General features: G+C 40.5%; 1 protein-coding gene across 1 annotated transcript; it reads right to left on the reverse strand.

Annotated features, from left to right (window-relative positions):
• Positions 1-605: 605 nt before the first annotated feature.
• Positions 606-158,406, reverse strand: LOC134528878 (solute carrier family 41 member 1-like). Its single transcript, XM_063362544.1, has 12 exons — positions 157,562-158,406; positions 155,712-155,737; positions 146,095-146,268; positions 124,384-124,595; positions 96,032-96,100; positions 93,956-94,135; positions 92,407-92,551; positions 50,305-50,451; positions 35,623-35,770; positions 34,199-34,404; positions 21,334-21,434; positions 606-2,641 (listed from the first exon to the last, which is right to left on the reverse strand). The coding sequence occupies exons 1-12, from the start codon at positions 158,404-158,406 to the stop codon at positions 2,468-2,470; spliced, it is 2,427 nt and encodes an 808-aa protein (XP_063218614.1). The 3' UTR covers positions 606-2,467.
• Between the last annotated feature and the right edge of the window lie 129,952 nt (positions 158,407-288,358).

A 288,358-nucleotide genomic window follows, 5' to 3' on the forward strand; every position in this document is an offset into this window, starting at 1 on the left:
GTATGACCTTTCTGTCGGTTGTGTGTACACAGCATTACATATCCATTGCATGTCCAGTGTGTACACTGTGTTTACGTTACATGTTCATTATGTGTTCGGTGTGTGCTTTGCATGTTCATTGCCTGTTATGTTTGGGCATTTCATGTTTTCTGTATGTCAATTGTTTGTATTGCATGTCCGTTGCGTGTAAAGTGTGTGTATTGCGTGTTCATTGAATGTTCATTGCGTGTTTTGTGTGTTTTTTTTAATGTGTGTCGATTCTTTTAATGTGTGTGGTCAAGACTGCAGTTAGGTCATGACTGGTCTGGTGGTTCGTAATATCTGGTTTAATTATGCCTTATATTGAACATGTTCTGTTGAAATTTTCGTGAATATCGTCGAAATATTCTCTTGTTCGGTAGACGCTCGAACTGTAGTAAGATTAGTTCTTATTATTCGTAGCGATTTCTTTTTTGTGGCATGTGGTCTTGGTTAGAATACTGTATATGTGCTACCAAATGTTTCGGTTCCCAAATGATTCATTGGTTGGCTAGTTTTATACTTTCGTTTGGTTTTTCGTACTTTCAGGCGATTCCATCATGTACTTTTCATGTACTGGGTTATGATTTCAAAGACGCGTATACTGTTAGCGGGAGTGCCAGGAAGCAGCCTCCTGCACGCCGCGTGTTGTGGCCAGGTGGTCGGTCACCTGACACGTCTAAAAGTTTACGAATGTCTCCCTGCACGCCCGCACGTCTCGGCCGGGCGGCCTCTGTCTTCAGTTCTGAGAATTTTTTTAACAAGTTTTGTGGTTACTATGCTTGAATTTTTGTACTTTGACTATTCGTACATGAATACTTTTAACTTCACATGTAATGTAAGTTATTTTCTACGCAAGGAAAAAATTAAGTACAAAGTTGGCGGGTGGGTATCTTTCAAATGGTCCTTACAACATGGGTGACTGGCACTTGGTGTGTGCCAATTCCTTTCTCCTCATTCCTGTTGTTTTATGTGATTTTGATGTACTTGATTTATTGTATCCCGGATCTAAGAGGTTTTAATATATGATTAATCAATTTAACTAATTTTGTAATGGCTGGTATCAAACCGCGGACAGTAATTGATCGAATCAGTATTTATTTTTATAAGCAATTTTTTGATGATTTTAAGAATTTTAAGCGATTTTCTCGTTAGTAAATACGAATATCCATAATGGTGGGCATGTTGGCTTACTGGAGGCTGGTAGATAAGGAACTTAAGATTTTTTTTTGTTTTTGAACATGATTTATTAAATAAGTGGTTTTTCTAGGATAAATAGACCGAAGCAAGCATTTTATGCTGACAAGTCAATCATTATTTTAACATGTAATTTATTTAATTTTTTTTAAATTTATTTTTTAATTTCTAGCGTAAAATTTACAGAAATGCAATTTGTATGGACAAATTTAATGAAGGTAGGCACCTTGGCAATAAATAATTACTTTACTCTAGTGGGGAAATGTTAACTAATATGTTTGGCGGCGTCATCTAGGAAACAAAATAAATATATATCGACAGCGACCTCCAGCAGACGTAAACCATATGACGGCCATGACGTCATACAGTATGACGTACCTAATATTTTGTTTTACATTAGTGGTCTGGGGTCAGTTGGCCGGTGGCTTTTGTGAAGGAAGGATCCGTCGCCGTTTTAAATCGAATGACCTCGCCGGGTTTGAACCGAGACACCATGACGTATTTGGTTATTTAAAAAAAATATTAGTTCAATAATTTTATAAATTTTAAATTTTTTTTCTCATTTTTTGACATAAAAATTAAAGATTTTTAAGTGGCAGCCGTAACAAAATTTCCAGCGTTTGAACCAAACATTGTTTTTTTTTTTTTAGGCAATTTTTCAGAAATTTGTTGGTCAAAAATTAAAGAATATTAAGTTTACTGTGAAGGTCAAGTTAGTGACCTGAGTGGCTTAGGGCGGCTAGACGACGGGTTATTTTAGCTGCTATGGTAAATTATGATATTTTCTGAGGCAATAGTCTTTTGAGGCATTCCGAATTTCGAGTTTTTGATTTTTTTCTTTTTTGAGAAAAGAAAATCGGGAAATTTTCCCTCAATACGGGATGTTTTCTATCAAAGCAGGGAAACAACGTTTAGAAATATTGAGGTAAATTAACACTAAGATGGCCGCCGTGACTTCAGAATCCAATATCGTGGACATCGGCACCAACACTTTAAACCGGAACCAGTTTCAGGACCACAATTTCTATACTACTATCGGACCCAAATGAACCCACTGATTCGAATATGCTCAGTTTGTTTCAATTACTTATGCAAGTAATAGTGTGGTTAATCACGGAAGTTTTTTACGAAAAATATTTCCATATGTTTGATGGTGTGACATGCAACACAGATCTATTGGAAATAAGGTTGACATTGAGTATAGATATATTTAACGTGTTACATTGTAACATTATGAATTTATTAATTGTCTTCAATCGGTGGACTCGCCCATTGCCCGCAGGAGAGCGAAAGTAATGCCAAGCAACACAATACCCAGCAGATCTCCAAGTGAGGTCAAGTATGGTATTGTAGAATTGTCAGGTTCTATTCCTCGCCTCCACAATAGGTATGTCAATACATATGCGATGTACAATAGAACTGCCACCTGAAACAAAGTAGATTAATTTTATAGCCGAAGTACTACTACATTTTTTAACAATGTTAAATTTAAATTTTATTCTTCATTGCGGTGTTTACTGAAAACGTGCATAAAATTCAACTATCACAGCCATCGCCTGTAGCATAAAAAAAATTAATTAACTCATAAGTTTATGCATATATTATCATGGTTCACCCCTTAACTAAATACATAAGTACTTCTAAGGTAATGTATTTTACATTATGTTTAGGCGCAATGTTACAAACTTTGAGAGATGATGGAGGTCAATAAAATCAGTTAGAGCTACGGAACCCCGGAACCGCTTCCATCAAAGTTACGAATAAAACAGTTGCCGTCACCACAGTTGCCTCTGCTGGAGCTGGTGAGAAGCTGTGTGGCCTGGGAGCGAACTAGACATTACAAGCGTGCGCTAGCGCACGAGAGGTCCCAACGTAGGCCCGTGACCGCATGGCCAGAGGCAGTGGGTTAATGGATAGACAGGGAATCCCCGAGATGTTGGCCCCTCAGAACGCCGTTAACTGATGCTTAAAACAATTTTGATGGTTCACTTATTTTAACCCAAAAACGCCCCTTTTCAAGGTGCAATCCCCTGGCGTAGCTCACCGCGTGCGAGAGCTGGAAGCTCGTCCTTACCCATTGCATGTCACCTGCTGGCGTGCACAGATGATTGAAAGCTAACATAACGGGATTCGTAAACGTAAGGACGGGATGGCTCGCTACGGCCCAATGATGACGATTCTATAAGCACAGAGTCTGAATTCCCGGTCTTCAGGCGACCATGAGCGTACGTGTCACGCCCGTGACAATGTTAGGCGCTATGTCGGCTAAGGCACACTCCTGTAGCCCGATACGTAACAAGGTTGGACACCAGTTCACTATTATTATACATACTGTTCGTTGGAAGTTCCATATAAATTACAGTGGCAGTTAATACAATCCTGACCTTAATCTCGGCCGGAGGGCCCTCGTAGCACACCGAGTCTGTAACGACGGTACATAAACCGTGAGACGACTTATTCGTCTGCATGCCCGTTACGCCCGAAGAAGACCCTGCACGGACGGAGCTGGGGCGCCATAAAGGCTGAGTTCAAAGTTGTTTTGAGGCCTAGCCCACGGAACAGATGGAAACGTACTCGGGATTCACAGACTATGGAGACATCCTTACCTCTCGCCCGGGTGATGATAATGATGCGTCCTGCCTCGACGTCGGTAGAGACCAACTACGAGCCCCTAGAGGCGTCGAGCCACTCGAGGTCGCCTTCGCGCGCAAATGTGCGTAAAGCGGGAGACGCGTTAAACTACGTCTGGGGACGTCAGCGCACAGTGAAAAGTGTTTAATAATTAAACAAAATTGACAATATTGATTACGTATGGTTTAACAATTATTTTCTTAACGCAATTAGTAATTAGCGGGAGTCTTTGCAGCTCCATGGTGGGCATGCCTGTTCTTACGCTAGGCGATAGCCGCACGAACGGTTATCGACTCATTGACGGTGCACCTGATTGGGTCGCTGCCCCACACGGCACTACACTTGTTCTTGTCGCGCACTTTCTCCAACGGCCCTGATGAGATGTCACTGGGACATAACGGCCTGTGCGAGTAGGGCGGGCACCAACGATTGTAGTCACAGTGTCATTAACCACTGGCGTCATTATAATTTTGCAGAGGCAACTATGATTCTTACAACGAGCTCTTCCTCCATCTCAACGAATGTTGCGTAGACAAAGCATCTGACGTGACATCCACAGAAAAATATCTAGAGTAGATTTCATCTTTCGGTGTGTGAAACTATTTCGATTTTCAGCTCGGGTAAGATATAATTCTTGGTTTAAAGGCTTCGAAGTAATTAGTATATAAATGACGGACCTGCGGTTGAATTCGGAGTGTGGTGTTGGTGTTGAGATCCACCATCTTAGATTGTGATGTCATGGCTGCCATCACAAATGACCTTGACCCTTGAACTTTACCATTGGTCTTGAACGGAGCCTCCATATTGAATTCCGGCATATTTGAATGTGACATCACAGTCATAATTTGGTTTTATAGAACTTTCCGCCATCTTATATTCTTGAACATACTACTTTCATCTTAAAAAACTGTACTTATCAACCAAAAAATCAGAAAAATTAAATAATCTTTAAAAAATGTAGTTATTAATATACTGACTGACTCGATCGATTATTATCTCCCGTTGTATATTTTATATATGCAAAAAAAAGATAATAACTTTAAATTATTTATTTAATTAAATATTATTTCAATTTAACATATTACCATAAAATAAAAGTACCAGATTCAAAAAATAAGACACCATATTTTTACAAACATTATTTAGTACATTATTTATTACTCTTCTACTAGTAAACACTAACACACTAGTTCAAACAATTAAAATGACATTTTGTATTATTTTTAATTACATAGGCTCAATATATACCTCTACATTTAATTATGTGCAGTTCAAGACACTATATACCTGTAAGACCCTGTTTCCAATGTTAATCAGCGAAATCATTAAAGCACATCTTGCACACATAAATTTTACTGTTTTGTTTTGTAACCCTTGGTCTCTCAAGTTGGGAATTTTTTTTAATGTAACAGTAGTATGCAGCATGGTTCAAAGATCCCGGAGGAGCAAGGGCCCCCTGCCCCTCTGCCACCCCCTGCCCCCACCCCGGGGAATTAAGAAGCCCCTCACTAAGGGGGCCAGCTTGCGGTTTCAAAATATTAACTATGAAACAGGGTTGATAAATCTTAACATTAAAACTATGTTTGATGGAAAACTCTCTGTATATATTAAAGTTTTCTGCTTATTGAATGCATTTAGGCCAAAACATGGACATTATATAACATACGTACAAGCACCCTATCCAGAGATGACTTGTGTTGGTTTAACCCCATTTGCAAAACTCTCGGGCCGCTCACCAACAACTGCGAATTTCCGCTGGCCGCCCTTGCAAATCCTACACATTTGCGTCCCTGAGGCGCAGCATTGATTTAATTTCTCAAAATGCAAGATCTAAATGGTATTTTCTTTCTTATTTTGTTTCACGAATTTAGCACACCTTATTATTCTCTTTTAGCGAATACACATTAAACGAAACTTCGGGATTTTTTCTCAAAAAGTTTTATCTTGTGTACTGGTGGCGGATAGTTCAGACCACTGAAGTCCTACTTATTCTTTCAAAGCATAATAACTCATATTGACACGGTGATGATCACTTTCCTCGACAAATTATACCCAAACAGTATTTAAAAACCAAACTTATCATTGAAGTTCTGGCAATTGACTACTGTTTTTTGGTGATGATCGACTACCTTAAAGAAATAACTGAGGATTGCTGCTGGTACTAATGCATGATAGCATTTCTCAGCTGTCTCAAGTCATAGAAATCGCCTAAGTAATTAATCTTTATTTTGTCTGATATCCACCTGATTAAAAATATTATAGTGCTGATTTGGTAACAGAAATTCACTAATTAAACGAAATTCCGAATAAAATTGCTTGTCTCAGTACAGAAAAAAATACATGGGGGATTTATTTCTCAGGAATAACCAAAATCACTCGGAAAATAGCAGCAGAAGTCTCGCCAGGAATAACCATGTATACACGGAAAAAACCAACAGAATATTGATATAAATAAACAGAAGCACTTGGAAAACAGCAACCAAATATTGACAAGAATAATCAGGAGCATTCGGAGAATAAAACACAGAAGTCTCGCCAAGAATGATCAGAAGCACACGGAGAACACCAATAAAATATTGAGAGGAATAATCAAAGGCACACAGAGAAACCCAACAGAAGTATCGCCAAGATTGAACAGAGGCACACGGAGAACACCAATAAAATATTGAGAGGAATAATCAAAGGCACACGGAGAAACCCAACAGAAGTCTCGCCAAGATTAAAAAGAGGCACTTGGAGAAAAACCACAAAATATTGACAAGAATAATCAGGAGTACACGAAGAAAACCAATGCACGTTTTGCTCGATAGAGATCATTGAATCACAAAAATTATATTAAAAATTAAAAAAAAAAAACCAAAAAACTCCTACTTGTGCTAGAACTCTTTCCGTGCTGAAAAAGAAGTTCACAAGTTTGTCACTGAATAGACGTGCCTGGCTGCTTACTGAGTGGACCTTGCCACCAACTTGATGTGTTTGCCTGACCAACCGACTGATGTGTCTGTCCAACATATCTGATGTTCCTGAAAAACCAAATGAATGTGGCTGGAAATAATAAGTGATTTTTATCATAAAATTCAATTTTTTGTATCAAGCAAGGATCGATCCAAGGACAAGAATCTATGGAATAAAATGGAGACTGGTAGATGAGAAATTGACATCTCTTTTAGGATTTATTCTCCATTTTTTATTAAATAAATATCTTTTTACATGAAGTTACAACTTTTGGATGGATCAAGGATCAAACCAAGCACACAAATCAATAGAATCAATTACTGTTTTAATAAGCTAATTTTTTTGACGAATTATAGAATTTTTCCCAAATTTCTAGCTAAAATTTTTTAAAATGGCAGATTCTAAGATGGCGGATGCGGCTTCATCCAAGATGGCCACCGAGGTCCTGATTATAAACCACGAACGACGAACACGCCCAAACGTGGCCGATTCTTGACCATTGGCAAGCCAACATACCATCAAACCATCAATCTGTAGTCCCATAAAAATAACAATATGCCAGCTTTCCCTATTTTACACTACTGTGACGATTTGATGGCTTTTCAGAGTTTCCTGAATGCATCTCTAACATACTTGGCAACGAACACAGATTTTGCTTGAGCCGGCGCCGGGGTCGCCAAGGAATGACTTCTACGGCGTGCCGAAAATGTTTCAGAGATCTGCCTCGACTGAGATGTTTCCCCTCCTTGTTTCCTTACCTCGTTTCCCCTCCTTGTTCCCCCTTCCCCTGGTGTAGTGTCTTCGTTGCGTGGCAACGTTTCCCCTCCGCGCCTGCGCTGTTAGTTCGCCGAGCTGTAAACGTGAAGCTTGAGAGGTATGGGGGTCTTCTTGAGCGAGCGGGGAACGGACCAACATGTGGAGGTAGCAGTAGGGGATCCCTTTTGGACGGTGAGCACGAGGACGGCGTGCCATGTATGTTGACTTAATTGCTTGCAGCCTTATTCCGAATTTTCGTTTGGCACCGTCCTTCTAAATTCCATTTCGAATTAATGTCTGTCTGGGCCATGTTTCTTCAGTCTTCGGTTAGTCATGCCAAAACCTCCACCTGCTGAGTTGTCCGGTGCCGGACAGGCTAGCTTTCATTTTGACTTAGTTGATGCGAGGTCGTAGAGGTCTGTCTCTTTAAATTGTTCAGTGGGACTCGACATGCGCTGTCTAAAGGGGACCTGTAAATTAACTGTGTGGGTCATTGAAGCAAGGCTCAAGCTTAGCATGAATCATTAATAAATATCTGCATTATTTTCATTCTATATTTATGATTTGTATTTCCTGTATTTAATGAGGCCTCATGGTTTAGTAATCATTACTGTAATTTCTAAAACTCTTAATTTTTGTTTATTAATCATTTGGGAGTGTAATGTCTGCAGCTATTAATATTGTTATTAGTCACGTTCGTAATATCCAGGGCTGAGATTTGAATTGTACGTACGGTTTGCTTTGTGTCTGCTGTGCAGATGTGTTCTATGTGCATGTGTTATGACCTGTTATTATAAAATATAAAGCTATTTGCATGGAACCCTCTTTGTTTCTTTACAAGCAACTATGAACTAGCTTGAGTCCTTTGAGGCTCATCACTATAATAGTATGTGAATCAGGAAGGGCGAAAGACCGTGTTTCGTTCTTGTTTTTTGCCAGTATTCCCCTCGCTGGTTCATGCTAACCACAGTGAAGAGTTTTCTGGGGACGATTAAGTGATATAAAAGGAAGTCTTGCTAACGGTTTTCATAATACAATGTTGGACTTGGCCAAAGACCTTCTTCGTGCTATATAATCTGTTCGTGAAAAATATATACTTGCTAGAAGATCCAGATTTGCACGTGAAATGGACAATGAAGAGGTATTTAAACGAAATACTAGTCGTCTCGACACACTTAAAAATAAGGAAGAACCATCAATAAATGTGAAAACAGAAGTTGATGACGAGATGCCTACTGGAAATGAAGAAGAAATATGAACCAGCCCTAGAAGAATGTGACTTAAAGATTACAGATGCTTTTCACAAGAAAAAAGGGAGTTGTCTGTAAAGTCGGTTTACGGACGATAATTTTACGTGATAAAGTCATAAGAAAACATTGATGAAAAATTGCATACATTTTAATCTTCAAATAATATTTACAGTTTTTGCAAATTTAATTTAAATAATTTGTTTAAATATAATCACGTACAATTAGTTAAAAAGCCCGTCTTAACCTGTTTGATATTATAGAAGATTTTCTCTCACGGTGGTTGGCCGGTTCTTGCACTCTCAGCTCAGCCGGCGTTCATCGATTTATAAGACGTTATCACGTCAAAAAGTTACGGAAAAGTGGACACCAAGTTAATGCAATTGTCAGATCTTTCTTGAGATCTTTCACGAGTCGGATTAATGACATGACCTATGGAGTGAATATAAAACATTATAGGTGGTTCCTCAGTGCTAAAGAAACATACTTATTATAAGGAAATATAATATGTGTAGAAGAGTGAAAAACACACAGGACTCCAGGTCTGTACGAATTGCTGTTTCTCAGGGGACCTAATGTCTAGTCTCACGAAGATTTGTAAGAGTTACTAAGTCATGCGCATCTTTGGAATAACGATCCAGAAAGTTGTATACATGAAGACGAAGACCATGAAAAAAAATTTCATTTTCACCAATCTCTTTAGTGAATTAGCTGTACATGGTGAAGGTTTAAAAAAGCTAGAAAGTGGTCAGACATTTGTCTATGTGTATTAGGACGACCAAAATGAACCGGTTGACAGGTTAAGACTGTTGTGTGCCTACGCTTAGTGCAGAAAACTATTCGTACATCAAAAAATAGTCTCCATACTCGAAGGACTGAGGGAAGCCGGCTACATAAAATGAGTCGAAGCGGAATCGCCGACGAACTTCACGTTCCTGCCAGACGAAAATACCTCCTGCGCAAAGTCGTAGTGCGTGGACTTGATGATTTATTCCAGGTGGACCTTGTTGAGATAATACCACATTCTCGAATGAATAAAATTTTAAAGTACATGTTAACGGTCATCGATGTGTATAGCAAGTTCACTTGGGCCAGACCATTGAAATCGAATAATGCAATCTACATAACCAGGGCCATGACAAACATTTCGCGTGATGGGCATGTACCATAGTACCTACTTAAAAACGGATCTTGGCAAAAAAATGCAAAAATGCGACCTTCCATGCCTTGATTAAGAAGATTGACATCAAACACTATTCTATATTTAGTAATGTCAAAACCTCCATTGTCGAAAGGTTTAACAGAACTTTGCGCACCACGTGATTCTACACATATTGCTAATTATATGTTAAAATTTAAAATAGATATTAATGATAAATGTTAAATAAAATTGGAGCTGGTAGTTATTGTCATTGCGTGTGTTGTTTGCATAATAGCGCAGTGTGTCTTGACGCCTCCACCCCCCCCCCCCCCCCCGGTTCTAACTTCCACAACCTCCCTTCCTGCCATGACTATTTTTTTCCAACCATTTCCCTCTTTGTTCTAAAAATAGACGCATGACATCGCTTATCAGTCCACCTGTAAACTCCGTATGACGTGGGTTGAATTTTATCATTTTTGTCTCCTGTTACTGAAAGTGATAACATTTGTGTGGTTAATGCTTCAGCTATCAGGCAAACAATCCAATGAAAATTAATTAACTCTATTTTCGTAGCCACATATTTTGTAGTGTGGGAGACCAGAAACTCTTCATTTTAAACCCATTTATATACAACATCCTTGTTTTTTATTTCCAAAGATTATTCAGTTTTTTGCACAATTTAAATCGCTTCTACGAAAAAATTAGTTGTGTTGTTAAATTATCATTATAAAGCTAACACTCCCGCCCGAGTTTTTATTTTTGCTAGTAGTTACGGACCCACCCCACAGATAGCGTCACATGTTACGCAAAACATGGTTTTAGTTTCAACTGTGAGAGTCGCACTTCTATATCTCCCTCCTTGTCCTATGGCGCCACCGTTCCCGCCATTCGCAGTATTGTTAAATGGTGGTATCAGGGGCGGATCCAGGGCCGGGCGACCCGGGCAATCGCCCAGGGCCCCGCGCCTAGTGGGGCCCCGCGTCTGCCCTCACCCTAGCACCTGTCATGTAATGTGTTCGAAATTAAGTTGTACACCCCTAATGTTTATTAGAACCTCTTTTATATGTATTACCCTCAACATGCAGGGGACGAGTGTCAGATAATCGGGTTGGCAATATGTGGATCACATTACCTGACACTTGCCAGCCGACGATGCTGATTAGTGTTTGCTTCAGGTTACAGTTATCACAGATACGGCGACAACAAGGCTTAGCTCTGGGTGTCGTTTTCCTCTGATATATCTCTGGGGAAGGGCGGTGAAAATTACATACAGTTGTGCTTTTTTGTTTTATGTTTATATAACTGCTGCCAGTTATAAAAATAAATTGAAAGTATAGATCGCTATGTATACACTAAACTTCCTCTCAACCTTCTCAATTTACGTGACTAGTCAGCGGCTGATAATTAGCCTTACCTTCCCATTTACGATATTCAAAAGTGGAGGGGGTGTGAACGTACGCGTTACAGACCGATGTTGTTACTGCAGTGTCGCCAGATAAGTGGAAATATTAAGTCATGTATCGTGCAGTGTACATTTTGAATCTCTATTCGTTCGTCCTGTTATTTTGTTGTAACTACTTTCAATGATATTTATTAATAGGGCTAGTTATTTTTAATTAGATAGTTTTATAATCAAGGCTGAAATTTTTATTTGTTAGTTTCAGTCAGATTAATTTAGAATGACCTCTCGTGATCGTGACTTTGGTAGGAAATATGATTCTGGCAGTTACAAACGGAAAAAAAAATTGAAAAACACAAAGAACTTGAAAAAAAAATTAAGTGGTTCTTTAACAAAATATTTAAAGACTGATAAAATTACTAAAGATAAGGAACAGTTGTGAGTTCAAGATTCAATACCATTAACAGAAGTTAAAGACATAAAAATACCCAGTAGTCAAAGTGGATCTGCCCTGAAAAACAATGAAGTGTTGTGTTCCGAGTGTATGTCTGCGTCATCTGAACATCTGTGCGTGCGAGATTAAACGATGGTTGAGGAAGAAGTTACTGTCGCTGAAGAGGTAGGACTCAGTGGCCACAGTGATACACCTTTCGGAAGCAACAAGGTGATGTATCCTGAGTCGACGTCATCATCATCTGCACATGTGCCATTAGAGGATAACGATGCAGACTTCGACATCCGTGAGGAAATCGATACCTTACCTACCAATGCAACTGTGAGTGACCCTTTTTTTAAGGCCTAAACAATTAAATGTCTTACAAATAACTAGTATAGTTCAAAACGGCCCCGTGATGGTATACAATAAATCTTACCCAAAAATGAAAGTGGTCGACATTTTACAGACAAACATGATATAAAAAGACTTATAAATGGCGAAGAGCAAGATAGGCGATGGTTAGTTTATTCCGAGTCAAAAGATGCTGTTTACTGTTTTGCATGTCGTTTATTCTCTCTAAGACCTAATCCCAAAAGTGTCCTTGGATCTAATGAAGGTATGAGTGACTGTAAGCATCTATCCGAGGTGCTCAAGTCTCACGAAAAGAGCAAGTGTCACCTCTCTCCATGCCCAAAACTGTACGATGGCTAATAGCCATCTTATGCATTCTTATGCATGGTAAATGGCTTAGTTTAAAAAACGGCCTTTCTTGTGAAAAAACTATTGATTAACAAACCCAGGCCCAGATTCGAGCTGAACAACAATGCTGGAGAGACATTTTAGAAAGGCTATTAGCCATCGTACAGTTTTGGGCTACTCATAACTTTTCTTTCGGAGGGCATGGAGAGAGGTTGTCCAATTCGAATAACAGTGGAAATTTTTTGGATTTCGTTAATTATATTGCACGATTTGACACAACATTGTTAGAGCACTTGCACCAAACTATTAACAAGACAGTTGCCAGAAACCACTACCTCAGTAAAACTATTCAGAATGAATTTATCGACATAATGGCCAATCATGTTAGAGCTAAAATAACAGATAAAGTATTAAAGAATAAGTATTTTGCAATCATTTTGGACTGCACTCGAGATATAGCTCGGATTGAACAATTGTCAATAATTCTAAGAATAACAAACCAAGACACTGTAGAAATTGAGGAAAATTTTGTAGCAATTTGTAGTTGTAGAAAAAACTACTGGTGAAAAGCTGGCCGATTACATAGTAATCAAATTGGAGGAGTTAGGTTTGTCCATTGTCAACTGTAGGTGTCAAGGCTATGAAAATGGTGCTAACATGTGTGGGGAAAAGAGCGGTGTACAAAGAAGGCTACTCAACATGAATCCTCTTGCATTCTTTGTACCGTGTGGAAGCCACAGCTGGAACTTAGTATTGGGAGATTCTGCTTCATCTTGTGCTCAAGCGCAGACATTTTTTGGTCTTTTGCAAAGACTGTACACAGTTTTCTCTTGCTCAAGTGAACGATGGGGTACTCTGAAGTCGCATGTCAACATTTCTCTCAATCCTCATTCCGAAACCAGATGGGAGTGCAGAATTGAATCTGTAAAAGCTGTGAGGTATCAGCTAAGCAATGTTTGTGATGCTTTGTCAAGTCTTCGTAAGAGTAACACAGACTCTGGTTTAATAAGTGAGTGTCAATAGTTAGAAATCGAAATTACTACATACGAGTTTGTTGCATCTCTTGTGGTGTAGTACGATATTCTTGTCAAAAAAACACCATCAATAAGGTATGGCAAAACGTAAATGTGCATTTAGGTGTGGCAGTTAAGCACTTAGAAACATTTGTCAAGTGGTTAGATGAATATCGTCTGAGTGGCTTCAATACGACATTGGTAACAGCAAGAGAAGTAGCAGAAGAAGTTGGCATCAATAGCGTGTTTAAGAACAGCAGAAGACGGCGTAAAAAGAAAATGTTCTTCTATGAAAGAGAATATGAAGCTCCCGAGCTTCCACATGAAGATAATTTCAAAATAAACTATTTTCTGGTGGTAGTAGATGCAATACGAATGAGCTGTCAGCCAAGATTTGCAGCTTTGAAGACCTATAAAAGCAAGTTTGGCTTTATGTATCAAATCAAGGGCCTACAGAACATGAGTGATGAAGATCTGATGTATAATTGTCAAGAGCTACAAATTTCATTGAGCGCCGGAGATAAAAGGGATATTGATGGTGTGGAACTCTATGAGGAATTAAAAATGTTGGCCCTTGTCTACGATGGAGAACAAGACGATGTATTTTCAGTTCTTAAGTACATTGTACAAAATAGCTTGATAGATGTATACCCAAACATTTTTGTAGCATTGAGAATAATAGGTACGGTACAATTGCTGTGACAGTAGCATCTGCAGAAAGGAGTTTCTCCACGTTAAAGCTTATGAATATTTATATAAGAAACTCCATGACACAAAATCGACTATCATCTTAAGCTCTCCTATCCAAAGAAAGAGAGTTGGTAAACAGTCTAGATTACACTGATCTCATAGAAGACTTCAGCCGGAAAAAATGTCGCAGCGTTACATTTTAATGAAGTGCAGTAAAAGCAAATAGTCACAAGAGCTTGTATTTTGAGATGAGTTGGTGTTGTAATATTTTGCTTTGAAATGTTGTAGTTGGGTTTTTTCCCCTAAAACAATTTATTTTCATAAGTGAGGGAAAAAAATTCACCCACGTGATTTTTGTACCAAATTAATTTTACGACTAATTTACATAATTATATAGCCAAAACAGCTATATAAATTAACCCTTATTTACATGTGGCATATATTTGAGTATTTGTACAAAAACAATTCAAATTTATGTTCGTATTTTTATTTTTCTTCTTTGTATAATTTTATTTTATGTGAAAAATTATCGTATGTAAATAAAAAAAAGGATATATTGTTTTTTTGTTTTTGCTTTTGATTTTTTATATTTTTTTATGATTTCACTTTTAAAAATATTCACAGCTTTTATAGACTTATAAAATGACCAGATTTCACCAGAATTAAATTGTATGCATTAATAAAACTAACCCAATTACAATTTACCACTAAAGAAAATTTCTTTACCATCGTCGAAATTTAGGTTCCATGTAGGCTCAAAAGTTAAATTTTCTAATTTTCCGGGAGTGTGGCCACAAATCCCCTTTCACCAGTGGTATTCCATACTCCAGTCTGATAAGACCCCCCCCCCCCCCCCCCCCCCCCCGTTTTTCAAAAAGAGTTACAAGGGCCCCGCTGAAATAAATTGTCCAGGGCCCCGCAGAGTCTAGGTCCGCCACTGGGTGGTATGTTGTGTTTCTTGCTATGTGTGTTTATTGATTAAATCTTATATTTTCATTTAGAAATACAACTGTTCAGGGTAATATTGTAAGTAGGTTTAATGGTCATTGCTCATCATTTCGCTAACGTTTTATCTATATAGTTTTATTTCATAAATATTTTTGTAGATTACCAGTCAGTGCGAACAAACCTTTCTAACCTCAATGTTCGTAAATACCCGGTCACACTGTCAAATTTTTGCTTCCCATACCTTCAAATATGTTGTGTAAAATAAAGTTGGAGGGTTATGATTTCTCCGAAAACGTCACTAGTGCAGCCATGTTTGTTTTACTATTTGGGTGACTTGAGTTTCCATCAAATATTTTTCATACAGAATAGGTTCTCAAATATGTTGGATGTTGGATGGGAACGGCCAATCTAAATCGTGCCTAGCGAAAACGGACTTTACGTCCGTTCCCGTCACAACGAATCTCTAAATTGACTAAGAACACGTGAGCAATTAATGGGCCCGCCTCGTCAGGGGTATACTGTGTTAGTGAGGCGGGATGATAAGCGCGACGCTCGCTGGTATTTCTAGCACGGTATCGCCTCTAAGCGCTAGGCTCTGAATTGGCGTGCAGTCTTCGCGTAGTCACAGGATAACTGTGAAATTTGAGCGGTGACCGTAACATTGTTTGGCGGAGAAATGAAGATAAAGGTGTAATGCAAGTCCCTCAAGTGCTTTCAAGAATATGTACTGGTTGTTTTACGCCTAAACATTACTCTGAAAACATGCATTTTAGTCATTTTAACTCTTCTAAAAATACAGTTTAAAAACTTAATCCGAAATCAAAAGTTTTTTTCGGCCGTCAGTGAACTCTTAAATGCTTTTCGTAAGCAGACCCCACTCGGATATCTTGAGTAGTTTTGAAATCACGTTGTTTTTCCTGAAGCTCTGCACACCGTATGTGTGCCCGTGTAGGCGGAGCCCTTAAAGATGTTATAAAAGTGAAATAGCTAAAATAATGTTGATTTGAATGTCGTATGCCAAATAATGTTATGTGTGAAAAAGAATTTATGTTTCTAGTACTTCAAAAACTACTGAATATTTATTATTATGTAACGAATTATATTGTGAGTTAAACTTATACATATAAAAAAATTTAAACATGCATAAATAACATAACTAGTTCAAAAATTTAATCCAGCACCGTAATGGATTATTTAATTTCAGAATGACATTAAAATTGAAAAGTATTAAATAGCTGAGACGAAAAAGGAACTTTAATAATTTAACATCATCCAAATATATTTGCAGTTAATTGTCCAAATTTATTTCATTGAGAAAATTGGAAGCCATTTTCCGTCCAATTTACCCATCCAACTCTATTGCCAAATGTAGATGGAGAAAAATATTTGACACTGTGAAAGGGCATTAAGCTGTGTTTTGCGCTAAGTTACATTGTGAAAATCAAAGATGAAATATATTTTAGCTGGAGTGTATAGTTTCAGATTGCATATGACAACGACAAGTTAAGATTTCAAGCTATAAACATAAATCTGGAGCTCTAAAAAGAAAGCTCCAAAATGACAAATTTGAAAAAGTAGCTAAGGATTGTCAAACAATTACAAAATTTTTAAAGATTCATGAAAAAGAAGAATTACAAGAAGTTCAGCCTCATGATTCGTCTGAATCTACAACAGCCCCGGATAGCCAACATTGTTGCTCTGTTGTTCAGTTGGTTTCAGACCAAAAAGTTGCAAAATAAATCAAACGAGATATTTTGGCTTCTGAACAACTAATTGAAGCAGACGAAACCAAAAAAACGACAAAGATTCTCTTACTGCATGTCAAGAAAGTAATGAAAAATGTGCTAATATATATCTTAGTATGAGTACTCATGACATTAACAGTTGTATTTTGGACGATCCTGGTGCTTGGACTCCAGTGATAAGTGATAAACTGCGGCAGTAAATAGAATCTTCTCACGCTGGTTTCTCAGCTTTTCAGACCAGATCAAAGTCTTTTCCAATAGACCTTTCAGGAAAACGTTTTCGTGAGACACTGATGTACATGAAAACAGCCAACAACAGAGCAAGTAAACAATTTCCACGTGAATGGTTAATGTGGAGCGAGTATAAAAACAGTATTCATTGTTTACCTTGCAGCATTTTAAAATCAAATCATAGTACACTTGCAAAAGAAGAGTTTTCTCTACAAAAATCTCCGTACAAAAGACTTTACAGGTTGTTACCGATGCATGAAAAAATCTCTGAGCATCGAAAACACTACTAAGAATGGAAGTGTCTTCAAACATCATTGAAAGGCCATGGTGTCGACAGTAACATTCAAAAGATGGAAAGCTATATTACAAAGAATTTTGGACACAACTTTATTCTTCAATAGTAGAGGTTTGGTTTCCCAAGGAAAAAAAATACTCATATTAGTAATGTTCTTAATGAAAATTTTTTGGGAATGTTGGAATTAATTGGAAAATATGACGAACTAACTCGCGAACATCTAGCCAAAGTAAATGAATGCCAACTGATGAACAAAAGTATGATAGGTTAAGCTCACTATCTATCATGATACTCGCAGAATGAGTTTATTTTTCTATGTGGTGAAAAACCTTTGAAAATGATTTTACATCAAAGAGAAGATTCTGTCTTCTATGGAATTATTGTTGATGACACTTGTGAAATTTCCCACCAGGAGCAGAATGTACTCATTTGCGCAACTTATCTATTTCAAAATATAGAAAAGAAGTCGTTCGAAGTTTGTGAAAGATTCATTGAATTTATGAATTTTAGCGGGAAAACAGGCGTCTTAACCATATAGCAAATTTAGCAATTGAGAATGAATTGGCCAAGAATCTTGATTTTTCCGATGTAATTGATGATTTTAGTCAGAAGAAAGCTCGAAAAACTGTTATTAAGTAAAGTAGTCTTATTTTGTAGGCAGTGTTTATGATTTACATAGATTCTAATATTCTGTTCTGTAACTATTTTTTATATCGGTGTGTAAAATAAATATACATACTCGCTGTGGTTATTTTAAAATAAAATAATTTTATAAATAAATCTTAGTTGGGACTTATAAATAAGTAACCATAAATACACCCTGTATTTTAAGATTAAATAACATTCTAAAAAGAGTGTCTGTAAGAAATAACCATGCAATTATAATGTAGCACATGACTGCAAAATAAAAAGGGCGGGGAGGCGTGTCTCCGATCCTGGGTCCAGGATCCATAATCGAATGTGGGGGCCAGGACCAACACCACATTCCGACTACAGATGCAGGTCGTCATTTGTATACTACTAAGGTAATAATTACTTTTCCTCATTATTACATTATCACATTATACTCACTAGGCATTGGTTTAACTTTCTATGGATGCGTTTCCGAGAAGGATTTACCTACATTAAATTGATGCTGATGACCTTCACCATAAACCCTTAAAATTTGTAACAACCAGCATATTATTTATTGTAATAATTTATATATGTTTGCCAAGATTGTTATCATGCCTGCCTGCCCGTTCAGGATACGCATGTGTCTACAAGTCAAGTTTAATGCAGTGTCTACCAAAATACAATTCTTTGTCTGTCCACCGCTAACATTTTGTCTTTCCACTTTAGCAAATGGCATGAAATATGTCTGCGAGGGAAAATGCAGTGTGTGCACGACACAGTTACTGCAGCGTCTGTCCACCATGATCAATGTCATGCCTACCCACCATAGTTAATACAACCACAACTTAGGCAATCATTCCTGTGCAACTGATTACAGGAGCTTTTAAAACTGATGGCCACCAAAGTCCACGCATCACCAAAGATGCCAGATGGTGGACTGTCATCATAAGTGTGTTTCGTACACTGTTGCAGACTGTTAAAGTTTATGACCAATTGTCAGTTAGCATTCTTCTGGTGTTTCTTAAACCCAATATTATTCTAAATATAATGTTATTAATTGTCCAGTAAGTATCCTTGTAAGATTTTAGGTTTCATTGGCTGCCTAATTCCCTCTCATTATGGACGGACATAATTAAACTCCACATGTATATTCAAGGGCAGGGTTTCCGTGTTTAAAATGTAGGAGTTGGTGGCCCTCCTGTTGTTCCAGCCAGCATCAAGAATGCGTGAGGTAGTATATGGTGGGATGAGGTAGATATGGATAAGCGACAGAATGTATTGATAGGGAGAACGGGAGATCCCAGAGAAAACCCACTAGCTCACAGCAACTCCCACTCGGTTATTCACCCGCGAAAACTCCGGGTATGACCCAGCCAGGAATCTAACCCGTGCCTTTGACCCACCAAAAGGTTCGACACCAGATTACTCCGTGCCATTTTAAAACTGTTCAAATTTTTCTGAGTGGTGTATGTTTACTAAAAAAGGGTTATTGTAAAGAATTCTGCATTTTTTCTGTATTTTTTGAACAAGTTTAAATGAAGATCCGAAAATAGCATTTTTAATTAATTTCCCTTCATGATATTTGATGTTTCAGTAGATTTGCATTAAGATATTTCAAGCAGTTTATCAGTAGTTTACCATTATATTAGAATTTTGGGTTAAGTTATGTAAGCTACAATATGTAATATAATATTAATGGTTGGTTAGTTTTGGTTAGCTGCATTTAAAATACTGTTAGATCTTATGAATGGCTGGTTTGATAAGGGAAAAATTATTTCAACTACTGTAAAATGGTGTGAAGGTTTGCTTATTTTAGGCTATCTGCATTAAAATGACAATAAATTGGTTGTAAATGGTTGGATAGGTTAGGTTAGCAACATTAAAAATATTAATCTACAATTTTCAAGCTACATAGTTGCAATTATAATTATTGTAATTTTAGCAGAGTACCTTTTCTAACAAATAACCATTATTTTAAGTAGGGATATTAGTCGCAGGTAGAGAAGTTTAAGGTGTGTTGGTTATTTCAGCGAAGCAGGGTGGCAGATTTGCAGTTAAAACTGTATGAAAATAAAATTTCAGAAGTTTTGAAAACTTTGAAATATTAAATATTAACATATTTGTGTAATGAGAGATAAACATGAAACATTTCTTATAATGATTTATATTGCAAGTATGACAGATTATTAATTTTCTAAACTACGTTTTTGAAAGAAGTGGCTTTTTCGGAAAATGGTAAACCAGCCAATGAAATGATATTATTTCAGCATTTAAAATTACCACTTAATTTTCCCGCGCAGTAGTTTCTTACCAAGACATTTTTTTTATTTATATAAATAATTTTATTGCGTATGTATTCATCGAAGATTGACACACGTCGTGGTCGTAGCAAACAATTAACGGGAGTCAATGCTACAAATGTATAGCTTTATTATATCCAAATTTGTGTTGTTTATGTATTTTACTAAAAAAAAAAATACTCTGAGCTATATTAAAAAATTGGGCAAACTTAAATGCTCTCGTCCGTTTGAAACCTAGGTCAAACGAAGAAAGAAAAAACCATCGATAAAAAACTTTATTTACATAGACATAAATGAGGCAATTAAACTAATTATAGGTATCAAATGTATCTTCTAATCTACTTTAATGGAAATAAACTGCCATTAATTTCAACATTAGTTGATAATCGCCATTTCAACAACATTTAAACACAGTTTAATGTACATTTCCCTATACCAACTTTATAAAGTATCTCCAGAGTGACGTCACAATTGGTTATGCATATACAGCAAAGATGCGCAAAAACACACCGTTACCTTGTTTAATGATGGTTGATTATATTAATTTTTTCATACTAGGCTTTCATTAATAAGATTACTATTTAGTCCCTTCATTCAAAAATATAAAAAAAAAGTACTTTTCAAAAATATTTGACGCTTTCATGTTCACAATTTATTAAAACGATAAATGGTTTGTTATGAATTATACATTAATGTAGTTTAAACACATTAGCTTACTGTGTCATTTGACTCTGTAAAATGGTTAAGAATTCATTTTATTATATATAGAAAAGTTGATTTAGCTAATCTAGTGTATCAAAAGTTAATAAATAGAAGAAATTTGTCAGCTCTCACGTAGTTTACTTTAAGTGAAATCACGCGAACTGGTATAGATGAAAATATACTAAAAAGTTTTTAATAGCAACACAATTTTTATAGGACAAAAAAGGGTTTAATAAAATTGCATATTCATCTATTTACAGTAAGGTACTTTTCTTATATTTCCCTTAACATAAACCATCGTTAAACGAAGCTTACCTGTACAAATGCTGCTATCAAATAGAAGCACATAAACACAGGTGTCAGCGAAACATCTCCTCTCTGAAAGTAGCTGATGGCGTAAGCAAACACAAGGTGACCTGGAATTACCATCGTCATCAAAACTCTTGCGGTCATGGCGTGTGGTTCTGCAAATAAAATACTTGATTTAAAATATAAATACACAATTCTTAATGATTCAGCTTATAATAATCGAAATCTAAAATTACTTGTAAAAAAAATAATTTATCTAAGTTATACTCTCGTTCTTAATTAGTTTCGTTTGGGGTAAATGATTTTCACAATTTTCCAGAGAAAAAATTTAAAAACCACGTCACTACTACGTTTGTGTATGAAAAAATGAATAAAAGTGGAAGTTTTTTATTTTTCAACACCATACCTAGTAATTGTGTTATCAATAGCGGAAATTACTGAAAATTCGTAAAGCTGCTCATCATTTAGAATAAGTTACAAATAAAATGTATTGTATCTAGATATATAATCTTTACAAAAATTAATGTTTATTCAATCATAGTAAATAAAACATTGTAATTGTTTGAGATATATCATCGTTTGTTTAAAAATATTGTCACTCATATCTTCTCGGGACAATTACGGTTTAAGTAACAATTCCCGATTATGTTACTTTAATAATTCCTTACATTATTTTTCTCTAGTCCTGGGAAATGCCTCCCCTAGCTACACAGGTATGGTATTCCTATAAATCTAAGCCTTTTTTCATACCTTGCTACGGGAAACAATTCCTTCTTTCCTATCACCCATGGAATATGTTCTTGTACAGAGAGTACTCTTGATATTTCTTATCATGACTTATACTGCAGGACAAACTTAATAATAACTGCCGCTTTAAAACTATCGCTAAGCAATGATGATGTCGCGTGGCTCAAAATTATCATTAATTTATTTAATTAGTTTATTTGTGGAAAATACAATTTTAAATTCTTTTCGATAATTCGGGACTTGGTTTCCCTCACGCTAAGATGGGGTAACACCTTTGTTTGATTTGGGTCTCCGCGGGGCTGGAAGAGTGCGAGTCTTGCACGTCTTTGTCTGGGAACGCAGGCGTGACCGCGTTTCAGCCAGGCCAGCTGACACGTTGTTTGCTGCAATTCCAGAGAAACGCGGCGCAACTTGTTTACCGTTTTTTTTTTTGAGGCCAGCTGGGAACGAGGTTGTGCGCACGCGCTTCGCGCAGGGCGAGTGTTGCAACCTGGTGGCCGGTTTTCTGACTACGTGGACAACCCGGCGCGGCCGACAGCGCGGCCGGCTTGTTGTAATAACTTTACGTGTTTGTAAAACACAGGAAAACTTCCCGTCAGGATGTTTTCCCCGTAGGGGTTTTGCAGCCAAGCAAATGGCTTAAAAGAGATGTAAAATGTTTTTCGCGGGGCTGTAATCCTGTGGAAGGCTGTTATGCTGCCCGGCCGCGCGGCGACTTGGTAATGGTTAGGTGAGTGCTATCGGAAATGGCGTCTGTGATGCCTAACTCTTAGTCTTCCACACCTTCATGTTTCTTCGTAGTTAACTTTAAATTTCTCGTCTGGTGTATTATTTGATCTTATAAATAATTTGTTTTTAGAAACTTAGTGTTTTAACGTGTAATGAGTTGAGCTCTACCGTTTCCTTTTTATTTTCAAGTATAACTCGGTAATTCGTTTGTATCCCGATCCTTCTCTTTTCATGTTTTTGATGACGTTATAGACTTAATCTAAATAATTTTTAAAATCAGTTTCGAGGTAGTAGATGTTCTTAATAAGTTTTAAAAATGAAGTTGTGGAAGAACTAATGAAGTTTGGTATCATTGGGTGGCCTGGAGGAAAGTATTAGGATAATGTTAATGTGTTAGTACTACTAAGAAAATCTTATAGGGTTTATTGTTTTTTTTTATGTCGGAATAGTTAAGGTTTATAGCGGACATGGAAGGTGCCACCTCATTTGTCAGTTCTATTTAATTGTTATAAATAAATGTGATTGTTCTATTGTTTTTAGGTTTCTCTTATTTTTTTTCTCAGTATCCTGATTTTCTATTCTTGTATAAGAATACACCTACAAAGATTCAATCCTCAGTGAGATGCTCTATGTCTAGTTACTGTTTTGAGTTTATAATTTATCTGAGCTACATTTTTGAAGAATTGAACCCCCCTCTGAAAGTGACACGTGACAGAAATGGTGGAGATCGCCGGTTAGTAGGTATAAAGAATTTTGGGATGCTGAAAAATAAAATAAGATAAAATAAGATAAGAGTGTTATGTGTGGTCTAACATATTGATTTATTTTAGTGAAGAAGAGCATGCAGTGCAGCTGGTGTATTAAGATAGATGTGTTTATAGGATTAATTGTTTAATGATAATAAAATTTATTTTAGGTTATTTCAGGAAACCAGTGGGAGACCAGGGATGGCTGTATTTGTCTAACAATAATTATTTTAAGGTGAAATGTGAAATGTATGCTTAAGTTAAGGACTAATGAAAATAATTTAAGGCGGAGTCTATTAGGAACATGAATTTTGTGTTAACAAGGGATGGCTAGTAAATACACAATTGAAATATTGGATGACAAAGTAAAAAACCCTGAGGACAGTGATAGTAGTTCATCTTCAGAGGATGAATCATTGAAAGCATTAAAAGATAAATTAAGCGACATAAAACCAGAATTAAAAGATCAGAATTTAAACATGGAGACAGGCAGATGTTTTGTGGACCCGGGATATTTTTTTGGAAAGAGATGTGAGGAGGTTGAGGAATTTTTAAAACAGTTTCGCAGAGCAGCCAAGGTAAATGGGTGGAATGAGCAAAAATGTTTGTCATACTTGCCTACATTTTTGAGAGGGCCTGCTTTAAAATGGTATGACAGCTGTGAGAGCACATTGGAGAATTTAACTACATTTGAGGAATTAGCAAACAAATTAAGGGATGCATTTGTGGGAAGTGGGTCACATAGAGGACTTAGAGTTAAGATTGCAGGCGCGAGTACAAGCAGTAGATGAACCTTTCGAGTCATTTGTGTACGACATATTGAATCTTTGTAACCGACTTGATGCTAAGATGAATGAAGCTAGTAAGGTTAGATATGTATTGCGTGGGTTAAGGCCAGACATTGTAGAGAAAGTTATGCTTTTCCCAAACAATACTGTGGAACAGTTACTAGGTAATTTGAGGAATATTGAGGCAGGTCTGTATTACGCTAAAAATCATGAGAGGACACAGTGGGTAAATTCGAAACAGGAACAAGTACCTATCAGAAATCTTAAAGAAAATCAAACACCAGAAAGAGAATTGTCATCTATCAACACGAAAATTGAGGACAGTTTGATAGAGTTTAATAAACAATTAAAGCAATTACGCGGGGAACTGGATACCATGAGATTACAGGCACAACCAAAGTCACAGTTTAGAACTCAAGGAGGAAATTACAAAAATAACAGTACACCAACACAATACCATCGAAATCAGAACAACAATTTTTTCAGGCAGACCCCAAGTAATTCATTTCCAAAAATAACTGACAGACCACAGTGGACCTCAGATGGTAGGCCGATTTGTTTAAAATGCAAACGACCAGGTCACTTAATACGAGATTGCAAAACATCACAACAGGGAAACTGAATAGGGCGAGAGTCGGTCGGGGTGACAACTCGTCCCTTGTTAACCAAATGTCTCTTTTACAAAGTGACGGTATTTTAAGTCAGAAGACAAAAATGTTCGGAAAAGAAATCCCCGTTTTTATCGATACAGGAGCTGCGGTATCACTAATTGAGGATAGATTAGTACCGAAAAGTTGTTGGAAACCCGCAGAACCAAGAGGTTTTACAGGAGTCTCAGGAAGAGTTCAGAAACTTACTAAGATGACCAAATTAAGATTTAAATTAGGACAGTATGTTTATTCATATGCGGTAGGTCTGGTGGAAGCCCCAATAAAAGGGATTATTTTAGGATGTGATTTCCTAACCAAATATGGAGCAGAAATTTCTTGTAAGGGAGGCCAGAAAATGTCATTGACCATAACGCGTCCTGATTGTTTCGTAAATACCACAAATACCGAAATAAGGGAGGTTAAAAGCAAAACCAAAGTAAAAAGAGACAAAATTCAAGTAGATCAAAACCAAAATCTGGTTAATCATAATGTAGGTCAGGATGGATCACAGGAGTTAAGCCAAATCGAGCCAGAAAATATTTTAAGGTTAGGTTGTGTGACAGTTCACAATCATGTTAGAGTCGAGCCAAGGATGCATCATCTTAGCGAAATTAATTTTGAAGGAAATAATTTACCTGATGAGGTGCTGATAGAGCCTAAGGAGGATATTTACAACAGATATTCTATACTTGTACCTAGGAGTATTGTAAACAGAAAACATCATACTCACATTTGGGTCACTAATACTACTAACCAGTCAGTTACTCTTCATAAGGGAATGAAATTAGGGTATTTAAATGAGTTTGAGGAAACACCCAGTATTGAGAACAAAGAAGTAACTAAGATATTACAAGCTAGAGATAAAAATCAGGTTGATTTTGATGTATCTAAATTAAACATTAATCCAGAGTTACCAGAGGAACAAAAAAAACAGACTAGTAGAGTTGTTGTATAAATATCAAAATGTTTTCAGTTGGGAGCCCAGCCAGATAGGGAGAACAAAAGAGGAAGTATTTTTTCTGGATACAGGGGACAGCACACCCATATCATCTGTACCTTATCGAGTTTCTCCTGGGGAACGGTAAATTATTCATAACATAGTACAAGAACACATTAAGAATGGGATTGTGAGACCCTGTGACACGAGTTGGTGTTCACCAGTTGTTCTTGTTAGAAAAAAAGACAACGATTATAGGATGTGTGTGTGGACTACCGTCGTTTTAACACTATTCTTAAGGATAATAAATACCCCCTTCCTCGAATAGATGATTTCTTAAGTCACTTGACTGGTGCTAAGTATTTTACTCACTTGGATATGAATTCAGGATACCACCAATTGAGAGTAGCTGAACAGTATCAGGAAAAAACTGCATTTGTTACCACCGATGGTACTTTTTGTTTTGAAACCCTTCCTTTTGGTTTGAAAACCGCTCCGTCAATTTTTCAGAGATACATGGATAAGACTTTGGCAGGGTTAAAGTGGGGTTCATGCTTAGTCTATTTGGATGACATTCTAGTAGTGGGCAGTACGTTTAATCAACATCTTGACCGATTAGAACAAGTTTTTAAAAGGATGCAAAATGCTAATTTAACCTTGAAACCGTCAAAATGTACCTTCGGTTATTTTGGAACCGATGTGTTGGGACATTTGGTTAACCATGAAGGGATTAGGCCCCACCCCGATAAAGTAGTAGCAGTGAAAAAATTTCCTACACCTAAGGACCAACGAGGGGTGAGAAGCTTTTTAGGCCTAGCTTCTTTCTATCGTAAGTTTATAGCAAATTTCTCTCAGATTGCGAAACCCTTGTCGACATTGCTAAAGAAAAATGAAAAGTTTATCTGGACAGACAAGCAAGAACAAGCATTTCAAATTTTGAAAGAAAAGTTGATTTCTTCCCCCGTGTTAGCTCACTTCCAGGAAAACCAGCCCATTGAAATACATACAGATGCTAGTACATTAGGGATAGGAGCCACATTGTTACAAAGAATTGATGGAAAATTACAACCTATTGCTTATGCCAGTCGAACTCTCACTTCAGCAGAGACTAGATATCCTATAACTCACCTTGAATGTTTAGCCTTGATTTATGCTTTAGACCAGTTTCGGCCTTACATTTACCTGAAGCCATTCAAAATTGTAACCGATCATCATAGCCTATGTTATTTGAATCGTTTGAAATTTAATGCTCATAGCGCAGGAAGGTTAACCAGGTGGGCATTGAAATTGATGGAGTATGAGTACACTGTATGTTATAGTAGTGGAAAAACTCATGTACATGTAGACAGTTTGAGTAGAAATGCTATCAACACAGGGACAGCCCTTGACGAAGAAAAATCTCTTGAGTTACCTGTTTTTGTGATGCATGATGTGGATTTAGCTAAGCTGCAATATTCTGATGTGAGTCTAAGACCTTTAATTTCTGAGTTGACTCAACCGTCAGGAATCGATAATAAGTTAAGCCGACAAGCGAAAAATTTTTCTTTGTTAAATGGTGTTTTGTACAAAAATAACTCTAACCCAAGTGGTAGAGACAAGCTATTAGTAGTCCCAGAAAGCTTAAAGGCTGAAATTTTGAGGGAAAGTCACGACAATCCCACTTTTGGCGGTCACTTAGGAGTAGTTCGCACCACAGACAAAATTATACGTCGTTATTATTGGACCAATATGCTAAAAGAGATTCAGGCCTATGTGAGGAGTTGTAGGGGATGTCAGGGGAAAAAGGGAGTTCCTCAAAAGAAAGCAGGGTTCTTAGAACCATTACCTATCTGTGAACCTTTCGAACGTATTGGTGTCGATATTTTAGGCCCCTTTCCAAAAACCATGTCAGGAAACAAATACATTCTTGTTGCTATTGATTACGGTACTCGATGGGCGGAGACTAAAGCCACCCCCACTAGTAACGCCAATGACGTAGCTAAGTTTTTACTAGAAAACATAATTTGTCGCCATTCTGTACCATGTTCCATATTGACAGATAGAGGAAAAGTTTTTACTTCCAAAGTCGTTAATGAATTACTTAGGTTAATGGATGTACAAAGTTTGAAAACCTCAGGATACAGGCCAAACACAAATGGATTATGTGAAAGATTAAATGGAACAATAGCAATGATGCTATCTCAGTATGTGGCATCCTCACAACGTAATTGGGATGAATATGTACCCTTGGTCACTTTGGCATACAACACGGTGAGGCAGGAAACATTAAAATTTAGCCCATTTGTGCTCATGTATGGTAGAGAACCTGTATTACCCTCAGATGTTCAATTAAGTCAGCCTGTAGAAGATGAGGACAGCCTTCGACTGCGTACTCGTTGGAAGGAGATCCTGCGACAGTCCAGAGAGAATTCAAAAAGACAACAGGGTATCGATAAAAAAAGGTATGACCGCAGACGACGAGCGGTGACCTATAAGATAGGACAGGAGGTTATGGTGTACACACCTGTTCGAAAAAAGGGTTTGTCAGAGAAACTATTGCATAAATGGTTCGGTCCTTATGTTGTGGTGGACAAATTGTCTAATAACCTGTACAGGTTAAAGAAGACGAGTCGAGGCAGAGATGTTTACGAAGTTACAAACGTAGAGAGAATGAAAAATTTTTACAGTGTATAAGTTATGATAAGTTATGTAATAGAGATTTTTTTGTGGTTGTGGATAACTAAATAAAACAAAGAGAGAGAGAAAAAAAATAATTCGAGAGTTTTGTAACACTTGAAAACAAAAATCGAGCCTGTCTAATATTTAGTTTGTATAGAATTTTTACAGAATCTTAAGGCGTGATCATCTTCCGTACTGACGATGAGGATGCTACACATCGTCCTGGTGCTCCTGCAGCTGGGAAGCAGCAGACAACATCGACCACTATCTGAAGGAGCAGTGGGAGTGGTTGCGGGAGCGCATTTCAAGCCGATACCTCAGGTAACATTGTACACTTCATCGGTACCAGTAAATTTTAAGGTTGCTTGGCCAATGCAATTAGATGACATTCAGGATAGTATCAAAGAAATCACTTCTTGTCCCTCTAATAGTTCAAGTGAATGGTGTGTTATTTTCAAAGAATTAAAACATAGCTTAATTTATACTGACATGCTGATTAATAAGGTAAATGAAGCAGCAGGGGATGACGTATTGGATTTTCAGTCTCAGGTTAGGGAAAGACGAGGATTAAATTTCATTGGAGAGTTTTTTCATTGGTGTTGTGACATTGCCGTCAATAGTCAATTGAATAATCTTTTTCTAAATGAACAACAAATGTCAGAACACATAAACAAGATGGAATCACAAATTTTAAACACTCACGAGGCACTGGCAAATATGAGCAACACTATTTTTGTTATAAACGAGGGAATGACCGGAATTCTAAAAAGAGTACAATCAAAATTCACAAATCTGTCTAATTACTTAAAAGACCTCCGAGAGACTATGATGACTAAGTTTTCAGGAATGGTTCAAGACATAGGACATTCATTCCAGTTTCAGGTACTGTTGGCCTCTCAATTAGCCAAACAAGCGCATACATTTACAAGATTAGAGATTCTGGACCAGTGCCGGTCAAATAAAATACCTGCCATTGTAGTTACACCAGCTCAATTGAAAGAGAAATTAAATATGTTAAATGAAATTCTTAATAGGGATGGTTATGCGTTGTCCATAAGTGTGTCAGAAGTTCAGAAATATTTTAATTTACCCATTTGTAAGTGTCAAGTTCACAAGGAAAATTTATACCTTCAAATTAAAGTACCAATTGTTAAACTAAATTCCAATTGGAGATTGTTTCAGTTCGTCGCAGTCCCATTTCAGTGGAAGAACTCAACTTGTCATTTGGATCATGCTCCAAATTTTCTGGCAGTGGATGGAGACCATCTAATCACTATTCAGGGTAGAAATTTATTAGATTGTAGACCATTTGAAGATAAATTGTGTTTTGTTCCCAGGTTCTCCGGAGACACCCTAGGTAGTGCTTTGTGTCCAAAGGCTCTTTTTCAGGGGATTACCGTTGAAAACCTTAGTACCACATGTGCGTTTCGATGCCATTCCGGAAACCAACTGATGATCACCCAGGCGGGACCAGAGCGGTACTTCCTAACAAACCCCTCAGGAAAATTAGACTTGCAATGCATGAAACATAACAATGAATCTTTATTTTTAGGAAGTGGAGACATCCTCGGAGCTTTAGATATAGAAGTACCATGTGATTGTCGTTTGTATTTAAACCAAGAACTTAAAATTAACGAGTTGTATCCATGTGATTCGTTAACGAAATCTAAATTTCAATTGGTACATGTAATACCAGCTGCTTGGACGAAGTTACGTAAATTGAAAATTTTCCCTCATCCTACGTCAACACATACAGTTTTTCCATCTTTAATGGATTGTTTAGATGAAAATTGGCCAACTCTAATACCACATTTAAATTTTTCTTTGTCAAAGTTTGAAACCCCTTTAGACCCGATTCATTTAAGAGAACCCGAAAACGTACCTAGATTTGTAATGAAAAACTTACAGAGTATTGCGCTTTCCATTGTAAGTAGTATATTATTATTAATTATTATTAAGAATCCATATCTAGTAGGTATTGGAACGCTACCAAGAGTATCCGCCTTGGACAATGTTACTACCCTTGGCATAGAAATAAGTGTAACTGTAATTACTATATTGGTAATAGTTGGAATGTTGTTATTTCTGTTACTAAAATATCTGAGAAATCGGAAACCCCTCAGTATGTCTGTAGAAATCTCGACTACAGTAGAAAATGCTGTTCCTTCTACCAGTGGAAAGGTAGAATTAAAAGACATACTAGCCAGAGATAATGGTTGTGTAGCTAAGTTATCCAGTGAAACTTGGGAGGAATTGAAAGTAACCATTTCCGTTTGTGATGATCAGTAGTGAATGAATTTTGTTCAATGTAAAGCTTTACCTACGATTAGAAAAATTAGAATTTGATTAATGTTTATGTGAAGGGGCATGCGCCCATAAATAATTTTTATAGAACCAAATAACGATGGAGGGAGAATACCAGGTTCAATAAGGGGAAATTATGACGTCAGGACTAATCATTGAGAATGTGGGTGGGATCCTTTCCGTATTCCCATTTTCCACCATAAATCCCCCCCCCCCCCTTGTGTTTATTATTCAAGAAGTGACATTGATAGTTATCGTCAATCGAAGAAAATGACTTTTGAGGCGGACTTGTTAAGTGCAATTTCAAAAGGGGTGCTGTGGTGCAGCTCCATCCAGAACACTTGTCCCTTCTCGAGTTGGGAGAAGGCGCGTCGTTAAGGGTCAGCCAGATACCACGTGGGCGAATTGGGAGAAGAGGACAGTCATCTACCCATTGCTGCGGGCTGGTGCCCATATCGTCGAATCGTGTGGTGATGCACGATTACCAGGAGTATAAGCGGTTTGGGAGTGGCCATGTCCAAGGACAGTGATTACGCATCGTGATAGGGTGTGGCCCCCCCTAACAACAAATTTATCTAGAAGACTAGAATTATCCGTCGTTTGAAACTACTGACCTGACGTTCAAAACAAAGTGTATAGCAAGACAAGGCCAGTGTAATTATAAACTTTCAACCTACATGTGGACACAGTCAAGTTTTTGTTGTAAATTTTCCTATTAGGTACCTTACCTTATCCTTCCTCTACGAAATGTGGGGGGGTAGGCTTTTCTTCAAGATGTTGAATAGTGCAGATGAGTTACGAGTTTAGTTTTTGAATAGTTACTTGTTTTAAGAATCTTTAAAAGTTATTTTTGTGTTGATACCTGGTATGACCCTCCTTGGTTAGTTGTGTTGATCTATGTTGATATCACGAATATTTCTTGATAAAACACATGAAAATACGTCATTAATTTAAATAAGATAATTTAATGGTTTGATTTGTTCACTATTAATTTGATAGTTGAGAGTTTTTTTTAGTTGTTTGTAATTGTATGACTCCTGATGCTGCTCATGTATTTTGTGTAGGAATGGTGTTGTGTACCGTGGATGACGAGCAGTTGGGACGAACGACATCGGGATGGACCGGCTGGGAGAGGCAGAAGTTGGAGTGGGGTGTGATTCTGCAGCTCACAGTTCCACTGGCTGTTCCTGTCTCTGCCCTGAGTTGGTTCATCTCTTCGCCGTATCCCTCCTGGCTGCTTGCTGTCCCAAGCAGTGCTAACATGTGAAATTTTGTAAAACACACTTGTCCTCCGAGAGGAAATTGTCAATAAGTGCTAGTAGAACTTAGAATTGGTATTTATACATAAACAACAACCATTGTAATCACTAATTTAAATTTGTAACTGGATCACATAGAAATGATAGGGACAATTGGTTTTTTTTTGAAGCAAACTTAAATATTCCCCAAGCATTGTTGTAAGCTTGTGGGGCACAAGCTCCTGCCGCCCGGGGTGATGTCGCGTGGCTCAAAATTATCATTAATTTATTTAATTAGTTTATTTGTGGAAAATACAATTTTAAATTCTTTTCGATAATTCGGGACTTGGTTTCCCTCACGCTAAGATGGGGTAACACCTTTGTTTGATTTGGGTCTCCGCGGGGCTGGAAGAGTGCGAGTCTTGCACGTCTTTGTCTGGGAACGCAGGCGTGACCGCGTTTCAGCCAGGCCAGCTGACACGTTGTTTGCTGCAATTCCAGAGAAACGCGGCGCAACTTGTTTACCGTTTTTTTTTTGAGGCCAGCTGGGAACGAGGTTGTGCGCACGCGCTTCGCGCAGGGCGAGTGTTGCAACCTGGTGGCCGGTTTTCTGACTACGTGGACAACCCGGCGCGGCCGACAGCGCGGCCGGCTTGTTGTAATAACTTTACGTGTTTGTAAAACACAGGAAAACTTCCCGTCAGGATGTTTTCCCCGTAGGGGTTTTGCAGCCAAGCAAATGGCTTAAAAGAGATGTAAAATGTTTTTCGCGGGGCTGTAATCCTGTGGAAGGCTGTTATGCTGCCCGGCCGCGCGGCGACTTGGTAATGGTTAGGTGAGTGCTATCGGAAATGGCGTCTGTGATGCCTAACTCTTATTCTTCCACACCTTCATGTTTCTTCGTAGTTAACTTTAAATTTCTCGTCTGGTGTATTATTTGATCTTATAAATAATTTGTTTTTAGAAACTTAGTGTTTTAACGTGTAATGAGTTGAGCTCTACCGTTTCCTTTTTATTTTCAAGTATAACTCGGTAATTCGTTTGTATCCCGATCCTTCTCTTTTCATGTTTTTGATGACGTTATAGACTTAATCTAAATAATTTTTAAAATCAGTTTCGAGGTAGTAGATGTTCTTAATAAGTTTTAAAAATGAATTTGTGGAAGAACTAATGAAGTTTGGTATCATTGGGTGGCCTGGAGGAAAGTATTAGGATAATGTTAATGTGTTAGTACTACTAAGAAAATCTTATAGGGTTTATTGTTTTTTTATGTCGGAATAGTTAAGGTTTATAGCGGACATGGAAGGTGCCACCTCATTTGTCAGTTCTATTTAATTGTTATAAATAAATGTGATTGTTCTATTGTTTTTAGGTTTCTCTTTTTTTTTTCTCAGTATCCTGATTTTCTATTCTTGTATAAGAATACACCTACAAAGATTCAATCCTCAGTGAGATGCTCTATGTCTAGTTACTGTTTTGAGTTTATAATTTATCTGAGCTACATTTTTGAAGAATTGAACCCCCCTCTGAAAGTGACACGTGACAATATAATGATATACTCGATAGATTCGTCTTACCTATTATTTATCCAAGAAAGTCTGCATGTCTGACAAGCCATAAACTAATAATAATACATATCACTTAGTGCAGTCTACATTCTGCCTGCTTGCACCGACACGTACTTGCCATTCAAACTATTGATCACCAGCGGTAATTCAGACGCAGCTGTGACGTTGATCATAGGGAAAGATGCATGGAGCACACTTACACCAGGGCCTTCAAAGGAGGGAGCGGCTAGGCAATGACACCAGAAGACAGTGCTGTTGCAGTGAAATCGTTAGTCTGTGGCATGAGTTTCATAAACCCACGCCACTGATTACCTGCATTAATACTGCTTCATGTTTGGAACATGGAGCACCTTGTGATCTAATAAGGAAAAGGGATATACAAGGCTGACAGAGAATTAAGAACTTGAGGCAGTGTCCTCGTACGACCGTGCTGGTGCAGTGCAGTCGACAGACTGCTGGCGTGCACCAACAGGAGGCTGCACATGGAGGATGAATTAGTCACTTACTGGAGGAGAAGAAGGCGTGGATTGGGCTGACGCAGACTTTGGTGTCGGGGGGCAGTGTCCCTAGAGGACCGTGCTGGTGCAGTGCAGTGGACAGCCTGCTGGCTTGCACAGACACGAGGTTCCCACCCACGCCGTTGATGACTGGCTGGAACGCTGCCACTCCCTTGTACTTGGACATCATTATGTCCAGGATGAACCCGCCGAAACTGTAAAAATTTTTTATGCTGTAATTCCTTTTTGCACAAAATAATACTTTTTTCTATAACACATGCTGATATTATTTTAACAGTTAATAAGAAACATTAAGGTTGCTTGCTAAATTAAGTTTTTCAAATATTTTTGCAAAAGGTTACAGAGGGATTGGTAAGAAATAATTTAGACTCCAGTGTGAGCTTGACAGGGCAAGGATTACTAAGAGACTGATCTTTTAATCTTCACTAGGTGAAGCTTTGCATTTTTGAATGGCGATCGCAGATATTTCTCTATAATATAATAACTCGTGAAATCTATTTGTAACAATGGAGTTTTGAGCGCAATTTTTCTTGACAGTAGAACACTGAAGGTCTATATCTTAGTTCTTCGTGGCCAGAGTAATTTACTAAGTTTGGCTTCTGGGTTGAGGCCTCGCTGCGAAAATGATTTTGTACCCGACGCCTTTTAATATGGCTGCAACAAGGCATGCCAAAACATAGAGCACATCAACATTTTATCAGACGTGGTCTCAGCCCAGAACTAAAAATTCAGTTAATACTACAGGAAAGTAATGTAGTTTGAGGTTTCACAATTATTTCTTACTTTTTTTCAGCAAGAAGCTTTTAAAAAGGTTAAAATCGTTAACTTAAACATGCACAAACTATAGGCCTGAAATAGTATTGAAAGTGTACGATTATTTTACATGATGACCAATAATACAAATCAAATTATAATTGGCAAGAGAAAAATGGGCAGTAAAACCTGTAAGAATGTAACGTGTTATAACAATAAAAACTAGAGGAAAATAATACAAATTTCATAAGAATAAATAAAACTATGTGAAATTTTAATGAATTTAAACAGGTTAAAATGTCAGGAGAATGAAAAAAAGTAATTAATTTTTGTAGGAATGAGAAGAATGTGATTTTTCTGTTATAAAACCTACATTTTCCTGCCAGCCACAAAAAATGTTTTATAAGAATTCGCTTTCTGTAGATAATTTCCTTTTTTTAAATTAAGATATTTGCTTCATAAAATACTTAAAAAGGGATTGATATTCTCACAGTGGTTTAATTTCAGTACCCGGTAAAACATTGAGTTGCAATACAAAAATAATTATTAAAAATTTATTAGGATTTCTTACATGTATTCATTTAAAAGGTACTAGATCTACTGCAAAGCAGAATTACAAAAATACACTAAATATTATTTTCAAAATATTTTCAACTTACGTGCTTATTAGCATAGCCATGATAACTGGCGTCCAGCCAGTGTAAAGAGCTGATTTCGTATACTTGTTTTTTCTGGCTACCCAAACCCAGAATGGTATCGCTAAAGTGTAGCACACGATAACCACTTTAGATATCCAAGAAGATTTTCCTGAAACACGAAATCCTTGAACTCATAATGACAAACAGCCAATGAAATATACAAAAGTAGTCATTAAGTACATGTTACGAAAAAGCATTTCAACGTAAGTTGCTTTGCGACAGCATTATCTATCTCGGGGTTTTGTTAACTTAAGGATAAACATATTTGACAAAAGAATTCATATTCATAGATCATAACAAGAAAATAGTTAATTTTAAATGCTTTCCAAAGATTGCTATTAAAATTTAAAATTTGTTGAGTGTAAAGTCACAAAAGCAAGTAATGACATTTACAGCCTTACCAAACTAATTGGCGGTTTTATTTAACAAGTTTGTTTTGGTCTGTTAGTAACTTTGTAATTTACGGGTTCACTAAAAACATGTCAATGGTTTTGTGGCCACACCAAGTCGATCATGTTCTCATTATTGTGATTGTTGGATTAAAAAGTAGCATGGCCATCTAGACCTTCAAAATTTCACGTTTTTGCCCTAAAATACTCTGAAGTTCTCAAAATGACACTAAATTTACTCGTTTCGAGGTAAAATTGCTATTTTAAATAGAAAACTTACCTTTTATGTTAAAAAATTTCTTTAACCCTTAAAAAAATCCAGAGGAGACTTTTTTCTAAGACATGCGAAATTTCCCTAAGAAAGGCGCCATTATTGAAAAACCGTACGTGAGTTTACAACCTTGACTCCAGCTGCAATATAGTATATATCTTACTGAATTTAAAATTTTGAAATGTAATAAAGCAATTAAAAACACAAATCATGGACTACGAAGTACGTACTTGGTTTGAACCGAAAGGCCGAACTATTAAAACAAAATTCCCTGACTTACTTTCTTCCACACAATATCCAACAGCAAACTGACCAGCCATCATTAATTTAAAGGTATATATTACCCAATACAATGTTATGCCACGGCAGCCATATTGATTACCATATTGGATTATATTTTTGTCTGCTAGTGTGTGCTAGTGTCAATAGTATTAAGTAAATGGCGGAGATAAGACAGGTTTCAGGCTGTGGAGCGTGGAGCCGAAAGACCTCTGTCATCACAGCGGCCACTTTGGGGGAAAATTTACTCAAAATTCCTCAAAAAGAATCAAAAATCCTCCAAATTCCTATTAACTTCCCTATTTCGAGGGGTAAAATCATGTTTTTAGGGAAATTTCCCATCCCCCCCCTCAAAAATTCCAGAAAGACCAAAGTCCTCAGACTGGGGCAATTTTCCTCAAAATGTGTCAGATTTCCTTAGAGTAGGGCAGTTTTCCTCAGAGGGGGGCAATTTTCCTCAAAATTCCCAGCAGATGCCGTGACCTCGAACTTGTCATTTAACTTTAAATTCTTTAATTTTTTACAAAAAAATTCCGAAAAATGTACAAAAAATTGTTTGTTTCAAATGTTTACTTACCTAAACCATTTCAGTCCTCTCTTCCATTTCCATCGAGAGTAAATATGTGATATTCTATAAAAAATTTAAAAATTCTTTATTACAATTGAAATAAAATTTTAACAAAACATATTTCTTACTTCACAACCACCATCTTTGATTCCAGAACATTCGGCAGTTTTGAATAGTTTTGTCATGTCCACCATCTTGAAAATCCGTTATTTTTATCCAATTTTAATGCGAAATATTTAAAAATTCATAATAATATTATGTAATAAAATTTTGATGAAAACACATCTCATGGAGTCCTTGGTTCAGACACGGTGAGGTCATTTGATTAAAAAAGCGACAAATTCTTCCTCCATGGAAACCACCGGCAGACTGACTTCCCACCACTTATGCCATGGCAGATATTACATCAGACATTATGTCATGGTGGTCATCTTGTGATCTTTTGCTGGAGACCGCCATATTGTATCCGACATATTGTTTTTGTCTGCTAGAGTGCGCCACCAGCATTTTAGTTAAATTTTTAACTGCTGGAGTGCAGTAATTACTTATTGCCAAGGCGCCCACTATATTGTTGGCCATCTTGGTCACCATATTGAAAATCTGTAATTATTAAGCTTGAAATTTGGGAAAAATTCAAAATTTATTATAAAAAATAGTTTATTTTTTTACCGATCGACTCGGTTAGATCCTTGATCATATAAATTAAAAATGAATTTACATCAATTTACTAAAAGAAAGTGACAGGAGACAGAAAAATAGAAAGACACAATTTTTAAAAATAAAATTAATTACATATATTCTATTCACCTGCAAGTACACAGATACAAGCAAATAATAAATGTTATTTTTTTAGTGAGCATAATCTGTTTGTCCTCAATTGAAATCGATCTACATGACTAAGTGTCCATCCACAATGTCCATCCGCTACAGCCATTCGCTACATTCTCCCTCGTATTCTATCTCTTCATGACATATTTTTTTCAATAGCATCATCTGCAGATCTTCTACGTCGTATGGTAGGTAAAGAGCAATATTCGTTGTCTTGGATGCTCTTTTGCAAGTTTCGTCAATCCAGCTACAAATTATACTTCACTGGCCGATTGTGTTCCAATACTTCTTCAAGTTGATTAACAACATCCTTCTTGGCATCAAAAACAACAGCAACAAAGATCATACTTGTAACCCTCTTAGCCATAATCCCTATTGGGGTTTGTTGTGTCCTTTTATTTTAAAATTTTGTTATATTGACTTTTACGTCAAATCCGTAGGTTTGCTTGTTAACCCAGGGCTTTCACCCCGGGGCCCCTATGGATTAAGGTACGGATCACGCCGTACACGCTATCGGGATTTGACTAACCAGACAGTTTACTGAGTTCCAAAGCCCTTGAACCCAGTACTACTGGCGCCTCATACCAACCTCCCAATTCATTCTGGGACCCTTAAATACTCCAGAATACCCTTGGTCCAGTCGAGGCCTATCCAACCTCTCCTAGCTATCCAGGCTAGTACCGGAGCCAATTTATCTTTCACTGCAGCTACGCTTCATGAGGCTACTTTTTGGCATCAGTTATAAAAGTACAAACGTCTCTTGGCACAAGGAAGCCTTTCAGGTAATCGAAGACTTTACACATTCTACAGAATGCTGAATTTACCAGGTATAATTATTTTCATTACATCTGAAAACATCGTGAACAGTCATAGGTTGTGTTGCATGTTGGGTGGATATCGAAGCTTCTTGCTGCGGATCGGTTTTACTGTTAGAGGTACTGCGTGTACGAGTCTCAACCTTGACTTGCGGAGCAGACTGCAAAACTAGCTGGTATGCAGTAGGTGAACGGACTTCACCTTAACAGTTTTTCGTGTGTCGTCTCAAACTGTCAATATGTGTGAACCAAATATGACAATAACACTGTGAAACGCCAACGTAATGGGTTCTTCGCACATCCACTTTCTTCCATGGCCTCGTACACCTTTAGAGAATGCAAATGTTTTTTCACAGATGTTACAGGGATACCAACTGTCTGTATTCCTTAATGTATACTTTCTCAGTAACGCACCATCATGGTTTTTTTTGTACTGACAGTCTCGGCCATTTAACGGGAGAATAACTTTGTTTGCAGCTTTTGATATGTCTTTTTAAATCATCGTTTCTTGCGAACTCATTGCGACGTTTCTCACAGCTAATTTGGTAAAACGCGGATTAATAGCAATCTTCACGTGTCGACGAGCTTAACAACCATTCGAGTAAATTTTTCACAGTAACGACTTCGACTCTTGATGGTTGTTGACGAATCATCATACGTGCTTCCGATTGTGCTCCCTTTTCGTTTATTGTGCTTCCTCTTATTGAATGTGCTTCAGATTGTGCTTCCTTTTTTTGTGCTTCGAAATGTGGTGCAAATTCGTTGGTGGTTCTTCATTTTTTATTGTGCTTCCAAATGTGCTTCCTTTAAGTTTATTGTGCTTCCAAATATGCTACCTTTCATATGATTGTGTTTCCGATGGTGCTTCCATTTGTGCTTTCTTTTTTTTTAATGTTCATACTTTTTGACCATTGTGAATCGACAAGTCTGTACTCAGGATATGATAAGTTTCGTGGTTCGGAGACGACCCGTCTATACACCTCACATTTAAATGACCTGTTTAAATTGTTGGTTGCGTATGGGCGAATAACACCTCTTGGTTTGGAGACGCTTGGCCATATGCCCAACATTGTATATGAACTGTTTAATATGCTCGCCGAGTATCGTCGAAAAATACCTCTTGGCTACTGCCTGGATGTTTCCGACCACCTATAGGCGCCTGGCTACCATCTGGATGTGGTTGGCCACCTACTGGACATGCGTTCCTGACCAATAAATAGACTTGCCTAGCCACCGACTGAGCGTAAATTTCAACCGACTTGAGGTGTTAGCCTCAGATGTGAGTGTCTTACTAACCTATCTGACGTTCCTAGACAACCATCTGGATGTGGCTGTCCACCTACTGGACATATGTTCCTGGTAACTGAGTAGACGTGTCTGGCCACCGACTTGGCATACCTTGTCATCAACTGGACTTGATAGCCTTTCCGATCTACTGGAATTTTCCGTAATTTTTTGTTGAAAATTAAAGATTTCATGTTTACAGTCAAGGTCAAGGTGATGGTCAAAGATACACATCAGATGCATATTGGAGACTTTCTCGTGGGGAATTTAATCCTCAATGGGGACTTTTGGTTCTTTCTATGGCAAAAGTCTATTGAGGTATTTCAAATTCTGAATTTTTCATAAAACGGTAAATTTTCCCTCAAACAGGAAAATTTTCTCCGAAATGGAGAATTTTTTTTTTCGTTTTTTGTTCAGTTTTTGGCAAAAAAATTTTTCCAAAAAATCTGGAAATTTTTTAACAAATTTTGTAAATTTGGAGTCATTTTTGGGAAATTTGGAAACATTTTAAATGTCAAGGTCAAAGGTATTAGGTCAAGGTCAAAGGTATTAGGTCAAGGTCATTTAAAATGGCCACCATGATATCACAATCAAATATGGCGGTCGTATCCTCTTATTCCTCTAGGGAAAGCCAGTCCCCAGACAAACCAAAACATACTACCTAAATTCTTTGCCGAAACGTCCGTTCACCAATATATATATAATTAAATACGCTTGAAAACTGAAAATAAGAAATTTCCGAGGCGTGTTTATGCGAGACACTTTACCTAGCAAGCCAAAGACTCATGAGAGTGCCATTAATTATTTAGACGTGTCTACATGTCATGTCACGCACAGGGTAGAGTACATAAAGTCTGAAAAAATGACCCAGTACTACGAAAATTTTGGAAATTTAAGACCTTCGCCAGAACTTACGGGTCACTACATGGTTCTACAATTCAGAAATCGTACAGTCGCCTAACCAAACAAACTGCGGTCACTTGTGCCTTCGCTTTTTAACTAAAAAAATTTGTAGCTATATTTTTTGAGCTTATAAAATAACTGTGCATATATGAAAACAAATCAGTCCATTTCCCGCCCTCGGAGATGGAAGTAGAATGGTGTATCTGACTCGTAAATTTTCAAACGTTTAATGCCATATCGAATATCGATAAAGAAAACGATAAGATCTGCTTCCTGAAAAGTAATGAGACCACTCATGAAATGTAGTTATATGTTGGCACTTCTTAAGTCAGTCTTCGATTATAACTTTGTGATTGGCTGTCTAGATCAGAGCATTTGCGGCAGCTGGGAACATGTGGTCGAACTGTCCACCTCCAGTGATCATGCGACGGTGGGTTAGCCGTCAGGAAAAAATCATCCTTAACGGCTGGACTGAGTGTCTACAAATATTCGTTGCTTGTTGCATAAGAGAGAGGGCGATGCCTGGGACCGCAGGAAAGGAGCCGACCATCACGCCGCGACATCGGCATGCCTAGGAGAGTCCAATAGGGAACCGAAGACAAGTGAAGTCATTGACTGCAGTACTGGCTGCAACGGAAACATCGTAACGGGCGCCCACAACACAAGGAGTCCAAGGTGGAAGCCACCCAGAAAACTAAACACAAACAGAAATAGACGATTCAGAGGCTAAATGCATTTTAAGTACAAATGTAAAGTCAAGTATTTGTAGTGGTAATGCATAACTATCTTGTTTGGTGGAAAAAGGCACAGAAATATATAAGTAGTATATAATAGCCGGTCCTGAAACAGGATGCAGGATGTGGTGCCGGTGCCTAGCCACATCTCTGATTCTGACGTCACAGCGGCCATCTTGGATTGTTACGTCACGGCGGCCATCTTGGATGAGCGTAACGGGACACAGCGTAACGGGACAAGTAGATCATGGCGGCCATCTTGGATCCGCCATCTTTAAATCGAGAGCCCCACTCATTATGATGTAATTTTCGTCTCTGTCGCCATAAATATTTTTTCTGTTCCGCTGGAGGTCACCATCTTGGATACCGTCGACTTTGTTTCTGTTGTTTGTTCCTAAATAGCGTCAGCGTCGCTCTTGATTTTTTTCTGTTCCACTGCAGGCCGCCATCTTGGATACCGTCGACTTTGTTTCTGTTGTTTGTTCCTAGATAGCGCCAGCGGCGCTCTTTATTTTTTTATGTTCCGCTGGAGGTCACCATCTTGGATACCGTCGACTTTGTTTCTGTTGTTTGTTCCTAAATAGCGCCAACGTCGCTCTCTCTTATCACATAAGGTCGATGTTCCATTACCTACCATAGCTATTATGATCCTTATAGACATATTAATTTTAATTTTTTATGCAAAATACATTGGAAGCGCTGTGATTCGAACCAGCGCAGCTCTGGTCTCTAGGTTGGAAAACATACGCCTTTAACCGCTCGGCCATCGAGACATTTACCAGACTGAGAATTAAATAAGATATATAAAAAAACTAGTGGACCCAACAGACGTTCTGTTCAAACGTTTTAAATTCGAAAATTTACAGGAAATTTCCCTTAATCTAATCGCAACACCATCTGCCGGGTCGAACTGAAATAAAAATAAAATATTTTTGAATATTCAATAACGTGATCACAGCGCTTCCTACCGGATCCAATGTAAAACATCCAAAGTTCAATAACAACATTACTTAAATAAATTAATTAAAAAATATTATTTATCGGATTGAATTGTGAATCTAAACCATTATTGAATTCACCTGAACACAAACTTTAAAGTGGACCCAACAGACGTCCTGTTGAAACGTTATAATTCCAAAAATTATTATTATTTTTTAAATAAACTATCAATTAAAAATATAAAATTTTAAATTTAAATATACTTTAAGTAATCTTTATTTAATAAATGTTATAATTTATTTTACAAACTTATATTTTTATTTTCAAAGAGGCGTTCAATGCGTCATTAGTTGCATAGAATCAAATGAGAACTAACAATTTAAAATTGTAAGTTAAGTTGATTGTTATTGAATGCACGTCTATACATAATTAAAAGTAATTAAAATGGTGTAAAATACTCACTTCAATACTGCACCTTACATATTTTGCACAATGTATATTTTTTATTACACCTTAAAACTTAGAGTAATAAGAGAACTGACAATTTAAATTTTCAGGTTAAGTTGATTGGTATTGAATGCACGTGTATCCATAATTAAAATCACGAAAAATAATGTAAAATACTCACTTCAATACTGAACCTCACAAATTTGCACAATGTATATTTTTAATTACCCATTAAAATGTTATTTCAATAAATAATAATATAATATTCTCAATAAACAATTCTATTTTAATTTTACTGTAATAACAACAACTCATAGAATCCATCCAAAGATTAACAACTACACATAAATAAATACACAACACACACATATACATACTGTCAACTTAAACTATCCAAAGATCCACAACAATTTATAAATAAAAAACTAATGAATTAAACATTTTCCAGTGGACTGAATTGTGAATCTAAACCATTCTCGAATCCACCTGAAGACACACAAAAAATTTCATTAAAATCGGTTCAGCCGTTTAGGAGGAGTTCAGTGACATACACACGCACAGAAGAATTATATATATATAAAGATAACATGCATATTCGGACTTGAATTTTTTTTTTAATTTTAAGTAATAATAGCACTACCTGTTCGAGACAGAACCGCCAAAAATAAAAATAAATTAATAAAAAATTTCAAATAAAATAAAAAAATTCATAAAATTCTGGCTTGTTCGAGAACTCTATCTTTGCTAAACAATGTTAAGTTTACAAGCTAGCAGAATCTGTTTATGTATTTATTTAATTTAATTTTAATTTTTTTATTAATTTATTTTTAATTAATTTTTTCCCTGTAATTTTATGATATCAAATAAAACGTGTGTCGTATTTCTCCGTGTGCTTCTGATTATTCTTGTCAATATTATGGTGGTTTTCTCCGTGTGCTCCTGATTATTCTTATCAATGTTTTGATGGTTCATCCGTGTGCTTGCGATCATTCCTGCGGTTTCGGTCAAAGGTCAAGGTCACACCGATCCAAGATGGCCGCCGTGACGTCGCAATCCAAGATGGCGGACCGTGAGAAATCTGAGAAGCACTAGCAGGAAGGACGAACTTCCTTCTCCTTGGAGACTATCGAAGCCATCCTTCTTTTGCGAACGATAGAGAGCATCCCGCATCCCGCAGAAAAGAAATAAATATTATTTACCTACAAGCAACACGTGGCATCATCTGATGTTGAAAAGTGGAACTACTTGCAGCAAGTACCTTTGCATGAGATAAATTAACTCTCACCACTGAATAGTGCTATTGTAGTCAGTTAGAGACATGAAAAGTTCGTAGCCACGCGGCCAATTAGTCATGCAGTCTCGTAACCATGCGTTCTGGAAGCTTCGTAGTCCTATAGCCTTGCGATCACGTAACCTTGAAGACTCGCAATCGCATAGATTCGTAACCTCATGGCTCGTAGTCTCGTTGTCATGATGCATTCGAGCCTCGTAGACTTGAAGCTACGTAAGCAAACAGCCTTGCAATCTTATAACATAATGCTGATGGAGCAATTGGAGCAAAAGAGAAAATTCCGACGAAGACAGATGCGGCAACTGGAGCCTTGTAGACGAGTAGCTTCGTAGTCAAGTTCTCATGCAGACTTGTAGACCTCTATCCTCGAAGTCACATAAACTCGTTTTCTAGAGGCTTCGTAGCTCTGTAGCCTCGCAGTCTCGTAAACTAGAAGATTCGTAGTCACGTAGTCTCGTAACCTCATGGCTCGTAGTCTCGTAGACATGATGTCTTGGGACCTCGTAGAATTTTAGCCTCGCAGTCTCGTAACCATGCGTTCTGGAAGATTCGTAGTCCTATAGCCTTGCGATCACGTAACCTTGAAGACTCGCAATCGCATAGATTCGTAAACTCATGGCTCGTAGTCTCGTAGTCATGATGCATTGGAGCCTCGTAGACTTAAAGCTACGTAAGCAAACAGCCTTGCAATCTTATAACATAATGCTGATGGAGCAGTTGGAGCAAAAGAGAAAATTCCGACGAAGACAGATAAGGCAACTGGAGCCTTGTAGACGAGTAGCTTCGTAGTCAAGTACTCATGCAGACTTGTAGTCCTGTATCCTCGCAGTCACGTAAACTTGTGTACTAGAAGCTTCGTAGCTCTGTAGCCTCGCAAGCCATGTATAACTCGTAACCAGCTAGATCATTTTGGACTCGTAGCCATGTAGACTCATAGTCTCTTAGACTCGAAGTATTCTAGCCAAATATATTTGGAGCCAAAAGACTTTTGGAACCAAAAGACTGTTGGAGCCAATGAAGATTGGAGCCAATGTATATTGGAGCCAATGAATATTGGAGTCAATGAATATTGGAGCCAATGAATATTGTAGCCAATGACTATTGGAGCAAATGACTATAGGAGCCAAAAGACTGTTGGAATCAAAAGACTGATGGAGCCTTTTGGAGTCTGTTGGAGCATTTGAAACAATTAGACAATTTATATTGGAGCCCATGAATATTGGAGCCAATGAATATTGGAGTCAATGAATATTGGAGGCAATGAATATTGGAGCCAATGAATATTGGAGCCAATGACTATTGGAGCCAATGACTATAGGAGCCAAAAGACTGTTGGAGCATTTGGAGCAATTGGAACCTATTGATATTGGAGCCCATGAATATTGGAGGCAATGAATATTGGAGCCAATGAATATTGCAGCCAATGAATATTGTAGCCAATGGCTATTGGAGCCAATGACTATAGGAGCCAAAAGGCTGTTGGAGCCAAAAGACTGATGGAGCCTTTTGGAGCCTGTGGAGAATTTGGAGCAATTGGAGCCAATTGATATTGGAGCCCATGAATATTGGAACCGATGAATAATGGAGCAAATGAATATTGGAGCCAATGAATATTGGAGCCAATGACAAATGTGCTGCCTTTTCGATGATGGTGCTGCCTATTCATTGTCGGTGCTTCCAAATGTGCAGCCTTTTCGATGGCGCTGCTTCCAAATGTGCTGCCTTTTCGTTGGCGGTGCTGCCTTTTCGTTGTCGGTGCTTCCAAATGTGCTGCCTTTTCGTTGGCGGTGCTGTATTTTAGTTGTCGATGCTTCCAAATGAGCTGCCTTTTCGTTGTCGGTGCTTCCAAATGTGCTGCCTTTTCGTTGGTGGTGCTGTCTTTTAGTTGTCGGTGCTTCCAAATGAGCTGCCTTTTCGTTGGCGGTGCTGCCGTTTCGTTGTCGGTGCTTCCAAATGTGCTGCCTTTTCGTTGGTGGTGCTGCCTTTTCGTTGTCGGTGCTTCCAAATGTGCCGCCTTTTCGTAGGCGGTGCTTCCAAATGTGCTGCCTTTTCGTTGGCGCTGCTGCCTTTTCGTTGTCGGTGCTTCCAAATGTGCTGCCTTTTCGTTGGCGGTGCTGCCTTTTCGTTGTCGGTGCTTCCAAGTGTGCTGCCTTTTCGTTGTCTGTGGTTCCTTTTTGTTGATTGCGCGTAGTACAAAATGTAGTGATTGAATATTTACTAGTTTAAAACTTCTTGGTGTTACTAAAATATTTTTCAAGGTCACTTGGTCCTTTAGTATGTATAAAAATGTCATAATGGATTAATTGAATATAATTAGCTAACGACGAAGGTCATGTGGTCCTGAAATGACTAGCCTATACATCTGATAATGACATGACTCGGTCTCATATACTGAAGACAATTGGCCTGTATGTGTGGCTTTGTACATGAACGGCTTATAGGTTATTCAGATTATTGAAAAATTAGACTTTCATAATAGGCTAATTGGCACTGTATTAATTCGTTGTCAGGTATATTGACATGAGTTGATTTTCGTAGAGTGATTGATTTATAAACTCCGCGAAAGGTAATGGAAAACAGAATCTAAAATTTATTTAATAATTAGTTACATTTGTCACTGGTCCAGAATCGAACCATGAACAGGAATCCATCGATTCAATTTGTATATTAATAATTGATTTTTTTTCGGAGACTTTTGGAATTTTTCCCGCATTTCTAGCTAAATAATTACATGATTTCAAGATGGCGGCCGAATTTCAAGATGGCAGGCACCTCAGTAATAATTAATGATTACTGCACTGTAGCAGGTTAGAATAAAACTAGCATGATGGTAAGACGAGTACACACAATATGGTGTCCTCCAGCAGACGAAAACATGATGGTGGCAATGACCACTAGCATGTGGTAGCTCCTGGTAGCATGTACTGAACATAAAATGACGGATCCATAATGGGCATCAAGGTCAAATTCAAAGATCAAGGTCAAGGTCAAATTTCAAGGTCAAGGTCAAATTTCAAGGTCAGGGTAAAAGTTCAAGGTCAAGGTCAAAGTTCAAGGTCAAAGGTCAAGGTCAAATTTCAAGGTCAATGACAAAGTTCAAGGTAATTGACAAAGTTCAATGCCAACAGTCGAGGTTAAAGGTATGGTGAACAGAAAATTATACTAACATGTCGCCTGCACACTCTAGCAGACGAAAACAAGATGGCGGTCTCCAGCGGACGAAGACAAGATGGCGGACATGACGTCATACCAGCTGACGATATATACCTTGTTATTGGTGGAGGTATGTCAGTCTGTAGGTGGCTTCTGTGGAGGAAGGATCTGATGTTTTTTTTATTATTTTTTGCCCTCACCGGTTTCTAACCAAGGACGGGAATCTATATAATCAATCAGAATTCTAATAAGTTAAAATTTGTTGAATTTTCAACTTTTTTCATTAAAATCGGATGATAAATAAAGATTTTCAAGATGGTGGCCGTAACGAAACATGCAACATTAATAGGATCCAATATGACGGTCGTAACATAAAGTGTAACGATGGCATCGTACTCAACCATGATGACGGGCATAACGAAACATGCATAATTTATATAATCCAAGATGGCGACCGTACCGATCAGTGCAATAGTGGTTTTTAAGATTTTTATTATTTAATTCGATTATTTAATTTCTTTAATGATTTTGAAAATTGTTCCCGATTTTCTAACACAAAAATTGCGAATTTTAAAGATTGCGGGCGTAACGGAAATTGCAACGGTGACGTCATAACCCATGATGGCGGTTCTGTCTCGAACAGGTAGTGCTATTATTACTTAAAATTAAAAAAAAATTCAAGACCGAATATGCATGTTATTTTTTTATATATTTTATTTAATTCTCAGTCTGGTAAATGTCTCGATGGCCGAGCGGTAAAGGCGTATGTTTTCCAACCTAGAGACCAGAGCTGCGCTGGTTCGAATCACAGCGCTTCCAATGTATTTTGCATAAAAAATTAAAATTAATATGTCTATAAGGATCATAATAGCTATGGTAGGTAATGGAACATCAACCTTAAGTGATGAGAGAGAGCGACGCTGGCGTTATCAATAAACAAACAACAGAAACAAAGTAGACGGTATCCAAGATGGCGGCCTCCAGTGGAACATTAAAAAATCAAGAGCGCTGCTGGCGCTATCTAGGAACAAACAACTGAAACATAGTCGACGGTATCCGTATGGCGGCCTGCAGTGGAACAGAAAAAAATCAAGAGCGACGCTGGCGCTATCTAGGAACAAACAAAAGAAACAAAGTCGACGGTATCCAAGATGGTGACCTCCAGCGGAACAGAAAAAATTAATACGGCGATAGAGACGAAAATTTCATGGCGGATCCAAGATGGCCGCCATGATCTACTTGTCCCGTTACACTGTGTCCCGTTACGCTCATCCAATATGGCCGCCGTGACGTCACAATCCAAGATGGCCGCCATGACGTCACAATCCAAGATGGCCGCCGTGACGTCAGAATCAGAGATGTGGCTCGGCACCGGCACCACATCCCGCATCCTGTTTCAGGACCGGCTATTATATACTACTTATATATTTGTCTTCTTTTTTGTCAAACACACTATTTTAAATCTGAAGGCTGAATAATTATTTTTCTTTTTTAGTCATCAAACCTATCAGCAAGAGTAATTATATTTTTTTAAGTGAACTTTATGTCTCGTCAACTTTGAGGGGATTCAATGATACAGGCCAGAGATATTGGGACATGAATCAGCTATGGCCTGTATAAGGAATCCATCCTACCATTTGATAGAGTGATTTCGGGAAGCAATGGAAAACCGGGATCAGGATTAACGGTTGGAGTCCGTTGGAACGCAAGTTCAGAGCCATACAATTTCATCATTGGCTCCGAGCCAAGCCAGCAACCGAAGAATATATCGAAGCCCATGTGACCTACCAAGTTAACATCCAATAAACATGCCATCAGGAAGTTGCTGAACCTGCAACATTTTCCAGTATCTACCAATAAATAGTTCTATCATTCGCTCATAAATACAAAGGACACTCCAAAATTACTGGTTCCAATGATCAAAGTAATTTGTTGGTTAGTATAAGTAATTATTCTGGGGAAATACGGAGTACCAACGCTCTTCACATAGAACTGCATGATGTGAGTGACGGCTATATCGTGTCTCCTTCTATTTTTGCAGTGCGTTTTAATGGGTATTTACCTTCTCTTCCCAATGAACGATTTTTGCCATTAGCTTTTTCCTTGTTTCGGTGTACTCTGTTGCCAGATATGCACCATAGAGCACAAAAATTTTAGACAAAACTTTGCAATGTAATGAAAATTTTTTAAATGTATCAGAAACAAGGAATTTTGTAGAGTAAAATTTTGAAATGAGAATTTTGGAAATACAATTTTCTGTTGTATTTCATCAATATTATCACCGAAAATATTTAATTTTTATTTCTAAGGAGATGTAATTGCAAGACACTATCTTGGTTTCAACTGTTTTGTCAACAATTATTAATGTCATTTAATATTAATCATTATCGCTATTTTGAGAATATCACACAATTTTATGAAATGCCTTGTTATTTATAGTGACCAACTGCTTAAATTAGTTTCTTCTGTGAAATATTCATTTGTGTTCAGTATTGAAATATTTTTTTGCCAGAATGACTACAGCTGAAATAACACTGTCAATTGACAATCATTTATGGTCTCATAAAACTAACAAATAGTTAAATTAAAAAAAATATATATTTAAACTTATTACAATTATAAAAGGTTTAAAAATAGTATTTTTAATGTTAACAAGACGGGCGGTATCAATCTGGCAACAATGGTCGCCATTCACTCTGTAATGCAGTCTAAGCGTGGGACAAACTATACGCGCACTCTTACCGGCGACTTCGTACAGCAAGGTGGCCACCCACGACAGCAGGGCGAGCGAGGTTATGTCTCCCAGGCTAGCAGCGATGGGCGTGGCCACATTGTCAGGATTCACGTGCAGCCAGTGAGAGAGCACGATGACAGCCGCTGTGATGAGACCTCCGACACACAACCAGAGAAACCACGCTTACTTGGTTGATAGGAAACATCATTCATTTCGAATTTCGGCAGCATAATATTAGCTTACAAGAAATACACATACGACTTTTTTCTAATATTATGAGTGAAGTTTCTAAGGACAACAAGTAAAGTTCTAGAAGTAACTAATAATATCTTATTATATATGGACACATATATATACATATATATATATATATATATATATATATATATATATGTTATGTGTATAGACGATACACGTTAGAGCCCCTCTGCTCACACAGGCCGTTATGGCCGGTTGTCGCCTCGCAGGGGCATGTGCGCGGTTATGCGTGTGTTGAACACGCTCAGTGCCGGGAGAGCGCAACGTGGTGTTGCGCGCCGAATGAACGCAGCCGCCGATATATCGATTACCGCCCGCGCGACATTCGTCGGGAGGTTTTTATGTCTACAGGGGCCTATTCCACGAAGGTACAAGTTACAAATTACAGGCAAAATTATATACAAGTTGTAGAAAAGTGGTAGGTATTGGGTTCCACAAAAGTACAAGTAAAGACTTGTAAATCCCAGTGAATTGTAACAAGTTACAGGTGTTTTTCTACAATTGTACAAGCTCTTCGCAAAGAAAAAGTACAAGGTTTAACTTAAACTTGTAGAATAGTTAATACAAGTCTACCTACCTCTTGAGGTAGGTTAAAGTGTGTTGTTATCAGAAACAAACATGTGGGATACTTCATCAGATGAAGAAAATGAGAATGTGCATCCACTTATTAGACGAAGGACATTCAGAATACACACGAATCACAGTTTTGAAAGCATGTTTGAATTTAATGAGAGATTTAGAATGAGTGCTGCCAAACTTCAATTATTACTTAATGATATAGGACATAGACTTCATCGCCGCACTAATAGGAGTAAATCATTACCAGCAAAATTGGAGTTATGTGTTGCTCTACACTGGTTGGGAACTGGTGGACAATATCATTCTGTTGCAGATATGCATGGCATAGGTAAGGCTAGTGTGTGTCGTTCTGTTCATAATGTGGTAACTGCTGTAAATGCAATAAAATTCCCCCAAGTGGTTGACTGGCCTGAAGATACGGTGCAAGTGTCTGCAGCATTTTATGCTATTGCTGGTATGCCTAATGTTGTTGGATGTGTTGATGGTACACTTATAAAAATAGAGTCACCTAAAGCTAATGAAGTGCAGTACGTGGACAGACATGGAAATCATTCTTTGAACTGCATGGTAGTTTGTGGTCCAGACTGCTCATTCTATTATGTAAGTGCTAGGTGGCCAGGAAGTGTACATGATGCCAGAGTGCTTAGAAACAGCACACTAAATCAGCGCATGGAAGAAGATTGGAGACCAGTACCTGGTGCCATAATTTTGGCAGACTCGGGTTATCCATTGAAAGAATGGTTGATTCCACCAGTCATGAATGCTCCTCAAGATCCTGCAGTGGTAAGATTTAACAGGGCACACAAATCCACACGTCAGTTAGTTGAAAACTCACTGGGAATTCTCAAAGAGAAATTTCCATGTCTGAAGCACTCACGCGTAAAGCCATTATTTGCAGCTCAAGTATTTAAGTGCTGCACTGCACTATGTAACATTGCTCGAAGTGAGGATGGTGTGCAGCCCTTGATAGAAGCAGATGAAGAGCAAGACGATGTCGACGTGGATCACAATGAAGTTAATATACACCCTGCAGCCCAACAACGGCTGGCACAGTTGATTCACAATTTTAGGTAGATACAAATTATTATGAAAGAATTGAAAAACTCTTATGTAGGACTATATTTTCAATTTCATTTATAGTTCTTTTTTTTTTTAATAGCATATGTTAATGGACTGCTGAGATTTCAATAACACTTTTACAAATATAGCTTCCATTCAAATGCATTGTTGAAATAAATTACTTCGAAAAAGTCATAAAATATAAATTATCTGAAAAACCATTCAAGAGTTGTGATCAGTGACTATTCATTGTTCTTGGATAGAACCATCTAATGTCACATAAATAGTGTCACCATCGATAGGCAAGTCCTTTGTGAAATTAGAACCAGGAATTCCCAGCTCTTTCTCGAGTTTTAAAATTTTTAGACTTTTCAAATAGCTTTCTTTTTCTAGTAGTTGAACCTGTAATTTCAATTTCTTAAGCCGTAAATTATTTTCTTCTCCCATATCATTTCCTCTTTTTGGTTTGGGCTGGTTAACTTGTTTGCAACTCGTAGAAGGCAGTGTTTTGCTATTGCTGAAATGTGTCATCAAAGTGTCTGCACTACTTGTAGGGTTTATACTTTCTAACACAGGTTCGTCCTGCCATGTTTCAGGGCATTCTAAACCAACAACTGATGGCGTTTCTCGGCCAATAATATCCAATACTGCATTGTCTACATCAGTTAATTTGCTTTCAACCCCACCTCCACTTCCTGTCTGATTTTTGTTGTCAATTTTCTTCTGCAACAGAAAAGCATATTATTAATTAGCCTCTATTAACATACTTAAGAATTGTTGAATTTGATATATAGGTGCCTTCAAAGATGTTTCAATTTCTTTTACAGTTGTACATGTGATTCGTAACCAATGCTGTTCCCTAAGTGAGGTTCGGTAGTTCATTTACAAATGTAGGCTACATATACCACAAAATATTGACAAGACTGTACCAAAATAAATTAAAAATTGTTATATAAATATACTTACTGTTGCGTTTTTTTTAAGTTCTGCCAAAATGTGTCTCTGGTGTAGGTGAAGTCCTTGCCTGCAGGGATCAGTCCCAACCCACAAGCCTTTCCATGAATTGCTAACCATGCCTTCATTTTTTCTTGTTTGGTGCATTTGTCAGAAAATGCAGAAAACAGTATGTCCTTTTCTTTAATCTCATTTAGAATACACAGTTTACTTAGAGTCTTTCCAGACATCACGTTTTAAACAATTTCCTTTTTTAAAACAAATACATACAAGTTTGGTTATGTCAACAACAACAGAGTAAATGCAGCCAACTTGTACACTTGTACTTTGTACTTGTACTTGTACTTTTTTTCCTACAATTGTAACAATTCTCTGTGGAACGCCTGTAACTTGTAACTTGTCTTAAGTAGGACTTGTACTTGTACAATTGTAGCTTGTACAATTGTACCTTCGTGGAATAGGCCCCAGATATGTCTCATTAAGTACGCACCAAATTAATAGACAATGTTTTCATTGACACTTGGGACATTATCTTTAATAATAATTGCTGACCTGATGTTAATCCGCTCAAAAGTCTTGGCCTCTTCCAGTCCGGAGTTGCGCGGGTCTTTTTCGCGGGAAGGGACCCCTAGTGGCCGCGGCCATTCGGGGTGAGCAGGCAGTTCGTCATCCCTTGTCGGTGGGACTAGACCCGTGTCGTACCGCAGAACCCGTCGTTCTTTGTGATCATCTGCCTTCTCTGTGATAGTAAGTTTTTCAACAGTTTGTTTCTTTCAGGCTTCGCGGTTAGTCCATTGGCTGGCGCGAATCAGCCAGCCGCTTAATAATAGTGTATTCGTGTCCCTAGTGAGAATTTTTCTGCATTCTTAATTAGCCCGCTCGGTCGCGTGTGGTCACCTTCCGCGGGCAACGGGCCACAATGCGTAACTTTTGTGCAAGGGAAGTTTTTCATGGCAATGTTTAACTCCATATTACATCAGCCCCAATCATAGTATCCTTAGCAACGAGCCTGCGCTCGAGGACCGGGACAGGCCACGACTTCGAGCAGCTGCAAATTAAGTGTACATTTCACCCGGAATTATCTTTCATTGTGTCTTCAGTAGCATAGCGTCCTGGGGGGCTTACACCCTGAGGTATTTTTGTCTGTGTCTTCGCTGCCGCCTTGCAGCCATGTGGCGACGTCACCCCTGAGAGCATAGTCTCCACACGAATTGCTAGCCAGTGCTAAACTTACAACCTCACACCATCTCGGCAAGGTTGTTTGTCTTCTATATATATATATAGATATTTATTATATGTATAAAAACTTGACGTCTGGGTCTGATGGCTTGCCATTCGTGAGGATTCGGCAATGTTCGAGCGTGACTGACAGTGGGAGCCTAACATATATTTTTTTTTGTTTGGGCTACTAGAAGCATAAAAAATCGATTTTGTTATGCCTTCTGAATGGTTCATTGATTTTTTTTAATAAGTTAAACATTTCTTGCACTTAGGTTGATTTACATGAACAAAATTAAATATTTATTTATCAGTTAATAAATATGTATTTAAACACTGTTTGATTCTTTCCGAATGTTCCTAGAAAAATTGATTTAATAGGGAAAACATATACTAAAAGAATAAAATTGTATTTTTTATAAGTGAAGTGTTACATTTTTTAACTTATTATAAAGGAAGGATTATATAAGTTGTACACAGACTGTGTTATCTAAACTTGTAAAAATTTTACGAGTCCCAAAAGAATATTACCGTTTTTATACGCATACAAGGAAACTCTATAGTAAGATTGACCTGATAGTCGTACGGTCAAAATGCTGTGCTGAAATGAGGTTTTTTGGGGCTTTAATCCACCTACCAGGCAGGATTTTTAAAGGTATAAAAAAATATTAAATAACACTTCAAAATGTGTAACATCGAGCCAACACTGGAAAATTACAAATTATTCCGCCGGCGAAGTTAAGTTTTCCTTGTATAAAACATCAGTGCACTCTAGTTCACAACCAGTTAAATACTAGGCAAGATTGTTCATGACTGGAGTAGAAACCGAAGATGATTAACGAAATACCAATTTTTTTTTATAACCTAACTTAAACTAAATGAGTAGTATATAATAGTTCCTTCCGAGACTAACGTCAGCCCGTGGAGTGATGAATGTCACCACCATCTTGGGTTGTGACGTCACGGTGGCCATATTGGATGACCGCGACCATTCACCTTTACCTTTCGCCTTGACCTTTGACCATGACTTCAGTGGCCATCTTGGATCCACCATTTTGTTTTCGAGAACTCTCCGCCATCTTGAAATCGAATGCCCCACTCCCTAATGTTGCAATTTTCGTTATGGCTGCCATCTTGAAAATCAATCATTTACATGTTGGAAAATCAAGAAAAATTTTAGAATTGATAAAAAATTTAATTAATCAAATTTTAGTAAAATATTATTTAAAATCACAGTTGCAATTTTCATTACGGCCGCCATCTTGAAAAGCCGTGATCATCAGAAAAATCCGAAAAAATATAAAATTAATAAAAGAATTATAAAAAATTATATAAAACACTCCGCACTCCGCCATATTGGATTATGACATCATGAACGCCAACTTTAAATTCCGTAATTATTATTAAACAAATTCGAAAAAAAAAAAAAATTTATAAAAAAATACATTCTTATATAATAACACCGTGCCATCTTGGATTATCACTTCACGTCCGCCACCTTGAAAATCTGTAATTTTTCAACAAGAAAATCATGAAATAATTTAAAATTTATAAAAAATGTAATTAACAAAAATTTTAATAAATCACAATTAAAAATACACTTACATCCTTGGTTATAATCTGGTGAGGGCAAAAATTAAATAATGGCGACAGATCCTTCCTCCACTGAAGCCGCCGACAGACTGACCTCTCACCACTAATGCCAGAGTACATATATCGTCAGCTATTGTCGTCATGTCCGCCATCTTGTTTCGTCTGCTGGAGACCCCTATCTTGTTTTCATCTACTAGAGTGCTCTACCACCATTTTAGTTTATTTTTTACCCACTAGAGTAGAGTAATCATTTATTATTACTGTGGCGCGCGCCATATTGATATTTGGATGCATTTTGGAAATCAGTAATTATTTAGCTATAAATTCTGAAAAAATCCAAAACTTCATTTAAAAAACCTGCAATTAATATACTTATTGATTCTATCAATCTACATCCTCGGTTTGATACTTTATCAATGCTAAAAAAATTAGTTTAGACAAAAAATATTTATTTCATAAATTATGTTAAAAATCTTAAAAGCAGCTTAAGTTCCTAATATATCAGCCACCTAAAAGCAAATATGACCGCCATCTTGGAAATTTGTATTTATTGACGTAGAAATTCGGAAAAATAATTCCACAATTCATCAAAAGAGTACACGTCACTGAGCCTAAAATTTTTCAGCCTAAAATTAGGCTGGATGTATTTTAGGCTGAGTGACTGTAGGCTGAGTGACTATAGGCTATGTTACTTTAGGCTGGATGTATTTTAGGCTGAATGACTTTAGGCTGTACGACTTTAGGCTGAGTGACTTTAGGCTGAACGATTTTAGGCTGTGTGACTGTAGGCTGAGTTATTTTAGGCTGAATGACTTTAGGCTGTACGACTTTAGGCTGAGTGACTTTAGGCTGAGCGACTTTATGCTGAATGACTTTAGGCAGAACGAAATTCTGATCTTGGCTGTTAATGTATGTGAGCGGTTGTATTTTTAGGCTGAACGATTTTAGGCTGAATAATTTTAGGCTGAGTGACGGTTCTGATACGCAATGGCATAAAAGTTTAAGTTTTGTGCGCTTCGCATCTCATGTAGTAACATATTTTATTCCTAGGTGGCAGCACTGATACGATATATCGTAGAGGACGGTAGTGTCAGTTTTCACCTGAAGATGGTGCCATGAGCACCACATTTTCGACCTTTTCATTCAGCGGCAATAACAGCTAAAGCCACAGAAATTAAACTTAAATGTATAATGAATTGGCAAGGCGAACACAACAAATATGTTGCAAATACTAAAAAGAATAATAGTACTTGACGCCGCCGTCAGTGCTCCCTCTGAGAGCACAGGCCGTTATGTGTCCTCAACACCTGATAAGTGCCGCGCCCCGAACGCGCCCGCGCGCGCAACGTAGTGCAGTGCCCCGAACGGCGTGACGTCAGTCACGGCCTCCTACGTGTGCAAAGCGCCCGGCCGGGTGTGGCACTGCGCAAGGGTATTGTTTCTCAAGCATTTCATAATATAAACAAAAACTAAGAAATCTAAACCATTCAATAATTAATGTTAATTAAATGATCATATGTTAAAAGGGTATAATTCACAAAACTGGCCGAAGTCACCTTCCCGCGCTCCGCAGTTTTCCCGCGGAATTTTCCCCCTCCCTGGCCCCGGCGGCCAGGGAGGTTAGTCAGTCGCCATCCAGCACTCGCCCGGGCCGGCAGCCCACGCACGGGGAGCCTTCAATTTTCGCGCCAACACCATATAACTGCAATAGGTAATTATAGTCCAAACGTTTTATATCAGCTCCCCGGTCGGCCCAAATCGGCCGTTAGCAACCACGCGCGGTCTTTTAATAATATGTGTATCCCATCAGGGATTTTTATATTTTACGTAAGCAATTAGGTGACCTGTCGTGGCACCTGCGCCTCACGCTTTAACGTCCCACCACGGGACATAGTTCTTTGCCCACGCAGGGCGGCACTGCGCCGAAAGCGACCAGAACTTTCGGACGAGTATTCACCTGGGGCGTGCCACGGCCACGTGTGTGATATCGCTCCCGATTCCACCGTGTCCGTGCCCAGCTTAACGTGGCCCAGCCACCCCGCGGACTATCCGCGCATGCATATTCTCCTGTGCGGGACTAATCGCAGTAATTCAGTGTAACGTGTTTTAATAAGTAAATCATTCTCCTGTGCGGGACTAATCGCAGTAATTCAGTGTAACGTATTGTAATAAGCAAATCATTCTCCTGTGCGGACTAACCACAGTAATCTAGTGTCATGTGTTTCCTTAATTAATTTGCGGGACCGATCGTCCACACGCGTCACGCCACGTCCGTGTACTCTCGCAGAGACCCTAGCAGGTTCAGGTGCGCGGAGCTTAGGTCGACGGTGAAGCGGCCAGTCACGTGAACGTGTGACCTGTAGAGTGTGCTACGTAATAAATCACCAAAAGAACTCGTGTGTTTCATTAATAAGGCGTCCTGGGAGGCCATAACAGCCCGGGGAGTCCTTTGTCGCCGCATCCCTGCCTACCGCCACGAGGCCAGGAACCCCCCCTTGAGATTCAAAATTAACCTACCAGCTTAAATTTACGTAAATTCAGTTTAGGCAACGGGGACGGCGTCATAGTAACACGTTGAGAATTGCCATAGCGTTATGAAAATGTAATAATAATATACAAAACATTTCACTTAATTGGTAGAGGTCGATTCTAAATGAATGTGTGCATTAATTACAAAAATAATCAATAACCTATTTTTAATAAATAAAAAAAAACATTTTGGCAGGTCAGTTATTTGTAGACTCAGTGCTATTTTGTGCCAAAAAATTAAAACCATACTGAACGGCTTGAAATTGTGTTAACAGACACATTTAGAATAAATTGTGGACGTTATATCCACCACGCTACCATTTGACACTGGCGTCCTTTCCTTTCTTAATATGTTTTGTATGTGTACCTATTATTCAAAGTTTTGTTCGTATTCTATGACATGTTTAACAACAATTTTTCTTGAAGAATTGCACTAATAAGTTTTAGGGTTCGCATTGGTATATTGTAGGAAGATGTAACTTTCTTGCGACGCGATATGTGTGTCATATTACAATAATATTAAATTCTTTTGAATAATTGTGAAGTGTGTGCATTTTGCATGGTTTTTTGCAGTTCAAGTTCAACAATGTCAGAAAATTTGTTATCTGTGAGATTTTTTGAGTACACGTCACTGAGCGCCAGCCTAAGAATACAACTTAAGACGGTACAATAATCACTGCAATACGAAATAATTAGCAACTAGACACATTTAATAATAAATGTAATAAGTCTTGTGGCAAGAAAATTCAATAACAATGTTCTTGTCACCATATCACATAATGTGAAAATAAAATAATGAAAGACTTTACGTCCAAGGAATGAACATTGGCTATCATAAACCACACATATAACAGACACAATTACCATTAAAATTGCATAGCTTTGTAGAGCTTTACAATAAATTCTTCACTAGGACTTTTACTTTTGTGAATAGTACTTGAATTATTCCCTGGGTAAATCAGTAAATAGATCAACTGAAATTCATTTCTCGGGACCTCTGGCTAGTACATTTTAAGATATATTCGATTATACGCCAAGCACGAGTTCAGGAATACCAGTAACGTTTGAGCGATGACGTGAATTAAACTCCCATATTTTAGTACAAAATACACTTCCGAAAAGTATAGGTTGACAATTTGATTAAACGAATTTTCCATGACACCCTCGTAGGCTTCTCTTGTGGTGACGCTTGACATCGTGCACTAAAGAAACTATTTAAAACTGAATTTTAAACCAATTAACACTGTATTTTTACCTCAAACTGTAGAAAACTTGTTTACTGCCAAAACTATGCTGATAATAGAAGATTCTAAAAGTTTATAAACTATATATTAGGATGAATTGAGACATGACTACGCCTCAGTCACGTCTTCATCGGACAAGGTTCGAATCAGCAGCACGCAACAAAGCCAAAATCTCATTTAAACTGTGCACCAAAGATATAAAAATATAGGTGACACTCAGTAAGGAAATATTTCACAAAGCAGTAATAATTCAACTGGCATAGTGATATGAGAATGTTCTAGCATAGAGAAAAACAAATAAAATATTAAATGAAATAAATAGCGTTATTTTAAAGAAATAAATCAATTAATAATTCTTAAAATAAACAAACAAAAATATGTTCATATTGGTCAGTGGGTAATTAGGCTATAAGTAAATAAACAAAATCTTAAACAGATAATTTTAACAAGACAAATATCAATATTACTAAACCGGATAAATAAACAACTTCTGTGAATTGATTCTTTCACAATAATTTAATTGAGTAGCATAAGTTTTAAAACTGACGTCGTCTGGCCGACGACCACCCCAGAGCCCGACCTGCACCCGCCAGTATACACTCCCGCTAACGGAACACACCCCTGGCCATGGCCCACCCGAGTCAGGCGACCCGAACAGCAATTAAAGACAAAGCCGCGGAAACCTGAGTAGACAAGAGAAGAACCGTACCCATTCCTCCTGAAACATTAAATGAGGATTTTAGCGACAATAAAATCTCTTCCAGAGACACCCGTTTGGAGTCTAGCGTAATGAGGTCACGCCTGGCGCGAGAGAGGCCGAGCCTCCCTCGGACGCCATGCCAGTTCGGCAGTTCAACGCAGCTCACGGGCCGGGGCGGACCTACGTCCCACGGAGAGGCAACATCCTTTGTCTACATTGAAAGTAACGTCCGGTAAATATAGTCACTAATTAACCAAACCCCTTTTATTACTTAACCTCTCCGTGAGTACCCGGTCCCTTTTTTCGGTCCCGGACCTAATCCGGCCGCATCAACTTAAGGAAACCCCGCACCACACTTGGTCAGCGGGGCTGCTCTTCAGCATACGGCACGGGCCGTCTCCCGCAACGTACAGAACTTTGTTTAAGGTCACGCGCACGGCGCTGACCACAAACCCGCAAGGGAACTTGGACAAACTTAATTGCGGTGCGTGTTTCACCACAGTGGGCACAACAACCGCGCCGAGACATTTGCATACGGGATTGGCCGTCTCCAATCGCCCGCCCCTTAATTCAGTGTATTTTTGTATCCCGTATTTTGTACTGCTAACTTACGTTACCCGAGTAACGAGTGCCACGTAACTTGTGCGCGCCCCCTTAATCCAGTGTATTTTTGTATCCCGTATTTTGTATTGCTAACTTACGTTACCCGAGTAACGAGTGCCACGTGACTTGTGCGCACCCCCTTAATTCAGTGTATTTTTGTATCCCGTATTTTGTATTGCTAACTTACGTTACCCGAGTAACGAGTGCCACGTAACTTGTGCGCACCCCCTTAATTCAGTGTATTTTGTGTCCCGCCTTTGTGTTACGAAATTACGTTACCTGCGTACCCAGTGAGACGTCTGAGACATAACAGCATCCGAGGCCACGTAACGCGGAACACAAACAATACGGCGCCACGGAATAACAAGTAAAACCCCCCGGGACCTCTGTAGAGTGTTGTATTGTGTACGACTCGCTCCTCTGAATAAAAGGTACGACACCGCCACCTCAACTCCACGTCTCTTATTTAAAATCATCTCACGCAACACCGCCGCCGGCCCTAGTGGGCCACGCAGGGGCACATACATCCACGACCCCAAATTCATGACTAGAAACGAGCTAGTCTGGCGCCCACCCGGACAACACAGATCAAGAACCGATTTTTCCCACTAGGAGCCACACCGGAACTCGAGCCCGAGACCCCGGACGACGGCATTTGGCGCCCGCTGCGTGGGGCAGAAAATAACGTGAAAAATTTTTTTTTCACTTCTGGACATTTTCGAAATAAATTCACCAACAGGCGACAGCGGAGACACGAAACGGCCATTTTGGACACAGGAAGGGTCGAAGGCCAGACAGACCGGCGCGACGAGGCGAGCGGACAAAGGACACTCCAACCACCCCCACCCCGCACGTCATCACGGCGAGGCGAGCAACGGAGCGACGTCACCACCCCCACTCCACACGGACCGTTTTCGCCTCCTCTTTGTGCGGCTGTCCGGGCACCTACCCCCACCTCGTCACCCCGCTTCACGCTCTCCGCTTCGGGCAACCATCCTGATACCCCCACTCCGCACGGACCGTTTTCGCCTCCTCTTTGTGCGGCTGTCCGGGCACCTGCCCGCCGCCGATCTCAAACCCGCGCGCTACAACACGCGCCCAGACTACAAACAGCTCGTCACAGACGGCGAACTTGAACGTACAACATACAACTCAACATGCAGGCGCTACCTACAGACCTCGTGTGCACGCGTTGCCTATTACCAAGGGAAATAGACCTATTGACGGGATCACTGCCATGGTACAGGACATGCCAATGCGCGAACACCCGGGACAACGTCACTAAGCAGACCTGGGGCAAGCCCTGGAGCGAGACGTTACTCGGCGAGCCGCACACCCAATTACCGTGGTCATGGGCACCGCTTAAGACGGAGGCACAAGCTAACGTCACACTGGGAGGCATACTACCGACTATGGGCCTCACGAGTGCGCGGACCAATCCGGCACCCAAATACATCCCACCACCAAGCGCAATCACCGGACCAAACACGGGGATGCATACACGCAACCCGTGCTACACAGGGAAGTTAGCACTACCCGAGTTCAGCGGAATAGGGCACGAAGTACCCAGAGACTTCCTAACACACTGCGAGGTCAGACTGGCACGGTCCGGAATACCGACCGATGAGTGGTCGGGGCGAGCGAGCGAACAGCTGAAGGGGACCGCCCGCCAATGGTGGAACACCTGGGGACGCTTCGGCATGCCCTGGGAGGAGTTTGCCATGTCGTTCAACCGCCGATTTGACACGGAACACGCACTGGTCCAATGCACGACACAGTTCTATGGCGAACGCCAACGCGACGGCGAACCCGTCGAGCAGTTTCTGGCCAAGAAAATGCAACTGTTCAATCGAGTAGCACCCGGCGCCGCGCCAGCCACCGCGCTCGCAACCATTACCACTCTCCTACACAATGAACTGCAACCGTTCATGCGGTGTTACCGCGCAGAGGAAGTTGAGGACTACGTCCGACAAGCCATAGACACGGAACGGAACATCCGGGGACTGCGATACTACGACCCCCCGAACACCGACCGGGACCTGGCCAGACGCCCAATGGGTCAGAGAATAGCCAGCGTCCAGAACCGGGAAGCAGGGGGCTACCCACCCGACCGCCCGCGACGAGCCATCGAGGACGCACCACCACCTGGTAGGCCCGATGGGTCATCGACACAGCAGGAACCCCCACTACCGCGATGCCAGTTGGGCTGCCCCGCAGGTACCCGCCACTGGCATGTCGACTGCCCACGCCGGCAAACACCACACGTCACCAACACGTCGGGAAACGCCCACCCGGGGGCACGGCGGTAAAACCCGCGCCTCCGAGCAAACCGAGCCAACCCACACCCGCCGCGGAAATAGCCACACCGCAACTAAACCAGCTAGTCCGTCCCCGCGACGGCCTACTCCGCATCCCCGTGGAAGTCAACGGACAACCCACGGCGGCCCTGGTAGACACGGGCGCGAGCCACGTGTTTGTGGCCCCCCACCTGGTACCCCCCGGCGCGCTGCAGCCCCACCAAGCCGAGTTACGGTTAGCAACCAGCATGCAACCGGGAAGGACAGTGGGGCAAGCCGAACTCGAGGTACGCATTCGGGACGACGTCACCACGGTAACCGCCCTAGTGGTAGAGGACTTACACGAAGGGATAGTACTAGGCCAACCATGGTTAGCGAGACAAGATGCGGTGATCGAAATGAAACCCAGACGAGTTTACATTGGCACCCGCGAGCGGCTCATGGTGTACGCCATAGGCACTACCCCCGAGAGTCAGGGGGAGAAAGTAACCTTAGACCAGTTCCGCCACAACGTCCCCCACGAGTACCGAGCAGCAGTGGAACGCGTGTTGGCAGAAAGGCAGGACGTCTTCGCGGTAGCCGACCCACTGAAGCGCACCACCATCACCGAACACCACATCCCGACCACCCACGACAACCCAGTACACGAGGCCCCGAGAGGCTACGGGTTCCGGGAGCAGAGGGCCATCCGGGAGCAAGTGGCGGACATGCTTCGCGACGGGGTAGTCGAACCGTCCAACAGTCATTACAATGCTTGCGTCGTATTAGCCCCAAAGAAAGACGGTTCGCTACGCTTCTGCGTCGACTTTCGGCCGCTAAACGCGATCACGATTAGCTCACCCCCACCTCAAATCAGCGTCGACGCCGCCGTAGCCGGACTCGGCCGCGCGAAAGTCTTCAGTACGCTCGACCTGAAGGCTGGGTATTGGCAAGTGCCCATACGGGCGGAAGACAGGGGGAAAACCGCGTTCACGATACCAGACGGGCGGAAGTTTCAATTTCGCGCCATGCCTTTTGGGCTAAAGTGCGCACCGGCCACGTTCCAGGGAATGATGACCCGAGTGTTGGAGGGGTACCTGGGCCGGTTTGCGATCGCGTACCTCGACGACGTGATCGTCTTCTCCGAGACGTGGGAGGACCACGCCAGACACCTGGTGCTGGTCCTAGAACGCTTAGCCACACACCATCTCACGGCCGCACACCACAAGTGTCATATAGGGACCCAGGAGGTCGAATTCCTGGGCCACCTAGTAAGCGCGGCTGGCAACCGACCCCAACCCGTTCACTTGCGCAAGATCGCTGAGGCGGCACCACCGCGGACGAGGAAGCAACTCCAACGGTTTATCGGCCTAGTGAACTGGCTCAGGGGGTACATTCCCGACTTCTCCCGTACCATCGCACCGCTGACCGACCTCCTGTCACCACGGGCACGGTACCATTGGGGCGAACCCGCGCAACGCGCCTTTGAAGAAATAAAAGCCGCCTTCACTCGCTGTCACACCCTCACACGAGTAGACCCCGGACGCCGCCTCTACCTCCAGACCGACGCCAGCGCACTCGGTGTGGGCGCGGTGCTCTTCCACACGGACCCGAACGGGGTCCGCGAGGTCATCGACTACGCTAGCGCAAAGCTCGGACCGGTCGAACGCCGGTACCACAGCAACGAGCAAGAGTGCCTAGCCGTAGTCTGGGCCATGAAGAAGTACCGGCCCCACCTGGAGGGGAAGTGCTTCACACTGAGGACGGACAACAGCTGCCTCACCTGGCTGCGTACGATGCAGGGGCGGAAAGGCAAACTCATACGATGGGCGCTATTCCTCCAGTCGTTCGACTTCGACGTCGAGCACGTTCCCGGCACGGAGAACCAGCTCCCCGACTTACTGTCGCGGGAACCCGACGACCGAACAGAGCTGACGGACGAGGACGACTGGGAGGAGATTCTACCCCCGGACACACCACACGGACACGCATCGCACGACTCGGCATGCGCGCGCATCACGGCCGACGCGGACGGGGACGAAGACCCACCCAACACCGTGGCCGACGTCCAAGACCGGGTACGTCGAGCACAGGAAACGTCAATAGACGCGGCAAGATGCCGCCAGCAAGCGACCGCCGGACATGAGGCGTGGCGCGTGCAAGACAGCCTGATTCAGACTCACACACCCGGACACCAGGAAGACTGGAGGACCTACGTCCCGACGGAAGCCCGAGAAGCGGTCCTTCGGTTCTTCCATGACCACAACCTCGCTGGACACCCGGGGACCGATCAGACACGACGAGAAGTCACCCGGCACTACCACTGGCCCCGCGTCACGTACGACGTACGTACGTACGTGCGCGAATGCGAGGTCTGTCAGGCGAGGAAAGCGAGGCGGCGTGACGGCGAGGAGCAACAACGACCCAGGGAACCCACCACCGCCTTCCAAACGATAGCCTTAGACGTAATGGGCCCCTACCCCCGCACGCCGCGCGGCAAACGCTTCCTCCTCGTCGTGACAGACCTCTTCACGCGGTGGACGGAGGCGTATCCATGCGGGAACGTGCGCACACCTACCATCATCAGCCTGCTGACCAGGGAATTCCTGTCACGTTGGGGATACCCCCAGTCGATGTTGACGGACAACGCCAGTCAGTTCCTGGGGCGACATTGGAAGGGCTGGTGCGACGAACACCAGATCGAGCACCACACGACGCCCGCCTACCACCCGAGAGCGAACCCGACAGAGCGCCGGAACCAGGAACTGAAGGCACAGCTCCGGATCCGGCTGGGGGCGGACCACACGCAGTGGGACCTGCACGTGGCTGACGCCCTCTTCTGTGTACGACGCCGCACCAACGCCGAAACCGGCCGCACACCAGCCGAAATGATACAGGGCCACAACCTGCCCTTACCGGGAGAATGGGCCACACACGGCACTCCACACCCCGACGAGACGACGGAGGAACGTGACCAACGACGGGTGACTCTGCACGACGAGGCAAGACGTAGGCAGGAGAGGTACGCCAACCGGATCACCCCAACCACAGATCATCCTCCACCTGCCGTGCAGGTCGGCGATCAGGTGTTCGCGCGACTACACCCACTTTCAGCCGCACCCCGCAACTATTGCGCGGGACTGGCCCCGCGCTGGGGCGGGCCATACACGGTACGGCGACGACTAGGCAGGACGACGTACTTAGTCCGCACGGAGGGACGGCGCCTGAAGAAGGTGCACAGGGACGACATCCGGCTCACCGCCCTACCTGGGGAGAGGAACCCAGACGGAGACGCAGGACCCCCCACTCCGGACGAAAACGGACGCCGTACGCCGGAGAGCGACGTAGTCCAGGAAGAGGACGACTCGCCAGAAGCGACCCCCGCTAGGAGCCGACCCGAACCGCGCCCATACTGCACCCTGGTGTTCACGAACACCACGTCCAACAGGCCCCGCGACGAATCCGCGGACACGCCCGTGACATCACCCGCAGAGGCCGCGTCAGACGACGAGGCGAGGCCACAACCACGGCGGTGGCGGCGCCCGCCCACGTACCTCGACGATTACGCACTTAGCACGGCCACGGGGGACACCGGAGGCGACCCCGCCCACGACGTGCCAGACGAGCCGGAAGAGGTCCACGAGGACGCACCGGAGACGGCAGTGGTACCTTGGGAGGGGAGCGTGGTGTACGAGAGCCCCCCACCGCAATACTACCCACGGGGCAAGGACGAAGAGGCCGTGGAGATCGCCTAGCTGTCGCACAGCATAGGTCAATCCGATGCATGTAACGACGACGGGCCAACGCCGATCGTCACGCAACCCGGAGAGACCGACTCGGAGATCGCCGCCTCAGCATCAGCCGCCATACCCGAACGGGAACGGACCCCGTACCAGTCCACGAACTGTCAACCGCCGCCGAAGGAGGACCTCCGCGGACCGGGACATCGACTGGGGACAAGCGAACCCGCCAGCAAGCCCGCGGAACGACCCCGACGGGCCCACAGACCTCCAATTCGCCTGGCCGACTACGACCTGGGAACAGGGCGCAGAGCCTGTCAGCCGCAAGGCCACCTCGACGAGTCGACCCCCGGATGTTCGGCGTGGGACGACCCGGGACAGGTGCTCGGGCCCTACCAACTGCGGCCACCGCGAGCACCACCCGGGTGGAGCTGTTGCCGGAGCTAGGAGGCGCCACGACGCCGCCCCCGGCACGCCTGCCACGACGGCAACCGGGGCAGCGCGCACGTTGGCCCAGTCGGCCACGATCACCAGGTCCAGTGCGCTGGCCCTACCAGCCGCTGACCACACACCGGCACCACGACGCCGCCCCCGGCACGCCTGCCACGACGGCAACCGGGGCGGCGCGCACGCTGGCCCTGTCGGCCACGATCACCAGGTCCAGTGCGCTGGCCCTACCAGCCGCTGACCACACACCGGCGCCACGACGCCGCCCCCGGCACGCCTGCCACGACGGCAACCGGGGCGGCGCGCACGCTGGCCCAGTCGGCCACGATCACCAGGTCCAGTGCGCTGACCCTATCAGCCGCTGACCCCACCCAGGCGCCACGACGCCGCCCCCGGCACGTCTACCACGACGGCAACCGGGGCGGCGCGCACGTTGGCCCAGTTGGCCACGAAAACCAGGTCCAGTGCGCTGACCCTATCAGCCGCTGAACCCGCCCAGGCGCCACGACGCCGCCCCCGGCACGCCTGCCACGACGGCAACCGGGGCGGCGCGCACGTTGGCCCAGTCGGCCACGATCACCAGGTCCAGTGCGCTGGCCCTACCAGCCGCTGACCACACACCGGCACCACGACGCCGCCCCCGGCACGCCTGCCACGACGGCAACCGGGGCGGCGCGCACGTTGGCCCAGTCGGCCACGATCACCAGGTCCAGTGCGCTGACCCTATCAGCCGCAGACCCCGCACAGGCGCTGCGACGCCGCCCCCGGCACGCCTGCCACGACTGCAACCGGGGCGGCGCGCACGTTGGCCCAGTTGGCCACGTCACCAGGTCTAGTGCGCTGACCCTATCAGCCGCTGACCCCGCACAGGCGCCACGACGCCGCCCCCGGCACGCCTGCCACGACGGCAACCGGGGCGGCGCGCGCGTTGGCCCAGTCGGCCTTGATCACCAGGTCCAGTACGCGGAGCCAACCAGCTGCTGAGCCGCGAACCACGCCGGGATGGAGCGGCCGGAGCTAGGGGTGGCCCCATGTTAGCGGGACCATAAGCGGCGCAAGGTCGGGCTTCACAGGGGGGGGGGCGTTTGACGTCGTCTGGCCGACGACCACCCCAGAGCCCGACCTGCACCCGCCAGTATACGCTCCCGCTAACGGAACACACCCCTGGCCATGGCCCACCCGAGTCAGGCGACCCGAACAGCAATTAAAGACAAAGCCGCGGAAACCTGAGTAGACAAGAGAAGAACCGTACCCATTCCTCCTGAAACATTAAATGAGGATTTTAGCGACAATAAAATCTCTTCCAGAGACACCCGTTTGAGTCTAGCGTAATGAGGTCACGCCTGGCGCGAGAGAGGCCGAGCCTCCCTCGGACGCCATGCCAGTTCGGCAGTTCAACGCAGCTCACGGGCCGGGGCGGACCTACGTCCCACGGAGAGGCAACATCCTTTGTCTACATTGAAAGTAACGTCCGGTAAATATAGTCACTAATTAACCAAACCCCTTTTATTACTTAACCTCTCCGTGAGTACCCGGTCCCTTTTTTCGGTCCCGGACCTAATCCGGCCGCATCAACTTAAGGACACCCCGCACCACACTTGGTCAGCGGGGCTGCTCTTCAGCATACGGCACGGGCCGTCTCCCGCAACGTACAGAACTTTGTTTAAGGTCACGCGCACGGCGCTGACCACAAACCCGCAAGGGAACTTGGACAAACTTAATTGCGGTGCGTGTTTCACCACAGTGGGCACAACACCCGCGCCGAGACATTTGCATACGGGATTGGCCGTCTCCAATCGCCCGCCCCTTAATTCAGTGTATTTTTGTATCCCGTATTTTGTACTGCTAACTTATGTTACCCGAGTAACGAGTGCCACGTAACTTGTGCGCGCCCCCTTAATCCAGTGTATTTTTGTATCCCGTATTTTGTATTGCTAACTTACGTTACCCGAGTAACGAGTGCCACGTGACTTGTGCGCACCCCCTTAATTCAGTGTATTTTTGTATCCCGTATTTTGTATTGCTAACTTACGTTACCCGAGTAACGAGTGCCACGTAACTTGTGCGCACCCCCTTAATTCAGTGTATTTTGTGTCCCGCCTTTGTGTTACGAAATTACGTTACCTGCGTACCCAGTGAGACGTCTGAGACATAACAGCATCCGAGGCCACGTAACGCGGAACACAAACAATACGGCGCCACGGAATAACAAGTAAAACCCCCCGGGGACCTCTGTAGAGTGTTGTATTGTGTACGACTCGCTCCTCTGAATAAAAGGTACGACACCGCCACCTCAACTCCACGTCTCTTATTTAAAATCATCTCACGCAACACCGCCGCCGGCCCTAGTGGGCCACGCAGGGGCACATACATCCACGACCCCAAATTCACGACTAGAAACGAGCTAGTCTGGCGCCCACCCGGACAACACAGATCAAGAACCGCCTTTTCCCACTAGGAGCCACACCGGGACTCGAGCCCGAGACCCCGGACGACGGCAAAACTACATATAGCACTTGAAGTGCATGATTATATGCCATTTGTGGTACATACAGAGATAGTCGAATAAGATTGTATCAAATCAAGATTTCCAAACTGACATGTTTTCCCCCGGAAAATTAACATATTATGGCAAAGATGATGAACATATAAATCTTTTTTAAGTGTTGGTTTATGAAACTATAGCGTTTGCACATTAAGTAGAGTACTAATCAGTTATGAAGAAGCTGTTCACGCAAAATTAAGAAATTCCATCTCCAAAGGTATGGGAGTTGGATGAAATATATTTTTAATAACTGGTTCACTATTTTTGACGCGTTATCGATACGTGATTTAAACTTAAATTGGTCACTCCAAATAATGGCATAAGATCAGTTAGTTTTATGAGTTTTTTTTTCGAAATTCAACGTATTAGGAAGTGAAACTACTAGTCATTTTAATCTACGGTCCGAAGTTCGCACCGATTAAACGTGGGGCATTTAAAATCAAATTTTAAGATATTATTCCAAGGCAAAACATTATTACAAATTGCTACGAATATTTAACGCCAGCAAAACCGTGGGTGGACGTGCACGCGCAGGTAGTATTCTAAAATAGGAACTGAGTTTATCTAAGTTCCCATGCAGCAAACTACAGTTGTCCGTTTGCACGTTTACTGCTGGCAATGCTGGGTAGCTTCTGGCTATGATAAATAATGGCTCTGCTAGCTTGTTAGCTATGGCCGACTTTCGAAAATACAACACTCGAAATTTCATTTATGACCCATTGGTAGAACTCAGATTGCTGTGGCTGTGAGCTGCTGCATCGGTGATGGCCCACAAGCTACGCATCATGTTATAAGTGGTCCAATTTTTTTTTGTGTGTACTCATGAATATATATTTACTTACCCTGCCTAATTTTTTAATTAGCTCTCCAATGTAGTAAAATCATTTTAACCGATTACACAGCTGCAGGCCTAAATCAGGTTCGTGTTGAACTTGAACTTGAGTTACGTGGCCAGCACACTCGTGTGAATATTGTTCATTGAACTTATTCAAGGTTGCTTTAATTTAAATTTAGTGTACGTGCATATTACAAAGTTCTATCATCTCACATGATACTACCAAACATGTATGAAATGGGGAGGGTACCCGAGGGCAGGTATTGTACACCGAATGCAGATTTCTGTCTGGGAGCCCGGACGCAACTACGTGCCTTGAAGGATGATATTAAATTAGGCCGTACAGCGGAGAGTTGACGGAAACAGAAGATTCCCTATAAAACTAGCCCGCCAACGGCAACGTCCACCACGGTTCCCACTTGCGAAAAATCGGGGGCTGACTCCACCGGAGATCGAACGTGAATCGCCTTTGTGGATGTCAAGTGGTCTGACCACACTGACACTACTATCACCACTCACAAAATACTATTACGATGCTATGTATGAATGCAAAGTAAGATTATATTTATTTTAACTACAAAGCTATGTACAAAATGGGAATGCCCACAACTACATCTATAAACTAATCGCAAACTTTTTTTAAAATTATTGTTCACTGTTAGCATGCCTGCATATTAATTTCAGGACCGGAGGTTCGAATATTGGCACTGCTTTGAAAGTTTGAAACAGAAACAAATGGTAAGCACAACAAATAGAAAAGTAATTCAAATAGAGGCAAATATGTTGCGGGCATAGTATAGCATTGTTAAAGTTACCAAGTTCGTTTGCAAACTTAACAGAATCAGATGGTAGGCACAACAAGTAGGAGAGTATTTTAAAATGAAGCAAACGTGTTGCGGGAATTATATAGTACTGTTAAGGTTACCCAGTTTGATTGTAAACTTTTAACAGAATCAGATGGTAGTCACAACAAGTAGGATAGTATTTTAAACCGAAGCAAGCTTGTTGCGGGTACGATATAGTACTGTTAAGGTTACCCAGCTAGTTTACAAACTTTTAACAAAATCAGATAGTTTCTAGAACCAAGTTATTGTAACTGTAACGGAAAGTGATTGGTGCTGCTTGCGAAACAGTTTGTTGGCTCAGCAGTAACATGTTTAGTAATTTTTACAATACTTCGAGACAGTATTTTTAATCATTTATACATTTGTAACAACAAAACTGTCTGTTCTGTCTACAGAGAATATAGTTCCTCCAACAGAAAACGCGTTACAAGATTTGGATTGTTCCTCAAACGATAGTTATTGTAATGAAGTAGGAAACAATCTGTTAATATTACTAAAGTCTTGTTGCAGGTACCATTTAAACGGATTACAGAACAGTTTTGTTGATATCTCAGTGACTATTTTTCTCAGTGGATATTTACAGACATTTTTACTGTGAGACAGTTTAGTGAAAAAAAACTTTCGGGTTCTATTTTATGTTTTTTCTCTCCTAACGGATTTTTAAATTATCTACGTCTCATTTGCACCATAATAGTAGACATTTGTTTCAAGTATGCAGTTTCAATTGTATAATAGATGGTCTAGCCATTTAGACAAAATAATATAAATGCATATGAAGGAGAGCAAGTGTATAATACAAAAGTGAGTTCAATTCGCAGCTTTCGCTTCCTATTTTCAGAGACTAGGGATCAGTGACATCGTCGTACAGGTAAAGCGAACCATACGCTACTGAAGTCGTCTGCACGAGGTATTCCAGTGCACAGCAATTTCGGAGCTAAACAACTCGTTCCTATGCAGTTGCTATGGTAAAATAGTACTGTGCTTCGTTGAAAGACGTTTTCGTAGACTTTTTTCATTTACCTTTATCGCAAAAAATTTTTTTGTTATATGATAACTTATTAGAAGAAGGCTATACGTAAAATTACTCAAAAATATCGTGGGTATTTGCTGTTTTGGGTAACGCATAAACATCTCCACTTTGCTTAAGGAAGATGGTTTTGTGAATATTATATTTTATATTTCTAAGATCGTAGTAGCATCTGTCTCTTACCTTCCCCCCGCAAATAAGGAAATAATTATAATCACGGAAAGGTAGGTTATGAGCCTCATTACTGCTGTCAATCAATGCATTTCGTACAACAGTGTGCACACAGCAGACGTGAATTATTAACAACTATAAAGTCAAAGTATTATAAATTACATTTTACAGCTACCTTTATTACTTCAATGGCTGTTATTGTTATAATGTTTGAAGTGCCGAACAGCATTAAAGTTTACAAGAAACGGTTTTATTACTAGAAAATTAATTTTAATTTATAAAGTTTGATTAGCTACGCAGATATGAACGCAACGAGAAAACTTACAATGTAATATCTAATTAGGCCTTATGACGATACATTTCGCGAAAAGTCGCATTGTCATATTCCATCCAGCATTTTCCCCCAGATTCGACTCGAAGGTTACATTTGTAGGGTCATCACATTCAGCTTGTAAAGTTTCATGAACAGTAAAGTTGTAAACGCAATTTTACCGAAACATTTATAACATAATGGCTATTGTAGACATGATTACAATATATTTCGTGAAGCCCCATATTAAAATGTAATCCACAATTTCCCTTAGATTGGCCCTTAAATATTCCTGGAAAATACCTTGCCCTTTACAAACATATAATTGGTTTCTATCGGCTCAAGAGACAAAAAAATTGTATTGTAATACTATATATTAGGATAGTCAATTGTGTGGTGATTACCTAGTATTTTCTTTGAGCTATTTTCTCAAAACGAGAGCTACGTATAAGAACACTGACATAATTGTTTGTTCAAAGTTTCTCTTCGGCAGTTACAAACAACAATTGTCTGTATGCAAGTTTGTTTTCCACGATAATAATAATAATTTGTTTTTAAGGGAGCCGCTTGGCATGAAGACAAATACTCATTGCAACGTAATTGAAAACACGTTTTGTTCGACAGAACTATTTCACGTGCCTACATTTTGTTTACCTACAAAAAAAACGCACTCAAGACGAGGGCAGAATGTAACTTTGAAGACGACACGCATGCTAGAAATATCATTTTGGAGCGCTGCAACATAGTCAAACAGGGCTTCTTCACACTGAAGTATATTTCATAAATACCAACCGGACACAAGCAAAACTTAGATTGAAGTATGCGTTAAATTTTGATACAAATTTTTCACCAATAACATTTTACGTTAACGACTGAACGTCCCATTACAAAATGTGTCGGTCATTCCGCATACACGCCAGTTGGGAGCATTGATAACACTCAAAAGTGCTAGTGCACTTGGTACTCATAGCCGGATCAACCTTATCGCCCCATCTATTCCGAGCATCGGAGCCCCAGCCAGGCGGCTGCCTTTAAAGTGAACAGTATATAGGTCTAGTGGACGTTTAGTAATTTTAAATTCATGTTGCCCTTGCTTTCAGTAGCCCTACTTTTTCCATCCATCTATAATAAAATATATAAATGAAAACGTGAAAAAAAAATCAAACACAATGTTTAATTGAGTAGGTTTAAGAAAACTGTATTTAACTCATATTTCCATATTGAGGTTCATTAGTCAGGTAGTTGATAGCTTACATTTTCTATAGTTGATAGACGAGATAGAAATAATAATATGCAATTTCGGTAGACATGAATGCACAATGTGCATCAATAACAACTTGTCATGCGATTGGTATGCAAAGCGAAACATTGTGCACGTTTCCCTAGGAATATTATGATTTCAGCGAAGCATTAAAAAGTAACTTAACCTTGTTTCTTCCAACTAAATATGGCGTACAAAAACAAAATGCAACAAATAACTGGTCCCATTACCATTAAGAAGGTTTTGTTTACATCCAGTACTGTGGATGCTAGGCCACTCAAACGGATATAACATCAGCTTCAGCATCGTTTTTCCTTTTCTGGTCTCTTCCTTCCCCACAGTTAATCATATTTAAGTTTCCCGCACCCATTCTCAAAACTAGTGGTACACGAGCTATTGCCTGTCTGTAGCATGAAACAGGCTGGGGAAATTCCAGTGTCACTAATGTGTTCCTAAATGCCTTATCCTTTCCGGTCCAAATCACCTGCTAATCCCCCCCCCCCCCCCCCACCGCAGAACTTATACTGTCGTCTTCCTACCTGAAATTTTCAGATGAGTGAGACAACACGGCACCACTAGAGTGGCGGGTTGCATTTGATATATTTGGAATTTCAGGGGATACATTACTTCCGTTGGAGCTTACGATTTTGATACAGTAAAAGTCACATATTTTATTTTAGATGAATGTATATTCAGATAGGTATTTCGTAATATTGTATTATTATATGTTTTATACAAATTTTTTTTGGTTCCAGAAAAAAGTGAAAATTTCTCATATTCTGGCTCAAGCACACGAATAACTTATTATTTTTAAAAATTTTAAAATATATCTCTCAATAGTATGCATAATGAACTTGTAAACTACCAAAAATGACTAAATTACATCGATCGGCTACTGAAATAATACCTACAAGAAATGTCATATATTTCAACTTTGAGTGCCTGTTATGAGAAAACTATAAGTTATAGTGAAAATCGGTTTTGCAGAGAAACGTGTACGTATGAGGCCAATATAAAGACAAAATAATATGATATAAATGAATATGGGCCTAACACCCTTAATAATCCTGACAACTAACCATTCGGAAAAGTATCCGCTGAGTCCGTGCAGTTGACTCATTTACTCGTCACTATATGGCAGATGTCAATCTTAGCTGTATGCGAGTAGATGCGGATGCAGATGACGTCCTCGCCAATACCATATTTCCCCCCTGACACGAACAAGCGCCACACATTACATATTTCTCAATCTCGCTGGTAAAAATGCTCCAATGTGAGTGTTGCTGGAGACGGCCAGTGATTGTATCATAATTAAAACACATCCGCATTGACTGGCTGCGACGCCTGACGTAATGGTTAGCAGTCGTAATCAGGTGAACTGTATTAAGGCGGGTGGCCTGTGCGTTGGCTGAAAGCGTGTCCCGGATATCCTGGTTACCGCGGTCAGCTATTTAAACTTGAGATATTCTCACTATATTTGCGAACACAGTGCGTAGCTCTGTACCTAGGAAGCCCGGATAATGTGATGGCTTGTCTGGTATCGTATGAAGTATGCAAAAAGTGCTCTTTTTTTTAAAATATGAAAGTAAACCAATAATAAATTATATCAAATAAAGTGTATGACCTATAGTAATTTGTTAATTTGTTTAGCTCGCCGAATATACTACTTCTTATACTCTAGAATATAGTTAAGGAAGGGATTTTGATCGTATTGAGCAGAACATACTTATAGTTTGTATTGCGATATATCTTGTATGAATTACTTACAAATTATTTCAACAAATAAAGAAAAACATACAAATAATTACATTTTCCGAATATTCTTGTCCGTTTGAGTGTATTTGTTTCTGTTTTAATACCTCAGCAGTATAGCAAATGCATAGTTCGATATATATAGACTATATATTTGTATATATATTTAATTAAAGGAAACAATAACCACAAATAAGATTGTCGAATGAATATTGATCTCAAGTGATTTCACATAACATATTGTTCGTCTGGATCTGAAAAGCAGCCCATTAATATTACCTTTCCAAGTGGTTGATATAATTAGATGAAATCGTAAATCAGCGTACACTAAAAATGCCAATAAATCTAGGCTTTTTTTTAGATGATTTCAACCAAATACTACTCGTATCACCAGAAATTCCCAAATGTTGTGTCACCATGGCTGTATCCGAATACATAGGGATGCGTCCTTAGCACACACATCCCTACATCCCTTAGCAAATGCAGCCACAATGTAGAGGACGCATTTCTAATGGATGGATAGTATCCGAATACTTTTACTACTAGCACCACCTGTTGACTGTCAGTCGTACTAATGTTCACGCAGCCATTTTGTGTAGGGATATCTACGAATATTCAGCAAAACGTAAATAATAAATACCTACCAATTAAAAAATAATGTAACGTGTATGTTATATATGTTAGCGATCCAAATAAAATACATTTGATAAATTGTAAACTTTAAAAATACTTATGAGTTTTGAATTATCCTTTAAGTTTAAATTCGTATTTTTATTATATTTATTAACGTCTTAATTTGTCTCTGTTTAAGTTATCACTTTCGCTTATAATGTTTTAAACAAATATTTTGCAGAAAATCTGAAGTAATATTATACACAAACAAAATAAAACCCAATTCCGAAGCTAATGGATGTAGGGACGCGTTAGTGGATGCGAGTGTCGCATCCCTAGAAATCTCGAATTAGTGGATGCGTGAAGGGATACATCGGCATCCCTTGTGAGAATTCGGATTCAACACAAAGATGGCCGCGTCCACTACGATGCACTTTTAGTGGATCCCTTAGCTAAGGGATCCATTAGGCCAGTATTCGGATACAGCCTATAGTTACTTATTGCTGTCATGTGATTATTTCATACATGGGCATAGTAAAAAAACAAACCCTTACTTTATTTAAATTACTTTAAACTTTCACTCGGCTGATGCCAAGTTATCATTACATACGCCGGTCAGATACACATTGAAACTATCATCATTTAAAACACACACCGTGTTTGAATTATTATTTTTGTAGACTAGTACATTCATATTTAGAAGCGTTCAATTGGGAAGTCACAGGCCTATATCGTCATTTGTTCAGCGATGGTTGCGATGTGGTCATTAACTTAATTCTGAAATACACAAAAAATCGTACAGCATTTTTGCCGTACACGCCACCGTTTTCGAAAAAATTAATGCATTTTGTTCGCGTCATGAATTGTCCATACTTTTGTAATTTAAATGATAGAAACAAGCTTTTTCGGTGTTTTAATATTCACATATTGTTTTAAAATATATTTTCATTTCAAATTAAAAATTTAACTATTATAAGTTTTTATTAATTTTTTAAAATATTTTTGTAGGTTTTGCGTGCTTTCCGGCATTCTGGAGCGTTCAATACTCCACAGCTTTGGTTCAAATAATGGAGATTTTGTGCTCCGCAAGTCGTTCAAAATCGTTGCACTTGCCAACATCCATCGCAAAGCAGACATGAAAAAGGTTATGTAGGGTGATGTTCTGATTACAAACTAGCTGCAAAGTTATCTTTTTAATTAAGTTTTCATGAACAAACTGTTCTAAAAATGTGAAATCTGAAATTTAAAAATGGGCTATGTCTATAGAAATAATAACTGAACAATTACAATCGGCTTATGCATTTAACAACATATGCATAATAAACAAACTTGACGAAGAACGGTTTATACAGTAAGTATTGCTTATTTGTTTATGAATACTTGAGAAATAAGTACTTATGTCTTATAGTGACTATGAAATCACAATAAGTTGTACTTCAACAAGTATTACTTCATGAAGTATTACTTTAAAGCATTCGAATAAGTAATACTTATTTATTGTACTGTGAAATGAAAACAACGCAGTTCACTATGCATTCCGCCCTAACTGTCCTTGGCGCGAATCCCGGTTATTGAAATGCGTTGCAATCGGACATTGCAGTTCTTTCTTGAATCAGGTAAACAAAATTGCTTCCTCCCGCCACCCTCTCGTTTCTCGGAAAATCCACAGCTATGGCAAGCGTTAACCTTTCTTCCCCTTCCTTTGTTAACATTCCTCAGAGAGCGAAGCCAAGATTACCCTGACTTCTTTCTATCCATCCCCTGGCATCATTTCGCATTATTTGATGGCAAGAGTGCTATTTCCTTAATTCGTGCTCTCGCATTCTGAATTGGGACAATGCGATATCTAAGCAATGTTAGTATGCATTTAAAACACATGATACGCGCAAAAAATGTATGCACAAATTAAAATAAATTACAGCTGCAATGCTTTGTTGCATTGAAATATTGTGATGTCTCAGCACCATTTTTAACATATCCACCGTTTGCAATAACCACGTTCTACAAATATAAACAATATAGCGGATGGCAGAGAGTACGAGAGAGTGCAGCAAGTATATAGCATCGCTATCTCTGGTACTCTCGCTCTTTCGCACTCTCTCAGCGCATTATCGAGACGGCCAGAGTGCTCTGTACGATGAATAAATGTCGTAGAAACCTGAGCACGACAGAGCACTCTAAACCAATTGAGACACGACCTGACACACGCCCTAATGTAAGCAATTTGCTTGCTCACTAAATAATTGACAAAATATCCGGTCATTATCAAGTTGTTATATAGTCATTAATATAATATTGTTTATCGTACTACCAAGCAATGTTATATATATGCACTTTTCATATCATCACATTTAGAAAATGCAGATTTTTTTTACATGTATAACCCCCAGTCTTTTCGTCCTTACAGCTGCAGCTTTTTGTGAAAAAAAAATTGTTAACATGTTTACCACGTGATTTCTCATACTATGCAGCCCTGCCATATTCAGTAATTTATTTGGTTTGTTGTAAGTTAACAAATTTCGGTTCAACGTAGCTGGAAGAATGTTAGCTCTACTATGTAAATAGCTAATACTGGCCGTGCATGCTACCCTTGATAGAAACCCAGAGGTATGCGAGTCAGATACCGGCCTAGCGTGGTAGATAACCTGCAGAAAACGAAGAAACGTAATACATCAACGTAACAATTTATTTACAGTAGCCTATGTGACGAGAGGCCGCGGTTGGATACAGGATACTGCGCTCACTTCTGGCACGTTTTGTTGTTGACTGCCTTACATTAACGTTTTCTATATATCAATGATCAACGAATACTACACTAAAATAGTCTTGATTTTGCTTTGCTTAGCTGTTATCACCATCAAACAACTGTACTCGATCCCATACTTTTACGTTTCCGAAATCTTGTAGAATTATATAGGCTGTAATATATATTAATCTTGTAGAAATTATATATATACATAAATAAAATTAATCCTTTACAGACAAATGCGTACTAAGATATGCTGTAAACGTAAAAAAATACTACACCCATTGTCAGTGGCCTGCGCGTAGACGTGCGAGGCACTCAGTACGGATGTATAGCGTTTGTGCGCCTGAAGGTCTCGAATATGCTAAATAATTCTAGCCGGTTGCTTTCAAAACAGTAAGAAAATACTTATGTTACTCCCCTACCACTTCGTTTTCTCCATAAATAATGTTTAGTAGTACATTCTTGACCTGTTAGTGAAACGGTTTTCGGTTTTATATTTGTGTGATTTTACCAACGTCTGTATCATTTCGACGGCGCGACTTTAACAACATCTTAAATTTTTATTATAATTTTTAAAATTTATGTTTCTTTTAATAAGCAATTATACATTAAATGTTGGCACATTGCATTTGCTTTCATATATCAATAACGGTATCTTCTATTTTTACATAAATACTGCCAACAGTATACACATGAAGCCACCACCTACCGTGCTTTTATGAACACGATGGCATGGCACTTGCCATCAGAATTATAAATAATCAGACAGTTTTGTAGGAGCAGAAAATTTATAGTGTGTTAACTTGGTTTGACAAGCAATAACTATGTCACAAATCTATGCTTGTACTGTACAAATGAAACGATATTCTATACTTCAAAAAGCTTAAAAAAATTGCCATAACTCTGACTTAATTTGCAGTTCAACACAATTCTGTCAAAAAATCGTTTTATATTCACTATGATAGTAATAATGGGAGCAGAGATAAACATAACAATTACAATAATATAATTGCACACAAACCATGTTCTAATGAAAAAAACAATATTTATTGATTTCGTTTAATATATTGATTTATTTTGCTGTTTGCTACAAAACACGTGGACAATAAGTTACATGAACGACAAAAGAGTTACCACGAATTCAATCGTATCCTGTATCTTAGCAACAATTACTCACTTTTTTAAATTGATACCTTCTGAATAACGATTTTTTTTCTCTCGTGATGTATTTCAAGGCCATCTTTTTATTTACTTCGTATTTATATGCAAAGTGATGTGGTAATTTATCCAGTTTCTAGACAGTATCATTATATATACACGCAGAATAAAAATTTAAATAGTCACATAATTTGCCTTGGGCTTGGATGCACAATTATAGTAGAATAACAGCTTTAAAAAAAACTAAAGGTTTACTAGGAATTCCCCCGGCCAAGCTGTTATGTAGAATTTCTGCTGTATTGACTAGCTGTCAAAGGGAGGAATGGCCGGGGACCCAGACGTTATTCCCGACTTTTACTAGCTTTAAGCATGGCAACATGGTAGGTCGCGAAATAAGTTGTAGATCTCATCGCACCCTTGACATTGCCAACACGCCCCAGCGGATTTTTCCGATGATGGCAGGTACCTAACGCCGTTAATGTTTCAAAAATGCCGAAAAACTAATAGCGTCACATACACATGCCATCACAAATAGGAAATAACAAGTATCCATCATACATTATTAATGGCAGGGATTCGGGAAGTTGCAAATCATTCGAAATACTAATCCCGGACTTCACAGCTCTATAACTGGCGTAATTGGTGCCATAACCAAATTTAAGTATGGTACACAAAGCATAGAGGTAATATACATGTGGATGATATCAAGACAACCTTTTATCAAAATGTTAACATAGTTGTATCGTAATAAAAAAATATTTAACATAAAAAAATTACGTAAATAGGATAATAATGAAAATCGAGAAATTTTAAAATTTTACATGTTGCATTACGTTCATAAAAATAAATATTTCAGAGCGTACGATCTCAGTCATTATTTCGTTTAAGTAATGCTATTAATATCGTAATAAAAAATATTTAACATAAAAAAATTACGTAAATAGGATAATAATGAAAATCGAGAAATTTTAAAATTTTACATGTTGCATTACGTTCATAAAAATAAATATTTCAGAGCGTACGATCTCAGTCATTGTTTCGTTTAAGTAATGCTATTAATATCGTAATAAAAAATATTTAACATAAAAAAATTACGTAAATAGGATAATAATGAAAATCGAGAAATTTTAAAATATTTCATGTTGCATTACGTTCATAAAAATAAATATTTCAGAGCGTACGATCTCAGTCATTGTTTCGTTTAAGTAATGCTATTAATAGCGATATAAATACAACATATTTTTACAATAAAAACCCCAATATAAAGTGTCAAAAAATTCGCAATTATACAAATGAAAACTACTCGAAAAACTGAGAAACAGATTTGTGATATGTAAGCGATTAATCAGTGCTTACAATAAGAAGTTTATATTAAATGCATTTTCAGGCAACACATTCTTTGTTCTACTGTTCATTTTTGATGTTCTTCATTAAGAGATTCTGTTAAGAGAAGAAAAACAAAGAAATTTCACTTCTATGCGGTCCATCGTTTGCCATATTAAAAAGGAACACAGTCTGTCGCCCAAGGTACTCACTTGCTATCATGTCGGAATTTTTATATGTAGGCTACGATAAGTATAATAGTAATGCCTAAAGATAACAGTACGACAAATAATATTGTTTTAAAAATTTAGTGTACAGTCGTACTAAAATATAACTATGGCCAATACCATAAAAACTCGTCCACGTACCAAAGTTTTCGTACAGTATATACGCTGTCATGCTCTTTACTTTGTTACCGAATTTGTGATAAACTTGAATATTTGTTAGTATGTTACGATTATGTTTATAATTCCTTGATAATAAAATTTAATATTTACACGTTCTTTTATTGAGTTACCCCTATATTATTATGTATGTGTAAAAACGTGGAAAAATTTCACAAATAAATTGTGCAAAGCTTGTGTTCACAGTTAGATATTGACTGCTTCCAACGTTATTATTTTAGGTTTAAGAAAATATAGCTGCTAAATACAAATTTTTAGTGATTTTTATATATGGTATATTATACTGAAGTGTCTCCTGTCATTATTTCTTCGGCTCGAATTTAATCCTATTTCATGCATGCAAACATATGAGCACATGCTGCTTATCATCATTATGTGGGTTCCCCAATCCCTTACCAGATGTCAGACATTTTGCTTTGCATCTCGAGAGTTAGGTTTCGAGAATAGTTCCAACACTGCTTCCTAGATGGCACTACAATCACTGAGCGTTTGTAATAAAAAATAACGGTTTTACAGCAGTCCGATACTTAAAACATAAGACTTAAACATTTTAGGCTGAACAACTTTAGGCTGAACGACGTTAGGCTGAGTGACTTTAGGCTGAGTGACTTTAGGCTGAACGACTTTAGGCTGAGTGACTTTAGGCTGAGCGACTTTATGCTGAATGATTTTAGGCTCTACGACTTTAGGCTGAATGATTTTAGGCTAAGTGACTTTAGGCTGAACGATTTTAGGCTGTGTGACTTTAGGCTGAATGACTTTAGGCTGAGTGACTTTAGGCTGAATGACTTTAGGCTGAATGACTTTAGGCTGAGTGATTTTAGGCTTAATGACTTTAGGCTGTGTGACTTTAGGCTGAATAGTGTTTCAGAGAGGGTTTTAGGCTGAACGATTTTAGGCTAAGTGGTGGCAGTCCCATCAAAAAATCACATATTAAAATAATTATTGACGCAATAGATTTGTCTTTGGATGGATTCTCGATCAGTGATAAGGATAACTGAAGATTAAAATAAATTATAAAATTATGTTTTCACATTACCTTTCGTGGAGTTTATAAATTATTAAATATACGAAAAAAACACTAGACAAGATACCTGTCCAACAAAATAAATATGTTGTTCCGCTGCCTAACATGTAAGTCTATTCTTTCAATGCATGAAATATATTCCAACCATTTCATTTACAGTGCTATACGTATAGGCCAAGCATATTCGGACCACGAGACCAGGTCATGTTCAATGTCAGACATATAGAGCAGATGTCTCCAAACCACAAAACCTTCTTGCCGGCGCCGAAATTGCAGCCCAATCAGTGGCGCGCCCAAGGAGCGGGGGGGGGGGGGGGGTTAGGGGTTTAAACCCCCTCCGAAAATGTGAAGAAAAAATCTAGAATGGAAAAAGTAAAAACATTCCCAATCCCAGCAAAATAGGTACGATGGTCTATGGGCAGCGCTCAATCTACTAAACTTTGTGAGATGTTTTCACGTCAGTGTATACATTATGGTATTATGGTGTTAGTATTACATTTGTAGTCTGCTACCTTGAATTACTTTAATTATTTTACAAATTAGTTTGTGTTATATAAAAACTAAGAATTGTTTGTGCGCTACGTTTATCTCAATTTTTGCATAATATTGGACTGCATTTCTGCAGTTTTAACTGGACATTATAGAGTGAACTTAATTTGTGTGTGTGAATGCAGTAAAAAGCAAACCATCATTGTCAGTGATTTAAGTTGCACAGAATGTGGACTTTAATGCATGCTATTATTCTCATGGTATTAAAATAATACTGATTTTGAGCGGACGAGACCCTGGGTTTGATAAAGGTATCTTTATTTGATTCTTGTCTAAAACAAAATTTATTACCGTACTAAAATTGTTCTTTTTTCTACCAGCAGTATATTCAATAGTTAGATACAAAAACTTCTTAAATAGCACCAATTTTCACCTATAAATCAAATTTTTTCCGGGAGAGGACCCTCGGACCCCCCTCTTTTTTTTTAAACCAGTGTTCCTTCATAAAAAACAAACTTCAACCCCCCCCCCTCCCGAAAAAAATTCTTGGGTGTGCCTCTGAGCCCAATGCTCTTCCTCGTCTTCGGTAACCGGAAACTACTGAGGCACCTCCTGGCAGCCCGGCTCCAGTAGAATGTATCACTCCCGACCAGAAAGTTCTAAAATTACGACTGCCAAATTCTCCCCGACTTCTACAGCGTGACAGTGCTACGCAATTTCTAAGTGCCAGCTATTTTTACTATATATGTGATAACTAAAGTGGGAAGTGCAGGACTTTAATTACACTACGTGCTAATAATTATCACTCTGGGATTGTTTATTTTTATTTTTAAGTATGGTGTAAGGCACCGCTTAATAATTTGGCATGGGCCGGCCCTATTATAAAATTTTAACTTATAAAGGTATTAAACTGTAATTATAAATTGTAACTTGTAATATATTAGTCCAATGATATATTTTAAGTAATTAACTCCATTTCCAAACCAACTTATCATTTATCAAGATGATGTTTTGTTTACATTTGTTCAATAAACTATGATAGAAAAATAAATAGAGGCACAGTTATAGACGAACCTGCATTTGTTGTTATTAATTATTTTGAAACTAAAGATCCACAGTCTCCCAAAATGTTTCCAAGAAAGACATTTACGTTACACCAATGTAGAGACAGAGAGAAACACTTTTTACCGAATATTTTCGAAAAAATGTGCGTCTTTTCGTTTAAAGTGCTTCCTTTTTGTCGAATTTTCGTAATAATGTGCGTCCTTTTCGTTAAATGTGTGTGTGGTGTGTGAACATTGTGTTTACTGTGTGTCCATTGCGTTTCCATTCCATGTCCAGTGTGTGTACTGTGCTTCCATTCCCTGCGTTGTATGTGTACTGTGTTTCCATTGCGTGAACTGTGTGTACTGTGTGTTAATTGTGTGTGTTGTGGGTCCAGTGTGTGTACTGTGTGTGTACTGTTTGTGTACTGTGTACTAAGAGTCCAGTATGTGTACTGTGTATTCAGTGTCTGTACTGTGTGTCCAGTGTGTGTACTGTGTGTTCAGTGTGTGTACCGTGTGTATTGATTGAAATGTGTGTCCAGTGTGTACTGAGTGTGTACTGTGTACCCTCAGTGGCGTAGCGTGCCATCTCAGCGCCTGGGGCGGGAGACCCATTTTGCCGCCCCCATTCTATAGGTGCTTAGTTAAAATTAAATTTCACATGCAATGAGGTACCTTTTATTGAAGTTAAAATAGGATGAGCGGTTTTATAAGCGGATTCTTCGGGCCTTATGAGCAGCGAAGTCAGAAATAACTTTGTCAAAATCAATATTAGCAGCCAATTCTTGTTCAATCGACAATATAGCCAAGTTTGATAGTCTAGCGGAGCTCATAGTAGATCTGAGGTAATTTTTTATTAGCTTCAACTTCGAAAAACTTCTCTCACAACTTGCAACACTAATCGCCAAAGTCAAATATACCTATACGAATCAAGATGACTATATTTGGAACCGAAATTCCGAGATTCAGTTTTTGAATGGACTGGAGGAGCTCCAGTGGTCCTTTACCACTTATATCTTCCTCTGATTCAGAACACGCAACAACAACAAACTGCTGAAGACGCTTCCGCTCCATCTGAAACTCGTCCTTGTCGATGTCTTCTAATACATGGGAAAGATCACACTCGAACTTGCTGTCCAAAAGTTTCGCTGGCATCAAAAATCCAAACTTGTCCGATATTTCTTGAATTTGCTGGAATCGAGTCGTCATTTATTGAATGATCTTGTCGAATGATGCGATAGTCTCTCGACGGATTTCCTGTTCGTGAGACAAAGCTGCATCTTCAGAAGATTCATCGCCATGCATGCGTTTTTTCCTACGAATTCTTCTCGTTTTGAGTTCGATTCCGAGTTTTTCGCAGAGAGTCTTAGCAAAGTCAATTGCTTCTTGCACGAAACGGTCTCTACTTTCCACTAAGAGGGTTTTCAAAGCGCAGAGTTTCTGAGCACACTTATCCACACTTAGTCCTCGTTGCTGCAGGTAAATCTGTGCGTCATCTACTTCAGGTAGCACTGCAGCCCAAAAGCCATGAAAAGTTAGGAAGTTAAATGACTGCATGGCTGTCAGGAGAAGACTGGCTCCCGATCTTGTTTCGGAAGTTTGAGATGAATCTGTTAATTGTTCCAGTACCTCAAGAACTACCTCAAACTTATTTTTAAGCATCTTGACAGCTACATGTCTAGCGCTCCAGCGCGTTTCAGTGACTCGTTTTACTGCTTGACCTGTGATGGCAACCAAAGCATTCCATCGAACAGTTGATGCGGAAAAGAAGGCAAACAGCTTCTCCAGAGTTCCAAAAAACGTCACGGAATCCACTGATTCAGAAGCAGCGTGTACCCCAGCCAAGTTTAGTGAGTGGTTTGTGCATGCAACGAATATAGCTTTCGGATTCAGTGCTTTAATCCGGGCTTGAACTCCATTGTGGATCCCTGACATTGTGGCAGCATTGTCATAAGCCTGTCCTCTCAGATTCTGTATGTCCAGTCCGTCTGATGTTATCTTCGCCATTATATCGTTGCTGAGATCTTCTGCATTTTTTCCTTTTGGTTCGAAGAAGTCAATGAAAGATTCTACCACGGCGACTTTTTCTCCTTCGATATGTACGTATCGCAGAACTTGGCTCATTTGGTCATTGTGGGAGATGTCTGGTGTACTTTCGAAGATTACGCAATAATATTTAGCTTCTTGAATACGACGGATGATGGTGGATCGAACTTGCTGTCCCAGTAAGTTTATAAATTTATTCTGGGTTTCTGGAGATAGATACGAAACTGAGACTCTTGCTCCCAGCTTTATCTTTGTCAGGTGTTCCATTAGAAGAGGGTCGTATTTAGCTAGGAGGTGCACTAACTCCAGAATGTTCCCGCGATTGCCACTATCATCTCCTCGAATGTCTTCTTGATGTCCTCTGAAGGCCAGATTCTGTTTGGCTAAGAACTGGATAATATTCAGCAACCTGTACAGTACATCCCTCCACTTCTTCTCCTCACTTTCGAAAACTTCTTGTTGTTTCTGATCGATGGTTGCTTTACAGTTCAGGCGAACTTCCAACTCCTTCCATTTCAAGAAGCTCTGTTCATGGCCCAGGCTATTTTCATAGTCTCCTATTCTTGGATTTAGATTCCACCATTTGTTGAATCCTTCTTCAGATGCGAAGTTAGAGCCGGAATTGCCAAACAGCTTGCAAGAAAAACAATACAAGGATTGCTTCAAAGGCGAGTACACCATCCATGTTCGGAGAACCTTTTCGCCGTTAGATAATGGTTTGTAGAACCGCTCTTTGGTTAGTTTTCGGGTACCGCCTTTCGTTGAAGTCCCTGAGCGAACAACATCGGCAAATTTGGAATCGATGTGCTGTACTGAGTCAGATCCGCGACATACTAGAAGCGTTCTTACTTCGTCGGTCATAGGAGAAGGCTAGCAACCTACATCGTCGAGATTCACATCTTTGATTTCGGCAGGAGCAGAAGGCACGATTTCAATTATGTCTTATTTAGCAACATTCACTTTTTCTGCAGGCTTATGACTAGATGCTTGAGGTCCTTTTGATGAGTCGACTTCGTCTTGACCCTGCTCTGTGGTGGGACCAGAACTACTTCCAACTGCGACGGCAGGTACGTCTTCTTCTTGTACCTGTAAAATAAGTTATGTATTCCCATGAATATTGGCCGGAGGACACGTTCGAATTTAAAATAAGTATTTTATCTATCACAAAACAAAAGTGGTTTTGGTGACGGCGCGGTTTGCCGGGCTTATAGGAAAATTTTCAAACAAAATTGATTTTGTATGGCAGCTACCTTTTTTAGAGTTTCCCGGTAAAAACTGACTGAGTAAGCCATGTTATAGATGTTATTAAAAGATAAAATTACGAGAAATTTGAGAAAAATCGTTGGCGCCATTTTTGAGCTAAATGAAAAATTATGTTTTCTTTGTATGACAGGTACCATAAATAATCAAGTTATCCAAAAACAAAAAAAAAAATATTCCTTGACTACTACTAGATTTACAAAACATCCCCTATTGAAGTTTTAAATTCAAGTAGCAGGACAAAATTCAGTCGTAAACTTAAAAAGATGTACCTTAACTCAATGTAATTTATGTTAATATACTCCATACATTTTAAACAATAATCAATGTTCAAACAGCTATTAAATAAATTTTAAGTGTATTATAAAATAAGATTTAATGAACGAGCGTGACTCCGTACTCGCAGACAAACCTAGGAGAATAGGGTTTGTGAGACTAATGTAAGAAATATTGTAACTTCTGTAAACAATAAATAAATAATAATAATAATAAATAACTGGAGTAATTCTAGGCCATGCATGATTCTAGATGGAGGAATCATATACCTACTTACACTGGAATCACTTCCGCTGCTGCAGGATGCCACCGAAGACGTTAACGTGGCTTTCGAACCAGAACTGGAACTAAAATATTTCAGTAATGCACCTTGAGACTTCTTCGCATCTGCTTCTTTCTTAGCCTTTTTTTTTTTTTTTTTTGCGGAATCCCACACCGCTTTCTTTGACTCTTTTCATTTTCAAAAACTAGTTCAAAGATTGGGTAAAGTTCTAAATGTTTAGTTTTAGAAGATTCAACAGTATTTAAAAGATCGAAACACAATCAAAATGACTTTCGTTCCCTATCCGAAACTCTCGCGAAACAAACATACGAGTAAAGCGTGATTGCGTAACGGTACTTCACGATGCACTAAAACAAACAAAGAACAGTACTGTAGCATGTGTGCTACAGCTGCTACCTTTGATAATGTTTATGTTGGCAGAAATGGTTAACGTATTTTATTAATCTTTCGGATGCCCTGGTAATACGAGTTATTTTAGATTTAAGTTGGTTATATGTTGTTTTAAAAAAGAAATTTGTAATTCTTATTTAGTCTAATTATTTTTAAGTTTAAGATTTTAAGTTATAAAATTGGTCTGGAAAGTTCGAGGACTCTATACCGAATATGTTGGTAATCGCTGCGCTGTGACGTCTGGTGAGACGGGCGAGCGGAGTCGCCTGGTAGGCCCAGGCGGGCGCGCACGTGAAGTAAAACGCGGGTTGGCCATGGTGATGGTTCCACATCGAAGTAACTGTATAAGAGTGTTCCTTTTTGAATATGAACGGGGTTCATTTATATAATTTAGAACGCTTTGGTACGATGAACGCGAGTGGTTGGTGAGGCGTGTGTGAATATCGCGAGGATTTTCCAAGGATGAATTATGTGCGCCGAAATAAACTCCAAGACGGTATGGCGAAGGATTCGTCATATCCGTACAATTACCTGCAGCTACGGTAACGTATAATGGCAAGGGTTTGCCATTAAAAACACTCGTGAGCAAACGAGTGTGTTTGGTGAGCGGACATCACGACGTCAAAAAGCAAGTAAGTGCCAGCCGTGCCACTGCCCCGTTGACCCCTTTGACCCCTGGGGCGAAACTATAATTTTTGGATTTTTGGGATTTAAATTAACGGACTAATAAAACTGAAACTGGGATTTTACGTTCAGCGTGTTTCACCCAATCCCTGCCAGACCTAGAAGAAAAAAGACGTCGACCGTTAGAAAATGACTTAACTGAGAAGGGCTTGTAAACCCATAATTTCTAATTTGCTAAATTTTTGGTATATTTATTTGCATGTTAAGGTGTGTCAATTTTTTGCTAGATTTCGCCTATGTTAATTGGTATTTACAGCGGTGATACGCCCGGTGCGTATCTATATTTGTATTTGTATTTGTATTAATATGTTCTTATATATTTTAAATGCCTTTTTGGTAATTATATTTAATTTTCGGAGCTCCGAAGTATATGATAAAATTATAATTTTTGGGGGAATTGTTAAAGTATTTTTTTAGTATTATTATATAGCTATTTTTATAAGTAGTAATAGGGTATGTATTTTATGATGGATGCGCCGATTTGTGATGAAACGATTTTATGATATATATATGTATATATATATATATATATATATATATATATATATATATATATATATAAAATGTTGTCATATAAATTTTGCGTCTTTTTAACTTGCTGCCTCCTCTCACTGTTCGCAACCTTATTTTTTTTTAAGCCTGCTATTAGTTTGGTTTTTAATATTTTTTTGGGTTTACCTGCGCTCGCGGTACGGGGCAATATAGGAGTTGTACTGTGTCCCGGTTTGCGGAAGTTGTTTGGTTTGCCCTGGGTTAAGGTCAAACTTTACAGTACAATGCGTAGTAATAAATTCAATGAGTGCGAAAGGGAGGCATCGACACGGGCCGACGCGTGAAACAAAAGATTTTGTATGAGTAATTAACATAATAAGGAGTGCCGCTCAACTCGGCTCGCGCGCGCCGGGCGGCGCGGCGTGATGCGATGTCGCCGTTCGTATGTAAACAAACAAACGTATAAAGAGCTCTGTCAGTGATTTCGCAGTTTTTCTTTTAAATAAATATTAAAAAATAGTTGGTGCGCAAAATTTTAGATAAAAATGGAACATTATAGTGTGTCTGACACATGTCATGAATGAATCATAGATCAGATCTCAACCCACTTCACTGGCGACCCGCCCCCGCGGGCTGCCGCCCGGGGCGGGCCGCCCCCTCCGCCCCACCCACGCTACGCCACCGTGTACCCTATGTCTTTAGTGCGTGTAGTGCGTGTACTGTGTGTACTGTGTGTCCAGTGTCTGTAATGTGTGTCCGTTGTGTGTCCAGTATGTGTATTGTGTGTATTGTGTGTTCAGTGTGTGTACTGTATGTCCAGTGTGTGTACTGTGAGTTTACTGTGTGTCCATTGTGTGTCCAGTGGGTGTACTGTGTCAATGTGAAAGGTCAAGGTCAAGGTCATTCAAGATGGCCTCCATGATTTCACAATCCAAGATGGCGCGACAATCATCAATCCACAACCAGATGCCAGTCCCAGGATGATCTATTATATACTACTTAAGTGTAGTTGTAGGAGGGGTCCGGATTAGGGAATGACCCAAGTGCGTCTCAGGCCGAAGCCTATACGCCTAGTCTTGCTGGGATTAACCATGCAGGGAAGGGTCGCAAGCATCGTTTGCTTTGATCCTGATCTTAAGAATCGAGGTCAGACACAACGAACATGGCCGAATCCTCACGAATAGCAAGCCAAGACCGATTCCTCAAGTTATATTATAGTCCCATAAGAATTACATTGTACCTTTATCGGTCATTATACACTACTTATAAAGTCTCTGCAATATGCCACTTATCATAATAAATAGGTGTATTTGAAAATTCTGTTGACAAATTATTTGTTAAATTTTATGATCTCAGATATTTAATTTGCGCGTGCGGGCAATTAAATTACCAGCTTATTGCCTGATTACGACATCGTTACGTGCTCGGGGTTCTTCCATCGTCCAACAGTCAACTGCGAAGGGGTGCAACTGCAACTGTTGTTCTGGTTTTAAGTTTTCTGACGTCTGTTCAGTCACGTTTCGTTCGTTGGCTCTTTAAAATTAAATGTTCAGGCTCACTGGCCACGTTGGATTTTATACAATTGTAACATATTAATCATTTTTAATCTATCTGCAAAGGCCAGTAATCCGCTAACAATTAGAATTGGATGTTATTTCAGATGCATAACGGTGAGATTTTCTGTTTCCACAGCTAGATAATGCATACATCCGATGGTATAGTCGCAGTTTTGTAACATCCCGGTACATATATTAGATATATATATTAAACTAGCTAAATAAACTAAAGTGCAACAGATAAGATTAATCCATACCAATCTTGGCATTCACGAAGTTCAAGTGGAGCATCGTAGATTCAATAACGACAGTTTAGAGTTTAAAACATTAATATCGGAACCAACATGTCCGAATGGCTTATATTCCTACCTAAAATCAAGCTTGCGATCGAGGAAGTGATAATGCTGCAGGAACATAGGAGCAATGTGTGGCTGAAGTCGAATTCTTGTCTGCTGATGGCAACCATAAGGACTGCAACCATGGCCGACATCATGCCCACCACTATCGCTTGACACTAGAAATAAAATGACACCACATTATCACAGAAAGTGTTGAAGGCCGGGTAAATTGTTTATATCAGTTAATGGGTTACAAAATATGATTTTTCCTCCCATTCATAGCAGCCAATATACTGTCCTGTAAAAAATAACGACTTCATCCTTGGTCTCAACTTAGAAGTAAAGATTAAGTTAGGGACTCTTGAGTACGAAAGTCTACAAACTTAGATTATATTCAAAAACACATTTAGCAAAACCAAAAATCAATTTCTTTGTCACTATAAAAACGAGAATTTTGCTGTCGTTAACGAGTCATACAATTGGGAATTTTTATCTTATAAAATATTTTAGACATACAATTGCAGTTTTCCACTGTTTATCAAGGAAAAATTCAAAAATGAATCAGTCTGTTTCTGCTTGATGACGGAAAAAAATGCCAGGTCCCGAAACGTCGCAGCTGTTTTATAATACGGAAACCTACTTCGTCGGTGGTGTCATCGTGCTGTCCATAATACCTGTTTATTTTCATCGTTGTGTTCGTATGTCTACTGCGTTGTCCAGGTTTCTTGTCCGTCTGCGTTTACTGTTCTTGTTCAAACAGTCTCGTCGTTGTTAGCCCACTGTGTTTGTCTGTGGTGCTGTTATTTTTCATGACTAAAACCCTTCCATGAAATGGTTTAGCTGAATGATATTTTAGTTTGAATGTGTTAGTCGGTTCTGTCATCGTTGTGTTGTCCATAATACGTGTTTAGGTTCATTGTTGGGTTAATCTTTTTGACATCTGCTTATTTAGGCTTTTTCTCTGGGGGGGTTTATGTTTTAATTTTTATTTCTTAGTTTCCATTCATGAATCCGTTCCGTGAGAAACAGTGCAAACCTGCAATGACGTATGTCCAAAAACATTGTATTACATCAAGCAATTTTACTGATTAAAAAATCCCCTTTTATGTCGTCAATATAATAGTAAACAATTTTAATCATTTTCGTCTTCAACCTTAAGATAAACTTGCATTTAGTCACAGCAGCACGCTTTCAATAATTTGGCAAATAAATACCATGAGTCTTTCGAAAAGGGTTTCGGCTTATGTTAAGCTTGCGGGGAGATTAAAATTAGGCTTGCTGATTGAGTTAGCCATGTCAACCTCTAGTCAAGCCTGATAATAATTCTGACGGACGTGGCACTGTTTCACATTCATCAAGCTTCACTAAACACCTATTTATGCATGCCAACTTGAAGTGATAATGCAAACAAACTTCATTATAGCTCACTAAATTGTCTCGACAAGCTTGATTGGAGAGTTTTCTATATTATGTTGTTCACTGGACGAAAAGACGTCTCTAGTGACACCGACGACGACGCATTAGTGCACTACTTGGAGAAGAGGTCGTGTTTGTCAGAGGGAGCAGAAATGCGGCAGTACCTGCACGAGCGTGAGGTTGCCCAGGATCATGCTCCACTGCTCCCGCGAGTCGTCCATGTGGCCCAGATTTGCCTCGGTGGAGAGCCTGGAGGCCAGCGTCATCTCCAGGTTGCCCTTGAGGCCGAGCAAGGCCGGCACCAAGATGATGATCTCGGGCACTTCTTCGAACACCTTCCAGTTCTGCTTCCAGGTAGGAAACAATCACCAGGCATTGGCGTGCGGAAGGAAAGACAAAGGATGGTTGCTTGTCAGAAAACTACCTACCACTTCATTTTGTCTTACAATCCTGTCACATTTAATTATTATATTTTTTTCATGTGGCAATGTTAAGGCAATGACCGCCTTGTCTTAAATTTACCACATATTAAGAAACATATTTTTTTACGAATAAAAACCAAATACATAATAGAAAAAATATAGTGGCCACTTTAACAAATTAACAAACTAATAAAATAGCTCACACTTGACCTAATAAACTTAAAAAGTAGGTATAGCTAATTTATAACCAAAATCAATTTTTCTATATAGGCTGCTCTAATGACTTACTAAAAAATCAACAAAATAAATATAATAAATAAATAAACAAAAATAAAAACTGTGATTTACAAAAAATTAATTAAAACCTATCTAAACGCATGTGTATTACTTTCGAAATTAAAAACTACACGAATTTTATAAACGAGTTTTAACAATGTCAAATCGTAAACACATTTCGGCAGATTGTTTGAAGACTCATTTAAGAATTACTTTAACTTCCCCCGTGGTTGCCAGTACAGTAAGATACGCACAGCAGACTAGGGCAAGGACTCAGATGGTTGAGTAGTCATCTCACTCATCTCCCACCCCGGCATGGTCACACTGGGAGTTCTCGCAAGTAAGAAACATGTCGCTCGTTGCCCTGTGTGGGTTTCTCAGGGTACGCATACCACAATTTTCCTCGCCCATTAATTCCATCATTGCAACATTATCATCTTATTACCTCTCATCGTCTCTTAGGATCCCAAATTCGACGAGACGTTAAGCTCTGATTCATTCATGTATTCAATCACTGCATGAGAGAGTGTGTGAGCTGACTGCAAAGAGAAAATTATATGGTTGTAGGAACCTAAATTCTTCACCCACAACACCATGATAATGAAAATATAGAGAAATATAAGCTGGGTTTGAGGTACTCTACTAAATAACCGTTTCTGCAACACGTGGAACTTTTAAAACGAAACAATTGTTTAGCATCTTCTGTAATTAGGTCACTGCTACCTTATGAAACCTTCCACAAAACTAGTTTGTTCTTAGACAAATGATGGATACAGTCCGGTTCTTGTCTCCTGCGCATGACTCCAACAGTATGTTACGCTTTGCCAACATAACTAGCAAAATTCATATGTTGTAAGAAATGGAACATGCTTTTTTTAACAAATTATAATTCAAACAGACACAAGTTTTTGTTAAGATTTTTAAATGCAAAGGAGCAATTTGACGCAAAAATAATAAAATGCATTAGTAATAAATTACAGGAAAGCTATAGCATTGAAACTCGGAGATGCAAAGTTTTATGAGAATTCATAATCTAAACAAAGCCTTAGCTGCGTCCGTTATCAAACACATTTGTAACATTTCTATACATAGAGTCATAGACTGACAGGAGATGTCATGATGTGACGTACTTTGTGACATTTTACCTCACCAACTCCATATTACAACATATAAAAGATTGCTGAACTTGTGTTTGACAAAGACTGATTGTTTATAAGTATGAATAAGAATTTCCACTGTTTAGACACAGTCACTTTCATAAAGTAATTGAAAAAATTTTCTTTAATACAAACACTACATTATACCAAATGTTTTGGGTGTATTGCAAACATGGCGCAGATTATCAACTAAAAAAAGGGTGCTTCACGCAGTATCTACGTAAGTAGCAATGCATGAATAGCACCCACTCCCCCCCCCCCCCCCCTCACGTTTTTTCCAGCTAAGAATTTCAGTTTTGGGGCCACAATTTTTCTACAGCGCAGCTTCAACGAGTGGTGCATATTCATAATTTTTATACGGTTCTTGTCCATTCTCTGCTCGTACCTGCACGTGTTCCAGAAAGATGCCAGCGCTGACCATCCCCATGCCAGCTATGAAGAACGGCGCAACCACCTGGCCATAAAAAAGAGGATACATATAGACCAGTAACTTCCATGGCCGCGTTCTCTTTTCTACTGACAGAGCCGAGGTTAGTGGCCGGTAGCAAGACATTTGGGAGTGATAATTCTCAGTAACATGGAGTTAGGAATTGGCAGGAGACGGCATCCCGTGACGTAGTTGAAGTCACTTTTTACATCCATATAGTATAACGCTCTAAATATTGCATAGATGATGATTGACCACGTCTAAAAATGGTTAGAAAGCGTGAATTAGAATCTCCGGCGTTAAAAGAGTCACTTCCATAAAATAGAGTAATTTAGAACTGTTTGCACACTGCAAACACAACACTTGTGCCAATGTTTTGGTCGTCTAACCAACATGGCGCAGACCATGAGCTGAACAAAAACAATCTCAGCTGGTTACTATGTAATCATGGAGACAGGGACACACCTAGCTTTGTAAAACTACTGGAACTCTTTCATCCCACCAGTATCTCCATGCCTAAAATCGCGTCGTCTGCTTCTGCAGAGTGCCCGACCCTTCTCACGCCCGTAACTTCAGCATAAAATATAGCCTCCAACTAAGATGTTAAAAGCATAATTCTTCAGCAGGCTCGGGACAAAAGGAAAAGCTCGTCAGTGGCCTCAGGTGCTGACAGTAGAAAAGAAAATGCGGTCAATGTTAACAACTTCCGCTGTGTTTATTGCTCCAAGTGGCAGCTGAAATCACTAAGGGCCACTTGTACAGTCAGGTAGGTAAATGTAAGCAAACATTTTTCAGGTTAATCAAATGTAGAAATACTGTACTATGGCTGAAGTCACGACTGTACAAGCTAGCCCAGTCATCTTACCTCAAAAATTGGCTGTTGAAAATAAAAATAATAAACAGTCAAAGGGAATGCCGACAGAAGTGGAAACTTAAAACTTTAAAATAACTGTCCAATTTTTGAATTTTTAAATTAATTTTAGTCAAATAATTATTTCACTGTTATTTACCCAAGATACTGACATAACATTAATGACAATGATGATATTAGTCTGACATCATTATGATCTTCCTTAAGTGGATTTTACATACCGATGACATAGTAATGATCCTCAATTTTATCTATTAAACCAAGCGTCGAATAATAATAATAATAATAAAAAATTCCAAGCGATTCAGGTTAGTAGTAAGTAAATGTATGTTCTGGCACAGGCTTCTGACTGAAGATATAGGAAGTTATCAATGACCGATTGCTATGACGTCACGGCAGCCATCTTAGAAAAAAATGACTTGTAATTCCTCACAAATGACTCAAAATGACTACAAATTCCTAAAAATTACTTGATTGTGAAGGAAAAACTCCCATTTCGAGGGAAAATTTCCCCTTTTTGGTCCTCAAAAATGCCAATGTCTTGAAAACTCTATAATGAGGCTTACGAGTCCATATTTACAGCATCCCTACGCATCCTAGGTCATGACCTTGAAAATTAGTATGCTATGGTCGCCATTTTGAATTAGAACATAACTGGTGAGATTATCGTTACGGCCGCCATCTTAAAAAAACCGCACGTTTTGTGCTATAAAGTCGGGAAAAACTTTGAAATATATAAAAAATAATTTTAATGTTTTAATAAAAAATTATTTGAAAAACACCATTGCAAATATCGTTATGCTCAACATCTTGGATTCTAGTAATATTGCAAATTTCGTTTTAACCGCCATCTTGGTCGTGTATGGCATAATCTTTGCGCGTTTCGTTACAGACACCCTCTTGAATTCTAGATCGTTGTACATTTTTGTTATTGTCGCCATCTTTGAAATCTATAATTATTATCAAAAAATTTGTAAAAAAATATATAAAACATTAATAAAAATTTGTATAAAAACATTCAACCATCTTGAATTATTACATCACGTCCGCCATCTTGAAAATTAGTAATTATCATTAGATTTTAATGAGAAAAAATTTAAAAAAAAATTATTTATCAAATTTTAATAAAATATAATTTAAACAGGCACTTACATCCTTTGAACCAGGCGAGGGCCAAAATAAATAAAAATTATGAAAGATACTTCCTCCACGGAAGCCGCCAGCAGACTGACCCCACCACCAATGCCATGGTATATAATCGCCAGCTAGTATCACGTATTGTCCGCCATCTTGTTTTCGTCTGCTGGAAGCCACTATTTTTTTCCGTCTGCTAGGGTGTGCTACCACCATGTTAGTTTATTTTTTGTTCACTAGACCTTTGACCTTGACCTTAACTGTTGGCATTGACCATTTATCTTGACCTTTAATATTGGCATTGACCATTGATCTTGAACTTTGACATTGACATTGCCATTGAACTTTGACCTTGACTTTTACCTTGACATTGAAATTTGACATTAACCTTTGACCTTGAACTTGAATCTTGACCATTGTGACCATCTTGGATACACCATATTCTGTTCAGTACTCACTGCCAGGAGCACTAGATAGCACACATCGCCTGCTAGAGGACATAACCGCTATCTTGTTTTCAGTAATCGATACAAGGAACACTAGTGTCATGTAGTACACATACAATCTGCTAGAGTGTGTTACCATCATGCTAGTTTAGTTCTTAGTCACTAGAGTGCAGTATTATTTATTTACAGACAGATATCTCTAATGGTATCCGCCATTTTTAAATCTGAACGACATCTTGGAAATTCGTAATTATTGACCTAGAAATTCGGGATAAATTCCCAAACTCATTGAAAAAAATCACTCATTAATTTTCTGATTTATCAGATAGATATCCTTCCTCGGTTTGACCCTCGGTCATTGGATAAAAGGTAATTTAAATAAATAACCACAAAAGTGACAATTCGAGAAATAAAACACCGCAAGTTCATTTAAAAACAAAAATTTTATTACATAAATTCTACACTAATACAAGAACAAAACAAACAAGTAAATTACTAGCGTTTCTCGATTTCTACAGTCTTCTTAGAAGGCGAAGCGAGCCCTTTGTATGTATTAACATGTTTTTTTAGGGCAGTTCCACATGACAGTTGATTGCCACATTTTCTACACAGAGAAGAATTTTTGATTTAATTGTAAGGACAGTAGTAGTGTGTAAATGGGGACCCGAGCCCTGGCTTCTGGCTGTGGATTAGGAATGTCGGGAGCCATCTTGGATTGTGATGTAACGGCAGCCATTTTTTAATCAAAAATTCCTCAAAATTCCTCAAAAATGGCTCAAAATGCTCAAAAATTCCCGATTTGAGGAAAAATTTCCCATTTTCGAGGGAAAAATTCCCGTTTTAGTCCATAAAAATACCAAAGGCTGAAAAATTCCATATAGAGGCTTAAGATTCCATGTCTTCAGCCTCCAATAAGCCTCTGACGTCATCACGGATTATGACGTCACCGCTGCAATTTCCATTACTGTAGCCATATTGAAAATCTTTATTTATTATTCAAATTTAATGAAAAAAATTAAAAATTTATAAAACAAATTCAATTAATAACAATTTAATAAAAATCTTTAAAACCACCGCTGCACGTTTCGTTACGGTCACCATCTGGATTATATAAATGATGCATGATTCGTTTCGTCCAGCCATCTTGGTTGAGTACGATGCCATCTTTACTCTTTTCGTTACGAACGCCACATTGGTTCCTAATGTTGCAATTATCTTAATGGTCGCCATCTTGAAATTTAGACACCATCTTGAAAATCCGTAATTTTTATGTTAGAAAATCAGGAAAAATTTAAAAAATCATTAAAAAAATATTTAATTGAATTGACTAATAAAAAATTAATAAAATATAACTTAAAAACCACTGTTGCACTTATCGTTACGGTCGCCATCTTGGATTACATAAATGTTGAATGTTTCGATATGTCCCACCATCTTGGATGAGTACGATACCATCCTAACACTTTATGTTACGACCGCCATATTGGATCCTTTAAATGTTGCAATTTCTGTTATGCCCAGCATATTTAACTTTTTTATTTATTATCCGATTTTAATGAAAAATAAATAAAATTCATCAAAAAATTTACTTATTAGAATAATGATTGATTAGATCGATTTACATCCTTGGTTCAAAACCGCTAAGAGCAAAAAAAAACATCAGATCCTTCCTCCACAGAAGCCTGACCTACCACCAATACCAAGGTATATATCGTCAGCTGGTATGAGGTCATGTCCGTCATCTTGTTTTCGTCTGCTAGATTGTGCTGGCGGCATGTTAGTATAATTTTCTGTTCATCATACCTTTAACCTCGTCTGTTGGCATTGAACTTTGTCATTGACCTTGAACTTTGACCTTGACCTTTAACTTTGTCCTTGACCTAGAAATTTGACCTTGACCTTGTAATTTGACCTTGATATTGAAATTTGACCTGACCTTGAACTTTAACCTTGAACTTGAACTTAGACCTTGACCTTGAAATTTGAGTTTGACATTGAAATTTGACCTTGAAGTTGAAATTTGACCTTGAACTTTAAATTTGACCTTGACCTTTAATTTGACCTTGACCTTGATATTTGACTTTGACCTTGACGTCCATCGTGGATCCGTCATTTTATGTTCAGTACATGCTACCAGGAGCTACTACCTGCTAGTTGTTATTGCCACCATCTTGTTTTCTTCTGCTGGAGGACACCATCTTGTGTGTACTCGTCTTACCATCATGCCAGTTTTATTCTAACCTGCTACAGTGCAGTTATCATTTATTATAACTGAGGTGCAAGCCATCTTGAAATTTGGGTGCCATCTTGAAATCATGTAATTATTTAGCTAGAATGCGGGAAAATTTCAAAAAGTCTCCAAAAAAATCAATTATTTATTTACAAATTGAATCGATGGATTCCTGTCGACGGTTCGATTCTTGACCAGTGACAGCTGTAACTAATTATAATTAAATACATTTTAGATTCTGTTTTCCATTACCTTTCGCGGAGTTTAATAATCATTCACTCTACGAAAAAAAACTCAAGACAATATACCTGACTAACGAATAAATACAGTGCCGATTAGCCTAACATGAAAGTGTAATTTTTCAATAATCTGAATAACCTAAAAGCCGTTCATGTACAAAGCCACACATACAGGCCAATTGTCTTCAGACCACAAGACCGGGTCATGTCAATATCAGACATATAGACCATGAACTCAGTACACACAGGAAAACGGAATGTACACACAGGAAAACGAAATGTACACGCAGGAAACCGAATGTACGCGCAGGAAAATGGAACGTACACACAGGAAAACGGAATTTGCACATAGGAAAACAGAATGTACAAGAAGGAAAACAGAATGTACACACAGGAAACGGAACGTACACACAGGAAACGGAACGTACACACAGGAAACGTAATGATCGCACATACAGTAGCGGAAACACATGCTTAGTTGGAAATCAGAATACAAGAAATAAAATGTACTTTTTAAAATATAAATAATTCATTTATTTTTCAATAGTACACACATGACAGTTAAACAAATTATTATTTTACGTAGCCAGCTTTCCACAGTTCTTTAAGTATGAACGATACTTCCTCGATATGCGAGTAGTTTCCTCTACGAACAGATGCCACCATCAGTCTTAGTTGGTCAACCAATATCATTTTTGGATCTTTCCAAGATGTGTAATCAATCTCTTCTGCTACCATCTTCCTTGCACCTTTATAATAAATATAATTATTATCTCCGGTGTCTTCCGTTTTATCGTCAACCACAAGGTCACTTTCGTCATCGAGCCAGTGATTATCACAAGCTTGATCAGGATAATTTATTTTATTATGTCGTTTCCATCGTTTTGGTCTCAGGCCACCATCACAGTCTTCGATCTTACCTGCTTTAGCTGCTTCAGCACAGTCTTCGATCACGCCACCAGCTTCAGAGTCACTGTAGAAATCACCGTAGAAGGCATCGTCTTCACCCAGATTACCTTAAGAATTCGTTTTCGTTGATGTCGAAGTGTCTTCATAGTCTTCATACTTCCTTTTTACAAAGTATGGTGGATCTACTGAATATCGGCTTGAATGTATTCTCACCTCTCACGGTGTTGTTACTTCCATTAGTTTCAGTCTTCTCGAAGCCATCAGCATCCTTCAATTTATGTTCTTCGTACGATCAGGTGAGCTAACACCATCACGATCAGGACAAGGAATATTATTGTCGTAATGCAGATCACTCTTCTATAGTCTAGTGGATCCATCGATGTCCTCTATGCCGTAAGTGGGCTTAGCTTTACATGTTCTACCATGTCTTTTTAAGCTGTCAATTCATGTTAACAACCTGATACACCGATTACAGCTTATCATTTTGCGTAGTGGTTTTTAACACAATCATTCTTCTCATACTGTTTAGCATTCTTTCACAAGGTAAACATCTTGCTACAGTATCTAAACTGATGTTGTTTTGATACAGCTTCAGACATCGAAGGCTCCAGAAGGCACCAATTTCTCCTACAGCATTTTGTTTCAACAGCATCAATGATATTTGGCTAGAATGCTACGAGGTCCCAAGACATCACGACTACGCGACTACGAGCCATGAGGTTACGAGACTACGTGACTACGAATCTTCAAATTTACGAAACTGCATGACTAAAATACCACGTGGCTACGAAACTACATGTCTATGTAGCTACAAGGATACAAGTCTCCTCGGCTCCAAATGACTGCAAGTCGACATGGCTACAAGACCACTTGGATACTAAGCTTCAATTCTACATGTCTACAAGTCTCCACCAACTACCTTCGAGTGTATAAAGCACCAACTACTCCAGGAGCATTGATTACATGACTACTTGTTTACGTAGTGAAGCAGTGCGGGCACTGCACAGCATTCCTTCCCCTCCTTTCCCCTCCCCCCGCTTCTTTTCCCCTTTTTCCCAACCTCCCCTTCCTACCCCCCTCTTCCTTCCTTCCCCACCGCGCCACCAGCATGCTCTGACGTGTGTTGTTCCCTGCCTATATAATCCCGGCACCCAGGCAGCAAGGTTAAAACCAGCCTACTGCTGTACAAAGCTCTAATTCGCCCAATAATCACATATGCAGCCCCTGTCTGGGCAACAGCTGCCCCTACACACCTACTAAAATTACAGCGAATTCAGAACAGGTGTATTCGAAACGCTACAGACGCCCCACGCTATTGCCCTGTAGAAGCCTTGCATCGTGAAACCGAGTCGGAAACTTTGCAAGACTTTTACACTCGTACAACACAAACTTTTTACGATAAATGCGTAAATAGTTTAAATCCGCATGTTTCCTCACTCGGGAATTATGATCCCGACGAAACACAAAAATACAAACGCCCAAAATCCATCCTGGCGCACCGACCACCGTAGTGGCCCTTGATTGGCTGAAAGCTCCGGCCAATCACAGCGCACCTGCGCTCAGCCGAGCCCGGACCCCAACTCTGTGGTTGCGGACTGGCGAGAAAATTCTGCCTAAGAATCGCGCAGCTCGACACTTGTATTTCTGGCAGTTCCAAAATTAGTAAAATAATAAATAAATAAAAAATAATATAGTTTTAGGCATTTAGCCTTGAGTACACAACATTTCGCGTTAAACATGCGAAATCAACACACCACAACACCACCAGCGATAAGTACTCTCAGCGCCAATTCAAAATAGTGCGAAGCACACAGGTGAATGGTCGACCCCCTGGGGTTCTCTACCTGTTGTGTTAGTGCTGACCCTCATGTCTGATGGCATAGCTCGCCTGGCAGGCCTCACCTCCAGTGCCGGCTGTGTTCTGAAAGGGATGAGATTTTGAATTGCAAGCTAAAAATTTAAATTAAATTAATTACTAAAATAGTTACGCATAAATAACACCACTATGCTAATTCAAAATAGTGCGAAGCACACAGGTGAATGGTCGACCCCCTGGGGTTCTCTACCTGTTGTGTTAGTGCTGACCCTCATGTCTGATGGCATCGCTCGCCTGGCAGGCCTCACCTCCAGTGCTGGCTGTGTTCTGAAAGGCATGAGATTTTAATTTACAGCTTAAATTAATTAATTAACTAAAAATTTTTCCTTATTCGTAATCTTAAGTGGGCTGGCTGGCAGCCTGGCGGGAAAAGACTAAAGTCGCCCCCGAAACAACCAGCGCCACCCAAAACAATGCGGACAACAATGTCCAAGCCCCCAACCCCCCCATCCCCCGCATGGTAGACTTTTTTCTACTCTGTTCAACTCTTCTTCCAGATCCATCCTTCTGTTTTCCCGTAAGCCTCCTGCTTGATATTAATGCATGAAATTTTGCATCCCGCATGTCACAGCCCAGGGTTTTCCCTGTGTCTATGCAGGTTTTACCTGGGCCCAACTTATCTAGTTTTAGTCTAGTATAGTCAGTGAGGGGAGTTAGTCATGGCACCAATCGCTGCCATGACTGGCCAATCCCCTCCTAGCACATGATGCATGCTACCCCTCCCGCATGGCTAATACCCTGCATGATTAGAGCGTATGGGCTTCGGCCTGAGACGCACTTAGTCTCCCTCCCTAACCCGGAACCCTCCCCAACACACTTAGATTTAATTTAGGTTAGGAAAAAAAAACATTCGTCGCAGTCTCTCGGTCGTCTGACTCGAAGGCTGTCTCTGTGGGCTGGCGTCGCGTTGTGGTATGTACTCGGCTGTGAAACTTAGCTTCTGTAATTAGTATGTTCTCTTATTCTTGCCGGCATATTGTGGCCGCGCTTTCACCTTTGCATTTTTGCCATGATTTGTAATGTTTGTAAGCCATCTTGGACCTTCAGGTCATTCCTTGATTTAGTTCTTTGCTTTAGTTTCTTTTGCTCACGCCGAGTAGTACCTGTAGCATGTGTAATATATTTCTGCAGTTGTATATGGGCACGCCACGATGGCTTGTACTAGAACTCTATCTTTGTTCAACAATGAGAAGTTCTTAAGCTAGTAGAATCTATTTATGTATTTTTTGTAATTTGTTTCATTATTAAATATTTTTTCCCCTGTAATTTTATGATATCAAAGAAAACGTGTGGTGGTTTTCTCCGAGTGCAAATGATTATCCTTGTCAATATTATGGTGGTTTTCACCGTGTGCTCTTGAATATTCTTGTTAATATTTTGATGGTTTTCTCCAAATGCTTCTGATTATTCCTGGCTAGACATTTTATGGTTTTCTCCGAGTGCTCCTGATTATTCTTGTCAATATTATGGTGGTATTCTCCGTGTGCTTCTGATTATCCCTGTGGTTTCTTCAAGTGCTTCTCTCTATTCTGAGAAACCGCTCTCTGCATGATGGATTTTTTTACCTAATGACTCATGTCATTTTATTCAGAGTTACATTTAATTAGTGAAATTCTGCTAATAAATTGACACTTACAATATTTTAACCAGGTGGAATTCAAAAAATAAACAACCATTACTCTGTCAAATAATATACTTTGAGACAAACTGCATTGAACTTGGTGGTTAAGACAGGTAATTTTATTCAGATACTCAGTCAAATAATATACCATGAGACATCTGTGAAGCACTAACATGCAAGACGAACTTCTTTCTCCTTGGTGACTAGCGAAGCCATCCTTCTATTGCGATCGTTAGTGAGCATCCCGCATCGTGCATAAAAGAAATAAATAATATTTACCTGTAAGCAACATGTGGTGTCAACTGTTGACAATAATCGACACTACTTTAAACAGGTTATTTTGGATGAGATAAATTAACTCTCACCACTGAATGGTGCTATTTAGTAAGTTAGAGTCATTTAGTTTCGTAGCCACGCGGTCTTTCAGCCATGCAGACTGGTAACCATGTGATCGGGAATCTTCGTAGTCCTAAAGCCTCGCGATCACGTAACCTTGAAGACTCGCAATCGCGTAGTCTCGCAACCTCATGGCTCGTAGTCTCGTAGTCATGAAGCATTGGAGCGTCGTAGACTTGTAGCTACGTAAACAAGTAGTCATGTAATCTTAAAACATAATGCTGCTGGAGTAGTTGGTGCTTTATACACTCGAAGGTAGTTGGTGGAGACTTGTAGACATGTAGAATTGAAGCTTTGTATCCAAGTGGTCTGTAGCCATGTCGAATAGCAGTAATTTGGAGCCGAGGAGACTTGTATCCTTGTAGCTTCATAGAAATGTAGTTTCGTAGCCACGTGGTCTTTTAGTCATGCAGTCTCGTAAACTTGAAGATTCGTAGTCACGTAGTCTCGTAACCTCATGGCTCGTAGTCACGTAGTCTCGTAACCTCATGGCTCGTAGTCGCGTAGTCGTGATGTCTTGGGACCTCGTAGCATTCTAGCCAAATATCATTGATGCTGTTGAAACAAAATGCTGTAGGAGAAATTGGTACCTTCTGGAGCCTTCGATGTCTGAAGCTGTATCAAAACAACATCAGTGTAGATACTGTAGCAAGGTGTTTACCTTGAGAAAGAATGCTAAACGGTATGAGAAGAATGATTGTGTTAAAAACCACTACGCAAAATGATAAGCTGTAATCGGTGTATCAGGTTGTTAACGTGAATTGACAGCTTAAAAAGACATGGTAGAACATGTAAAGCTAAGACCACTAACGGCATAGAGGACATCGATGGATCCACTAGACTAAAGAAGAGTGATCTGCATTACGACAATAATTTTCCTTGTCCTGAGAGTGATGGTATTAGCTCACCTGATCGTACGAAGAACATAAATTGAAGGATGCTGACGGCTTCGAGAAGACTGAAACTAATGTAAGTAACAACACCGTGAAAAGTGAGAATACATTCAAGCCGATATTCAGTAGATCCACCATACTTTGTAAAAAGGAAGTATGAAGACTATGAAGACACTTCGACATCAACGAAAACGAATTCTTAAGGTAATCTGGGTGAAGACGATGCCTTCTACGGTGATTGCTACAGTGACTTTGAAGCTGGTGGCGTAATCGAAGACTGTGCTGAAGCAGCTAAAGCAGGTAAGATGTGATGGTGGCCTGAGACCAAAACGATGGAAACGACATAATAAAATAAATTATCCTGATCAAATTGTGATAATCACTGGCTCGATGACGAAAGTGACCTTGTGGTTGACGATAAAACGGAAGACACCGGAGATAATAATTATATTTATTATAAACGTGCAAGGAAGATGGTAGCAGAAGAGATTGATTACACATCTTGGAAAGATCCAAAAATGATATTGGTTGACCAACTAAGACTGATGGTGGCATCTGTTCGTAGAGGAAACTACTCGCATATCGAGGAAGTATCGTTCATACTTAAAGAACTGTGGAAAGCTGGCTACGTACAATAATAATTTGTTTAACTGTCATGTGTGTACTATTGAAAAATAAATGAATAATTTATATTTTAAAAAGTACATTTTATTTTTTGTATTCAGATTTACAACTAAGCATGTGTTTCCGCTACTGTATGTGCGATCATTACCTTTCCTGTGTGTACGTTCCGTTTCCTGTGTGTACATTCCGTTTTCCTGCGTGTACATTCCGTTTTCCTATGTGCAAATTCCGTTTTCCTGTGTGTACGTTCCATTTTCCTGCGCGTACATTCGGTTTCCTGCGTGTACATTTCGTTTTCCTGTGTGTACATTCCGTTTTCCTGTGTGTACTGAGTTCATGGTCTATATGTCTGATATTGACATGACCCGGTCTTGTGGGTTGAAGACAATTGGCCTGTATGTGTGGCTTTGTACATGAACAGCTTTTATGTTATTCAGATTATTAAATAATTTGACTTTCATGTTAGGCTTATCGGCACTGTATTTATTCATTAGTCAGGTATATTGTCTTGAGTTGTTTTTCGTAGAGTGAATGATTAATAAACTCCGCGAAAGGTAATGGAAAACAGAATCTAAAATTTATTTAATAATTAGTTACAGTTGTCACTGGTCAAGAATCGAACCGTCGACAGGAATCCATCGATTCAATTTTTAATTAAATAATTGGTTTTTTTGGAGACTTTTGGAATTTTTCCCGTATTTATAGCTAAATAATTACATGATTTCAAGATGACGCCCAAATTTCAAGATGGCTGGCACCTCAGTAATAATAAATGATAACTGCACTGTAGCAGGTAAGAATAAAACTGGCATGATGGTAAGATGAGTACACACAAGATGGTGTCCTCCAGCAGACGAAAACAAGATGGTGGCAATAACAACTAGCAGATGGTAGCTCCTGGTAGCATGTACTGAACATAAAATGACGGATCCACGATGGACGTCAAGGTCAAAGTCTAATATTAAGGTCAAGGTCAAATTACAAAGTCAAGTTCAAATTTCAATGTCAAGGTTAAATTTCAATGTCAAAGCCAATGTTCAAGGTCAAGGTCAAATTTCTAGGTCAAAGTAAAATTCCAAGGTCAAAGTCAAATTTCAAGGTCACGGTCTAATTTCAAGGTCAAGGTCAAAGTTCAAGGTCAAGGACAAAGTTCAAGGTCAATGACAAAGTTCAATGCCAACAGACGAGATTAAAGGTATGATGAACATAAAGTTATACTAACATGCCGCCAGCACACTCTTGCAGACGAAAACAAGATTACGGTCTCCAGCGGACGAAGACAAGATGGCGGACATGACGTCATACTAGCTGACGATATATACCTCGGTATTGGTGGTAGGTCAGCCTGTAGGTGGCTTCTGTGGAGGAAGTATCTGATGTTTGTTTTTTTGCTCTTAGCGGTTTCGAACAAAAAATGGAAATCGATCTAATCAATCAGTATTCTAATATGTAAATTATTTGATGAATTTTATTTATTTTTCATTAAAATCGGATAATAAATATAAAAGGTTAAGGATGGTGTGCATAACGGAAATTGCAACACTAATAGGATCCAATATGGCGGTCGTAACTTTAAGTGTAAGGATGGCATCGCACAGTAGGAGAAAAGCCCAAAAACCTGGCCAAAACCTCAAATGACCTTTGACGGGAATGAAAATTGGCTTACAGGGGTTTTCAAGGTCGCTGATTACGAATCTGAAAGCCAAATTATCGTAAACAAAATGGCCGATCCAATATGGCTGACATGAATGTTAAAAAGTTGCCAGATGTCGACAAAAATTGGTATTTACGGATTTTCAAGGTCGCTGATTACGAATCCGCAAGCCAAATTATCGTAAAAAAAATGGCCGATCCAATATGGCCGACATGAACGTTAAAAAGTTACCAGATGTTGACAAAAATTGGTATATACGGGTTTTCAAGGTCGCTGATTACCAATCCGATATCTATTGTTTATAACTTGCAACAAAGAGCTTACAGCAAATTGTTATAAACAAAATGGCCGAGTATCCTGCTAAATAGATACATTAATATATTGAAAAAAATCATCATAATAAAATAAACGTGAACAGTGTATTCTACGCAATTATTATTTTTATTTCCAAAATACATACGGAACGTTTCAAAAATAGAATATTTTATTCTTAATCAAAATCGTAATCGGAGTCGGAGTCGGAGTCAGAATCATTATCCGAGTTTGTATCTATTACAACTCCCGGCACGGCTTCAATCTCTGCGCAAAATGCGTCTGCTGCAGCAGTCACTTTAGGAGCGATCAACATCGCTACAGCTTCCGGCGACAAACTCTTCAGCTTCTTCTGTGGTAGTCTTCTGACACTTGAAATGTACGGATCAGAAGTAACTAAGAGCCGATGAAAAACATCTTCCATAGTTTTAACCCTGGAACTTTTTCGCGCAAAATCTTCTCGATATCGTTTGATGTCTTTGTTTCGAGCTTCCTGAGCATCTTCGGATAATTGGCCGATTGGTAATAGAGCATGAGTTATTATCACTGGACCATGAATTAATAGTTTGTGCACCGAAGTAGGCATGGAGTACCAAGGGTATAATGCAACTGTCTTTCTTGCCGTTTCAATAGCATACTGTTCAAATCTTTCACAGTTTATCTCGTGGCCACAGGATATAACTTGTAGGATTACGTACAAGCGTTTAATAACTTCTTCGTTGACCCCCGTTATCGCAGCGGAAACCGTCGAATTTTCAAAGAATCGCCGAGCTGTGTTGCCATCATTGCTGCTGCCGTATCCAGGCTTTGGGCGATCGATATTTAGACCCAATTGCTTCTTGAATCCTTCTTGAATGGCCCTCTTGCGTTCCAGGGTAATTTTATTTTCTTCGGCACTTCGAGCTTGCCATTTTTTAATGCCGAGTTTGTAAGACACGTGTAAGCAATACTCGAAGCACCGTATCCACGCGTGCAGCGTCGACAATCCGAACTTCAAATTTGTTTCATTGATTTCCCTTTGCAATACAGTGTCGATGGCATTAAAATCTTTGCTGGTTGCTCCACACAAATAGCACCGTTGAGCAGATTTCGTCAATGATACAGCGTTGCAAACTTTACCATCTATCATGGTGAACAACAACTTGTACATTACGGAGATTTCTTTTCCATCTATTACACTTTCGAATGGACGAAGTGACTGTATTTGTTCTTCAACAATTTGGACTTCATTAAGTGTTGACTCTGTGTCTTCGCGTAGAAACAGTAGTCTAAGCGGTCTACAAAATCGTGGAGACGAGGGTCTGGGGTTCTTCCAAACAACTATTTCTTCCTTCGATTGTTGATCATAACACACGAGTTGTAATGGCACGACTGAAGTAAAGAATACATGCGCATCAGATTTGCTGTCATCACTGAACGTCTGCTTATATTCACTTTGCCCAGAACTTCCATCGCAACCCCACTTGCAAATCAAGTCCATTTTACGAACATTATCTGGAGTCAATCTTTGAATGAGTACATTTTGGACGAGTAAAATACGTTCAACTGTATGATCTAATAGTGCCTGTAGTTGGACTTCTGCACTACTCTCTGTAATCCTGATTGCATCACGTGGTGGATAACAACGCTTTTTTGCTTTCATCACTTTTTCGTAAGACGGATATAGCTTACAGTAATTTTCCTTCCCTAATCTTCTCATTCCCTGGTAAGTACTCTTGGAGAATTTATATTCAATCATAGCGGAAAGTGCAGCCTCTTCGGATAAAGTAATTTCATCCGTTGCTGAGTAAGCTTTACGATACTTGGAAGCTCTTAAAGGACTCGTCATTGTTACGTCCTTAATAACTTTTGCGGCGTCGGATTGTCCTGAAGAGCGAAGGCTCATCTGAGTAGCGTATGCTAACTCGACCGAGTTGAACGATGTACGAATATCTTGGGTCTTCCTTCGTTTAGATCTTTCACTGGACATTGTAAACTCAAGGGACGGGCGGCCGCCCGTATTACCCGGGCTTGTTACTACAGTGTCTGTAGGTGCGGCAAAACATACCTGCTTGCTAAGCCATTCACCGTTATTCTTGAAAAATACACAGGATTTTCTGTGAGCTTGTTGCCACCTCGTTCTCATTTGATTGAAGAGTATCGAAAAAGTCTGTTTCGAGTCCTCAGGCACTACAACTGTACGTCCGGTGTCCTTGGAAATTTTTTCTACCATAAATTCGATCAAGGAAGCGAATTTATCGGATAAATGCTCGCTGATTATCAGAAATACTTCTTTCCTTGTCAGCACCAATTCTTTGTAACCGGATCCTGTAATAAAGACATAAAATTGTAGAAAATTGGTGTTAAAGGAAAAGATAAAATTTTCAATTAATACAAAAACTTGAACAATGTACATTATTTTACCAAATAAATAACCGCAATAAATGAAATAATTTTAAAAAAATTAGACAGAAAATATTGACATGGATTTGGTTAAAAGAAAGCTTTGCTTACTATATAATATATGTATATTCAAATATTTTATTTGAATGTTATAACATTTCATTCATATTTAAGACATTTTTATGTGGTTGATTTTAATATGTATATATATATATGCATACGTATATATCACAATTAAATCACAGAAAATTTATATATATATATATATACACATACATATATATTAAAATAATTTATTTCAAGCGTATAACAGCCGTCTTGTCCGTTATGATGCTACTTCACCCATTCTCAGGTAGAGGCGCAGAGGCTGCTCAATAGTGCCGCGTGCACGCTCGGCTACCGCACGATGCGAAAAAAATCATAACGGACAAGACGCACGTTTTCCGCAGGTAACTCTTGTAAATTTCGAAAGCTTATACATTAAACTAAAGGCCGAGACTAGGAGCTTTGCAAAATGTGACAAAATATATAACTTTTCGGACCGTTGAAAATATAATTTTTCAAAATTATTCAATTTTATTTATGCCGAAGGCTATACTACATTTCAATCATTTATACATAAACTTTAGATTCAACCGATGTAAAAACATGTTCTACATACCTCCAGAAGTCATATCCATGTTGCAGAATTGAAATTAAACCCGTCACTTTAAAGTTATGGGTTTTTGAATTCAGCGTTATTTTCGTCTGTTCAGCGCGTGACACGTACACTCTTCACGAACACTAGCTGCCAACTGACGCTGCGGTGCAGGTATACACTTAAAGGGCTTCCCCTTCCACAATAGAATTCAGTTACTAGTCCTCTACCTGAATGACTACTCAACTGACCCTATTTCGAAAATTTATTTTTTGGGGTTTTGGCCAGGTTTTTGGGCTTTTCTCCTACTGTGCATCGTGCTCAACCAAGATGGCGGAACGTATCGAAACATGCAACATTTATGTAATCCATGATGGTGACCGTAACGTTAAGTGAAACAGTGGTTTTAATGTTATATTTTATTAATTTTTTATTTTTCAATTCGATTAAATATTATTTTAATGATTTTTTAAATTTTTCCTGATTTTCTAACATAAAAATTACGGATTTTCAGGATGGTGTCTAAATTTCAAGATGGCGACCATAACGATAATTGCAACATTTGGAACCAATGTGGCGGTCCTAACGAAAAGTGTAAGGATGGTGTCGTACTGACCAAGATGGCTGAACGAAACGAAACATGCAACATTTATATAATCCAAGATGGCGACCGTAACGAAAAGTGCAGCGGTGGTTTTAAAGATTTTTATTAAATTTTTATTAATTGAATTTTTTTTATAAATTTTAATTTTTTTCATTAAATTCGGATAATAAATAAAGATTTTCAATATGGCTGCCGTAACGGAAATTGCAGCGGTGACGACATAATCCATGATGATGGCAGAGGCTTATCCGAGGCTGAAGACATGGATTATTAAGCATCTATATGGACTTTTTCAGCCTCTGGTATTTTTATGGACTAAAACGGGAAGTTTTCCGCCGCAACAGGAATTTTTCCCTCGTAAATGGGAAATTTTTCTCAAAACGGGAATTTTTGAATAATTTTGAGCCATTTTTGAGGAATTTTGAGGAATTTTTAAGTCAAAAATGGCTGCCGTGACATCACAATCCAAGATGGCGCCCGACAATCCCAATCCATATCCAGAAGCCAGGGCTCGGGGCCCCATTTACACACTACTGACAGTGGTATATTTCAGGACGCCTTGTTTGTTTTATGCATACAAATGTCTTGCAGCAGTATATAAGGTTTGATCCTGATGAATGCGCAACCAGTCCATCACAATACCTGATGTGTCTTTTTAATCGTCCGTAGTGTATCAACTGGCTACAACACCTGTTGCACTGATATTTAATACATTCAGAGTTATTATTATAACAATTGTGTATTTCATAACCATGTAGTTTCAAATATTTTATGTTATAACAGTAAGCACAGTTGGGTGATGGAACACCGTCAGAAGCCGCTTCCTTTATCGATGTCACTGGCACTGTTGTCAACCATTGTAACGCCACTGAAATGTTAACTTTGGAAGTCTTCAATGTCTGCTCTGCAGAAGATATTGCACGCGTCTAAATTTCCTGCTGTGCTGGGAGAGTATATGTAACTGTTGACGGCATTGCCATCTGCACTGTTGATGATAGGCCTTCCATCAAGGCGACATTAATAGTGTTAATGATGAGAGCGAGTTCTCAAGAATAGTCAGATACTAGTCTTTTATGTTAGACAAGTGTAACTATCTGATCCTCACAGCACCGCAGCCAGAGGCAGACTGAAGTTCTCATCATATGGTTTTCACTTATATAATACCATTGGCTGGAACAATACATGGGTCAAAACAACAACCATTTTCAAAATGCTTGCCTTTAACTTTCCCTGAGCATTTTTCATAATGTCTATGTAAGCTATCGAGACGTGAATTAGTTTATTACACTTGATGCACTGAATCAGTATTCTTTGAGCATTATTTGGACACCCGATTCTTCCAGGTCTGCAGGCTCTTGAAGTGGTAGTAAATGATGCACCAAAATATTTGCACTGACGCGATGAAAGTCCACCATCCATTGAAGTCTGCAATGTTGCTGGCGAAACTTCAACCGATGGAACAGCACAAGTCAATTCTGGTGTCGTAGATTGCATTGTAATGTCTGTAGTTGGTGTTACCGATGTCGTTGGTATCTCCGCAGCTGCCAAAATCCAGCCATTGAGCTCTCCGTTGTCGTCATCGTCGCTGTAGTCATCGTCGCTGACATCAGGGTTCCCTTAGACGATGGTACAACTTCCATCGAGTTCAACATTAAAGATGGTAAAGATGCCATCAAGTTTACAAGAACAGGCAATTACGCGACATAGGCACCAGATTAGACAAACTAGGTGATCTTTACACTGCCGCAGCCAGTAACAAACTGAAAGCCCCGCATTCTGGGAAATCTTTTGTATACCTGCGGCCTACTTTTATAGAACACGATTCAAAACAACATTAAAAAATGTAGCAAATTAGGAAGAAAAACTCGACAAAATAAATGGACACGCAATACACGCGCTGGACACACAATAAACGCAATGGACACACAATATACGCAATGGACACGTGATGTACACGGAATGGACAGGCAATGTACACATAATGTACATGCAATACACTCAATGGACATGCAATGTGCACGGAATGGACACGCAATGTACATGCAATGATCATGCAGTGTACCCACCAAACACGTAATGAACACGCAATGTACACACTGAACATGTAATGCACACGCAATGTACACGCAATGTACACACAATGCACACAAAATAAACGCAATGGTCATGCAATGTACACGGAATGGTCATGCAATGTACACGCAATGTACACACAATGACCATGTAATGTACACACCGAACATGTAATTAATACGCAATGTATACACTGAACACGTAATGATCACGCAATGTACACACCGAAAACGTAATGTATAAGCAGGCCAAGCATTTAACGAAAAGAACGCACATTTGAACACAAATTCGCGTAAAAGTAAGCATATTTAACGAAAAGAAGATACATTTTATTGTGCATTCAACTCAGTAGGATACGATCGTCAATTTTACGATAGGATATTATGAATTAAACAGTCATTTGGCTCCAACAGTCTTCGGCTCCAACAGTCTTCGGCTCCAACAGTCTTCGGCTCCAACGGTCTATTGCTTCAACAGTCTTTTGGCTTCAACAGTCAATGGCGTCAAAAGTATTTGGCTCCAAATAGTCTTAGGCCTATCTGCTATTTGGCTAAAAGATTAGGGGGCTACGAAGCTACGAGACTACAGTACTTCAAGTCTACAAGGCTTCAACTAGCTACGATGCTACGAGATTATATAGCTACAAGTTTAAGAGGCTTCAAGTTTACGAGGCTACAAGTCCACGAGGCTACTTAGTCTATGAGGCTACATTACTCTTAACTGTCTTTGGCCCCATTCAGCGGCGAGAGTTAATTAATCTCGTGCAAAAGAACATGTTACAAGTGGTCTCGATTCTTGCCAACAGTTGTCGTCACATGTTGTGTTTTATTTCTTTTATGTGGGATGCAGGATGCTCACTAACGATCGCAAGAGAAGAAAGGCTTCGCTAGACACCAAGAAGAAGGAATTTCTTCCTTAATGATAGTGCTTCTGAGGTGTCTCAAAGCATATTATTAGACTGAGTAATGCATGTTTTTTGTTTGAATTCCACCTGAAAAAATATATTTTTAGTGATAATTTGATTGCAGAAATTCACAATTTAAATGTAAGTCAAAATAAAATTGTGTGTCTCGTTAAGAATAAAAATATTATGCAGAGATAAATTTTCAGAAATAACCAGAACCACTCGGAGAAAATCAGCAGAATTATCGACAGGAATAATGAGCACACTGAGAAATATCGGTTTTCCTTAATATCGGATAATCACAAAAATAATTAAAAAAATTAATGGAAAGTGTCAAACATTTGTGGCTTGTACTATAACTATATCCTTGCTCAACAAAGGAGAAGTTCACAAGCTGGCATTCTAATAAACATTTAGTTCTACATTTGCTTGAACTGACTAATTCTCACATCCAATCATTTTACTGAAGACATAGACCAGCCAGATCCTTTACTTTACTGACAAAATCATCCACTCCCGACAGAGTTTCTCGATACTATGTTTAACAGACTGCTTCGCATAGTCGGAATTGTAATTGGGAATATTCACTGTCTTAAATGCACACTTCTTCACATTGTCCTCAAACGGATATGGTTTGCCATATACACAGTCCAACCACAAGTTATATTTTAAAGGTCCGTATGTAACTACCTTGTCGAAAAAATGAGAAGTCCACAAGCACACCGACAATATACGAAGAGGCTTCAACAGTTGTGGTTCCACCAGAATAATATACTTTATCTCCTGCAGTGCTAGCTGCAGAGGAAACCTTGATGAATGACGTTTCGCCGTTGAAAGATACTTTAATGTCTGCATCACCACTAGAATCAATGATAATGTGAAAAGAGACTTGAAGGCACGCAAAGGCCCAGCTGTTAGCAGAATGTAAATGTTTAGCTGCGACAGTGATGTATCGTCAAGCTTAAGAATTCACCGGGAATTATTGCAGTTATATCAGCATTCAGTTGGAGTTTGAAATGTTCGTCTTCTTCGACTAGACAGCCTTTCAGCTACATGTCAGCTATATGTCGTTTGCATTTTCCAATGATGCACGAAGACATGAGATGAGTAAATGTATGAAGAATCCTTCTCTTATGATGTTTCGCTGTGATAAGTGTCCTGTTGGTTTTACGCGTATTAATAATTTGAGACAACACGCAAAAAAACTGTAAAGGTAAGTCCGAGTGCCTACTGTGGAACTACCTGCAGACATTTCGACTCCTCGGTTTAGGTTGGAGACTCGTATGTGTACAAGCACACAAGCATATGGGCAGTAACAGATTGCGATGATGCCTGGATATGAAACAAAATCAAAGACTGTTCATGGTGCATTACAGGTAAATGGAAATGGATTCCACTTGGCGAAATCAGCATTTCATAGAATATTTAAAGACTAATATTATCTATATTATTTAGTAAGTGTAAAGAAATTTGTACTTTTCTTGAAGATATCCAGCAGAACATTATCAATCAGCTTACTGATGAATTAGGGACGTACGGACCTTAAAAATATAACTTCGACTGGACTGGTTGTATGGTAAACCGTAACCGTTCGAGGACCAAGAGAAGTAGTGCGCTTTCAAGTCTATTAATATTACCAATTACAATTCCGACTATGCGAAGCAGTCTATTAAACATAGTATCAAGAAACTCTGTCGGGAAAGGAAGACTAATTCAGTAAAGGATCTGGCTGCTCTATGTCTTCAGTAAAATGATTTGATCCGAAAATTAGTCAGTTCAAGCAAATGTAGAACTAAATTATTATTATTATGCTAACTTTCGCAAGTTATCCTATAGTAAAAATTTTTATAATTTTAAAAATCTTGTGTTATTTCTCGAACAATTCACATTTTGGTAAATTTAATTGAATAATCTTTTTTCTATGCATTGACCAGGGATCGATCCAAGGACGAAAATCGACCGAGTCAATCATTATTTTAATGTCATTTCTTTATTTTTAGAATATTTTCCGAATTTATAGGTTATTTACGTATTTCCAAGATGGCGACAAAGACGACTGTCAAGATATCGTATGTCAATACAGTTGACTGTATGTTGATATTGCACTTAAGCGGTTAAAATTTAAACTAATGTGTAGGTAGGTAGCGCTCTCTAGCAGACGAAAACAAGAATGGCGGATCCAATACAACTGCCATTATGTCATACTAACTGAATGCAACATCTGTCATGGCATCAATTTTGGGAGGTCAGTCTCCCGGTGGCTTCCGTGGAGGAAAGATCCATGGCCATTTTAAAAACAATGACCTCAATGGGTTCAAACCAAAGACAAGTTTTTTATTAATTTTTATTAAAATTTTACTAAATGAATTTTTTACAAATTTAAAATAATCATCCCAATTTTTTGGGATGAACGTTACCGATTTTTAAGATGGCGGATGTGACGTCACTATTCAAAATGGTGGAAGGTTCTATAATACATGATGATTGGTATGATGTATTCAAAGTTTTTTTTATTAAAATTTTATTTTATTGTAATTAAGAATTTGATTTTCATTAATCAATTATATGTTTACTCTCGCCGGGAATCTAACCGAGTAACGAGATGGATTAAGTAACTAAAATTTTGAATAAATCATTTTTTTATATATTTTTGGGTATTTTTTGGAATTATTTGGGTCAAAAATTAAAGAATCATAAGATTACGGTCAAAGTCAAGGTCAAAGTTACTTTCCAGAGGCTTATTGGAGGCTTGTCGATTAGTAATTTAAGCCTCTATGGGGAATTTTGGTTCTTTTAAAGGCATTTAAAAAACCGAATTTTTTAATTTTTGAGGAATAAAACGGGAACTTTTCCCTCAAAACGGGAATTATTCCATCGATATGGGGAAATTTTTAGGAAATTTGAATAATTTTTTGGGAAATTTGAAATTTAACACCAAGATAGCCGCCGTGACGTCAGAGGCCGTTGTTACGTCGCACCTCACCCCTAATCCAGGGCTCGGACCGACATTCCTATACTACTTGATACAACACATAATACTGATTCATACCGAGTTGCATCACTTGTATGTTACATACTTCGAACATCTAAACCTCAATCACTTGCGCACTATTTGGCTGAAGTAACTAGTTATTCCTCTTCTCTCTTTTTCTTCTTCTTATTCTTCTCCGATGCGCGCGACAAGCTTCAAAATCAATTTCTGGCGCTCTTGCAACGATCTGATTTTCTGATTGTTTGAAGCTTGACACACCACGACGCTTCACGTCGCGTCACGCTTTTGTGAAACCTGCTATATGCTGCGCGCTCCCGCAGCGAGCGCTGTGAGCGGTAGTGACGTGTTTATTTAGTATTTTATTTATTATATATATTTAGGATTTGGTTTCTTTTTCTGTGTGCAAGTGAAGTCATGAATAATATGTTATACTTTCTACTTGTTACGGATTTTTGTAGTGAAAACTTCTTTAGCCACGTTGAGCGATTTTTGGTGGGGGCAAAACTTATGGGTTCGCGTCACCGACATGCTAGTGACGCGTTGCGCCAGACTGGCGACCCGCAGTGGCCTGTCTACATGTATACCCTACGCATATATACACTTATACATTGTCTATACTCGACTGTATCATGTGTGTGTTGGACTCTTTTTGGGTGGGTAAAATCTTGTCAGTTCGCGTCGCAGACATGCTGTAGTAGCAGTAAGTGAAGTTAAATTGACCACGTGAAAAGTTTAATTTGTGTATTTTGTGCATCGCCCAGTGAACACATGACCTAGGTCTGACATCACTGCTAAGTCATAACTAGGTAATGAACTTTTACTTAATTTTGACATACTATTGACATCTGTTGTGACTAAAAAATATTTTAAGGATAAATTATTTCATGCTGACATCATACTGATATTTATATAAATCGAGGTTAGAGAGCTGAGAAAATCGGTATGAAATCTTCTAAAGCCCTTACCCAATAAAATAGAAATCAAGAATTTCAATTTTCTTAGTTTAAAAGTAATTGTTTACAGTAATGTTCCAAAAAAGTAAAAGAAGAAAATAAAAAAAAGATATATTTTATAGCCAATAAGATAGAGTCAAACATTTGTATAGTTGCCAACTGCGTACATAATAATTTAACATGTGATTTTTCTTCCTTAAATATTCGACAGAATGCGTGGTTTACGACTACTTTATAAGGTACTTATGAACTTACTAAAATGCTTGGATGTAAATCCGTTGCGTAGCATTGCGAAAAGCACCTAAGACTGGCGAGTGTTAGGTACTACGTTCGGATCCCGAGTTTTGCTGTTTTTGTTTACTATTTTTTGTATTTGAAACAAATTGAATTATTTTATTATGTATTTATATTTTAATAATAATTATGATTTCATAAATAATCATTATAATAACAATACTAGTCTTTTTTTTTGTAATTGAGTCACATTAAAAAATTTTACTCTAAATTTATAAATAATAATTATGATTTCATAAATAATCATCATAATAACAATACTCAAGTACTTTTTAATAATTCATTATTATTTTATTAAATAAAGTATCCTAGTAATATTTGAACCTGAGTAATATGTAATTGTATGTTCTGGCACAGGCTTCCGACTGAGGATTGAGGATAGGGTCAATGTCCGATTGCTCTTACGTCATGGCAGCAATCTTGGACTCAAAAATGACTCTAAATTCCTCAAAAATGACTTCAAATACCTAAACATTTCCTGATTTCTATAGGGAAAATTTCCAGTTTTAGTCCTCAACAATGCCAACTGCTTGATAAGTACATAATGAGACTTAAGAATCCATATGTACAGCCTCCCTAAGCCTCCTACGTCATGACCTTGAAAATAAGGATACCATGGTATCCATTTCGAATTATGACAAACCAGTTGAAATTATCGTTACGGCCGCCATCTTGAATAACCGTAAGTTTTGTGCTAGAAACCCGGGAATTTTTTTTTAATTTTATAATATATAATTTTAATGTTTTAATAAAATATTATTTAAAAATCACCGTTGCAAATATCGTTACGCTCACCATGTTGGATTCTAGAAACGTTGCACATATTTTTACACCTGCCATCTTGGTCGTATATGGCATAATCGTTGCGCGTTTCGTTTCAGACAACATCTTGGATTCTAAATCGTTTCGAATTTTTGTTATGGTCACCATCATGACAATCCGAATTTATTATCAGAAAAAATTCGTAAAAAAAATTTAAAATTTATAAAACATTAAAAAAATTTATATAAAAACACTTAGCCATCTTGGATTATTACGTCATGTCCGCCATCTTGAAAATAAGTAATTATAATAATATTTTAATGAAAATAAATTTAATTTTTAAAACAATTTTATTTATTAAATTTAAAAAAAATATAATTTAAACACGCACTTACGTCCTTGGTTCGAACCCAGTGAGGACAAAAATAAAAAAAAATGACGACAGATCCTTTCTACACGGAAGCCGCCGGCACAGTGACCTCCCACCACCAATGCCATGATATATACATCGCCAGCTAGTATGACGTCATGTACGCCATCTTTTTTTGTCTGCTGGAGGCCACAATTTTATTTTCGTCTGCTGGAGTGTGCTACCAGCATGTTAGTTTAATTTTTGTTCACTAGATCTTTGACCTCGAACTTTACTATTGGAATTGACCTTTGAACTTGACCTTGACCTTTGACCTTGACCTTTAACCTTGACCATGGGGACCATCTTGGATCCACCATGTTTTATTCAGTACTGGCTGCCAGGAACACTAGTTAACACACATCGCCTGCTAGAGGACATCGTCGTTATCTTGTTTTCAGTAATCGATACAAGTAGCACTAGTGTCACATAGTACACATGCTATTTGCTAGAGTGCGTTACTGTCATGTTAGTTTCATTCTTAGCCACTAGAGTGCAAAATTATTTATTAACAGACAGTTATATCTCATTGTATCCGCCTGAGTATCGAGAAACCCCGTCGGGAAGAAAAAGAATACGTAGGGAAAGAATCTGGCTGGTCTCTGTCTTCAGTAAACCGTTTGGAGCTAAGAATTAGTCAGTTCAAGCCAATGTAGAGCTAATGGTTAGTAATATTGCTAACTTTAAAAGTGTTCCTGTAGTAGAATATAAATTATGTAATTAATGGTATTTTTTTTTCTAACCTGGCACTTTTATGTGAAGTTGGTGTGATTTTTAATTTTTATTTTTTTTTTTGCACTTTACCAAGGATGGATATCGATCGAATTAAAAAGTTAATTAATGATTGATTTTTATGATTTTATGAATTTTTCCAGAATATCTAGGTTAATTGTTATGAATTTTCAAGATGACGGTCAATAGGTCCTCATCTACTTACTACTGGCTGGTTGGCTAGGAAACTAAGCTACTTCTAGGACTTTCTACTATATTAAATTGAATAAGAGTGTTTTAAACCTAAAATTACCTATTTAAATCGATCAAGTATTGAACCAAAGTAAATGAACCGATCGAATCAATCATTAAATTAATTGTAGATTTTTGATGATTTTTGGAATTATTGCCGATTTTCTAGCTTAGTTAATACAGATTTCAAAAATGGCATCCAAATTTCAAGACAGCAGGTGCCACAAAATAATAAATATTTACTGCACTCTAGCGATGAAAATTAATTTAAAATGGTGGTAGTGCACTCTATCAAACGAAAAAATGATGTTGCCTCTAGCAGACGAAAAAAGATGGGGGACGTGACGTCATACCTGCAGGCGATATTTATACCTTAGCATTAGTGGTGGAAGGTCAGTCTGTCGGTGGCTTCCTTGGAGAAAGAATCTGTCATCATTTTTTTTGTTATCACCAGGTTTGAACCAAGGACTCCATATTGTGTGTGTTTTTTATTAAATTTTATTAAAATTTGATTAATTAATTTTTTATAAATTTAAATTTAATTTCCAAATTTTCAAGTTGAATAATTATGAATTTTTAAGATGGCGGTGTTGACGCCATAATCAATAATAGCGGAGTTTTTTATAGAAAATTTTTATTGATTAATATTTTATAAATTTTTAAATTTTCCTTAATTTTTAGCATAAATTTTATGGATTTCCAAGATGGCGGCTGTAACTATATGGGAAACGGAAATCTCTTAATTGAAGAAGGAAAAATGTTTTCTTATTTTTTTTTATTTTTTAAATTTTCTCCGATTTTCTAGCATAAAATTACGGATTTTATGCTGGTGGTCGTAACGATAATTGCACCAGTTATGACATTATTCAAAATGGAGTTCATGGCATCCTAATTAACAAGTTCTTGACCTTGGCTGCTAAGGGTGGCTTGTAGATATGGGTTCTTAAGCCACATTTTTGACTTTTCAAGCCGTTGGCATGGTTGAAAACTAAAACGGGAAATTTTCCCTCAAAACGGGAATTTTGTCATCAAAATAGAGAATTGTTTTTATTTTTATAATTTTTTGAGATTTTTAGCGGAATTGTTTTCCTAAAAACTGGAAAATTTGGCAGATTTGGGCAAATTTTGAAGGTCAATGTCATCCAAGATGGCCGTAGTGACGTCAAAATCCAAGTTGGCGGTCGGCAACACTGTCACCACAGCCGTAAGCCAGAAGCCAGGCATACACTACTATACATACATATGCATACACTATTATACTCTAAACTCACCCTAGAACCACCTTTTGCCTGGTTTATGGCCGAATGAACAAAGTTCGAGTGAGTGCACGAATGTGTCGCTCAATGCTAGGCATAAAAAATCCACCTCTCTGTTGTGAAATAACAGGAGAAATTCATCTGCAGCTGCCGACGTTAGGTGCGACGCGATGCATAGTACCCATAAGACCCTATCATACTGTCAGACTTCCGTTTCCAATCAACACCTTCCAATCAAGTTGTTAAAATAATAATGGAGTGTTTTAACACCGAAAACTTCACTACAAAAACCATGGTTATTTGACACGTTTTATGACTTGAGTTTCCATCAAACGTCTTCAAATACATGTTCTAAAACATGTTGAATAATACCCATGATCAGCCAATCATAATTGTGCCTAGCGAAAACGGAAATGGTGGATGTTTCCATTTCAACGAATCTTTAAAATGGCAAGGGATACATGAAAGATCAAAGAGGTAGTAAAAGTAAAATAATGGTATTATGAATGTCGTATGTTACATAATCCATCTATAAAAGTGAATTATGTGTTTATACATTTGAAGAATGAAGAACATTAATTTTTATCATGCAAACGTGTATTGTTGGAATTTAAATCTACAATGGTTTCAAAAGTTATGGAAAGTGCGTGAATAAACTAACAATATTTAATTGGTCGTCTATCTGTTTGATGAACTATTTTAATTATAAAAAAGGGTATTGTTGGGAAATTGTGGCAGGATTTAAAACATGTTTGAGGTTATGTGCCTAGTAGTATTGATGGAGGAAATCGAAATCCATTGTCATCACAGCGTGGTTGGAGACGGGAGTTTGGTAGGGCGAGAGGGTCTCGGGGAGTGTCGGAAGACACCCTGCACCTGGCAGCCGATGCTGCAGTGCGTCTCGACGGGCGTGGCCACGGGCGCGGCGGTCGGCGGCGTGCTGCGCGAGGACTCCTCCGGCGGCGACGGAGTACGGTCCAGCTTCAGCACCAGGTCCGGCAGGTTCGCGTCGTCGGCGGCCTCCTCCACGTCCGCCAGAGGGAAGGCGAGCTTGTTCTCGCAGCCGGGACCCATGTCGTCTCCTTCCTCTGCAACAAGGTCGAGTCCTCAACTGGTCAATGAAAAACTCTCCTGCACGCTGACTATCTCACAACTCACACTGCACAGTGTTTATTAATGCCCCTTGTGGGCCGGCATGTACACCCTAGGGAGAGTATGACCGTCTTTAGCGAGGCCCCATTTGGCGAGGAATCGCGGTTCAGAGGTCTTAGATGAAGAACTATGCCGAGAATCTGATGGAACCTATCCCAGCATCGACACCACCAGAAACTCCTTATCCCATTCAGCGACCAACAGAATCTCAATGAATAAGTCCCTTCAGCAAGCACTGAGGGTGCCTACCCGAACCTATCACATCTCTAGGACTCCTTAGAAAATCCAGATAGCCCGAGGTCCTATTCAGCCTCTATTAGCTATTAAGGCTAGTACCGGAGCAGTACGCAACTCATCCGTCCGTTTTGTCGAGTGGGGACTCCTGAGGGCTTGCTCTTAAGCATAGAGCGACCAACTACCAGTGAAAACCTATTTCCTGACGACCTGGGCTCCATGAGGAAACATCAGCGGGGACAATCCGAGCGTCAATTGGCCGTCCCGCACTACTTTCGAGAATCTTCATGGCACTAGGAGCTTCTCCGGTATGTTAACCCGTAAGCTAATGGTAACTGATCACCTCGGGGACTGGAGACCTGCAGGACAAACCCCTCAGATATCACACGGGCTCCGGCTCCTGGGAGCTTACAGCTTTTACAACCCGGTCGCAATCTTTTCCAGGTCAGTAGTCCCGCCCATTTCATAGCCTACATGTGGGCTCTGACAGACTGTACCTGGTGATTCCGAGGAACGCCGACCATGGGGTACCATCCAAAATATCCCTACAATTAATACCTACTTGCACCTGTAAAATAAAATATATAAATTTTTTATCAATTGTCAAAAAGAAATGTTAACATATTAGCAATAAATCGGCAAATAATGTTAATAATGACAAGGAACTTACATTTGTAAACAACTGACAGATTCAAAAATTATGGTGTCAATCTTTTCTGACATGATTTTATAGAACTAAGCCTCACATATTTCATTAACTAGCTGTTGCCCGCAACTTCGTTCATGTGGAAATTTTTATGTGTTTGTGTGAGAACTGATGGCCTGATCAAAATGTGATCAATGTGCGCGATGACTATAAAGGGCGTCCTTTTGAGCGCTGAAATTCTGGGCGGCAGAAGTCCGAAACAAAGTTAAACAGTGAGGCGACGATGGCTTAAAAACCGGAACGTTACGACACTATAAAACTTTTTTTATTCAAAGTGAGCGATCAAACGTCACCTTGTGGGCGCTGATTTCTGAACGGTAGATATTTTGACAATTCTGGGCTAGAAAGCACAGAATTAGGATGCAACTATAAACAACAGTCTCTTTCAAAGTAAGCGATAAATTAAACGGCGATGATGCGACTGCGGTTAAAAAAAACTTATCATAATGGTTCTGTGCGAAACAGAGTCTGATATGATATAATAAAGGAACTTCTAACTCACTGAAAGGTCTACGTGAAAATTTCAAAATTTTTCTCAATTCTGGGCAGGCAAACATAGCATTATAGTTGTAGGCTAAAGTATTCAACGTTATTTTTCAAAGTGAACGAATAACACCTTGTTTGACGTTATTTATTTATTTATTCCAATACTGTTCTGTATGCAACATTAATTGAATTATTATCTTACGTCAGCTCGTGCAAGTTTTGTGCAATTGAAACACGTGAAAACCAACATATAATTGACCGTGTTAGAATCATGGAGTGCCCAAATGAATGCCTGCCACTTGGGATTTGTTTATCGTCATTGTAAAAGCCAATTTTAAGGGAAATTGAAAAACCTCTTAAATTGAAATAGCAAGGTATTCGGAATAATGGGTATGCGGGGAATTAAAATGCTCTCTTCTTTGGCAGCTCCTGTTATAATGGTAGTTTTTATAATATTACCTACTGCCCAGCTCTGTGATACGAAGCCTAGCGCTGTTGCACAGTCTGGGTGCATCAAGGATTCGCATCAGCAGATTTGTAACACCAACTTTAAGCTCCAGCTTATGGGACGGCACGCCCGTTAACTCCATGGAGTTCAGAAATTCAACAGGGTAGGCAGTACAATCGTCATTAGCCATGTGTGTCTATGGATGTGTATACTTTTGAATCGCCGACGATCATGTCTAAATTATTTTGTTTATTTTATTGACACACTTATTCATTGGCGACAGCACTGCCCTCTCACACAACCCTTCTTCATTATTTATATTAACCTCCTAATTGGGAAAAATGTGCATGATAAATTCATCCTCTGCATCCACTGGATAGGACAATTCTTCGGGAAAAAAGAATTTTCCCATATGCTTCCGATTTCAGACGACCCTCTCCAATTTGCAGCAGCTTATTCACAAAGACACCTGATTCATGGTCGTTGTACATTTGGATGCGCATGTTGCATGTAAGATGGAGCTTTTTGATCCTGGACCACAGTGGCAACACCTTGAGACATGTGTTTATTTCATCCGCTGGGTGTGCCCCTCTCTATAACTGGCAGTGTCTGTCTAAAATCGCCTGCGAGGGAAACGACTACGCCACCCATCAGCGCCTGGTTGCCGCGGATGTCCTGCAGGATGCGGTTGAACGCCTATAATGCATGCTTGTGCATCATTGTGCATTCGTCTCATACTATCAGCTTACACTGCTGCAAGAGGACTCCCCGCCGCTGTTTTTGGTTATGTTGCATGTTGGGGTATCTTCGCTTGCAAGATTAAGCGACAATTTGAAAACGGAATGTGCAGTTCATCTACCATTACGCAAAGTTGCAGCAATACCCGAGGAAGCCACAGCCAGAGCTATATTGTGGTACTTGCGGAGTTGGGCCAGCAGATGATTCAGCACAAAAGTCTTATCCGTACCTCCTGGGGCATCAAGAAAGAATAATTCCTCCTCTCCACTATTTTCTTGGCATAGAATCGTTTCGTAGACTTAATGCTGCTCGGGAAACAATCGTGGTACCATTTCAGTTACCTGCGCTTCTAAAACCGCAGTATCGTATTTTATATCATTCACAACATCGCTTGACGATTACCCTCTTTGCTGAGATGTGGGTAGGCCGAAATCAGCGAGACATTTTCTAGATATGGAAATTATTTTATCCTCAATCATTACCAAAGATTCGTTAATGATTAGGTCATTGTGAGCGCCATCCAGCCTATGCGCGATATCTTCTGATAATATGTCCTAGTATTTATCCCAATGCTGGAGGGGGTTGTATAGTCCGCAAGTGTTCACTAAAATATCGAACAGGTCCCTAACTTTAACTGCTGAGCGACAAAGGGTGGCTTCCGCCATAGTTGCATCCCAGTGGTTGTCATTTTCTAATAGCCCATGGGCCTCACATGCTTCCCTTGATGTTACTCACTCTTGACCATCTACGGTTTTAAGCATCTGGAAACTTGTCGGGTCTCGCACCTCATTGAGCAACATTCGCAAGCAATAACATTCAAAGTTACTAACGTGCACAGTATATATCCGACCCAATGCGTCTCCTGCCTTCACACCTGGCCAGTTTTCAACCGGTGTTCCCTGTACACGACACTTCCATTCCTTCCTAGATCCATTCCATGTAAAGCACCATAGTACTTTAGAATAGAGCAGGGTTTTTGCAAAGTTTTCATTTTCGCACAGTTGGAAGAATGTAGTCAGTGTTGGTTTTGGAGGCGTCACCACACTGTCTCGGAAATTCTGCTCAGTGAGGTACGCTCGCTCGCCACTGAGAAAGAGGACTGCCAGGTGGGTGACAGTAGGGTTTCTCTCGTGCAGCGGTAAACCCATGATTCTCCATGATGCTTCGTTGCTGCTGACATATATACTTGCCATAAATGTTTGCACTTAATATCTGGCGTTAATACTGGCATTACCTTGTTGTACACTGAAAACCACTTGATCATTTGCATTGCAAATATATTTGCAAATGTATTCAATAGCTTTAACAAAACTGCAGAATTCAACATTCAAATATGGATTAAATATTTTAGACAATAGGGGCGAATAAGGCACAATTCAGCTGTTTTCCACCTTGCTCGGGGGCTCTCAGCCTGTATAGGATATATCCATTGTTATTTGTTTGTATATCCTTCAATAGTGCCCGGGGATACTTTTTCGTGCACTTTTGGTCCATTATGCAAGAAGACGATTGGTTTGATACACAGCAGGGTCCGTGAATCATGTTTTTCACAATTATTTCATGCAATTGTTGTCCATATTTGGGTCAGGGATCTCGGCATTTATAATGTCGTTAGTTTGCTTGAGAAGTATTTTTTTTTCTTTTAGCAACTGCAACATATGTTCGTGGAGCAATCCACGTTTCTGCCACTCAATCGTATGCAAAAAGCGAGCGACTAATTTTTGGACTTTTATTTTGAACACTCTAGTCAGGCGTGAGAGCTTCAGTTATTTATGTCCAGGCAGGGTTGCACGTGAACGTAATGAACAGGTCTGGTTGCCCGTAGTCGCAAATGCATCCTGTGTGTACTCGTGGAGGTACCTTGGGCTGTTTACAAATGATAAGGGAAGGATTACCATTTGCCCTTAATTGTTAGGGTCGATGTTACCATCGGTTCTTTTGGCATCCTGTAAATGTATGTAGCTCACAGCTCGCAGCCTGGTTTGATTAAGTGCTATGTATCTCAAGCGCTCACTTTCTATTTTGACATACATGTCCACCAGAAATTGAAGCAAAAGTTACCTACACCGCAGTAGTAAATTAAAATCATTTCGCCAGAACATCATGTGTAATGTGTAATGTGTAAAAGTCCATGCAGGATACCTTTTTGAATGGTATTGGACGGCTAGTAGCTGGTTTAATTAATTGAATGTCAAAGTGATACCCGTCCTGTCGTTTCCATAATATGAGCGGGTACTCTAGGTCTAGAGCATCGTAGAACCGGTGCGTATCTGCGATTCTGAAGAGTGTGCCATCGCGTGCTCGTAGAACAATGTCTCGAGCTGTGGTCTGCTCACTGCCTGCAATCACGACCGCTATTTCTTTGCTCGTTGGGGCGTTGTAGCATCGCTCGAGTTATCCGCGCGGCACACGGTCGGGGTGAACTACTACTTTACAGTTTTCATCGGGCATGTTCTCAAGTGCCTTTTGAATTCCCTGAATAAGGCGTTATTGTCGTGCAGTACTCGTATTTTACGGACCATCTCTCTGTCGACCCCTTGAATAAGCCGAGATCGTCGCTCAATTTTGGCTTCCCCGTCACCCATGAAATACACCTGTAAGTACTGTGGTTGCATGTTCGAGGTAGGAAGTAGAGACCCAATTCTATAATACACTTGACCTGAATGGTGAAAGTTGGTGAAAATCCTGGCATCGCAATCACTCTGTCAGCACTAAAAGATGTCATATGGAAACATGAATTATATTTTCTAATATTATTTTAAAAAACGCTGTGAAAGAAGAAGAAAATAACTTTTTTAAAGGCTCCACCGGCTCCTCTATTGAAGGAATAGAAACTTTTCCTCCAGAACCACACATTCCTACAGTTTCTTCATTCAATAAAATGCCCTGCATAATCTGCACTGTTTATTTATCCTATACATTTTTGTTGGCCTGTGACTGACGTAGTCAAGAGTTGAATCATACTCAAACCATGCTTTATCAAATATGGACCAAGTGTTTCTTGCAAACGTTTGCCGTCGCTGTGCCATATGCTCAGCAATGGCTCGTCGCCGATTTTCTGCCTATTCAAAGGATTCATTAGCACTTTGCGATGCCAAATATTGTGGTTGCTGTAGCCGCGTCAGTTGTGACTGCTCCGGAGTTTCAGCAGCACCTTGAGTTGCCAATTATTCGGCGTGCTGCATTCGCCTCATTTCTGACTGCTCCGGCGTTTCAGCTGATGTAGAAGCACCCTGTCGCTCCGCTTGCTCAATTCTTATAAGCTCCGCTTGAGGAGTCGTCTTTCGACTTATAGCTACTTTCATAGTCCCAGCTTTATTACTCCTCTGCGAAATATTAGATTTGCGATTTCCGGGTAATGTTCTTAAACCTATAAGCGCACAAAAATATAACTACCCTAAGTACAAGTTAATTACAAAAGCACACAATTAATATAAAAACAATAATTTATTTACAGTATTTAACTGAACTAAAACAAAACAGCAAACCAATAAATAAAAATCAAGCCCGTATTTATCGATCAAATTTGCGATTCTTAAAGACAAAGGAGCGAAGCGAAGGCTTACAAATGTGTCCAAAAATAAGATAAGATCATACAAAAATTACTTGGAAAGTCATTCTTTGTAATAAAATCTTAATAGCCATTTTAGAAAACTTAACCCATTAAAGCTCAGTGGCAACTTTATTTGCCATACCAATATCAGCTGTGTGCTTTGCTAACTATGGATTAGAATTTATTTCTCCTTGGCTTAGCTACGCATTGAAACTTCTGCCTGAAGAATATCTCTTTGGTGGAGCTCAGTTCTTCACAGTCTGTGGTGCAGTGAGGTTCTTGTGAGAGCCTGCGCATGCTTGGATATCATCATCATGGCATGGTCACCTTCAAAGTTTGTTTTTTATTTTGTTTATAATTTTACTTTACATATTACTCAAATAAACAGAAAAGTATAAATTTTTGTTAGGTGCGCTTAAACTGGCAGTTTTTATATATTCATTCACTGTTGCAGCTTCTCAAATATTTGTGGCAACTAAAGTTGCCACTGGGAAGTAAGAGGTTTATATTCATTTCAATGTTACAATATTAGTTATTCTGTAAGTTCAATGTTTATAAGGGTTTTTTTACTTCCAAATTGATTTTTATTATTTCAAGAACTCGTGCATAATTAGAAAATATGATATTATTTTTATCATCATTGATGTAATAAAAATTGTGTACGCATCAATGTTTGCAGGTTCGTCAGAGGAAGAGATGGTCAAGGACTGCTTCTTCATGAAATTTTGGCAGCTCTTGAGGAAGAAGATGATGGGGAAATGCCTGAGAGTGTAGCTGTTTCTCCACCTGACGAAGGACCTGGCGCTGACAGCGACGAAGATTCTGATAAATCCGATGGAGAAGCACAGGGTAATTTGGACAGATTACCGAGCCATGTCTTGAGAAGCCAGGTATTAGTAAGATACTCTAACACAGCAGACAAAAATGTTTTTGACTTTGGTGTTGATAATTGTTCACCAAGTACGTCAACAGAGAGGCGTACTGCAACAATGGGGGTTTCACCAGCAATGCCACCACCAAAGCGCAGATGTTTACCTGAAACAGTTCATTGGCTACCTCACGATAAGTTATTTTCTAGCGAAATTCCAGAGAGTGAAGTTGAATTTCTACCAAATGCTGAAGATTTTCTCCGCCAACAAATAAATTGCCCGCTTGATGCATTCACATCCTTTTTCAGTCACGAACTTGTATTTCTCATTGTAGAAGAAACAAATCGGTATGCAGGTCAGCATCTTGAACATAACCTAAATGTTTCCTTGAACGAAATACTTACAGTTTTAGGTATAATTCTGCTATCTGGTTACCATTCTCTACCTCATAAAATGATGTACTGGCAGACACAACCAGATGTTCATGTGTCTATTGTTGCAGAAGCTATGCGCCGTAATCGCTTCGATGAAATTTTGCGGTATTTTCACATTGCAGATAATTCAAAAATGGATGGTACAGACCGAATGTACAAGGTGCGTCCATTGTTTGATCATTTGAATTCTGTCTTCAAACAAATTTCTGTCGGTGATTCAGTTAGCATAGATGAGAGTATGATTCCATATTTTGGACGTCACAGTGCTAAACAATTTATTTGAGGAAAGCCTATTAGATTTGGTTTCAAGCTGTGGGTAGCTGCTGATCCCTCTGGCTATATTTTCCACGTTGAACCATACTGCGGTACATCTACTCGATTTCCGACCACAGGTTATGGGCAAGGTAACGATGTTGTCATGGGTCTTGTAGATCATTTGAAACTCAAAAAGGGAATCAGGCTGTACTTTGACAACTTTTTCACCTCTATTGCGCTTCTAAGAAAACTCAAATCTAATGGCATTGGGGCTACAGGGACACTGAGAGAGAATAGGTGCGCAGCTGTAATGAAGCTACCAGACAAGAAAGCATTCCGAAAAAACAAACGAGGACACATGGCAGTGTCATCATGTAATGACCTCCTTGCAGTAAGGTGGAATGACAATAATGCTGTAACTGTTCTTACAAACTGTGATGAAGTTGAGCCTAAGAAAAAGTCATCCCGCTATTCTCGCGCTGAAAAGAAAACTGTAATTGTTGAAGTTCCAGGACCAATTGCCAAATATAATGCCAACATGGGTGGTGTGGACCTTTGTGATCAATTTGTTTCTACATACCGATGTGGTATCAGATCAAAAAAGTGGTGGTGGCCATTCTTTGCATGGACTGTAGATGTATGTTGTGTTCAGGGCTGGTTGTTATACCGAAAACTAGGCTACGACTTGTCATTACTGGAATTTCGTCGTCAGTGTGCAACTAACCTCTTGAAAACACATGGCAAACCTGCAGCTTCTCCAGGAGTTCGTCCATCTTTGGCATTCTCATCAGTTCTTGAAGAAATCCGCACCGACCGTATTGATCACATTATCACAAAAGGTTGTTCGAAATACTTGCGCTGCAAGGTTTGCACTAACAGGACAAGCTATGTGTGCAAGAAATGTGATGCTCCACTTCACCCTAATAAGTGTTTCAAAGCATTCCATACAATGTAAATTTCAGAACAATCAAGCGGAAAAAACTTTGCACAAATTCTGTTCATTATATGAAAATGTTGTACATACATGTTTTGATAGTTCAAATAATTATTCATTATAATAATAATAATATATAAATAATAATTATTATAATATATAAACCAAAAAAATATTGTAAAAATATTTTATTTACTATTTTGGAATTTTAATATGTAGTAAAACATACATTTTATATTGTAATGATAAACTTTATCCATTTTCGACTATGTTACAGCCCAGTGGCAACTTAAGTTGCCATGTCAAAAAACAGGTAAAAAAAATAAATAATTGCAAACCAACTTTGTTTAAGTGTTCCTCGTAATTAGATATACATGTGTAAGGATTTTCATACAAAAAACATAATTTTATAATTGTGGGCTTTAATGCTCACCGTAAAGTGCCATATATATTGGCAGAGCATGATAAACCAAATTCTTACTGTTTAACCAGAAGGAATGACAAACGTTATCGGAATCATGTAAAAGGTGTCCACAGGGGATTTAAAAAAAATTATATTATCCTTTTTTCAATTGAAACGTCGTGGGTTTTTTCAAAGTTTTTAATTTTGTTTTTATTTTACAATTTTTAGAGAATTTTTTTCATTGCTTTATAAATTGGTCAAGCCTTCTTGAGGAAAATGCGCTAAACTCTATTTCACGAATTTAACGAAACTCCTTTTAAAAACACTGTTCCTGAAGGATACAATTGTTATGCTATCCCATAGGAACCGTGCATTTTTCCGGGATAAAAAGTAGCATATGTGCTAATCCAGACTATAACCTATCTCTGTGCCAAATTTCATCCAGATTCGTTCAGCCGTTATGGCGTGATTGAGTAACAAACATCCATCCAAACTTTCGCATATTAGTAAGATGAATTGACTACCATTGTCGACCACTTTGTTTTACAGATGTAGTATTTCTGGTACTCGAAAAATCATTCGCCGATCGGCTACTTACCTATAAGGGGTTTTTGATATTTAAAAAAAAAAGAAGGGTTCCTATCGAAAAAAAACTTTAGTCCTAATGGTTTCCAGCACAAAACCATATTTTTCGCAGTTTACTGTGGGAAACAGGGATGCATGGCAACTTGGTCGGTTAGGGTTATAGTAGTGCCTTAATCACAGATAATTTTTACATAATATGAATCCAATAGAAATAAATTTAAGTGAGTGGAAATTTTTTCTTGTTTTCTGAAAAATTAAGTATTGACAGAGTTGTTTGTGATATGATGCTTTCAAATTGTTTGAGAATTAGATTTTTATTGTTCTTTTTAAAACTTCAGTTATCACTTTGGGGAGAATGTAGTAAGTATGTTTATTGTCTTACTTTCATTTAACTTCCATTACTTTCTCGAAAGGAATAACCTACCGGGCATTGTCTGTGTTTTACGGAAACAATGAACTGGTGTCTTAAATATTTACCGGACTTTTAAAGATCCTGAAGAGGCCAATACATTTCAAATGTAGTTGTTTCATAATTAACTTTAGCCATGGGAGTAAATGGGTAATTGATAAAATGGTAACATTCTGTTATAAGGATTTTGAAATGTGATTATAAGTATAATATCGTGTATTTTAATTTATTAATAGAAATAAGTCTAAGTAAATATACTGGATTAAGGTTCATTGTTTCAGTGCAAACTCGGTTTTAATTATATTACTTTACTTTAACATTTAAATTCACCATTAAATTATCTTTTCTTTGTCATACACGTTATAATGCACTACTTTGAACGAGTAAATTTTATCCCTTCTTATCATTAAAATTTAATGATTTTTTTGCCTCTGTAAGTAATGTACAAAGGGGCGCTAAACCCTGGGTTCTAGCTGTGGTGCAGTGGTGCCAACCGCCATCTTAGATTGTGAAGTCATGGTGGCCATCTTGGATGACCTTGACCTTTGACCATGACCCCGGCGGCAATCTTGGATCTACAATCTTGTATCTGCTATTTTTTTTCCTCGAACTTTCTGCAATTTATAATTCGCCATTTTGTTTTCTCGAACTTTCCGCCATCTTGGAATCGAATTCCCCACTCCCTAATGTTGCAGTTTTCGTTACGGCCACTATCTTGAAAATCTGTAACTTTTATGCTAGAAAATCTAGAAAAATTTAAAATTCATAAAAAATTTATTTAATAAAATTATAATAAAAATTAAAAAAAACTTTGCACATATCGTTATGGTCGGCATATTGGATTCTATAAACATTGCTTATTTCGTTACGCCTACCATCTTGGATGTGTATGTCATCATCGATGCACTTTTCGTTATGCCCGCCATCTTGAATTTAGAATGTAGCAATTATCATTATGGTCGCCATCTTTAAAATCAGTAATTATTATCAGATTTTAATAGCAAAATATTTACATTAATAAAAATTTAATTGATAAAATTTTAATAAAATATTATTTTAAAAACGCACTTACATCATGGAGTCCTTGGTTGAAACTCAAGAGGCAAAAATAAAAAAAAAGTGACATATCCTTCCTCCACAGAAGCTGCAGGCAACTGACTTCCCACCACTAATGCCAAGGTATATATATAACCAGTTAGTATGACATCATGTCCGCCATCTTGTTTTCGTATGCTAGAGGTCACCATATTGTTTTCACGTGCTAGAGTGCACTGCCGACTTGTAGTTTAATTAAAACTCACTACAGTACAGTTATAATTTATTATTACTGTGGCACCCACCATCTTGACAAATGGGTACCATCTTGGAAATTCGTAATTATTTAGCTATAAATACAGGTAAAATTCCAAAATTCATTAAATAAATTTGCAATTAATATACTGATTTATTCGATTAGTTCCTGTCCTTGGTTCGATTCCTGAGCGATGCAAAAATTTAATTTTATGTAAAAAATAATAATTTCAATTAAATATGTCGCAAAGTCCTAAAATAAGCTTAGTTTATTTGATAACCAGCCTCCTATAAGCCGATATTTCCGCCATCTTGTAAATTCGTAATAATTAACCTATAAATTCGGAAAAAAAATTCAAATTTCAACAAAAAGATCACTCAATAATTTACTGATTTACTAGATGGATTCCTGTCCATCCTTCGATCCTTGACCGATGTAAATATTTTAATTCTATGTAAAAATACTTCTTTAATAAATAATGATCAAAATCCTATATTTTTGTGTACCAGCCTTCAGTTAGTCGCTATGTCCACCATCTTGGATTTATTGACCTAGAAAATCTGGAAAACTCCAAAATTCGTCAAAAAATTATCCTATTAAAATAATAATTCTCGCGTTAGATTTCCGTTCTTGGTTCGATTCTCAGCCAGATATAAGTATAACTAAAGCATAAAATAAATGTTATATGTATTGTGTTTCCCATTAGCTTTCGTGGAGTTTATTAATAATTCACTCTAATAAATCAACTCTAGACAAAAAAACCTGTCCAACGAATTAAATATATTGTCGCTATGCCTAACATGGAAGTATAATTTTTCGATACTTAGACCGGGTCATAAACAATGTCAGTCTTATAGACCAGACATTTTTGAACCTCATTCCCATCTTCGTCGATAGCTAATATAACATATTTCAACAAGTCAAGACAAAGTCATCGAACTGTCAGACCTAAAATATCGATAAAATCAATTAAAATAAGTTAGACCAACGTAACACGTTTCACGCTTACTACAGGACCTAGAATCTCTAAAAAATTGTTTTATCGAGAACAAGAGGTTTAAAAAGGTAAATATTTAGAGACACTACAGATTTTACTACTCATATTTAACAAAACGACACAAACCCACACACATTAAACAAAACAATTACACACAATTGACACACCTGACACACAATTGCCATACATTACACACAGGACACACATTGGATTCACAGTACACACAGTACACACACTAGACCCACAGTACACACAGTACACACACTAAAACCACAGTACACACACGCAAGGGACCCACAATACACACACAGGATACGCAATGAACAAACAGTACACACACGCAATGGACCCACGGTAGACACACTTAATACACAACGAACACACAGGAACACAAAATTAACGAAAAGGACCCGCATTTGGCGGCACAATCGGAAGCACAATCAACGAAAAGGAAGCACAATCGGAAAAACAAAGAAAAGGAAGCACATTTGGAAGCACAATCAACGAAAAGGAAGCACAATTGGAAGCACAATCAAAGAAAAGAATGCACAATCGTATACACAATCAACGAAAAGGAAGCACAATCGAACACACAATCAACTAAAAGGAAGGACAATCGGAATTATAATAAGCGAAAAGGATGCACAATCGGAAGCAGATTCATAGAAAAATAAGGACAATTGGAAGCACAATCAAGGAAAATATGCAAAATCGTAAGCATAATAAACGAAAAGGAAGCACAATCGGAAGCACAATCAGCGAAATAAAGCACAATCGGAAGCATAAACAAGGAAAAGGAAACACAATCCGAAGCACAATAAACGAAAATAAAGCACATTCGGAAGCACAATCAATGAAAAGGAAGCACATTTGGAAGCACAATCAACGAAAAGGAAGCACAATTAGAAGCACAATCAAAGAAAAGGAAGCACATATGGAAGCACAATGAAAAAAAAATAAAAATAAACCTCTATTACGAGAACTAAGAATTAGGTAGAAATCCGATTACAAGAAATAAAAGATTACATTTTTGAAATTTTAAGTATTTATTTTTTTCTCAATATTATACGCTTGCAAGTTAAACAAATAAAATTGTATGTAGCTAGCCTCCCTCAGTTCTTTAAGTATGGAGGCTACTTCGTTGATGTGCGAGGAATTTCCTCTACGAACCGATGCCACCAACATTCTCAGGCGACCAACCAATATGTTAGGATCTTCCCAACACATATTATCAATTTCTTCTGTTATCGATATCTTCCTGGAATGTATTTTATTAATATTTTTAAGATCACTATCATCCCAGTGTTCATCAAATGCTTAAAAGAATTAATTATTTAACATGCTGTGTCCATCGTTTCGGTTTCAGGGCTTCATCACAGCTTTCGATCTTGCCAACTATAAGTTCTTCATCACATTATTTGCGTATGACACCAGTCTCAGAGCCCCTGTCACTATCACCGTAGAAGTCATCTTCTACACCCTAATTACTGTAAGAATTCGAAATCGTTGATGTTGAAGCTTCTTCATCGTCTCCAAGTGCTCTTTTTAAGAGTCCATAAATTTGACGTGACAACGTCTAATAAATCGATGAACGCCGGCTGCACGCACGAAAAAGGTAAAAATGTCCCGTTACGCACATTTTCCCGTTATGCTGTGTCCCGTTAGGCGGTCCCGTTACTCTGTGTCCCGTTACGCTAATTGTACGCTTGCGCCGCATCTATCTCTCTTCCACTCGATTGGAACAACCATCAATTTGACTTTTTCGAGGCACATTAAACTGGAACCACTCCCATTCGTTTCCTACTTTTCCCATCATCGTCCTATCCTTAACAGAATAACACAGATTCGAAGAAGTTAAATAGCAAACATGTATAAAAGTTATAGTTAAAATAATCTCTTCGTTAAAGCAATAAACATATTTGAATTAATGAGTGCAAATAAAAGTAAATTTATCAATTAAATTGTAGATTTCATTTCACTCCTTCTTTGTATCCATACAAAATAGTGATAATTCAATAAAAATTATTTCAATTGTATTCATAAAAGTGTTCAATCATTTCATCAATGTTTTGTTATGACGTTGTCACGTTAAACTATCGTCCGTAAACCGACTTTACATACAACCAATTTTTTTTTTTACGAATAACGGAGGATCTACTTAATTCGGCTTCAATGTATTCTCACTTTTCATTTTAAGAATTCTTCCATTGTCTTCATTCTTCCATAAACATGCATTACGGCCCCATCGCAGGTCGTCCGCTGCCCTTGCTGCGCGATGGTAGAAGGGGACTTTTTATGCCAAGGTGGTGCGTGCCGATGATGTCATTCTCCCAGGGGATGGTGGTTGGGTCCTACCTTCTTCCTCTCCCAAACCATCCTCATCCCGCACATTGGGATTTGCCCGTACCGACCCAAGCGCATGCCAGTGGAGACTTGGTGGATTTCCAGACATTCGGATAAGGTAGCGAATAAGCATTGCCTAGTTGGGATACAACTGTAACATAACTCTCGGGCCGTATTTCAGAATGTGTCCAAAACGAATCCCAGTAAGGAAACAAATCGGCCAACTTTTTAATTGACGGTGTTCTGCGCGGGGCTAGAAACTGGTTTCAACACATTCTAGCGGACGTTTCACATTCATCGATACAATTGTTACTGCTAAAAATACTAGAGATAGCAGCACCATCGTACAAAAGTAAAGTCACCTTTCTAATTTTTTCAATTACTTTTTAAGTTGCGATTATTTCTTGTTATGACCGTTAAAGTGCAGAGAATGTATTTCAGGATAGTTTCGCTGCCATAAAGTTTAATTTGAAATTTATCTCATAAATACTTATGTGTTTGTGAGTTTCATTAAGTTACAGCCGAGCATGGCCAGCATCAAAATGTACTGCAATCTTAAAGGTTTCCAGAGACAAAACGGATATGTGCTCAAGAAGTTTGTCGTCACCTACGAAGACGACGGTAGGACTCGAACATGCTCTTTACAAAGATTTTTTATTTTATTTTAATGTTGATAGTTACAGATTTTCAATGTGGCAGCCAAGATGGCCGACAAGATGGTGGATGCTACGAAAATTTGGTGATTGACACCTCTGTCTTCTGACAAGTAAATATAAACCATTATAGTGGTAGCGAAATAAAGGAGACGAAAACAAGATAGCATATTCAAGATGGCCACCATGACATCATTATGGTTGTAATAAGTGGTGGGGGTCCGTTCAACCAGCAGCTACCATAGGGAAAGGAGTTGGTATTTTCCTCCTCACCAGATTTGTACCGAGCACTTCGTGGTCTATGATGTCTGTTTACTATTACAACTTTATTAAAATTGTAATTAATTAATTTTTAAAATTTTTCCGATTTTTGGATAATGAAACCCACAGATTTTCAATATGGCTTATGTAACATAATTAATAACGTCAGGAAGTTATCGAAAACCAATTGGCGGCTGTGATGTCATAATCCAAGATGGTAACATCAAACAGATGAAAAAGGATGACGACTTCCAAATAACAAAAACAATATGGTGGCCTCAAACAGATGAAACCAAGATGGCAGCTCTATGATGGCCGTAATGATGTCATACTGGTTTTAAATAATATATTCCTTCCATTAGTGGTGGGGGTCAGTCTGTCAGCAGTCGTCATGGGTGACGAATTATTTATTTTGGTCATCGTCGGTTTTGAATTGAGGACTCCAAAGTTCAGGTAATAAAATTGTATTTTTTATTTAATTTTTATTAAAAATATATCGAAATAATTTTATATTATTTTTTTATTTTTTCGATTTTTTGATAATTTCTGATATTCAAAGTAGCGGGCATAATGTCATATACCCAAATGGTCGGCAAGTCTAGAAAATTAAATAGCGGCTATGACATTATAATAGAAAATGGTCAATTCAAGCAGAAGGAATCAATATGTTGGACTTCAACAAGGCTCAGACACGTCATCCTTTTCCCGAAGGAGTTCAGTCAAATGTGCTGGCATCTCATTCTCATTCATAATCAATCGATGCAATTTTTTTTGTGCGTCTGAGTTTGTGCATTTACTTCTGTAGAAGGGTAGAACACATGAGACAAATGACCCAAGAGCCATAGGAAAATGGATACACAAGGTCATCGAGTATTGGAGGCGGTTAGGAAAAGACTATACAGAGAGGCCGGGGATATTCATCACGACTTCTACATCACCTAGTTAGTCTTCCTCCTTATACCCATTCAGTTAAGCATCAGTTGGGACAAGTGGATATCTCACACAAGCCACTGAGTGGTGCCTATACATCCTGGTACCCTTCTGTCACCCAAATAACCCATTATTCTATCCAACTATACTAGTCCTCCAAACCAGTACCGGAACTGTTGAACCGCTCACTGCTTGCAGTAATTACCACACACATCCTTTGCATCGTGCTTCATGCCACTTGCTGCACACGCATGCACTAACACATAGGTACCACCGACATCGCTGCGTCTGTATTCAGTTGCAGTTTCATACTGAAAATCTTTTTCCCTCGGTCGAGGAATGAGTTTTTTTTTTTGATAATTCCTGTGATATTTTTGCGCCATCGCTACTTTACAGTGGCATATGTCCAAAATTACTCTATCGGTATGAATATTGAAGTTTATTACTGGAACATGCAGCTTACATCCCCACCTATATTAATACACCACAAAAAGGTTGATCACGAATTTGAACATTTACAGGGGTGAATTGTGATAAGAAGATTACGGGGTAGTTCATTGCTTGTGCGCAGAGGCGACAGGTGTTTTCTGCCCAAGACAGCGTCAGCCTTAGCGCTACCACCCTCCTGAACCACGAACAGAATAAGATGCTCCTGCAATCTTTAATTACTCAAGACAAAGAGCCCTCCAAACTTAATTACTGGTGATACCGACCCAATTCTCAAAAAGTTGTCGATACTTAGTTTTTACATCTCAGTAGTTGTTGATGATAAATCTTTCAGTAAATTTAGTAAAAGAATTTCATAAAGTTAAAAATATTTTAAATATCACACTACGAACTTTTGCATAGCGGCTTTAAGGTAAAAGTAAAGTAAATTGTACCGTGTAAGCTTGCAACTTGCAATGCTAAGCGTGCATAACTTGGAACGACTAACTACAACAATTTCAAGAGTTGCGAGAAAAATACTATTTAAGTTACAAATAATATAATAATGTATTTTGTATGCAGTATATGATACTAGATTGTCTTTAGCTACAGCTTCACTACTTATTCTATAACTAAACGATTTAATATTAAGAGAACATTGATTTTCGCAGAGATTCTTAGGGAAGATATTGAATAACCCAGTACTGGGTTCTTAACCATTCTAGCACCTAGTCGGTGATCATAGTTGTAAGTCGTGCCACGGATTAATAGTCTCATATTTTGAAGGAGCCGGGCTTCAGTCCCAGCTTGTTTCAGTTTAACCTGGTTTCTTGTAATCAGTCCAAGCAAATGCCAAGACCGTTCCTTTGTATAGGTCATTGATGATTTATTTTTAACCTGTTAGCCCTGACATTGCTGTCGACGAGACTTTAAATTAAATTAAAAATTGTGACGCAATAAGAGCCAAAGTGAAGGCATAGGAAACTAAGGCTTCTTCCCCCTTCAGTAGAAATTACCATTACAGTAACACTAGCCAAAACCATTGAAAATTCTTTGCTACAATTCACATAGCAAAACCTCATGTTTAATTATCCTAAAGCAATAAAATTTCACTTCCTAACGGAAATGTTGTCCATACAAAGTCTTTAATTTCTATTCAAGTATTGTTTTGAATTTGTCAACTTTTAGTGTATCTATATCCTCAATTTTTTGAATTTCCTAGTGCACAAAAACTAGCACAATACAGATAGTATCCGTTTCTTCAACCAGAAGTGTACGATCTCGGAGTGGATGTCAAGTGAACAGTTTATATGTGGTTTCCACTAGTTGTGCTAAAAACGTGCACAAAAATGTTTAAATTCTTATCGCTTACATCACAATGCGTTGGCAGTTGTTATTGATATTGTTGTGCAAGCGCCACTGGTTGCACTAGTTTGTCACTAGTTTGTATTAATGTGAGTTTACGGTTAAAAATTAAGAAAAATTAATAGGTCGTTTGCTTAAGATTTGTTTAATATATACAAAGGTAGTGGTTTACGATTGTCGTGTAGGTTTCGTGACGGGTTATGTGCGAATCAGATTTTGACTGAAGAATTTACAGAAATGTTTGTTTTTAATATTTTTTTCCTTAAGAGTAATGGGAAGCACCAATCAGAAACCAGTATAATGTGTTGTTGGCACAAAATAATATTTCCTTCTAGAAATATGTAAGAGCTTAATGATAAGTAGTAGCAAATAAGGGAATTATTTACATCATGTCAAGAAACGATAATATACATAGGATAAAATTGCACGAAATTAAGTAAGCTCTATCTGAATCATTATGGTTTTTATGGTTCGGGAATTGATTAGTCCGATGTTTTTTCTAGTTATATTTTTGCTTTTAAACGAGTATATAACAACTTATGTACAGTAATTCATTAAAATGTACAGCCATTTCATATACAGAATTTATATTTAAAAGTTTAATATTCGTGATTCTGATTTGTGTATGAATTCTAGTTTACGAGCTAAAATGTTTTATTTTTTATGTTTTATCTTAACCATATGTCTGGTATTTCAAGAAGGCACATAACCAATGTCACATTGCCAATTATTGGCAACGATTCCTAATAAAAATTCACTTCAAAACGCTGAAAATACACTACGAATAAAAAAAATTTGCTCTAATATAAAACACGGCTTTATTCTCGCTCGTTTTCATTGGCTGGAATCAAAGACAACTAATTCAATCATAAACAAAAAATACATTGTACTACTTAACAGCGTAGGTTCGTAAACCCACCTTTAATCGGTATTGTTATTTAAATTGTTACACGGATCTTGTGCAAGCGTGGCACTGGAAAACCTCTTTAACTTACAAATCTCGCTTCGTCAGAAGGCAGCGCTCGCCGAGTCTCTACCCGGTTTTCGTATGAACTTAAATTGAATTTTGATATTACCAAACGTAAGTCAAAAAACAAAGTAAAAAACAATACAAACTGGGCAATCGAGAAGTAAGGAGGCTAGGAGGGGGGTTGTATAAGAGTGAAAAGGCAAGGGTGTTGGAATTAAGACCAAACGGCTACGGTCGTACACACAGAGACAATTGGGTAGTCGACGCGCATGATTATGTACCCTTACAGGAACTTTTACCCTGGGGTCTGAAATGTGACAAGAAGATTCACTTATCATGTATTACCCCAACAACAAGAAGATGGACGGAACTGTCGCGACGCGAGAAGAACCGCGGCCGCTGCTGTGACTCACCCCTTATCGGCACTATTATCATAAGCCCTTGTATGTGATAAGAATATCGACGTATAACCCCCACAAAACAAGGACGGAACCATCACGAAGAGGGGAAAACACTGGCCCTCTCTATGACTCCTTATCGGCACATCGAGCTGGCACTGTGAAAGCATCATGAAGCTCCTGCTATAAACCCAACAACAGAGAGCTGTATACAGCTGTCATGATGAGTGGAGAGGGGGGGGGGCGGAATTTGTGGCCGTCACTGCAACTCACCCCTTATGGGCACCTCTCTCTTGGGGCCTTGCGAAGCGACAAGAAGCTCCAGGTATAACTACATCAAGAAGAAGCACTATGTATAACCCCAACAACCAGAAGATGGTCAGAGCCATCGCGATGCGGGGGGAACACTGGCCGTTGCTGCAACTCATCCCTGGCCCTCGCTATGATACATTTATAATCGGCAAATCTTTTCTGGTATCTCAAAATCTACAATAAGCTCTAGTTATAACTCTAACAACAAGAAGCTTCTTTTATAACTCGTCAACATGGTTTATATATAACCTCAATAATTAGAAGCTTCAGGTATACCTCCAACAACAAGAAGCGCAAGGTATGCCCCCAATAACAAGAAGCTGGATGAAACCATCGCAATGCGGGAAGTATCTGGGCATGTGCCATTTTGCCTAAAGGCGTTTTGCCTAATTTTAGGCAAAACGCCGTTTAGGCAAATCGCCGTTTGCAAATCGCCGTTAGGCAAAATGCCGTTAGGCAAAATGCCGTTAGGCAAAACGCCGTTAGGCAAAATGCCGTTTGGCAAACCGCTGATAGGCAAAACGCCGTTAGGTTAGGTAAGGTTAGGTTAGCTTAGGTTAGCTTAGGTTAGGTTAGGCTAGGTTAGGTTAGGCAAAACGCTGTTAGGCAAATCGCCATTAGCAAAATGGTGTTAGGCAATTCGCCGTTAGGCGAAACGAAGTTTTGTCATCGTAGTAACATTTTAGGTAAAAAGCCGTTAGACAAATCGCCGTTAGGCAAAACGCCATTAGGCAAATCGGAGTTAGGCAAAACGCCGTTAGGCATAACGCTGTTAGGCAAATCGCCGTCAGGCAGAACTCCGTTACAGGGAAAACGCCATTAAGCAAATCGCCGTTAGGCAAAACGCCTTTAGGCGAAATGACTTTAGGCAAATCGCCGTAACGAATTCATGTTTAGGCAAACCGCTGTTTAGAAAATCGCCTGTTACTCAAGTATCTGGCCACCTCCACGACTTAACCCTTATCGGTACCTCACTCCTGGGGCCTCTAAAGTGACAAGAAGACCATATTTTACCCCAACTAAAAGAATGTTCTGTAAAACCTCAACAACAATAAGCTCCAGGTATAACCCCAACAACAAGATGCTGGACCGAGCCATTGCCACACTGTGATTTACCTCCTATCGGCAAATCCGTCCTGGTGCCTCTAAAGCTACAAGAAGCTCTAGGTACAACCTTAACAACAAAAAAGCTCCAGGTATAACCTCAACAAGAAGAATCTGGATGGAACCGTCGTGCCATGGGAGGAGGGGGAACCCTGTCCGGTGTTGCGAATCACCCTTTATCGTTAATTAACTCATGGGGTCTCAGAAGCGAAAAAAATACCGGGTTTTACCCCAGCAAAAAGAATATTCATTAATAACTAAACAACAATAAAATGCAGGTATAAGCCCAACAGCGAGGCGAGGTGGAACCCTGACCGCCACTGTGACTCACCCCTGGAGGATGGCCCCACGGCCAGCAGCCTCGTCTCCTCAGCGGCCAGGGCTGGGTCGGTGCGGCGAGTCGGTGTTCGAGTCGCTGCTCCAGTCGCCGGCGTCCATGCTCGCTCAGGGGCGACCACGCGGCGACTGTCCGCTGTCCTCGACGCGCGGCGCCGGCGGTCGATAGCTGCCGGCAAAACACCCCTTCCCGGCCACTGCCTAGTCTCATTGCGCGCGATCAATATCGTCGCAGGTTGGCCGTCTGCCTGGGGTGGTGGGGGGGGGGGGGGGCACGCCCCACTGACCTATCACACTGCGACAGTCAGCCCACCTTCGCGACGCGTCGTTTCCAATCAGACATTCCCCTCCGCCGAAAACATGTCCCAACATTCCCGCCGTCAACTTACTGTCAATAAGACGTTCAAATAGAAACAGTAGTAGTTGTAATCTGTTGTCAGTTGGAGTATGTGTGACACAGGCTGTGTTCGCGTTGTACAGTTGTCGAAATGAAGAGCAGTGTTAGAGTTATGAGTATTTTTCAATTCGTCACTTGAGAACATAACATCAACATTAAATTTACTATATGTTATTTGAATGGTTATAGCAATAATAATGATTGATTCAAACTGTTGTCCTGGACATACGCCATTGCTATTTACAATGTATGTCATAATAAACCTCAATAATAGACCAAAATATAAGATGAAAATTTAAAAAAAAGATGAACATACAAACACACAAAAACAGCTAAAATCATCTGACGTCACAAAATTAAAAAAATGCGCAGAACGAAAATTTTTTGAAAGGAATTAGTCAAAATATTTACAGCTTAGATGAACACAGTGGGCTTAACCGACGAGATAGTCAGTATCACTAAGTCAGTCTGTGCTGTAATATTTTTTTGACTAACTCCTTCCAAGAAATTTGCTGTGCCTCGAAGGACAGGAGTGAGGGTGTGGTGTCGGTGTTGGTGTCCGCCTACTTGGATTGAGTCTTCACGGCGGCTATCTTAAAAATGACCTTGACCTTAAAATTTTCCTTCAAAATTTGTCAAAAATTCGACAAAATATGAAAAAAAATCCATATTATAGGAAGACATTCTGCCAAAAGATGTCAAAAAATATGAAAAAATAAAATTTCCCTAATTTGAGGGAAAAATTCCCGTTTTGAGGGAAAATTTCTTGTTTTAGTCCTCAAAAATGCCAAAGGTTTCAAATATCCTCAAAGAGACTTAAATTCTTTACCTACAAGCTACCAATAAACCTCCGAGGACATTTTACCTAGACTAATAGGATGTAATGATGGCCATTTTGAATTCTAACGTCGTCTTTGTAATTACCATCATGGCTAACATCTAGAAAAAATCTGTAATTATTATCAGAAAATTTAAAAAAAAATTAAAATTTGAAATGTATACATGTTAAAGTTTTTAATAAAAACATTCGGCCATTTTGAAATTATGTGTCACATCCGACATCTTTAAATTTAATAACTATTATCCAAGAAATTATGAAATTTTGTATATAATAAAAAAATCTTTTTAATACAATTTTAATAAAATTTTAATTAATAAAGGAACTTACATCATGGAGTCTTCAGTTCAAACCCAGTTAGGACCAAACGGATCCTTCCTCCATGGAGGCCCCTTGCAGACTGACCTCCCACCACAAATTCCCAGGAATATATTGCGTCAGAGAGTATAAGATAATGCCCACCATCTTTATTTATTCTGCTGGAAACCGCCATCTTGAATCCGACGTATTGTTTTCGTCTTCTAGAGGGTGCTACCACGATGTTCGTTTAATTTTTACCTGCTAGAGTACAATAATTATTTACAGCTAGGGCGCCCGCCATCTCTTCGGCCATTTTGGCTGCCATCTAGGAAATCTGTATTTATTAAGCTATAAATTCGAGGAAAACTGAAAATTTAATCCAAAAATTACTTATTAAAAAAATGATAGATTTGTCCATATATTTCCTTTGGTACGATCCCTGGATGAAGCAAAAAAAGGTATTTAAAAAAATATTTCTTCAATAAAATATGACAAAAATCCTAAAAGGGGTTAGGTACCTAAACAGTAGGTGAATATAGTACGTCCTGGGACACCAGGTCCCGGGTCGGGATCCAGGTATCCATGGCGGCCATCTTGGATGATGACGCTTCCGGTGGCCATATTTGATAACCTTGACCCTGACCTTGGATTTACCTTGGATTCCGCCATTTTGTTTTTCAGAACATTCCGGCAGCTTGACATTGGGACACCATCTTGAAAATTCATAATAATTAACCTAGAAATTCGAAAAAAATACAATTTATAAAAAAGATTTTAGTAAAATTTTTAATTTAAAAAACGTGATGACTTCATCATCGAACGCCCCTCTCCTGAACGTTTCATTTTCGTTACTAAGACATCATCCTCGAATACCCCACTCCTGCATGTTGCACTTTTCTTTGTGATGACATCATTGAACAACCCATTCATATGTATTAAATTTTCGCTACATCCACCATCCAAAATTATATTTATTATCAAAATAAATAATAAAAATAAATAAGTTTTAATCAAATTATTACGGCATCATCTGCTGGAGGCAGCCATCTTGTTTAGTAGAGTCCACCATCTTAATTTCATCTGATGGGTTATCACCATTTAGTGTCGGTTCCTAAAGTATGTCAGTGTATGTAAGAATGTGTTTATATTTCCTAACAGTGTTTTTATGAACCTTATATATAAAAAAATCCACGAAATCCACATTCAATCCATAAAATCCACATTCGATTCACAAAAAATACACAAAACACACATTCATATTGTTTAAGAGCATCATTTTTTCTTAAAGACTAAGGCGGATTCCCTCCGCTTGAAACGCGTGCCAGCGGGGGGACGGCGCATGCGCGTGTCGCGAGAGGCTGTGGCCTTAAGGCTATGCGGGGTGCAACGAGAGTCGCCGGCGAGTAGGTCACTGGATCGGACGGTCCCCATGATATTGGAGGTGCCGGGCAGACATGGTCATGGGTCAACATGATTAGGATGGTCTAACTGGATAGCGGTAGACGAGGCTGGTGCTGGCCTAGCCTACACCGGTGTGTTACGGAATAACCCAGTTTCACCGCACAGCGGGACTCGATGACAAGAGGAACTGCATAAGGCTGGGGACACACTATCCATTTTCCCGGGACCCATTTTCCGGGTCCTTCTAAGCGGGAAGCTCATGTACTGTTGCTTTTAGTGGGGGAGGCCACACTGTCCTTGAAAACAGGTAGTACCGGGAAGCGCCGGGAACATGCTGTCGGTCGTCCCGTCGCCGGGATGAAGGGACGAGAGACAACACACGCATCCCAGTGGGTGAGGCTACACTGTCCAGTCGTGCGGGTCCCGTTTCGCTTGTAATCCGTAGCTCGAGGAGACCATTTTTGATACTGATCGTTTTATACGGCTAATAGAAGACCATACCGGTGTCTGGGATATGGCATCCAAAAATTATATGGACCGAAAAGATCGAGAAAAAAGTTGGGAAGAGATCGGAAAAGGAATGTGTGCAACGTGGGATGAATTGGGACCACAAGAAAAGCAACAACAAGGCACGTGCATATATTTTTTATTTGTTAATGAAATATTCGTTTGACAGAACGAGACGGCACAACTATAAAATTTTTCTTTGCATTATGGAGGTTGTTGGTTCGAATACCATTTTGTGAATTCTCATTTTCGTTTTCAATACTTTTTAGAGATCACGCCACATCATTTTGAGAAATATCTCGATGTATCGAGACGTGAAGCCCGCTAAATATGCTATAAGTTGTTTTTAGTTAATTATGTTTCCCGATTTAAGTTCAATTACTTAAATTAATAAATTGTAAAAGACGATGTTTCAGATAGGCCGAATATAAACAAATGTTTCACATCATACATTTATTCATTGAGCATTAGAATTTTTTAAAAGTGTAGATATGCATTTATTTCTTATTATAGATACTGCTTTTCACTAACACCGACTCTATTAGAACATTGTTCGAGCGATTAGTTAGATAAAATGGATCAAGTTAAGTCTCATTTGCATATTTATTTACAACTATATTCAGATCATTAACTTACATGTTGTGTTTCAATATTTCTAGTTTGTTTATTAAATGATGACAATACGCGGAAAAATTTATTCATGGTAAATTATAAACATACTTAATAAAACTGTGTTTATGTTGTTCTTACATGACAAAAGTAAATCATAACTATACAATCTGCTTGCAAATTCAGGTAAAAATACCAAACAAAATTATTAAATATTACATTAAGTGTGCTTTGAACCACAAATATTTCATAAGGTATATTTTTTACCAAACATGGTCAACATTTTCATGCATTATACTACAGTGATATTCCTGGAATTAAAACATACGTTCCATAGTTTTTATATAATTGCGCGTGGAAATACAGATACAGGTGCAACTTAATTAGGCAAACATTATGTTATTAGCTCAGTTTTATTTAAAACAAACCGTAACAAAGTTATCATTCAGTATCCTAGTACACTTTCAATCTTAACATCTTCATTTCTATAGTTTAACCCCTATATCGACCTACGAATATACGAAACCTATGGATTATAAACATTGCAACGAATGTAACATGTAAAGTTAAATAATTTTTGTTAAAATCTAAAAGAACGATTGTTTTTGTTGAGCACCTTTTAAGAGTGAGCGACAGGCCGGAGACGGAAGGAGGAAATGACAAAATCGTGGAGGAGCCACGGAGGTCACGGGGAAGCCTAGCAAACAGTTCTAGCATATCCTCAGAGAGGGCACTGTCGTAGCTGGGTAGCTGCTGTCAGTCAAGCAGGATTAGCTGCCGCCACTGTGTCTAGCTAGAGCGGTTGGGGTTGGCTTGGGCCCTTATGAAGAGCAAAACAGGAAGGGAGGAGGGGGTAGCGATCTCGTCCTGTGGCGTAGCTGGGATTTGTAAGGCGCAAGGAGTGTGTATGCGCGTCCACTATTTTTGATCGTCAGTTGTTAGCGCGTGCAGTACATGCTCACGCGCATCAAAAAATATGTCAAACTCAACTCGCCATAAATCAAAAACCATTTAGTCAAATGACGTCCAAATTTGTCAGTATAATTGTGAACTGTTTTGCCAACAATAAAATCAATTTATCTTCTTAATGTAAATAATTTTATTTAAATATATACAATAAATCTAGGAGGCCTTAAAAAAAACTAACCATGACTTGATGTATTTGATTTTTCATTGCGAAGTATTTTAAATAAAGAAAAGAGAATTTGTTCTGCATGCGTAGATAATATTGCTAAATTTATAGAAATAAAAATTGTATAAGTTTCAACATCTGTTCCAAAATGCTGCAATTTAAAACAAAAATATTGTTGAACACTTCTACAATGAGATACGGCAATTCTTCTTGTAAGGGTGCCAATACATGTTTTTTAACTCCATATTTCTTGCTGACTCCTGCAATATGTAATGTTGATGAATCAAGTAAACCAATCCCTGACAAAGAGAACTCTTCTTTTTCAGCTTCGTCTTCAGCAAATGGTGCGATATGGTAAACACTGCATCAAAACACAATCATAATAACACGAAATGTTTAATCGGGACATGACTAAGCTTCGAGGCGCGGCTAATAGTACAATATCGACCAACTTAGCAGCTTGGTACGCTGTTGATCATATGTAACATTGATAATATTTACTCAGTCACTGAACTGTTCATTAGTGCTACATTCGTTTAGTCACAAACTATTTATTGGTTGCCGCAAAAAAAAATCTGTTCCCACAAAATGTATTTTCCTCAATATAATAACTGTAATGCAAAGGGGCCGATTTATAATTATGCTGCTTTTCAAAAATATTCTGTGGTTATATCATTTCTTGAAAACTCATGCCAGTTTAGCGCATCTGGCGAGACAGCTACAGGAATACGGAATTGTATGATCGATGCTATAGGACTTATTATAACAAAGCGTGGGCGAACCGAGCATTCAGACTAAGATTTATAATGCTTTAAACAAATCGGTTGTTCCCGGGTGTAATTATGCCATCAAAAGCTGGCTTCATTTCGTGGAAGTAAAATCTACTTTACAAAAATTACGGACGCGAGCGTGATAGCAGCGTTTATTACACATCAGTACGATATTCACCCATATACACTGTCTAAAACTTGGTTCCGATTGGAACAATAACTTTCAGAGCGAAAATTTGTACGAACACAAGTCATAGCCTCGATTGTATACACATGGTTGTTATACGTTCTTTGAATGTTTAATGCAATGGGGAATTTTGATTTAGTGAAGTAATTTGTACATAAGTCATTGCAGTTTTGTACTGTTAGTCATGTAAAAAACTCCGAAAATAAAATAAATAAATAAAATATTAAAAACAGAAATATAATTTCCAAAGAACAAGACCGAGTCAGATGTATTCGAACACAGTCTGAACCAGCAAGGAAAATAAAAATAGATATGGACAATACAACGAAAACATCACAGACAATATATTTAAACTCAAAAAAACTAGACAGCACAAGAATTCCGTGAAAGGAACTTAATCAAGAAAAATAATGTATTGAACACAGACGAACACAGTGAACATACAGTGAGACAGATTGGATGCAGGCAGACAGAAAAACTGGAAAAAACAGCAAACACATAAACACAACGATGAAAAAAAAACTATGGACAACACAATGACGACAGCACTAACAAACACAGAAGTTTTTCAATGTCAGTAGTTGCGACGTTTCGGGAACTGACATCTGTTCCCGCCATCAGGCTCAAACAGACTGTTTGTGCCTGATGTCATTGAAAAACTTCTGTGTTCGTTAGTGCTGTCGTCATTGTGTTGTTCACAGTTTTTCTTTGGAAATTATTTTTTCGGTTTTAAATATTTTATTTATTTATTTGGTTTTCGGAGGTTTTTACATGACTAACAGTTCATAACATCAATGGCGTATGTCCAAAATAATTCACTAAATCATGGTTGTTATAGTAGATAGTATTACAACCAGGCACTATACGACACTCACATTCGCGCTTATTGTATATTGTAATTTTTATGCTATTGTAAAAAAAAATATTTTGTACATTTTATGCTAATTCTGTTAAATATTTTCGTTTTGGTGCTTACTTTTCATTTGTTCTGGGGTATGTTTAGTTAGCAGTGTATAGATTAATATAGAGAAAGTGTTTTGTGGTTCGAATCTTCATAGAGACGCGGTTTCTTTAAAGTTAAATAAGGTCAATTTTCTTTAAAATTCCATTAACGTATTTTCAGTAAATGACCAGATGTATAAATAAGTTTTAATTGTAATTTTTTTGTAATTTAAATTGATGTAGTGTTATTTGAAAGCAGTGTACTTCACCAGTGTCCAGGCCATATGCATTTATTTCAGATGAAAACCAAGATAATTTTTTTTTCCAAATAAATGACAAACTGTCTTTGAAATTAATAGTGTAGTTAGGATGATTATATAAAACAATAGAGACTTCATTAACACGTGCATTACAACTATGCCATAATAACAACTTCCGTGACATCACATGTGTGGTATTAATTTTACGAAAATACAGCAGTACACATTCAGAAATGTTAATAAATTTAACTAAAATACATGTTTTATACTAAAATAGTTGCAGCAAAGTAGCATCGTTAACGAAGTGCCTTTTTAGTTACGAGCCGTTTTCTGGGCACAGGAGTTGTACATTTAATTTTAAGTATGTACCTTAGTAGTAAGTACTTATTTATGAAACGGCTATGCAAGTAATGATTAGGCCCGTTTGACCATGACACACAAACGTATACGTATCACGAAAAGGGAAACGTAAAACACTCTAAGTTCGTTCTACATTCACACGTATGTGTACACATATTCGCATTCGCAAGCTTAAGAGAGATGGAGAAATGGGCAATGTCGAACTCTTGTGCATGCAGCTAATAACAATGCACTATTTTATCACTACGTATGCCATGTACATGTCCATTTTATTCTTTTTTTTTGAATAGTCATGTTAGGGTCCGCGGCGGTCTAGGGGTCAGACCCCTCGCCTCCCACCAAAGCGATCTGGGTTCGATCCCAGCGGTCCAGTAGCCCGGAATTTCGCATGTAGGAATCGTTCCGATTTCGTGGTTGGCGGGGTATCTCGGGTATCTCTCGTTTCCACCGCCCCGCTCACTCAAGCGCTTCGCCATTGCAGGGCTTCATTGCTTTCATCCCTTAGGGCATCCCAGGCGCCCAATAGCAAGTCTGCACTCGGAGTACGGTACCCTACCCTCAGGTACCTTCCCCATACGATATTTATGTATTTGCTAGTTCTTTCCGCTTTATTATTTAAGACGTCATTTCTTCTGTCTTGAATATCAAAAAAGTCTAGTTTTGTGTACACCTCTCTTTCGGGAATACCAGTTTTGAACGGCCAAAAAAGGCGGGGTAACGACGATGGCTCAAGTGAAAAAAAAAAAAGTCAATAAACAAACTGAAGTATATTTGCGGCACACTTTTAAAGAATGGAAATATTTAGTTTTAGATCTAGATTAAGCGCGAAATTCCAACAAGTAATGCCTTCGGCATGTCGGATAATCTACATACATCGTGACTTTAAAACCAGTGGATGTAGCAATGATTTTATGAAATGTAGGTTGTTTGCCTTGTTTGTTGTGTGCTAATTCACACAATTTTATGTTTTTATACAGTGGGATATATAAAACTTATTTCTTTAAAACCAAAAGTGACATTTCAGTACATTCAAGAATTTACCGTGAAACACAAGACAAGCTAATTGTTTTAGTTTTATCAAAACGAAGCCGAATGTGTTGTGTATAAATGCATTCCGAGATGTAAAAATTACAGTAAGTGATTAATCATAGATTAGCGTACGTGTGGTACGATATTTGACATATATTTTTTTAAGTGCCCAGACGCACCCAATCATTTACGTGAATATGAGATGCAGTGATATGCAATACAACCAGTCACGAAATCTATTCGCGAAATTCAGGCGTCTCTAATTATAAGCCGTTTGACTAGTTAAATGCATCAAACAGAAGTCATCATGCACAATTCAACGTAAACTAAACATAAAAACCGATGCATGTTTAAAATTTCACGTTTGAGCTTGTTTACAATGATGTTGTGTGATGTCAGTATTTTTTACGCTTATTGACGCAAGTTTTGTTATGTTTCCGTGAAATCCGTACACTGTAGAACGAGCTGACGGAGTACCGTAAATGGTCGTCTTGCGTTTACGAGATGCGTTTCCGTTTGATTACGTTTCCGTGTCATTACATAACGGGCTTTAATGATAACAAGGTTTACTGTCACTGGCCATGAAGGCGTACTGAGAGTAGGGAGGCAGATGTGTGATATAAACCAAATTGTAAGTGAACAGGGAAAAATACGGTAACGTTAATAAAAATTAATGTTAAATAATTCAATATGATTACTAATTATATCTTTGAACATAGAAGCTGTTGATGCAAGTTTCTTTCAGCTGGCACAAGGAACTTGAACGACCGCACTGATACACTCTGCACTTCCATGGTTCAGTGGTCAGAAAGAGGCAGGTAACAATACAGTGCCCCCTTTCCTGATCTTGAAGAGAGATAGCGGCTTACTGCGGTCTCGCCAGTCCCCACCACGAGCAGGTAGTACCTGGTTCAGGGAAGTTCCCGCTGCTCAATCCTTAGCAGCACTGTTCAGCGCTCTTCAGCGCGTATTATTTTTAAACGACTGCGTGTAAAATTCCAAAAACAACGCGAAATTGGACTTTCAACTAACCTTCGATTAGAGTTTCCAGGCAGTGCACAGACATATGTTAGGTATCAAACGATGCAGTATTCTTTCTACTGTATAATAGTTTAACTTCCATTTCGTTTCGTCGAATACGAACTTAGGTGGAAATTGTTTCACAGACGTCTGCACTCGCTACGTGTGAAAAATTGGTAATATTAGCTGATCATCGTTTGGCTTTCCCAGATATAGCTCTGACACATTTTAGCCTTAACAAATATCCATGGTGCTTTGTCTCTATAAGGGCTTCATCCCATCTCTCTACAATATGTTAGTAACTTGTAAGAGGCGATTTCATAAAAGACTGCACTTCTACAATATGCAGAGATTTATGATTTAATTATTTTATGATAGAATTATTGCACCTATTAAAACGAAATTTTATTTTAGTAAACAAGAAGGTTACATGCATATATAGTTAAAGCGTCAGACACGAGACTTTTTAAAATTCTGTATAAAATGGCTTTAAATTATTTAAACTTAAGGTTTAATATCTCAATTAAAATGTTATGAAAAATTTCGAAACTACGTACAGACAACAACAGTAGCTAACTTGATGTAAGTTTTTGGACATACGCCATTGCTAAGAACTTTTTCTGTTGAAGAGTATGAGTGGTGTGGAGTCTTCCCAGAGAATTTACAGGAATCTGATAAAATAAAAAGGAAAATCAAAGAATCAGCCTTCATTATTAGCAATAAAAATATATTTTCAGCCAGCAGAGCATTGAATTAAAAAATATGTGGATCCCTTTGATAAAGAGAGAAACATCCCTGCAGCACAAAACAATAGCCAATACTCAACCCACCATGGGGCTCAGTATATGTGCTTAATGAAGCACCCCCTCAGCAGACTCTCGTCTGACTGATAAAGGGATAGCATCATCGCCCTTGAGGGCCGCGGGGCCCGAATGCCGCAACTTGGCATCGAACTCCGCGACCCTTTAGGAGTACCAGGTGGCTTACTGCCGACCCATAACCTCCTGTTTTGCCTAATGTGTTTTCGGTTTTGGCTTTTCTGTGAATAACTTTTAAATAAGCTGCGAAGCTGTGTTTTGTTGCAAATGACCTGGTATAATCTACTTTAATTTCGTGTGGTGACTCTACTTTAAACTCGTGTGTTGTCCAGCCCTCCCTTTAAGTTTAAAATTTAAATTCAAAAGGGGGGGGGGAAGGGGGTGAATATTAATTTAAGCTGAGCAGTTGGCCTTAGCTGCTCAGTTTGTTTTGATTTTTATTTACTTGCTTGAAGAGCGTGTTGATTTATTTATTTGCGTGTGGGCAAAGGCTGGACTGATTTACTGTGTTAGCTAGTGTGTTGTGTGTGTGGCGAGGTTCCTAGACCGTGGGCTGCTGACCCCCTCCCTTTAACGGGAAGAGGGGCTAGGCCGGCGGAGGGGACAAGTCCCCTCTGCCCACGGCTGGCTCGGTGTGTACCTAGCGCGGCTCAGCACCGCAGTTAACATTTCTGCCAACTGCAGCACTGCGCCGCGCGGAGCAGACTGCAGCTCGGTGCGGCCCCAGGCCCTGGGGAGCTGCTGTCTGGTGTGGGCTGGTTCAGCTGCGCAGTGGGCGCCTCTGATGGTGAGGCCGGCCTCTAGCAGGCGAGTGGCCTCTTGAACTGTGGCGAAGGCCACTCTGTAGAGGCCAGTGAGGCGCCCTGTTGCCCTGCTGCAGACGCGCCAGCACCTGGTCGGCTTGTGGCCGGCCGAGCGCAAGGCTGCGTCGACTTCTTCGGCAGGTGCCCCAGCTCCTCTGCCGCCCCTGAGGACGACAAAGTGCCAGGGCGCGCGGTGATCTTGTGGGCGCTGACTGGGCTGCTCCTGTGCTGGCTGCCGCGCCGATTTCCCCGCAGCCGAGGCCGCCTTGGGGGCAGTCTGTGTAGCTGCAGAAGCTACCAGCGGCGGCAGCAGTGGAGAGTAATCTTGAGCCACGTGAAGAGCTGCAGAGGTGCTCTTCTGAGCTGTTACAACAGCTGCTTGGGTGCCAGTTTCCTGGCACTTGGCTGGGGCGGGCGTCTGGCACCACTGGTGCCGACTCCGCACAGCTGGGTCCGTCTGGCAGCTGCTGTGGCGCAGCTCTGGGGCAGGCTGCGGGGGCGCAGTCTGCGTCCAGACTTCAATCTTTGGTTTCGGTGTTACTACTAGGGGGCTGTACTCGCCGCGCGGCGCCGTGTCCAGCTCAACCGCCAGCATGCTCTGGTATGTGAGCCACGAGACATACTTGGTGGGACCTGAGCATATGCGCACCGCCTGCTCCTCGATGTCGATTTGCAGCGGAGGTTGCGAGTTCGTCACAAGAATCTGCAGTCTGTACATTTGGACTGAATTCCACATGTAGATTCTCGCCCTATTGCTGTCCTCCAGGTAGGGCGAGAAGTGGGCCTTGCACAGTGCTGAATCCTGCGAGAGCTTCGCGCCTAGGTCCGCCGGGAATCCAGATGGTGCGTGAAGTTCCGCGGCGAAAATCGGGCCCTTGAAGTCGGAGGAGATTCCGCTCTCGTAGCGATCTTGAAAACTAGTTTTCCGAGGCATGGTAGCTGAGGGACAGGTCCGCTCGCTCCGAATGCTAGGGCAGGAATGACTCAACCCGCCGCCGCCGATCCATCATATTGCCATCCGGGGCAGTTAGTGTGTGCGAGACCAGAAACCGAAGTTTCTATAACTCGCTTAGTGCATTGTAAATCAGGTGCACCCCACACTTTTGTAGAATCACTTGGATCAACGGGCGGGGCGCGTGTCTTGAGGGATAAGTTTGGCACACGGGCCTGTGTGTGCGCTGGTAGGTTGTGTAATGCTAGAAAAAATTACGTGTACCTAATTCGGCGGGGGAGAGAAGCTCCCCACCAGCTAGATCGGCTAACTGGCGTGATGTAGTGTCGTGTTGGTGTGCAATAGAGGCTTGTCGGTGTGCTGTAATTTCAAGTGACCTAGTTAAATTCGGGTGTGGCGTGTAGTGTAAAGCTGTGCAAGCCGCTCCTACGAACCCCTGGGAACACAGAAACATGCTAGGGTAGTTAGCCCATTATTGCATGTAACAAGGTAGTTCAGGCCGTCACTTCACACAGGCATATCATCGTGTGGTCGTGTTGGTGATACGGTAAAAGAAATTACATAGATTAGTAAACACCTGGCCGCCTTAAGGACCGAACTATTGCGTTCCAATATAGTTCGGTCAAAGTTAGGCTAAACCAGTATTGCTGTAGCTAGCCCCCTGGCTGTTGTCTTCTAAACCTGAAAAATAGAAAGTGAAATTAATAAATGAAGGTCGTCCTATTCTATTATTGTTCGAGCAGAGAGATGCCCTCGTCCAGTATTTTTATTTTTTTTTTATTTATTTAATTTTTTTTTTGTTTTTAATTTTTATATATATTTTTTATTTTATTTTATTATTTTATAATTTTTTTTTTATTTTTTTATTTTTTATTTTTAAATCTAGACTTAAAGCTACTGTACAAGCCCCCAGAGCCCTGCCCTGACAGGCATGCATGCCTCTCGGCCCAGATCCCCAGCGAGGGCTGGGGCAGCTCCCTCTGCCAGTTCGCCTGCATGATTCTGCCTTGACAAGGTGCTACGACATGTGTGTGGATTGTCGCGCGTGTTGTAGTGGTGTGGCTGTAAAATGTTACGTACCCCGGGGAAGGGAAAATTAATTAGGTGATGATGGATTTACGGAACTAGCTTTTTTAATTCAAAATCCCATGCCTTTCCGAAACGCGGCCGGCATTGGAGGTGAAACCTACCAGGCGGACCGCGCCCTTCAGACATAAGGAGTCAGCCCTAACATCACAGGCAGTGAACCCGAGGGGGCCGCACATACCTGCGTGCTTTGGACCATTTTGAATCGAAAGAAGTGGAGTTAATGATGCTGAAGTTATTTTGTAGCTTGTATTTATTTATTTTTATTGTTGTTATTATATATAGAAATTATAATTGTTTCACAATTCAAAATCCCATGCCTTTCCGAAACGCGGCCGGCACTGGAGGTGAAGCCTGCCAGGCGGGTCTCGCCCTTCAGGCATAGGGAGTCAGCCCTAACAACACAGGCAGTGAATCTCCCGGGAGCCAAAACCTACACCTGCGTGCTTCGGACCATTTTGAATTGTATAGGCCGTGTAAACTTTAAACTTTAAACTGTAGGCTCTGCGCGGTGTGAACACGCCCGGAGCTGGAATGCGACTGCCTTGGTGTCGGGAGAAAAAACAGTTTTGTTTGGGGGCCCCCAGCGCCCCGACCAATCAGAGAGCTTCTAGGCCTGTGATTGGCCGGGGCCCCGAAAGCCCCCGCACGAGGTGTTCGGAGAGCTATTTTATGTAATTTAAAATTTATTGAAGACTTTTTTTAAAAACTGAATCCATGTCGCTTTCGTTTTGTAATAATTATTGTTTTAATTTAATCGAGGTTTTTTATGTTTTCGTTGCTCGGACGGGTCGTAAATCGCTATTGAATTTATCAGTGCGTTTTCGTGCTGTGGTAAATTTAGGTACATTTTATTATTATTCTTTGATATTATTTCGCGGATGTACGGAATTTTAAGTGCGTTGTGAATAGTTTCGTTACTCGTAAATCTGTTACAGTCTAAAATGGCCCTTAGGAAATTATTCTGTTTAACTTGTAGCCGATTTATATGGTGATTTGCAGCATAGCCCCAGACCTCGCAACCATATAGCAACTGCGGGCGTACAATTTGAGTGTAAAGTTGGAGTTTTTTCCTGCGTGGTAAATTAGGTGCTTTTAACATTGGGTACAGGCTTCTTAAGGATCCTGTTGCAATGTTTGTTGCTCGAGTAATGTGTTTGCTCCATAGTAATGTCCTGTCTAGCGTGAGTCCTAGATATTTTGCCTGTGAAACATTAGGAATAGGTTGGTGAAAAATTTCTAGTTCCCTGTCTGGTCTGCCTCTACGTTTTGAAATTACAAGCGTGGTTGATTTAGCTGCATTAATTTTAATTCGCCACCGAGTGTAGTATTGCTCAAGTGCAGTTAGCTGCCTTTGGACGCATACCATGGCATATCTTAGGTTACCAGATTGTTTAATTATGGCTGTATCATCCGCATACATCTGTACGTAGGCGTTTGCATGCGGTATGTCGGCTGTGTAAATATTATAGAAGAAAGGAGAGAGTGGGGAGCCTTGTGGCACTCCAGCTGTAAGTTCGCGAGTAGTCGATTTAGCCCCGTCCAGAGCAACATAAAAGTTACGACGCCATAGATAGTGGGCCACCAGGTATATATATGTGTCTGGAAAATTGAAGTTTATTAATTTTTGAATAAGACCCGGAATCCAGACTTTGTCGAATGCTTTTTCTGCGTCGAGCATTGTCATTACTGTGTAGGCTTTAGATGGGTTATTAAATCCGTCGGTAGCATCTTCAACGATTTTAATTAAGGGGTGGATTGTTGAGTGACCTTTTCTGAAACCAAACTGAATGTCTGGAATCACGTCGTGTTCCTCTGCGTGTGTTTGAAGGCGCGAGAGTAAGGCTTTTTCAAAAATTTTACTCATACTGTTTAGAAGACTTATAGGTCGCCTGTTTTCTGGGATGGCTGGGTTTTTCCCTGGTTTAGGAATTGTGATTATTTTTGCAAGTTTCCAGGAATCGGGGTAAGTTTTGTGTGTTAGTATTGCGTTGAATATCGCCAGTAAATATTCGAGTGCCTCTAGAGGGAGTTTTTTAAGTGTTTCGTAATTTATTGCGTCCGTGCCGCCTGATTTGTTGTTCGGACTGGCTTTAATTAGCTTTAAAAGTTCCCTTAACGTTATGGGTTCAGGAACAGACTGCGTGCCTGTTTGTAAAAAGTTATTTACCGCCTGTGTTGTTGTTAAAGTGAAGTTTCTGTCATTTACGTCTGTGTTCGGGGAGAATTGTTTCTCCAGTAGGTCTGCGACTGCGTTGGCCTTGTCTTCTGCGATGTATTGAGCCCCGGTGGCTGTTATAATAGCTGGGGTTGAAATAAATTTTTTGTTGCCGCGGAGCCTGCGAGATAGTTTCCACATTTCCTGCGGTTTTGTGGCTACTTCGTTTATTAAGTTTCCGAATTGATTTATTTTTTCCTGTTTTAATTTGCGCTGTACGAGATTATTCAGTCTGTTGTATTCGTTTCTGGCTTCTGTTGTGCGGAGCCTTTGTGCTCTGTTTCTGGCTTGCCGCCTAAGAGAAATGTAATAATCCAGATCGGGGTAGTGTGTTCGAGTGAACTGCCTTTTTGTTTCAAAGCGAGAGTGTTTTTTAATGGCATTTTTTACTGTGTCCGTGAAAAGTTTTACGTGTGGATTTATTTCCTCGGGTGAATTTATTTCGGGGGGCTGATTTAGGGTGTCTATAAGTTCTATCTTAAACCCGTCCTAATCTGTAATCTTTAGTTTATTATTAAAGAGTTGTATGTTGGATGTTGGATGTAGCATTAAAAGTTATTTGTGTTAGCACCGGTAAATGATCGGAGTTTAGTTCATCTAAGGTTTCTGTATTTATCTGAGCGTTTGGAATGTTGGTTAGGGCTATGTCTAAAATTTCTGGGGTGCCACCATTTACTGGATAGCATGTCGGGGAGTCAGGCGCAATAATGATGTAGTTTCCTGCAACCGCGTGGCCGTGTAGAATGTTCCCGTTGGCGTTTGTTTGGGTGCAGCCCCAGTCAGTGTGTTTGCTGTTTAAGTCTCCTGCTATAAAAAATTGATCTTCGACTTCCATTAATTTATTGAGGTCCTGTGGTGTGAGTGGGTCTTGTGGCGTCTTGTATACCGCGGACATGCAAACATGCGAATTATTATTACGGACGTTTATGCTGGTGGCCTCAATGTGTTGTAGTCCATTTATTGTTATCGGGTGGTGGTGAATTCCGTGTTTTATTAGTATGGCTGTACCGCCGCCGTGGAGTGCGGGGCGGTCTGTTCTGTATATTGTGTAGCCGCATATGTACGCTCGCATGTGTGGTTTTAGAAAAGTTTCAGAGATGAAAGCGACATCGATTCCGTATACAAAAAGTAACTGTTCCAGTTCATATATTTTATTTTGGAGGCCGTGTGCATTGAAAATTAGGACCTGTAAAAGCTTCCCCGGGTTCTGTGCCATTTTAAGGTGTAGCGAGATTCAGGATTGCGGATAGTAAGATCATCTGTCGCTTCGATGCGTCTGTTTCAGCTCGGATGGCGGCGTAGTGTGGCGAGAGTGTAGCAATGAGCTGTGAGAAATTGCAGAGTTTCAGAATCTCTGCCAGCTCGAATAGATCACCGACGGTGTTACCTTCTACTCTGTTCTGCGCTGGAGTGTGTGTGGTGCGTGGTTCCTTCACGGCTTGCGAATATTTACGCTCCGATCGTGTCAGCTCGGTGGTTGTTGTTTGCGGCTGTGTCTGTGGCTTGTTGACCACCTGGGCGCGCGGCTGTGCGTGAGCGGGGCGGGTGGGGGGGAACTCCACCTGGCTGTGCGTGGCTGGCGGTTGTTGTTTTGTCTGCGCCTGTGTCTGCACGGATTGTCGCTGTGACCTACTCGTGACCATTTTCAAAAATACTGGACACTGCTTCCATGCTGCAGTGTGTCCCCGCACTTTACAGTTAAAGCAGAATTTATCTGCGTCGTCAGCTTTCGGGCAGTCCTTTCGGGTGTGATTTTCGCCACACCTGACGCATCGCGGTGGCTTACTGCAGCGAGTGTGGGTGTGATCAAATTCACCACAGCGCTTGCACTGGGCGATGTCTTGTGGGCGGGCCTGGTATTTTTGAATAGTCACTGTCGTATAGTGAAGTGTACGAACGGCGAGAATGTTGACGTCAGAGGCCGCGACTGTCGCGCAGAAAGTTCCCGACCTAAATCGTTGTTGCTGCCCTGTGGCGTCTGACCGGGTGACTTCGAAATTACGCACGTCATGAACTACGAATCCCTTCTCCGTCAGTTCCGCGGCAATGTCGGCCTCGACGACCTCCGGGTACAATCCCTTAATAACGACCTTTGTGTTGCGCTCGTCGGGATGCGCAAACGTGTGGTGGTAGATGTTGTGGCCTTTCAGGTATGAGAGAGCTTGAGAGTAGCCCTCTCTGTTCTCAAATGTCAGTCGCAGCTCTCTCCTGCGCGTGATCGTGTTCCTGAACGCGATTCTGTGTGTGTTCAGGAAAGTTGCGATCTCCTTGAGCTTCGCAACTTCCCTGACCATTATCGGTACACCCCTGTACCGTGTGCCGGCCGCGGTTGTGGTCTGTGGTTGTGCACTTGTCTGTGGTTGTGTGTCGGCAGGCAAATTTGCCAGCACGCCGTAGCTGTTCTGCAGCGGGATTGCGGATGTCGCTGCTGTGTGTTGTTGTGCGGAGCCGCGCCTCGAAATCCGCGCGTCCTCACTGTTCGCCAGTACCGTCTCCCGACGCCTACCGAGTGATGTGCTCCGGTTTCCCCTCAAGGCCTTTTTACCCGAGACCTGTTGGAAGTCGATCTCATCGTCAGCGCGTTCGCGTTTGGCGTTAGCCTGTTGGGTTTCCATGGCCTGTTCGTGTGTTGTTGTACTCGTACTCGCCATGATCCCTGTCCCTGTCGCGGTTCCGATTCGCGGGCTATCCGACCCGCCGGGTCGCCTAATACCTGAAGCAGTGGTGGCTGACAAACACTGATATGAACAGCGAAGCTAGGCCTTAGAGAGGCTGTCCTCTCTGCACCACTGCCTGGTGCGAAGTTGTGGAAGAAGGGGCTGGAAAATGAGGGTATTTATCAGAGAAAGGGCTACATCTTGCTCAGCCAATGACAGACGAGCTGTCTCCCCATTGGCTGTGCACCATGTAGTTAAAGCGGATTGGTTATGGTGGGTTGAGTATTGGCTATTGTATTGTGCTGCAGGGATGTTTCTCTCTTTATCAAAGGGATCCACATATTTTTTAATTCAATGCTCTGTTGGCTGAAAATATTTTTATTGCTAATAATGAAGGCTGATTCTTTGATTTTCCTTTTTATTTTATCGGATTCTTGTATGAGTGGTGTGGAGTCTTCCCAGAGAATTTTGTGGCTATTTTCCCATGTATGTTCAGCAAGTCTGGATTTTAGGGTTTCACCCTTCTTGCAGTTGTTTTTGTGTTCTTTGATTCGGGTGGATAGAGCTCTGCCAGTTTCACCTATGTACATGTGGCCACATTCACAGGGGATTTGATACACACAGTTGTGAGTTTGTAATTTTTCTGTGGCTGGTTTCACCTTGGTAACAATACTTTTAATAGTAGATTTAGAACGGAATGCTGTTTGAAGTCCATATTTATTTCCTAGGCGTCTTATTTTTTCTGAAAGCCCTTGAACATATGGAATAACTAGGGTTCCTGCAGGTTTCTCAGTTTCTGTGGATTTGAAAATAGAAAACAATGATACCCTGGTGAGATCATTCGGTAGCAAATAATTACGAAATTTTTGCTCCAGGCTCGCCAACTTGCTATCCAACGAATGGTGGCATGCCTGACATATTAGATATAGCTCTTACAAACATACCAGGTGCGCAGGTTATTTCAGAAAAATTAGATGAGCTTGACTCAGACCATTTTCCGGTACTTATTCAATTAACTTTTAATGCTCAATTTTGCGCAGCGATATTTAGCCGCACTTTTGGTATTCCCGACTGGGACAAATTTCGCGAAGACCTGGAATTAACTTTTACAGAAACTCCAGCGATAGACACAGCAGATGAGCTCGAAACTCACGTAAAACTTTTCACCGACACAATTACAGACGTGCGCAAAAAACACACGAAAATCGTGAATAAAAGAGAATTTACGCGAATAAATTACCCAGATGTAGACATGCTAATCGTTTTAAAACGTCAGGCGCGCAACACTTATCAACGAACGAGAACACCGCAAGCTAGGACTGAATACAATCGCCTTAAAGCTCAAGTCTCGCGAAAACTTAAAGATTTAAAAATAGAAAAATACGGAAACTTAATAACAGAGTGCGCAACTCAACCTCGGCAAATGTGGCGGCTCACACGCAATTTACGAGGGAAAAATAAATTTATCTCCACACCGGCCATTGTTACAAACGCGGGCATTAAATATGACGCGATAGATAAAGCAAATGCTATAGCAGACATTTTTGAAAAACAATTTTCACCAAACGAGGACATAAACGAGCCTCAGTTTACTAGGACCACGACAGTAGCTGTTAATAACTATTTACAAATCGTTCCACAAGCCGAGCCGGAACTCGTAACAATTAAAGAGCTCTTAGAAACTATTCACTCGCGACCAAAAAATAAAGCAGGCGGACCTGACGGAATAAATTTTGATACTTTAAAGAAATTATCATTTCAGGTTATACAATACTGTCTTAAAATAATAAATGCTATTTTTATTCTTAAATCCTACCCAGCGTCATGGAAACTAGCTAAAGTTATCACCATTCCGAAACCGGGAAAAAATGCGTCACACCACAAAACAGGCGACCTATTAGCCTCCTAAATAGCATGAGTAAAATTTTCGAAAAAGTTTTACTCAAACGACTTCAACACCATTCGGACGAACACGAAGTCATTCCAGATAACCAATTTGGTTTTAGAAGGGGCCACTCTACCTCTCACCCCCTAATTAAGCTCATTGAAGAGGCCACTGACGGTTTTAACTCACGAGCGAAATTTACTGTCGCAACGATGCTAGACGCGGAAAAAGCTTTCGACAAAGTTTGGATACCTGGCTTCATGGGCGCAAATCTGTAGGATTTCCAGGGGGGGCCCGTGAATTCTGTGGTTTAAGAATTTTGCGCTAGAGGTCAACCGAAACAAGTCTTCTCTGGATGATAAGCTCGTATGTTATACACTTTATTTTTACGTAAGTGATATTAACAATAAAGCAGAGCAACATATGTTTTAGTAATTATTAATTAATGACTATAAGAAATGATCTCTCAAACATGTTTGTATAATTTGCTAACCTAAATACATAAAATATCCATGAAAAAATCTATTAAAATAATATACGTGAATATAACGCTGTCCGTCCGTCTGTCTGTCCGTCTGCCACCAGGCTGTATCTCATGAACCGTGATAGTTAGACACAAATACTAAAAACACAGTAAAATAAATATTTAAGGAGGCTCCCATGCAACCAACGTGATTTTTTTGTTCGTTTTTGCTTGATATTGAAAACGGCAACAGGTAGACGCTTGAAATATTCACAGAATATTTAGTTATATATTCACTTTAAAATAAATGATTAAATTAAAATAAAACAAATTTTTAAGGGGGCTCCCATACAACAAACGTGAAAACAGAATAAAATTTCACAAATGATGTATTTCTGTTGCCGCTATAACAAGAAATTCTAAAACAGAATAAAATAAATATTTAAGAGGGGCTCCCAATCCCATACAACAGACATGATTTTTTTTTGCCGTTTTTATAGATAATGGTACGGAACCCTTCGTGCGCGAGTTCGACTCACACTTTGTCAGGTTTTTAATGCCACATCACATAATTACTGCGATTCAAATGCTGTTCGTGAAATTCTTTGTTCACAGTTTTTGATGCGCCGTAAAAACCCAAAGCTCCAAAGCTAATAAACGGATCAACATCAAATGAACGATCGAATCATATTAAAACCCTTAAAGACTCTTTTATTTAGTAAAGGCATCAACCAGGTAAAAAAAAAAAAAAAAAACTTAATGACACAAATGAAAAATCTCGTAGATAGAACTATGAAATTTATCCTACAGCTAATTGAACCACATACATTTCTCGGCTTATTTTTAGTATAATCAGTATTTTGGCAGTGAATATTATTTAGTTAAAATATACCGCTTGATTAGTTATTAAAGAGACGCGTTTGCTTCCTTATTAACTTAAATACGGATGTGTAACGTTTAAATACTTCTTTCTCAATCTTACTTTTGTTTACTCGTGCAGTGTTGCAGTTATCAAATAACAAATGTTATAAAGTGATTATCGGCCATGAATTGTGAAAATTATCGTTTGATAATAAAAGGGGAGTGATTTTAAATTCCATATTGACGAGGAAAAAAATTATTCCCTGTATATTCACATGTAACGTACAGAGCAGCTAGTCTTACAGAATGGAGATGAGCTAAAAAAAATTCCAGTAATGGTATATAAGTTTCAGTTCGTAAATAAACTAAATTCTGCTATAATTACTGTTAAAGTATTAAGTTGTTTATTTACTGGAAAAAATAACGTTACATAATCACTTAAATAAAATATATTACCTAAATAATAGTCACTACTTATAAAACAATGAAGCTTACCAGGTGAGAATCAGATTGTTTTCCGTTTCTTCCGCGTCACGAAATTATCCATGTTGATGTTTGCCAAGAAAGCAGAAGACTGGCGCACACGAGAGCAAAACCACTTTAAAAACAGACTACCTGAAACCTATAATACTGTCGTTTCAGAGGACAAGGTAGTGTGGGTATCAATGGGGAGGAAATGCTAACGGAACCCTACCCTAGCTTCGTCCTTTGGAATGAACGGTTTCTAGGAATTAAGGGTTTCAAAGTTCTCACTGGAAAACTCCATACCATGGCTTTCGCAGAAGGGGTAGGGGAAAATAACTACGGAACTCGAAGGTAGGAATATAAAGCATGTCAAAGTGTCTGTCGTCGTTGTAAATAATAATCTGATATATATGCTGTGTACACCATTAACTTTAAAATCACGAAGTGGGCCCCCCCAAGGAGGGGCCCATTAATTCCAGGGGGGGCCCGGGCCCCCCTGGCCCCCCCGGGATCTACGCCCATGCCTGGCTTAATTCAAAAATTAATTACATTTAACTTTCCAGACACGTATATTCATCTGGTGGCCCACTATTTATGGCGTCGAAAATTTTTTGTATCAATAGAGGGGGCGAAATCATCCACTCGGGAGCTGACAGCAGGTGTGCCGCAGGGGTCCCCACTCTCACCCTTTTTCTATAATGTTTACACAGCCGACATCCCGCGGGAACATGCCCACGTGCAATTATATGCAGACGACACTGCAATAATATATCAATCCCCGAATTTGAAGTTTGCTTTAACCAAAGTTCAGAGGCAGCTTACCTCACTCGAACAATGGTACACTCGCTGGCGCATTAAAATAAATGGAGCCAAGTCCACAACTTTAATTTTAACTAAAAAATACACCGCCCCCGACCGCGAATTAAAAATTTTTAATCAAGCCATACCATTTGTTAAATCGGCTAGATATTTAGGTTTAACTCTAGATACCAGGCTCACCTGGAAAGTTCACACCACTAAGGTGACACAGTTTGCGCGAGGCACTTTGCGCAGCCTATACTCAATGTTTAAGGCCCCCCAATTTCCTAGAAAGAAAAAATTACAGCTGTATTTACAAATAGTTCGCCCTCAATTATTATATGCTTGCGAAATCTGGGGCTATGCAGCAAAATGCCATATCGATAAAGTACAGGTCACTCAAAATAAATTTCTTAGAGCCATTGCAGATTGCGGCTGGTACACCAGCACACTAGAAGTACACCAGCTACTCAAAGTAGAATATGTAGAGGAATATATAAAACGGCAAAACAGGTCTTTTTATGGCCAGCTCCCTGAACATGCCAATACTTATATGAATTCACTTCCGGACTACGACCCAGCTGCACAGCGACAGTTTAAAAAACCGCGACTTGCCTAAGCCAGGTTATACTAGAATCCACACATCCCACGTACGCAGGGCAACTTAGCAAACATAGCAGACGTTTTTCTCTGGCCCCGATGTGCCTGTCTACGTCCTGCGGTGCAAATAATCAACATTGGACTAGCCAATGATTGACATGCCCAGGACTCGTAAATATTGCGTCAACACTACTTTTGGCCCAGCGGGGCTCTATTTTATTGCGTCAACACTACCTTTGACCCAGCGGGGCTCTAATTATAAACCAGCGACAACTCGACCGCAGGCCCAAATTCCTTTAATTACCAAATCTTTCCTTCCCCCACCTCCTCCACTAGTCCTTGCTAGTTGTTTTCCCCAGCCATTATTAATTAATTCATTAATGTAAATTTCATTTTCTTGCTAATTCGAAATGGTCCGAAGCATGCAGGTGTAGGTTTTGACCCATGCAGCGGTCCACTGCCTGTGTGTTAGGGCTGACTCCGTATGCCTGAAGGGCGAGACCCGCCTGGCAGGCTTCACCTCCAGTGCCGGCCGCGTTTCGGAAGGCATGGGTTTTTGAATTGCGACAAAAAAAAAAAAACTGGGCGAGGGCATCTCTCTGCTCGAACAATAATAGAATAGGATGACATTCATTTACTAATTTCACTCTCTATTTTTCAGGTTTAGACGACAACAGCCTGGGGGCTAACTACAGCAATACTGGTTTAGCCTAACTTTGACCGAACTATACTGGAACGCAATAGTTCGGTCCTTAAGGCGGCCAGGTGTTTACTAATCTATGTAATTTCTCCTACACATCGGTAAACTTACACGATGATATGCCTGCTTGGTCAGCCGGGTATGTGCGGCCTTGGAGCTATACACTACACTCACACAACGAAATTAATTAGGCCATTTTTGCGCACACTCCACACGCCTCTAAATACAGACATCACGACACTCTCATGCATCAGTTAGCCAACTAACTGAGGGGAAAGGGTGACCTCCCCCCGCCTGACACCTACACTATTAAAAATAGAGCCAAGCAACATGCGACAGCTATTTTACTTCTTCTGGACCGTGAGCCACCTTTAATCTTAAAATCACACACATCGCGCCCCGCCGACGTTTCCAATGATTCGATAAAAGTGACGGGGTTGCACTATTTATATTGGCGACCACATAGCGAGTTATGGGAACGTAATAGTTCCCGGTATCGCTGTCACACGCTCCCGGCCGAGCATATGAGGAAACGGCGGCATCCCCTTCTGTCGCACCTGTGTTTCCGTACCATGTGCGTCTCTGCCTGAGGACGGGAGCAGATAGCAGTTCCCGAAACGTCGCTTGTTTCTGTTTTGGTAAAACTATTGTATTTTTTTGTCTTTTCGTTTTGTCGTGTTTTTGTCTCGTTTCAACTGTTGTGCTGAATTATTTTGGTTTCAATATTTTTGTGTTGTCATCATTTGTGTGTTTTTTTTTTTTTTTTTGTTCACTTAGTACTTTTTTCTTTGTTTTTTCTTTGTTTGTTGACCATATTTCTGTTTCGGAATATTTTGTGGTGTTTATATTCTTGTTGACAACAACAATTGTTTGCTTAATTTTGTGTGTTTTTTGTCTTTCTTGTGTATTTTTATTTATTTTATTTATTAGTTTTTCTTCAACAGGAAAAGTTCTTAGCAATGGCGTATGTCCAAAAACTTACATCAAGTCATGCGCTCCCATTGCACAAATCTTTTAAAGATAACAACAGTAGCTAAATAAAACTTTTGACAAAACTTCATTCCAATCTGCAGCAAAAAAAAATTAAAAACGCTCACTCTTAAACAACTGCGAGCTTTGTAAACATGTTGAATGCACTGTTTGAATTCTGAGTTTCAACAGGTCCTGGCGAGCGGGAAAGTGTAGTCGGGCGCAGGTCATCCCGGCAAACGGGATGCGGACATGCGGGTCCTTCTAAGCGGGAAGCTCATGTACTGTTGCTTTTAATGGGGGAGGCCACACAGTCCTTGAAAACAGGTAGTACCGGGAAGCGCCGGGAACATACTGTCGGTCGTCCCGTCGCCGGGATGAAGGGACGAGAGACAACACACATGCATTCCAGTGGGTGAGGCTACACTGTCCAGTCGTGCGGGTCCCGTTTCGATTGTAGTCCGTAGCTCGAGGAGACCATGTTTGATACTGATCGTTTTATACCATACCGGTGTCTGGGACATGGCATCCAAAAATTATATGGACCGAAAAGAGCGAGAAAAAAGTTGGTAAGAGATCGGAAAAGGAATGTGTGTAACGTGGGATGAATTGTGACCACAAGAAAAGCAACAACAAGGTACGTGCATATATGTATTTATTATTTGTTAATGAAATATTCGTTTGACAGAACGAGATGGCACAACTGTAAAAAGTTTTCTTTGCATTATGGAGGATGCTGGTTCGAATCCCATTTTGTGAATTCTCATTTGCTTTTTCTATACTTTTTAGAGATCACGCCACATCATTTTGAGAATTACCTCGATGTATCGAGACGTGATGCCCGCTAAGTATGCTATAAATTGTCTTTCGTTAATTATGTTTCCCGATTTAAGTTTAATTACTTAACTTAATAAATTGTAAAATACGATGTTTCAGATAGGCCGAATATATACAAATGTTTCACATCATACATTTATTCATTGAGCATTAGAATTTTTTAAAAGTGTAGATATGCATAATTTCTTATTATAGATACTGCTTTTCACTAACACCGACATTATTAGAACATTTTTCTAGCGATTAGTTAAATAAAATGGATCAAGTTAAGTCTCATTTGCATATTTATTTACGACTATATTTACAGCATTAACTTACATGTTGTGTTTCAATATCTCTTGTTTGTTTATTAAATTATGACAATACACAGAAAAATTTATTCATGTTAAATTATAAACATACTTAATAAAACTGTGTTTATGTTGTTCTTACATGACAAAAGTAAATCATAACTATACAATCTGCTTGCAAATTCAGGTAAAAATACCAAACGAAATTATTAAATATTCCATTTAAGTGTGCTTTTAACCAAAAATATTTCATAATGTTATATTTTTTACCAAACATGGTCAACATGTTTGTGTATTAAACTGCAATGATATTCCTGGAATTAAAACATACGTTCCATAGTTTTTACATTATTGCGCGTCGAAATACAGATACAGGTGCAACTCAATTAGACAAACATTATGTTATTAGCTCAGTTTTATTTAAAACAAACCGTAACAAAGTTATCATTCAGTATCCTAGTACACTTTCAATCGTAACATCTTCATTTTTATAGTTTAACCCCTACATTAACCTACGAATATACGAAACCTATGGATTATAAAATAAAATTACTTGCGAACATTGCAATGAATGTAACATGTAAAGTTAAATAATTTTTATTAAAATGTAAAAGTACGATTGTTTTTGTTGAGCACCTTTTAAACTACTGCGAGCTTTGTAAACATGTCGAGTGCACTGTTTGAATTCTGAGTTTCAACCAGTTCTGGCGAGCGGGAAAGTGTAGTCAGGCGCAGGTCATCCCGGCAAACGGGATGCGGACATGCGGGTCCCGGGAAAACGGATAGTGTGTCCGCAGTCTAAGTGTTACAGGTCGTTTACGTCTTGTCTCTGGCTACACCCAGGGTGGCGCCGGGGTGCGAGCAATGCCCAGGACAGATGCCTCCGCCAGAGTGACGTCGTCAACACAGCCGCAACGGAAGCTAGTCACGGGAGCCCGGGATACTGCTAATACTGAGGTTGAATTGACGATTGATAGTCTAGCCCCGAGGTGGACACTTAGGAGAATAAGAACTATTGTAATATAAAAATAAAATTAAAAAGGCCCGAATTGTAATTTATAAATAATAAATAAAAATAGTACTATTTGTCATTCCGGTTCTGAACTTATGTGTCATTCTGAGGGTTCTTTAAGTTAACTCCTTTAAGCGGGCTAAAGACATAATCATTTATGATGTTTTAAACATAGCCTTAGATATGTGTTATCATACATCAAATTAATCCTTTCATCGTTGCGAATGCGATTGTTATAGTAATAATACCTAATAACATTTCTTCCCACAAATATTAATTTATTAACTCCATCATAATCGTTACAGGACTAGAAAATTTTCAGAGTCCACACTCACAAGTAAGTATCTCATCTAAGCATGATCATGTTTGCGTATTCATTTTTAAAAGTTGCATGGGAGCAGATATTTTAATGTTCGCATATATATATAGATTTATATTTCACACTTCTAAGCAGGGAAATGTCTGTATATTCGTGTTTAAAAAGCTGCATGGAAGCAGAAATTAAAAATATTTGTGTATATAACATTTTCTCTAAAATTTTTAATGAAAGGAATAACACATGCAGCCTGAATCGTGCAAGATAATATTATTCTACAAACAAATATGATGATTCACATTTGTACAGTATTAGATTATTCACGAGAGAGCCCATATCCAACACATAACATTTTACATTTCAACTTGATGTCTGATCGCTATAGTGTATTTGATGCAGTTACAACACTCGCCTCAGCCATTACCGCCTCTGCGAGATGCACTTCATATCACATGAAAAAAAGTTTTTTTTTTTTAAGTTGTTTAAGAATTCGTAGTAAATTAAATGTAACAAATATATATTTAAAACTATTTAATAAAAAAACACGCACACACCTTCACACCATCATCTCTCCTCTATAACATAATGCCATTAAGAGGGTGTTATTTATCCCCTTCAAAATAGCCCGCCACGCAGTACTTTCCATACTAGCCATCAAATACTCTGTCCTCACAACTATTCGCACACACATATCCAAAGTTGATAGTTCGGGATAAATGCCTAATACCCCACCCACCACAGCAGCAATATCCTCCTGTCAGAGTAGAGGTGTTCACAGGTATATCAGCAATGTCTTCCTTGGACTCTTCGTCTTCCTCCATCGCAAGAGCTTCTGCCTGGATGCTAGCCTGTCATCAGATCGCATACGACTCCTCCTCAACTATTTCCTCATACCTGTCACGACACATTATACTAGCACTGTTGATAACTACGAATAAGACATCCTAAGGGTGCAATGGTTCAACTGCTCCACCCGTCTACCCTTTCTATTCCAATCCTGTCCATGCGTGCCAAGCGCACGCACCACTGACGCACGACCTTTGACGATAGAAGACCTTCCCCCACTCCCTCACACTAACCCTTCTCAGCCCAAATAGCTGCGTCATTTAGACCTGTCGCCACACCCCCAGCCTCCTAATACAAATTTAAGCACCTTCGACAAGACACCCGGCAATGTGTAACTAGTGAAAAGTGTCAAACAGTAGGTACAGGAATAAAAAAATAATTTTATTTATTTAAGGCTTGCATTTATTAACATAAAAATTTACAACAATACAATAAATTATAATTTATAAAACATCAGTAGATATTATCCAACTGATTTTTATATTTAACGAATCCTATAGCCACTTCACAAACAAGTGATCATCATCCCTAGGTATCACTTTTTCTACTTAATAAAAGATTGGGTACTTGGTAGGCTGTATTTCTTCCCCATAGATTACCGGTACTACGCATACATATCATAATAAATCTTTCAAATAATACATCGGACGGTAATTACGTATTTTACTAACACAGAATATTTTTGTCGACCATTTAAAAATACGTACAAATTCTTCAATTTTATCTGAAAGCGTTCTTACGAATAGTTTATTTTAATTAAAATACAGTGTTCGTGAGTGAATTATCTTTTACATTAACAGGCATCATGCCAATTTTTCGGTGTTTTCTGTAACATATCAATTCACATGGCTTTCTTTAGAATACGATTAAATCCTTCAACCACCCATCATTTTATCTCTGTGAACATAGAATATTTATTAATTCATAACATAGCTACAAGGCTAAATGGCTACAAGGATACACCAAGTACATAGAAAAAAAAACTCTTTGTAGGCCTATAAAAATACCAACTCAACAAATTGAATGCTTACTGTAGAGCTTAAACATCACTGTAATATTTGTTTTATGCTAACTACAAGACCAAGGGGTTTTCAACCATTAAATATTTAGCCCTGGCTACAGACTTGACTACAATAATTTAATGCAACGGACACGCATTTGGATAAAACATTCAACATGGTAGAATATGATCACTATGATACATTCGTTAAAAAACTAATGAAAACGATAAGATCCAGCTCAACCTGGTTACAATGTCTTCATTTACATATGTCTCCAAATTATTTCAGTTAAAATGTTGCACGAAATCGTCACGATTGCTGGAAATACGTTATTATTACTCTCAATTTTGTAAGTTATTAATTACGATTTTTCCATTTTTAAGTTAGAAGTTGTACTACGAAAACCCAGTCTTAGCTAGAAATTAGATTACACTAAATAAAACAAACTTTTTTTAATACAAAATTGTCATCGCCCCACTTCACAAGCCTGAAAATAAAAATTTATTTTAATGAGTCGTTTCCATCAATTTGGTCTCAACACTTTATCTCAGTCTTCGATCATGTGACCTTCAAGTTCCTCAACTAGTCTTCGTTCTTGTCAGCTTCAGGTGCTTCATCGCAGTCTTAGACCTTTTCTGCTTCAGGCCGTTCTACAGTGTTCTCAATTTCATAGAAGCGACTAGAACTTGTTGTAAATATTTTTTTTAAATTTCACATGAAGATGCTACTTTCTTTGTTAGCTTTCAGTTCCAAATAATTAACAAGACTTAGTACTGTTAGAATCAACATCTTCACATTTCTCGTGATATCTATAGTCAACTAATATTTTGTTTTGCTATCAGTTCACTTCCTTTTTTTATAGACACACCCTTGTTATCTGTTATACTTTATTGTACATACTTTAGCACACGTTTTCACACTGTATATGAGACATCATGGCCATTCTCATTTTCTTGGTATATCCGCCTGGCTAGCCATGCAGGCAACCTGAACTAGCCAAATATACCACAGTCCTTCCCACCATATGGGAGATGTGAGTTTTCCACATCACTTAAGTTTACACAAAACATAAATCTACAATTAGGGAGTACACAATTCAATATAACATAATTTCAATAGTTTGCACAACATATGCTTGCTCTCAAGTCCAAAAATCCAAGAAGCAACCTAACCTCTAATGGCAAATACATTACAAATCAACCTTTCGTTTCTGAATTCTGTTCCTCATAGGGTATCGTCGTTCTTTCTCCCCACTGCTTGACGTGTTATTACACACTGGAAACCCTTTAAAATCACAGTCAGTACCACCGTCCACTTCTGGTTGAACACGTTCTTCAATGTTGACAACGCAATCATCATCTGCGTTGTCAGCACTGGCCACACTATGATCTTCACTGCTTCCTTCCATACCTTGTACATTACGTCCTTCGCACCTTCCATCTTCCCTTCCCCCCAGTCTGTCTCCCTGGCTTCCTTCCAGAAATCCATCCATAGTCATCGGACATGAGGGAACACTGCGCAATTGATCGATATGTCTACGAAAAACATTTCCACTTGCATCTTGAACCTTGTAAGAGAGTGGGCCCATTTTGTCAACTATGACTCCTCTGGCCCATTTCTTATGCACATCGGCATATGCACGGAAACCAACTGCACTCCCTATATCAAAATTTGTGGTGCGATGAGACTGATGTGTTGATGGCATTTGGCGTGCCACCACCTTCGAAGAAACTGATGGCAACAAGCAGGACAGTCTGTTACGAATCACTCGGCCAAACAGCAGAGAACTGGGAGACTCTCCAGTTGCACAATGTGGAGTGATACGATATGTGAGAAGAAATCGAGGTAATGCTTCTGCTAAGGGCACTTTGGAATGTACAAGAGCTTTGACTTTATTTTTGAAGGTCTTCACCATATTTTCGGCTAACCCATTAGTTGCCGGGTGATATGGTGGGGAGAAGGTATGTTTGATGGCGTTAGACTGACAAATTGGTCGATCTTGCTGACGAAAACTGCGTTCCATTGTCCGAAACAAGCTGCCTTGGAATTCCATAAGTAGCAAACCACCCACGAAGTTTTTTGATGACTTCACTTGAGCTTATGCCAGACAATTCGCAAACGTCTGGCCATTTAGAGTGACTGTCCACAATCACCAAGAAACTTCTTCCCATAAAAGGACCCGCTATGTCCACATGTACACGTTGCCAAGGCCTGTTAGGCCAACTCCATGACAAGAGGGTTGATTTCTCTGGCATTTCTTTTTTTTTTGGAGACATGCATCACAGTAAGAAACTACCCTTTCCAGATCTTGGTCCATTTTTGGCCACCACACGTAGGATCGTGCTAATGCCTTCATTTTACAAATGCCCAATTCTTGTAGGACTCTGTCCCGTAGTGCTTGTGGTATGATAACCCTGGGGCCCCAAAAAATACAGCCTTGCTCCAATGCCAGCTCATGTTTCCATTTGTAGAATGCCTCTAAGTGGGATTCCACGTCGCTCGGCCATCCATCCCTGACGTACCTTATTACTTTACTTAAAACAATGTCTCGTTCTGATGACAGCCTAATGGCCCTTGCAGTCACTGGCAGAAATTCGTTTACGCCCACATGCAGATATGAAAATTGTTCAGACATTTCCAGACTGTGAAGCGGCAGCCTGGAGAGCCCATCTGCATTCCCGTTGTGGTCTCCCTTGACATATTAAACATTATAATCAAAACCTTGTAATAACACAGCCCAACATTGTAATCTGTTTGCAGCTAGTTGAGGAATACCACAATGATCTCCAAGGATGTGAATCAACGGTTGATGGTCTGTTACCAAGAGAAACTCATATAAGTATTGGAAACATTTCTTAACACCGAACACAATTCCAAGAGCTTCTCTATCCAGCTGTGAATAATTTTTCTCTGTGGTTGACAATGTACGAGAGCCAAATGCAATGGGTTTCTCCGATCCATCAGGGAATACATGAGTAATGAAGTAATGACAGCGCCAACTCCGTATGGTGATGCATCACACGCTAACTTATACAGCTTTGTTTTATAAATAGATGTCTTTGCTTGACCTCTAGGGGGATGTTAATCATCTTACAAGTAAGTGTTTCTCAGCTGTACCTAACATAGATTCGAATGATTAAGGTAAATTTTTATTCACGTACCACTCGATTAAAATGTGGAAATTTCTTATTTGGTGTCAGGAATTCGCAATACAAATGGATATATCTCAATATATTCTAAGTTCAATATAAAAAAACACAATAAATAATATATAACTCAAGAAAAACTGAAAGCACATTACATTAAATTATTTTTTAAACTCAGAATCATACACCTATCCGAATATCGATGTTGAATTTACTAATGGTCACACCAAATCCATATATTTCAAACACAAATCAGTATATTTCAAACATTAATTCTCATATTTGAAACACTAATCCACAAAAACAGCATATTTCAAGACCAACAGCAGAAGTTTAAAGTGATGTTCTTTCCTCTTCTAGAGCGACTCGTGCTAGTAAAATCATCTGGTTCTCATCAATGCTGTAGATATTTATGTAGGCACCAGTATTATGTTTCTCGAACAATGGTTTTTGCTGTATGGGAGTAGGAAACTCGATGTTAGTGAAGTTAAACTTCCCCTCTAAATTATGGTAGTGTTGATTAACATACTGAAATACTCGCGCTCCACATACTTGGCAAATATAACAAACATAAATCGTATGTGCTCATCCAAATTTTTATAGATTTACCACCGCAAATATTTCTTTGATGCAGGTAGGTAGCTCGATATAGGAGCTAGATCGAAGTGGATAAAGATTATTTATTCTCAGTTGAAGTCGCTTAACAACAGACAAAGTCCATCCGGACCCCTTTCCCATGTAGTCTTCTTCCTCTTTACATATTTTATAAATAGATTCAGTAATGGCATCCTCCACCTCATGAACTGCGTGGAGAGGAACATTCGTTGTTTTAAAGGTCCTCTTGTCTTCACTTGTATCCACCGGCTTTTCATAGTCTCAGTCAAGCACGGTGTTGAACTTGAGCGCACCACCATTCTCCTCAATCTCCTCTACAAGTTAGCTTACTAATTTAGCCTTAACTGAGTCCAAGTACGTACATATGTCCTTGGCAGAACTGGGGTTATTTTCTGGCACATAAGTCTTCAAATTGCGACGGAACCCCGCTTCGGCAATGATGAAGCCGTGGAATTTGGTCACACCTACCCCGGCAACCAACTTTGTTAGGCTGGTTTCTGGCTTAGGTTTAGCTGCAGGCTTGAGCATCGGCAATCTCTGCTTCTTGAAAGGAGGTGGAGCAGGTCCCTTGCTCACTTTGGCGTGTGCTTTCAAATTGTCAACCCTGCCGAACTCTCTTCCCAAGTTTTCACAAGAGTGGACTTTGTGGTTAGGGTTGAGACCGCAAGTCATCTTCTCATGACGGCATCACTATCATAGGCAAATGTCTTGTAGCAGAAGAAACACAATGTGGGTGATGTCGTCGGGACAGCACCATTAAATGTTGCCAGATGCTGCTGCAAATTCTTGCCTCGAGTAACTATCCTGCCACTGCTGGAGGTCATGATTCAGGTTGTCGGCACACTGACGTTCATGATAGTAGCAGTTATTAGCTTCCATAAAAGTATCAGGCCAAACAATATTTCTGTATGGTTGATGCTATCACTGCAATCAGTAGTCTGGTCTCAGTGTACAGAAACACAATACAAGCTTGACATACAGAGAACTGTAACAAAATAAATCAGAAAACAATGTAACTAACTGTTACACGAAAATTTTGCATACATAACCTCAAACCTAAAAACTACAAAGCTATTAATCTAATCCATAAGTTAGCACTACCTTGCCCGAAACTAACCTAAAAAATCACTTAAAAGTTAAAGTACTGTAATAACAAGTTATTCAGAAGTAGTTAAAAAATATTCAAAGTCCTGGTAACTGGTAACTTACACAAATTTTTATGTACAGAGAAGCATTTAGCTGAAAAATATTTAAAGTCAACATGCTACATTTTCACACATAAGTTTAAGTACACAGAAGTAGCAAGAAGAAAAAAATGTTCAAATTTTCTGATAACTAACCAAAATTTTTAAAAGGCTATATAGATAGATTGACGCCGTCCCCATTACCTCCTATGATTTTTACGTGATTTTTGCTTGGGTCCGAGATCTCAGGGAGGGTTCGGCCTTGTGGCTAGAGGTAGAGGTTAACGCAGTAGGGCCCCCCGAGCTGTTATGGCCACTCGGGACGCCTGAAGAAGAACACAAAGTCTCTGGAGGATATTTGATGAATTCATTACGGCACAGCCCTATACATAGTGCTGCCCGTTCTGGCCGTAACGGTTTTCCCGATGCGACTAGTCACACGCGCAGCTCACATCCTCAGTGGCGGCTCACGATTTTAATGCGCGTGAGGGGCGGACTTGTACACGTGGTGCGGCGGTTACAAAAAACACTCTAACATGACGAATTAAGTCTTGACGAACAACACACTTCACTATTACCTAACACTTAAGAGCGCGTGGGAGATGATATTTTCTCGCACGCGGTCAGTTGAAGTAGTTCATTTTTTCCTCGTAGGATAGCGTTGCGTTCGGCCACGGGCGTATGGTGCGAACCCAAGTGGAGATACCACGAACTAGTAGGAAAACGGAATGTCACCGCGGGGAAGGAGGGGGGGGAAGTGAGACACAAAGAAGAATGAAGGACGGCTGATAGGGGTGGGATGAGTCAACTGTAGCAGCCAACGCAACGGCTTTGTGATGTGCTGAGAAGCACAAGACGACACTGGACTATAACGCCCGTTTCATACATAACCAGGCAGAGCGGATAGAACATTTTTTTTTTTCGTTTAAAGGAACGCCGTTTTTATGCTTAACTGTTTCGGCGTCCGTGGATGTTACTGTGTGATACAACATCACTTCGTTTAAATAAAAACCGTACAACAGTTCTGGTACATAAAATATTACAAAGTAAATTTATCACTCATGTTTATTTTACATTTTACTGCAAGCGAAACAAAAAAAAATAAAACTTTCGATACAAGGTTACACTACATACCTAATAGTTTAGTATTGTCATCTGTCTGACTTCAGAACGAAACTTCTTATCTATACCTTTTTTAATACACTTGAAGTTTCTGACTCGTGTTTTGTAACAAATGTACCGTTGATTTGTAGAGAATAAAACACAACATAATTTGTTAATAGTTTGAGAAGATAACAGCATATTAAACTCTGAAAAATCACCGATCTCGGCACTTTCCGCATTACAAAATATCGGCTTGACCTCAACTTTTTCTGCTCTTATCGCGCGAGGTTGCGTTAATACCAATGGCGCGTCCTGATAGGCTGGAACAGTTTTCCGCTCTGTCTGGTCAGCGTTGTCTGGATGACCCGAATTACTAGGCACTGGCTCAGGCAACTGAAGCTGAACTACTCCAGGAAATATTATTCTAATCAGTTTGCTAGTGTACTATTTTCTACATGAACATTTGCTAATTGTTTCTCCAAATTTCGTTTCGAAGTTTAAAAAAAACATGAAGTCCGGGTAGTCTACGTTTTTGATTGAAAAGTCAAACAAGAATTTGTTTTTTTTTTTTTCCCCCGCAATGGACCTAGATACTAGTTTCTATATTTTCTCTAAATCCAAATGTCCATACTTTAATTTTAACTTTAATTTAACTTTTATAAATGTATGTTGTGTATAATTAAGATTACCTTTTTTTATCGATCAACATAATATTTGCTCCGTAACCAATTAAGTGAACTTAAAAGTGAATGTTACTGGCATTACAGTATATTACACATAAATTATTATTATTGAAATCACAACTGGTAATCATAATTTAAACAGAACTACTATAATCTATTTCATTGTCCGAATTTTGACGTTTAGCTTGTGAGAAAGGTCTCTGTAAACAGGATTGCAAAGATCTTATTTTACCAGTAAACTATTGGACTGCCAGAAACTTTCTAAAAAGTGAACGTCAAAATTCGGACAACATGGACTTCATCTCAATGGAAGTTATATCTGTTTTTCGAAATTGAATGACAGTTCACTATATAATTATTGTGTTATGTTGAAATTCAGCCAACTTCTCGCTACAGAAAGAAAACTTATGTCTCTTCTCATATAACGTAGTAACGTAGAACTTGGTCATTGTAACTACCCACCTATGTATATACTACCTCTGAAGGTTCAATTACTGAACTCGCATTCGCGTTGGCCTTAGTTTAAATCATTTTCCAGCGAGTCTTGCTATATTTTAAGTAGTGTATCTATATTGCGGCAAATTTTAGACTAAATTATATGTGTCGTTAAGAGCGTCTATGGTGGAAGGCCGCGGCCTAAGGTGTGGGAGGGCTTGCTGCCTGTTGCTCAGTGGCTATTTTGTAATTGAAGCTACGGTATATCTAAATATGATACAGATACTATAACAGCTAATGAGCGACAGCCATTAACCCTAGCACACCGCGGCCTTCCAATAAAGATGCCCACGAAAGAGCCCATCGAAAATTAATATTGAAACATGTAATAAATTTGGGTGAAAAATTATGTATTACTTTAGAATTTTTTTTCGTTCATGTTACGTAGCGTTTTCTTTCAATTGGCTAGTCATAGGTTCAGAAACTTAACCAAAGTAAGTTTACTCTTGGTTATTGAGCACTATATATAGAATACATATAAAGTTGACATATATACACAACGACTATTTAAAACATACGTACAAACTTCGGCAGGCTGTTTCTGGAAAGAATACAAGACGAAAGCCTAATAACCACTTTACTCATTAATCGAGTTACGAACCTCCGAAAATGGAATTTTCCATATCTTGAAATTAACATCATCAGTAAGTAAACTGTGGCATATGATTTTTTTAGAAAGGAAACTTTACACCTTGCAAACGTGCTTTGTAATGCCTGCCCCGGTTTTTTTTATTTATTATTAGCTTTTCAGGTGGTAAAATGTGCTAAAACAGAAATGCAGTTATATTCATTGAAGGATGTTCATTACAACCTACGTATCTAGTGGTGAAAAATTTGCGTTCTACAAAATCATCAGACGCAGTGCAAGTTATTCAAGAATAAGAAAATTTGATTTTTGGGGGTTCAAAACTCCGAATCCATTGACGAGAAAAGTATGGTACACAGGTTTACGTCTTGTATTTTCGCCAGGAATATTATGCCAGAATTTGTCAGTATGTTTTAGATACACGTTGTATATAGAATACATTAGAAAGTTTACATATATATTTATATGGAATACAGTAGAAAGTTTACACATATAATATATATAATACATTAGTAACTTTAAAAATGTATATAGAATACTTTAGAAAGATGACATTCCGTGTTCGGCCCTTGCAAGAATCGAAGTTTTACAAATCGCATCCACAAAATAATAAGTAATGGGTGCAGAAAATATAAAAGATTATGGAGTACCTATATTTTAAGAAAATTATATGAAATGAATTTACAGTAGGATAGGTCCATGGGCGTAGGGGAGAGTTGGACAAAACCGGGTGGTCTGGTAAAACGGGGTACCACTGTTATTTCCACTATAACGTGCTGCCATCTATCTCTGCTCGTGTCAGTTAATTACTCGTACGATTACCGCTAGCCAGCAACAGATAGCGCGGCAGTCGGCAGCGTCAAGCGTTGTCTATTGAGAAAAGTGTGTTTTCTGACTGATGTGATGTAATTTTTGGCTTTTGTTTGTATGATAACTGCAGATGAATGAAACCGTCAAACTATACAGGTGAGTGGGCATAGAAATGAGTGTAGTATGCACTACAAATACGTGTGTGTACTAACTTGTACGTTTCTCATCTTTCCTTAGAAATAAATTTATTTTGTAGCAAGGCGTAGTCTGATAAAACAGGGTACTGCGTGGTCGGTTAAAACAGGGTAGTACCCTGTTTTATCCGACTATACCCTGTTTTATCAAACCATTTCTTAACTATAGCTTTAAGTACAATGATCATTTGATATTGTTACCCATAAGTTCCAAACCATTATTTATTTGATTTCGGGCACAAATTAATGTACAGTATTTTATTTAGACAGCGAATCATCATGCCTTATGTTCGCCAAACCAACAGACAGTCTTGGTCTCAAGATGCTATGTAAAATGCAGTTGCTGAGGTTTTGGCTGCCAGAATGGGATACCTTAAAGCTTTAAAATGTTTGGCGTCCCACAATCAACTCTCGAAGCGAGAGTGAAAAAAGCCAGAACTGGTTTATCGCTTGAGGATGCTACTATGAAAGGCTCTTGAAGTGGCTCAAACGATTCATAGAGTTTTCTAACCCTACCGAGGAAAAGCCTGTGTTACTTTTATTGGATGGGCATGCCACGCATACAAAAAATATTGAGGTGATCGATATGGCACGCAACAACCACATAATTTTTCTATGTTTCCCCCCACATTGCACGCATCGTATGCAACCTCTGGATGTGTCCTTCATGGCTCCACTTAGCAATTACTACTCCGAAGAGGCCAGGAAGTGGTTGCAGTCCCACCCGGGAAGACCAATAACAATCAATCAAGTTGGGAAACTTTTTGGTGCCGTTTCATGAAAGCGGCATCAATTGAGACAGCTGTGAATGCATTCAAGAAGACTGGGATATTTCCACTTGATCGTAATGTATTTCCTGACTGGATGTTCCAACCTGCTGAAACCACTGAAAGGCCTCTAGAAGAAATGTCTCGTCAGCAAAGTTTGGCCATTTCAAGCATCCACCAACCATTGGTACAACATACCATGGCTGAATCTGAACCTATGGCCAGCACACCTGAACCTGCATCTAGCCAACGTGAATCTCATGGGCCATTTTCGCAGTGTCTTTTGAATGGCGAAGCATCCACATCAACAGCCACATCGGCATTTGCTGTGTCACCGAAAGACATTAAACCAATACCTATAGCTGAGGAAGGTTGAAACCAAAAATAACAGGAGACGTGGCAAAACTGTGATCCTCACAAGCTCCCCTTATAAAAATGAACTAGGCCTAATTGCTGCACAAAGTAAGACATCTGCGCATAGTTCTACGGCTAATCCCAAAACAGTAAAAAGAAAACTGAATTCATCTAGAGACAGGTCACATGTTAATGAGTCTACAACTCGCAAAGACCACAGTAATAAAAAAATGCAGTAAAATATCCGTAATGACTCAGGAAAACTCTGAAACATCTGATGAAGAGGAAACAAATGCAGCATGTCTCTTCTGCTATGACTTGTATTCAAACTCCAAATCAGAAGAAGGGTGGATTAAGTGTGTTATGTGCGATGAATGGGCACACGAACAGTGTGCAGGTATGGACAGTGATGATGTTGTTCCTTACACTTGTGATTATTGCCAACGATAGAATATTGTTTTTGGTATAAATGTGTTGTATAACTTGCACTGATACTCAGAGAGTCTGTGATTTCAGGCATTTTGAAAAATGAGATCCTCAGAAAATGATAATGATGACATTTGACTTCCTTATTGTGCTATTTGTTAATGTATCATAGTAAACTGTAATATAAATGCAAGTCATAAATCATATGTTATAACGTTGACAACACTTTTTATTAAATATGTCTCATTTTGTATCTAAATACCTGCACTTATATGTTCGACATTGATGTACCCCGTTTTATCCGACCGGTATGATAAAACAGGGTACTTAGCAACATGAAAGAAAACTATTAATGTTTTATTTCACATTGCTTGGATCCGACTCTTCATATGCACAATATCAGTAGGGATATATATAGCGTTTCCTTGCAAATAATGGATACTCAGGTATGATTACCAGCCACTTAATGAGCATATAAACACTAAGTACCCCGTTTTAGCCAACTCTCCCCTATATAAAAAGGGGGGGGGGGGATTTTTGGCTCATTTTGGTATGTAGTAAAGTTCAAGGTCACATAGTCGTGTATGTATTAATAAAAAGTCACGAAAATGAAATATTGTCAGTAACATTAAATTTGGGGGAAATACAATATTTCAAAAATGTTACGTGTTATGGGGTCAAAGGGTCAGGGTCTCTTGGCGTAGTGCAGGATGTCTGTAATGGTGTAGGTGAAGCACCTTTATTGACTCAGTTTGCATGAGTCATTTTAGGCAGTCTCGGTTTTTCGCCAAAAGAGCCCAAAATCCTTCATGTTGGTTAGCTAAGTATTAGTAACGGTTCTTAAATTTCATTAAGATTTTCGGGGTATCAAATTGCTTCGAAGCTGTAGGTTCCAACAAGTCTTTGAGCGATAAAATACATAAACTTTCAAGTTATTTTCCACCAATAAGTTTTTTTTTAAATTTACTATATAAAGTACGTCAAAATTTATTTTGAAATAAAGCATAGTCTTATTAGAAAACCACATATGATACCACAAATTAACGATTAATTGTTAAAGATGGAATAGTACCTTAGTAGCCATTGCAATTTGTTTTCTATTCATCTGTTCATGCGTATTTATGAAATTTTTAGACACGTGAGATTTTTTACAATGTTCTCCAGTTTCAGTCGCGGTGAAAATTACGATTATTGTAATGTACTCGCACAAAACAGAACAAGGGTACAAAAAGGATTCACCGCCAAAAGTAGTACACATTAAATAATTGAAGCTATAGCATCTCGTAAGATTCGTTTACCGTGCCCAAAAGTTTGAAATACTCCTCACTTACAAATAAGTGTAACTATGTTACACCGCGTACTGATACAAACATTTCGGGACCAATAACATTTTACGATGTAATTATAATATTCTATTATACTGTACTCCTCCCCCGTGTATCCGGCATCCAGTTATCCGGAACTACAGTTGAGGAAAACATCTGCTGGCCCGTACAACCTCACAACACGATGCCCTCCTCCCTTTACTTTTCCCCCTCCGTCAAACCCACAACACCCATTCACTTGCCTTTTATGGTAGACGCGGTAGTTGCTTACAGCGTTACACCTTATCTTTCAGGTCGCACGTCGACCTCGGCCGGCCGCTAGTGCTAGATAGTGAATTGGCAATGCAGTTGTGCCGTATATATTTTGGACGTTTAGTATTTGTTTTTACTGTGTTATTTGATGTCAGCAACAATTAACATTAATGTGTGTCCAGATGTAGCAATAGAAAATATGTAATGACCAAAAAGAGTCCTGGATAGCCGTTTTTAAATCCTCTGAAATCATGTTTTTAATAGAAGCGATATATAATTGCTATGCTACGCTTATTTGATAAGTTTCCATTCACTTGTGACATTTCAAGAGTAGTACAGTTAGAGCACCCCTCAACAATAAGTCCCATAAGCGGAACTCCCGATATCCGGAACTAATTTTCCAAAAAAATTAAAACATTACAAAACACCTCCAAAACATTTCCGCACTGGAACGAGGCGTTTTTGCTTTTGCCTGACTGTATATGTAGGCGCGCGCGCGCACGTCTGTCAGAGAGCTAATTATAGCCTGTCTTTCCCGCGCATTACGTAAATACACCGCTGGTTTTCGCGTAGGACGTGAATTACTATAAAGATATTTATCCTATAAGTAGTTTCATTGATTCACTATGTCAAGTTAACGGAAAATTCCGGCCGGCCCGAGAGTATGTACACCGACTCCCACTATACACGCTGACACACGTGATAGCGAGTAACATATACTTCCAATGTGTGATGCTTTCAGTTTGTAGACAATAATTTAGTGTGCAAATATGTATTATGTAAATATTTATACTTTAATATATGGTTAAACAGTCTACTTTTATCTGTATTTTCTATCTATGTGTTTTTAAACAAACTACCTCACCCGAACTCTCTTCATCATCCTCTTCGCTCACGCACGCCCCCACCCACCCACAGAGATAAGAAACACCCGCTTGCCAGCTTGCTAGAATGAAGGTTATTTAACCAGCCCGGAGTTTTACGACCCGGTACGTTTTGAAAACAGTACTTGTAGATCTACATATTTTTTATTGTATGGTTTTATAACTGTGGAAAATATTTACAGTAGAAGTTTGGCTATACATATAAGTTAATATGTGCAGCATGTAAAGGCCTTTTTATTTGCCTCCCTACCGCAACTCCCCTTACCTGGAATTTTCCCATAACCGGAATAGACCTCCCCCCAATGATTCCGGTTGAGGAGTGCTCTACTGTATTGCATAAGGCTGTGCGAACGTTCGAAATTTCGAACTCGAACCGAACTTTGAAATAGTTCGGTTCAAGTTCGTGTCAATAAATTTGGGTTCGAGTTCGTTTTTTGTGACAACACTTGTTAGTTTCCACATTTAAATAATACTAGAACCACGATTTTACGTATGCTCACGGCAAGGGCGCCCATATGGCAGTTTGTAAGGGGGGGGGAAGACTATAAAATAGTTTGTAAGGGGAGGGGGCAGACCTTCAAAAATTGACAAAAAGTGTCAAAAATTACAATTTGCCAAAAATCCTCAAAAACCCATACATTTTTTCCTCTTCCTGAAAGCTGGGGGAGGGGGCCACGGCCCTACCCTGCCCATGGGTATGGGCGCCCTTGGCTCACGGTTCCAAGGATGACATTCGTAAAATCGCTGCCTTTGTAAAATCGGGGCTGGCCCATTTGCCCCCCCCCCCCCCCTTTTTCACCCCAATTTATTTCTTTAACTTTTCGAACTAAATACATTTGGTATTACTTGTGTGTATTTTGTCGTTATAAACAACATATCATTAAATATTAACGACTATTACCTACTGCAACGAGGGGGAAAAAAAACCTCCGGCCGCAGCACATAGAGTAAGTAAAGGGAGAGGCGCCACTCCCATAGTAATGATCGTTTGCTTAAATTTGTAAACAAAACCCTTGCGATCATACCATTTCTTTGCAACTTGACAACAAAAAAATTACAGCCAGATACAACCTGAGAAAGGTTTAGTGTGTGATAGTTGGCACCTTTGTAGTCGCCATATTTTATATTGTTTCGATAAAGGCTACTGATATTGTAAAATTACTTTATGTTAGTCCTTATAATGGGACGTTAAACTATTTCCGCAATAGAAAAAAAAAGATTAATAATGGATTCGAACCCTCAAACGTTAGTTTAAAGCTATGACGCCTTTACTTACATGACCACCAATTTATTTAGAGTAAAGTTCAACAAGTGTATTTACTTATAGAACATTTTTCTGCACTAGTAAATCCAAATTAATTATACAGCCAGATTGAAACTGATGATCGTTTAGTAATGAATTTTATTTCTGTTTATTATATTTATTTTCCATTCCATTATTAATTTTTTTTTAATTTTCAATTTCAAAAACTACAGTAGCAGCCCTAGCAGGTAATATGGAGAACGACAGGCCAACGTGCTCTAATTTTCGTTTTCAGCCAAATGCCACGCAGCATCTAGTTTTCAGTGGCCTTTTTAAATTATATACTTTTACTTTCAAATCCCATTATTACCACGAGACAATACAAAGATGGTCGTATGTAATTATAATAACTGGATATGTAATAAACTAAAGAGATCAAAACTTGTAATTTTTTTTTCCGATGTTGGTGAAACATGGTATGATCTCATTTTTAAGGATTCAGTTTGTCCTATCTACTGTCACCAGCGTGTGAACGTGGAATGCGCACTGGCTTCGCCAGCCCGGCGCCGCCCGCCCTTTCCCGCGCTATCTTCCCACGCTGCGGCCGGTCTCGGATGCTCCTCTGCGTACGGAGTGCCCGACATCTGTGTGTGGACGCGTGAACTACGATGTGTAAAATTCGTTCTTCGTATACCGATTACAAAGGTTACGGCGGAACAGATTTTTCAGCTGGTATTGCTTCTAAATGCATCCTGCTGTTTCTAACTCATGCACACATATGTGTTGTATATTATTATTTTTTTGTTTCCCATTTCCAATCAAATTATACTAGCATTCGTCTACTAAACTTCACCGTTTTTAGGAATAATTAGTTAATAAAATAAGACACATACCAAAATTTCGAGTAATAAGATTTTATGATCCATCCTTACTCTGTAAATACTATTTTACCAAAATCCAATTTATGTCATTGTATTTACAGAATCTGCTCCACCGCAAACGTCGATTTTGCTGCTCGGAACCACATGTATCGCGCACTCTTAATATACTGGGCTAGTGGCACGTAGGCCCGTGTCTCCGGCGACTCTACGTGATACCTAGATGTGTCCCAGGGACTGATTCGTTAGTACATTTGATGGCACGATACCATGCAGCGGTGATACCTAAACTCTAACATGACAAATTATACTTTAATGAGCAACCATTTCACTATTACATAACACTTATTATACTGGGCTAGTGGAACGTAGGCCCACGTCTCCGGCGACTCTACGTGATATCTAGATGTGTCCCAGGGACTGATTCGTTAGTACGTTCGGTGGCACGTGTCGCCTTCTGGCTGCCCCGTGCGGGCCAAAACTAAGTAGCCGGTAAGCTAAGTTGGGGCGTGAAGCGCCGACGTAAAGTCTCGTAGACTCCCCACAGTACTCACGTATTATTTAGAACACTCATCTTGGAGCACTGATTTAATTAAGTGAAATACCTCATGGTAGATTGAGACCGGCCGCAGAACTGTACATAAACGATTATGAAAATATTACACTATTGAAACCACATGTCGGTGAAAGCAAAGGTTGATGGTTCCGCGTTGCGCGCAGGCTGCCGGCCTGTCAGAGCTCCTGAAGGACACTGACGGTGTCACCGCGCGCGACCCCCCTCCACCGCCAGCCCTCCCGCGGAAACGTGTGAATTTCGCGGGAAACTGAACCAGCCAGGTTCGGGACAAAACGCACAGTGAAACATAATTTTGACAGGACTGAAATATTAATTGATGAAAAATAATGTTTAATAAAAACCTGTGGAAAAATATACATAAATTAATTTGTTGTAGTGCGGCGGAGGGATATGCCACACCCGGCCGGATCCTTCCGCCGGCGTAGCACTCGTTGCCTGGCATTCGCCTCGTCGCACGAACTACACTTTGCTGCGCGCACGAGCGCGTTCGGTGCACACGCCTTTGCGAGACGTTGATGAGGCATAGCGGTCTATGCGACATAGAGGAGCATTGGCAGTCGGCGTCAAGATATCTACAAAAGTAAAAATTAATACTTTACCCCAATTCTACTCATTTATAACGAAATATTTAAATTAAACCCACAAACTACAACTAATCATTCCACCCCTCAAGATAACATAAATTAGCCCTTGCTTGAAAACGACCTAACCTAAATATCGCCAAAATTTTAGCAAACAACATGGCTCGTGTGCCGGTGTTCAAAACAACTCGTGAGTTTTGGCAGATCTGTGATGTGTCAAGGTGTGAACGGTAAAAAAAAAATGGTAGCAACCTTGCAACAAGTATGATTAACCTCTATAGCAAGGACCAAGTACAACCACTATTGCCTATGGCAATTAAATATATGGTCGCGAGGTACTTCCGGAATCATGACTCATCGCTCAATAATGTCTGAGAGCCTGAGTTAGCCATAACAGATTCAACCAATTCACGGCATCGGGGACCCAAGAGTTACTCAGCACACTGTCATTATCTACTCACGCCGTTAAACTTCTGCATGACGATAGTTGACATGGTAAATATTATAGTTAAAAAATAAAATAGTTAGAAAATTTTAAATCATTAAATACTTATTTAGATTCAGAACATACACATGCATGTGTGAAACTGAGCGAAAAAATTAGTTGCTCATGAAATATTTTGAGTAAATAATTTTATACCTACAAACCCGCAATAAATCCATAAATCTTAGTGATAAATTATCAAACCAACAAACAACACCATCAAATTAACCTGTATAATAGCATATTACAGCCCTCTTTAGAATTCAATCTAACATAAATTCACACAGGTACGACCAATGTAAAAATACAATGAAAAAAATATGCATGAGTTCAAATATGGGCATTATCTTATACATATTAGTATAGGTTCCTACACAAAAAGAAACAATTAAATGTATCACCCTGGCCACAAAATCATTTAGACCATCCCAAGATAGGTACATATAATATATCTGATGATGTCATTATTGTGAAAATCACAATAATCTTTTGTTTTAACACCAGCCGCATAGCCATTATCCTCATCATCTTCTCAGCTATCATCAGCACAGCTATCATGATGATCAACATAAACATCCAGATTACTCTAATATTTCGTAATTTTGAAACTTGTAAATTTCTCCTTGCTAAAGCAAATGGTTAGAAATTATTGTTATTAATTTTTTTATTAAAATTAAAAAATATAAAAACTATATCATAAAATTCATAATTTGTGAACTCAACTTTATTGAACCAATAATAGAGTTCAAACACATACTAAAAAAAAAATTATAATTGTTTATTATAATTTTTAATTTAATTATTCTTTGTGTATTTGTATTTTATTTTTTCGTTATTAAAGCTTTAGAAAATAAATTAATTTCCTTTTCTGTCAATCTAGATTTGTTTTGGTTCATAGATTGGAGTCCCTACATAATATCCACTCTTAGATCTGGTGACTCTGTGACCTTATTTATTTAGAAAAAATAGTAGATTTTCAGATAGCATTTTTTAGTGAATTCTGAGGTAATAATCCATCATAGATTATTTCTGCATGTGATTGGTTATGTGCTTAGAATTTCGGTTGGTTTAAAAAAAATGATAATAAACAACCCATACAGCACACAATGTTTCAGTAACATGTTTGTGATATTGCAGTAACATTACTATGTTTCGAATAGATTACATTTCAACTGTCGTGTTTCTGGAATATTTCATAAACATTTCATTGAAAATATAGTACTCATGTCTATAAATGAAGTTTCAGTAATATTTCAGCAAGATTCGTTTGGCAACAGAGATTAGAGAAGTTACAGATGGAGCATAAGCTCTGAAAAGTGAGGCCAGTTTGTTCACGTAAGAAGATGGCGGCCATTTGTTTACATTCGCGAACAGCTGGTATGTGCGTAAGATGTCATAATAACTCTCATCTGACGGAAAGCAAAATAAATACAACGTCAAGACATCGTATGTATGTCAGCGTATTTTTCCGTGAGAAAATTTTAAATTATTGTATCTGGTAACCCCAAAATGCTATAATAAAGGAGAATGAACCCATATATTTATCAACCAGCTTAAAAGTTCATGTGACCTTGACTACAGTATAGAATAATCCTGACCGCAGCTACGTTTGACAAACATATAGCCATATATAGATTCGAAATGTAATGCCCTTCCCTTTTTTGTAACATAATTGGTCTTTCCGACAGAAATTGCACTGAGGTTAACTCATTTACCGACTTGCCGAACATATCATTAAGTGGATTTTCGCACTAAATTTGAATCGCAAATGATTGCCGTCACCACGTGTAGAGTCGAAATTGTTTTTCTCAGCTTTTTACTTTATCAAAGTGACCCCCGGTTTTTTATTCCATTGCACATGAGTGGTGATCCTTTGTAAAGGGTGCAGATTAGGCCTTGGCCTCACTTTCGCCCTTGAGTTTTGTTTACAATAATAATAACTATGGCTTGCAGTTGGGCTTTCGCCTGGTGGAGTTTTATACATCACTCCCTTTCCAGACCAGGGTGCCCTAAACAATCCAACACCCCCAACCTTCACCAGCTGCCCCCTCAGTACATTACACTCCCTCACCACCATCGACTGTCTACCCCTCTCCATCCTCCTCCAAACCCTTCGGATCTTCTCACTGTTGTTACCTCTCCCTCTGTAGTCACCTCTGACTAATTGGGAACCTAAACTTTTCCATCCTCCCTCCCCCTTCACCACCCTGAACAGCCACTCTACCCTTAGCCTGTCCTTCAATGAACTCCACCCCATTTCCTTCACCATCACTGATGGTCTGTAGTTACCTTCATTCTAATCCTCTCGCCCTCGCCTCTCACCCACCTAGCCACCCTCCTCTGAACCTTCTCTCCTTCATTGAAGGGATCCCATACTGCAGCTGCATACTCCAGCATCGGAAAAGTTTTGGGTTACCTACATTAAAACAAGAAATACAATGTAAGGCAAATGTTACGTTAGATTCCCTAAGACACTATTTTTTGGGAAGGGTAGGAAAGAGTGGAGAGTAGACTTTCACCATAATTGTATATTTGTGTAAGTTATTGTTTCTGCACTATAGAATATAACTTAGATTCAAATTTCTCAAAAAAAAAGTATTCCTCCTTTTCTGCCATTTATGAAAACCCTGCCTATGCTCCTATGCTCCTACAGTTGTTTGTTGAATTAGCTGAACCTGGTGCATAAACTGTACTGTAGTGCGGTAAGAGAAGTTTATTTCATGCATAGTTATTAAACATATTTCCAATGGTTTTATCTAAGGAAAGAAGACACACACAAACTACGTTGCTATCAATTATAAATGCTGTCCGCTTATTCAAAACATGATTACCAAGCTCCTCAGAAGTGGTGAAAATAGCTTTTTCACACTGTTGTTGCTGGGAAATTACCGGCAGTAATCGTAAAACAAAATGATAGAAACCTGGGTTGGAATTAACACACATTTTCCACAAATCAAATAATAGGGTGAATCTTTAAAAGTCCTATTGGAAAACACTTTCAGCGCAAACACAGCATGCTAGGTTACATGTCTGCGCAGAGGCAAAACTGTGTTTGGCATGCGTATTCAATACAGCTAATCGTCACTCCTGTTTTAAGGGGGGGGGGGGGGGGGGGGACACAGGCCCAAATAACTTTTAACAATCATTGCTCTTATTAGAAATAACAAAATAAAAATAACTACCACAATTTCATAAATGTTTTCATTATAAATTTATTCATTTAGAAAATTTGATACAAGCAGAAACAAAAAGCTATTCCTAGATTTTCACAGGAAAACAATGCACAATTACAATATCATTAAGTTAAAAATAAAACTAAAGAATTGAAATGAAACAAATACTTCTAAGTAATAATTCGGCTGATTAAATAACAATGTTTTGCAAAGGCAATTGTGTGACACATACATTAAAGCAGTGTACCACAAGCAATGTTCAGTACAAGTTCCTGAGAAAGTTGAGGATGCCTACTTGGATTGTATGCGTGAAACGACTGTATACAGTAGTTTCAAATTTCTGGGGCAAAGTTCCATTACAATTAATAGAAATTTAAAACTCTCAGTGGTAAGTCCTGAAATTACCCGGCATTAAAAAAGTGCCTAATATACTCAAGAAGAAAGTTAATGATAATCTGTACTTTGTACCTACTTGATGTACATAATGACAAGAAATATGTATCTTAATGCCAGTGAATCCTGCTGTAGTACAAAATTTGTATTGTAATAACATCTAGACTGATATACCGTGGCAACAAACATATATTACAAATGTGCATACAAGTTGTGTAAATTTATGAAGTTACACATTTACATAGAATTTCTCAAAATGAAAATAGATAAAACAGCTTCAGATTCAGTAAAAAATGCAGTACAAATTCTTCTACAAACCGTATTAAAATTACACAGAAATTTCTCTTTCTAAAATTGTCACATACAGCTCACACCATAAACCATATCTAACGACAGACAGTACATTGACAACTTTCCACATAAATTTAATTAATAATTTTTGAACGTCCAGACATATAAATCAGCTATGATATTATAGTACACAAATGTACACACAATTTTTTTCATTTTTTCCCCAGTAAATACAAGAACTCGTACAATTACAGATGTTAGAAAATTTACAATAAGTAGCACTCATATAATTACAAAAGTTACATAATCTACAATATTACTTGCAGTCATTGAACTGGAAGAAAAACATGTAGTAGGCCTAAGCCAACTTTTACTCACTACTATAACATAGAAAAAATATTAACATATACTCTAAAAATATAACATTATTTCTGAATTGTTAACTATACATGTTCTCTTAAAAGTAATTATTTGCATATACATATACTCATTTACTTATTAAAAATTTTCATGTTGCAAAGAAAATATTAAAGGAAATATCGTATACAACGTAAGCATAGAATAGAATAAAGTTATTTTGAGATTTTTAATAATATTATTTCAGAATGCGGGTTCTGCTTAACATTTACCCGATAAACTTTACTTGTAGTGTTTTCCAGATTGCACTTTATATTAATCTTGTGTTCGTAAGTGAACTAGAGTTTCTGTGACAAAGTAAATGCAATTAAATGACATCCACCTCACCTAACCTTGTAAGTAAAGAATACATAACACACTTTGGTAGTCCTCTATAATCACAATAAAAATTGTAATTTAGACATTAATATATTAGGATAAAATATTTATGCAAAAAAGATTTTCCAAATACAGTACACAATACATTAATTATTCTATTGTGTTAGGTACTTAGTATCAAACACCAAGTTCATGATTTCAGATGCAATATTTGCTAATTCCTGCAAAAATAATTGTAGAAGGTATTGCAATTATTTTTGTTCCAACTAATATACATTATTTGTTGATAATAGTATGTCTGTTCTTACTGAAGTTTTTGAAATTTGTTTCTATACCTAGGTATTTAATTTTTAAAGGTATGGAAGAGTACGGAGAGGGGTAAACAGTCTATGCTGGTAAAGACTGTGAGGGAATGGAACGTTCTGCCGGAGGATTTGGTGTCTGTGAGGTGGGTTGGGAAGTTTAGGACAGGATTGGAGGATTGGTACTGTGGGGATGGTGAAGAGTCCACTCGCCACCGGGCGGTAGCCTAATTGTGAGTGTTTAAACTATTATTATAAATAAATGCAAGAAGTATCTCTTAGGCTTTACCTCTTTTTAAATTTGCATTCTAAGTTTATATATTAACATGCAAAAAACTTTGATTTGGTATAATCTATGTACGTTTTTAATATTTACTTCATCATTACAACTGGTATAGTCACCAAAAATACATTTCCTTAAGTTAGTTACCTAAACCCCAAAACATCGAAACTGCTCATTAAATTATGATCCCATCATTACAATCAAAAAAATTTGTTGCATGAAATAATTTTTTGTATCAATTAGGGTCATACAAGAAAAATATTGATTTAAGTTGTCAGAACTGCTGAAGCAAAATTGTAAAAGAACCAATTTCAACAACACATAGGTACAGGAAAAGCAGTTGGTACAGATTCTTTTGCAAGTGAGGTGGAAAAGCAGGAAATATATTTGGAAGAGCATTCTTCCATAGTCTCACATAGCACAGAGATTTCCTGTCGAAACACTCGTCAGCAAAGTGAGAAGAGCTGACGGTTCCCAGTTTTCTCTTCGCACAGCTTTTATCCACTGCTGTTGCTTCTCCAAGTCTTTCGGAAACCTGAAATGATACCATTGCACTTGTTAGCATCAGTAAGTAAGGGCCACCAACCAGCTTTACACAAAGAATATAGAGATTTCAAGATAAAATATGCATTTAAAAATTAAAGGGAGAAAATTTGTTTTCTTGAAAGAAAAAAAAATGATAATGGTCATACTGGTAGTTTCAACTGTGTAATGCTAGCTTCCAAAACATGCTAGCAGACCTACCAAAGTTATCTATTTTCTATTTTCTCTAAAACTGTTGAAAACTATCATAGCCTATACAATTATTTTCAAACCAAAAATTATATCTTTGCTGAACGGTTTTGCCTTATAAAGGTTGTAAGTACAATTGGTGCACTGATTAAGAGTATGCTGGAAGACTATGAAAGCAATTATGTATAGATTGTATAGGAAATTTAGAAAAAAGTATGCAAAGTGGAAAAGTAGTGGTAGGACAACAGCCTGGGAATGTATGAAGCAGATGGGAAGGGAGCTAGAAAGTTAAATAAAGCAGGCAAAACATGATTATTTAGGGAACATAATGGAATGAGGATAAAGGGAGGCCTGGCAGTTACAGACCTGAGAGTCTCATATTATGTACGGGGAAGGTAACGGAGAGATTATTGGTGCAGTATGTGGTTAACATTATGAATGAGAGGAATTGGCTTCAGGACTACCAACATAGTTTCAGAAAGGGTTATTCAGGCGAGACTCCGTTGGCAGGTTTTTTTTAGAGGATATGGTGCAGGAAGTTGAATTGGGGAAGCAGGTACCGGTAGATGCGTGCTTCATAGACTTTGAAAAGGTGTTTGACAAGGTGTCTCATGCAATGATGATGAGGAAGGTATACGATCTGCTAGAGGACAAGTCGTTGGTGAGATGAATTGGGGACTTTCTCAGGGGACGAAGTCTCAGAGTGTGAGAGTGGGGAAAGCAATGTCAGAGAAGGAAGAGGTTACGTCAGGAGTACCGCAGGGTAGTGTGTTGGGACCTTTGTTAGTCACCATAATGATAAATGACATGGTATTCAATATAACATGCTTGTATATAATATGCTTGTGAGAACTGTAAGGGAGTGATATGTTCTGCGGGAGAAGCACTATCAATAATAAAAGGCCTGAGACAGAACATTTAATGTATGGTAAACTACAAGGATGTTTAGCACCCTTGCTGCTAAACAACACAATTAATTATCTTCAAAGGAATTTGATATCAAGTAATATTATTTATTCTATTACCAATCTTATAAATGTTCATACTTTTTCGATCTTGATAGGTTAAATGATATTGTTAAAACTTATTTGCATGAAGATCAAGAATAGTTTGTTCCAAATAGTTTTATGCTAGATATCAATAAAACCCAAACTGTAGCTTTTTATTTTTTTAACAAATGTTACAACTGAATACAGAATAAAAAAAAATTGCTGGTTAGGTTTGTAAAATATGTTAAATTAACTTGGTTGGCTCATATGAATGTAATAACAATAAGACTGTCATCTATAGTATAATTCTAATGAAACATCAACTAGGCTTACATACTTCTGTATCTCGTTTATTATCAAGATTGTGTTGCAAAACGACAAAAATAGAAATGCAAAACTACATGACCATGATTTTATAAGAAGGCCTACTTCTATTTTGCCAAAAATGTGTATGTATATATTCTGTATCCAGTATTAATATATATTTATACTAGGCCCAAACAAGAGGCATGTTTTAACCTAACCTGAACACTCGAGGACAATGATTAAACTTACTTGTGAAAAGTTATTTTCTTCTGTTTTTCTACTTTCAGCTGTTCAGCCCCCTTCATTGCACTCTTGTTTGTGCACCCATATGCTGAACAAGACGGCATTTCACGTAAATACCCACTCTAAGAGCTCGAATTCCGATCCAACACGATCCAACGTTAACACAGCTGTCCTAATTTCAGTAAAACACTTCCAATTTGGCGCTAAAAGTTTCCACTTAGTATATAGAAATGTAGTTTACTACATACTCTTGTACACAACCATTTTTCTCGAGTCAACAGTCTTTATTTGTTTAATATTCATGCACTTTTCCAACACCATACATACATCACTTATGAGAAAATGCGATTTTCTTCATGTCACAATATGGCGGCGACCTGCTTCCCCCTTACGTCCCCTGGCTTCAGCAGAGATACCAACAAACTGTGTTTATGCTCCATCTGTAACTTTCTCTAATCTCTGTTTGGCAATATTTTATTGTGGTTGATTCTGAAATTATATTGAAACTTCCCATCATGCTTGTTGTCACTGAAGTTTAGAAATCTTTGTCTTTGTGTATTATTTTTTGTTATGGCGCAGTATTTTGGTCTTGGATTTTTATATGTGGTGAATAAATTGTTAGTTTGAACATTATTTATTTAATGCTAGTTTACTATTTTTTGTTTTTACTTTCGCACTTAAGCAAGTATAAAAATAATCTTTTATGCGTCTTCGAAATGTGTAAAGCTGTAGGTTAAAAGATAAGAATATTGTGGAATGTATTTTTTTGTCTTGTGTAGGCTTATTATGCTCAAATATTCCCGTGCCATACTTATATATGCGCTGTTTTCAGTCTTATTTTTAATTTATGTGATGCATTAACAGGATATTCGCGATTTAATAAAATTACTAAAGCATCTAACAAGTTTTCTACTTACTGTAGCTATGCCGCTATATGGTCGTTGACTGTAGAACATGAATGCTAATGTATGGGTTAGTCCCTTTAATGTTATCTTTAGTTAAAAATCACACAAAAATCTAAATATTTTGGTTTTAATAGCATTTGCTTAAACCAATTTATTGTATTCAGTTATCACTTTCGGGCTTTTATAATACCTATATTCAGAGGTGCCCCCCCCCCCCTCAAACACTATGACTCACCCCCCCTAACCTAATATGCGCCCCCCCCCCCCCCCCAAAAAAATTTTTTTATGCCATTTTCCAATGATTTACTCAATTATTTTATAATATTATACTTTTTTAGTATTATATCTTATCACATTTTGCATTAATTAAAACTGATTTTCTAATAATAATTGTGGTAATATCAGGTAATATTTCCATCCTGAACCGACAGATGCCAAACTGCTTTTGTTGAGGAAAGTGCGGGGTTGCCAATTTGATTTACAAGATCCCTTTCAATTATCAAAGCACCAGAAAAGTATTTTTACATTAGAAGCTGTACTTATGTAAATAATATATACATTTTTCTCGTCTTTTAACCACCCCCCCCCCCAACCCCCTTAAATTTGAATGACGCAGTCTGCGTCGTTACCCCTCCTCGTGGGCACCCCTGCTATATTTAATTAAATATATTTCATAACCTATATGTAGTTAAGGGTAATTTATGTTTATTTACTGTGCACAACACATAAATTAATTATGTTGTATTTATTTTAATATAAATATTGAAGTATTTAATTTGAAATAATTTAAAATTTGGCTGGATAAGTAATTATTTTTATTATTTTCTCACTCTGTAGTACTTACATCGTATGTTATAGGCCTAAATACAACTATTAATGGAAATTTAATAAAGCCTCCTATTATCTGGCTTTTCATAAATGTAATTTATTGTAAGTGAATGCACTAGGCCTACACATATAATTAGACAGCATTGTTTCATTAATTGCCATTTCGTTTAGCAAAGTTATTTCTGCAATCTGGCCTTCATGTTATTGGTGGGCTGGGATTACAGCGCAAAATAATTGAAATAAATTTTATCCTTTCCCGCAGAGAAGGTACAAGTCTTCGAGTTGTGTTGTACTAAACATAAGCATCATTGGTATTTCTATTTAAATTAGTTTTTCTTATGCTAAATTATAGTAATAACAAATTATGTTTGATTTGGAGAGTTTGACAAAATCTAATTCCATCCATTATATGACAATATAGGAAACACATTTATTAGATTGCATGTGTATAGTTATATAGTGGTAGCAATTTAAATAATGAAAATAAATATAAAATGTGCACTACAAAGGATAATATTGAGAATCGGCCCAAAAAATTACTAGAAATTTTAGAGTATTCTTGCACAAAAACATGGGCTGAGTTGTAATGATGTAACATCACAAGCACTGTTGACACATACATTTATTAGGAAATCATTAGGATTTTAATGATAAATTTATGTTTTCTTTTAAAACTTTGCTTAAAATGTGTTATTATACAATGTCATGGGACTCTTTGCATTAACCAGACACCATTAAATTGATTATTAGGAATGTAAATAGCATGTTAAGAAATTCCCAGTGAAGAAGTATTCCTGCTTAATAAGTTTGAAAAATAATGCATAGGTTGAAATACCAATTTGTCCCTTTTGAGATGCTTTCAGTTTTGAAATTTATCATTGGCTTCAGAAACTTTTTAATTTTCTGTTTGCATGTTAATTTAAAAATAAATAATGTAACAACTCAGTGTCTACATGTTTAAAAATCTCACATACATGTCATAATTGACCTGAAACAAGTTAAAAATAATTGTTTTTTTTTCTTTTCTTTTTTTTTTTTTAGAAAAATCTCAAGAACACCTGCATAGAGAGTCAGTTAAAAATTTCATGTATTGTGTATTTATATAATAAATATATAGTTTTTTTTAATTAAAGTCTACTTCTCAGACTACGTTATTTGTTATTGAAAATGCCCCTTTGCATCATTGCCTCTATTGTTAAGTATTCAAATGGAAAGAACCTGGTTTGACCTGGCGTGGCTTTCTGATTTTGGTTATACATGGTTCTTAACTTACTTCAGGTGCATTCTTGGCTGGTTTCATAACATAGATCATAGAAGTTACAATCCAAAACCCTATTGTCTGTTTAAAATAAGTTTCTCTATATCTAATGACTTCATTGTTGACGAGTTAGGCCAAACTAGCTACCTTCTATTTTGTACAAAGTATAACTCGCCATGCATGTTATTTTTAATTTATGATACTCAAAAACAAACCTGAAGTGGCCCTAACACAATGGGTTGTGAAAATTATATTTTTAAATGCTCAGTAATCATGTATCCTATGCAAGTGGGGTTTGGTTGTTATGGATTAAGGCGCCCGCCTACCTGGGAGCACATCCCGAAATTTCACTCGCTAGCTGAGCGACCTTGCCGGGCGACAGCGGTCGGTACTGGAACTAGGCGGCTGCAGCAGTGTTCGCACAGTGGGAGTGCCATCCATTTCCCCCCTCCAAAGGAGAGTCACCACCGTAGTAGGGTGTTTCCAAACCATCAGTACTTCTGCTCTCACGGCGGAAAGAAAGACAGATGATACCGCGTGCATGCTCCTCTCTCCACCCTCTCCCCCTTCCAGCTCCCACGCCCCCGCTCCTTGGTTGCAGACGGAGCTCTTATTCCAAGGCTATCCATTTCATTTACGTCTCGCGAGGACCTTTCTGATTGTTGATTTATAATCGTATGAGCTACATGTAGTCAAGATGTTAGACTATGAAGCGTACGGATGTCACAGTTTCTCCAAACATAATTAATATTATTTAATAAAATATATATTTCTCCTTTCCAAAGAATAATGATATGTGTAGTAAATTCTGTGCCTAGCATAAGGAGATTACATCCAGATAGCTTGGGGAGCCTCAATTTAATTTATTCATTACAAGACGACATTGTCATTGTATTAATAATGGAACCTTTTTGCATTAGCTTGTCCCCTTTACCCATGTACTGATGTAGATGCATGCCTGCCTGCCACTATATCACATTCAAATTCCCCATTGAAATAAAATGCAATGGACAGGAACCATGGACACCAGTGCTGGGCTTCCTATGACATTCATGTAAGTTTAATTCACTTTGCAAGCATACTGAAGACTTATTTAAATTTTACTTTCGTGACCATAATTTGTTTTAGAATAATAAAATAGTTTGTAGCCTAAATTAGTGTTAGGCAAGTCTGGTACGCTGACCTGGGAAAACATCTGATGTCTAATTAGATTAATTATATTATTTCTTTAACTTGGTTCATATATTCATATATATAAATTTAGCTCAGTATGGTGAAGAATATTGGTTTCATTAATTTACATGGATTTTTGGATTTTGTCGGCAGGCCTTTTTAATCTTACATATGATAGAAATTATAAGCAAATTTTTAATTGGTTTTTCAGCAATTGTACAAGCCAAATTATTAAGTAATATAATCAATTATCATTACATTAAAAACGACAAAAATTTGCATTCTATGCCCTACCAGAGCACATCTTTAAAATAATCTCAAACAAAATAACATTACAATATCTATTTTTTTTATATAATCAAAAAATGACGCATTACTAAGCACAAGCAAAACTTGACGAAAATAAGAAGACATGAACAAGATCATATCAATCCACCGATTAACACTTTCTAAGGGAGTGGTCAAGGGGCATTATGCATAAAAAGTGATCAAGCGGAAGTGTACGAGGGCATGCTGTGATGAATTGGAACACAGTCACTGCACTTCACTGCGACTAGCTGACCAATGCAACTGTAACATTATGGTATCTATTAAAATGCAATACACTTTTAAATTATAAATATACCCTCAGTCATCCTAATTTCCAGAGGTATTTTAGGTCACATGATACATTTTATATTTCAGATGGAAATATTTCGGTTGAATGTTTCAGATATATTGATGGGACATTAGTGAAAACATTTCAGAAAGGTTACCATTTGATGTTGCAGGGAGGTTTCATTGAAATATTTCACAGGGTGGACATTTTGATGTTTCTGAAATATATCTGAGATGTGACGTCGTCCGGCCGAAGGCCACCCTAAAGCCCGACCTGCAACCGCCAGTATCCGACCCCGCTAACGGAACGCGCCCCTAGCCATGGCCCACCCGAGTCAGGCGAGCGCCGCGGTACTCAGGTATTTCAACGCCCTTCATTAATTGGCAAGACAAACCAAGCCATGTATACAGTAAATTCACCAAACTTTAACGAACCCGCCACATTGATATAGTAACACCATGCAACACAAGTGCGACGTAGGAGTGCCCGGGTCACTCACGTGTAGCTTTCTACTAAAACAGCTGTGAGTGCAACCCTTGCGGCCTTCAGCCTAAATTCAATAGTGAAATATGTGACGTAACTCAAACCGCCCCAAATTAGCATTATCATTCGCCACTGGAGTAGTTATCAAGAAACAATCTCCAGCTTGACTCTAACATTCAAACTTATTTTATACAAATTCATTAAATGTCATTTCTAAAACATATATAGATATTAAGTTAATCATTAAGTTTTATTCTATGAATTTAGAGCCACGTTTTTTATTATTAACGTAATTTTTTACGAATAACGGAACTTTAGAAACTGGCGCGACAGGGAGCTCACCCCTCCCCTCACACCAGGGCTAGACGCGAGTACAGCGCGACTCGCGGACCGGGACGGACGCACGTCCCACGGGGAGCCATCATCTCTTTGTATTCATCGAACTTCAATCTGGTAATTATAGTCACAACCGAAATCTTTTTTTAAATACTCCTCGTGTGCGCCCGGTCCTTTCCCGGTGTAGGGCCTAACCCAGCCGCGTCAATTTAACACGCCCCACACAATGTATTATGTGGGGCCGTGCAATATACGGCACGGGCCGACTCCCGCCACCACAGAACTTTACTTAATTACTTAGTGCACAGGCACTAACTACATCCAATCGTAGACGTGTTCTTAATTTAATAGCGAGCCGCGGTCCACACAGGTGGGCCCGCGCGTCGCAGTTTACCAATTACGGGATTAGCCAACTCTAATCGAACACTCTCCCTCAGCTGCAACTGGCGTGAGGGCATAACGTTAGTGACGGCGCGTCAGAGTGCATAGTGTGTAATGGACAATGTATTTAGTGTTAGGGAATTTGTGTGACTGGGGATTTCAGCCTCCAGGTTCCTGTGAAGCCACTCTTCTAGCCCAGCGGGTGCTGTAGTGGTGGAGGAGACATGTTTTCTGGATCTGGTAGCTTCAGAAGGCGGAGCTCTGGACTATACAGGTCTGCAAGCAGACTCCCAATCTACCCTTAAAGGGCGCACATTTGGGAGGGGCGGAAGGAGGGTGCGTTGGCCTTCGGGCCTCCAAAAACATGTAAGTGCTGTGTAGTTTGCCAACGTAATTAAAAACCACTCCGCACCCTCGGTGCGCGACGTGTGAACGACTGCAAAATCGTGTACATTATTTAAGCAACCTCACCCATCCAGCTAGGGATCAGCGTCCTATGCTGTGTAGGGCCAGTGGGGCAACAAGCATTAGGGATCCCTAGTATCATCACCATCGCCGCCGTTCCTATTGGGCCACGCAGGGGCTTCCGAACCTCACGACCCACCTCGTGGCTAACCCCCGCATTAGCCTGGCGCCCTCCCGGACACGTTTCCCCGCAACAGAACAGCCTTCCCGCTAGGAACACCACCGAGTCTCGAACACGAGAACCCGTGCGACGGAGATGTTTCAGTTAGGTTGCGAAATGTTTTAAAAATGTTACAATGTTTCAAAAGTTATATTTCTGAAACATATCTGTAACATTTTGTGCTGTATGGGAATGACACTTGATTAAAATCCATTATGTTGTTATATACAGGCTGTAAATAAAATGGCGGAAAATCGCGCGGATGCAGGTAGCCAGACCTACACCAAGATGAATGGGTAGAGGAACCACCCCTCTGTTGCCAATAGTATGGACGCAAAACCACTGTGAATGTAGTGTTGAGGAAACGGTAAAGCAATGATAAATCAACAACCATAACTAATGAAACGGTGACCTTTCGGATTCAATTAAGATGCATGACAACACTTATGCAGGGAATAAAAAGTGACCACAATTCCATCGCATACATAGGAAACATGGCATCGCCTCTGTTACTATGCACGTATTACTGTACCTGTACGCCTGTTCTAAGCTATCGTAGTAAATCAATAACAGGAATGACATAAGGAATATAAAAGGTCCTCGTACTTGAACACGCTCAGACAAACTGTTTCTGAGATACAGGCACTCAAAGTCGGAGCCTTATGACACTGCGGACAGGTAGGAAACACGCGCAGCCCGCACGTGGTGACATGCATGTGGGGAAAACTAGCGACGTACAACGAAGTATTACCGAGAGGTACACAACAACGTGACACCATGGAAGGAGGAGGGGCAGAGTGCAGGCGGGACGTAGTTAGTAGTACGTGCAATGCTGTAATTATTTATTGTATGGATTGTAATACCCCAAGTGTCTTAAAGAGTTATTAAATAAGTAGTTAAAAAGATTTGGAAACTCTGAATACTGGTGCCCACAGTTAATAGCTATCAAAAGTCAACATCAGAGGCGACACTCGGAGTAAACAAAGAAAATTTAGTGACTCCCTACGAACACTAGGGAGAAAAAGGATCGTTATTATAGATTAATTAAATAAAAACAACAGTTACATCTATAGACTTCCGTATTTTATTAATCATTGTTCTTTCTTTTTTTATAGATTAAATTTTCCTTTGTAACACTTGTTTTTCATTGATAAGTGATCTTACATAAATTCCTCACAATTACACTTATTATATTATATTCTTTAACTTTATTTACGAGAGGGCCGGCCCTAAATGTTTAAAAAAAATTACAATATTTAAAGAAATGAATGAAATTAACATCGCTAACTTTAAAGGTTGTACATATAGTCCTTGCAAAACATTATATGAATTTCCTCTCCTCGAACTGCTTTAACTGTCCGCTGTCTTAACTGGGTTACACTATTTTTGAGTTCGTAAAGAAAATAATGGAATGAAGCGGGTATCACCCGGGGCTGTAGGTAGACGGTTATCGAGGTAGCAGGCCTTAAGATGGTGGATTCTGCTCAGGATCCGACTCCAGAGGTTCTGCCAGAGGATTTTGGTTGCCCCAAACTTGGAACCCTGTCTGAAACAGGGTGTTGGTCCTGGCGCTCAGGAGAGGGCGTCTCGTCTCGGAAAACCCGAACCACGATTCGCGGTAGACACGGAAGTCTCCATGATTTAATAAAAATCACTATGATTCTCTACTTTTAACTAAACTACTGACTGGTTAATCTTAATTTTTAGATAGGGACATCATCCCTACAGTCTGAGAAGACTACATAATTCGAGATGCGATACCGATGATTCGCAGAAGATCGCAGTTACAGAAGGTACCAGTCAGTCAGGAGGCGCGCACCGAAGTCCCTTCAGAGCGGGATATCATCAGTATATAATAAGCGCGGGGTCTCTAGAGAATGTAAGGGGGGTTAGGCTCTGAGCCGAAAATTACCGAGCCCACCCGAAGGTGCCCGGCATAAAAAATATTAGATCTTACTGGAGTGACTGCGCGACTGAGGCGCTATCTTTTGGTGGCGAGAAGAAGTACTAATAAATCGACTTGTGGCCGACGAGTGTGTCAATGCTAGGAGTATATGGAGTAACCAGTGTTGCCACCTAGCATCCCGAGACATTAGGGGGAGAAAGGTTGTCGTTACCTCCCCGCGAAAGCGCTGGTGTCGGCGCTGCCTACCCCCACAAGTTGCATTAGTGACCACAGCCATCGCTAGATGTCGTTAAAGTCCAGAATCGTATCTGCGGCTATCAAGCCTGAGATGGCCTTGTATTCGGTTACCGTCCCCGTGAGTTCACAAGCGGTCATCGCTCCTGGCTTCACTTCTGAGAAGAAAGGGTTGGTGAGCAGGGGTGGGATGGCTTCAAAAAATGCATGGTCTGTGGGACACAAGGCCCACGGGATCCTCCTGTCGTGTCTTGCTGCTAGTGAACCTTATACCAATTCGTGACAGAGTTAGCAGGGCTCAGCACTGCTCCACAAGCTGCTGTAGGCAAAAGTAGTCATGCGGACAAATTAAGTTACCGGCCTCCGACTTGCCTCTAGGCGGGAGAAATATTAGCCAGAATGCTAAGCTAGCATTAGGCTGGGGAAAAAAATCAGCTCGCCTCAGAGAACAGAGGCTGAGGGCCTGGCCGTAAAGATGTAAGAGGAGTAAAAAAATATATATATTAATAATATCAAAATTTTAAATAAAACGTGCCTAAATCCCTAATACACGGCACAGGATTAAACTCGCAGGAAAGCACAGTAGCTCCAACGTGTCCGTGCCAGCACATTTTGCGACACAGTGATATCATAAGCATGTTTACATTCGACGCAACAATCTTTACTGTACAACTGGCATACGGTATTTCAAAGCAACATGTGTTCAAATTGTCCGCCATCCATCTCAATACAAGCACGCACCCGATGCACAACCGCTGCCTGCACCACGCGCATGTGATCGTTGGTTACTTGCACAACAGCAGCATGCAGTCTGGCAATGCACTCTTCCACACTTACTACAGGTTCATGGAACACTAGTTCCTTAAGGAATCTCCACATGAAGAAGTCGATGGGAATAAGATCCAGTGACCGTGGTGGCCAGGATACATGTCCACCCCTTCCTATCCAGTGCCCTGTGCAGATGCGACCCAATTCCTAGCGAGCCGCTGCACTGTAATGTGCTGTGTCCCATCATGTTGGTACCACATAACGTGTCGCAACGCAAGTGGAACATCCTCTAAGAGCTCCGACAGTACCTCACTGAGAAACACAGCATGCCCAACTCCAGTTAGTCTGTCTGGCAAGAGATACGGTCCTATCAACTGGCTTCCCAGGATACCGCACCATACGTTTATGTTCCATCGGGCCTGACGACCTCTGACACGAGTGACATGCGGATTGCCATGATGCCAATTGCGGATATTGTGCCTATTGAAGACACCTTCTTGGTTAAAATGAGCTTCGTCTGTCAACAGTATGTGACCCACGATGTTCGGGTCTTGTTGCATTGCTGTACGCATCCAGTGGCAATACTGTAGACGGCGTGGTCGATCGCCCTCCATCAAGTGCTGTACAGGACTGTAGTGATATGGATACAACCCGTCGTCACGCAAGATATAATGTACGGATGATTGACTCAGACCGATGTGCCGTCCAGCTGTGCGCGTCTTTAAGGTGGGATCATGTACAAACATCTGCAGAACCCTCTCTTCAACCCGCGCCATGTGTCGAACTCGTTGCCTTCCACGATTTTCTGTTCCCCACAGGTCGTATTTGTCCCGTTTCACGTAATCGTTGCTCCACCCTACGTATGACATTCCCTGTGGGGTGACGATGTCCGTGGTACCTCTCTCTGTACATACGCGCTGCTGCATGCGCATTACCACGACACTCGCCAAGTGTGCGTAACATGTCGCAGTATTCTTGTATGCTGTACTCCATGTGTTTGCTTGCAATTCAGCGCCAGTCGACTACTCATTAACGTAGGCACTGATCAACTGCATTCGCCAGCTCGCCTTGGCTTCCCCATTCCCTTCGCCAGCTCCCCTCCCCTCCCTGTTTTCCCTTCTTTCAACTATGTGCCATTGTGTGCAACAAGCCAAGTAGCATCTTGTCAGCATGTTTCCACGTGCGGGCTGCGCGTGTTGCCTACCTGTCCACATTGTCATAATGCTCCGACTTTGAGTGCCTGTATCTCAGAAACAGTTTGTCTGAGCGTGTTCAAGTACGAGGACCTTTAATGTTCCTTATGTCATTCCTGTTATTGATTCACTACGATAGCTTAGAACAGGCGTACAGGTACAGTAATACGTGCATAGTGACAGAGGCGATGCCATGTTTCCTATGTATGCGATTGAATTGTGGTCACTTTTTATTCCCTGCATACGTGTTGTCATGCATCTTAATTGAATCCGGAAGGTCACCGTTTCATTAGTTGTGGTTGTTGATTTATCTTCGCTGTACCTTTTTCCTCAACACTACATTCACAGTGGTTTTGCGCCCATACTATTGGCAACAGAGGGGTGGTTCCTATACCCATTCATCTTGGTGTAGGTCTGGTTACCTGCATCCGCGAGATTTTCCGCCATTTCATTTACAACCTGTATAAGAAATAGTAACATGTTACGAGAATACGCAAATTTGATTTTCTTTCCCTTGAGACCTATCGAATCCTTCCTTCTCTTGCGAACACAACTATGAATCCTGCATGCTACATAATAACAAATCTTTATAAACAGCATGTAAACAGCCAAAATACTCTGAAATGAAGTGAGATGAGTATCGTATATAGGGCTACATTTGTAGCCAGATAGAGAAAATTGGTAACATTTGTTGCTGAATTAACTACATTTGTAGCCATTTGAGGGATAACAATATGTACTTCAAATTAAATTAAATTCATTAGAAATTAATAATTAAATACTTTAAATCAGCATGTTCCAAAATCAGTTAGTGAGAAGGTGAACTACTTCACTGTGTACTATTTTTTAATTCGGAATTGACACTCGCTGATGGTTTATTTTTATTTTCTATTTAAGTTTAGTATTTCTATATAAACTATCAGGTTGCATCTAACATTTTTCGTAGAAACTAAATTGGATTCTAGATCGATGCTATTAATGTCTTAAAATTGTCACTGGTGTAGTTATTGTAGCAGGGTTTTACCTTGAGAAAAAATGATCATGTCAAAAGCCAACTGCATAAAATGTTAAGTTGTGATCGGTTGACATCTATCCCACTGCCTCGCGGATTGGTGTTGTATGTTTGAGGTTGTGCCCGGCGCCAATCGGAGAGTACATGCACTGATACACGAAACTATCTCAGGGGGTATATTGGCCACGTGGCCGGTGCCAGTGGTACGTTGGCAGAGTTGACTTCTTGTGCCCTTACTGACTGTATCAGTGCTACACACACAGAAAATAGTAATTACGGGAATACTCAGAGCGTAAGGCACTAAATTATGGAATACACTAGCAGGATTTATTCAACAAACCACCATCGTACACGGTGCTGCCCAAGTAGCTGTCCTGTCCTGTGTGTTAGAGAAGCTCATCTCGTGTGCTTTGATATCTGCAACACGTTCGAAAGTTTTAGCTTGAGGGAAGTTCGCAAGGGTTCGCGGAGTCTGGAAAACCCGGAAACATAATAAACACACACACTCAGCCACCTGTCACACAGGGCGATTAAGACAAGGAACAAATGCAATAAACCCTAGCAATAAACAAAAGAAACACGTAAAACACAAGACACCTTCGATGGAAGGGCCAGAGATTAGGCTAAGCGACTGACGGTGATTAGGTCGGTCAAAACTACTGGTGAGTGGATAGGAGACGATTTCGATGCTTAATGCTGGCGAAGGCTCCACAGGCCCTGAAGCGTGATCCCTCCTGGAGGGCTGGGTCCTACTGCCAAGACCACAGGCCATTCGCAGCCGCCCGGAGTGTTCCTGCGTGAATCCTATGCGCCAAAACCGAAAGACTGGACAGGTTAACTAGTTTTGCATAATTTCACAGTGAACAATGTTACCCGACAAATAAGCCTTCCAGTGTTTCAAAATGATTACCATAAGTTGTTAAAGAATTTATTCCCCCATAAAATTGGCGGAGCTTTCCCCCGTTCTGCATCGATAGCGCCCTTTTGTGTCTACTCATACATCGTTGTGGCGGGGGCCGTTTGGCGCACTACACTGCAAACGTCCGTCTTGCCCCTTAGGGGTCGACACCATGACAATGGGCAGTAATGGCCTAAGTGACCGGAGTGAACCCCAACAAGTGTCGTCAAATGCCCCCCCCCCCCCCCTTCCCGTGGTCATTCTGCACACTGACACCCTGGTCACATGCACTGTCTAAACACGAACTTTGCCACCTGGGTGGCCCTGGGGGGTTCAGACCTGTGCGAAACTCTGTGGGCACCTGTGGTCGGGTGAAATGTGGGAGTAGCAGTAGGACACTACAGAGGGGCTCATGTGCCTGAGCTGACTGGCCACCCGGAGTAGTGAAATGCCTGGCCCACTGATAGTACTTGAGCTCGTGTGCCTGTTCTCTCATCTCTCGATCCTTGGGGTGCTACCACGGGTGTGATGGTGGGCACTGAAGCCTGTGCTTCGTCGGAGAATGTCAGCTCTGGCTCGGTGTCTGAGAAGGATGTGGTTGGGTCGTTGGGCTACGTAGACTCTGTGATGATGGTTCTGTGGGGAGGACTAGTGACGTCCGAAACTTCTTGGATCTCGAGTCCCTTTTCCGGGTTCTCTGGTAGGCTCTTTCTGGGACACAGGCCGTTCACGAGATGGTCAATCTCACAAAAGCTGGTGCCGCACGAGCCCATTTCGGGCCATGCCCTAGTCATTACTTCTGCCGGTTTTGGCAGGAAGAAATCGGGAGTTGTTCCCGGTGGGTCGTGCAGCTCATTAGTCCCCTGTGGAGTGGGTTCACATCCTGCTGCTGGCCCTGGTTCGGGACCTGGTCGGTCCCTGTGGGCTTCATTAGCAGTGGGTTAGGTAGGGTCGGAGTAGATGAGGAAACCATTTCCTAACACTGTGCACATCATCATCCATGTGGACCTTGGTCACCTTGCTATTGGGCGACCTGACTAGTTAGGTGGGAGTTCCGAGTCATGCTATGACTACTCACAGGGCGGACCATTTCGGGGCCAAGCCTGCGCAGAAGTTTCGGCCACTGGCTGATTGGTGGTGACATCTGATGTTTACCAGCTGCCCAGGGGTCAATGGGGCTGGCAGGTTGGTGGACTGAGGGGTCTGTTCTTCCTGTCCTTCCTGCCCAGTTGCTGTCGAGATGTGCGAGGAGTAGGAAGTGCCTTGGTGTCTCTCCCGAAACCGCCTGGTTTTGGGGGGGAAGAAAGAAGACCAGCGAGGAGAGAATGGATACCTGAGCCTGGTGAGTGCCCACCGTCATCCCCAAGAAGAAAATTTTCGAAAATTTCAATTAGGCCCCAAGTTAGAACATTTTATTTTTCAAATTACAACTCCGTCATTTTTGGACCATCTTGGACTTTAAACATACAGAAAAATCAAGAAAAAAATCTAGTTTAATTTGATATCAATATCTTTTCTACACGACCAACGGCACTCTTTAATTTTTTTTTTTTTAATCATACAGTGTTAACATATGGACTCCAGCCAGCTCTGAGCCCCCTCCAGGCCCCATTGTTCTCGGCGGGCGCCTGTAAGGAGGTCAGAGAAGTATACAAACAAACACCCGCCCGCTTCAGTGTACACAGCGCCCGAGTGAAGTGCCGAACCCCAGTCAAGCAGTAGGGGCTTAACTAAACTTAATCGGATCTCAACGAAATTTTATACACGGACAAAACAATTTATTTCAAAACTAATTTACTCTTTGGACTTTTTACATAAAATAAAAACTTAAGAAGATATATCCACAGAACTACTAATTTCTAAAAGGGCGTAACTACATACTTCAAACCATCGTCAACAGTATCTGCAAGTAATAAAGTCAAGGTTTTAATAAGGGGAAAAAATTTAAGCATTTTTCGATAAAATCAATAGTTTTCAAGCTATCAACACATTTAGGCCCCGCAGAAATAAAACTTCAAAATTAATGAAAATTCAAAAGGAAAACATAAAAATTAACCAATATAAATTCACAACATAAAAATTACTACAGAAAAAACTAAATTACAAAAGGGCATAACTACAAAAACTCAAGATATCGCTTCAGAAAAAATTTCATAATATAAAGAACTCTAAATTAAACATTTTCGGTCGACATAAAACAAAAAATGACAAATTAATTCCTTTAGAAGAAACAACACTTAGAAACCAAAACTTATGAAGATGGGCACCCAACTAGGCAGAAGAGGAAGAATAAGGAACCCCCCCCCCCTCCCCGGCCAAGCGTTAGTAGGGAGCGAGCCTGCCGCACATTTTGACAGTTGTAGTAGTAGAGTAGTTGTAGTAGAGTTAGCGAAGTAGGAGTAGGAGTAGAGGAGGAGTAGATAATCTCAAAAAAATGTCGAAAACACCAGAGCCATCGCCATTTGCGAGAGGCTCCCGCATTTCCAGGACACCACCAAAAAATACAATGGGGAAGAGAGGAGGAGGAGGAGCAGAAGAAGAAGGAAGAGAGAAGAGAGGCGGAGAAGGAAAAGAGAAGGAGGAGAGAATGGAGACGCAGGAGGAACAGAAGAGGAAGAGGACCACAGAAGATACCGAAGAAGAGGAAGAAATAATAAGAGGCAAACGTTCGAAAATAACCGAATCAGAATTCGCGGAATCAGTTTCTAAAATTAATAAATTTCAAAAACAGATTGAGGCACTCAATAGGGACTCGAAACTTTCAGTCCTTACAAAATCTAAAATTTTCGAAGTCATAAACGGATTACAAGATATTGTATTAGAGCAGGAATTCGAAATAGTACAACTAAAAACACAATTAGACGAAAAACGTAAACAAAAAACTACACAACAACTTTCGTATGCGAAAGTTGTACTCCCTAAATTAAATCAAAAACAAGAACCGGTAAAACTAATAATTGAACCTAAAATTAAAGATAAAGACGGTAGCAGTAAAACGACCAAAAACCAACTAATCAAAAACATAAACCCCAGCCAAGAAAAAATTCAAATCAACAAAATAATTAAAACAAATTCACAGGCCATTATTCTAGAAGTACCAACACGGGCACAAGCTGAAAAGATAAGTCAAATAATCCAAACAAAAAATCAAAAAGCAAAAATATAATCAAAAAAAATCCTAAAATTATTGTATACGACATCCCAACCACAATCGGCAAAGATGAGTCACTAAATTTAATATACCAACAAAATTTTGAAGAACAATTTGACGAAACAGAATTTAAGAACAACTGCAAAATTTGCTTTGAGACGCGACCGAGAGGGGCGGGTAGACACGTGATTCTCGAAACATCCCCCAACATTTTCCACAAAATAATAAACAAAGATCGGCTATACATACACTATCAATCACACAAATTAAAAGAATTTATTTCGGTCATGCAGTGTCACAAATGCCTAAAGTTTGGACACACAGAAAAAAGATGTAGGGGCGACATCACATGCTGTTCCAAGTGCTCTGAAACAGGACACTTGGAACAACAATGTAAGGAAAAATTTCTAAAATGTGTAAATTGCACTAGAGCAAAAAAAAAAACCGATAAGGAATGCAAACATTCAGCGAAAGACATAAATTGCCCCCTTTTTGTTTCGGCCAAAACGAGAGTTAAAAACAATATAAATTATAATGAACAATAATACTTATAAATTTTTACAAGCAAACCTACAAAATTCCAGAGTAGTAACTTTAGATACAAACGCTAAAATTGTAAACATTGGCTATGATGTAGCATTTCTTCAAGAACCCTATTTATATCTAAACAAATACACAAATTTGAATAAAGATTGGCATGTAACATATAATCAAACTGAAAGTAAAACACTAACGGCCATAATAATACATAAAACAATAGAAATTTTAGAAATGAAACATATTAAAATTAGTGAAATAACAGTAATAATAGCAAAAATTAATAATATAGAAACAGTACTAATCTCAGTGTACCTGCCCCCATCTAAAGATATAGACTATATTTTGAATCTAATACAAAAAATTATAAAAGAAAATAAAAATAAACCACTTACTATAGCAGGAGACTTTAATGCTAAATCACACAATTGGCACTCTAAAAATAACGATGAAAGAGGCGAAATTATCACTCAATTTATAGAACATAATAACTTAAAAATTCTAAATTCAGTAGGTAACGATTACACATTCGATAATATACACGGACAGGAAAATATAGACATCACACTAATTTCAAAAGATTTCGAAAATTTAACAACAGACTGGACAGTAGAAAAAAGTTTAAGCGACCACAATATAATTACATGGAAAATTAACAATCACTCAACTCCAATTATAAACAGAGTAAAAAGATTACACAGATTAACTACAGATTGGGAGAAAGCTAGACAACACATTAAAAATAATCCAATAAATATTGAAAACCTAGAAATTAACGAACAGATCAACACACTACAACAACAAATCATAACAGCATGCACACAAAAAAATAATCACACAATCATTAAAGATAAAAATAAAACAAAAATTTGGTGGTGGAATAAACAATTAGAAAGAACAAGAAATTTAGTAAATAATAAAAATAGACAATACCGACGATGCTGTCCCTGTAGGGCTAAACAACAATATAAAGAAGAATTAAAAAATTTACGTAAAAAATATATAAACAATCAATAATTAAAAACACTAATGAAAATTGGGAAAAATTTGTAAAAGATGAAGTTAAAAAATCAGTTTGGAATGTCCCCGATAAAATTGTTAGAGGTAAAATCAGACGAACAGAACCCATTAATAGTATAAACATAAATAATGAATACACTAAATCAATTCAGGATACCTACACAAAACTCACAGACTATTTATTACCATTAGAAGAAGAAACAATAAATCAACATGTAGAAATAATAACTAATGAAGAAACATATAATGCAATTAAATCATTTCGAACTAATAAAGCACCAGGTAACGACACTATAACAATCGAAACAATCACACAAATTTGGCCAGAAATACAGAACAATTTAACAACAATATATAATAAATGCTTAAATACAGGAAACTTCCCTAAAATTTGGAAAATAGCAGAACTAATAATTCTTTATAAAGTTAATAATAAAAATAAAATCTAAACCAAATTCGTACAGACCAATATGCTTATTACCAGTTTTTGGAAAAATACTAGAAAAAAAATTCTTTAAAAGAATAACACCTACAATTAACCAAATTTTACATGAAAACCAATTCGGATTTAGGGAAAATAAATCTACAGAAAACGCAATAAATAAACTAATGAAAATAATATCACAAATTCAGGACAAACATGCAATAATAATTTTTCTTGATATCAGTAATGCTTTCTCAACTATAACATGGTACGATATAAAGACAGCAATAAATGAACTCCCCATAACAACAAATATTAAAAAAATCCTATATAATTATCTTCATAACAGAACAATTCAAGGAAATATTGGCACCACTAATATTACCCGAATAATGAATAGAGGGCCCACAAGGCTCAGTTTTAGGCCCCACCCTTTGGAATTTAGTCATAAACGATTTAATTAAACAACTAATTGATATAAATAAAATAGACACTATCGCTTTCGCCGATGACTTGACAATAATAATAACTGGTAATAATAGAGCTCAAATAGAAACTAAATCTAAAAATATTCTAATCTTAATTAAATCTTGGATGGATAACCATAAACTTAAAATTTCTATAGATAAAACAGTAGCTATGCAAGTTAAAGGAGACCTTTATAAACGCCCACCAACAATAAAATACGACAATAATACCATTAAATTTTTTAAACAATTTACATATCTAGGATTAATAATAGACCATAAACTAAATTTTCTCCCCCACATAAAATATATAACTGATAAAACTAAACTAATTTTCTCTCGCCTAAGACAATCTATCTGGAAAATAATAGAATATAATACCAAAAACCAAAAAATAATATATGAAGCCCTCTTTCTCAATATTACTCAATACTCTGCATCGATCTTTAACCACAGACTAAATCACACACATATAGTAAGAACACTAAGAGCAGCCCAAAGATATAACTTAATAAAATTAACAGGAGTCGCTAACACAATTTCATATATCTCAATACTCATTGTAAATAAACAAATACCAATCGATTACCAATTAAGAGACAGAAATATAATATACTATATAAAAAATAATAAACAAAACGTAACTGATAGAAATAATCAATACACAATAATTGAACAAGATAATAAAATTTGGATATCAATAAACGACGACGAAATTGTAGGTATAAAGCAACTTAAAATGTTTTTATTTAATTTAAGCCTTCAGGAATGGATTCACGAAATAAATCAAACAGATCAAAGCTACAATATAAAAAACTATATTAAAAATATCAACGATTGGTACGAAAATAAAACTTTTTTCAATAAACAAATAATTTCGCTATTATCAGGACATGGCCAATTAAAATCATATCTTAAAAATACACTACACAAAATTAATGACGACACATGCCAATGCGAACAAGGACCCCAAAACACTTATCACATAATGTTCGACTGCACACTATTCAATAAGGAAAGATTAACACTAATAAACAAACTTAAAACTAAAAATGAATCATGGCCCCTAAATCATTACAAAATATACGACACCGAAATATATGAATATACAAAAAATTTTATGGTGGAATGCTACAGCATAGTCAAAACCCTAAACGACGATTTAGAAAACTAGGAAAAATATATAAATAAATAAATAATTTCATAAATTTTTAGTTTCAACCCAAATATAAATTATAAATTATATACATAATTAAATAACTTTAAGGTAAAAAATTTTTATTTGTAAAACATAGATTTTCGGAAATTAAAAGACAGGACAGGACAGAGCCCGCGTGAGGCGGCTAGCGAAGCGCACGCCGGCGCCGGTAATCAGGTCAAGGAGGCCGAGGCCGGGGGGTCCCAAGGAATGCGCGCAATCAGCAACTCCGCGACAGCCGCACCGCCTCGCCGCCGAGCCGGGAGAGAACAATCGTAACACGAAAGACGAGCGCCGCAACAGACACAAATTAAGTAAATACATAAAAATCTTAAACAAACTTTTTAATAAAAACCTTGGATGTCTCGCTATAATTTCGTGTCATGCTTAAGTCATCTCTCGGGAACTCTCAAACTATATTTTTAGATTTCTAATTTTCGGGAAAAAAATTATCATTATTTTTTCTTATTTTTAATTTTTTTTCCTATTACTTACAATAATAACTTTTTTTTTAATATTATCAACTCATAAATCATAAAACACACACAAACATAAACACAAACACTAAGATTTTTTTTATTTTTTTCGGGAAAAATTTATACTAATTTTGGACTTTACAATACTTAATTAAAATTAATTTCTGGACTTCATAATACTTAATTAAATTAATCGAGAGTCCCTATTAATGCCTCAAATCTTTTATAACATATATATATTTAAAAAACTTTTTATGTACAATTTATATCATTTTCAATGTTTCAATTTTTACTTATATCATTTCAATGTTTCAATTTTCATAACTTTTTGTTTTAATAACTTTTTATATCCTTTTCAATGTATATCCTTTTCAATGTTTTAATACTAACAACTCTTTATGTCATATATACAATTTATATATCCTTTTCAATGTTTTAATAACTTTTTATGTCATATAATCTTTTCCAATATTTATTGTAATAACTTTTTATAATCTTTCAAAATATATTCACAAAAATTATAATCTTCCGCAAATGGCAGACTCATGGAAGACAAAAAATTTTTATAAAAATTAAAAAACTACAAAAAATATATAAAACTAAAAAACAAAAAAAAAGGAGGGGCTAGGGTCGCCGGGCAGCAACCTCCACGTGGTACCCTGCGGTAACCGGACACCAGTAGCAGTAGGTTTCTCTGTGGACGCCATGGGGAGAGGTGAAGGTGTTGCGTCGCGTCCCCACTGGTGGGGTTGGACCTGCGGGGTGCGAGAGGACAGTTGGGCAGTTTCTGCGGAGGCATGGAATTCCGGCCTACTGCATGAGCCCTTCAGTCTAATCAAGCCCTGTGGCACCGCCTTATCGGTCGGAGGAATTGCGGCTGCGCTCTGGATCACATTTCCATTGGCAGAAACAGAGAATACAAAATTACATCTTTTCTTTTCTTTAGTGCCTCTCTGGGCTCGCGGCTTTCGGGAGCGGGAGAGAAATTTCTTGTCTACTCGGGGGTCTCGAGTCTGAGAGAAGGCAAAATAACATAGTCAGTAGATCAGACATCTCCCACTCTCCTGAGTGGACAGATTGTTTTTTTTTAGGGTGTCCGGGCTAATAGCTGCCTTCCGATCGGGGAAAGGGGGACCCTTTAGGCACCTTTCCCCAATCGGACCTCCAGAGAGTTCCAATCCCGGCTCCAGGCAATAAATAAATCACAAATAATCCAAACTTTTTACCTTTAAAGTGGTTTTAAATATTCAAAAATTTAAAAATTAATTTTAAATATTCTTAATAAAAAGTCTTTAATTTTTCTCTTAAACTCAGTCAAATTTTATCATACAAGAGAAACATTAAAGTTAACAAATAATTCTGACACCCCGGAAGGCTAAAGCTACGAGGGGTTAAGATTTTCATTTCTTTCTTGTCCTTCCTGCCTGATGTCACCACGCCTCCTCCTGTTGCTCTTCGACTGGTACCAGGTCCGCCGCCTTAACAGCCCCAATCTCTCCAGATAATGCCAGATTGTGCCCATGCAGTAGCTCGGCCAGGGAGTGGCCAGTGACCCTATTGGTCCGCCGCTAGAGGCAGTACAACAGGGTGGGTATTTCGAGATTCCATTTGGTGTGGTCCTTGTCCAATTGGAGGCATTCTGTGTCTTTATGTCCTGATTATGGCGTACTGTATGATTCGTGCGGGGTTTGTAGGTGGGGGTGGTGTGGTTAACAACCCACCACTTCTGGTAGGACCGTCCGCCAAAAGTGGCCCACGAACAGGACGCCATTGTTGGTAATAAGTACCCTGCGGAAATCGTATAGCAGGAAAACCTCCCAGTACATTAGAGCAACCACGGTCCCCGCTTTGACATTTGCCACCACAAATGCCTCTGCCCACCTGGTGAAAACTTCAGTTACCAGTACCAGGAAATGCTTCCCCCCTGATGTGTGGGAGTAGGGGTCTATTATATCTATTGCCACTTTGTGGAAAGGTTGGGCAGGGTGCCTCGGCACCTGTTGTTTGACCTCATCGGGCCTGTGTGACTTGCACTGCTGATAGTGCTGGCACTGGTTAACATAGCTCCATAGCTCAGTGACTACCCCTGGCCAGTAGAATGTGCGGTGGGCCTCTCGAACTGTCTGATCGGCGCCAAGGTGGCCCGCGAGCTCGTGAGTGTGCAGGAATTGGAAAATGGCTAGACATGCAGCTGGAGGCACGTGAATCTAACACCGGTGCTCCCTGCTGGTGGCCTGTGTTTGAAATAGTCCTTCTTAGCTCCGTTGGTTTGGGACTATATGCCTCCCGCACTCAGCAAATTGGGCTTGGGTGTGCTTGTAGTGATGTTGGGCATCACACACATTTGCGACCAGCTCGGCCATGGTTGCGGGTGTGGGTGGTTGTGCCGGCATGTCCGGTCCATGCAGTGCATACACAGGGTGGCTGGCTGGCTGGCTGGCTCAGGTTTTGGCGAGGGGAGGGGGGTGATGGGGGTAATAAATTGTCCCATTCCTTGTTATCACTGACGATGTTCTGCATATTGAGCTGTCGAGAAAGTTCATCCGCCAGTTGGTTCTCTCAACCTGGGATGTGTTCTACTGTGAACGAGAAATTCTGGATCATGAAGGCCCATCAGGTAAAATTGGATTTCCTCCCCTGTGCAGACTTTTTCCAGTGGAGACGCTGGCGGTCAGTTCTGAGTGTGAAAGGATGTCCCTCGAGGTAAAATCGGTACCATTCGGGGCCCACACCACTGCCATACACTCCTGTTTGTTAGTGTGGTAACATCTCTAAGCAAGATCAAATTTGACATTCGCATACTCTATCACCTGCCTGTGGCCTTCCTCGCTCAGCTGATAGAAGAAAGGGTTTGTCAGGGGACATGCGTGACAAAGTGTGGCATTCCTTGAACCGCTGCTTGATGAGGAAGAGGACCTGGTCAGCAGCCTTTGACCCCCTGAATTTACTCTTGGACTAGAGAAGATTAGTCATGGGTATAGTGATGGTGGCAAAATGGGGCATGAAAGACCGCGACCAGTTCAGCAGCCCAATAAGCTTCTGCAGCTGCTTTTGTGTCCTGGGTGCCTGTTTGTCCTCAATCAGGGCTATCTGGTCGGGCAAGGGACAGTAGACCTCAGCATTGACAATGTGGTCTAAGAACATGATCTCTTCCACCCCAATGTGGCACTTCTGCGAGGCACATGTCAGGCTGTGTCGGGCGAGCCGTTCGAGGAACAGTGCGAGATGATGAACATGGTCCTCCCACGACTGTGACCAGATGATCATGTCGTCCAGGTAGGCTATGGCGAAATTGCCTATGTAGCCATCCAGGATGCAGACCATCCTGGTCTGGAAGGTCACCCGAACTCTATCGCATAGAACTCGAAGCATCTGCTGTCTGGGTGGTGAAAGCAGTTTTGGGATGGTCAGCCAGGTGTACTGACACCTGCCAGTACCCGGACTTGAGATCAAGTGACGTCAAAATCGTGGCCTCCTCTAGCCCAGCTATGGCCTCGGCGATGTTGAAGAGAGTGGGAGGGGCAGGATGGTGAGATTGTTAATTGGCTTAAAATTCATGCAGAATCTAATGTGCCTGTCTTTCTGACTGGCCAGGACAAAACAGCAGTTTTATCGTGAAGTACTGGGCTCGATCATTCTTCTCGCCAGCATATATCTAATCTAATCCTCGATTGCCACTTGTTCTTGGGGCCCAAAACCATTAATTTTTTTTCAAATGAGGGGTTGATGTGGTATCAGGGGAATGCAAGGCTAGGTGATTTTAGTCCTCTGGAGCCAGTTGGCAGCTGCAAAAACTTGGGGATGGTAGGTCCGCGTTTTATCAATTATGGGGACATACTCAATGGGGACATTGTGTTGGAGGGTGGCCAAGTGGGTGACATGGCAAGAGGACTGGAGCATTAGACAGGCAAATCCATAGACTGTCCAACGCCCTTGAGTACCCAGGTGCATCCACCCCGCACAGACCTCGATTGTGGCATCCACCTGTGCCAGCCAGGGAGCACCCAAGATGATCTCCTCCCGCAGGTTGTGCAAAACTAGTGCATTTGTTTGGCTTACCTGATCCCTTATGTTAATTTTTACCTTAATGTGCCTGATTGTGGGCATGGCTCTAAGTCTCGCCCATTCACCCAGATGGGGATCTGGAGAATCCCACATTCCTCTGGTCCCATCTGCCTGAGTCATGGTGACATGCCATCAGGTTTGGCAGCTGTTTCCATAGTCGCCGATGTTGTCACATACATGCAGATGCTCGCAAATTACATGGGGCACAGAGGCTCATTTTGATGCAGGCCAGACCCTCTGACATCAGGTGGGTGGAGTGGCCGGTCACTGGCACCCTCAGCTGCTGCCAGGAATACTGATGACATCAGGTGCGTGCCCTGGCATTGGCCAATTATATTGGGTGCAGCGGCTCGTGTTGATGCAGGCCAGACCTGCCAATGTCAGGTGGGCGAAGGGACAGGTCATGATGGGCACCCTCAGCTGTTGCCGAGGTCACCTATTATGTCAGGTGCATGCCGGCACTCGCCAATGACATGGGGTGCAGTGGCTCATGTTGACGTGGGCCAGCCCCATCGGCGTCAGGCAGGCGGGGTGGCTCCTTATGTGTTGATGCAGGGCTAGACTTCGGGGGTGGTGGCCAGCTGCATCTTGATGTCATACTCGGTGTTTCCAGCCCTCGTGGGTCCTCTCTCCGACGTCCCCCATAGTAGCTCAGGTGGAGCAGGTGACATGCTAATGGTACTCTACCGTTTGACAGTACTGAAAACTGGGCGGCATCTCATCCCATTTGTCCTGCCTTTCACCATGTCACTCCTCCCATCGTGGTTGCCTCCCGGACTGGTAAGGCATGTTCTGCTACACTGCATTTCATCCTATTGGCGTATTGGCCAAGGTCACAGGTTCTTGGAGTGGTGGCGGGTCCTCATAGGGCACCACTGCCATGGCATTCCCCGGTGGTACCGCCCCTGGCGGTGGTGCGACTCTTCGTGAACTGGTCTGTCAACATGCCAGTCATGCAGCCTGCAGGTCTTGTTTCAATTCATGTGTGGTGGACAGGAATTTGTCTACCCTTTACTGGGTGGTGTCACACAGAAATGGTCACCACTCGGGCTCTCAGTAACTCTATGATAATTGGTAGCACCGCTTCGCTTCTTCCTTCCACGGCTAGGCATCGGTACAGGCATAACTTGTCGTGAATAAAATGTTCTACCCCTTCGCCCACTACCAGAATGCGGCAGAACAGTGGTTACTGGCACCGCATATGTGCGCCTATCAAAACGCATTTCGAGTTGCTTCGCGAACTCCCCTCATATGCTCGAGTAGTCACCTGTATGCTCCCACCAAGTCTGGGCCTCGCCTTGGAGTCGTCTGCTGACATGCTCGACAAAATTGCTTACTGGTATTGAGTACTGGACCAGTTTGTCGTGGCAGAAATGCACAAATAATCGCGGGTTCTCAAGGGCTTGGACTGTGATCTCTAGCAGTGTGAGTCCCCCACCAGCAGCGCAGAGCACGACTGGGCTCTTGTCTGGCTCTACCCATGCAGTGCGATCCTCGCATGTTGTGTGCACAGAAAATGTCCATCGCAGAAATTTATTCATTCCCACGCTGTGATTCATGTGCGGTGTTTCATCATCTCGCACTGGTGGCAATGTGCCATCTTGACCGACACCAATTCGAAGCACACACTAAGAATGGCATATTGAGCCCCATAAGATGCTGTAAATTCTCAGTTTTGGTTTGCGGTTGCACCGTCTCCAGAGTGCACCCTCCTTCCATATTAACAGATACTTGATCGTCGCTTTGCATCTTGCGTTCGCGGCTTTCCAGTCTGATCAATAGGAAGTGGTGTCGGTGGCAAGTGCAGAGGGGTTGGTAGGCCAGCTACCCTCTCCCTCCCAGCGAAGAACCATGTATCTGCACAGTGCCTCGCGGATGCTTCCCCGATCACGCGGATCCTTGCCTGGGTTCATTTACAGACCGTGATGCTCGGTTCGGGTGACTTTTCATGTGCAGTTGGAGGTGCGGTGTCCTGAAACTCTTGCCTGTTCGCACACTTCTGGGAAAGTGGGTGGTGTGACCTGATTTCGCTTGCACATCCCATTACCCGCCGTCCACTTGTCTCTTGATGCGCGCCTGAAATCCTTTGTTCCTGCAACAGCGAGTTATGTCGTTTTCACCAGTGTTTTTCACCGGTTCCCATTGCACATCTCTATTAAGCTGGTTTTTTGCCGGATTTGACTGAAATTTGGAAGCCCCATGTTGAGCGCAATTTCAATGTCTACCCCACTGCCTCGCGGATTGGTGTTAAATGCTTGCAGTTGTCCCTGGCACCAATCAGTGAGTACATGCACTGATACACGAGACTATCTCAGTGGGGATATTGGCCACATGGCCGGAGGCAGTGTTATGTTGGCAGAGTTGACTTCTTGTGCACTTACTAACCATCTCAGATGCTACACACATAGTAATTAGTAACTAAGGGAATGCTCAAAGCATAAGGCACTAAACTATGGAATACACTAGCAGGATTTATTCGACAAAACACATGGTGCTGCCCAAGTAGCTGACTTGTCCTGTTCGTGAAAGAAGCTCGTCTGGCGAACTTTGATATCTGTAACATGCTCGGAATTTTTAGCTTGAGGAAAGTTAGCAAGGGTTCACAGAGTCTGGAAGACCCAGAAAAAGGATAAATGCACACAATCAGCCACATGTCACACAGAGCGATTAAGACAAGGAACAAATGCAATAAACCCTAGCAATAAACAATAGAAACACGTAAAACACAAGATGCCTTCGACAGAAGGGCCGGAGAATAGGCTAAGCGACTGGCGGTGATTAGGTCGGTCGAAACTACTGGTAAGTGGATGGGAGACGATTTCGATGCTTACTGCTGGCGAAGGCTCCACGGGTCCCGCAGCAAGCGTCCTTCCTGGAGAGATGGGTTCTACGGCCGAGGCCACAGGCCACTCGCAGCTGCCTGGACCATTCCTACGAGCCAAAACCGAAAAACCGGACAGGTCAACTAGTGTGGCATAATTGCACAGTGAACAATGTTACACGAAAAAACAAGCCTTCCAGTGATTGAAAATGGTTATCTTAAATTGTTTCAGAATTCATATCCATAACATTGGCGGAGCTTTCACCCGTCCTGCATCGATAGCACCCTCTCGCATCTATCGATACATTGTTGCAGCGCGGGCTGTTAGATGCACTGCACTGCACACATCCGCCTTACCTAGGGGTCGACACCACGACAATTGGCAGTAATGGCCTAAGTGACCGGAGGGAACCTCAACTGGTGTTTTCACCTTGTGATAGATATTTTGCTCTAAAAAGGCACTGGAAGACTTGTAATGCTATGCTCACTTGCAAGATAAATTTTAAATTTTGGAGCTTCAATACAAAAATAAGATTATGCTGACTGATGAATATTATTCCTTGCCATGAATGTTCATAGCTCTTCTGATCTCGACAAAGAACTTGAAATTAAGAACATTAAAGGTTTGAAGAAGACTGAAGAGGATGGAAGTATCATTAGTATGAAAAGTGAGAATATGTTTCAGCCATTTCTAGTAGAGCCTTCGAACTTTGAAAACTGACGGACACTTAGAAAGAATGCTTCAAGACAAAGAAAAAGCTTCGATGTCAAATATTACGAAATATTACAGTAATCTGGATGAGTATGTTGTTAATTATGATAGCTGTGCTGATAGCTGAGAAGACGATGAAGATAATGACAATGAGGCTGGTGTTAAACAAAAGATTATTGTGATTTTCCCAATAGTGGCAGCATAAGAAATATATGTATATTCAGATGGTCTAAATGCATTGGTGTTCAGGGTGATACAGTTATTTGTTTATTTTTGTGTAAGAAATTATACTAGTTTATACAAGATAACCTCCATACTTGAACTCATGCATATTTTTTGCCTTGTATTTTTACATTGGTGGTATTTGAGTGATTGTTATGTTAGATTGAATTCGAAAAATGGTCCAGGGCTGCCATATGGTAACATGCAGATTAATTTTATGGTGTTGTGGTTTGGTTTTATAATTTATCACTATAATTTATGGATTTATGTTGGTTTGTAGATATGAAGTTATTTACTCATATGTTGCTAAGCTACTAATGTTTTCGCTCAAGTCACATTCTCAGATTCATATATGCATGTGTATGTTCTGAATATAAATAAGTATTTAATGATTTCAAATTTTCTAACTATTTCATTTTTTAACTATAATATTTACCATGTCAACTATCGTCATGCAGAAGTTTAACGATGTGAGTAGATAATGACAGTGTGCTGAGTAACTCTTGGGTCCCCGATGCCGTGAATTGGTTGAATCTGTTATGGCTAACTCAGGCTCTCAGACATTATTGAGCTATGAGTCATGATTCTGGAAGTACCTCGCGACCATATCTTTAGTGCTGGGTTTACGATTGATTTCCTTAAGAATTATAACTTAACATCGAGCACACGATTAAGTCAAAACTACATTTTCCAGTTTATGATTGACATAGAAGTCGTTAATTCTAACCCATCACAGCACAAAACACATGGCCGGCCATTGTTCGAAATGGAGAAGCAGGTTTGAAATAGGTTATTGACAAATGGGATATATATTTTTCGAAATGGATGATGATTACAAATGACAAATATACGAATTCTAACCTAAAATACTGCCTCGCTCGGTCCAATATTAAGACATAAACTTCCGGTTGAAAGGTTCCGGTTTGTTGTGATTGGTCGCTTCCCTTAAGTGTTAACGAAAAATATAAAATATAACCATTTCTGTTCATTCCTGCCCTAGCACTTGGAGCGAGCGGACCTGTCCCTCTGTTACCATGCCTCGACGAACAAGTTTCCAGGATCGCTACGAGAGCGGAATCAGCACCGACTTCAAGGGCCCAGTTTTCGCCGCGGAATTGTACCCACCAAGCGGACTCCCGGTAGACCTAGGCACGCAGCTCGCGCAGCATTCACAACTGTGCAAGGCCCACTTCTCGCCCTACCTGGAGGACAGCAATAGGGCGAGAATCTACATGTGGTGCTCGAATCACATGTATTTGCTGCAGAGTTTTGTGCTGGAAGTGAACCCACCACTGCAAATCGAGGAGCAAGCTGTGCGCATTCGCTCAACACCCACTAAGTATGTCTCGTGGGACACCTACCAGGCGATGCTGGTGGTTGAGCTGGACACGGCACCACGCAACCAGTTCTCCCCCCTACGTATCATACCTCGAATGAAGAAGGACTGCGGGACGCAGTGCTCGCTAGCCCCGCCTGCTCCAGAACAGCGAAACATCAGCTGCCAGACGGACCCAGCTGCGCGGAGTCGGCACCAGTGGTGCCAGACGCCCGCCCCAGAAAAATGCCAGGAAACTGGCACTCAAGTAGCAGTTGCAACAGCTCAGAAGAGCACCACTGCAGCTCTTCACGTGGCACCAGAGTTCTCTCCGCTGCTGCCGCCGCCGGTAGCTTCTGCGGCTACACAGACCGCCCCCAAGTCGGCCTCAGCTGCGGGGAAATCGGCGTGGCAGCCTGCAAAGGAACAGCCCAGACAGCCGCCACAAGAACACCGCGCGCCCTGGCACTTTGTCGTCCTCAGGGGCGGCAGAGGGGCTGGGGTGCCTGCAGCAGAAATAGAAGCAGCCTTGCGCTCGGCCGACCACATACCGACCATGTGCTGGAGAATCTGCAGCAGAGCAACAGGGCGCCTCACCGGCCTCTACAGAGTGGCCTTCGCCACTGTTCAGGAGGCCACTCGCCTGCTAGAGGCCGGCCTCACCATCAGAGGCGCCCACTACGCAGCAGAGGCTGCACATACCAAGCCGCAGCTCCCCAGGGCCTGGGGCCAAGACGAGCTGCAACCAATCCCTCGCGGCGCAGTACTGCAGTTGGCAGAAATGCTAACTGCGGTGCTGAGCCGTCACAGGTACACCACGAGCCAGCCGTGGGCAGAGGGGACTCGTCCCCTCCGCCGGCCTAGCCCTTTCTCCCGTTAAAGGGAGGGGGTCAGCAGCCCACGGTCTAGGAATCTCGCCACACAGACAACACACTTAGCTAACACAGTAAATTAGTCCAGCCTTTGCCCACACGCAATAAATAATTCAACACGTTTTAAATAACAAAATAATAATCAAAACAAACTGAGCAGCCAAGGCCAACTGCTCAGCTTAAATTAATATTCACCCCCTTCCCCCCCTTTGAATTTAAATTTTTAAACTTAAAGGGAGGGCTGTACAACACACGAGTTTACAGTAGAGTCACCACACGAAATTAAAGTAGATTATAGCAGGCCATTTGCAACAAAACACAGTTTCGCAGCTTATTTAAAAAGTCATTTACAAAAAGTCAAAACTGAATTCACAGTAGTCAAAACAGGTGGTTAGGGGTGGCAGTAAGCGACCTGGTACTCCTAAAGGGTCGCGGGGTTCGATGCCAAGTTGCGGCATTCGGGCCCTGCGGCCCTCACTGGCAATGATGATATCCCCTTATCAGTCAGACGAGAGTCTGCTGGGGGGGTGCTTCATTAAGCACTGATTCTGATTCTGAACCATTTCTGTTAAGTCTTAAGTCATCATATGGTTCGCACACGACCCGTCAAAATTCACACACGACAACCATAAACCATTCCACTAGTTTACATAGAGTCATATGGTAAGTACACGACTAAGTCTTAAGTCTTAATTCTTAATTTTCAATCGTAAACCCACCTTAATTGCTATCGTCAATATTGGTTGTACTTGGTCATTGCTATAGAGGTTAATCATACTTGCTGCAAGGTTACTAACATTTTTCACCCCTCACACCTTGACACATCACAGAACTGCCAAAACTCACGTGTTGTTTTGAACACCGGCACACGAGCCATGTTGTTTGCTAAAATTTTGGCGATATTTAGGTTAGGTCGTTTTAAAGCAAGGGCTAATTTATGTTATCTTGAGGGGTAGTATGATTAGTTGCAGTTTGTGGGTTTTATTTAAATATTTCGTAATAAATGAGTAGAATTGGGGTAAAGTATTAATTTTTACTTTTGTAGATAGCTATATATATGATCCCTTTAAATAATTTTGTTAGTTATCAGAACTTTAAACAATTTTTTTGCTAGATACTTCTGTGTACTTAAACTTTTGTGTGAAAATGTAGCATATGGACTTTGAATATTTTTTAGCTTAATGTTTCTCTGTACCCTTAAACATTTGCATAATTTACCAGTTACTGGGAATTTTAATTTTTTTGACTTTTTCTGTGTAACTTGTCAGTAGAGTACTTTAACAATTAAGTGAATTTTAATTTAGTAGTATCTTAAGGATTAAATTAATAACTTCGTAGTTTTTAGGTTTTAAGGTTATGTATGCAAATATTTTCGTGCAACAGCTAGCTTCAGTTTTTACTTATTTATTTTGTAACAGTTTGACCCCAACCGCCGGTGCTCCCTCTGGATCGCACAGGCCGTTATGTCACAACAACACTTACTCTTAAGTGCACCGAACACGCCCGAGCGTGATGTCCGCCGGGTGAGTGAAAATGCACCGTGACGAACACCAAGGCGACGACAGTGCCCGGCCAGGTGTGGCAATGCGCTAAATTAAATCAGTAATTATTCTGTTGAGACAAAAACAACTCAATTAATAACAATTAAAAGATAATTAATTCAAGTAAAATTATGTACAATTGTTAAATGATCATGTATTGTCAAAGATGTCATTAAGTCCAAAACTGGTCGGAGCTGTTTTCCCGCGATTCACGTGTCTTGGCGCGAGGTCACGCGGCTCCCTGGCGCTCAGTTGCCGTCGGGAGCTCGCAGGGATCGGTCGCTCCGCGAACGCAGAGCCTACAGATTTCGCGCCACGTCCAAGTCATCGCAATAGTGTAAGTTTATTAAATCCTTTTTTCAGCTTTGCGCCCGACCCCACTCAGTCGTACGTCATTTCGTGCGACTCATAACTGAATGTTTTTATTCCCAACAGGGAGATTTCAATTTACTACGTAATTTTCATGTCCTGAGCATACGGACAGCGTAAATGAGTCTTACGCAGTTTTCAGGCTTCGAAGCCAATTAATCATTATTGTCATAGGCTCCTAGCCAGCCTCGTGTTTCGAGTCCTAACTCTTTGATGTACGTATTTACGATTTATCTTATTTAACTGTGTCACATCTATCTTGCAATCTAACCATGTAATAACTGTTTCAAGCTGTAATAAGTGACTGTGACTTATGTTCTCATCTAGCCGGGCCTACGTACATTTCGGGACATTAACATTTTGTAACAGGTTAGATTGCAAATATCTTTAGAACATTCAATTATATGTGCTGTTTTACATGTTAACGTCATTGACTGCATAAGCAGTTGCAGCATAGTAGCTCCGCGATTATTTTCCGCATCCTTCACGTCGATAACGGCCACAGTATAATGGCCTCAACCATACAGAAATGTTGTTTCTGCCCTGCTATCTTTATTGCATCTAATATCTGCTATCATCATTGACGCCAGTGTGATGACAACCTGTAGCATGACGTCCAGCAGTGGCAGGATGGTTAATCGCAGCAATAATATGCTGCAGCATCTAGCAACAGGTAATGATGCTGTCCACACGACATCAAGCACCCGGTGTTACGTCTCCTACAAGAATGTTTACCTATGCTAGTGATGCCAGACATCATGAGGAGATGACTTTTGGTCTCAATCCTAATCGCAAAGTGCATTCTTGTGAAAACTGTGGTAAAGCATTCGGCAGGGTTGACAATTTGAAAGCACACACAGCAGATAGTTACAAAGTCAAGGACCACGACCACTTCAGTGGGAAGTACCTTGGCACCACCTGAAACAGCTGCAACCTCGTTTGCAGGCGGCCCTAGAAAGTGGTGGTGTACTTCCACAACCTGGCCCATAATGAGAAATTCATTATTAAACAGCTGGGCTTTGACATGAAATAAATTTTCATCATCCCTCACATGCAAAAAAAGATTATCACATTTTCAATTAAGCTGGGTAACAAGTATTCAGTGCAATTTGCCGATAATTTTAGATTCATGACACATATTTTGGTGTCCCTTGCATCGTACCTTCCAGCCGAGAGGTTTATCAAAACAGAAAAGTATTTCACAGCGGAAGAACTGTCCCTAGTCCTGAGAAAAGGTGTTTTCCGCTACGATTATGTATCCAGCTGGGAGAAACTGGACGAGCCACAACTGCCGCCTAAAAAAGAATTTTTATATAAATTTAAAGATAGCAATATTATCAAAGATGATTAAGCACATGCACAGGTGGTATGGAACCAGTTCGGCTGCATGACCCCGGGCGACTATAGTGATGTGTACCTGAAGACAGACGTGCTGCTGCTCGCAGATGTTTTTGAGAGCGTTCGCCAGCTGTGTCTAACAACATATGGTCTTGAATGCAGCCACTTCGTCAGTGCGCTAGGGTCATGTTCTACACAATGTTGAAGAAGACGCTTGTTCGGCTGGAATTGATGACATTACGATATATATTTGTTAATCGAAGCTGGTGTCAGGGGCTCGGTCGCTCAAAGTGGTGAAGAGTCACAGTAAGGCTAACACCGCCTGTCTTCCCCGCACCTATGATCCCAGCCAGCCATCAAAAAATATCATGTATGTTGATGTCAACAATTTGTATTGATGGGCCATGTCATTGCCTCTACCGACCCACAGCTTCAAGTGAGTGGGCACTGACATTGATGTGATGTTGATTCCTAACGAGGGGCGGATGGGCTACATCCTAGAAGTTGATGTAGAATACCCATTCGCCCTCCACGAAGGACATAAAGACCTGCCCTTCCTGCCCATCAGCCAGTGCTCACATGGCTCACATCAGACAAAATTGATGATGATTCTCCATCAAAAGACTAACTATATAGTACAATACAAAAACTTGAAGCAAGCTCTCCAGCATGGTTTGAAAATTCAAAAAAAATAGAGTCCTAGAAATTGAGCAGTGTGCCTGGATGGAGCCATTTATTGTGAAAAATACATTGAAATGACAAGCAGCTACAAATGACTTTGAGAAAGAATTCTTAAAATTTGCCAGTAATGCTTCTTTCAGAAAACTTAGAGAAAATAAGTTCAAAAGGCAATGTATGGAACTCGTGTGCAGCGAGAAGAGACTCAGAAAAATGATTGCCAAACCCAGCATTCCAGGACCGAAACATCTTCAGCGATAATCTAACACTAGTAAAAATTCAACAAAAGAACATATTTCTTGATAGCCCTATGTATGCAGGCTTTTCGGTACTGGACTTATCGAAGACATAAATGTATAATTTCCACCTTGATATGATGAAGCCGAAATATTGTGGCGGAAGCCCTCGGACTCCGTCAAGATCTGCAAAATTTCACTCAAAATAAAATAATAAAATAACATCTTAAGATTTCAAAAAAACATTGGAGGGATGGGGGGGAGCAGTAGAGCTGGTACAGGGACATCTAACCTCCTTGGGACAGGGGGTGTAGGGTGTTGACTGAAAAAAAAAGTATTATTCATCCCACATCGTTTCAGGTTTATTTCCGATAAACTATGGCCAACACATAAATAAATAAAGTCAAACTACTCTTTTCACAATTAATAAATAAATACTCCTTGGAAATAAATAAACAATAATTTATCCTCTCCTTTGTATGAGAATTATCTTTTAGAATGAAATCATTAATTTTTACAAACACCTCGACCCATCCTCCAGCTAAATTAACGAAAGGAATTTAACATTTCTGGATATCAAACTGCTTGCCCTCTTGGAAAGAAACAAAAAGTTAAGCCATCCATTTATTAATTCTCACCCACATCGAGAAAGATCTACGTGGATGCGAAACGCGGTCAAACGACGTTCTCCCCTCTCCACCGCCCATGCCAGACTGGCATTCCTTCCGCCAGATTGCGACACAGACACCAGCGCGACAGGCAAGCGCGCCTGCGCAGGAACAGCAACACAGCGGAAACAAATCAGGCCGGCCAACACTCCCGAAAATTTCAGGCCACAATGTCGAAACAACTGCCCGTAGCCGTGCAGCAATCACGCGGGCATGTGTCGTTTTGCCTAAAGGCATTTTGCCTAATTTTAGGCAAAATGCAGTTTAGGCAAAACGCCATTAGGCTAAACGCTATTAGGAAAATCGCCGTTAGGCAAAACGCTGTTGGCCAAATAGGAGTTAGGCAAAACGCTGTTAGGCATATCGAGATTAGGCAAATCGCCATTAGGCAAAACGCCATTAGGAAAATCGCCGTTAGGCAAAACGCCGTTGGCCAAATAGGAGTTAGGCAAAATGCTGTTAGGCAAAACACCATTAGGCAAAACACCTTTTAGGCAAAACACTGTTAGGCAACATGCCGTTAGGTTAGGTTAGTTTAGGTAAGGTAAAATGCCATTAGGCAAATCGCCATTAGGCCATTAGGCAATTCGCCGTTAGGCAATTCGCCATTAGGCAAAACACCATTAGGCAAAATGCTATTAGGCAATACTAGGTTTTGTCATCATAGTAACATTTTAGGCAAAATGCCAATAGGCAAATCGCCGTTAGGCTAAATGCCATTTGGCAAATCGGAGTTAGGCAAAATGCCGTTATGCAAATCGCCATCAGACATAACTCCGTTAGGGAAAACGCCATTAGGCAAATAGCCTTTAGGCAAAACACCTTTAGACAAATAGCCGTTAGGCAATTCGACATTAGGCAAAACGCCTTTGGGCGAAATGACTTTAGGAAAATAGCCGTAACGAATTCATGTTTAGGCAAACCGCCTTTAGGCAAACTGCCTGTTACTCCAATCACGCCACCGCCCCATAAAATCCGAGAATGTTCGTAAACTACCGCGCTGCGAAGATAAAGCACGACACCCGATTGTCGCAAGCAAGTATCAGGCACTTAAGCGGACTCACAAAGCACCACTGCACAAAAAGAAATTTAATAGCCTTCTTTTTCACATAAAATTTTACATCGTGACATCACTCTGGACGATGAGGGCTTGTGCCCCACAAGCCAAGAACAATTTCAAATTTACTTACAATGGATTCAAAGAAAATTTTACAATGTTACTAGTTAACAATTTAGATTACAAAAGAAGCCTGAGAGGCACGAACCGATTCGAAAAGTCATAGCAAGACCGGGGAGAGGAGAATCGATGTCATATCAAATGGAACAAAGTTTAAAGATGGGATAGAGGTACTCAAATCTAACCTATAGGTTAGAACATAAAATAACAATTGTTGTATCTCCATTTATGGTTATAAAACACAAGAAAACACCAACTTACACAGGGAACAAAAAAATTGTAAAACATAACCTTTCATTAATGTCATTTAACAGTGTCTAACATAGGCCAATCTCTAACAATGTATTTATGTTAAACCAAAAAGCCTAACCATTGATGAAACTAGGTGCCTATTTACCACCCAGATTCAATAATTATGATACAAAATTCATAACCTACAAATAAAGGGTAACCCAAGCAAAACAAGTAATTAACAACATATATCCTTTCCTTTTTAAGAGGATCGAGGACAAAAGAGGATATGCCCCTAGGTAGGAACGAGGAGGTAAATCAAAGGTGTCAAAGGTTAGTGGAAATCCAAAATCTTCACAATGTCATAATGGCAGGAACCAGCTGCAGGATAGAAAGTTGACCAAAATCACTATTTCAGAGATACAGCACTGAATTCTCAATGTACCAATGCAATGATGACGGCAAACCTCACGGCGACCAAACAGCCTCTTCTCTTCTAGAAACTAAGAGTCCACACATACATGTCGCAATCAACTGGGGTCGTCCGACGAATTCACTCCCACAGGAGTCATGAACAGCTTACAACAATTCCTGGAAGGAAAACAGTTGCTTTTCCACACCACCAGGTACAAGCTGTACAGTCTCAGGTCCTCGTTAATTCGGATGAACGCGAGGAATGATGCTATAACACCTCACACCGAGTTTGAAGATAGTTCTGGCTCTCCGAGTCCATGGGAATCTGGCTCTGATGCACAGTACAAGACACTGGGAGGAGTAGTGAAGGAAGGTAAAGGAGATAAGAAACTCTCTCTTAGCCTAACCTCCAACACAACAAAACCTATCAAAATAACAGACACCTAGGGTCATCCCTGGTTAACAAGTAAAATCTAGATCTTTATAAACAATACACCATTGTGCCCAAGTAGTTTGTCGTTATTTACTTTGTATTAAAATCATAGCTAATTCTTCATTAAACAACAAATACTATTTTTAAATAATTACAAACCGCGATAACAATAATTGAACAGAAAGAATGCATCAATTGAAGAAAAATTACATCATGGTTCGATAAGCGTGATGTTAACAAGTAATTCATCACCACTGTTACTGGACAATTTGGATTTTATTACATTTTCATTAAGTGATCTTTCTCGTAAGTCCATAGTCTCTCCACTCTATATTAAACACGAATAACTTAAGTCCTCTTTTATTCCATTACTAAACAGCATCCCGATTGGCTTATAGTTTGGCCCGGACGGGGGGGCGGGGGGGGGGGGGGACTTGCTCATCCTCATCCGCTGTCTCTGGTCATGTGTTAAGGAACTCTACCCTGAGAACTCTAGCACATTATAATTCTCTAGTTGACGCTCTGGGCACAGTGCATAAAAAGCACATCAGCAGAGACAGGTATGATGATGTCAATGCAAAGAAAGTTAAATGTTAAAGAAGTTATTTTATGTTATTCTGTTGGGAGATAAAGTTTATGACACATTTTTTTGTTGTAGCCTTAATAATAAATTCACAAATCAAACCAACAGCTGGCTATCAGATTAACAGAGAGAGGAGATTTCTTGCAAACAATTATAACCATAATTCCAGTATGTTTTATTAACAACATATCCAATATTAAACCACATGCTTTGTCAGGTTTCAGTTAGCCTGTAACCCCTCCCCTTACCAAAGATGACAGGATTGACGCACAAGAGGGTAAAAACTGGCAGAGAATGCATACAAAGTGTTTAGAAGTAACAAAAACATGTTTATTTATGAATATCACACCTCTTATAAACAGACGATATTTAGATATCTATGGAATACGAATGATATGCCATGTTATGAAAGTCTTCACACATCTCAACTTCACACAGCATAATTCTGCGGACAAACAATTCAACAGTCATTAGAGAGCCTTCATACATGTGTGCACATTAGCCTTAAAGAAGCAATTGTGTGACACAATACAAAATGTGCCTTTATTGCATGCAATTGCACAAGGCATTGTCGTGAACCACATAACCTTCTACACTCTCCAAATTACTGAACATTGTTAATCTCTTACTTCGATTACTCGTTAGGAATCGTGTAACATTTTATATAGCTTGCCAAAATCAATAAATAAAAAACTATGCATGACCAAGAGACTATATAGGTAGGCCATCTATTTACATTCAGAATATTATTTGGGGCTAATAAATATAATATAGTCTTTAATAAAAACACACCAAAACATCTGTTAGTCCCAAATTCCTAATCAACAATATTTATACAACAGCTATTACAACAGACAGATGCTTAGATAATACTAGTTATTAAAATTAGTAAAAGTAACTGGTCTCCAAATAAATTGACAATTATTTTATATTATAGTTTATTATAAACTATAACCGCGGTATTGTCCTACAACAGAAGCCATGTATATGGTAGCGTACATGACTATTCAGTGTGTCTTAATACAGAATGATGATATTAACCACTGTGGCAATGTAGTTATGATCTGGACGCAACTAACCTTAATCTTTTATGGGTGAACCTCTTGTGGATTATGTTGTGATGTCCCCGAGTGGTCGGGGTGAGGAAGATAGCTCCGCTCAGCGAAAGAAGTCACGAACCGACTTATGTTCCATAAGATTCTCGGCTCTTGGATTCTCCGACTTGACTGCTCATTGCAACTCAGGGATGCAGATGGCAACGATCCAAATTGCTGATTCCCTAGGACAACTACAGTCTTGTCCTAGTCTTAAAAAAGGCAACTAGGACTGATGTGCCCCCACTTGTTCTCCGGTGATGGTTAGAGATGCGGGTTCGAGTCCCATGCGCAGAATGACGAATTCGTTGATCTCAGGGGGTAGGTATGGACTACATGGCTCAGAACAGGCCCCCGAGCAGTAGGCCACTCGGGATGCTGTAATAAATGACTTTAGACTAACTAGGCTGGTATGATGTTTGTTTTAATACAAAAACTACACTTTACAGGGTGGTGTCCATGGAACAAGCCCTTCACATACGAGTGCCGAAGCACATTCCAAAACATTAAATATCGCCAACTAGCGATGATCCGACCAGCCCCGGATCTCGCCCTTATGGTGGTGTACACAAGAATGGCTGAATGTGGTTTGAATGCTCGTACCACACAATGATATGAAGACAGTACAAGACACTTAATTCTGAATCATATGCGGTGTTACCTGGAACAAGCTGTGGTACGAGAGACGAGAACAGTACATATTCACTACTGAACACGGAAGTCCGCAAGGTAGCCTGCGATATCGCAAGTCTGTGTGTTTTGCGAAATTAGTAATCCTAAACAGTTACATAAATTGACACAAACTCAGTTTGCACACAAGGCGATTAATATACCACAAACAAAGAAAGTAACAATGATATAATATGCTTAAGCAGAGGGAATCTGTAGGTATGCATCTTGCTTGTTCACTACATGACCCATTTCAAAGTCCCAAGTTGTATTATTTGTTGAGCAGTTGGCACGTTTAGCCTGTAGGTAGCTCAGTATGGGAAAAGTTCAAAGTTCCGCTTTTAATCCATGGTGATCGAGGAGGAATCCATGTAGTGTTGCCCTTCGACTACAAGGCTAAGATGTCCAGATCGCGAAAGCATCAATAGACTTAGATGAATTAAGTTACATGACTGATGCTTTAACTCAATCCGAATGGAGGCCGGCCGTGGAGCACAAAAAAAAAAGATTGGTGGAAACTTACACTATTGTAGTTATTGTCGGTGATGGACAGGTAATGAATGCTTCGCGGTGCGCGAGCGCGTCAGGCCTCTGTGCCAGGTGAACGACGACTGAGCTGGCCCCTTGCGACAGCATGCCGCGCAGGGTCGCTGTTCGTGCGTGAAGTGTGCAGAAATAATAAGAACGTTAAGGCTGTTTTCGTCGTCTGAATTAAGCACACTGTGAACAAAAGTGATTTAATTAATAACACAACATGGCGATATAAACATGTCTTAAAATACATTTGTTTCTTAATTACATTTACATGTGGCGGAATGATACACTAAACCCTGGCAGAGAAACACAGTGATATCAACCGATAGCTGCGCAAGCAGCTATCAAGATATTGGCAACAGGGCAGTTCTACTCGCTGTACTTTACTTGTTTCTTACACTTGAACTGCAAACGAGATGAGGGGGAGGACCACAGCCCTTGAGGAACAGCAATAGGACATAATGGCCTATGCAAGCCTGGTGAGCACCGATGGTTGTTGTCAGGACATTACCAATTTATAACCATGGACTCAAACTACAGTACTCGTCGGCCACACTTGTGGTCTGGGCAACTTGTTACTTGCTCCTAAGTTTACTGTGCGATGTTGTGTCCCTTGACAAGGTAACAACTTTTAAATTGTTATATGGCAGTTAGGTCTTAAATAAGGTTCACTATTCACATGCCCAATCGCCTGCTCCAAACCACACTGTCACCACATGCCAACCTTCATCATACTGATACTTGTTATGCCAAAATATTTTTAAGTCCAAACGAGTATTGTTTATCACTAGCCTCGTTGAATCACAAATTCTTCCAAGTCCATGTAGTAATGTACAGGACAAGTCCAATACTTTATGATGAGTTTGAATTCAGAAAGTGCTTACCAATTTTCAATTTCTAGAGATGGTGGCGAAGGTGACGATAGCGTGAGAGCTTCTTTGGCGGTGTACATGGGCAGCAAAGGTTTCTCGGCATCGTCTACCAGCAGGCTTCTCCCTCCTTCGCCTCTCGAACCTTCCTTCCTGCGATCGCCACCGGAGGAGTTCAGGCACTTACGGGCCTTAATTGGCTGTAAATCTTCCAGACCGATGTACGGCAGGTCGGTGGGTAGTCCGAGGAGACGAGGGCATCCAGTGGAGTAACTCTGAAGAGTGGCAGTCGGTTAGCTGCTGGCAAATGGTCTGCCGAATCGACGCCAAGTTGGTAGCAGTATGGGAAGAATCCATGAAAGATTGAATGGTGTCCCACTGAGGTTTCCTCCAAGGCCCTGGATTCTGATTGGGTAGGACTTGAACTTGGTAGTTGTGCTCCGATCGCTTGGGGCAGGCTCCAAGGGTTCCCTAGCCTGATGCGAAGTCGACATGGTGAGCGATGACACAGCTCCGGTACTAGCCTGGATAACTTACAGAGGTTGGATAGGCCTCCACCGGACCACAGGTTCACTGGGTGTTTTGAGGGGTCCCAGCATGATGTGGGAGATCGGGGAAGGCGCCAGCAGTGCTTTTAAAGTCTTAGGGCTCAGGACACAGCCAACTGTCTGGTTAGCTGTGTGCGGTAAAGGGGCTGAGGCGGCGACTATGCTGGGTTGGTGGCCCTAGCCGCTGGTCGGCTCCGAAGCTCTTATACCCTCCCGATCAACAACAGGGAGTGATCCCTCACAGTTCTGGTTTCTTAAAAGCTCTGGAATGTTTAATCAAAGCGAACTGGAATGTTACTCCCACCCTACTCTATTAGAGCGCATATGTGAGAGGGGAACGCGTGAACTCCAACCATAAGGTCGGAATAATCTGTAAAATGGTCTATCGAGGAGGTGTTAGAAATACATAAACTGTTCCATTGGGAAGTAACTCTGGGCACAGTTGCTTATCCAGAGTACACCATTCCGAAAACAGCTGGATAAAAACGAGCAGCTCCGATGCTAGCTCACGAGCCAAAACCACTGCACATGGCCAGCCGAGCGGGTGGGGTCGTCTGGTTGCTAGGTGCACACTCATAGACAGTATCTTCATGTATGTTAACACTGTTAACATAACAAGCTAACCATCGGCTAAATATACGTTTTAATAAACTACTGATTATTTAACTAGAAGGTAGCTTAATGGAAGATTTGCTACCCTTCAGATTTAATGGAAGGCCCTTGAAGTTAGTGGCAACAAACATTGTAACCACCGCCCCCCATGTAAACCAACAAAGAAACTTAGAAATCTCTCACCACCTGAAGCACTCAAGGACAGCAGAAGCTGGTGTGGTCATGCTAACCAACGTGCTTAAGGCTGCTGTCTGCTATTAAAGGGTTCATGTAGTTAGGTGTGCTCCCCAGCGAGTGAGCCAACACCACTGTGTAGCATCGTGATGTCGCTCACTGCGAAAGTGGAACGATGGCGACTCAACCTCGCCCACTCTTACACTGTAGGCACCACGATTCTACTGCCACACTTAGCCCAACTGCCACTGCTTTCGCCAGGGCTGTGCGCCCTTCCATGTGCTATAATGTCGTCTCTTGGTGTGTCTTATTCTGCAATTGGCCTGGTGGCACACACTCGCACCACTATAGGTTCCACGACGACAACACTCCCTCTCGGCCCAACTGTAATTGCTGCTGCAGAGGCGATGTATGCTCGCCCCACTGCAGGCATCATGATGCCAAACTTTGGTCCAGCTGCAGACACAGTTTCCGAGGCAGTGCACACTCCCACCACAGGAAGCATCCAGGGGGGCCTGTCCGACGATGGCATTGAAACACCCCTCGTGCCCAATTTTTATATTATTTTAAATTAATCAAAAAGTCCTTGGAAACTGCTGGGCAAAATATTAAGAAAATTTAAAGTTAATTACCAGAGGGGGCACGAGATGGTGAACAAGACAAAATTTACACTTCCTGCACACTAGTAACTTGGGAGTTCGTGGATCGTTACAATGAAGAAGGTATTTGATAAATAAATACACAACATCGGTAGCTTGGTCTATAGGTTTTCCTAGTTTATTATTAAGGAATTTTGTGTTCGCATTATTTAAACCTGACAATAAAAATCTTAGTAATTAACAAAGTTAAAGGGGGCGCCTGGCATTATTTAAAACAATCATTATTACACCTTCACAAACAAATGATTACATTAACAAAATTTCAAATATAGCTCCCAACAATTACATATATATATATATGAGTTTTCTCGATTTTACAGATTCTTGAGGATGACGTCCTTAAAGCACTGCTCGCTGGTATCTTTGTTTTATGAATTTAGTTCCTTCTATGCAAGTGAACAAAATATATATCTCATATCACCCAGGTCTTTCCAGGATGACATCGGACTGCGAGGAAAACTCTTCTAAAAGTGGGGATCAGCTGGAGGTCCCGAAGATCATGCGGGGAGCAATTTCTCTCCTCCGTAACTTCGACCCTGTCAAACAGGGTGTGGAAACAGGGCTCGCGAGGTGTCTCGCGCCGACATCAGGATGACGCGCACCGAGAATTCGCGGAAGCGCGAAGGAAACCAGAATTTTTAGAATTAAATATAAATAAAAAAATTTAACTACGCACAACTTTTCAAAAAACTACCTCTGCCTGGCTACTGTACAAATGGGATCACATCCCTTAAGCAACTGACTACATCTTTTGTGCAACCGAAAATCGCCGTTCCCGCGAAAAGCCTCTTAGCGCAGAAAACAACGAGATCACGTGGTCAGCAGCCGAGCTCAGAGAACTAAGTGCCACGATGGCGGACAAGGCATCTAATTAAAACAGGCGCTAAAGCCCTAGGAAGGAGGGGGGAAGGTTCGGTTCTAAGCCGAAAATTTCCGAAGGGGTCCGAGGCGGGCGTGACAAGAACACGACATGCGCGCTCTCTACCGGACAGAAACGAAGGCAACGAACAATCGACTTCTACAGGCCACGAGAAGAAAGCATAGTGCCTTATGGCACCGCGATGCTGCTTTCTAGGGGCGTAAGGGGGAACTACTTGAGGCGGTGAGCTGACTTGCCACCAGGTGTCATGAGGGTGAGCTCTGCACACTGGCGACTAGGCCCGCGGTTACTTTTTCCTCCGCTAGATGTCGGGGATGTGTCTGTCGGACCAGGGAGAAGGTTTTTGAATTAGGTCATCGTCCCATCCGGTCACTGCTCCTAGCTTGATTTCTCAGAACTAAAGTGATGTGGAGAGAGAGAAGGGGGGGGTACAGAAAATGCCACTCCGCTGGGAACACAGCTCCACTGGATCCCCATTCGTGACGAGACATGCTATTCCCAGCAGGTCTCTACAAGGTAGCAGCTTGCAGCCCAGGAGCTGCTCTTTGCAGTTTTGGTCATGCAGGGAATTAAACTTACAAATTCGGGACGTGACTGCAGGCGAGAGAAATTTCAACCGGGCTGACCATGTCCACATTAGACAGCAAAATATCAGATTGGCCCCCTGGGAAGGGGCGTCGGTCCACTGGCACAAAGTTTAAATCCGTGGCGTACACCGGCCTAACAAAAAGTAAATCACCCTTATTAACAACCAGATAAATTAAAAAATAAGAAACCCCAAAAAATTTTAAAATTATAGAAAAATTTAAAAAAGGTGACGAAATGCCTAATTTCCGGCACATACTCCCCCGCTTGAATGCGGAGCATATAGGGAAAATAAAAAAATCAACACTTACACTGCTCAGTAAAACTAGTACCAGGTTCGCCTGTATCCTACTACTTATATTTGAACACCTTTGAGACGCGTCCGCCTCTCAGGCACAACATATCGATAACCCTTAAACAAACTTATTAACTAAGAGCTTATTAACTAAGTGGCCACTTAAAACTAATACAACGTAAAGCTAGCATTCTTATTTCTAGTACCATGGATTTTTAAGACCTCGAGGATTTCTGGCATGCCTAATATTAGAGAGTCCCCTATGTTAAGGGAAAGATATTAAACACATCTACTTTATGTCAGCCAGTGTTTTCTTTAGATGGGAGATGTGCGCTCTGGTCACAAATTCTCCTGAACTGGGGTCAGCTAGGCTAACTGTAACTGGCGTTAAAAATCGCTGTATTTGAAAGGGACCTCACCAGCGGTACGCCAGCTTGGCGGAAAACTTATCCACTGCCTTGCTGAGTGGGTGTGCCTTACAAAGCACAAAATCGCCTACCCTGTAAGGGTTAGGAGATCGGTTTTCGTTGTATTTCTTTTTTCTGCTCTCATGAGCCAGATTGAGATTTTACGAGCTCTTCTCCAAATCTCCCTGATGTCTCTCGGATCATCGGGCAATAGGTCATTCAAAGACCAAAGATTTGAAAGAGGGGTATTAGGTCGGTAAGTGAACATGAGTTCGAAAGGAGTACTTTTGTGTACTACATGATGTGCATAATTAAAGGCCATTTGCAGCCACACCAAATTCGAATCCCATTTATCCTGCTCCTGCGCGAGGTAAGCTATTAGAGCAGACCGGAGATTGCGGTTGAATCTATCAGGATGCGAGGGCTGTGCATAATAAGGCGAGGTTGTGACGTGCAGAATGCCATGTGAGAAACACATGTTCTTAAAAATCCTAGCTGTGAACTGGGTTGCATTGTCTGAAACTACTATAGACGGGACTCCCGACGTCTTGAAGATCTGATTACGTAGCGCAGATACAGTGTTTTCTGCGGTGGCTTTTCGCATGGGGATGAGCCAGACAAATTTTGTGAAGGCTTCGAAACACACCAGCAGCATAGTGTTTCCTGTCTTTGAGCGCGGGAAAGGCCCGACAAAGTCAATAAACATCTTTTGCATGGGGCGCTCGGCCACATCTGAAGTTAAATAACCGAAACGAGTGTTCTGCGCTGGCTTACTCAGCGCACAGATTTTGCATAGTTTCACCTGCTCGGTGATGTCCTTGTGCATGCCGTCCCACACGAAATGACGTCGGATAGCCTGAATGGTCTTATATATACCGAGGTGTGCGCCCACCGGCGAGGTGTGATAATAATGGAAAATCATATTAAACAGATTTTGTTGGAGCACAATTTTGTATGTTTTTGATTGTGGGGTGCGTTTTTGTAACATCCCCTTAGACATCCTAAAGTATTTTTGCGCAGTTCCTGAACTAAAAAGGTTAATAATACTGGAAATGTGGGGATCAGCTTCCTGCTGGCTCTGTAAATCCTGAAATGCCAACGGAAACTCTGTCAATAGGGCTTGCCATAAGAGTAGTGTTCCTTCGGGCAGAGTCTGAGTTGGGTTTTCGAACATGCGATACAGTGTGTCCGCTACTATATTCTGTGTGCCACGAATGTGTTGGATTTTGAACTTCAAAGAGGAAATTTTTGCAATCCATCGCCCGAGTTTCCTTAATTGTTTCGGGTGTGCCAAAAGCCAGGCTAATGCCTGATTATCTGTCTCTAACAGGAATTCCCTGTGTTCTATAAATTGGCGGAATTTGTCAATGCCAAATACCACCGCGAGGCATTCTAATTCGTAGATCGAGGAGGCTTTCCTCTCGGCGTGGGTAAGTGTCCGCGATGCAAACGCAATAGGCTGTCTGCAGCCTTCGACTTCCTGTGACAGTACTGCGCCAATAGCCACACTGGACGCATCAGTCTGTAAAATGAAAGGTTTGATGAAGTCTGCCATGCGGAGTACAGGCGGGGAAGAAATCGCCTGTTTCAGGAAATTAAAAGCTTTTTCTTGTTCCGGACCCCATGTGAAAGGTGTGTTTTTCTTGCGCAAAGTATTTAGTGGTGCTGCGTGCTCAGAGAAATTGGGAATATATTTTGAGTAAAAATTTTCCATACCAATAAAACGTGAAATACCCTTAAGGTTTGTAGGAGGCGGAAAATCACGAATAGCTTGTGTACGTGAAGGATCAATGGTGATTCCCTTGCTAGATAACCAGGTGTCCTAGAAAAGACAGTTCTTGGACTGCAAACTTAACATTTTTTGTGTTGACAGTTAACCCCGCTTTACGAAATCTACTTAGGACTTCCTCTAAATGTTTGATGTGTTCTTCAAATGTTTCTGAATATACGACGACATCGTCTAGATAGTTGTACACTGTTTTGAATTTTAGATCTCCTAGTATCTGATTCAGGAGTCGAGTTAGTACTTGGGCTCCCGTGGCAAGTCCGAAAGGTACTACTGTGTATTGGTACAAGTTCCAAGGGACACAGAAGGCTGTGATGGGTTTTGAATCCGCAGTAAGGGGAATTTGGTGGTAAGCAGAATTTAGATCAAACACACTAAAATATTTGGCCTTACTGAACCAATGAAAAGCAGTGTTTAGGTCTGGCAAAGGTATGTTTTGTATGACTATTTTCTCATTAACTTTTCTGTAATCAATTACACATCGTTGTTGATCCTTGCCTTAGGCACCAGAAATGCTGGGGAACTGTAGGCGGAGGTCGAGGGTTCGATTACCCCTTTTTCCAAAAGCTCCTGAACATGATTGCGCATTGTCTGCATCTTAAAGCCTAAAAATTTATAAGGGTGAGATCTCTCTGGTATTTTATCCGCAAACTCAATTTGGTACTCGACTAAATTTGTGCGACCTAGTTTACTAGTCAAGACATCTGGTAAACTACTGCATAATTTATCAATGGCGGCCCGCTGCTGTGTATTAAGGTGCTCGTGTGAAGTGGTGTTACCCTGATCCAAGATGGCTGCCGTTGGCTCGGCCGGAACTGAAACTATTTGTTCAGGGGTCCCACAAGGAATAGGATTACCCATGTTGAATTTGAAAACCAAATTCTTCGCCCGAAGATTAATGATTAGACCTGTCTTGGCAATGAAATCAGACCCGTAGATTAGGTCTGTTGCAAATTTATCAGACACCAAAAATGGGAAATTCCATGAATATAAATCAATCTTCACCATGATCACAACTGCTAACGTAATATTTAATGGCTGCTCTGAAGCTGTGAAACATTGTAACTTAGTGGTCTCAGTCCTTAGAATTAATTTGCTCTATTTTAACTTGTCAAACAACTGCCCAGAAATTAGGCTGCGCGCTGATCCCGTATCAATTAGTCCCGGTACAGTGTGTTCGCCAATCGTTGTTACTGCATACGGAATTACTGTAGGAATATTGCCAAAAATTTGGTGGCACTTTCTCTTGCCCTTATTTGTAGGATCAACACACGTTTCACATGAGTACGTGTGCGTTGAATTACCATTTCCCTTATTTTTGTTATTTCTCCTGCTATTGTGCTTTCTTTGTTTATGTTTGTGACCTCGCTTGTTACTTTTATTCCTGGACTCCTTGTTGTTAGGATTATTGTTTTTGTGTAATGGTGTTTCTTGTGTACTGCCATTACTTGGCGCAAGTTGAACTTCCCAATTATAAAAAAAAATTTAACACTAGAATTTTTTGGTGACCCTAAATCAGGTTGTTCGGGCCACCGCGTTATGCGTTTTTTGGAGTGTCGCCATTTTGTTTGTTGTTTTTGTGGTAACACTGGGACAGGGAATGTCCGTCTCTTTTACAGAAATTACAATGTGCATTTTGTTGATATCTCCCTTGTGGCCTTGAAGAGAAAAATGTATTGCCCTGATGTTTCTGTGCTGCATTCTTATGTTGCGAATTACTGCGCTCCGTTCCCGCGCTGCTACCTTGTTGACTAGCGAATGTGGCTTGTTAATTTCGCTGAAAATCAGCTTATTCTATGTTTGTGGCGTGTACGCAAAGTTTATCTAGCTCAGCATAATATTGGGGGCGTGCCTGGAACACTGAGCGCGAGCGCTCCGCTGGGTTCAAACCGTCTAGGATCGTACTCACGACCTCTCTCTCTGAAACCTTTAGCCTGAGTACCTGGTTGGCTTCCCGTATGTCAGCAACGTAATTCGGCAAGGCTTCATTATGCTGCTGCAAGCGGTTAAACCACTCCAACCGGATGTTTGTGAGTAGCCTACTAGGTATACAAAAATTTAACACGTCTTCATGAAACACGTCGAAAGTGAGGTCATTCTGAATGGCTGCCATGATCCACTCACTTAAGGGAGCTTGGGTGTATGGGTAAACAATTTCAAAAATTTGTTTTTCGGGAATCCCTCCCTTTTGCCGTAGCTTTAACAAGACTCGAAGGAAATCAATAAGTTTGTGTGCGTCCAGACCCGACGCCTCTGGCAAATCCTTGAGTAGCCTTTCTACAGGATGGGTGATTTTTCCGTAGAAACTGTAGCCAGTTTCTGGGGCTGTCGTGCTCCTCAATGCTGAGTCGTGGGGCTGAGCCGCGGCTCCTGCCGGCTGAGGTGAAGGCTGGTGTGACACCGGGTGCGACTGAGTCTGTTCCCGAGTCGCACCCGAGGGGCTGATTTGTGGTGGAGTGAGCTGGGGCGTTGTGAGTGGCGGCTGCAGAATACCAGCACTCGGAAGTGGGGTGGTTTGCCATGAAGGAAATTGTGGCTGAAATTGAGCATAAGGGTTAAAATATCCTTGAGCGGTCGGATACGGGAAAAACATGTTTGGTGGGTATGGTTGCATCATGTGGTGTGCCAAGGTTGGTAATCCCTGTGAAAATGTCACGCTAGTGACGGGGTAGGTTGTCATGTGACCCGTTGTAATGTTTGTCGCAGCTGTCGTCAACTGCACAAGCGGCTCAGAATGAGTGGTTGATACTGGTATCGGTGGTTTGGAAGCGACGTTAGTGGCTGTGAGTCAGGGGCTGCATCTGGCGATCGGCTTGTTTCCCACTCCTGTCTGTTTACCGTCGCCTGTACTCCTGATGGTCGCGTGTCGGGTTGCTCTACCCCCAGGGACAAGTTAGTAGAGTCCCCTTCCGGGAAGGCGGGACAATCGATGTCTAAAGCCTGTGCCTCAGACACATAATGCTAACTGCATCGTGTGTCTTCCAAAAAGACTGCTCTCGCCGCCAATTTTATGTGGAAACCTGCCGTCTGTTGCAAACATCGTTCCATCTCTTTTATATAAATTCCATGGAGAAGGTCTGCCGAAAGCTGTTTCAGGTTTTGCAAACGTCGGGTAACATGTTTTAGCCTGACTATATGTCGCTCGACATTGGGTAAATTTTCCTCCACATCTAGATAGCTGACGAAAGCCGATATATCATAAAACTTGGCGCAAGCAAGGTTGAATTCTTCAGTTACATCTAAATCCAAATTCGATACACTAGTGGGCACGCCATCATGAAGGGCGGCCCTGAGCCTCTTCCTGAGGACTTGGACATTGCCACTGGAGGGCAAATTGCGTAGCTGTAACTCATAGGTCAGCTCATCTGACAGCAATAACTCCGGCTTAAACATACTGCTCGGACGTAAATTACTGCTAATTAAAACAAAATTTTAACACACATGTACGATTCAAACGTACACCATAAATACTCCTCCTGTAACAACTATCTTAATTTTAAATACCTCATAAGGCTTCCTATATTAATATAAAATACCAACTAGCCCCAATGCGCGGGGAGTAAGTCACACTTTCATGGTGGGGGAGGGGGGTTATGTGCCCAAACTTATTTGCGTATAAAGTTGCCATACTACTCAGACAACTGCGCGAACTTCCCCTGTCAGTTTGACTTTCCAACCTGTATACGTCAACAGGGCTCGCAAGGTCGTCTGCCACGACGGACAAGGTAGAGGGGTGTGCGGGATGAACAGGGCCGTGTCGTCGCCCTCAGATTACGGACGTGTCGCTGGCTTGAGCGGGGGGCTGGGGGGGAACGCCAGCTGAGGCGAGAGATAAGACACATCTCGCTGCCGGCCCGCTAGCGGACCGGACGCCGCGACTTCTTGCGCCGTGCGCAGACTAAGTCCGCACAGGACTTTAAAACTCAATCATAACTTTAAAATAGAAAAGCAAAATAACTACTGGGTATACCAGCGATCAGTTTACAATGTTAAAAAATACAAAATTGGTTTCACAATAAATAAATTAATTTTTTTTAATTAATTTTTTTTATATTTTATTTTAGGTATGCCTAAAGACCAAACCACGCTCTGCTACCAATTGAAACACCCCTCGTGCCCAATTTTTATATTATTTTAAATTAATCAAAAAGTCCTTGGAAATTGCTGGGCAAAATATTAAGAAAATTTAAAGTTAATTACCAGAGGGGGCACGAAATGGTGAACAAGACAAAATTTACACTTCCTTCACACTAGTAACTTGAAGGTTCGTGGATCGTTACACTGAAGAAGGTATTTGATAAATAAATACACAACATCGGTAGCTTGGTCTATAGGTTTTCCTAGTTTATTGTTAAGGAATTTTGTGTTCGCATTATTTAAACCTGACAATAAAAATCTTAGTAATTAACAAAGTTAAAGAGGGTGCCCCTGCATTATTTAAAACAATACTTATTACACCTTAACAAACAAATGATTACATTAACAAAATTTCAAATATAGCTCCCAACGATTACATATATCTATGAGTTTCCTCGATTTTACAGATTCTTGAGGATGACGTCCTTAAAGCACTGCTCACTGGTATCTTTGTTTTATGAATTTAGTTCCTTCTATGCAAGTGAAAAAAATATAAATCTCATATCACCCGGGTCTTTCCAGGATGACATCGGACTGCGAGGAAAACTCTTCTAAAAGTGGGGATCAGCTGGAGGTCCCGAAGATCATGCGGGGAGCAATTTCTCTCCTCCGTAACTTCGACCCTGTCAAACAGGGTGTGGAAACAGGGCTCGCGTGGTGTCTCGCACCGACATCAGGATGACGCGCACCGAGAATTCGCGGAAGCGAGAAGGAAACCAAAATATTTAGAATTAAATATAAATAAAAAAATTTAACTACGCATGACTTTTCAAAAAACTACCTCTGCCTGGCTACTGTACAAATGGGATCACATCCCTTAAGCAACTGACACATCTTTTGTGCAACCGAAAATCACCGTTCCCGCGAAAAGCCTCTTAGCGCAGAGGACGCCGAGAACACGTGGTCAGCAGCCGAGCTCAGAGAACTAAGTGCCACGATGGCGGACAAGGCATCTAATTAAAACAGGCGCTAAAGCCCTAGAAAGGAGGGGGGAAGGTTCGGTTCTTAGCCGAAAATTTCCGAAGGAGTGCGAGGCGGGCGTGACAAGAACACGACATGCGCGCTCTCTACCGGACAGAAACGAAGGCAACGAACAATCGACTTCTACAGGTCGCGAGAAGAAAGCATAGTGCCTTATGGCACCGCGACGCTGCTTTCTAGGGGCGTAAGGGGGAACTACTTGAGGCGGTGAGCTGACTTGTCACCAGGTGTCATGAGGGTGAGCTCTGCACGCTGGCGACCAGGCCCGCGGTTACTTTTTCCTCCGCTAGATGTCGGGGATGTGTCTGTCGGACCAGGGAGAAGGTATTTGAATTAGGCCATCGTCCCGTCCGGTCACTGCTCCTAGCTTGATTTCTCAGAACTAAAGTGATGTGGAGAGAGAGAAGGGGGGGTACATAAAACGCCACTCCGCTGGGAACACAGCTCCACTGGATCCCCATTCGTGACGAGAAATGCTATTCTCAGCAGGTCTCTACAAGGTAGCAGCTTACAGCCCAGGAGCTGCTCTATGGAGTTTTGGTCATGCAGGGAATTAAAATTACAAACTCGGGATGTGACTGCTGGCGAGAGAAATTTCAACCGGGCTGACCCAGTGGCGTAGCGTGCCATCTCGGCGCCTGGGGCGGGAGACCCATTTTGCCGCCCCCATTCTATAGGTGCTTAGTTAAAATTAAATTTCACATGCAATGAGGTACCTTTTATTGAAGTTAAAATAGGATGAGCGGTTTTATAAGCGGATTCTTCGGGCCTTATGAGCAGCGAAGTCAGAAATAACTTTGTCAAAATCAATATTAGCAGCCAATTCTTGTTCAATCGACAATATAGCCAAGTTTGATAGTCTAGCGGAGCTCATAGTAGATCTGAGGTAATTTTTTATTAGCTGCAACTTCGAAAAACTTCTCTCACAACTTGCAACACTAATCGCCAAAGTCAAATATACCTATACGAATCAAGATGACTATATTTGGAACCGAAATTCCGAGATTCAGTTTTTGAATAACCTGGAGGAGCTCCAGTGGTCCTTTACCACTTATATCTTCCTCTGATTCAGAACAGGCAACAACAACAAACTGCTGAAGATGCTTCCGCTCCATCTGAAACTCGTCCTTGTCGATGTCTTCTAATACATGGGAAAGATCACACTCGAACTTGCTGTCCAAAAGTTTCGCTGGCATCAAAAATCCAAACTTGTCCGATATTTCTTGAATTTGCTGGAATCGAGTCGTCATTTATTGAATGATCTTGTCGAATGATGCGATAGTCTCTCGACGGATTTCCTGTTCGTGAGACAAAGCTGCATCTTCAGAAGATTCATCGCCATGCATGCGTTTTTTCCTACGAATTCTTCTCGTTTTGAGTTCGATTCCGAGTTTTTCGCAGAGAGTCTTAGCAAAGTCAATTGCTTCTTGCACGAAACGGTCTCTACTTTCCACTAAGAGGGTTTTCAAAGCGCAGAGTTTCTGAGCACACTTATCCACACTTAGTCCTCGTTGCTGCAGGTAAATCTGTGCGTCATCTACTTCAGGTAGCACTGCAGCCCAAAAGCCATGAAAAGTTAGGAAGTTAAATGACTGCATGGCTGTCAGGAGAAGACTGGCTCCCGATCTTGTTTCGGAAGTTTGAGATGAATCTGTTAATTGTTCCAGTACCTCAAGAACTACCTCAAACTTATTTTTAAGCATCTTGACAGCTACATGTCTAGCGCTCCAGCGCGTTTCAGTGACTCGTTTTACTGCTTGACCTGTGATGGCAACCAAAGCGTTCCATCGAACAGTTGATGCGGAAAAGAAGGCAAACAGCTTCTTCAGAGTTCCAAAAAACGTCACGGAATCCACTGATTCAGAAGCAGCGTGTACCCCAGCCAAGTTTAGTGAGTGGTTTGTGTATGCAACGAATATATCTTTCGGATTCAGTGCTTTAATCCGGGCTTGAACTCCATTGTGGATCCCTGACATTGTGGCAGCATTGTCATAAGCCTGTCCTCTCAGATTCTGTATGTCCAGTCCGTCTGATGTTATCTTCGCGATTATATCGTTGCTGAGATCTTCTGCATTTTTTCCTTTTGGTTCGAAGAAGTCAATGAAAGATTCTACCACGGCGACTTTTTCTCCTTCGATATGTACGTATCGCAGAACTTGGCTCATTTGGTCATTGTGGGAGATGTCTGGTGTACTTTCGAAGATTACGCAATAATATTTAGCTTCTTGAATACGACGGATGACGGTGGATCGAACTTGCTGTCCCAGTAAGTTTATAAATTTATTCTGGGTTTCTGGAGATAGATACGAAACTGAGACTCTTGCTCCCAGCTTTATCTTTGTCAGGTGTTCCATTAGAAGAGGGTCGTATTTAGCTAGGAGGTGCACTAACTCCAGAATGTTCCCGCGATTGCCACTATCATCTCCTCGAATGTCTTCTCGATGTCCTCTGAAGGCCAGATTCTGTTTGGCTAAGAGTAGGAGTGACGAAGGGGTACTGGACCAATGTAAACATAGAAATGTAAACACAGCGCCAGTACCCCCATGGGTGCCGCCATCTTGTCACGTGGGGGCCGCCATTGTTGTTGACATTGGCTACCAGGTCGCGCCACCATCGCCGCCACTGGGCGCCGCCATTGTTGCTGACATTAGTTACCAGGGCGCACCGGTAGGCCGCCATCTTAGTTCAGCCTTTAGTTACCGGAGCGCGCCACCGTCGCTCCGAAGGCGGGAATTGTATACAAAATGGGCGCTGGGTTGATTCGATCCCGGGGACGCACCAACATCGTGGTCAGGAGGCAGGCGCCTTGACCACTAGACCACGGGACCAGATGAAGTATTGGGAATTAAATAACGAACATATGCTTTAAAGAAGCTATGTATTTAAAATTTCGAAAAGCAATACTAGCTATGTCTAAATTTCGAAAAGCACCCACCATGTCTTTAAAATTCAAAAAAGCAATACTAGCTATGCCTATAGACTCCACCACTCCACAACCGCCGCCATGTTGTATGCCTAAAACAATTGACGCCAAGCAATTAATATTATGCTTAACCGCCATGTCTCTAACTTTAAAAAAAACATATGTCTATAAACCCCTCCCCCCACACCCGCCATTACGCTTAACCAACATGTCTTTAAATTTCGAAAAAAATGCAACCATACTAGCTATGTCTAAACCGCTAGCAAATACCGCAACCCCACCCCCCAGCATATGCTTAAAACAAACACTACCATACTAGCTATGACTAAATACCTGAGAGAAACATAACCTCAAAAAAGCGCCATAATAGCTATGTCTACCCCACCCCAACCACCAGTATGCTTAAAACAAACACCGCCATATTAGCTATGACTAAATACTTGGGAGAAACATAACCCCAAAAAGGCACCATACTAGCTATGTCTACCACACCCCCACCACCAGTATGCCTAAAAAAAACAAACACCGCCATACTAGCAATGACTAAAGAAACATAACCTCAAAATCCCGCGCAGAGAGAGCGAGATGTTGTCCGCAGGAGCGTCACTCGTAAACTGCGCCATTATAATCCCCACATCATATTATAAACATAATAATGTCTTTAAAAACAACACTGTGTGTGTGCAACACGCCAAGTAATAAGCATAGTTAAAAACAATGTGTTAAGCATTACTTTACATCGAGTAAAATAAATATTATAAATATAGAAAATAAGCATAGTTAGGACCCCTACAGTTAACACATAGCATAGAGTAATAAAAAAAATAAATTTTAGGTGCCGCACGAACCCCAGAAATAAACCAAATAGCGCTCAGCGACATGCACCAATAAGCATACATAAAAAACCACCGGAACGCATCCCGCCAACCCCGGCGATATGTAACAAATAAATTTAAATAAATGTAGTACAAACATCCGTGAAGGAAACATCGCTCGTGCGCCGTAGCGTTAAGTAATTAAAAATAAAATGTAGATGCCGCACGATCGACATAAGGTACCGAGGTGATAAAAAAAATATAAATAAGCATATATAAAATAAAAACTCACCGGAACGCATCCCGCCCACCCCGGCGATATGTAACAAATAAAAACGCAGACGAAAAGATATACCAAAAAATAAAATAAATATTATACAAACAATGTGTAGTAATCGGCTCTCGGCCAATGTGATAAGCATTACTTTACGTCGAGTTACAAACGCCGTGCTGGAAGCCCCGCTCGTGCTGAGAGCGTGCGCCGGCGACCAGGAATGTGTTTACCTGCTGGGTGACAGTGAAAGTGTTTTCCACAGAGGAGCAAGGTCAGGCCATCGCTGCGTACAGGAAAGGAGCAAGCACAAGGAATATACAGAGGTGGAAATATAATCCCCACGTCATATTATAAGCATAATAAAGGCGCCATGTTGTATGCTTAAAACCCCCGCCATACTAGCTATACCTATGCCGCCATGATGTAAGCTTAAAACACACACACACCCAAGTATGCCTAAAAGAAACCCCCGCCATAATAGCTATGCCTAAACCGCCAAAATTAAATTTACAACAGCCATATTTAAAGTTGGAAAATTACCCGCCATGTTTAAATATCGAAAAGCAAATACCGCAACCCCACCACCCAGCGTATGTTTAAAACAAACACCACCATACTAGCTATGACTAAATACCTGGGAGCAACATAACCTCAAAAAAGGCACCATAACAGCTATGTCTACCACACCCCCACCACCAGTATGCTTAAAACAAACACCACCATACTAGCTACGACTAAATAAACATAACCTCAAAAATCCCGCGCAGAGAGAGCGAGATGTTGCCCGCTGGAGCGTCACTCGTAAACTGCGCAATTATAATCCCCACATCATATTATAAGCATAATAATGTCTTTAAAAAAAATGCTTTAAGTAATAAGCATAGTTAAAACAAATGTGTTAAGCATTACTTTACAGCGAGTAAAATAAATATAATAAAAATAAAGAAAATAAGCATAGTTAAAAGTGTTAAAAATATTAAGCATATTTACAAACACTTTGTAGTAATTGGCTCTCGGCCAACGTGTTAAGCATTACTTTACGTCGAGTTACAAACGCCGTGCTGGAAGCCCCGCTCGTGCGACCAGGAATGTATTAAGGGACCCCTGCAGTTAACACGAAGAGTTCAGTAATTAAAAAAATAAAATGTAGCTGCAGCAATATCGTCAGAAACAAATTACGTATGTTACCGAGGTAATAAAAAAAATAAACTATAGGTGCCACCCCCACTCCTAGTATGCTTAAAACACCCACCCCCAAGTATGCCTAGAAACCCCAACCATACTAGCTATGCCTAAATGGAGTGCCACATATACACACCGCCATCTTTAAAGTCACAGAGGAGAGCGAGAAACGTAACGTAAAATATGCTTGAAGTAATAAGCATAGTTAAAATTTATAATATCGTAAAGACAAAATTAAGCATAGTTTAAAAACGTAGATCACCATTTAATAATACTGTACCAGATAACATATGCCATAGCGATAGCATGAATAAGCATAGTTAGGACCCCTACAGTTAACACGTAGCGTTAAGTAATTAAAAATAAAATGTAGCTGCGGCACGATCGACATATGTTACCGAGGTAATAAAAAAAATATCAAATAAGCATACATAAAAAAACTCACCGGAACGCATCCCGCCCACCCCGGCGACTTGTAACAAATAAATATAAATAAACGTTGTACAAACGACCGTGTAGGGGAGCTGTAAGCCTGTTCACGCACCGCAAATAAGCATACATTAAGGAAAAACTCACCGGAATGCACCCACTCCACCCCGGCGACGTGTAATTAAAAATAAAAACGCAGACGAAAAGATATATTAAAAATAGGAACACCTATATACACCGTGTGGAGAGCAACCCGCACAACCGACAGCGAATAACGATAAGTAAATTTATAAAATATATTACAAAGCGGGAGCGCACGTCTGTACTCCGTAGACGCACTCGGAAAACTGTTGACGAATTCCTTTTGCGACGAAAGCCAGCGAGAAAAGAAAGTTTTGTTTGTCGACCCTGGCCCGCCGCGTAATATAGGAGCTTGCAGCAGATTTCACGGAACACGCCTAAGCGTGGAACACAATTAAAAAAACGTACAGCCTAGTGATACCGCCGAATGCACGTGACAAAAAAATTACCATAAATAACAAAAAAACAAAACAAAAAAAATCAAAATGCACTCACAAACGCAATACAGCGCAATGCAGTGAATACTCCTATGAAATAATAAAATCGCTTATTGAGACAGCATGATGCAAAGAGTAAAAAGACATCCCTATACGTAAAATAAAACAATCGCGAAAATAAAGATATGACCTAATAAAATAAACAATCGACAGCAAAAGCAAGAAAGGTTATAAAAATACTAATTCAGTTACACATTGAGGAAATAAATAAGGACGGACCCCCAAATACCACTAGGCTAAACACAACCCATAAGTAAATCACAATAAACCAAAACCAGAATTTAAAAAATCTATCTACGAGAACAATATTATAAAAATACCACACTCTCCAACACACCAAATGACATGGCCCGATAAATGACAACACAAATAAATATCAATAACCATAAATACCTACATAATCAAAATATGTTACTAAGCAACCGAAACATACACCACAACCCACATAAGACCTCGCGAACGAACGACACAACACCAGAGACAAAACATGCTATTCCCATTTATTAAAAAGACGCACATACGAGTCTTTAGTGCTAGCCCAGCTAGTATACATTCATTAATAAATAAAATCGGTTATAGTATTTGTGTAGGCAATAAATAGGAAGTACAAAGCGATATAGCCACAAGACGAAATTAAATAAAGTAATAAAGTGTATGTATAGCTATTAAATAATAATATATGTAAGTAAAACGTGTTATACCCTAAACTAATTATGTTAACGTTTAAACTCTTATAGTCAAACTTTGTAGGAATATAAACATAAGTCGTTTTAACGGTCTGTGTAATACAAATGCTTATCATCAGCTCTGAGTAATTTGTCCTTCATATAAGTAAACATAGCATGTTATTCTAATAAACTATGTATCATTATAAAATAGTTATACCATCGTTACTAAATAATCATACAAACAATTATTAACAGCTATCCATCATTCCCTTTCGCTCATGACATAGTGTGTGGTGTTCTAAATAAGGAGTGAAAGAATATTATATGAGTCATGTTGTAAATGCTTATAAGATTATTGTTAACTTTCCATCAAGGCTAGATAAAACACAATCTCTATATAGTAGTAGATGAATAATCAGAGACCAACTATAGACTTCATACTAGTAAATAATAATAATTAAGGATATATCGGGGTACATATAAGAACCTATATAACCACATCCCAATAAGCATAGGAAGCTCTAGCATTAATAACAAGACGTAAAATAAAAGGTCACTGGTTCAGTTAAGAATCTATATTCTACTACTATGCATTCCATTAAGCATAGGAAGCACTATAATCCCATTCCGACGAAACCTGAATAGAACACACCAGTAATGTTTGTGAAAGAACACACGAGGATATTCATATTAATAACCACTTAGCCAAAATTCGTTTACAGACATAGCAAACACCGCTTCGAAGATGGTCAGTCGCCTCGGCGGACCACTAGTAACTTTCACTTGCCTGGAGGGCAGACGGAAATAAGTATTGTTTAGTACAAACCCGCAGCGCCCTCCAAACAAAAGTCTCCAGCAGGATAAAATAATATATTAAAATATGTAAAACAACAAGGACGCCTTGCAAACGAGTAATTACGCCACCCATGCCTTTAAAACATATATCGTGAACGACGAAGCCCGACAACGACTTTATAGTGACAAGGAGTAAAGAAGGAAATAATATATACATGAAAGCAAACATGTGGTGCACGAACACTCATTTGCCCACCAACTATGTACTACCTACTAGTGCTAATCCATTTATTGCCAGACATAAAATAACCATTTTTTTTATATATATAAAATAACATTACATTAAATAAAATATATAGTGTCAGGATAATACTAAGAATAAGTATTGAAGTAACTGAAGCGTTTTCTGCATATTTCTCATCATAAACATTCCTTGAATTTGTACCCCCACATAGACATGTGCTTATATTCCTTAACCAAACAACGGATACACCCAAGACGCAAACCCAGACACTTCATAAACCCACAGAGATGGTCAGGAGAAATTACATTCCATATACAACAGACGCTGTACTAAAAAGACACATGTATACAAATGAGAACAGGTGTAACCGCCATAACTGAAAGTAATATATAAAAGAAACAATAAATTAATACCACAGCCTCAAAAAAAACACAAGACAGGAGAATGAACCAAAAGAGCAATTTCAAAAGTCTAAACTGAACAGAAAATTAGCTAAATATTGACGTATACACATGAGAGTACAATTAAGTAGAAATATATTTAAAAAAGTACACTACCTAGCGTAAGAAAAAAACGCATTCAGAAAGACCAGACATCGCTTCCCCAACACAAAATGTTCGATGGTAATAGTCACAATCACTTATAACATACATGTGAAATAGAAAGAGTTAAAGACACGGACTTTAAATAGACAACCACTCGTTAAAGACGTGTAAAAGTTAAAGGACTAAGCTAAATGAATATAATGAAGCGTGCGACGAAACACGTTTCCTATACTAAATGTCACATCCCAAATAAATTAAATTCATCATCTAAAAGAAAAAGGTTTTTGTCCACCTAAAGGAAACCTAAGTTCAAAAAACACATATGGGAGAGAGATACCGCATTATAATTAAGTATATTGAATGGAATCGCGAACTCTTGTTCGCACAAATCATTTTAATTATGTATGTTCGCACACAAGTCAAGAAAAAGTGGATTAGTGTAAGAAACGATAAATACGTAATTATGTATATTTAGATACCAATCATACAATTATAACAATTTAAATACGAAACATAAAAAAAAAAAATTCCTCGGGTATGTCGTATATCTAGAACCATACTGTCACCACTAGTTGTCTGTACACATAATGAAGTAATAATAAAACATCCAGTGGTTACAAACAGAAATATTACATAAATATGCACTTAACAATGACTTAGGTTATCTAGAAGCATATAGATATAAATATACAATTAAAAAGCAAACCAAATTACCAATAATATGGAATCACTTCAAAAAAGTAAACAAAGTTCAGACATTACAAACACAGAAAGATGAAAAAAAAAAACGCAAATAGATCAGTAAGATGAAGCTTCAAAGACCAATTCCCTCGCGGATAAAGGATGATAATCATTGCAGTAGCACACATTGTCCCACATATAATCGAAACACAAGGTGAGATCGTAACACACACACACACACACACACACGACTTCCAGGATGTTTCCACCATCATGTTTGTAACCTTAATACTTATTTTAAATCTAAATTTACATTGATTAACAACGAGAACTGTAATATATAAACAACAGCACCGATAGTAGCTAAACACAAACACACTTAATAGAATATTCTCCATCACTTTCACAAACCCATCCGTGAAATAAAAATGAAGCAGCCAAGAAAAAAAGTATCGATATAAAGACCTTAAACTCTGCCAACCATCGCAGCCCAGCACATGTTGCCAGACGTGTCCTTCACAGACAGAAGGGGTTGCCAGTGCGCAACCAATATGTAATTATTGTAAAAGACGCATCTAAAAAAAAATCAAACATGTACGTTAAACCAGGCTAGCAGTCTCATAGTTTAAGTGAAAACAGGCCGGAACACAACATGGTAACATAATATTAGCTGTTCCTAAACCTTAAATTCATACAATGTAAGAAATCGCACTAGCCAACTTAACACTCATATTCCACAAAACATAAGTTCACCGAGATACAATAACACACGAATATATGCATGAATGATAGATAAATACTATACAAGACACAAACATTCAAAACATATTTATCAAAGTACCCTTTCAATACTAACCCCAATGAAGCAGAAAAATCTATTACACCCCAAGCATTGTATATGAAAGTAAGCACATATCACAATTGAACTAGAAAAAAAATAAATATAAAAAAAGCTAGCGAACACAGACAAATATTCATCATAGCAGCATTAGGTGGAAAGAAGATAGTACCATCGATTTCATCTCTACAGCCACATGCATTAAGAAATATATATATATATAATTATACTTTTATTAACCACACAGGAATCTTTTAGTGTATAATCGTTGTGTAGCAAAATTAGGAGGATAAAATTACAATGTATTTAAAATAAAAGAAATCTAATTACAACTATTAAAAAGTATGTGCGCTAACTCACAAGTGTAAAACCATTAATGAAAACATACAAAACCTCTCTCTTCATATCTCTCTTTGTCTCTCTTATTCGCTCTATATGCTGGTTGCGAAATTCCACGATTGATACAATTAAATTAGAGATAACCCCCACACCGATGCATTGTAACGTCAACTACATTCCGCTTTTGAGAGGGAAACGAGAGCAACTCGAGAACACTCGCAGGCTCACAGCAACGTCCGCCACATTTACACACAGAACTAACCACTCGTACCCACCAGATGGGATACGAACCCCGAGCAAAAGGCAAATACCTCCGCTTAAACACAATAACAAGTGATCTAAATATAGAACGATAGTGCTAACGCGAGCAAACACATTGGTTAAAAACTTTTTAGAGTAATGGAAGCAAAACGCTCTTCAATTCTGTGTGTCAACTCTGGAAAATCATTACGTAGCTGCGGCAATTTTTACATCTTTTATAAAGAACCCTAAAGAAAAAAAAAATCTCAAAGTAAATGAAAACAAAACAAAAAAAACGTAGTATTTGTCGGTCGATGGTAGTGAAATAATGTGAGATAAAACATTAAAATAATGTTAAATAAATATATTAATTTTTTTACTATAAAATGAATCCACGTATAACCATAAGTTTTTGATAATAAATCAACAAATTAACATTGATTTAAATAAATTAAAAAGTTGTAATAATAAATTCTTAAAATAAATTTATTTCCTTTAACAAATTAACATATAGGTTTCAATTAATTAAAAAAAATAGTTTAATTATACATTTTAAAATCTATTCATTTTTTTATTATAAAAGGACTCATCTTTTAACCATTTGTTTTAGATAATTTTCAACAAATAAACATAAATTTACAAATAAACATAAATTTAATTATTAAAAATAATTAATTCATAACAATATTCTTAAAAAAAATTTTGCGGCCGCGGCTGGTTGCGAAATTCCACGATTGATACAATTAAATTAGAGATAAATCAACAAATTAACATTGATTTAAATAAATTAAAAAGTTGTAATAATAAATAATAATAAATTCTTAAAATAAATTTATTTCCTTTGCGGCCGCAAAATTTTTTTTAAGAATATTGTTATGAATTAATTATTTTTAATAATTAAATTTATGTTTATTTGTAAATTTATGTTTATTTGTTGAAAATTATCTAAAACAAATGGTTAAAAGATGAGTCCTTTTATAATAAAAAAATGAATAGATTTTAAAATGTATAATTAAACTATTTTTTTTTAATTAATTGAAACCTATATGTTAATTTGTTAAAGGAAATAAATTTATTTTAAGAATTTATTATTACAACTTTTTAATTTATTTAAATCTATGTTAATTTGTTGATTTATTATCAAAAACTTATGGTTATACGTGGATTCATTTTATAGTAAAAAAATTAATATATTTATTTAACATTATTTTAATGTTTTATCTCACATTATTTCACTACCATCGACCGACAAATACTACGTTTTTTTTTGTTTTGTTTTCATTTACTTTGAGATTTTTTTTTCTTTAGGGTTCTTTATAAAAGATGTAAAAATTGCCGCAGCTACGTAATGATTTTCCAGAGTTGACACACAGAATTGAAGAGCGTTTTGCTTCCATTACTCTAAAAAGTTTTTAACCAATGTGTTTGCTCGCGTTAGCACTATCGTTCTATATTTAGATCACTTTGACGCCGTCCCCGCTACCTCTGAGTATTTAGACGTGATTTTGTTCAGTTCGTGATCTCAGGGAAGGTTCGGCCTTGTGGCTAGAGGTAGGGGTCAACGCAGTAGGGCCCCCCGAGCTGTTGAGGCCACTCGGGACGCCTGAATAATAACACAAAACCTCTTCAGATAGTTGGTGAATTTAATACAGCACAGCCCAATACATGGTGCTGCCCGTTCTGGCCGTAACGGTTTGCCCGACGCGACTAGTCACACGCGCAGCTCACTTCCTCAGTGGCGGCTCACGATTCTTATGCGCGTGAGGGGCAGACTCGTATACGTGACGCGAAAGTTACAAAAGACACTCTGACATGGCACACGATATTTTGAAGCACAATACACTACACTAATACCTAGCTCTGGATAAACTGGGCTAGCAACACGTAGGCCCGTGTCTCCGGCGACTCTACGTGGTGACTAGGTGTGTCCCAGGGACTGAATCGTTATTAAGTTTGGTGGCGCACTGCAGTACGACGGTGATACATAAGCCCTGACATGACGAATTACACTTAGGCGAACAACTATTCCGCTAACACATTACACTTGATAAACTGGGCTAGCAACACGTAGGCCCGTGTCTCCGGCGACTCTACGTGGTGTCTAGGTGTGTCCCAGGGACTGAATCGTTATTAAGTTGGATGGCACGTGTCGCCTGCTGGCTGCCCCGTGCGGGCCAAAACTAAGTAGCCTGTAGGCTAGGTTGGGCGTGAAGCGCCGACGTAAAAACACATACTCTCCCCACAGTACTTACGTATGACGTAAACACTCATCTCGGAGCACTGATTTAATTAAGTGAAATACCTCATGGTAGATTGAGACCGGCCGCAGAACTGTACATAAACGATTATGAAAATATTACACTATTGAAACCACATGTCGGTGAAAGCAAAGGTTGATGGTTCCGCGTTGCGCGCAGGCTGCCGGCCTGGTTGAGCTCTCGAAGGACACTAGCGGTGTCGCCGCGCGCGACCCCCCTCCCCCGCCAGCCCTCCCGCGGAAACGTGTGAATTTCGCGGGAAACTGAACCGGCCAGGTTCGGGACAAATCGCACATTGAAACATGATTTTGCAAAGACTTAATTATTAATTAATAAAAAATAATGTTTAATAAAATCCTGTGGAAAAACATAATTATAACAATTTGTTGTAGTGCGGCGGAAGGATATGCCACACCCGGCCGGATCCTTGCGCCGGTGTAGCACTCGTTGTATGGCGTTCGCCTCGTCGCACGAACTGCACTTTGCTGCGCGCACGGGCGCGTTCGGTGCACACGCTTTTGCGAGACGTTGATGAGGCATAGCGGTCTATGCGACAGAGGAGCATTGGCGGTCGGCGTCAAATGCCCCCCCTTCTCTGAGACCGCTATGTGCATCAACGCCTCGCTTCACACGCTGAGCACTTCACTGACGTTCGCCGCACTGTGAGCCCTACACTACGCGGCGGAGTGGTGGTGTGTTGTGATGTAAACATTCTGCCCTGAATACCTCTCCCACTCAATGAATGATAAGGGGTTACGCCCTGACCCGTGTACTTTCCCCCCCTGGGACTGGGCAGCGACGTGCGCCTCTTCTAGCTCAATATGGTGACAAGTGGGTGGGGGGGTCAGTGTGGTCGGGGTGTGGCAGGGTGGTGGAATGGATGACGTGGGCGGGGGGAATGATAGGGGTCCGGCCACGAGTGTTGGCACACCTGGATCGCCCCTTACGGGCCGCGCCCGGGTGGAGTAGCTCGACGGGGACCTGGACCACTCGTAATCCGCCAGGTAGGCCGGGGGTCGGCGGGCCCTCTGTGGTCGTGTGGTGGGGACTGTGCTGGTAGGGGTCTCCACTGTGCAGAGTGTGGTAGGTCCCCTCGTGTCTGGTTGGGTGGTCGGGCAGCTCGCCTCCACGGCGGGGACAGGAGCGAACTCTACCGGCTCGCTGTCGTCCGCGCAGTACGTCCTGACCGGGGCCCGACGTCTGCGGGTGGGGCGCCTATCCCTACTGTCCGGCTCCTCCTCCCCCTCCTCGGGCTCGTCCACGGATACCCGGAACGTGGCGTCCGCCAGGCTGAGGTCCAGCGGCCACAGTGGCTCGACGTCCTCCTCCTCACAGACCTCCTCCCCCTCCTCGTCAGGAAACCAGACCAACGGATTCCCCACCTCCTCGGGGACGTGCGGAACTGTGGCCAGCGGCACCGGGGACCTGCTCGGGGTGTCCCGGAGGTCGGGTTGGTTGCACTCATGTGCCTGATCAGGGCTACCCACGTCTGTGTCGCCCGTGTGCATGTCCCCCCGGGTGGTGGGTTCAGGTGCTGCTCCTTCCCGCGGCGTATCTGTGGCTTCCTGGAGTGTGGGGGATGGTGAAGAGGGGGTCGTTGGGCCAACTCTGACCCCGTGCGCGACTACGCGCAGGTCGTCCCGGTGCACTTTAGCGGGCCGTCCCCTTGGCGTCCGGACCGCATAGGATGAGGGGCCCGTCCTCCACAGGACCTCCCGCGGCTCCGACCATCGAGGCGCCAACCCCGCACAAAAGTTACGCGCCCCGGACGACAAGTGGTGCTGCCTGACATATACCAGCTGACCTGGCTGGATGGGGGGTGGGGGGTGACTAGTCATGGGCGTGTGGGCCGCCAGGAATTGGGCCTGCCGTTGTCTGGCGTGCTCCCTCCCCTCCTCATGATTGGGGCGCGCCACCGTGCCCATGGCAACATCGGCCACCCTGCTTTCCCCGGGCAAAGCCAAGTTCTTCCCGTACAGAAGCTCGGCAGGGGAATGACCGGTGACAGCGTTGGTGCGGCGCCGGAGGCAATACAACAGCTTCGGCAGGTGGACGTCCCATTTGGAGTGGTCGTCCCCCAACCTCAGCCGCAGCTGCGCCTTGACCTCCTGGTTCCGCCTCTCAGTGGGGTTGGCCTGGGGATGGTAAATGGGGGTGGTGTGGTGGTCGAGACCCCAACGGCGACAGTCAGCTCTCCAGCGCCTCCCGCTGAACTGACAGCCGTTGTCCGTCAACAGCACGCGCGCGAAACCATACCGCGGGAATATCTCGTGGTCCAGCAGGGCGGCTATGGTTCCGGCGCGCACGTTGGACACCGGGAAGGCCTCGACCCACCGGGTGAAAATGTCTGTGATGACGACCAAGAACCTCCTTCCCCGGGTGGTCCGCGGGTAGGGCCCCATTATGTCCAGGGCCAGGGTGTGAAACGGGTCGCGGGGCCGTCGGGGGCGCTGCTGCTCCACCCCGTCAGACCGCCTCGTCTTCCTCTGCTGGCACTGCTGGCAGCGCCGCACCAGGTCCCGTACGTCCCGCGTCACCCCCGGCCAATGGAAGGTCTTACGGATGTCTAACTGGGTTTGGTGCGCACCTGGGTGTCCCGCCAGCTCGTGCGTGTGGTGGAAGCCCATGACCTGCTCGCGGGCACCGAGCGGCACATGAAGGCGCCAGGCGTCCATGTCCCCTGGTACCCGGGTCTCCAACACCCCGTCCACGCACCTGTGGTAGGGGTGAACCTGCTCCCCACATGACCGCACCTCGGCCTGTGTGGGGTCGTCTGTCCGCTGGGCCTGTTTCACGAATTCCACTAATCCGCTCAGGGTCTCCACAGGCAAGACGGCGGGATAATCGGGGGCCCTTGGGATGTGGAATAAAGTTGCGGGCGCCTCCCCTGGAGTGACCGGCGGCGCGACTCCCCCTGGCGGCAACAGCCCCTCCCAGTCCTGGTCATCCTGAAACGTGTTGTGTGGGTCGGGATGGCGCGACAACTCGTCGGCGAACTGGTTGTCCCGTCCAGGGACGTGCTCGACCGCGAAGTCGAAGTTCTGGAGCATCAACGCCCACCTCGTGAACTTCGACTTGCGGCCCTGGGCGGAGTCCAGCCAGCGGAGACACTGGCTGTCCGTCCGCAGCGTGAACCGGCGGCCCTCCAGGTGGTGGCGGGTAGCGGCGCATAGCCCAAACGACGGCCATGCACTCCTGCTCGTTCACATGGTACCGCCGTTCGGGCTGGCCGAACTTGGCGCTGGCGTACTCCACCACCCGGCGCACGCCTTTGTCCCCCACCTGGTATAGGACGGCCCCCATCCCCTCCTGACTGGCGTCTGTCTGAAGGAACAGGGGAAGGTCAGGCTGCAGACGGGCGAGCTGGTGGCACTCGCGGAACTGCCGTTTCACCGCATCCAGGGCGGCGTCCGCTTCACTGGTCCACTGAAACCGGAGTTTGGGTGACAGCAAGTCCGTCATCGGGGCGGTGACGCTGGCAAAATGCGGAATGAACGAGCGCAGCCAGTTGAGAAGGCCCATCAACTTCTGCAGCTGCTTGCGGGTTCGAGGGGCGGGTTTGGACTCAATAAGGTTCAGGTGCTTTGGCAGAGGGCGGCAACCCTCCGCGTCCACCATGTGCCCTAGGTACTCCAGTTCAGCCGCGCCCACGTGGCATTTCTGGGGGGCACACGTGAGGCCGTGTCTGGCCAGCCGCTCAAGGACCAGGCCGAGGTGCCGGGCGTGGTCCTCCCACGACCGTGACCAGATGATGACGTCATCCAGGTACGCGGCGGCGAACTCGCCCGCGTACCCATCTAACACACGCACCATCATGGCCTGGAAGGTCGCGGGGGCGTCCATCAGCCCGAACGGCATGGCACAGAACTGGAAACGCCGGCCGTCAGGGGCAGTGAACGCGGTCTTCGGGCGGTCCTCTGGACGTACCGGCACCTGCCAGTACCCGGACTTGAGGTCCAGGGACGTGAAGATGCGGGCGTCGCCCAGCCCCGCCAAAGCGTCTGTTATGTTGATGAGCGGTGGTGGGGCGGGTATGGTTACTGAATTGACTGGTTTGAAATTCACACAAAAACGCATGGAGCCATCTTTCTTGTTCGCCATGACAATCTGGCAGTTGTATGGCGACTCACTGGGTTCGATGACTCCATCGCGTAACATTTCCGTGATCTGGGTCTGGATGACGTGCCTTTCAGTGGGTCCGAACCCGTATGGTTTTACGAACTGGGGTTGGTGAGGTCGGGTGGGGATGGTGTGTTCCGTGGTTGTGGTACGGCGGAGCATATCTGTGGCCGCAAACACCTGTGGCTGTTGAGACAAGACATTGTTTATGAGCTCTACATGGGCAGCGGGCACACCGTTCCTCAAGTCCGCGAGCGTGATGGGTGTCCCCTGCTCGGCGGGTGGCCGATAGCCCAGGCTGTAAACTGTGCGCCGCTCGTGGTGGCCAACGTGCAACCTCCCCTCCCTGACTTCCACAGTGGCGTCCTCCTGCGCCAGCCAAGGCAGACCTAGGATCAGCATCTCCCGTAGTCCCTCTACTACTAGTGCTGTTGTGTGACTAACATGGTCCCTGATGGAGAGGGTGATGTTCGAGCGGCCAACAATACGCGCTGTCGCCCCCTGCGTCGCTAACTGTACCTCCTCCACATCTGAGACAATGTCCCGTACGCTCGAGCATTGAGCCGACACATACGTGTGGCTGGCGGCCGTGTCGACAAGAGCATGCACCGGCTGTCCATCCATCCTGACGGGAATCCGGAGTAAATGCCCCGCCCCAGGTCCCAACTGCCCTAATTGGAACGACTCACCACACTGCTCCCGGGGCGCTGCCGCTGCCGTCAGGCGGTCCGCAGGTGCTGCCGGTGTCGCCGGGGTCACCTGGTGTCCGGTACTGCTCGCCGACGACCCGGTGCAGGCCGCTGACGAGTCGGGTGCGCCGCGCCCGTCCGTCCTGACGGGGCGTGCCGGTGTATCAGCGGACACCGCAGGTGCTGCCGGTGTCGCCGGGGCCACCTGGTGTCCGGTGCGGCTCGCCGACGACCCGGTGCAGGCCGCTGACGAGTCGGGTGCGCCGCGCCCGTCCGTCCTGACGGGGCGTGCCGGTGTGTCAGCGGACACCGCAGGTGCTGCCGGTGTCGCCGGGGCCACCTGGTGTCCGGTGCGGCTCGCCGACGACCCGGTGCAGGCCGCTGACGAGTCGGGTGCGCCGCGCCCGTCCGTCCTGACGGGGCGTGCCGGTGTGTCAGCGGACACCGCAGGTGCTGCCGGTGTCGCCGGGGCCACCTGGTGTCCGGTGCGGCTCGCCGACGACCCGGTGCAGGCCGCTGACGAGTCGGGTGCGCCGCGCCCGTCCGTCCTGACGGGGCGTGCCGGTGTGTCAGCGGACACCGCAGGTGCTGCCGGTGTCGCCGGGGCCACCTGGTGTCCGGTGCGGCTCGCCGACGACCCGGTGCAGGCCGCTGACGAGTCGGGTGCGCCGCGCCCGTCCGTCCTGACGGGGCGTGCCGGTGTGTCAGCGGACACCGCAGGTGCTGCCGGTGTCGCCGGGGCCACCTGGTGTCCGGTGCGGCTCGCCGACGACCCGGTGCAGGCCGCTGACGAGTCGGGTGCGCCGCGCCCGTCCGTCCTGACGGGGCGTGCCGGTGTGTCAGCGGACACCGCAGGTGCTGCCGGTGTCGCCGGGGCCACCTGGTGTCCGGTGCGGCTCGCCGACGACCCGGTGCAGGCCGCTGACGAGTCGGGTGCGCCGCGCCCGTCCGTCCTGACGGGGCGTGCCGGTGTGTCAGCGGACACCGCAGGTGCTGCCGGTGTCGCCGGGGCCACCTGGTGTCCGGTGCGGCTCGCCGACGACCTGGTGCAGGCCGCTGACGAGTCGGGTGCGCCGCGCCCGTCCGTCCTGACGGGGCGTGCCGGTGTGTCAGCGGACACCGCAGGTGCTGCCGGTGTCGCCGGGGCCACCTGGTGTCCGGTGCGGCTCGCCGACGACCCGGTGCAGGCCGCTGACGAGTCGGGTGCACCGCGCCCGTCCGTCCTGACGGGGCGTGCCGGTGTGTCAGCGGACACCGCAGGTGCTGCCGGTGTCGCCGGGGCCACCTGGTGTCCGGTGCGGCTCGCCGACGACCCGGTGCAGGCCGCTGACGAGTCGGGTGCGCCGCGCCCGTCCGTCCTGACGGGGCGTGCCGGTGTGTCCGCGGACACCGCAGGTGCTGCCGGTGTCGCCGGGGCCACCTGGTGTCCGGTGCGGCTCGCCGACGACCCGGTGCAGGCCGCTGACGAGTCGGGTGCGCCGCGCCCGTCCGTCCTGACGGGGCGTGCCGGTGTGTCAGCGGACACCGCAGGTGCTGCCGGTGTCGCCGGGGCCACCTGGTGTCCGGTGCGGCTCGCCGACGACCCGGTGCAGGCCGCTGACGAGTCGGGTGCGCCGCGCCCGTCCGTCCTGACGGGGCGTGCCGGTGTGTCAGCGGACACCGCAGGTGCGGCCGGTGTCGCCGGGGCCACCTGGTGTCCGGTGCGGCTCGCCGACGACCTGGTGCAGGCCGCTGACGAGTCGGGTGCGCCGCGCCCGTCCGTCCTGACGGGGCGTGCCGGTGTGTCAGCGGACACCGCAGGTGCTGCCGGTGTCGCCGGGGCCACCTGGTGTCCGGTGCGGCTCGCCGACGACCCGGTGCAGGCCGCTGACGAGTCGGGTTCACCGCGCCCGTCCGTCCTGACGGGGCGTGCCGGTGTGTCAGCGGACACCGCAGGTGCTGCCGGTGTCGCCGGGGCCACCTGGTGTCCGGTGCGGCTCGCCGACGACCCGGTGCAGGCCGCTGACGAGTCGGGTGCGCCGCGCCCGTCCGTCCTGACGGGGCGTGCCGGTGTGTCCGCGGACACCGCAGGTGCTGCCGGTGTCGCCGGGGCCACCTGGTGTCCGGTGCGGCTCGCCGACGACCCGGTGCAGGCCGCTGACGAGTCGAGTGCGCCGCGCCCGTCCGTCCTGACGGGGCGCGCCGGGGTGACAGTGGAGGCCGGGCTAGGGTTCCAGGGACAGTGGCCAGCCATGGCACTACCCCCTAGCGGGCGTTTCCCGACGTAAGGCCGCCCGCCCCACGGGCTTGCCAGACAGCTGCCCGCGTGGGACAGACGTCGTGCCAGTGGTACCGCTCCTCACGGCAGTACTTGCAGCGCGGAGCCCCCTGGTTTGGTGCCCTGGTGTTCTCCCTGGGTGCGGTACGTCGGGACGGCTGCTCCCCCTGTTGCCTCGGCACTGGCTCCACGTACGGTACCAGAGCCCTGGAGACCTCGGGGGCCGCCAACATCGGTGGCGACGCACCTGGCCGTCGGGTGGGTGGCTCGCGGCTGCGACGGACAGCTTGCACGTCGCGCTCCACCTCGTTCGCCAACCGCACGAACGTCTCCAGTCCCTTGTCGGTGGCGGCCCTAAGGAATGGCCGCAGTTCGGGCAGCATCAGCTGGACGACTACCCCTAGCCTGCTGCTGTCGTCCTCCCCTTCCGCCAGCCGTCGGTGGAGCCGCGCCTTAGACCTGATGAAGGCCTCCGCGCTCTCCCCCGCCTCCTGAGGCCGGCAGAACAGTGACTGTTGACACCGGGCCCGGGCACGGGCGTCGTTGAAACGCTCCTCCAGTCCGTTGGCGAAGTCACCCCACTCCATGCCGTATTCTCCGGCTGTGGTCCACCAGTCAAGGGCACACCCCCTCAGCTGATCGCACGCCTTCTCCGTCCACTCATCTGTAGGCACCGCGTATCGTGCCAGCCTGTCTCGGCATGTCCGCAGGAACTTTGCGGGGTCCTCGTGCTCCTGCCCTCCGAACTCCGGCAGCTTGAGGGTGCCGCCGGGGCGCGGTGCGACAGGGGCCGCCGGCGTCGCTGACGGTCTGTCCAGCGCGAGCTCGCACGCGCGGCACATGAATAGCCCATTCCGGAAGTTAAGGAACTCCCGGGCCTCGGTGCACGAGCGGTGCCTCACGGTGCCGCACTGGTGGCAGAACGCCACCTCATCGGGCCGCCGATGACATCCCCTCGCGCCGCACTGAATTGTAGACGTCGGCCCTGATTTTCTGTCGTCAAAGTCTGTTTTGTGCTTCCTATCTGTGTCGCAGGTACAGGTGGCGAAAACCCCTGCCGCGGCATGATTTATTGGCAACCCTGGCAGAAGGCATGCGTGGCATACCCCTTCCATGTCTATCTTTACCGCTCCGTCACGGCTCATGTTCGTGCTCCTGTTCGGCGCGTAGCAGCTGCGCAGCTGCGCCACCTGATCCGTGTGCGAGGCGCGCGGACTTCCGCTCCCACAGCCGTTATCTCGCCTGACGCGTAACTTGATGCGCGTCTGGCGTGTAACTTGACGCGCGCCTATCGCCAGGTGCCCGCTCCTTTGGCTGTCTGCGCGTCGCGTCCGTTTCCGCGCGATTCCCGACTTCCTACGCGAGCCCTTACTGGTACACTAATTTGAAGTATAAAATTTGAAAAATTTGAGAAAAAATTTGAAAAATTTGAAACAAAATTTGGAAATTAATTTTTAGAAAATTAAAGCCACACTAGTCGGGCGCCAATTTGACGCCGTCCCCGCTACCTCTGAGTATTTAGACGTGATTTTGTTCAGTTCGTGATCTCAGGGAAGGTTCGGCCTTGTGGCTAGAGGTAGGGGTCAACGCAGTAGGGCCCCCCGAGCTGTTGAGGCCACTCGGGACGCCTGAATAATAACACAAAACCTCATCAGATAGTTGGTGAATTTAATACAGCACAGCCCAATACATGGTGCTGCCCGTTCTGGCCGTAACGGTTTGCCCGACGCGACTAGTCACACGCGCAGCTCACTTCCTCAGTGGCGGCTCACGATTCTTATGCGCGTGAGGGGCAGACTCGTATACGTGACGCGAAAGTTACAAAAGACACTCTGACATGGCACACGATATTTTGAAGCACAATACACTACACTAATACCTAGCTCTGGATAAACTGGGCTAGCAACACGTAGGCCCGTGTCTCCGGCGACTCTACGTGGTGACTAGGTGTGTCCCAGGGACTGAATCGTTATTAAGTTTGGTGGCGCACTGCAGTACGACGGTGATACATAAGCCCTGACATGACGAATTACACTTAGGCGAACAACTATTCCGCTAACACATTACACTTGATAAACTGGGCTAGCAACACGTAGGCCCGTGTCTCCGGCGACTCTACGTGGTGTCTAGGTGTGTCCCAGGGACTGAATCGTTATTAAGTTGGATGGCACGTGTCGCCTGCTGGCTGCCCCGTGCGGGCCAAAACTAAGTAGCCTGTAGGCTAGGTTGGGCGTGAAGCGCCGACGTAAAAACACATACTCTCCCCACAGTACTTACGTATGACGTAAACACTCATCTCGGAGCACTGATTGAATTAAGTTAAGTACCTCATGGTAAATTTAGGCCGACCGCGGAACTGTACAAAAGGTTGAAAAGAAATTACACTATGGAAAACTACATGTCGGTGAATGCAAAGGTTGAAGGTTCCGCGTTGCGCGCAGGCTGCCGGCCTGGTTGAGCTCTCGAAGGACACTAGCGGTGTCGCCGCGCGCGACCCCCCTCCCCCGCCAGCCCTCCCGCGGAAACGTGTGAATTTCGCGGGAAACTGAACCGGCCAGGTTCGGGACAAATCGCACATTGAAACATGATTTTGCAAAGACTTAATTATTAATTAATAAAAAATAATGTTTAATAAAATCCTGTGGAAAAACATAATTATAACAATTTGTTGTAGTGCGGCGGAAGGATATGCCACACCCGGCCGGATCCTTGCGCCGGTGTAGCACTCGTTGTATGGCGTTCGCCTCGTCGCACGAACTGCACTTTGCTGCGCGCACGGGCGCGTTCGGTGCACACGCTTTTGCGAGACGTTGATGAGGCATAGCGGTCTATGCGACAGAGGAGCATTGGCGGTCGGCGTCAACTTGTTATTGTGTTTAAGCGGAGGTATTTGCCTTTTGCTCGGGGTTCGTATCCCATCCGGTGGGTACGAGTGGTTAGTTCTGTGTGTAAATGTGGCGGACGTTGCTGTGAGCCTGCGAGTGTTCTCGAGTTGCTCTCGTTTCCCTCTCAAAAGCGGAATGTAGTTGACGTTACAATGCATCGGTGTGGGGGTTATCTCTAATTTAATTGTATCAATCGTGGAATTTCGCAACCAGCATATAGAGCGAATAAGAGAGACAAAGAGAGATATGAAGAGAGAGGTTTTGTATGTTTTCATTAATGGTTTTACACTTGTGAGTTAGCGCACATACTTTTTAATAGTTGTAATTAGATTTCTTTTATTTTAAATACATTGTAATTTTATCCTCCTAATTTTGCTACACAACGATTATACACTAAAAGATTCCTGTGTGGTTAATAAAAGTATAATTATATATATATATATTTCTTAATGCATGTGGCTGTAGAGATGAAATCGATGGTACTATCTTCTTTCCACCTAATGCTGCTATGATGAATATTTGTCTGTGTTCGCTAGCTTTTTTTATATTTATTTTTTTCTAGTTCAATTGTGATATGTGCTTACTTTCATATACAATGCTTGGGGTGTAATAGATTTTTCTGCTTCATTGGGGTTAGTATTGAAAGGGTACTTTGATAAATATGTTTTGAATGTTTGTGTCTTGTATAGTATTTATCTATCATTCATGCATATATTCGTGTGTTATTGTATCTCGGTGAACTTATGTTTTGTGGAATATGAGTGTTAAGTTGGCTAGTGCGATTTCTTACATTGTATGAATTTAAGGTTTAGGAACAGCTAATATTATGTTACCATGTTGTGTTCCGGCCTGTTTTCACTTAAACTATGAGACTGCTAGCCTGGTTTAACGTACATGTTTGATTTTTTTTTAGATGCGTCTTTTACAATAATTACATATTGGTTGCGCACTGGCAACCCCTTCTGTCTGTGAAGGACACGTCTGGCAACATGTGCTGGGCTGCGATGGTTGGCAGAGTTTAAGGTCTTTATATCGATACTTTTTTTCTTGGCTGCTTCATTTTTATTTCACGGATGGGTTTGTGAAAGTGATGGAGAATATTCTATTAAGTGTGTTTGTGTTTAGCTACTATCGGTGCTGTTGTTTATATATTACAGTTCTCGTTGTTAATCAATGTAAATTTAGATTTAAAATAAGTATTAAGGTTACAAACATGATGGTGGAAACATCCTGGAAGTCGTGTGTGTGTGTGTGTGTGTGTGTTACGATCTCACCTTGTGTTTCGATTATATGTGGGACAATGTGTGCTACTGCAATGATTATCATCCTTTATCCGCGAGGGAATTGGTCTTTGAAGCTTCATCTTACTGATCTATTTGCGTTTTTTTTTTTCATCTTTCTGTGTTTGTAATGTCTGAACTTTGTTTACTTTTTTGAAGTGATTCCATATTATTGGTAATTTGGTTTGCTTTTTAATTGTATATTTATATCTATATGCTTCTAGATAACCTAAGTCATTGTTAAGTGCATATTTATGTAATATTTCTGTTTGTAACCACTGGATGTTTTATTATTACTTCATTATGTGTACAGACAACTAGTGGTGACAGTATGGTTCTAGATATACGACATACCCGAGGAATTTTTTTTTTTTTATGTTTCGTATTTAAATTGTTATAATTGTATGATTGGTATCTAAATATACATAATTACGTATTTATCGTTTCTTACACTAATCCACTTTTTCTTGACTTGTGTGCGAACATACATAATTAAAATGATTTGTGCGAACAAGAGTTCGCGATTCCATTCAATATACTTAATTATAATGCGGTATCTCTCTCCCATATGTGTTTTTTGAACTTAGGTTTCCTTTAGGTGGACAAAAACCTTTTTCTTTTAGATGATGAATTTAATTTATTTGGGATGTGACATTTAGTATAGGAAACGTGTTTCGTCGCACGCTTCATTATATTCATTTAGCTTAGTCCTTTAACTTTTACACGTCTTTAACGAGTGGTTGTCTATTTAAAGTCCGTGTCTTTAACTCTTTCTATTTCACATGTATGTTATAAGTGATTGTGACTATTACCATCGAACATTTTGTGTTGGGGAAGCGATGTCTGGTCTTTCTGAATGCGTTTTTTTCTTACGCTAGGTAGTGTACTTTTTTAAATATATTTCTACTTAATTGTACTCTCATGTGTATACGTCAATATTTAGCTAATTTTCTGTTCAGTTTAGACTTTTGAAATTGCTCTTTTGGTTCATTCTCCTGTCTTGTGTTTTTTTTGAGGCTGTGGTATTAATTTATTGTTTCTTTTATATATTACTTTCAGTTATGGCGGTTACACCTGTTCTCATTTGTATACATGTGTCTTTTTAGTACAGCGTCTGTTGTATATGGAATGTAATTTCTCCTGACCATCTCTGTGGGTTTATGAAGTGTCTGGGTTTGCGTCTTGGGTGTATCCGTTGTTTGGTTAAGGAATATAAGCACATGTCTATGTGGGGGTACAAATTCAAGGAATGTTTATGATGAGAAATATGCAGAAAACGCTTCAGTTACTTCAATACTTATTCTTAGTATTATCCTGACACTATATATTTTATTTAATGTAATGTTATTTTATATATATAAAAAAAATGGTTATTTTATGTCTGGCAATAAATGGATTAGCACTAGTAGGTAGTACATAGTTGGTGGGCAAATGAGTGTTCGTGCACCACATGTTTGCTTTCATGTATATATTATTTCCTTCTTTACTCCTTGTCACTATAAAGTCGTTGTCGGGCTTCGTCGTTCACGATATATGTTTTAAAGGCATGGGTGGCGTAATTACTCGTTTGCAAGGCGTCCTTGTTGTTTTACATATTTTAATATATTATTTTATCCTGCTGGAGACTTTTGTTTGGAGGGCGCTGCGGGTTTGTACTAAACAATACTTATTTCCGTCTGCCCTCCAGGCAAGTGAAAGTTACTAGTGGTCCGCCGAGGCGACTGACCATCTTCGAAGCGGTGTTTGCTATGTCTGTAAACGAATTTTGGCTAAGTGGTTATTAATATGAATATCCTCGTGTGTTCTTTCACAAACATTACTGGTGTGTTCTATTCAGGTTTCGTCGGAATGGGATTATAGTGCTTCCTATGCTTAATGGAATGCATAGTAGTAGAATATAGATTCTTAACTGAACCAGTGACCTTTTATTTTACGTCTTGTTATTAATGCTAGAGCTTCCTATGCTTATTGGGATGTGGTTATATAGGTTCTTATATGTACCCCGATATATCCTTAATTATTATTATTTACTAGTATGAAGTCTATAGTTGGTCTCTGATTATTCATCTACTACTATATAGAGATTGTGTTTTATCTAGCCTTGATGGAAAGTTAACAATAATCTTATAAGCATTTACAACATGACTCATATAATATTCTTTCACTCCTTATTTAGAACACCACACACTATGTCATGAGCGAAAGGGAATGATGGATAGCTGTTAATAATTGTTTGTATGATTATTTAGTAACGATGGTATAACTATTTTATAATGATACATAGTTTATTAGAATAACATGCTATGTTTACTTATATGAAGGACAAATTACTCAGAGCTGATGATAAGCATTTGTATTACACAGACCGTTAAAACGACTTATGTTTATATTCCTACAAAGTTTGACTATAAGAGTTTAAACGTTAACATATTTAGTTTAGGGTATAACACGTTTTACTTACATATATTATTATTTAATAGCTATACATACACTTTATTACTTTATTTAATTTCGTCTTGTGGCTATATCGCTTTGTACTTCCTATTTATTGCCTACACAAATACTATAACCGATTTTATTTATTAATGAATGTATACTAGCTGGGCTAGCACTAAAGACTCGTATGTGCGTCTTTTTAATAAATGGGAATAGCATGTTTTGTCTCTGGTGTTGTGTCGTTCGTTCGCGAGGTCTTATGTGGGTTGTGGTGTATGTTTCGGTTGCTTAGTAACATATTTTGATTATGTAGGTATTTATGGTTATTGATATTTATTTGTGTTGTCATTTATCGGGCCATGTCATTTGGTGTGTTGGAGAGTGTGGTATTTTTATAATATTGTTCTCGTAGATAGATTTTTTAAATTCTGGTTTTGGTTTATTGTGATTTACTTATGGGTTGTGTTTAGCCTAGTGGTATTTGGGGGTCCGTCCTTATTTATTTCCTCAATGTGTAACTGAATTAGTATTTTTATAACCTTTCTTGCTTTTGCTGTCGATTGTTTATTTTATTACGTCATATCTTTATTTTCGCGATTGTTTTATTTTACGTATAGGGATGTCTTTTTACTCTTTGCATCATGCTGTCTCAATAAGCGATTTTATTATTTCATGGGAGTATTCACTGCATTGCGCTGTATTGCGTTTGTGAGTGCATTTTGATTTTTTTTGTTTTGTTTTTTTGTTATTTATGGTAATTTTTTTGTCACGTGCATTCGGCGGTTTCATGTATCACTGGGCTGTACGTTTTTTTAATTGTGTTCCACGCTTAGGCGTGTTCCGTGAAATCTGCTGCAAGCTCCTATATTACGCGGCGGGCCAGGGTCGACAAACAAAACTTTCTTTTCTCGCTGGCTTTCGTCGCAAAAGGAATTCGTCAACAGTTTTCCGAGTGCGTCTACGGAGTACAGACGTGCGCTCCCGCTTTGTAATATATTTTATAAATTTACTTATCGTTATTCGCTGTCGGTTGTGCGGGTTGCTCTCCACACGGTGTATATAGGTGTTCCTATTTTTAATATATCTTTTCGTCTGCGTTTTTATTTTTAATTACACGTCGCCGGGGTGGAGTGGGTGCATTCCGGTGAGTTTTTCCTTAATGTATGCTTATTTGCGGTGCGTGAACAGGCTTACAGCTCCCCTACACGGTCGTTTGTACAACGTTTATTTATATTTATTTGTTACAAGTCGCCGGGGTGGGCGGGATGCGTTCCGGTGAGTTTTTTTATGTATGCTTATTTGATATTTTTTTTATTACCTCGGTAACATATGTCGATCGTGCCGCAGCTACATTTTATTTTTAATTACTTAACGCTACGTGTTAACTGTAGGGGTCCTAACTATGCTTATTCATGCTATCGCTATGGCATATGTTATCTGGTACAGTATTATTAAATGGTGATCTACGTTTTTAAACTATGCTTAATTTTGTCTTTACGATATTATAAATTTTAACTATGCTTATTACTTCAAGCATATTTTACGTTACGTTTCTCGCTCTCCTCTGTGACTTTAAAGATGGCGGTGTGTATATGTGGCACTCCATTTAGGCATAGCTAGTATGGTTGGGGTTTCTAGGCATACTTGGGGGTGGGTGTTTTAAGCATACTAGGAGTGGGGGTGGCACCTATAGTTTATTTTTTTTATTACCTCGGTAACATACGTAATTTGTTTCTGACGATATTGCTGCAGCTACATTTTATTTTTTTAATTACTGAACTCTTCGTGTTAACTGCAGGGGTCCCTTAATACATTCCTGGTCGCACGAGCGGGGCTTCCAGCACGGCGTTTGTAACTCGACGTAAAGTAATGCTTAACACGTTGGCCGAGAGCCAATTACTACAAAGTGTTTGTAAATATGCTTAATATTTTTAACACTTTTAACTATGCTTATTTTCTTTATTTTTATTATATTTATTTTACTCGCTGTAAAGTAATGCTTAACACATTTGTTTTAACTATGCTTATTACTTAAAGCATTTTTTTTAAAGACATTATTATGCTTATAATATGATGTGGGGATTATAATTGCGCAGTTTACGAGTGACGCTCCAGCGGGCAACATCTCGCTCTCTCTGCGCGGGATTTTTGAGGTTATGTTTATTTAGTCGTAGCTAGTATGGTGGTGTTTGTTTTAAGCATACTGGTGGTGGGGGTGTGGTAGACATAGCTGTTATGGTGCCTTTTTTGAGGTTATGTTGCTCCCAGGTATTTAGTCATAGCTAGTATGGTGGTGTTTGTTTTAAACATACGCTGGGTGGTGGGGTTGCGGTATTTGCTTTTCGATATTTAAACATGGCGGGTTATTTTCCAACTTTAAATATGGCTGTTGTAAATTTAATTTTGGCGGTTTAGGCATAGCTATTATGGCGGGGGTTTCTTTTAGGCATACTTGGGTGTGTGTGTGTTTTAAGCTTACATCATGGCGGCATAGGTATAGCTAGTATGGCGGGGGTTTTAAGCATACAACATGGCGCCTTTATTATGCTTATAATATGACGTGGGGATTATATTTCCACCTCTGTATATTCCTTGTGCTTGCTCCTTTCCTGTACGCAGCGATGGCCTGACCTTGCTCCTCTGTGGAAAACACTTTCACTGTCACCCAGCAGGTAAACACATTCCTGGTCGCCGGCGCACGCTCTCAGCACGAGCGGGGCTTCCAGCACGGCGTTTGTAACTCGATGTAAAGTAATGCTTATCACATTGGCCGAGAGCCGATTACTACACATTGTTTGTATAATATTTATTTTATTTTTTGGTATATCTTTTCGTCTGCATTTTTATTTGTTACATATCGCCGGGGTGGGCGGGATGCGTTCCGGTGAGTTTTTATTTTATATATGCTTATTTATATTTTTTTTATCACCTCGGTACCTTATGTCGATCGTGCGGCATCTACATTTTATTTTTAATTACTTAACGCTACGGCGCACGAGCGATGTTTCCTTCACGGATGTTTGTACTACATTTATTTAAATTTATTTGTTACATATCGCCGGGGTTGGCGGGATGCGTTCCGGTGGTTTTTTTATGTATGCTTATTGGTGCATGTCGCTGAGCGCTATTTGGTTTATTTCTGGCGTTCGTGCGGCACCTACATTTTATTTTTTTTATTACTCTATGCTATGTGTTAACTGTAGGGGTCCTAACTATGCTTATTTTCTATATTTATAATATTTATTTTACTCGATGTAAAGTAATGCTTAACACATTGTTTTTAACTATGCTTATTACTTGGCGTGTTGCACACACACAGTGTTGTTTTTAAAGACATTATTATGTATATAATATGATGTGGGGATTATAATGGCGCAGTTTACGAGTGACGCTCCTGCGGACAACATCTCGCTCTCTCTGCGCGGGATTTTGAGGTTATGTTTCTTTAGTCATTGCTAGTATGGCGGTGTTTGTTTTTTTTAGGCATACTGGTGGTGGGGGTGTGGTAGACATAGCTAGTATGGTGCCTTTTTGGGGTTATGTTTCTCCCAAGTATTTAGTCATAGCTAATATGGCGGTGTTTGTTTTAAGCATACTGGTGGTTGGGGTGGGGTAGACATAGCTATTATGGCGCTTTTTTGAGGTTATGTTTCTCTCAGGTATTTAGTCATAGCTAGTATGGTAGTGTTTGTTTTAAGCATATGCTGGGGGGTGGGGTTGCGGTATTTGCTAGCGGTTTAGACATAGCTAGTATGGTTGCATTTTTTTCGAAATTTAAAGACATGTTGGTTAAGCGTAATGGCGGGTGTGGGGGGAGGGGTTTATAGACATATGTTTTTTTTAAAGTTAGAGACATGGCGGTTAAGCATAATATTAATTGCTTGGCATCAATTGTTTTAGGCATACAACATGGCGGCGGTTGTGGAGTGGTGGAGTCTATAGGCATAGCTAGTATTGCTTTTTTGAATTTTAAAGACATGGTGGGTGCTTTTCGAAATTTAGACATAGCTAGTATTGCTTTTCAAAATTTTAAATACATAGCTTCTTTAAAGCATATGTTCGTTATTTAATTCCCAATACTTCATCTGGTCCCGTGGTCTAGTGGTCAAGGCGTGCGCCTCGTAACCACGACGTTGGTGCGTCCCCGGGATCGAATCCACCCAGCGCCCATTTTGTATACAATTCCCGCCTTCGGAGCGACGGTGGCGCGCTCCGGTAACTAAAGGCTGAACTAATGGCGGTCTCCAGCAGATGGAAAAAAGATGGCGGCCTCCAGCAGACGGTGGCGCGCCCTGGTAGCCAATGTCAACAACAATGGCGGCCTCTGTGAGACAAGATGGCGGCGCCCATGGGGGTACTAGCCCTGTGTTTACATTTCTATGTTTACATTGGTCCAGTACCCCTTCGTCACTCCTACTGCTAAGAACTGGATAATATTCAGCAACCTGTACAGTACATCCCTCCACTTCTTCTCCTCACTTTCGAAAACTTCTTGTTGTTTCTGATCGATGGTTGCTTTACAGTTCAGGCGAACTTCCAACTCCTTCCATTTCAAGAAGCTCTGTTCATGGCCCAGGCTATTTTCATAGTCTCCTATTCTTGGATTTAGATTCCACCATTTGTTGAATCCTTCTTCAGATGCGAAGTTAGAGCCGGAATTGCCAAACAGCTTGCAAGAAAAACAATACAAGGATTGCTTCAAAGGTGAGTACACCATCCATGTTCGGAGAACCTTTTCGCCGTTAGATAATGGTTTGTAGAACCGCTCTTTGGTTAGTTTTCGGGTACCGCCTTTCGTTGAAGTCCCTGAGCGAACAACATCGGCAAATTTGGAATCGATGTGCTGTACTGAGTCAGATCCGCGACATACTAGAAGCGTTCTTACTTCGTCGGTCATAGGAGAAGGCTAGCAACCTACATCGTCGAGATTCACATCTTTGATTTCGGCAGGAGCAGAAGGCACGATTTCAATTATGTCTTATTTGGCAACATTCACTTTTTCTGCAGGCTTATGACTAGTTGCTTGAGGTCCTTTTGATGAGTCGACTTCGTCTTGACCCTGCTCTGTGGTGGGACCAGAACTACTTCCAACTGCGACGGCAGGTACGTCTTCTTCTTGTACCTGTAAAATAAGTTATGTATTCCCATGAATATTGGCCGGAGGACACGTTCGAATTTAAAATAAGTATTTTATCTATCACAAAACAAAAGTGGTTTTGGTGACGGCGCGGTTTGCCGGGCTTATAGGAAAATTTTCAAACAAAATTGATTTTGTATGGCAGCTACCTTTTTTAGAGTTTCCCGGTAAAAACTGACTGAGTAAGCCATGTTATAGATGTTATTAAAAGATAAAATTACGAGAAATTTGAGAAAAATCGTTGGCGCCATTTTTAAGCTAAATGAAAAATTATGTTTTCTTTGTATGACAGGTACCATAAATAATCAAGTTATCCAAAAACAAAAAAAAAAATATTCCTTGACTACTACTAGATTTACAAAACATCCCCTATTGAAGTTTTAAATTCAAGTAGCAGGACAAAATTCAGTCGTAAACTTAAAAAGATGTACCTTAACTCAATGTAATTTATGTTAATATACTCCATACATTTTAAACAATAATCAATGTTCAAACAGCTATTAAATAAATTTTAAGTGTATTATAAAATAAGATTTAATGAACGAGCGTGACTCCGTACTCGCAGACAAACCTAGGAGAATAGGGTTTGTGAGACTAATGTAAGAAATATTGTAACTTCTGTAAACAATAAATAAATAATAATAATAATAAATAACTGGAGTAATTCTAGGCCATGCATGATTCTAGATGGAGGAATCATATACCTACTTACACTGGAATCACTTCCGCTGCTGCAGGATGCCACCGAAGACGTTAACGTGGCTTTCGAACCAGAACTGGAACTAAAATATTTCAGTAATGCACCTTGAGACTTCTTCGCATCTGCTTCTTTCTTAGCTTTTTTTTTTTTTTTTTTTTTGCGGAATCCCGCACCGCTTTCTTTGACTCTTTTCATTTTCAAAAACTAGTTCAAAGATTGGGTAAAGTTCTAAATGTTTAGTTTTAGAAGATTCAACAGTATTTAAAAGATCGAAACACAATCAAAATGACTTTCGTTCCCTATCCGAAACTCTCGCGAAACAAACATACGAGTAAAGCGTGATTGCGTAACGGTACTTCACGATGCACTAAAACAAACAAAGAACAGTACTGTAGCATGTGTGCTACAGCTGCTACCTTTGATAATGTTTATGTTGGCAGAAATGGTTAACGTATTTTATTAATCTTTCGGATGCCCTGGTAATACGAGTTATTTTAGATTTAAGTTGGTTATATGTTGTTTTAAAAAAGAAATTTGTAATTCTTATTTAGTCTAATTATTTTTAAGTTTAAGATTTTAAGTTATAAAATTGGTCTGGAAAGTTCGAGGACTCTATACCGAATATGTTGGTAATCGCTGCGCTGTGACGTCTGGTGAGACGGGCGAGCGGAGTCGCCTGGTAGGCCCAGGCGGGCGCGCACGTGAAGTAAAACGCGGGTTGGCCATGGTGATGGTTCCACATCGAAGTAACTGTATAAGAGTGTTCCTTTTTGAATATGAACGGGGTTCATTTATATAATTTAGAACGCTTTGGTACGATGAACGCGAGTGGTTGGTGAGGCGTGTGTGAATATCGCGAGGATTTTCCAAGGATGAATTATGTGCGCCGAAATAAACTCCAAGACGGTATGGCGAAGGATTCGTCATATCCGTACAATTACCTGCAGCTACGGTAACGTATAATGGCAAGGGTTTGCCATTAAAAACACTCGTGAGCAAACGAGTGTGTTTGGTGAGCGGACATCACGACGTCAAAAAGCAAGTAAGTGCCAGCCGTGCCACTGCCCCGTTGACCCCTTTGACCCCTGGGGCGAAACTATAATTTTTGGATTTTTGGGATTTAAATTAACGGACTAATAAAACTGAAACTGGGATTTTACGTTCAGCGTGTTTCACCCAATCCCTGCCAGACCTAGAAGAAAAAAGACGTCGACCGTTAGAAAATGACTTAACTGAGAAGGGCTTGTAAACCCATAATTTCTAATTTGCTAAATTTTTGGTGTATTAAAGTGTGTCAATTTTTTGCTAGATTTCGCCTATGTTAATTGGTATTTACTGCGGTGATACGCCCGGTGCGTATCTATATTTGTATTTGTATTTGTATTAGTATGTTCTTATATATTTTAAATGCCTTTTTGGTAATTATATTTAATTTTCGGAGCTCCGAAGTATATGATAAAATTATAATTTTTGGGGGAATTGTTAAAGTATTTTTTTAGTATTATTATATAGCTATTTTTTATAAGTAGTAATAGGGTATGTATTTTATGATGGATGCGCCGATTTGTGATGAAACGATTTTATGATATATATATGTATATATATATATATATATATATAAAATGTTGTCATATAAATTTTGCGTCTTTTTAACTTGCTGCCTCCTCTCACTGTTCGCAACCTTATTTTTTTTAAGCCTGCTATTAGTTTGGTTTTTAATATTTTTTTGGGTTTACCTGCGCTCGCGGTACGGGGCAATATAGGAGTTGTACTGTGTCCCGGTTTGCGGAAGTTGTTTGGTTTGCCCTGGGTTAAGGTCAAACTTTACAGTACAATGCGTAGTAATAAATTCAATGAGTGCGAAAGGGAGGCATCGACACGGGCCGACGCGTGAAACAAAAGATTTTGTATGAGTAATTAACATAATAAGGAGTGCCGCTCAACTCGGCTCGCGCGCGCCGGGCGGCGCGGCGTGATGCGATGTCGCCGTTCGTATGTAAACAAACAAACGTTATAAAGAGCTCTGTCAGTGATTTCGCAGTTTTTCTTTTAAATAAATATTAAAAAATAGTTGGTGCGCAAAATTTTAGATAAAAATGGAACATTATAGTGTGTCTGACACATGTCATGAATCAATCATAGATCAGATCTCAACCCACTTCACTGGCGACCCGCCCCCGCGGGCTGCCGCCCGGGGCGGGCCGCCCCCTCCGCCCCACCCACGCTACGCCACTGGGCTGACCATGTCCACATTAGACAGCAAAATATCAGATTGGCCCCCTGGGAAGGGGCTTCGGTCCACTGGCACAAAGTTTAAATCCATGGCGTACACCGGCCTAACAAAAAGTAAATCACCCCCATTAACAACCAGATAAATTAAAAAAATAATAAACCCCAAAAAATTTTAAAATTACTGAAAAAATTAAAAAAGGTGACGAAATGCTTAATTTCCGGCACAGCATCCCTTGTGACATGATGTGCAACAACCTGCCAGCAGTGTACGGACATTATCAGCTGTAGTCACTGCAGGCACACCCCTGCTAGGAACTGCTGCCTGTGCTGAGGGAGCACATATGCCGCAGGCGTGGCTGATTTTTTGGTAAGGCCAGACTTGTTATGGAGGGAGGAGCACTTCACATCGTACTTCTCACGAGGCCTGAAACTCATTCTCCACCCCAAATCCAGTAGTCTATTTGTGCTTGATGACAGGAACTGATGCCAGTTTCCGAAACGTCGAAACTGTTTTGTCATAAGAAACTTACTATGTTGGTCGGTGCTGTCTTTGTTGTGTTGTCCATAAAACCTGTTTATTTTTATCATTGTGTTTGTATATTTGCTATGTTTTCCAGGTTTGTAGTCTGTCTGCATTTACTGTTATTGTTCAAACTGTCTCGTCATTGGTAGCTTACTGTGTTTGTCTGTGCTTTTAATTTTTCATGTCTTAATTCCTTCCACAGAATTCTTGTGCTATTTGATATTTAAGTTTTAATGTGTTCATCTGTGTGGTCATTATTGTGTTGTCCACAATACCAATTTAGTTTCATCATAGGATCTTGTTCTCTGTGAATATATGTTTTCATTTTTATATCTTATTTTTCATTCTTGAAATGTTTTTTCATGACAAACAGTGCAAAACTGCATATGTCCAAAAATTGTATTATAAAAAAACTATTGAGGTACTTTAAACTTGAAAACTGAACACGATGTTGTGGCATTCGTGGATGCAATACAGGAAGTCATGAAGACAGGAAGCTATACATAGTCTTTGTTTTTAATTCAGGAGCTACTGTAGCCTGGGAATTATGTAAGCGACATGAAGTAGCCTTATCAAGTACTGAGTCTGAGTACTTGGCTCCATTTTTATAAATAAAAAAAAATTCAATTAATACAAAAATACATATATATTATATTGTTGAATGAAAACCTATGAGCACAAATTCTAGCGCACAATCCCATATTCCAACTCAGATTGAAACACATAGATGTACATCACCACTTCATCAGACTAGCTGTAGAGTGAAAGCTCACTTAATTTTCTTATCTGCCTTCTGAAGAGATGTTGCAGATGCTCTAACCAAAGGACTATCCAGTACTAAACAAGTGTTTGTGTATAGTGAGTTTTTAGATTAAAGGTGAGTGTTGAAGTTGGCTGCAGTGAAATCGAAAGACCTTCGTTTCGACTTGCAATTGTATAATTTTGTTGTTGTGTGTTTGATGATGGTCACATGCAATGTGTTGTGTAATAAAACATTTAGGCGAGTCATTTAATCTCTAATTGTAACAGTTCGCTTAGACATGCAGGGAAAAATTTGTAAACCTCCACAGCATTTATGACAAGTGAAGGTAATGGAAATTTTCTCTGTGTCTATACCAGAAAAGTGACTAGATATTAAAAGCAAATGTCAGAGGTGTTAACACGAGAACCGATGAAATAAAAAATCTTGATGAAATTGTACAAAAATAAAAGGAAGAAGGAAGCTATGATCTAAATAGACATCAAGGGAGCACATAAGATATCTATGAATTCGGGACATTAAGTAGGGAAGCCCTCTTTTCACAGACAAGAGACCCAAACCCCGATGTTCCCCGAAGTTCATGCTTTTTTCCGTATCTTTAATGTAGCTATCCTAACCAAATCAACCGTCCACAATGTTTTAAAATATTTATAATGTAGCTAACCTAACCTAATTGACCATTAGTATGCTTTTATCAACACCGCACATATTTATTTACAATGAACAAAAAAACGAAGATGCACGATCTGGCATTTGACTCTCTCGTCTGTGAAAAGAAGGCTTCCCCATAAAGTATGCAGAAGACAACTGCATTTATCACAGATTCATTCAGAGATTGAAAAAATTAGTGAGAAAAATTTACACAGTGATAATGACAATGATGACATTGAACCATTAAATTAGACAAATGTTTTTTTGCGACGAATTCGGCCACAACAAAGAATTAGGTATGTTACAGATGTGTGAGTTGTGTTGGATGGTCTCACCAGAAGTGCAGTGGATGGGATTCTTCTATTAGCTATTTGTGTGACTTATATGTGAATAAATAATAATTGTTGGAAATCCTAAGAAATAACTCAAACTATTGCATTGAATTTATTTTGTTTTTCGCTATGTTGAAATTGATGTTGCTGGATATTTCCTTATGATAAGCCTATAACCTTGTGTTGTGTATGTTTATTATAATAAAATGTATGTAAGTTTGTTAAAAAAATTTGTTTAAGTCATAAAAAATACTTTTTAAATTTATTATAAGTATTTATGCCATTTTACTGTAAGTCTAAGAGTTGCAT

Source organism: Bacillus rossius, chromosome 2 (genome assembly GCF_032445375.1).
Source record: "Bacillus rossius redtenbacheri isolate Brsri chromosome 2, Brsri_v3, whole genome shotgun sequence".
NCBI lineage: Eukaryota > Metazoa > Arthropoda > Insecta > Phasmatodea > Bacillidae > Bacillus > Bacillus rossius.

Coding starts and splice junctions, on each gene's coding strand:
- LOC134528878 (XM_063362544.1), bottom strand. CDS start 158,406: ATGCCTCGGAAAACTAGTTTTCAAGATCGCTACGAGAGCGGAATCTCC. Junction 50,452..92,406: donor GATCGCAAGCTTGATTTTAG/GTAGGAATATAA, acceptor TGTGTGTCGGAG/GTCTCATCACAGCGGCTGTC. Junction 34,405..35,622: donor ATGGCTATGCTAATAAGCAC/GTAAGTTGAAAA, acceptor AAATTTTTACAG/TTTCGGCGGGTTCATCCTGG.